The 288358-nt window shown below is 44.4% G+C and overlaps 7 protein-coding genes across 15 annotated transcripts in view; 5 read left to right on the top strand and 2 right to left on the bottom strand.

The window, feature by feature from the left end:
* The first annotated feature begins 50708 nt into the window (after positions 1-50708).
* CBFA2T3 (CBFA2/RUNX1 partner transcriptional co-repressor 3) lies at positions 50709-162655 on the top strand. 5 transcript variants are annotated; one of them, XM_073583557.1, is made up of 14 exons: positions 50709-52336; positions 52959-53021; positions 53213-53401; positions 78970-79039; positions 143905-144051; positions 146569-146810; positions 148199-148288; positions 148468-148652; positions 152116-152351; positions 153406-153476; positions 153926-154130; positions 154230-154298; positions 155243-155473; positions 155569-155705. In XM_073583557.1, the coding sequence occupies exons 5-13, from the start codon at positions 143931-143933 to the stop codon at positions 155470-155472; spliced, it is 1449 nt and encodes a 482-aa protein (XP_073439658.1). In that variant the 5' UTR covers positions 50709-52336; positions 52959-53021; positions 53213-53401; positions 78970-79039; positions 143905-143930; the 3' UTR covers position 155473; positions 155569-155705. The 5 variants fall into 5 exon arrangements, with proteins under 5 accessions (XP_073439658.1, XP_073439625.1, XP_073439645.1 ...); XM_073583524.1 differs by having other exon boundaries at positions 50719-52336; positions 155283-155473; positions 155569-162655; XM_073583544.1 differs by lacking the exon at positions 53213-53401 and having other exon boundaries at positions 50719-52336; positions 155283-155473; positions 155569-162655.
* A 5953-nt stretch (positions 162656-168608) lies between these two features.
* Positions 168609-176790, top strand: PABPN1L (PABPN1 like, cytoplasmic). The gene is made up of 8 exons (XM_073583478.1): positions 168609-168760; positions 169020-169168; positions 173513-173615; positions 174343-174410; positions 174769-174875; positions 175072-175159; positions 175823-175947; positions 176549-176790. The coding sequence occupies exons 1-8, from the start codon at positions 168748-168750 to the stop codon at positions 176586-176588; spliced, it is 693 nt and encodes a 230-aa protein (XP_073439579.1). The 5' UTR covers positions 168609-168747; the 3' UTR covers positions 176589-176790.
* A 2609-nt stretch (positions 176791-179399) lies between these two features.
* Positions 179400-187249, bottom strand: TRAPPC2L (trafficking protein particle complex subunit 2L). Its single transcript, XM_073583465.1, has 5 exons — positions 187097-187249; positions 186267-186439; positions 181085-181172; positions 180844-180923; positions 179400-180762 (listed from the first exon to the last, which is right to left on the bottom strand). The coding sequence occupies exons 1-5, from the start codon at positions 187202-187204 to the stop codon at positions 180717-180719; spliced, it is 495 nt and encodes a 164-aa protein (XP_073439566.1). The 5' UTR covers positions 187205-187249; the 3' UTR covers positions 179400-180716.
* A 15534-nt stretch (positions 187250-202783) lies between these two features.
* On the top strand, positions 202784-217042 carry GALNS (galactosamine (N-acetyl)-6-sulfatase). Of its 2 annotated transcripts, none has more exons than XM_073583431.1 (14): positions 202784-202958; positions 203071-203194; positions 205470-205544; positions 205724-205826; positions 207212-207355; positions 208033-208099; positions 208653-208780; positions 208964-209103; positions 209191-209294; positions 211862-211998; positions 212082-212184; positions 212437-212555; positions 215524-215641; positions 216451-217042. In XM_073583431.1, exons 1-14 carry the CDS (start codon positions 202860-202862, stop codon positions 216535-216537), a joined length of 1548 nt encoding a protein of 515 aa, XP_073439532.1. In that variant the 5' UTR covers positions 202784-202859; the 3' UTR covers positions 216538-217042. The 2 variants fall into 2 exon arrangements, with proteins under 2 accessions (XP_073439532.1, XP_073439541.1); XM_073583440.1 differs by having other exon boundaries at positions 202820-202958; positions 203052-203194.
* A 21-nt stretch (positions 217043-217063) lies between these two features.
* Positions 217064-229417, top strand: APRT (adenine phosphoribosyltransferase). The gene is made up of 6 exons (XM_073583453.1): positions 217064-217167; positions 218061-218249; positions 218625-218728; positions 220724-220857; positions 227465-227543; positions 229099-229417. The coding sequence occupies exons 1-6, from the start codon at positions 217109-217111 to the stop codon at positions 229239-229241; spliced, it is 708 nt and encodes a 235-aa protein (XP_073439554.1). The 5' UTR covers positions 217064-217108; the 3' UTR covers positions 229242-229417.
* A 3758-nt stretch (positions 229418-233175) lies between these two features.
* CDT1 (chromatin licensing and DNA replication factor 1) lies at positions 233176-245212 on the bottom strand. Its single transcript, XM_073583417.1, has 10 exons — positions 244808-245212; positions 237490-237630; positions 236679-236893; positions 236390-236584; positions 236129-236274; positions 235224-235327; positions 234955-235143; positions 234724-234867; positions 234237-234438; positions 233176-233850 (listed from the first exon to the last, which is right to left on the bottom strand). Exons 1-10 carry the CDS (start codon positions 245084-245086, stop codon positions 233687-233689), a joined length of 1779 nt encoding a protein of 592 aa, XP_073439518.1. The 5' UTR covers positions 245087-245212; the 3' UTR covers positions 233176-233686.
* An 8800-nt stretch (positions 245213-254012) lies between these two features.
* Positions 254013-288358, top strand: part of PIEZO1 (piezo type mechanosensitive ion channel component 1 (Er blood group)) — a 156727-nt gene continuing 122381 nt past the window's right edge. For 3 of the 4 annotated variants that reach the window (XM_073583269.1, XM_073583277.1, XM_073583261.1), the window contains exon 1: positions 254013-254910. In XM_073583269.1, coding sequence (XP_073439370.1) covers positions 254847-254910 — 64 coding nt within the window. In that variant the 5' untranslated portion in view covers positions 254013-254846. Of the gene's footprint in view, positions 254911-255569; positions 256470-288358 lie in introns of those variants that run through there. The other variant, XM_073583286.1, reaches the window with a different exon arrangement.

The raw sequence follows: 288358 nt of genomic DNA, 5'->3' as shown, positions 1-288358 counted from the left end.
CTGGATCAGTTCCTGAGAATGCTCCATGCACCCGCACTAATCAGGGAGGGGTTAACAGAACATATTGTCCACCTATGGTGTGTTATTAGGGCCATATTGGCTAGTATTTCTGCTACTACATCACGTACCTAGCTCATATGAAACGAATGAAAAGAAATCCAAACCTACAGGACCCTGTGTGAAACAGTGATTGCTCCTCTCCTCAAAACATTAATAAGTTTTGGTTTATCACATCTTTGGGAAGCTGAGTTCATATTTCCTAGCCACAACCAGGCCTGACAAAGTTCCAAAACACACCAGCAAGTCCACCTCTGAATGGCTTAAGAAGAGCAAAATTAAGACTTTGCCATGCTCGGAAACCCTCCAATGTGGCTGATTTACAGCAATTCTGCAAAGATGAGTGCCAGTTAGCACAAACTCTTGATTGCAGTTGTTGCTGCTAAGGGTGGCCCAACCAGTTATTAGGTTTAGAGGGCAATCAGTTTTTCACACAGATCCCAGTATGTTTGGATTTCTTTTTCCCTTAATAATAAAGACCTTCATTTATAAACTGCATTTTGTGATTACTTGTGTTATCCTTGTCTAATAGTTACATTTGTTTGGTGATCTGAAATATTTACATGTGACAAACATGCAAAAGAATAGGAAATCAGGAAGGGGGCAAACACTTTTTAACACAACTACAAGTTCTGACCGAGGTTAATGGAGGGTTCACAGAAGGACTCATATGCTATAGACTATGTAAATGTGTCTATTAAATATCCTGAATATTAAATATACTCAGCGGAAATGAATACAGTGGTTTAAACTTTTATAATATTCCAACGGAGAGCAGCTCAGATACATTATCGGCGAGAACGGGTGGTAAATCATCCTGAACTATCAACCAGTGATGTGCAAACAGCATCTGAAAATATCTAATGGACAATGACTCTGCAAAACCTAGAATCATGTGCTGGGGATACGGCAGAGCGGACGACAAAGGATATGCGCGATCACTGATGTTATGTCGGCTCATCTATATACTAATGTATTAGGGAATTGCATGACTAGTATTTCCATAACATACTGCTAGGCAGTGTGCACATGTTTCAGATTTGGTGAGGGTTCTGCGCAGGATCTTAATTGTTCCTAGCATTGCGCGTTTCTGGACAGAGAGCTCAGATGTTGCTCCTGGGATCTGTTGTAGCCATTCTTCCAACTTAGGGGTCACTGCTCCAAGTGCTCCTATCACCACTGGAATCCCTGTTGCCTTCACCTTCCACATCTCCTCCAGTTCTCCTTTGAGGCCCTGGTATTTCTCCAACTTCTCATATTCCTTCTTTCTGATGTTGCTATCACTTGGCACTGCCACAACTATTATCATTGCTGTCTTCTGATCCTTGTCTATTATCACAATGTCTGGTTGGTTAGCCAACACCTGCTTATCTGTCTGGATCTTGAAGTGCCACGTTTAGACCTTTCATTCTCCACCAATTTTTCTAGGGTCTCCTACCTCGACTTAGGGGGACTTAGCCCATATGCTGTGCAGATGTTCCTGTATACAATTCCCGCTACTTGGTTGTGGCGTTCAGTATACGCTGTTCCTGCTTGCATTTTGCATCCTGCCACCATGTGTTGGACGGTTTCAGAGGTTTGTTTGCATAGTCTTAACCTTGGGTCTTGTCTTGTTGGTAGATTCCTGCTTCTATAGATCTGGTACTTAGTGCTTGCTCTTGTGCTGCTATGATCAGTGCCTCTGTGCTGTCTCAGAGTTCAGCTTTCTCTAGCCATTGGTAGGATTTCTCCATGTCAGCACCTCCATTATCTCAAGCACACAGTTCATGCTAGACAGCAGGGGTGGGTCTTTGCCCCTCTACACAAAGTAGAGGTGAGTCTTTACCCCTCCTATACACAAAGCAGGGGTGGGTCTACACCCCCCTCTACACAAAGCAAGGGCGGATCTACGCCCCCCCTCTACGCAAAGCAGGGGCAGGTTTACGCCCACCTCTACATGAAGCAGGGACAGGTCTTTGCCCCCCCTCCCTACATGAAGCAGGGTCGGGTCTTTCTTCCTCCCCTCTACATGAAGCAGAGGTGGGTCTCAGTCTTTGTTCTTGCTTTCTGGTTTGCCAAACTGAATCCAGGCATAATAGATCAGAGAGCGTTGCGTTCACTTCAAACCACACAAGCCACTGAACAATAGTAGCAGGAATACATGCAGGAAAATTAAGAAATGGAAGTTCTTGCACGCATAGCGCTGGTAGAAGGATGACAAAGAGGAATATCTCACTGAAAATGATGGCAAGTTACAGAGCATGAGAATGGGGACAGTTCCTAGATAAATTAGACTGGTTTTATTTGTATTAGATATGTGTGATACATTTATACAATATTAGATTGCTATTTCTACTGGTTGTGTGTAATAAAATCACAGGTGGGAAGAAAAGACGAATGTTCGCGTCTTTTCTAAATATTAACAGTTTGGGAAGTTTCACATTGTCCTCTATGGAGGATGGAAGGCAGAACTGATTCATTAAGCGCCAACATTGCCATAAGCATAAGTTACTGTTCCGATAAGGAGAGTGAGGACAACTCCTGGAAAGAAGAACGGATGTGATGATAGTGATAATGGAGACACCTGCAGCAATGCTAGGACTAAGTAGAGTTTACCTATAGGGTATGGTGTATATGTAGAGGCCCACTAGATATGTGTAGTGCGCCTTACTAATCCCATCCCCCCATACCATGCCACTATCGTATCTGATTGCTAATGGAGGCTGACATGCCGAACCATTCCTGCCCTGTGCTGTATGCAGTACTCATCTCAGGACTGATTAAAGGTGAATCTCTCCGCGCCTCAGTACACGGACGCCCCTCCGTGTTCTTGTAGAAAACTCCAGGCTTTATATTCCCAGGAGCTGATCGTGGTCTCCGCTCCCCTCCTCACACCGCTGCTCCAGAACAATTCTCTCTAAAACGCTGCGAGTATTAACGCGCTTTACTGCAGCTGAGAGAGACATCAAGACCACAGAGCAACCTCTTAATTCAGCGCAGTCGGACGAGAAGACTGGAAAAATCTGCGCTGAGCTTTCAGACCACGAGGCCGGGTCCTTGGCTAATGGTCATCTCAGATCAATGGAAGTCGGAAGCTTTTAATTGGTAGAACAGGTCGTGTCCTATATTGTAGATGGTAAGACTCTGTCCTATCAGGCTGTCGGCGCAAGAGACATTTTTATTGCATTTTTGCAATGTTTTACTGAAAAAGCAATATAAAAAAATGTCCTATGTTCAAGCTACAAAGTGTAGAAAGAAAGAAAAAAAACCTTGTACTCACTTCTTACACTGCCGCCAAAAATATTGGTCTTTTCCTGCAGTTTCATTTACAGCATATTTGTCCTTACAAATCAACCCCAATAAAAGCCTGGTCTTGCTGCTCTCACTTCCCCAACAAGTTGAAAGCATTACTGGTGCACATATCAGTCTACTATGTGCAGGAACTATTCTGACTCTCCTGCTATGTAATTTGCCATTCCACTTATTCTTTCTCATCAGCATTCTGCCAGCACTTTGGGTCCAGGAACATCTTTTCCCCTTTTGTGTTGTATTTAATTACTGAACTGAACATGGACATATCCTTGTATTTAAAGGGTGATAATCATTATTAATTATTGCCAAGGACTTGTAAAAACAAGCAACTCTGTAATTTAGTTATTATAAATCCTATCTGCTCTCAAGAACAGAGAGGATTTTTATCATTATATTGTTTACAACTCGTTGGCTAGGTGATCGGCCGCCTCTGCAGTCTATCAGCGGTGGCAGGTCTCTTAGGCAAGGAGTGGAATGCTTACACTGTTCTTTGCTATAGAGCATCTAGGTCACTGGATTGGTCAGCTTCAGTGCCACTGAAGTAAGGCCGGGGTCACACTTGCGAGTGCAATGCGAGAAACTCGCGCGAGTCTCTCACGTCAATACTCGGCGATTCGGCCCGGAGCATTCAGCTGCACAGAAAGACATGCAGCTGCACACTCCGGACCCTTGTGCCGGCGGCAGTGCGGGGTATTGACGCGAGTTTCTCGCACTGCACTCGCAAGTGTGACACCGGCCTAAAGCTTCCTCTCCTTGAAGTGGCTCAGCAATGTCTCCAGCTGTCAATCACACAGGACAGCAATGCTCCTCGGCTAGTAGAAAGGCCTTGTTGTGCTACTCACAGTCCCTTTACATACACTAATCACTTCTCCTCACCTTTTTTGGAGAGAATTCAGGGAGCATGACGCAAGTCGCCCCCACCCACAGCGGACATAGCAGTTTGTTGACCACTCCATGGACATGATGGAGAGGCAGAATGTGCAAAATACAATCAGATTTAGTCCACGACCATTCACTGACCAGAGCGGATACCTGCAAGGAAGGAAACAGCAGATCACAGTGAATGAGGGTCTTAAGTGGATCAGAGTATTCACCCCCTTGGCATTTTTCGTGTTTTGCTACATCACAACCTGGAATTTCACTGGGTTTTTTGAGGGTTTGCACCAGTTCATGTAAAAATCTACCTACAATTGTGAACATTTGGTTTTCTTTTCATTGTGAAGCAAACAACAAATAGGACAAAATAACTGAAAACTTGAGTGTGCATAACTATTCACCCCCCCTAAAGTCAGCACTTTGTAGAGCCTCCTTTTGCAGCAATTACAGCCGCAAGTCTCTTTGGATAAGTCTCTATGAGCTTTCCACACCTTGTCACTGGGATTTTTGCCCATTCCTCAAAGCAAAACTGCTCCAGTGCCTTCAGGTTAGATTGTTTCCTCTGGTGAGCAGCAATCTTCAAGTCTGACCACAGATTCTACATTGGGTTAAAGTCTGGGCTTTATCTTGGCCACTCCAGAACATTTACACATTTCCCCTTACACCACTCGAGTGTTGCGTTAGCAGTATACTTTGGGTTATTCTCTTTTTGGAAGGTGTACCTCCGCCCCAGTCTCAAATGAAATGAAACAGGTTTTGCTCAAGAATATTCCTGCATTTCAACCATTCATCTTCCCCTCGACTCAGGCCATTTTCCCTGTCCCTGAAAAACATCCCCACTTCATAATACTGCCACCACCATGTTTCACTGTGGGGTTGGTGTTCTTGGTGTGATGAGCTGTGCTGGTTTGGAGCTAGACATAGCGCTACCTTGGTGACCAAAAATTTCAATTTTGGTCTCATCTGACCACAACACCTTCGTCCATACATTTGGGGAGTCTCCCACGTCTTTTGGGAATCTCAAAATAAGTCTTACAATTTTTGTGTGTAAGTAAAGGCTTTTTTCTGCCCACTCTTCCATAAAGGCCACCTGTTATGAATGGGTCACCGAGGAGGATGGAAGGAACAGGCTACGCCACCAGAAAACCAGAGAGGTTGGTAACTAAGCAGATTGCAGACCCCTGATCCAATCCACACAACTAGCAGTAGCAGTGGAGCGTACCTACGATGATCCTAGACGCCTCGGCACAGCCTGAGAGCTAACTAAGCCTAAAGCAAAAAAGGTGAAATCTAAACTGCCCCGCAGCAGACCCCAAAGGAATAGATAGCCCCCAAACATATATTGTCGGTGAGACAAGATGAAACACAAACACAGGCAGAAAAATAGACTGAGCAAATGATGGGGCCCAAACTGACTAGACAGGATAGGAAAGGAAAGACACTGTCTGCAATCACGCAATAAACCCTGAAAAATCCAACACATCTGATGTACAAAAAACACTGAAGTCACACGACTTCGCCCCCACTCTATCAGCACTCCGGTATTAACTAGAAGCAAAGCAAAAGAGACCAATATAACAGGGGACTGAACAAACTGACACAAGCAGTAACATATGGAGCGGTGGTCCAGTACAGCCCCCAGCAGGAGCAAGCTAAACCCGCACAACAAGCAGAGATAGACAAAACCAGATCAGATGCAAAGGAATCACTTAGCTGAATAATGCAGGAACAGGGCAGGAGACATCAGACCTCTGAATGCACAGGAAAGCAATCACCAGCAGGGATTGCAGGAAGTCTGCAGACTTAAATACTCCAATCCGTAACCCCAGATCTCCAATCGTCATCATCATTATCAGGTGGCAGATTTATGTCAATCTGGCCAGCTCCACTACCTCCAGTAACCACCGGAGGGAGCTTCGGCTCAGAAGTCTGAGCCAGGGAATTCACAACAGCCAGGAGTGTACGACTTATTGTGGTCATATGGACAGATACTTCAGTCTCAGTTTGTGAACTCTACAGCTCCTTCAGGGTGACCTTTGGTCTCTGTGCTGCCTCTCTGATTAATGTCCTCCTTGCCCGGGCTGAGAGTTTTGGTGGACGACCTTCTCTTGGCAAGTTTGTTGTGGTGTCATGGCCTTTCCATTTGATGATAATGGATGTGATGGTGCTCCGGGGGATCATCAGAGATTAGAATATTTTTTTAACCCAACCCTGACTTGTACTTCTCAACAACTTTGTCCTTAACTTGTTTTGAGATCTCCTTGGTTTTCGTGGTGTTGTTTGGAGATCTCCTTGGTCTTCATGTTGTTTAGTGATGCCTCTTGTTAATGATGTTGCAGTCTCTGTGGCCTTTCAGAAATGGTTAAGTCAGGGGTCTCACACTCGCGGCCCGCGGGCCAACTGCGGCCCTCATTACAATAGTTTGCGGCCCTCACTTCGGCCGGGATCACACATGCGAGAAACACGGCCGAGTCTCGCATGTCAAATCCCAGTCACACGTAGTACCACTCATTAAGGTCATGAATATGGACTCCACTCCACTCTCATAGGCGTAGCGCCCATATTCATGAGCTTAATGAGCAGTACCACATGACGTGTGACCGCGCGCTCATACAGGAAGAAGATGTCGGCACTGGACCATCAGAGCTACAGCAAGAGGAGGTGAGTATGATGATGGCTAGACAGTCACAGCAGCCTGCTGTCAGCAGGCAAGGTGTATGAGTCACACTCACAACACATGCAGCAGGAGCAGCCGAGCAGGGACCGGACCGCTCCGCGCCACAGACTCAGGTGCGCCGGGTTCAGAATGAGCGGTGGGGCGGTGCGGTATATTGCTCTCGGAGGCGGGACATCAGCCGGCCTTATTGCGAACTTGCGCCATTACCCCGGGCTCAGAAGCGGTGGCTGCTGCGGAAATTGATGCTCAGCGGGACAGAAAAAAAAGCGGAAAAGACGCATCGGCTAACACTGAAACAGTGACACCAAGTGGAATTATCTATTACACAGCCACAAACATGTCTTTTTCAAAGCCTGCAGTGAAGAGAAAGGTTGGTGATGAGCAAAGACAATTTCAGGAAAAGTGGGAAGTGCAATATTTCTTTGTTGAGCACAGGGGCATCCCGACGTGTCTTATTTGCACAGAGAAAGATGCAGTGCACAAAGAATACAATTTGAAACGTCATTACATAACTAGACATGCTGAGGAGTATGCAACATACCAGGGAGATAAAAGAGCTTTTCTTGTGGAAAACCTGATGCGGCCCAGCCTCACCCAGATTCTACCTCCAGCGGCCCCCGGGTAAATTGAGTTTGAGACCCTTGGTTAAGTCAATGGGATGTACCACTAAGCATGGGACTTATGAAGGGAATTGCTTGCACCAGAAATGCTTAGAGGGCTTCATGCCAAAAGGAGTGAATATATATGCACATGATGTAACTTTTTAGTTATGTGATCCCATAATTGTAATTTATACCTACATTTTTCTCATTTCACTTAACCAAACTTGACTATTTAGCGCTGATGCATCCCACACAAAACGGATTACAAAAATACTTAAACACAGATTGTAATATAACAAAATAGGTATAATGCCAAGGGGGTGAATACTTTCGCAAGACACTGTACATATGTTGGCACTTAGCACAATCACTTTTCAGAAATCTCAAAAAAGTTAGGTGACAACTCCTGCCCACATGAACCATTTGGAAAATTTTATATAGTTGTCAAGCAATTTTTCCACAGCATGTTTGGGAATCAGGTGTTGAGAAGCAACTTTTTTATGTTATGATTACATATCTTATATGTAAGGTTTTGTCGGGGACAATACTTCATCAAATCATGAACAATTATCACCTATGACGATCATAGGTTCCAAAGCAGGATTCCAGAACAATGATATTGATTACCTATCCTCAGGACAGATCATCAATATCAGAGCAGTGGAGGTGTTAGGTGTCAAATCCCCAGGAATATGATATTAATGACCTATCTGAAGCCATTTACAGGTGCATGGTAGGAGGAAGTAGCAGTGCTTGGAGCCAGGACGCCACAGCCCTGGGTGGTACACCGAGTAGCAGCTGTTCTGGGGTACTGAATCTCAGCTCCTTACTACTATCATCTGGGCTGCAGTACTCAATCTGAGCTGTCATGGCTCTACAGCAGTCGTGAACCTGTCAGCAGCTGATCAGTGAGGGCACTGGGTATCGGATTCCCACGAATATAATATTGATGATCTATCAATATCCTTTAATAAGGCGTCAATTTTGTAGTCCTGGATTGCCCCTGAAAGGGGATCTGAGTCCACATTGTAAATGGAGCATGGTCACTACCACACTCCACCAGTCCCATAGACAATGAATGAAGCGGTAGTGCGAATACAAGTCCACTCTATATTCAGACGAGATCTGGGACCCCATTTACATCTCAGTGAGACCCTGGTAGATCACCTATCTTGTGGATAGGTATGGTGCTATTACACAAGCAGTCATCTTTCTTGCTGCAAGCCTATTCAGAGGATGCCTACTTCCAGTTTCCATATTGATTTCTTACCATAGCACTTAGGTTTTGGTGGGTGCTGAGGACACCTTTTGGTCTTCCAGTGGTTCCGCTAGTATAAATAATCATAGCCCCCCTCTCTTTCCAATCCAGGTCAAAATGGTCATTCTCTAAATGTGCTGTTTGCTCTGTAATGCTGTGCTGTCGGAAATTAGGTACAGTAAGGTTTGCGATCCCCAACTTCTCTGCTAATGGCGCAATTACATCTGTGTAATTTGTCTCTGCAACCACTAGCGCACTCTCTGAATCCTTCAATATGTACTCCAGCTCTAAAGGGGGGTGATTCTTAAATAACGGTACTGCAATGGCACCGCTCATCCACGCTGCCCACTGACACACTACATAGGAGGAGTCATTAGGGCAAATATAGGACACTCTTTCAGAAGGGAGGTCATTTCTGGGGATACCCAGAAGACTAGTTATTTCTTTAGAAAGGTTGTAGCTCCTGAGATATAAATCCTGGTAGCTGTGACATCCATGTTGGTCAACCAGAGCTGTTCTTTGACCATAGAGTGCAGCGTGATAAAACCCCGGAGTACAAGGCTGGGTCTGGCTGGGTCCAGGAGTATGATGGGAGCGAGAAAGAGTATGGAGGCAGTGAAGTCTTAGTGTGGATAATAGCAGACGACATCCTCCAGCCATTGCCCCCCCGTGTCTTACAGTGGAACGGAGGATAAAATAAAAAGAAGGAGCAGAGTATAAGAGTGAAATGTCCGTTTTTAGAAGCAAAGTCATTTCACCTATGAACCATGATGAACAAATGATGCTGGGTGATTCCTCTGTGCTGTAAAAAAGGAAAAAAAGTCACTTTATTCTGCAATACTTGTCACATAATAAATTGGTCAATGCAGCAGTTTGTGCTCTAGAGCTGCTGTTTAGGGTGGAGTCAGATGGCCATATTACTCGTGCGAGGATCGCATCTCAATCCTTAGACTGGCCGTCAACTCTCATGACCTGAGTGTGACAGCATGTTGGCCGGACAACCCCAAGTTTCATATTTCTGGCCACATTCCGACAAGACATAACTGACCTTGCTCGATTAACTTGTAATAAGCGAGGCCGCACACATCTTGCATGCACATAATCATATGCAAATCTCATACTTGCGGTCACGTACCTCCCGGAAAATCCAGACAGAGCACAGACAAGCGCGATCTGAGGAGTCACAAGTCTGCAGTCACATAGAATGACTGCAACCTTGAACCCCAAGCTTGCACAACCCCTTTAAACTTTTATGAAGAATTATATGACCATTCTGACAATGATAATCAAAAAGTAGTGAAAGCAGTGTGTATTGTGAAAACTAGTGACCAGAGATGAGAGAAAAGATTCACAGAACTCTGGACCAGCACCAGGTCAGTAGTTTGTGGACGAGTGATAGGTGGTTTGATGGGTTCCTAACTGCCTGCATCACTCCGACAGATAGGAGCTAGTTTACAGGGCTCCTACCCAGCCCCAGGGACTACTAACCTGGCTGCAGGTTCCAACGAATCAATTCACTTATCTCTACTTTTGACAAATCTGATTTAAGGGAGATAAACTAGCATCATAGGTGCCTGGCAGTGGCTAACTCCATTCTATACTAAGTACACAATAGTCCCACATGTAATGGAGGGTCAGGAGTAGTGATGGGCTGAAAATGTTGTTGACCAGCCATGAGCTCTGTGCCCTCTCCGTATGTTATTTTAGCTTTGTAAAGGGGTAAGGGATTTTTCTTCACTGGCAGCTGGGCAGGTCTTATGCACCTTTCCTATTAATTAGAACAGCATGCATGTCTCGTGATTGTTAGACAGTCGCAACACATGCAGAGGTTGCCTAACAGCTGCGGAGACTCTGACATATTTTCCGAGCACTACGAAGTCACTCCGTTAGCACCCGAGCATGCACAGATAACACCTTATCCCAGCACATTCATTCGTCATTAATGGGGTCATGCAAAAAAAACAACCAACCCCCTTGTATAACTGGAAAAATAAAAAGTTATGGCTCTTGGAAACAGAGGGGGGGAACGTAAGCGCAAAAATAAAAAACGGCCGCATTCTGAAGAAGTTAGAGGGATTGTTGGAGCGCTGCGCCCCCGGCGAATTATTTTCCAGTTGCACCATGAACTACATGACCTGATAAAACACAAAAAAAAAAAAAAAACACCTTCCAGATTGCCCCCGGGCAGTGACATGTCACAGTGTAAAGTGCAGTTTTTGGTTTAGCTCCATCCTGTCACATTGTCAGGACACAAGCAGTGAACATGTTACCTATGGGGGAGGTAAATGGGTTCTGATACATGAATAGCCGAGCTCGTGTCCCTCCTGCGTTATAACAGAGGAGGAAGAGCCGCCATAGCTACAGCAGAGAAAGCCTACTTCCCATACACACCGCTCTCACCTTGTATCACTGGAGGACAGGTCCGTCACTACACACAGCTCCTCCCGGAAACATAAGCCGAGAGCTCATGGTTCCGCCTACCGGAAGAATGCAGGTACTGCACGGTGCTCTATCAACGAGAAACGCCGTCCTTGTCGACATTTCCTTCTTTCCTGCCTCATGTAGAATAATAATGTCGTTTCCATGTGCAGTTCGTATCAGTTTTGAGGCGCCACAGCCTCCTGCGTGGAAACTACGGAGTTTGCCCATAGCAACCAATCAGATCGCCGCTTTCATTTTCAGACCTCCTTAGGGAGAATGCAAAGTGTATTCTGATTGGTTGCTATAGGCAACTGCTCCCTCCATGAGGCCTAGCTGATTTTGACCTTTTCTTTAGACCTGCGCAGTCTGTGTGTCACATTGCATCTGTTGCCGAGGCATGGCACGGTCATAAATCACGCTCAATTTGATTTACCCACTTTCTCACTCATTAAAATTAATAATAAAAAGTATATATGGGGGTCTCCTTGTCTGTAAATGTCTGATCTATAAAAATATACAATTAAGAAACCTGAACGGTAAACACTGTAAGGCTGTGTGCAGACGGTCAGGATTTTTCCCCTTTTTTTCGCTGGAAAAATGCTTAAAAAACGCATACATTAAGCATCCTATTATTAGAATGAAATCCGCAATTTTTGTGCCCATGATGCGTTTTTTCCAGCGGAAAAAAACGCAGCAAGTTCATTAATTTTTGCAGAAAATCTGCGGATTTCATTGTATTAGGATGCTCCGGAAAAAAACGCAAATAAAAAATTGCGGATTTCCTGGGAAGGAGTCCGTTTTTTCTCAGCAAATTTCTGCATACGTGTGCACATAGCCTAAAGAGAAAAAAGATCAATGTACTGGGATTGACATTTTATGGGTCACCATGGTCCCTAAAAAAATTATATATATATATATATATATACTCAATTTGTCATGTACCCCATATTAGTGTCAATTACATCGTTAGCTTGCCTCGCCAAAATCAAGTCCTCATAGCAGCTACGTTGACGGAAAAATAAAAATGTCACGTTTTGGAAGATGGGGACAAGACATAAAATGTATTTTTTTATACAAGCTTCTGATTTCTTTTTCCACCACTTAATTAAAAAAAGTAACTATGTAAGATTGGTGTCGCCATAATCGTACTGACCGTTTTCGTGATCACTTTTACTGCACAATGAATACCAGAAAAGAAAAGAAAAGATTGGCAGAATTGCGTTGTTGTTTTTTTCATCCCACTAGTGATTTTTTTTTCCGTTTTCCAGTACATTGAATGGTAAAATGAACGACTTTATTCAAAGCTAACAGTCATCCCGCAAAACAAAACGAGCCCTTATAGGTCTTTATCTACTGAAATATATATATAAAGTTATGGCTCTTGGGAAAGGGAGGAAAAAAAAAAAAAAGGCGGTAAAAATTGCCCAGTTCTTAAGGGTTTAAAGTGGTATTCTCATCTCATTTATAGGATTTCCACAGGACAAATCATAAATGGCTGAAAGACGAAGGGGCTCACGGTTGTACGGGCCCTCGTCTCATGCCGCTGTGAGATGGCAGCTCATACGCTGCTCTCCTCATTTACTTGTCTTTTGCTATTTCGACATAGCCAAACAAATACGCCTGGCAATTTTTGAACTCTCATAGAAGTGAATGAAGAGACTGTGCAAAATTGGGCCACCAGAGGACTTGATTCTGAGAGCCCATCATTCTTCAGAGGACTTGATTCTGAGGGCCCACCTTTCTTCAGAGGGCTTGATTCTGAGGGCCCACCTTTTTTCAAATGGCTTGATTCTGAGGGCCCACTTTTCTTCAGAGGGCTTGATTCTGAGGGCCCACATTTCTTCAGAGGGCTTGATTCTGAGGGCCCACCTTTTTTCAAATGGCTTGATTCTGAGGGCCCACCTTTTTTCAAATGGCTTGATTCTGAGGGCCCACATTTCTTCAGAGGACTTGATTCTGAGGGCCCACCTTTCTTCAGAGGGCTTGATTCTGAGGGCCCACCTTTTTTCAAATGGCTTGATTCTGAGGCCCACCTTTCTTCAGAGGACTTGATTCTGAGGGCCCACATTTCTTCAGAGGACTTGATTCTGAGGGCCCACATTTCTTCAGAGGACTTGATTCTGAGGGCCCACATTTCTTCAGAGGGCTTGATTCTGAGGGCCTACCTTTCTTCAGAGGGCTTGATTCTGAGGGCCCACCTTTCTTCAGAGGGCTTGATTCTGAGGGCCCACCTTTCTTCAGAGGGCTTGATTCTGAGGGCCCACCTTTCTTCAGAGGGCTTGATTCTGAGGGCCCACCTTTCTTCAGAGGGCTTGATTCTGAGGGCCCACCTTCAGAGGACTTGATTCTGAGGGCCCACCTTTCTTCAGAGGGCTTGATTCTGAGGGCCCACCTTTCTTCAGAGGACTTGATTCTGAGGGCCCACCTTTCTTCAGAGGACTTGATTCTGAGGGCCCACCTTTCTTCAGAGGACTTGATTCTGAGGGCCCACCTTTCTTCAGAGGACTTGATTCTGAGGGCCCACCTTTCTTCAGAGGACTTGATTCTGAGGGCCCACCTTTCTTCAGATGACTTGATTCTGAGGGCCCACCTTTCATCAGAGGACTTGATTCTGAGGGCCCACCTTTCTTCTATACAAAACCAATGCGTTATCATTAACAGGGTTTTTCAGATCAGGGCTAATCATCGTCAGGCACTGTATCTTACAGTATAGCCATAAGATACACAATCTTAGGATTCGTCTCTGCTTGCTGATTTGCTTGGTTATCATGTAATCACTGAGATTCTGTTTAAATCCAGATGGTGGCGCTGGGTTCTCCCCGATTCAAGGGCCCCATAGCTGCTGCAAAGTCAGGATGGCACTGAGGAAATAGGCTATAGCTAGGGCCCAAAAGAGGGTTCTCTGGTTGACCAGTCCAACCCTGGACCCACATCTATTAGACATTTATCAATATAGTAAAGCAATTTACTAATATAATGTGAATACCAGCATCACTCCCATTATCTCCAGGAGTGATTGTGTCAGTGGATTACCATAGTCTCTCTTTCTCTCTCTATGTATATAGCTAAAGAGGTTGTCTACTACTTGAGCATTGATCAAGTATCCTTAGGATAGGTCATCAATGTTTGATCTGTCTGGGTCCGACACCCGGTACCGCCGCCAATCAGCTGACATCGGTGTCAGTGGCGGCTGCCACCAGCCAGAACTGCTCGGTTGCGGAGCTGCTAGGGGTTCTGATAGAGGTTTCAGTGGCAGCTGCTGCAACTACTCGACTGTGGAGCTGCTCCGGGTTCTGATAGTGGCCACCACTAAATCAATAGGCAGATGTGTAGTGGCCGCCGCAGGGTACTATCACAAGACAAATTGATAATATTGCTTTATTGATACACCAAAATGACACAAAATACCACTAAAAACAAGGAATTTTATTAAAATAAATTAAAATCAGAATATAAAAAACGCGCGTTGGAGTGGTGTGTGCGGGGGCAGTGGTGCGTAACACTGGTTGGTATTTGTGGATGATATTTGTGGCTGTTATTTGGGCATCTATTTATCTATTAATTTTTTCCACTTTTTTACCTTTTAATTTATATCTTAATCATGAAGTTCTAATAAAATGAGTACTTGGCACTTTATAATGAATTTAATTTGACTGCACACTATTGATTTTTTGTGCATTTATACCCCCTTTTCTATTGTTCTTATTCATCATTTTGGGATACTTTTCATATAGCACGTTTGTTTATTTAAAATTTAATACTGTGTGAATTTTATTGTATCATTGGTTAGTTATTTTTCATCTGGGGTTTATGTTTACACATTTAATATTATTTATCTATACAGCCAGTCACTAATTAATAGAAAAGGAAAATTTTATTATATGTATTTATTATTTTCTCACATTTCTTTTTTTTTTTTTTTTTTAATATTTTTTTGTCATTGTACCAATTGGCCTAACATACCCTGCCCCCTGCATAGAGTTTTATTATTTAGTTTCTTTTATATTCTGATTTTAATTAATTCCTTATTTTTAGTGGTATTTTGTGTCATTTTGCTGTATGTATCAATAAAGCGATATTATCAATTTATCAAACGTTTAATGAATATTTTGGGGGGATTATGTTTATGGTTTATATTCATTAATTTATTATTTATTGGTCATTTTTGGTATTTCTTTTCTATATAGGATTTTGTTTTTTTACTATCACAAGACGGCCAGCTCAGCAAGTGAGTACTTCCAGCCAGCAGTTGCCACTGACACCAATATCAGCTGATTGGTGGGGATACCTGGGGTCGGACCCCGACCGATCAGACACTGATGACCTATCCCAAGGATAGTTCATCAGTGCTAAAGTAGTGGACAGCCTCATTAACTGTGAACTGTAAAATACAGATAATTACAGTCAAAATAATCTGTATAAGCTTCTACAGCTTTAAAAAAAATTAGACACCATAAATTATTTTACGGACAGGGCAAAAAAGTTCCCAATTTTTACAGACTGTCCTGGAATTTCTTGACAGTTTTCAACCCTGCATCCACCCGTCCACCACGAGAACCCTTTCACACATCAATTTTGTTATGGTGTGCTGAATCATTGTATCTAGAGTTACCACAGTATATAATCCAGACCCCATTCATGGAGTACAGACCACTGTGTATGGTTGTCTGTAGCCCAAAGGATAGACAGAGTTGCACCAGTAGATTCTGGATGCTCCAACAGTTCAAGTAATTATATTTTAGTGGGAAGTCAATGTTTAAAGCAGTTTTATTATTATTATTTTACTTTTATTATTACTACTTCTTTGTTGTTATTATTATTTATTAATTGCTTAGGGGTCTGGGGCCACCACCACCAAAGCTTGCAGTACCATTCACAATGGCGGAAAGGATATCAGGAGTCGGTCGGCCACACATCTGATATTAATGGTTCATCCCAGGGATATGTCATCTACAAGAAAAAAAACCCATTCAAGTAAGATTTGCTGCCAAAATAATTCTACACTATAAAATTCATGGCGTTTACACTTATATCACACAGTGTGATCTAGGTTTTATATTTATTGTTCTGCCTGTTCTATCATATTGTTCTGAAAATTCCTACCATCCTTCATATCAAAATTAAACCACCGACGTGAACTTTTGCTGTAGTCAGTAATTTTTACATCTCTTTAGTTTGCAGATCATGACTTAGCCAAGTGTGCATGCACATGACTTTGGAGGTAAGCGGAATGAATGGCCTCCAGACATATCTGATACCAATGAAGGTGATGATAAAATTAAACCAGGGGTTCCAGTAAAATATAAATGAAGTGAATAGCGGAGAATGTTGGACATAATTTTAAAGCCCCATTCAAACGTCTGTAAAAAAACAGTCCGAGCACTGACCTCATTTTACAAATCGGCCTTGGGTCTGCTGATCTGACCTTGACAGCCTAATAGACATATATGAAGCTGTCAAGTTGAAGTCAGGAGACCCCCAAGCCCATCCGTACATTGCAGTCCATACTCTGATACTCAGACTGTGTTTCATGGAAATCTGAATGAGGTTGTACTCTGCAGCACCAAAAATGGTTGCATCCATCACCAGGAACCCAATATATTAGGCCTTTACGCCTCCCATACACATTAGACTAATGTTATTCAAACTCACCGATATCGACAGGTTTGGCCGACAGTATAATGTATATGGAGAACCTGGACAATTCATTATCGGGGTAGTTAGGGATCCATCAAGTCCGATTTCGGATTGCCACACTCTTTGTTCTACTGGAGACATGCCGCCGGCCGAAATATTTGGCAGCGGCTTTCATACAGATCATGGCAGAACGAGTGTTCTTATGTATGGGAGAGTCGGCCATGATGACCGCCAGTTGAACGATTGACCTACTGTTCAGCCGACAGCCATCTAAAGTGTATAGCTTGCTTCAGGAAGGCGGTCAACTTTGTGGTAGAGTTTTCTGGAACGAAGCATTGTGAACTATTTGAAAACACAAAAAAACATTGAAATAACGTAGAAGTCGAAGCCGATGGCATGATGGTGAAAAATGTCGGATCCAAGAGTTTGAATGCGCCAGTCTTCTACTATTTTAATTCATAGATAATGGAAATTGTGCAGGTTTATATTGCATGCAGCTATTCATTTTAACGGAAACTTTTGTCCATACTAACCACGTACGCAAAAATACCTTACATTTTATCGGTATTTTGAGACTCCCCAACTCCAGTTGCTCCCTGTGGGGATGCCAGGCTTTTCCCAGCCCTAGACATGTGTGACAATGTGGAAATCTGGTGGAGAATAGGGAACCATGTGAGTACCATAGCGCGTGTCAGCAGCAGATGAGCAAGCACTTGGCACAGCGCACCGCTTTTTAAGATGACAATCCACTTGGCACGCAAAACACATCGGGCACATCTGCCTCTTCCGATAGCAGCTGCGCCATGTGTTGGCACACACAAATATGTGTGGTGTTATTATCTCAGCACGGATGATTGTGTCACCTACCTGTAGCTTTCGATTACTGTCTTCCTTATGTAAACATTGCATAAGTATACACGCCAGTCCTTATGCTGATAACATTAGGTGATAGAACAGCTGCAACAATTTTCCCAAGACTGACTGAACCTACCAATACCGCTGCCTGGAGCGCTCAGCGAGGCCAAAATACACCTCTTATTTTTATAACTACTATGACTCACAGGTGGGAAGACAGTAGACATGGGAATGTCAATGCAGTTTTTGTCAAAAGCCAGGTAAGAAAATTCAAGGGCATTACAATGACTGCCAAAGAGAACATTTGTGAACTTTCAAGGCATTGCTTTTATTGAAAGGTAGAATGGATGATAATTTACCTCTTTCCAGTAGCAATCAAAATAAACGAACCTCATTTGTCATCTAAATAACTACTATAACCCTAGTGGTGCATCTAACGATCTGTCACTTACTGCATATCTGATTACCTAATAAATGGGACTACCAGCAATCAGTCACTTACTACCTATCTTATTACCATACCGACTAGATGGGACCACCAGCGATCAGTCACTTACTACCTATTCTATTACCATACCAACTAGATAGGACCACCTGCATTCAGTCACTTACTAACTATCCTATAACCATGCCGACTAGATGGGACCACCAGCGGTCAGTCACTTACTACCTATTCTATTACCATACCAACTAGATGGGACCACCAGCATTCAGTCACTTACTAACTATCCTATAACCATACCGACTAGATGGGACCACCAGCGGTCAGTCACTTACTACCTATGCTATTATTAAACCAACTAGATGGGGCCACCAGCGATCAGTCACTTACTACCTATTCTATTACCATACCAACTAGATAGGACCACCAGCGATCAGTCACTTACTAACTATCCTATAACCATACCAACTAGATGGGACCACCAGCGATCAGTCACTTACTACCTATTCTATTACCATACCGACTAGATGGGACCACCAGCGATCAGTCACTTACTACCTATTCTATTACCATACCAATTAGATGGGACCACCAGTAATCAGTCACTTACTACCTATCCTATTACAACACCGACTAGATGGGACCACCAGGGATCAGTCGCTTACTACCTATTCTATTACCATGCCGACTAGATGGGACCACCAGCGACCAGTCACTTACTACCTATTCTATTACCATACCAACTAGATAGGACCACTAGCGATCAGTCACTTACTAACTATCCTATAACCATACCAACTAGATGGGACCACCAGCGATCAGTCACTTACTACCTATTCTATTACCATACCGACTAGATGGGACCACCAGCGATCAGTCACTTACTACCTATTCTATTACCATACCAATTAGATGGGACCACCAGTAATCAGTCACTTACTACCTATCCTATTACAACACCGACTAGATGGGACCACCAGGGATCAGTCGCTTACTACCTATTCTATTACCATGCCGACTAGATGGGACCACCAGCGACCAGTCACTTACTACCTATTCTATTACCATACCAACTAGATGGGACCACAAGCAATCAGTCACTTACTACCTATCTGTCAGAAACACCACACTACACTCGCTCACTGAGCCAGTGCGCGTGTCCTGAGTACAGAAATAGTGCTAAAAGATACCTGTGGAGCAGGGCCGCAGAGGTGACAATGCGTGCTTCAAGCTATCGGTGTCAGGAACCTGTCAGCGCCGGAAAGTAAAGATGCAAAGGACCTGAAGACACTAAAGTTAGCAAGCTGGCACAGGACCTAGGTCATGTGACTGCAAGGGGGTGGGGCTTAGCGTCCTGCTTTCAGAGATGGCAGGAAACCATACAACAACTCAGAGTCAGGCAAAACGGAAGTCACACACAGTCCGGGCAAACGAGGCACAGGAGGGACAAACAGACGGGTGGTCAGACAAAGCCTAAGGTCATACACAAGAGGGCGACGTGGTACCAAGGCGACAAGCAGAGAGAAGTCGGGTCACAAGCAGAAAGTCATACATGAGAGGTAGCGCAGTAGAAGAGGGACAGGCAGAACTCGTAACAGGGACAGAACCGGATCAAAAACCAAACAAGCAAGCAAGATATCAGGCACAAGGCACACGTACGCACAAGGTCTACTAACTCAGCCAAGGGCAGGAGTATAACTGACACCGGACCTAGGTCCAGTGAGCATAAAATAGCCGCCCTCTGCCAGAGAGAGGCGGAACAATTAACCCCCAGTCTGATCAGGACGGGCCAAAGCGAAACCCAGTCCTGGATCATGACACTATCCTATTACCATACCGACTAGATGGGACCACCAGCAATCAGTCACTTACTACCTATCCTATTACCATACCAACTAGATGGGACCACCAGCAATCAGTCACTTACTACCTATCCTATTACCATACCAACTAGATGGGACCACCAGCGGTCAGTCACTTACTAACTATCCTATTACCATACCGACTAGATGGGACCACCAGCGATCAGTCCCTTACTACCTATTCTATTACCATACCAACTAGATGGGACCACCAGCAATCAGTCACTTACTACCTATCCTATTACCATACCGACTAGATGGGACCACCAGCGATCAGTCACTTACTACCTATTCTATTACCATACCAACTAGATGGGACCACCAGCAATCAGTCACTTACTACCTATTCTATTACCATACCGACTAGATGGGATCACCAGCGATCAGTCACTTACTACCTATTCTATTACCATACCAACTAGATGGGACCACCAGCAATCAGTCACTTACTACCTATTCTATTACCATACCAACTAGATGGGACCATCAGCAATCAGTCACTTACTACCTATCCTATTACCATACCGACTAGATGGGACCACCAGCGATCAGTCACTTACTACCTATTCTATTACCATACCAACTAGATGGGACCACCAGCAATCAGTCACTTACTACTTATCCTATTGCCATACCGACTAGATGGGATCACCAGCGACCAATCACTTACTACCTATTCTATTACCATACCAACTAGATGGGACCACCAGCAATCAGTCACTTACTACTTATCCTATTACCATACCGACTAGATGGGATCACCAGCAATCAATCACTTACTACCTATTCTATTACCATACCAACTAGATGGGACCACCAGCAATCAGTCACTTACTACCTATTCTATTACCATACCAACTATATGGGACCACCAGCAATCAGTCACTTACTACCTATTCTTACACCATACCAACTAGTTGGGATCACCAGTGATCAGTCACTTACTACCTATCCTATTACCATACCGTATAGATGGGACTACCAGGTCAATAGATAATCTTTTGTATCAAATTATCCACCCAGTCCCAATGTGCCATTGATTACTCAAGAAATGTGCATTACACTTGGTGTTGTTGGGCAGTTGGATCATTTCTTAAATCATCGCTATAAGCAGCACATTGCCCGTGGTAAACAGCGGATGTGTTGGTGATAAATTAATGACTGATTGTAAGTGATTGTTCTGTCCCCATTGTTGTATATTGACCCAGGTAATCTGACCAATCAGTCAGGTGTAATTGCACCTTATGGCTGATTAAATTAACCATAGATGGAGAACTTGTCGGTCTGTGTAAGGCCGGGGTCACACATGCGAGAAACACGGCCGAGTCTCGCATATGAATACCCGGCACTGCCGCCGGCACTTGGGAGCAGAGTGTTCAGCTGCGTGTATCGCTATGTGGCCGCACGCTCCGATCCGAGTGCCGGCAGCAGTGCTGGGTATTAACATGCGAGACTCAGCCGTGTTTCTCACATGTGTGCTCCCGGCCTTACCCTGATTTTTCACTTTTGGAAACCAGGTTGTTACAGAGTCATGTGCTACAAGATATCCAAAACTATAAGAATGGTTTTGTGCCTTGCAGATATTATTTGTGCAGTGCTGCTCATGGGATATCTCATAGAGCAACATATTATGCAATCATATTCCTTAAGGAGGACCTCAAAAGTGGCTGGTTTCTGCTCTTATTTATTCCCGCTGTCTCCCTGTCTATTCTGTTTTTTGTTATGTCCGCCATATGGCTCCAGAGATATGGGCTTTATTATTTGGTGTTAAATGTTACGGTCTTTTAGTCTTTACAAAGAGGGTGTGGTTCACAGGGTAATTATGTAAAACAGCGTAAAGACACACCCCAGAGGATCCTGTGAGCCACGCCCCTTAGGAAATAACAAAAATTTGCACTACATAAAAAGGGTCATGAAACCGTATGGTGGATTAAAAAAAAAAAAAAAGCGCGGAACACTCATGGAAGCAGCGGGATTAATATAAGCTAAACCTGGCCACTTTTTTTCTTTAATGATGTTGTCTAGTATTTAACAGGATTGCATCATGTAATAAATCTGGCATGACAATCAGCTGATTGACAGTGGTCCAGCTGCCCTCCATACAATGTTCAATACTATTACTGGAAACGTAGCAAGACACACCGGCAAATCAAAAGCCACTCTCATTGAGTAGCTTTCAGTCTTACCCCTTCTATTATGTCCACAGGCCATAATAAGACGTATAGATACATGTTGCCTGTCCTTCCTATAAGCCATTAATAGGTGATTTGTTGGGGCTTAGGTCCATGTTGTTGTCTGGTTCTGCAGCTCAGCCCTATTCAAGTTAATCACATTGACCCTTAGTGACGTGGCCCCTCCAACTCCAATCACACTTTGATTTCCTTTCTCATAGGTTAACAACGGTAAATCCTTGAAAACCCTTTTAATAATGGATTAGAAATGATGACACATCTAATAATATGCTTTGATTCTTTGTTAATGTTTTTTCCAGACATATAGTGATAATATTCATCAGTGAAGGCTTGTATGTAGCAAGGGTTGATCCAATGAGGAAGGAGAAGTAGGCGGTACAGGGTAAGACAGAAAAAAGTATATCTGCGTTAATAATAAGAAGATGTGACTGAGTTATAATGGACATGTGTCATATATCTGGAAATCTTGATTGGATTGATAATTTACATATATGCAGCTGTGGTGAGTAATCAATTAAAACAGAACTTTTCATCACAAATTATCCTAAGATGCAAAAAAATAAAAGACGTGTAACATGTGACCTGAGATGATCTTGCATGGGTGTTACAGCACTGTTGCAGGATATCCCAGGACTCCTTCCCTATCCCTAAAGCTAGGGACGCCCTAGATATCCCAGCTCCCTGGATTACTTCTGTGGGTGAAGATGCCGGGCCACAAGCCTTGCTGATCTCCTAAATCAGCCCTTATCTGTCCCTTTCTCCTTCTCCAATCCACAGAAGTGAAGCATTGTAGTGTATAATAATACACAAACCAGACTAACAAGGGAAAGACATACAGGGATAAGCAAAAATACCAGTCATACAAATACGCAGTCACAAACAACAGAGTGGAACACTGGGAAGTAAAGGAAGGAAAACCAAATAGGAGAGGATGAGGATAGCCACAGACAAATCACCAAGCAACAGTCTTCTGAACAACACTCCAAACGCCTCCTTCAACAACCAACACCTCCAACTCCAGACCTGGGCAGTATGTAACTAACTGGCAATCCCTGATTGCTAGAGACAAGTGTATATAGGAGACGGAAGTGGCCAACACTGAACAGCTCAGACCATCAAAGCAGAAAAGCTTCCAGGAGCTCTCAAATGAACAGATTAACTCCTGCACTGCTAGAAGAAACCTGCACTGTTTTATATGAAGGAGACATGCTTCTAATCAGTGCAGGAGTATGTGAAATCAGACCCCACGGTCTTCTGGCACCTCACTGTCGTGGTAAACCTGTGAAAATAGGTCAACATCCAGCCTTAAAGAGGATCTATACTTTTAAGTAATGTTCCATAATAGGCTGTCATGCTTGTACATGAGTAATATCACTATTTTTGGCCATTTTATGACTTTTATTCTGTATTTACCCCATTTTTCCCTATGCAAGCTCTATCTCTCACTTTGCAGCTGTTGGGATGAGACTACTAGCTGATGTCTCCCATATAGAGCACATCAATCAGAGTGATTGATGCTCAAATTACTTAGCACACAGAAAGAAGCAGCTGCCTGGAGGACATTATACAGCAGTACTGAGCAGTGTAGATGTGAACCCAGTTGAGACTTTTCTGTGCTTCCTTTTAACTGTATTCTTACGCATCCTTCATCTCCCCAAAGAGTATAATATTGGCTGTAATCTGACCCCTCACAGTATGTATTTTGTAAGATGGATTTTAACTTGTCAGGAACACCGCACTGCACTTGCTCACTGAGCCAGTGCGCGTGTCCTGAGTAAGACAACCTGTGCTCAGAGATACCTGTGGAGCAGGGCAACAGCAGAGAAGATGAGTGCCTCAGACCCACAGGACCTGAAGCATGTGACTGCTGGGGGTGCAGCCTAAACTCCCAAGAGTTAGGAGCTGCAGGAAAACTCCTAGAATGGTAACTACGGAACAAAGTTACTAATAGGCATAGACAGGGAAATAAACCAGATCAGGCCGGGGTCAAAGCACGAGATAGCACGACAATTACCAAAGGGCAAGACAGAACGGATAGTCAAGACGTAGCCAAGAAGTCAGAAACCAGAGAAGCAGATACACAGTACAGAATCAACAGGCAAAGAACGGGATCAGAACCATAGAAGCAAGCTACAAGACAGCGAACAGGCACACAGGGGTCACAACACTCGGCCAAAGGCAAAAGTATAACTGACAGGGATTGGAGTATCTCAGGGCAATAAAAAGCCCTGCTTGAACCAAAGAGAGGCCACAATAATTAACCCCAGGTGTGCAGGTCAAAGCCTGCACTGAGCTCAAGACATTAACCCCTGACGTGCAGGTCAAAACCTGCACCGGGATCATGACATAACTGTTCTTCAGAGTAGACGATTAGTTCATAATGTGTTAGTACGGAAGAAGTGTCGCTTAAGTGGAGAAAAAAAAAGCAGAATTCTGACAAAATATTTTACAAAGTTTCTTTATATTCACCTTTACAGAACTATTGATTTATGCAAACTTTGGTGAAGGTGTAGTTACCATTTATAGAATATCCATCCATACCAATATTTATTTCACTTATTTCCTGAAGTGCAAATATCAGTAACCAGTGCAGGTTTCACCACAGTTGGACGGACATTACTAATTAAATTGATTAACTGGAAACAACGTTATGCTTCAGTTCTTGTTCTGCTGCCACGTCTCAGCACTGGTGGTCTGCTGCTGGAACCAACATCAGTCAGGAGAATGGGGGTCCTGAGTCTCTTGTTAGAAAGGAGTGGTAGAGATAGCAGAGTAGTGAGACCATCAGCAATCAGTGACTTACTACATATCCTGCAACTGTACCTAATAGATGGGACCACCAGCGATCAGTCACTTACCACCTATCGTATTACCTAATAGATGGGACCATCAGCGATCAGTCACTTATTACCTATCCTATTACCTAATAGATGGGACCATCAGCGATCAGTCACGTACTACCAATCCTATTACCAGATAGAAGGGACCACCCGCGATAAGTCACTTACTACCTATCCTATTACCTAATAAATGGGAGCACCAGCAGTCAGTTATTACCTATCCTATTACCTAATAGATGGGACCACCAGCAATCAGTCACTTATTACCTATCCTATTACCTAATATATGGGACCACCAGTGATCACATATTACCTATCCTATTACCTAATATATGGGACCACCAGCGATCAGTCACTTATTACCTATCCTATTACCTAATAGATGGGACCATCAGCAATCAGTCACTTATTACCTATCCTATTACTTAATAAATGGGACCACCAGCAGTCACTTATTACCTATCCTATTACCTAATAGATGGGACCATCAGCGATCAGTCACTTATTACCTATCATATTACCTAATAGAAGGGACCATCAGCGATCAGTCACTTACTACCTATCTTATTACCTAATAGATGGGACCATCAGCAATCAGTCACTTATTACCTATCCTATTACCTAATAGATGGGACCATCAGCGATCAGTCACGTACTACCAATCCTATTACCAGATAGATGGAACCACCCGCGATAAGTCACTTACTACCTATCCTATTACCTAATAAATGGGACCACCAGCAATCAGTCACTTATTACCTATCCTATTACCTAATAGATGGGACCATCGGCGATCAGTCACTTATTACCTAATAGATGGGACCATCAGCAGTCACTTAATACCTATCCTATTACCTAATAGGTGGGACCACCAGCGATCAGTCACTTATTACCTATCCTATTACCTAATATAAGGGACCACCAGTGATCACATATTACCTATCCTATTACCTAATATATGGGACCACCAGCGATCAGTCACTTATTACCTATCCTATTACCTAATAGATGGGACCATCAGCAATCAGTCACTTATTACCTATCCTATTACTTAATAAATGGGACCACCAGCAGTCACTTATTACCTATCCTATTACCTAATAGATGGGACCATCAGCGATCAGTCACGTACTACCAATCCTATTACCAGATAGATGGAACCACCCGTGATAAGTCACTTACTACCTATCCTATTACCTAATAAATGGGACCACCAGCAATCAGTCACTTATTACCTATCCTATTACCTAATATATGGGACCACCAGTGATCACTTATTACCTATCCTATTACCTAATAGATGGGACCATCAGCAATCAGTCACTTATTACCTATCCTATTACTTAATAAATGGGACCACCAGCAGTCACTTATTACCTATCCTATTACCTAATAGATGGGACAATCAACGATCAGTCACTTATTACCTATCATATTACCTAATAGAAGGGACCATCAGCGATCAGTCACTTACTACCTATCTTATTACCTAATAGATGGGACCATCAGCGATCAGTCACGTACTACCAATCCTATTACCAGATAGATGGAACCACCCGCGATAAGTCACTTACTACCTATCCTATTACCTAATAAATGGGACCACCAGCAATCAGTCACTTATTACCTATCCTATTACCTAATAGATGGGACCATCGGCGATCAGTCACTTATTACCTAATAGATGGGACCATCAGCAGTCACTTAATACCTATCCTATTACCTAATAGGTGGGACCACCAGCGATCAGTCACTTATTACCTATCCTATTACCTAATATATGGGACCATCAGCAGTCACTTAATACCTATCCTATTACCTAATAGGTGGGACCACCAGTGATCAGTCACTTATTACCTATCCTATTACCTAATATATGGGACCACCAGTGATCACTTATTACCTATCCTATTACCTAATATGGGACTACCAGCGATCAGTCACTTACTGTTTATCTATTACCTAATAGATGGTACCACCAGTGATTAGTCACTTACTACCTATCCGATTATCTATTATATGGGACCACCAGCGATCAGTCACTTACTACCTATCCTATTACCTGATAGATGGGACCATCAGCGATCAGCTCCTTACTACCTATCCTATTACCTAATATATGGGACCACCAGCGAGCAGTCAATTATTATCAATCCTATTACCTAATAGATGGGACCACCAGCGATCAGTCACTTACCTAATAGATGGGACCACCAGCAATCAGTCACTTACTACCTATTCTCTTATCTGATAGATGGGACCATCAGCGATCAGTCACTTATTACCTATCCCATTACCTAATAGATGGGACCACCAGAGATCAGTAACTTATTATCTATCCTTTTACCTAATAAATGGGACTGCCAGGGATGAGTCACTTAATACATATCTGATTACCATACCGACTAGATAGGACCACCAGCGATCAGTCACTGGGAGCACCAGCGATCAGTCGCTTATTGCCTATCCTTTGAATAGGGATAAGCTGTAATTCTAAGTCACCCCTTTAAGTAATAGGGGAAGTTCTCTCATTTCACAACAAGATTTATCAAAGCATCTAAGCAATCTTGTGAGACCCCTTCAAGCTTTCCAGGTCTATCATGATAACTGTCACTTATATTCCACCCTATATGTAAACTGAGAAGGCATAAACAATATTTCTAAATTATATGTTTTTTGATAGCATTATAGGGTTTCTGACAATTTCTTATTTCTCCTGATGGGTCTCAAACCAGACTAGTCTGCCAACGAATCGTTTTCCAATATCCTTTAAGACACAATCTTGCAAATGCTATTGGCTTAAATAGGTTACCCACCTAAAGACAAGATAGGTCAGAGGGTAGTGAACTCATATGCACTTGTGTTTCATGCATTTGTTTTTGCATTTTGACTAAAAGCTAGTGTTGAAAAAAAAAATTTTTTTTTCAATTACTAAAATTTATCAGACTATCCTTGTGAATTTTGTGCTGCCATCTAGTGGATGAAACCAGCATAAAATACCAATAGAAGTTTAGTTTTACAACTTTTTCAGAATGTTAAAAATGGTTACAACATATTTTTTTTTAAGACAGCTGTGACCTTTCTAGAATATGTCACTTTTTTGCAACTTGTAAGTAAAAATTCAATCATAAATATGTTGTATTTAGCTCTGAAACTCTAAAAATTGGTGCACTGTCAGATGGTGGGGTTTAGATGGCTTATCTCATCAGGCCCAATCCTTTGCAAATCTCCATCAGAGGTTACTGGCAGCGGCTTCTTCCCATAGAGAACAGAAACCGTTCTCAACAAAGGTTATTTATTAATCTCAATGACAATTATGCAATTCTTCATTTCACTCGTGTCTGTGCATCAGCAAAATTGACCACTCATTCAGGCATCTGTGCACATTGGTCCAAGATCATAGCGCTAATGCACGGACTGTCCGTGACAGCTCCATCTATTCATATGAGGCTGTCCTGCTTGGGTCGGGAGAGCTGCAGCCAGTCCGTGTATTGTGGTCCGATCTCGGACCAATGTGCACAGACATCTAAAAACATCGATCACGGGATAGGTGATAAATGTATGATCCCTAAGGTTCCACCTTCACTGAACCCAAAAATAGGGTTGGTTCCTAAAGTACTCTGTGTGAACGGAGACTTTTTCCGTCATTCCCATAGAGGCAAAAACAATGGTTCGCCAATTGCGCTCCATTTATCCGTTTATTCCCAGTGTGGTCCTTACAGTCATAACCATAGCAATTGTGCATATAATTAACGCAACCCCCCTTATTAAATAACCTTTATTGTATAGTGACCAAATCTAGTGATTTCAGGGCCGGACGATCATGGGGTACAACACTCTCCTAATTATAGGTGTCCGGAAGATAAGGATTGGGCGATTTTGGACATCAACAGCCCTTGGGGAGATGAGTCTCTGCCAGTGTCTGGCGGCATCTTAATCCCCTTTTCCTACCTAGAATACATGCATGCTCAAATAAGCCGAGCGTGCATGTGTTTGAGCGAGCATTTGCGCCAGGTTTCCTTATTACTGGGGGATCCCAGATCAGGTATCATCTTTGTGGGTCCAATTAAGAACACATTAGTTAATTTACTCTTTTCATCCTGTAACAGTAGCAGTGTCTGATTTCCCTTTTCTAACTTCTTCCCTTGCGCCTCTACCTCGTCTTCTTCCCTTGCGCCTCTACTTCGTCTTCTTCCCTTGCGCCTCTACCTCGTCTTCCCTTGCGCCTCTACTTCGTCTTCTGTCCTTGCGCCTCTACTTCGTCTTCTTCCCTTGCGCCTCTACTTCGTCTTCTTCCCTTGCGCCTCTACTTCGTCTTCTTCCCTTGCGCCTTTACCTTGTCTTCTTCCCTTGCGCCTCTACCTTGTCTTCTTCCCATGCGCCTCTACCTTGTCTTCTTTCCTTGCGCCTCTACCTTGTCTTCTTCCCTTGCGCCTCTGCCTTGTCTTCTTCCCTTGCGCCTCTGCCTTGTCTTCTTCCCTTGCGCCTCTACCTTGTCTTCTTCCCTTGTGCCTCTACCTTGTCTTCTTCCCTTGCGCCTCTGCCTTGTCGTCTTCCCTTGCGCCTCTGCCTTGTCGTCTTCCCTTGCGCCTCTGCCTTGTCTTCTTCCCTTGCGCCTCTGCCTTGTCTTCTTCCCTTGCGCCTCTACCTTGTCTTCTTCCCTTGTGCCTCTACCTTGTCTTCTTCCCTTGCGCCTCTGCCTTGTCGTCTTCCCTTGCGCCTCTGCCTTGTCTTCTTCCCTTGCGCCTCTACTTCGTCTTCTTCCCTTGCGCCTTTACCTTGCCTTCTTCCTTTATGTCGCCAAGATCATAATACCCAAATATGTAATGAAATTATAGATAAGTTTTGAGATCCAGCGAGCTGCAGAAAAGTATTAGATGCCGTCTTCTTTTTTTTTTTTTTTCTATTATGTTCTTTGCAAATGAATTCACGCAAAGTCTCTGCCAGTGGGAGCTTTTATAAAAGCCTTTACGAGTTCATTTTACAAATACATTTTCATTATTGTTTATTAGAATGGAGATATTTACCGGAAAAATTTGTCGCTGCTGAGAAAATTAATTCTCAGTATGTTGAGAGAAATCAAATGAGAAAACAGAAATAAACACACGATCTCCGCAATCACCGACGATTGGCCTCACGCTGTCAGTTCACTACTATATATATAAAAATACAGTTTTCAACTTATTTTTGTCATTGTGAAATAAATTTAATGTTTACTTTTTTTTATTATTTTATTTTTTTTATTTTACTCTGATGTTTGAAAACTTTATACCTTTTGTGTTCGCAAACTTTCGCTCTTAACCCATGAAATGACTTCCTGGGCCATTAGTAGATTTATATTAGTAGATTTATGTCTAAATGCTATATTTTGCTTGTCGCGCTCAGAAATGGTTACTGTTATGTCTAGTTTTGGAGACTTTTTTTTTTGGTACCTACTTCTCAATCGCACCGTTCTCCCCCCTTTCTCTCCAGCCTGTGGGCATTGCTGTCTAGGGACCCTGATAATTGCCCACTCCTGCTGAACATTGACAAGTTGTGCCTGTCTCTGGAGTGGGTGTTAACCCGTAATTGGTGCCCCCCTCTAGTAGACTGTAGAGTGAAGTCCCCCAGGACTGTATTTTTGTTATATTCATTTGACAGGTTGACATTAACCCTTTCAGTGGTGACAAAAACAGCAGTCTCCAGGCCCAGAACACATCTCTACTTCTCTTCTTTAAAGTCTGGCGCTGCATTATCCTCACCTACGTTGTCTGCGGAATTTAGAAATGTGGTTGGAGAAAATTTGAGCCATCATTCATTATTTCATAATGTCAGTATTATGCTAGACAATTGCTACAGACATGTACGTGGAAAAATGGATTTACATCATCCAGCTTTCGATGGTATAGAAAGTACAGGTATAAATTTCTGGATGCGTTTTGGCCCCGGCCAGCTAGAAGACGTCCATACAGTGAAACAAAACCATGCTGTGACAGTAGAGAACCCTATATAATGGCATCACAGCTCATCCAGCCAGTATTGTGATCCATAATCTATCCTTATTCGACATCCACAGTCATCCTAAAAATAACCCTCAAGATCCCGCTTTTCAGGGATGTAACTACAATAGGTGCAGGGGTTGCAATCGGTGTCGCACCCGTGTCCTGGAGTGTAAAGGGTGCAAAGTCTTTTTGACCTATATGAAAAGACCAGTACAATTTAAGACTTGCAATAATAGGGGACCCCATTGGAACTTTTGCATTGAGCCGGGAGCTTCAAGTTACGCCATTTCTATGAGGTTAACATGCTTCTTAGGCACAAGCAGAATCCATTTTAGACAGGGCAACAATGGAGCGCATTTACTAACATTTCTTTTAGGTAGATCAAAGTAGTAGATCCGTTCAGTCCAACTTAAATAGTCCTGGAGTAGAAGAGAACTATAGTAATGAGAAATGTGGTTCGGCTGCTCTGATCTGACATGAATTGCTGTCCAACGTGGCACTTGGCCTTTCCTTCTACTCGGGACATCATCGAGCCGGCATCCATTCCTGTTCAATATGGCACTTGGCCTTTGCTTCTGCTCCTGGCACCCTCGGACCAGCATCCATTCCTGTCCAGTATGGCACTTGGCCTTCGCTTCTGCTCCAGGCACCCTCGGACCAGCATCCATTCCTGTCCAATATGGCACTTGGCCTTTGCTTCTGCTCCTGGCACCCTCGGACCAGCATCCATTCCTGTCCATTATGGCGCTTGGCCTTCGCTTCTGCTCCTGGCATCCTCGGACCAGCATCCATTCCTGTCCAATATGGCACTTGGCCTTTGCTTCTGCTCCTAGCACCCTGGGAACAGCATCTATTCCTGTCCAATGTGGCACTTGGCCTTCTCTTCTGCTCCTAGCATCCTCGGACCAGCATCCATTCCTGTCCAGTATGGCAATTGGCCTTCGCTTCTGCTCCTGGCACCCTCGGACCAGCATCCATTCCTGTCCAATATGGCACTTGGCCTTCTCTTCTGCTCCAAGCACCCTCGGACCAGCATCCATTCCTGTCCAATATGGCACTTGGCCTTCTCTTCTGCTCCAGGCACCCTCGAACCAGCATCCATTCCTGTCCTTCGTTTCTGCTCATGGCACATTCGGACCAGCATTCACTCCTGTCCAATATGGCACGTGGCTTTCTCTTCTGCTCCTGGCATCTTCAAGCCAGCATCCACTCCTGTCCAACATGGAACCTGGCCTTTGCTTCTACTCAGGACATCCTCAAGACGGCATGCATTCCTGTCCAATATGGCACTTGGCCTTTACTTCTGCTCAGGGCATCATTGAGCCGGCATTCATTCCTGTCCAACATGGAACTTGTTCTCCGTTTCTGCTCTTGGCCCCCTCAGACCAACATTCTGGGCGCCTCTGGAACCTACTGATAACTAGGCATCATGCTATGTCATGATATCAAGGAATTTAGAGAGCGTCAGTGTTGCCAAGATACCACGCACAGAAGTGAAGGCCGACTGCTCTCTTGGAACAGACTGGTGCCAGACCAGGGTATCATAAACTGAATTACATACATCTTCTAAACAGTAAAGTAGGGCAAACTTAGTAAATCAGTGTCACAAATGTGGCGTTGGGTGTGGAGACATTTTTTAATGCAATTTACTGCAGTACGGCTCTACTTACAATTCTGCCAACTGCTAGCTGCACTTGTCATTCCTCCTACAAGTCAGAAGAGGAAGGTATAACTAGTGACCATGGCATATGATGATCACCAAAGGTCCATCGATTTCTAGGGACAGCCTCTGGATGACAGGGAAGTCTTGCTAAAGCCAGGATGCACAGCATGGTATGAAAATTAAGCATGCCATGATGTTTTGGGATCAGTGTTGTCGATAGAGTTGTGATCCACAACAGTTGCAAAAAATCTAAATCTGTTGGATCCTTGGTCGCAAGTCAATGCAAGTTGCTTGTGACTGTGGCTTGCATGTCTGTTCTAAATCAGACACTTAACAGTAAGTTGCGGACATGTCATACAAGTGTTTTTGGTCATGCAACTTGTCTGCGACTTGCTGAAGTTTTGCATAACTAAATGGCCTTAAAGGGATTGTCCATTACTTGGATAACTTTTTCCAAAAATCTCCCGAGTACAATGAAAAAAACTTATACTCATCTCTTCCACCGGCGCCGATCCAGCTGGTCCAACAGTGCTCACGGGACAATTTTTTTTCTCTGGAGACAGTCAACGCCTACCGACTGGCTGCAGCCTCTATGACAAAATATTAATTAGCACCACTGATTGGCTGCACCAGTCATGTTACCCAACGAGAATAGCAACGCCAACATTGCTGGTACGGCGCCGATACTGGAGGTGATTATCTAGCGTTGTTAATGTATGTGAGGCACTGAATTGATTACCCTGGGGTTGTCTAATAGTGGATTAACCCTTAAAAAAGGGCCATATATTTTGGCTGGAAATCCACCTAAAATAAAATAACAAAATAATTTTTCCTTTACAGCTTAGTTTTACCGTGATACGACATCTTCATATGTTGTTTCTGCAAATATTCCTTTTTAGACAGAATTTCTTGCAAACCATAAAGCCCACAACAAAGCAGCACGGAGGAGGGAAACACTGTGTGCAGGCAAAGGTGGGGTGCAGCATGGCGTATACATCCGTTCTAACACATGCAGCAACCAGACGCCGAGGTGTGTCGTCTACTTCATCATTAACTTTCAGTTTTATTTCAGGGATTCCCCGAAATAAACAGGGTGTGAGCTGCCAGCCAAAACATCTGCAGTCTTCAACCTTCACAGCCTTCCGCTGATTTGTGTCTTTGTCGCTAATTTCATTCCAATCGATGTGATAAATGGCAGCCAAAACTTATGTTAAATGCACATAAAATTACGCAAAACAGCTGTGGGGACAGGTAAAGGTGGGCCGCTAAGCAATTTTTGGGTACTTTGAGTTATGTCAGAAGATTTTTCAAGAGCAAATAAGTCTTTATTGAACTTTATAGATCCTTTATCAGGCAGTCATGGAGTCATTACTACATACTTTCCAACATTTCAAAGCCTCAAATTAGAGCACAAGGCCTATTTTAGAACTGCCCCCAAATTAGACAAGAACTCCCACTTTTGGGTTGGGTCTGTATAAAGCCACACTCCTTTTGCTGTTCAGTTCGTAGAATTGTTCCACAAGATCAGGACTGCTGGCAAGCGTGCCAACACGGTCCCTAACATACGGTTAGTTCATAATCTTTTTGTTTCCTATATGCTAAAAAAAATTTTGGATTTTCGGCCCACTTATCAGTTTTTACCATCCATGTTGGATCCTTTTCTTGCATGGAAAAACAAAACTGATGGAGGTTTTCCCAAGCTTAGGCTAGGGTCTCACAACCGATTTCTTTCCATCCGAGAAAAACGGTTCGATTAATCTGATCAGACTCTGATCAGAGTTTGATCAGAGAGGGATCTGTTTTTCTTGGAGGTGGAGAGAAAAAAAAAAGGTTTCACCACTTTCTCCATCAGGTGGCCCATGAAAATCGGATCACACTCAGATGTCATCCGAGTGCGGTCTTGTGTTTTCCATGAACCCATTGCCAATTTTAATCTGACACTTAGATTGAGTGATCCGAGGAAAAAAATCAAGTTTCCACATCCATATTAGATGGAAGAAAGATGATGGGTGAAAAATCTGGCGACAGAGTATTACTCACAAGTAGCCATTCACTTTTAAGTCCATATTGGCCATTACAGTAGCAATAATACTGGGGAAAGGACAAATGACTACTAATAAAGTGACAACTTCATTGAACATAGATGATGGTGGATTGTCATCAGTCAACCAAAACGATCATCATTGGTATGTCTCCAAAACTATCATCATTGGTATGCGTCACCAAAAAGATCAATGTTTGTATATGTCACCAAAACGATCTTTGGTATATGTCACCAAAACGATCGTCGTTGGTATCTGTCACTAAAACGATCGTCGTTGGTATATGTCGCCTAAACAATTGTCATAGCTAATTGTTGGTATATGTCGCCAAAACGATTGCAATCGTCGTTGATGTATGTACCAAAAACAATCGTCGTTGGTGTATGTCCCCAAAACGATCGTGGTTGGTATATGTCACCAAAACAATCGTCGTTGGTGTATGTCCTCAAAACGATCGTGGTTGGTATATGTCGCCAAAACGATCGTGGTTGGTATATGTCACCAAAACAATTGTCGTTGGTATATGTCGCCAAAACGATCGTGGTAGGTATATGTCGCCAAAACGATCGTGGTTGGTATATGTCACCAAAACAATTGTCGTTGGTATATGTCGCCAAAACGATCGTGGTTGGTATATGTCACCAAAACAATCGTCGTTGGTGTATGTCCCCAAAACGATCGTGGTTGGTATGTCACCAAAACGATCGTGGTTGGTATATGTCACCAAAACAATTGTCGTTGGTGTATGTCCCCAAAACGATCGTGGTTGGTATATGTCGCCAAAACGATCGTGGTTGGTATATGTCGCCAAAACGATCGTGGTTGGTATATGTCACCAAAACAATTGTCGTTGGTGTATGTCCCCAAAACGATCGTGGTTGGTATATGTCACCAAAACGATCGTGGTTGGTATATGTCACCAAAACGATCGTGGTTAGTATATGTCACCAAAACAATCGTCGTTGGTGTATGTCCCCAAAACGATCGTGGTTGGTATATGTCACCAAAACGATCGTGGTTGGTATATGTCACCAAAACGATCGTGGTTGGTATATGTCGCCAAACAATTGTCGTTGGTATATGTCACCAAAGCGATCGTGGTTGGTATATGTCACCAAAATGATCGTGGTTGGTATATGTCGCCAAAACGATCGTGGTTGGTATATGTCACCAAAACAATTGTCGTTGCTATATGTCCCCAAAACGATCGTGGTTGGTATATGTCACCAAAACGATCGTGGTTGGTATATGTCACCAAAACGATCGTGGTTGGTGTATGTCCCCAAAACGATCGTGGTTGGTATATGTCGCCAAAACGATCGTGGTTGGTACATGTCACCAAAATAATTGTCGTTGGTGTATGTCCCCAAAACGATCGTGGTTGGTATATGTCGCCAAAACGATCGTGGTTGGTATATGTCGCCAAAACGATCGTGGTTGGTATATGTCACCAAAACAATTGTCGTTGGTGTATGTCCCCAAAACGATCGTGGTTGGTATACGTCACCAAAACGATCGTGGTTGGTATATGTCACCAAAACGATCGTGGTTGGTATATGTCACCAAAACAATCGTCGTTGGTGTATGTCCCCAAAACGATCGTGGTTGGTATATGTCACCAAAACGATCGTGGTTGGTATATGTCACCAAAACGATCGTGGTTGGTATATGTCACCAAAACAATCGTCGTTGGTGTATGTCCCCAAAACGATCGTGGTTGGTATATGTCACCAAAACGATCGAGGTTGGTATATGTCGCCAAACAATTGTCGTTGGTATATGTCACCAAAGCGATCGTCGTTGGTATATGTCACCAAAATGATCGTGGTTGGTATATGTCGCCAAAACGATCGTGGTTGGTATATGTCACCAAAACAATTGTCGTTGGTGTATGTCCCCAAAACGATCGTGGTTGGTATATGTCACCAAAACGATCGTGGTTGGTATATGTCACCAAAACGATCGTGGTTGGTATATGTCACCAAAACAATCGTCGTTGGTGTATGTCCCCAAAACGATCGTGGTTGGTATATGTCACCAAAACGATCGTGATTGGTATATGTCACCAAAACGATCGTGGTTGGTATATGTCGCCAAACAATTGTCGTTGGTATATGTCACCAAAGCGATCGTCGTTGGTATATGTCGCCGAAACGATCGTTGTTGGTATATGTCACCAAAATGATCATCGTTTGTATATGACACCAAAACGATCGTGGTTGGTATATGTCGCCAAAACGATCGTCATTGGTATATGTCACCAAAACGATCATCGTTTGTATATGACACCAAAACGATCGTCGTCGTTATATGTCGCCAAAACGATCTTCGTTGGTAAATGTCACCAGAACGATTGTCGTTAGTATATGTCGCCGAAACGATCATCGTTGGTATATGCTGTCGACCAGTGAACTTTTTGGTGGAAATCGTCCATTTTTATGAACTTAAGATGTGTATGGCCACCTTTAGCTGTTAACAGACATATTGTTAATAAGTGTCATTTAAGGGGAAAACAAATTATCACCCATCCACAAGATATCTGAAAACGTATTGATCGGTGGAGGTCTGACCGCTGGGATTGGCATCAATCGGCAAAATGGGACCCGTTTATTTGCATTAGAATGGAACGGCACCGATGCTCGACCACCAATCCTTTTATTCCTTATGGCAGGGGTGGACATACCATTGGTGCAACCTGTGTGACCACCCAGGGGCCCAAGAGGCAAGAGGGGACCTCCAAAGCAGGCGGAATTGTGCATATACTGTTTTTTTTTGCACATAGGCCATTTTGGGTCAGTGTCCACCTGTGCTCTATGGGGCTGCGGTCATACAACATACAGGATGAATGTGCATCCGATTTGCCCTTTCATCTTGCAACTGCAATAAAAATGCCCCATTAGGGATAAAAACCCCGGGCCCCCTCCGATCAGTAAGTGACAACCCCTTTTAATCCGAACAATATTTTTTTGTGCAGTACCATTTTTATATCTGACCAGAGTCTTAAAGTGTTTGTTTTTTTAGCGTTATCATATCACGCAGCTTCACATTCATATCCAAGAAACATTGGTCCCAGATATTCATACCCGTGCACACTACACACATGATGATTGTCAGCTCTTTTGGCCAACAGGGGGCACACAGACAGCACTATGGCTATCACACTCCATCCGCTGTTTTTGTTGGGGGGGGGGGCCAAGCATTTAACATAAGCCCAGGACAGCAAGGTGACGTGTGTCAGTGCAACCTCGCTGACAGCTGTCACTCTCTGCATCGCTTGTCCTCGCTTTACATGCCATCTGTCTACAAGCCTCTAGAGCGAGGGAGGGGGATGATGAGGGCAGTTGTCAAGTTTTTTTTTTTTCATTCTTTTCTTTTGTGGGTGCAGGGGGTGTTATTATTCATTGGCTGTGAAATGAGACAATACGATAGACTTGCTTTTAAGCAGCAAGTGTGATCTGGTGCTCTATTGTATGGCCTCCTTGGGGGAGAACTGATTACCTCGACGCGGGATCAGCTTTAATGATGTCTGTCTTGAATTATAGTCATGTCTTAGGGTCGTCTCCTGAATCGACCATCGCGATATTGATTTATTTATATCAGAACTGATGATTACGGTAATTGATTATCGAAAAAACCCGTAAAATTCAAAAAGTAGAGTAGACACTATCACACCCAAAAAAAAACCTTACAAGTGTCGGAAAAAAATACACGAAATTAATTCAAAGGCTGCGATTTATGTGGAATATCTTTTTGTTTGTTTTACCAGGACAACTCGGCAGCTAAGCTTACTCTCGGAGCAGATGTCCGGCCTAAGTGTCCTCTACACCCCCCCCATCCCTGGCTTTATCCCTAGATGCACTTATAGGTTGCAGCCATCTGCAGCGTCTCCGCACCCCCCTCCCTCTCCAATTCATTCCCTCTAAACCCTGCGCCTGACAGAAGGGCCTCAGTCACAATCATATAGACCATACACATTACTATTTATTATTATTGATTGCTAGGGCTCCGCCGTTAACCGCGGCGCGGCATGGGAGCAAAATTAGAGGAAATTACAAAAATTTCCTTACTGAAATATTCAGCATCCGGGGACAAGAAGAGAGAGAATTCGTGTGAGCTTACAATCTAAAAGGTGCACGGTAAGTGCTGGAGTCTGGGGTCACATTTATAAAACCTAGAAATAAATTAGTTGTTTTTAGTTCGTGAACCTTAGGCCTCAGCTACACCTTTCTGGCTGATATATCTATATATAAAAAAAAGCTTGTATTTTTGTGCATTTTTTACTTATAGATTTTGACAATTTAAATTATTTTTATTTTTTAACAAAGTTTTGAAAAAAACAGGAGTAGGTTCCCATGACGGCTTTTTCAGGTGTTTAATCCACCTGAAAAAGCATCCCATAAAATGAACATAACGCATGTTCCGTATAATTTCACTTCTTTTAACCTCGTCAGAGTTCGGGATTCCTTAAACGGTTAAAAAGAAGTGACATGTTCATTATAGAGTCAAAGCCACCGCTGGTGAAGCTGCCACAGGAAAAGAACATTATCGTATTCCTGAAGTGGTTTCGCCTGGGAAAAGTCGGCGTCTAAATGGCACCGTGTGCACCTAGCTGTGGCTGTCTTTATGCTGAGTTTTCAGAAGAGAAACTGACTATATGCACATGAAGTATTTTGGAACTGAGAGAAAACTTCAAATCTGCTTCAAAAATGCAAAACATCTTAAAAACTTGGAGGTTCTGCTCAGGTCCTCTAAAAAAAAAAAAAAAAACAGCCAGCAAAAAGACTAAGTATGGACATGAAACATTTGAGGACTTTTGTCTTTTTGAGTGGGATTTGTAGAGTTTCTACTCCGTTTCTGCAGCGAAAACCTCTAATAAAACTCTGTGCCCATAGCCACTCAAAGTTTTTGAGGAGTTTGGAAATTTGGAGGAGGATTTTGAGAGTTATTGCTCAGTTTCTGCTCCAAAAATTAATAAAAAAAATTCTAGGTGAACATAATCCCTTGGCCCTTAGTTTTTAAAAGAGTTTTTGGAGCAAAAACTGAGCTGAAACTCTGTATCCTACTCAAAAATGAATAACTCCTCAAAAACTTGGAGGTTCTGCTTATTTTCTACTCTAAAAACTCTACAAAAAAAGACTCAGTTGGCACAAAGCCAGTGTCCAGTCAGTTTCTGCTTCGAAAACTAAGCAATGGAAGCGAAAAACCTCCCTATACACAAAAATAACAATAAACACAAAAAGTTTTTGTGACAAGGATTCTGCAGCCTCAAAAAATCCACAAAAAAATCCTTAATGTGAACGTATCCTGAGTTAAAAGAAGCAGAAAAAATGCCTTATACACAGAAACCACGCAAAATACGTGCCAAAAATTCTTTAAGTGTTTTCAGCCCCAAAAATACACATCTATAAACATAGAATGAACATTTAAAATGTGAATTAACACTTGTATATTGCGTCTTTTATTTTTAGCTACCTTTTTTTTTTAAATGCTGCCTCTGTACTGGAAGACTACACTGTGCTTTTACTTTTGGCATTTCGTGGCATTTTTAGAATTTGCAGCAATTTTTCCATATTATATATATATATATATATATATATATATATATATATATATATATATATATATATATTGTTTTTTGCTTTTTTCTTAAGTTTTAAGTGTAGAGAACTTGGAAAAGCTGCAGAGATAAAAATGTGTTGGAAAAAATAAAAACAGCAACAAGGACGCTGGTAAAAAAAACCCCATTATTAATAATAATATACCTGAAACTCATTGCCTTTTTACGAGGATTTAGGACTGCCTAGGTGTTAAAAATTACTATATTGTTTTTACCTATTTTGGCTTTTGATTTGATATTTGACAGATTGTGGTCCGGAACGAGTTAACAAATTAACTCCACTGTGACTGGGCCCCTTCTGTTTTGGACCCGTGCCATCTGGAGATCCCTCTGCCCCCACAGCCCGTTCACTTCTCACACCTAATCCCCAGCCGAAAAACTCGGTTGCACTTTTAATGATGATAATGAAGCGTCTGGGGTGTGAACACAGGGCTTCTCACTGGGGGGTATCTTAGCTTATCCAACCTTGGGTTTCCCCCAATCTGGCAGCCTTATGATCTCCCTGCTCCCGACACCCCATCTCCAGGGCTTAGTGCTGTAGGGTCAGACCTCGTATTGCATTGGACTACTTCTTATACAAAATTTTTTCAAAAATTGAATCTTAAGGGCCTGTCACACTAAGCGATATCACTAGCAATATCGCTATAACGTCACTGGTTTTTGTGACGTAGCAGCGATATTGCTAGCGATATCACAATGTCTGATACTTACCTCCGACCGGCTGCCCCCGCTGGCTATCGCTGATCGCGCGAGAACGTCCTGGACCGTTTCTCGTTGTCAGCTTCCTGTGGCGCCGACGAGCGACGCGTGGACGCGGGCGAGAGGACGTCAGGATCGCCTTGTCTGACAGGTAAGTAGCGACCCCCGACCACTGCGATGTCGCTGGTGAGATCTGCCTGTGTGGCAGCTCACTAGCGACCACTTAGCGATGTACCAGCGATCCTGACCGCGTCATATTGCTGGTCGGGATCGCTGGTGCATCGCTAAGTGTGACAGTACCTTTAGGATGACTTTTTGTATTTTTATGGATGTTTTTCAGTCCACAAAATTATCCTATTCTTCCAATTTTCTCGTGGAAGATACTTTGGTCACCCTATTCGAAAACGTGACTGGCCCTCGATTCCTTTAATATTTCCCTAGGGTTTATGGGTTGAACATATATCGATTGGTTTCTCAATCACATTTTTAAAATTACCAAACGTTGGTCTAATTTTTTAATATTCGCAGGATAAAATAATCTGTCTGTGCCTCAATTACAGCGGAGTAAGAACGATATCCAAAATTCAAAAATTTAGTCAAAATTTGATATTTCTACGCAAAAAAACCCAGCATTTTATTAGAATCTTTCCCTGTTCTTGACTTCATTTTTGATGTTTTTGAGCCTCATCTTTGGGCGGTCCAAGGACAGCTTTACGGGTGGATGGGTGACCTTTTTTAACGTGTCTTCCACAGTAATTGAAGACAATGATTTGGAGATGATATCTTGGGTGTGCGAGTACATGAAGAAAACAGAGAACCATGGTGAAAATCTGAATCCTTACAGCTGGTTAATTTTGCCACAAACCCCATTCCTGGCACGTTGTATGTTCTAGCCAGGGGTAACCTGTGCAGCCGCAAAGGGGCCCACAGTTGGTAAGGGGGTCCATTTCCATTTCGGAAGCAGGAGGATTTGTGCATTATGATGAGCTACTGAAATCAAAGGGCCCTTGTTCTTGCACAGGGGCCCTTTTCTGTTTGTGTCCACAAGTGGCTCTAGCTCAGGGATACACAACTTTTTCTGGTTCGAGGGCCATGTTGTCAGATTGAGGCAATGAAACCTGACGGGATATTAACAGATGAGATATCAGGGTCAAAATACTCTTATTGTGCCAACATATCTTTAGAAAGGGCCACATAGTGCACCACTGGTGTATACCCAATCCCTGTTCCCTCCTCTCTGACCAGCCATCAAGCACAAACAAACATGTCCGTTACCAGATGAATGGGGGCCGTACAGACTGGGACCCCCATGCTGTTCACCCTTATTCTAAGAGTGATTGGTCATTGGGACTATCATTGTAGGTTACCCACCATTGGCTGGCGACATATTGACAACTTGTCCTAGAGTCCCACCTTGTTGCCAAACCTCGTAACAACAAATTTGGGTCTGCCTCCTGCTTTGGATTAATCCAATGCGCTAACTTGATAGTTGCACTATTGGTTAATCAATAAGAACGGATAAAGATCATATATTATCTACTGATAACCTCTTCAATAGCTTTAGAAACTGCAAGTAAACATAACAAAAAAATCACCATTGTCATATCTCCTCTAGGACCTGCTCCTGGAACGTCTTCTACTGTCGTAAGGCAGAGCCATATTCATTCTGCTATTGGTGATGGGGAAGACATGGGGACCAGAAGTTCTGGGTGGCACAGGCTTCGTCCAGCTTCTGACTATGGTACTGCAACCTCCAGTGCCTTCCAGTCTGGCAGTATGGGGGTACGTCCTGTAAACTGGAGTAATTAGCTCCATACCTTGGCCAATTGGGCAGCACCACACCCTACCAAAGCTCCCAGATTCCTGCTGGAAGCTACTAGTTATAGTTCCGCTTGCCTGGTTCACACATCTTAATTACGGTATTAGCTCTTGTTTTTTAGTGGATTTTCCTCTTCTTGTTTACTGACCATTCTTTTAGCTGACGGTTTTCTACCTTGTCTGCCCTCTGGTCCAGCTACCTTTACCATTTCTGCCAGCCTGCACCACCGATCAGCAGGCGACCCCGTAAAGTCCATGTGTAAGACCAGCTCCCTGTACAGAGGTTAAATGATGAAGACCAAGGCATAACCTTGAATCTGTTATACCAAGTGGCAAACCTGTTCACGGTTGCCATTCCCAGAGCGGCAAGGTGGCTCTTAACAGTATCCTAAGTTATAACCATATATTGATCCTTTGATTGTCTGATTAAAGCTTTATAGTGATGTAACTGGGTTTAGTTACCATTTAACTCTAAAATCTGCCCATATATTTTTTGTTTGAATCGTAGATAATATTGCCATAGAATAGTAATTCTGGTTCTCCACATCCACAAAATCATGGCGTAATAATTTATAAACAATCCATAGATAAAGCGTTAATGCATTTTTGACCTCTTGACATTACTCGTAGATAACACTAGTGAACAGGAGACACGCTTTAATCTCTGGATGTTACATTTTAATATGCCAGATTGACTGGGAGATTAGCGATGCTCCTGATGTCTGGCAGTGACATATGCTCCTTTCCCTATAGTGACAAACATACATGTTCTGTCGACTATCTGTGAGCCAGACTCAATGATTTGGCTGCCAGCTGTCGTATGTTTGCCGATTTGGCTACACATGAGTCAATCTTGCCATTGAACCCAACGATCTAAAGTAGAGAAGCAAACCCTACACCCTGGGGGCTATATGGGGCCCACCATACCATTCTGTGAGGCCCCCAACCATATCGTCATAGACATGGCTGTCTGTGTCTAGTAGCGGCTCAATTTTTATTTTTCAAGATTGGCGCATAGTCTTGGAGCAAAGACTGGGTCCCCCATGTATTAGCAGAATGGAGGTCTCCGACTCATTTCACCTAAGGAAGAAATAGTGGAATTGGAAAGGAGGCCATTCAAGATGGGGCTATTTTTATTGCAGTTTACAGGGCGTCAATCCAGGGAACTAGTCCGATTGCCGTATGTAGTTGGGAATATGGAGCTATTGGTTTCTGCCCCATGGGGTTTTTGCCTTCCTCTGGATCAAAATGTTATAGATTAAACTCAATGGACTTAAGTCTACCGTCCACCTTAAAACTATGAAAAGTTCCCTATTGTGAAGGTCCCAGTGGTCGGACTCCCACCGATCTACGAATGGATAGGTGATACCTTGTTTTCACCAGGCAAGAGGATGCATTATGGGGTAATTTGCCGAATATTGGCTGTGATATAGATTATTAGGGGCAACCATGCATTGTTCAAATAGCCATTCATCTGTTCTCTAACAACTTGTCTACAGAAGAAGGAGGATAATCCTCATTTTTAGTTAGTGGGGCAGGACATGCACATTTTACTTTCTGCATCTGGGTCCAAGTATGTTTTCAGCTTGATAGCCTTAACCAGTGCAAGATATATAACCACGGATGAGCAAAACCAAGAAGAGCACAGTCTCTGCTTGTTCTCAGGTTTAGTCAGTAACGTGTACAAAGTGCGCAGATGTTCCATCTTATACATTTGATCAAAATGTTTCCTAATACCCTCATAATTATAAGCATAGTAAATATAGGTATAATGCCATGTAAAATAATTAAAAAAAAAATATGTTTGCATATATCTGAACCCCTGTAGGCTACTTCTGCATTTTTGTGCTTTTATGCTTTCACATTGCAGACTCAGCAAATTGGCACCTGTCTATTTATTTTACTTTGTAAAGAAGTGCTGACTAACTTTGACTTTTGTGTTTTCTATCAGGTCATCATTTTTACATAGCCTGTTTGTTAAAATCAGAATTTCTTCCCAAAAACTATCAGTAGGATAGCTATGTCAGTGCGAACGAGGGAAGGGTGGAGGAGACACGGGGACCCAGGCTAGTGCACTTAATGAAATGAGAAAGAGGTACAAAAGCAGGAACAGGGACTGCCCACTGAGCTCTGAACTTGCAGCTCCATAAGCGTACACCTCAAAGGCAGCAGTATTCTGCAGATACACAGTTTGAGGAGATTGAGAGACCCAGGCTACAGCATGGAGCGCAAGTACTGAGAAAGAAATAGTAACTTCAGGTAATGCCCACTGAACTCTAAACTTGCAGTTCCACAAGGGAACCAGCATGCTACTAAGACACAGGTGGAGAAGACCAAGAAACTACATGAAAGCACTGTTTGCAGAAAGCAAGAGAAGCAAGAAATTCATATGGAATGCCCAGGGAGAGGCAGAGAACAGTAACTTTACAGGGAAAGCTGACTGATCTCTGAACTTGCAGCTCCACAAGCAGACATGCCAGTAGATGTTTGCCACCAACCTTGATGGACAAATAAGTCTGGTTACATTCTATAAGACATTGACAGCTCATACAGTTACTGCAATGGCCACCATTAGTAGTTGTCAGAAATTATACATTATCCACATAAAAGGCAAAATTCCCCCAAAACACAAAATGGATGTGATATTTCCAATTTTTTTTTGTTCTTGCATTTTTCACAAGGAAAAGTTCTTTAATGCCAGTTTTTATTGCCTTGATTACAGTAATTGTCTCTCTATGTCGGCAGGTGACATATCGAGGCTCCATAGCAGGAACATGGAGCACGTATTATATTTCATAGTGCTGCAGTGACAAATGAGAGGGGGTTAAACAGACAGACAGGCCCGGAGTCCATAGAGAACTTTGTAACTTATAACTGTGCTAGACTCGCCTGGCATCTGAGTGTTAATTAACGCTGAATTCCACCAGAAGGGCTCCTGGAAACCCATTAATACTCAATGCATTTATAGTCATTAGTGCTTCAGTATGAATTAATAATGAAGAAGCATCAAAAGCCACTTAAAAGAATACCTGTTAAAGCCAGCAGTCTGTTAACGACTCTGCCACCTCGCACTCCCTGAATTACAAGAAAGACAATTTAAGTGAATAATTAATAATGAAATGAAAGGAGCTAACAGTTTGAACAGCCCGAAATTGGCGTTGGGGCATTAACCCTTTCCCGGCCAGACCAACCACAGGGACGGCAGCAACGAGGCTGCGGCTTAGGAAGAGCCTTGTTTAAAGTTCAAAAAGGCTGACGCTTGCCAACACCAGTCCTCGCACAGGCACTTAAAAGCCAGAAAACACAGAAGCGTTAAGAGCTCCCTGGTTTTAATGCTTGTTTTTTTTTTTTAGTTTTTGTTTTTTCTTTAATTTGCGGGTCATTGTCTTTAATGGTTTTCTGTCGTTAATGGGTTTTTTTTTTGCTTTTTTTTGGCTTTGGTTTTTAATTGTACCGTGCAAGATGAAAAAAAAAAAAAAAAAAGAAAGAATTGGTGTAATGATATAACCCAGAGCCCTTAATGATGTGTTGATGCTGGAGAAGTAATCCCAATAAACTTTTCTACGTTTGTAAGAGTTTTTTTTAAATTCCGCATTCAGCAATTTAATGCATCACAGTGTTACTCCACCTTTACATTTTGCCATTGTAACTGAAAAACTTCTATAAAGTGATAGCATATCCCTAGTATTTACCATTACTTTATGGTTGGACAAGATTTGATGTCTGGGACCTCCGACCTGAGGATGAAGGAGTCACAATGAGGATGATGAATTTCACAGTATTTCCCTGCTCCTTTGCCACACATTAAGAATAAGGACCATACTACAGCTTCATGGAAGTGAACTGGCATGGCTTCAGTTACCTTTGCAGTCGTAGGTCAAGGAGCGCCGCTGTTCGTGGAAAAACAGGGATGACGCCATAGCGCTGAATCAGTATTGTGGGGGTCCCACTGTGCTCTGAAGTTTCAGCTCCACAAGCAGATACCACAAAGATGTAGCGCTGAATCAGCATCATGGGGATCCAACTGAGCTCTGAACTTTCAGCTCCATAAGCAGACATCACAATGGCCGTGGCGCTGCATCACGATCATAGGAGTCCCAATGAGCTTTGAACTTTATATTCCACCAGCAGACACAAAAGAGGCCGTAGCACTGAATTAGGATCATGGGGATCTACCTGAGCTCTGAACTTTCAGCACCATAAGAAGACACCACAGAGACTTTAGCACTGAACCAAGATCGTGTGGGTCCCTCTGAGCTTTCAGCTCCACAAGAAGATACCACAGAGACAGTAGCACTGAATCAGGATTGTGGGTTCCCTCTGAACTTTCAACACCATAAGAGACTGTAGCACTGAACCAAGATCGTGGGGTCCCTCAGAGCTTTCAGCTTCACAAGAAGACACTACAGAACTTGTGGCGCTTAACCAGGATCGTGGGAGTCTCAATGTGCTTTGAACTTTCAGCTCCATAAGGCCTCTTTCACACTTCATTTTTTTGCATCAGTTCAAATCCGCCAAAGAGTCAGACAAGCGGATCCATTCTCAACTGATGTGAACGGATGGCACAGGATCCGTTTTCAGACGGATCCTGAAAATGTGGAAATTTAAAGGAACCCCTTGGGGGGGGGAGGAGAGAGAGGGATAGGGAGAGAGAGAGAGAGAGAGAGGTTTTTTTTTTTTGTCCGGCACCCAGAAAGAATTTCGGGTTAAATGAGTGTCTGGAGGATCCGCCAGAGAAAAAAACGTTGCAAACTCCGTTTTGAAATCTTTGAGGATGGTGACGGACAGCAACTTTTGGCGGATCCTCAAAAAAAACGGATGCAACGGACGGCAATCCGTCACAATCCGCCATTAATGGAAGTCAATGGGGAAAAAAAATTGAGGATCCGTTTTTTTCAAAACCTGGCGGATTGTGACTGATTGTAAAAAACTGAAGTGTGAAAGAGGCCTAAGCTGACACCACTGTGGCCATAGCACTGAATCAGGATCATGTGGGTCCCTCTGAGCTTTTGAGCTCCACAAGAAGACACCATAGAAGCTGTAGCGATGAACCAGGATTGTGATGGTCCCTCTGAGTTCTGACCTTTCAGCTCCACAAAAAGACACCACAGAGGCTGCAGCGCTGAACCATGATTGTGGGGGTTTTACTGTGCTCTGAACGTTCGGCTCCACAAGAAGACACCACAGAGGCTGTAGCACTAAATCAGGATCGTGGGGGTCCCCATGAGCTCTGAACTTTCAGCTCATAAGCAAACACCACAGAGGCCATAGCATTGAATCAGGATTGAGGGGGGTCCTTCTAAGATTTCAGCTCCAGAAGAAGACACCACAGAGGCTTTATGTCTGAACCAGGCATGGGGGTCCCTCTGAGTTCTGACCTTTCAGGTCCACAAGAAAACACCACAGAGGCTATAGCTCTGAACCAGGATCGTGGAGGTCCCCAAGTGCTCTGAACTTTCAGATCCATAAACAGACTTCACAGGGGCTGTAGCACTGAATCAGTATTGTGGGGGTACCTCTGAGTGCTGAACGTTAAGCTCTAAGAGCTGACACCACCGAGGAAGCAGTAGGCTACAGAGACACAATTAGAGAAGACAGATACCATCATTTTGTAAGATAGGAATAACCCTTTTTAACCCATGCATTGCAAAGTCAATTATGGAAATTTGCTTCTTTCATGTTAGAAAGGATCAGACTGAAACTTTCATTGTCTACAGACCTTTCTGCAACCTTACATGCAAATATATGTTTTAGGTTGACAGTTGGGTCTGAATTCATGAGGATATGTCATGGTGGACCATGCTCATTCAATAGTGATCCACCATGTCTTTGGGAGGTCTCATCAGAGGTAAAGACTATGGTCTGAAGATTTGGACTTCTGGACATTTATTCCTGCATGGCATGAAAATGATCTACCCTTTTAAGTTGATTTTGTAAGACTTCGGTCACTAGCTTGAGAGCTCTTGCACATGGCCGGACGAGGTATTAAGCAGTGTATCCACAATCTGCAGTACGTTGCCAACCAACTATGGACCGACGCTGTACTCCTGTGTCTCAGAGTTTACAAAGAGCACACAGACGTGTTTGTCAAATAGATTTCTTAAGGGCATGTCACACTTAGAAATATCGCTAGCAATATCGCTATAACTGGTGACGTTATAGCGATATTGCTAGAGATATCGCTGTGTCTGATACTTACCTACGACCGGCTCCCCCGCTGGTTATCACTGATCGCGCGAGAACAGGCTGGACTGTTTCTCGTCATCTGCTTCCTGCGGCGCTTCCTGCTGTGACGACGAGCGACGCGTGGAGCCGGGCGGGAGGACGCAGGATCGCCTGGTGTGACAGGTAAGTAGCGACCCCCGTCCCCAGCGATGTCGCTGGTGAGATCTGCCTGTGTGGCAGCTTACTAGCGACCACTTAGCGATGTACCAGCGATCCTGACAGCGTCATATCGCTGGTCGGGATCGCTGGTACATCGCTAAGTGTGACAGTACCCTTACTCCTATTTTTCAGGGGTGATCTTTCCTACCCCCAACTTTCTCTTAAACCACTTTGCAGAAGCTCAGCCTCTACGTAAGTCTATGGTTCCATATACGGCTATCAGGTCACCCAAGCTGAAACTGAACCCTTCTGCCCAACAGTTTGAGCGGTCGGAGGGGGTCCCATGACTGAGACCTCCACTGATCTACAAGCCTCTTGACAGTTTACAACTTATCAAAAACTTTTAAACTTTTAGTTACACTTTGAGAATGTTCAACAATTTTCAACATGATCCACTGGATTTTGTCCTGTGGAGGTCATCTCCACTGTGCGAATTACTTCCGTGGGAGACTGCAGCAAATGGCCGCACATGACGTACTTATGGATCTGTGAGAGTGACCTCCATGTGTCACCAAACAATGTGCAGTAATGTAAATGAGCCGTAATTATACTTATTTGATGCCTATAGGTCAGACATTTGCATTGCAAACAAAATTTTCAAAATTTATCAGCGTTCCACCATGATAAAAGAACTGGGGAGGGAGATATTTTTATATGGTGGCACCACTTATTTAGGTGATGGAAAGAACAATTCAATGAGGAATATGTCTATGCATGATCTGAACTAAGAACCAAAATGGTGAATACTGTTTTGTGGACCCAGAGAACCAAGAATAGAGCCAACTCTGCAAAACTTAGAAGCCGCTCACTTATTGCACCTCTGTGCTACAAATATCAGTGCCTTGTACAGTCAGTCTGAGCCACTATTTTGCGTGAACATAGATTTTTCCGATCTGATTTATCTGAAATAGTAACCAGTTAGAAGGCATTCGGTGGCCATATTGTCCACTGTGGGATTTCCCTGCCCAGGCCACAGTTGCAGGTGTGAGAATCTGAAAGTGCCTCCTCCCTGCTTCTGTCTCTCCAGCTGCACCCCCAAAATTTGCACGAAAAACCACAAAACCACAAGATACAGGTGCAGCCATATCTGTGTCCTATCCCCTTGCCTTGTGCATGTCGTGCGTTCCTCCATGGTGCTTTATCTTCTCGTCTGGCATCACTCAATGGACACATCTCTTGTTATCTGTAAATTAGGAGCCGGTACCCAATCGCTACCTAGCGAGAACAAATAGCGCAACTAAATAAATCACAGTTGGACATGCAGGAATTAACTCATGAGCGTCCGAGGAGATTTGCAGAAATAGTTCGCAACTTTTGTGGTGCATCTGCTTCGTACTTGGAGAGCTGCCCAAGTTCAGTGTGAAGCCTGTGTGTCTATGCCTGGCTAGGTGTCTCGTTGATTGCAGTCCCCGGACAGGAACCAAGTGTGATAGGAAATTGGTACGTCGTTTTGTGTGTAACACGAGACAGATTACCTGCCTGCGTGGTTCTGTGTATCAAGCGACTGGTCTCTTGTCAGATTTCGCCTCCGTTCCCCATTTGTGCCCATTCTGTGCTTCTTCTAAAAGGAAATCCAATGCTCAGCAGCTGCGGGAAAACAACTTGGCTTTGTCGCTGCCAATTTTGCAGATAGCTGGCAGTGGTACCATAGGTCCGGGGGGCGACGATAGGGAGGAGGATGGGAGATCACAGACGGAAAGATGGACAGATGCCACACAAGCTGGAGCTGAGAAGGTGCCAAGTGTGGCAGCATGGGGCCAGGGAAGCTGGCACCGCATACCCAGGCAGGCGGGAGGTGGTTTGGCACAGGCGCCATTGAGGATGACACAACATACAACGTGAGCGAGACAGACAGAGAAGCAGGAGAGTGAGAGAGAGGGTTAGACAGAAGGAAGAGACAGGACGAGATGGAGCAGGTATCCGTTGGACATACCAGCAGGTAGAAGCCTATATATATGCTGGGATCCTGCTTGGTCTTTTTTTTTTTTTTTGCAGCTGCAACCTGGAATATGGAGTCCCTCGTCTGCAGACCGGCAATGGCGATGGCGCCCGCCGCTTCTTGATTCGGGGCGTCTGTTTTGCTGTGGCCTCTCAAACACCCAGACAGAGGGATATCTTAGGATTTGGGCACTTTTCCCAGACATTCCCCATCTGCCTCTTAGCTTTCCATATCTCGTCCTTTTTTTTCCTTTTGCATCGAAGCGCCGTCACTCGCTGTGGAAGTGGCCGCATATTCCAGACTCCAGGAAGAATTCCTGCCTTTTGGGATTTGCTACCTATGGAAATACCTGAGGACCCTCAAAGCTGGCTTACTCCATGGATGTACAGTGTATCGGATGCAAATTGCAACCAGGATCCATTCGTTTCGTTGCGTCTCTTGTTGGCAGCCATGGCGGACGTGCCACGTTAGCCAGCTTTCTCCTTGCCTCAATCCTGGATTCGGTGCTACTTTTGGCACTCGGAAGAATGAATGCATATATTAGAATTACATTCTTAATTTTTACCCAAAATTTGGAAATTTAGGATGATTTCCATTCCATCCATTTCCAGTCTGTAGAATGAAGCACGAGGGATGTACGGTATTATTTGCTGCCTGTAGGGCGGCAGTGTTGCGTTGCCATGTCTTTACCATCTTGGCATGTTATGCTTTTTCTTTGTCGCTGCGCAATGCAAATCTCTATGTAAGAGGTATGAGAATAAGCCAGTGCCATTATCCATTATAGACCTCGGCTCATTGCCACCTCCAGGAGCCAGAAGATGAAGGTTCTCCTACTCTCTGAGTAACTTCCTAGCAGGGCAACCTATTCCCCTTCCCCTGGCACAGTGCCAACACCCCCTCCCATTATCCGTACTTATTACCAGCTTCTACTGATCTTTGTAGAAAATCTATTTTTTTTCCTCCTGAATTTCCCTACAGGGAAGTTCTTGCTTAACGCCAATCAAGCAATTTAGGTGCAAATGCATAGTAATGTGTGTCTTCAAGAAACGGCGTCATCGCTGCAGGATGAGGAGATGGATCTAACTGCGACCACGTTTTATTGGATTTTTGGAATTAGGATTTTAACCGCTGACAGCCTGGAGCTTGTATAAAATCTGACGGTATTGATTTGTGTGATTTTTAGGTGAGCAAAATAATTATTGGTAAAGTACTGGACAGTATGTGCAGAGATGGTGGATGGGTAGATAGAGAGATAATAGTTAGATAGATTATTAATAGATAATAGATAATAAATCGGTAAATGGATAGATAGGTAGATAATAGATACATAATAGATAAATGATAGATAATAGAAGTATAATAGATAAATAGATAATAATAGACAGATAATACATATATAAATAGATAATAAATTGATAATAGATACATGATAGATACATAGATAATATATACTTAGTAGATAATAGATAGATATTTAGACAGATAATAGATAGATACATAGATAATAGACGATTATAGATAGATAGATAATAGATAGATAGATGATAGATAGGTAATAGATAATAGATAGATAATAAATAGATAATAGATATATATATATAGATAATAGATGGATAGATAGATAGATGAGATAGATAATAGATATAGATGGATAGATAATAGATAGATATGAGATAGATAGATAATAGTTAGATGATAGATAGATGATAGATACGAGATAGATAATAGATTATAGATACATTTTTATGTATATGAAGTAATTGAAAGCCAAAGTCTTGAACTTCTTTTATTTCTATATTGCATAGAAGATGGAGAAAGGTCTGATACCCCACACTGGGGACGCAGGGACCCCCAATAATGGTGACGATGTGAGTATGTGACAGACATGGCGCTCCCTGATTTCCGTCTGGCTATGTAGAAATATCTGTATATATTATGGTGTCTCAGTTAGCGCCTCTCTGCCTGTTTCTTCCCGTCCCCTAGCATTAATGTCTCCTCTCCGCCAGTCTCTTCACACTCTCCCTTCTTTGCTTCCTTTTTTTTTCTTCATACTTTACAGTTTCTGCCTTGCTGCACAGAGCTGGGTTCCCCCTGAGACCCGCCAGATGTTGTGAGCTCCCCGGCACATCTTCCCCCTCTCCTCATCTCATGAAATATTCATAAACCTGCCTGCGTGATGTGCCAGTGGCTACCGGGACCCAAAACCGGGGCACGTGCCTCGCACTACACACCTGCCATAACCAAAACGGTATGTTATAAACAGTGACACCGCAGCCAGGGAGGGGGCCACACCTAGGACTAGACAGACAGGTAACATCTTGGTGGGGAGCGACCTATTAGGATCTGGGGGGGAGGTGTCTAAAGATGGCCGCACAGCTGCCGAATGCGCCGGCTATTTAAAATGCAAAATGCTCACATTCCGCTTGAGAATGTTCTGCGGCTCCGATTAACCCTTTAAATATCAGTCAGGGACTTGGCATTAATTATCAATACGTTCCTGCCGCGTTTTACAGAAGCCGCAGATGAATGTTAACGCAGAAGCTTTTGTGAATAAAACGATTTGGTAACTGGTTCCAAGATTTTCTATAAATAACCTTTCCGGTATATTATATCTATCTGAAACATTTCCAAAACCTGTCAGCGAGAAAACAAGTATTGCTAAAATATACAGCAATCCATTGAAGTGTATCAGGACATATAAAGGATAACGAACAAGGCGAGGCGGTGCAATATAGGAGAGACGTCCAAAACTTGCAATTTGAGCAATCTTGAGCGCAAGAAAACCCGACGATCAGCAGTAATGATTGGGAAAACCCAACAGTAAGTGATTAATTTCCCTGCAGTGCTCCCGCAGGAGAAAAAGAGTATTACACAGTCCCCATTGAAACCACAGCCATCTGAGTCCTCCAGAGAGGGGGAAAGAGACTCTTTGAAAGGGGTTTTGTTGACAATTTTCCATGCTAATATAATGGCTAGTGGGATGTTTGTACCATGCCAGTCATTGTTAGATTTCTGGGCCCAGGCTGCATGAGGATTTGGTCATCCGAGGATCCAATGGGGTTCATGGTCCGTAGCTCTTGCCCAAACACACATATGGCATTTTCTATTCTGCGCTCCTATATCACAGGAGCAATTACACAGGATCTTGTATGTTCGATCCTCCGTGACAGCATTTCTTCCATCAAAGTCAAATAAAATTCAATTTTTCATTTACTGTCAGACCAAAAAAAAAAAAAAAAACATTCAGAGAGACTATAGGTACATATGGTGGATATTGAGAAAATTTCATCTCGCGGTCCATTGATAGGATTACTCCAGCATTCATTCTTCACAGCACATGGGGCTCTGCATTCCTCTCGTGGGTATGACCCCAGCTGCTATCTGACCTAGCGTGAACCTATTTCCCTAGGCACCAATTTCTACAAAAAAAAATCAATACATGCTATATATAGAGTGGGTCAATTAGAGTCCTGTCAGTGCATCCTATTATGCTGCCCCCTTATTAGCAGACCCTGTTTTGTGAATGGTACGAACTTTGATGAAAATAGCTGCAGACTTAGATTTCTTATTTTGTTTTTTATCACTTTCCTTGGCACAGTTATCAATCATTTTTTTTGTAGATTTAGGTCTAATGCTGACAGCCATATTATTACTCTACATTGTATCCCATATACCCATAAAGATGCCCTGCTCTGCCTCCTTTTATCTCCAGTTAATACAAAGACAGAAAATTTGCCACGTGACACATATATCATATCACATGCTGTATGATAGATATTTTTTTCTATAGGAATATTGAATATGTTTGATATATGGTACCTGATGAAGCACCGAAGTGTGGCGAAACAACATTATACTAGTTGAGTTAGGCTGAGCTTACCTATGACACATATCACATGCTGTATTACATAAATTTCTCCTATATAAACATTGAATATCTTTGATATGTAGTACCTGAAGAAGCACCAAAGTGTAGCAAAATGACATTATACTAGTTGGGTTAGGCTGGGTTCATGTATCGCATTTGACTTTACAAGTCTGACCAAGAATATAGAATCTTATCAGTCAGCTAAAGATCATTCAACCAACCTCCATATGACACATATCATATCACATGCTGTATTATAGGATTTTTTCCTATATAAACATTGAATATCTTTGAATATGGTACCTGAAGGAGCACCAAAGTGTGGCGAAACCACATTATACTCTACTAGCTGGGTTCATCTATGAAGTTTTACTTTAAAAGTCTGACCAAGAATATAAAATCTTATTAGCTAAAGAGCATTCAGCTAACATCCCTATGACATTTTTCATATCACATGCACTTTATTAAAGGAATTTTTCCTATATAAACATTGGATATCTTCGATATATTGTACCTGAAGGAGCTCCAAAGTGTGGCGAAACTACATTATACTGGTTGGGTTAGGCTGGGTTTAATTCTGACAATTGACTTTAAAAGTCCGACCAGTAATAAAAAAATCTTAGCGGTCTGTCAGCGTCTACGTATCTACGTTTTATGAGAGAATAGTAATGTCCAGGCTATTCCTACAAATCCGGGAGGAGTAACAGAGGTATATACAGTGCAAAGTTGTACGATAAAATGCTCACCCGCTTTTATAGGGAAATGCAAGACTTTACAGAAACAGACACAGCAGCGTGGATTGGTCATTTTTAAAGGGGTTGTCCGGTGAAGACAAGTTATTAACTATCTATAGGAAGAAATGTCTGAAATATAATAAGGCAGAAATGTTATAGGTCAATGTGTGTCCTTAAAACCAGACGGAGCGAACATGTGTCTGGTGCACTTCTATAAAAGCAGAATATGTGTCTGGTGCACAGCGGACGTGTATCTTCTGCACTGTATGCAAGAGAATGTGTATTTAAGGTACAATGCATTAAGGTATTTAATGTATCAGGGAGGATGTGTGTCCGGGGCACTGTCTACAAGAAGGATGTTTGTCTTGTGCACACTGTTTAATTAGGATGTGTGATGTACTCTGTACAAGAAGGATCTGTATCTAATGCACTGGATTCAAGAAGGAAAATGTCACTTGTGCACTCTATACAAGGAGAAATCACTTGTGCACTCTATACAAGGAGAAGTCACTTGTGCACTCTATACAAGGAGGAGAAGTCACTTCAGCACGCTATACAAGGAGTAGAAGTCATTTGTGCACTCTATACAAGGAGGAAAAGTCACTTGTGCACTCTATACAAGAAGTCACTTGTGCACTCTATACAAGGAGAAGTCGCTTGTGCACTCTATACAAGAAGTCGCTTGTGCACTCTATACAAGGAGAAGTCGCTTGTGCACTCTATACAAGGAGAAGTCGCTTGTGCACTCTATACAAGAAGTCGCTTGTGCACTCTATACAAGGAGAAGTCGCTTGTGCACTCTATACAAGGAGAAGTCGCTTGTGCACTCTATACAAGGAGAAGTCACTTGTGCACTCTATACAAGGAGAAGTCACTTGTGCACTCTATACAAGGAGAAGTCACTTGTGCACTCTATACAAGGAGAAGTCACTTGTGCACTCTATACAAGGAGAAGTCACTTGTGCACTCTATACAAGGAGAAGTCACTTGTGCACTCTATACAAGGAGAAGTCACTTGTGCACTCTATACAAGGAGAAGTCACTTGTGCACTCTATACAAGGAGAAGTCACTTGTGCACCCTAAACAAGGATGTTATACTTTTACGGTATCGAGAAAACCCGAGAGTGGACCCTCTGGGTCGTGATTCCAGAGCAACAGTGCGCGAGCGGACCAGGTGAGATCACCCCCTATGCAGGGAGTGTCAGCAGCAGGCCCAAGGGAGATAGAACCACAACAGCTGGAGCCGAAGGGGCGACTCAGGGCAATACAGGGGATATACATGGAGGTACAGAGAGAACGGGGAACTCCGGAAAGTGAAGTGTGTAACACAGGAATGGGAGTTGTGGAGAAAAAGTCGGATCTGATGAACCGGGAGTTAGCGAGAGCTTGATACTGCAAGAGAGTGAGAGCAGAACAGAATGAGGTTGGTACGTAGGAGACCGATCCTGGAGTAAGAAAAACAGCAGTGGTTACACCAAAAGGCACAGAAGACACAAGACCAAAAATAGGGGAAAGCAGGAGACACAGGAGACAAACGGATTAGCCAGAGAGCTAAGGGCCTGAAGACAAAGGAAGGCGCCAGGTGCAGAGACGCTGGCGCTAGCCAAACAGATAATCAGGCGCCTTACCAGTTCAGAGGCCTTGCAGAAATACCCGGTGGGTGCTGCCATGAAAGGGCGGAGCCACCGGGGCAAGACCTCACAGCGACACCCGAGGCAGAAGGAGTGCGGCAGTACATGCGCGGACAGACGAGAAGACAGCGGAGAGGCGGCGCAGGACACAATCTGCGATGCACTGAGGGCCGGGGGAGCGCAGATGAGTACCCGAAGGCGTGACAGAGGAAAAGTCACTTATTCATTCTATACAAGGAGGAAAAGTTACTTGTGAACTCTATACAAGGAGGAAATGTCACTTGTTTATTCTTTACAAGGAAGAAATGTTTCTTGTGTGGTCTATACTAGGAAGAAATGTCACTTGTACTCTCTATACTAGGAGGAAATGTCACTTGTGCACTCTACACTAGGAGGAAATGTCACTTGTGCTCTCTATACAAGGAGGAAATGTCACTTGTGTTCTCTATACAAGGAGGAAATATCACTTTTGCACTCTACACTAGGAGGAAATGTCACTTGTGGACTCTATGCTAAGAGGAAATGTCACTTGTGGACTCTATGCTAAGAGGAAATGTCACTTGTGCTCTCTATACTAAGAGGAAATGTCACTTGTGGACTCTATGCTAAGAGGAAATGTCACTTGTGTTCTCTATACAAGGAGGAAATATCACTTTTGCACTCTACACTAGGAGGAAATGTCACTTGTGGACTCTATGCTAAGAGGAAATGTCACTTGTGGACTCTATGCTAAGAGGAAATGTCACTTGTGCTCTCTATACTAAGAGGAAATGTCACTTGTGGACTCTATGCTAAGAGGAAATGTCACTTGTGGACTCTATGCTAAGAGGAAATGTCACTTGTGGACTCTATGCTAAGAGGAAATGTCACTTGTGTTCTCTATACAAGGAGGAAATATCACTTTTGCACTCTACACTAGGAGGAAATGTCACTTGTGGACTCTATGCTAAGAGGAAATGTCACTTGTGGACTCTATGCTAAGAGGAAATGTCACTTGTGCTCTCTATACTAAGAGGAAATGTCACTTGTGGACTCTATGCTAAGAGGAAATGTCACTTGTGTTCTCTATACAAGGAGGAAATATCACTTTTGCACTCTACACTAGGAGGAAATGTCACTTGTGGACTCTATGCTTAGAGGAAATGTCACTTGTGCTCTCTATACTAAGAGGAAATGTCACTTGTGGACTCTATGCTAAGAGGAAATGTCACTTGTGGACTCTATGCTAAGAGGAAATGTCACTTGTGGACTCTATGCTAAGAGGAAATGTCACTTGTGGACTCTATGCTAAGAGGAAATGTCACTTGTGGACTCTATGCTAAGAGGAAATGTCACTTGTGCTCTCTATACTGAGGAAATGTCACTTGTGCACTCTACTCTAGGAGAAAATGTCACTTGTGCAGCTTACACTAGGAGGGGATGTTACTAATAAACTATACAAAGAGGAAATGTCAGGTGTTCAGTGTATACAATGAGGAAGCAACAGTTTATGCACTGTGTACAGGGAAGTTATGTGCTTTGTGCACTCTGTTCAAGAATGCAATGTCACTTTAGCACTCTATATTAGGAGAAAATGTAATTTGTGCACTGTATACACATAAAAAGCGTAACTATACTAACTGTGCTCTATAGTAGGAATAGGTTTGTCTTGTGCACACTACAGAAAGACATGTCCCTTGTGCACCATATACCAGGAGGAAATGTTACTTGTGCGCTTTCTCTATGAGAAAATGTCACCTGTGCGCTCTATACCAGGAGGAAAGGTCACTTGTGCGCTCTATACCAGGAGGAAATGTCACTTGAGCACTCTATATTAGGAGACAATATCTCCTCTATACCAGGAGGAAAGGTCACTTGTTCACTCTATACTAGGAATAAATGTCACTCGTTCACTGTATACTAGCAAGAAATGTCACTTGAGCACACTGTACTAGGAGGAAATGTCACTTGAGCACACTGTACTAGGAGGAAATGTCACTTGAGCACTCTATACAAGCAGGAAATATCATTCGTTCACTCTGTACAAGAAAGAAATGTCACTTGAGCATTCTGCACTAACAGGAAATATCACTTAAGCACTCTATACAAGGAGGGATTGTCAATTGTACATACTATACTAGGAGGAAATCTAACTTGAGAATTCTATACTAGGAAGAAATGTCACTTGTGCACTCTATGCTAAGAAGAAATGTCATTTGTGCAGTTTATACTAGGAGGGTATGTTGCTAATAAACTTTATACAAGGAAGAAGTGTACTAGAAGGAAATGTCACTTATGTGCTCTTGAGTACTATACTAGGAAAAATGTCACTTGTGTACTGTATACTAAGAGGAAATGTCACTTGAACAGTATACTAGGAGGAAATGTCACTTGATCACTCTATACAAGGAGGAAATGTCACTTGATCACTCTATACAAGGAGGAAATATTCGTTCACTCTACACAAGAAAGAAATGTAACTTGAGCACTCTATACTAGGAAGAAATGTCACTTGAGCACTCTATACTAGGAAGAAATGTAACTTGAGCACTCTATACTAGGAAGAAATGTAACTTGAGCACTTTATACTAGAATGAAATGTCACTTGAGCACTCTATACTAGGATGAAATGTCACTTGAGCACTTTATACTAGGATGAAATGTCACTTGAGCACTCTATACTAGGAAGAAATGTAATGTGAGCACTCTATACTAGGATGAAATGTCACTTGAGCACTTTATACTAGGATGAAATGTCACTTGAGCACTCTATACTAGGAAGAAATGTCACTTGAGCATTCTGTTCTAGGAGGAAATATCATTCATTCACTCTATACAAGAAAGAAATGTCACTTGAACACTCTGCACTAACCGGAAATATCACTTGAGCACTGTACAAGGAGGGATAGTCAATTGTACGCACTATATTAGGAGGAAATCTAACTTGAGCATTCTATACTAGGAAGAAATGTCACTTGAGCACACTTTATTAAAAGGAAATGTACCGTAAGTGGAGAACACTATACAAGAGAAATTGTCAATTGTGTGCACTGTACTATGAGGGAATGTCACTTAAGCACTTTATATCAAGAAAGGTCACTTGAACACTCTATACAAGGAGGAATTGTCAATTTTTTGCACTATACTAGGAGGAAATGTCACTTGAGCATACTATGCTAGGAACAAATGACACTTGTGCTCTTTATACTAGGAGGAAATGTCACTTGAGCACTCTACACAAAAAGGAAATGTCACTTGTGCACTGAATACAAAGACGTGTCACTTGTGCGCTATATCCACAAGGAGGATGTGCTTTTGTGCACATTTTACCAGAAATTTCAGTCTGGCACTCTTGATGTCCTGATCACCATTTTTGTCCTGCATATGATGCACAAGTAGCTTGAGTTTCTTATCTCTTGTTCTCTGCGTAGAAGAATCCCATCTGTCTTCCGCACTCATGGACACAATATATTCTATGAGGCTGATCATTTTTATGTTAAAAAAAAAAAAAAGTAGAGTACACGGATTCAAGTTTAAGTAAATCGGTCTGTGCAGAAAACGGACAGCACTTCGCCGGCTGTTGATATACAGTAAGTCATATGCGCTGATGTAAATTTGGAGCGTGGGAGGCTCTGAGCCCTTCGCTCCTATGAAGAGGGGCCTGTTGGTTTCATGGTGTTGCACCGTCAGGTCTCTGTACATAGGAGCAGGGCGCTGTGTACAGGAGCGGGGCGCTGTGTATAGTAGCAGGGTGCTGTGTATAGTAGCAGGGTGCTGTGTATAGGAGCAGAGCGCTGTGTACAGGAGAGGGGTGCTGTGTACAGGAGCAGGGCGCTGTGTATAGGAGCAGGGCGCTGTGTACAGGAGCAGGGCACTGTGTACAGGAGCAGGGCGCTGTGTACAGGAGCAGGGCGCTGTGTATAGTAGCAGGGTGCTGTGTATAGTAGCAGGGCGCTGTGTATAGTAGCAGGGCGCTGTGTACAGGAGCAGGGCGCTGTATATAGGAGCAGGGCGCTGTGTACAGGAGTGCTGTGTATATGAGCAGGGCGCTGTGTATAGGAACAGGGCGCTGTATATTACTCAGGGCGCTGTGTATAGAAGTAGGGCGCTGTGTATAGAAGCAGGGCGCTGTGTACAGCAGGGTGCTGTGTATAGGAGCGGGCGCTGTGTACAGGAGCGGGGCGCTGTGTATAGTAGCAGGGCGCTGTGTATAGTAGCAGGGCGCTGTGTATAGTAGCAGGGCGCTGTGTATAGGAGCAGGGCGCTGTGTACAGGAGCGGGGCGCTGTGTTTAGGAGCAGAGCGCTGTGTACAGGAGAGGGGTGCTGTGTACAGGAGCAGGGCGCTGTGTATAGGAGCAGGGTGCTGTGTACAGGAGCGGGGCGCTGTGTATAGGAGCGGGGAGCTGTGTACAGGAGCGGGGCGCTGTGTATAGTAGCGGGGCGCTGTGTATAGTAGCAGGGCGCTGTGTATAGTAGCAGAGCGCTGTGTATAGGAGCAGGGCGCTGTGTACAGGAGCGGGGCACTGGGTATAGTAGCAGGGTGCTGTGTATAGGAGCAGAGCGCTGTGTACAGGAGAGGGGTGCTGTGTACAGGAGCAGGGCGCTGTGTACAGGAGCGGGGCGCTGTGTACAGGAGCGGGGTGCTGTGTACAGTAGCAGGGCACTGTGTATAGTAGCAGGGCGCTGTGTATAGTAGCAGGGCGCTGTGTACAGGAGCAGGGCGCTGTATATAGTAGCAGGGCGCTGTGTATAGGAGCAGGGCGCTGTGTACAGGAGCGGGGCGCTGTGCATAGTAGCAGGGTGCTGTGTATAGTAGCAGGGTGCTGTGTATAGGATCAGAGCGCTGTGTACAGGAGAGGGGTGCTGTGTACAGGAGCAGGGCGCTGTGTACAGGAGCAGGGCGCTGTGTATAGTAGCAGGGTGCTGTGTATAGTAGCAGGGCGCTGTGTATAGTAGCAGGGCGCTGTGTACAGGAGCAGGGCGCTGTATATAGGAGCAGGGCGCTGTGTATATGAGCAGGGCGCTGTGTATAGGAACAGGGCGCTGTATATTACTCAGGGCGCTGTGTATAGAAGTAGGGCGCTGTGTATAGAAGCAGGGCGCTGTGTACAGCAGGGTGCTGTGTATAGGAGCAGGCGCTGTGTACTGGAGCGGGGCGCTGTGTATAGTAGCAGGGCGCTGTGTATAGTAGCAGGGCGCTGTGTATAGGAGCAGGGCGCTGTGTACAGGAGCGGGGCGCTGTGTATAGGAGCAGAGCGCTGTGTACAGGAGAGGGGTGCTGTGTACAGGAGCAGGGCGCTGTGTATAGGAGCAGGGTGCTGTGTACAGGAGCGGGGCGCTGTGTATAGGAGCGGGGCGCTGTGTATAGGAGCGGGGCGCTGTGTACAGGAGCGGGGCGCTGTGTATAGTAGCAGGGCGCTGTGTATAGTAGCAGGGCGCTGTGTATAGTAGCAGAGCGCTGTGCATAGGAGCAGGGCGCTGTGTACAGGAGCGGGGCACTGTGTATAGTAGCAGGGTGCTGTGTATAGGAGCAGAGCGCTGTGTACAGGAGAGGGGTGCTGTGTACAGGAGCAGGGCGCTGTGTACAGGAGCGGGGCGCTGTGTACAGGAGCGGGGCGCTGTGTACAGGAGCAGGGTGCTGTGTACAGTAGCAGGGCACTGTGTATAGTAGCAGGGCGCTGTGTATAGTAGCAGGGCGCTGTGTACAGGAGCAGGGCGCTGTATATAGTAGCAGGGCGCTGTGTATAGGAGCAGGGCGCTGTGTACAGGAGCGGGGCGCTGTGCATAGTAGAAGGGTGCTGTGTATAGTAGCAGGGTGCTGTGTATAGGAGCAGAGCGCTGTGTACAGGAGAGGGGTGCTGTGTACAGGAGCAGGGCGCTGTGTATAGGAGCAGGGCGCTGTGTACAGGAGCAGGGCGCTGTGTACAGGAGCGGGGCGCTGTGTATAGTAGCAGGGTGCTGTGTATAGTAGCAGGGCGCTGTGTATAGTAGCAGGGCGCTGTGTACAGGAGCAGGGCGCTGTATATAGGAGCAGGGTGCTGTGTACAGGAGTGCTGTGTATATGAGCAGGGCGCTGTGTATAGGAACAGGGCGCTGTATATTACTCAGTCTCATAGTTGGGATTTTGCTCTGTAAGCGTCTGTCTCTGCTGTCTATTCATTGCGCTATTTATTAGGGGCTGTTAAGCTGCTTAACGTCTTTTCATCCCTATTGATTACTCTGTTACTGTGCAGTCCCTGACAGATCTCACCCAGCAACTCATACATCACACACTGACAGATATTACCTGTTCAACAGGAGCTCCCAGGGGCATTTACTCCGAGCTTGGTGCAGGGAGCGTGCCGCAGCCCGGATGAGATGGGAATAAAAGAAGCACTTACAGACAGACATCTCTTAACACCGTTACTTTATTGATTAATCAAATATAAAGCTGTATCCCATAGAAAACTGAGGACAGTGACACGCCGCTTCAATGGCGCCTGTTTCTGCTAGAATAGATTATTTTTTATTTATTATTAGTGATAAACGAACGTTACCGGATACGGTGTTATCCGAGCATGCTCGGGCGCTAACCGAGTTTCGTGCTGCGATTTCTATATACTTTCAAAATCAAGTTTTATTCTGCATTTTTTAAAATGTTTCAAGACAGATCTGATGGGGGGTTGATTTCCCCGGATTAGTCCTGGCTTCTGTGCACCATTTACATAATTTGAAACGTCACCGTCAGTCCCTTGCAAATTTAACGCATATGCAACGTTCTTCCACCATGAAAAGCTGGGTGTATGCTCCTCTACTACTATCAGAGCGCTGCGCATGTCGAGGGAGGTAGAAAGTCTCGTGCATGCGCAAGATTTGTAAGGAGGAGATAGCGACGTTGCTCTTGAAATTATGTAAGTCGTGTACAGAGGGGCATGCTTATAATATGGGACTAGTCCAGCCAATCAATTCTGGCTGGACTAGTCCTGAGACGTTTGCATAGAAAACTTGATTTGAAAATTGTGTAGAAATTGCAAAGCCGAAAGCAGGGGGTTGCCAGAATGTAGAAATAGCATGAAACAGAAAGATGGTGTCAGTTTAAGGGACTAAGGCAGATTACCGTTTCTCTTTCACAGCAATTAGGGTACGTGTCCACGTGCCGGAATCCCTGCCCTTTGGACGCAGCGGATACCCCGATCCGCCCAAAGCGCCGCCCCCTGTTGTACGTGCGGTGATACTGCATGTGTTCATTGAACACATGCGGAATCATCGCATCCTAGTCATAGACTGTGTTATTTATCTTGCAGAGACTGAGCATCTCTGAAAGATAAATAGACATGCTGCGGTCTATAAAGACGTGCTGCATGTCCAATTACGCAGTTCTGCTGCCTGCGTGTTTGCACGCATAGTGGAGATGGAATTTCATAAAATTCTCTCCACTATGCTGTAGCATCTGGATGCTGTGGATTGGACGCTGCGGCTGTACGCAGCATCCAATCCACAGCAAATACTGAAGGAAAACGCCCCGTGGATACATACCCATAGAGATATGTTTTAATGCAGCCTCCTGGACCATAAGACAGAAAAAATCTAGAGATCTTCATTTACTTCTATGGGGAGATTGTTGTGGGCATGCTTTGTGATCTGTGCAGAGGTCATTGTGCAGGGTGGAGGAGGAGATGAGCTTTAATATCCCCCATTGTGAGTGGTGCATTAAATACCTACATCCTTATTTTTTTTTATTGCTTCAGCGCCATCCACATTGTATACTAGTCACTAGTACCCTATTTCTATGGACAATATAGTGGTCGTGGTCTACTTGATTTTTGTCTTGATGCTTTCAGTTACTTCATTTTCTTTCTATGATGGCAATACTTATCTTTCCCATGTTACAAGGCGCTGTCCGGGCATCTAATATTGATGACCCATCCTTGGAATAGGTCATCAGTATTAGATTGGTGGGGGTCTGACATCGATCACCTATTTTCAGCTGAACATCACAGCTTCAGTAATTGTGTAGCAGGCCGCTGCAGAGAACTGCAGATCATTTCAATTCTCATGAATCGGCAGCTGAAAATGGCTGATCGGTGGAGGTCCCTGGTGTCAGACCCAAAGTGACCTGTATGGTACTGTGGGTACTGTATGGTAATATTGTGTGACACTGCATGGAAGTAATATTTAAGCATAATATGGCAGTATTGTTTGGGCAGGGATTGGAGGTGTTCTGTGGGAATCGCATGGAAGTATTAAGTGGCATTGTATGGCAGTATACAGATTACAAAAACTGTAAAAAAAAATTATAAAAGTGAACTTTATGTACCCTGAAATAGGAACTTATAGCCCTTTTTTCTATAAGACCGGCCCTGGATATTGGGGAGCAGTAATAGGATTATTGCCTGAGCCATATCATATCTTACAAAAGTTCCATCCTATAGCAGCAACTAACATCACCCCACTATGACTTCAAAGATCCTTATTATATACGATAAATTATTATATTTTTATATAAAAAAGGGCGTAAAGCGGGGCGCCCCATGCACAATTTCTTTTTAATTGAGTCTATAAATTTCGCAGCCGGACACCATCTGGGTCCCAGGACCTTAGAAACATACAAACAGTATGAGGCTAAAAGCTCTCATCTTGCTTCATATTGATTTACCCGAGACTCAATCCCACCCAGCAGCTACAAAGACAAGAGGGATGTCCAGATTTCGGGCTGTGACACTAATTTATAGTGGTACCATTAGGGATGAAGCAAATCTCCATAGGGCTATAGTATATAAGACTGTAGATCAGATCTGTATTTTACATTTCATTTTTTTTTTTTCCAAAACTGGATCCCACTCTAGTTTTTCTAAGGTATTAACCTTAAAGTTATTTTCCCAGTTTTGGAAAAAACATGTACCCCATCTGGGTTTTACTCATACTATCCAGGTCCAGTGCCGAGTCTCCGCTGCTGCTCCCCGACGTCTTATTGTCTGCAGTGCTGAAATCACGTCCACAGCGCTGCAGTCAATCGATGAGTCTAGTGGATCGTGCAGAGATGTTGAGCTCAGTGATTGGCTGCAACGCTGCAGACAATAACAGTTACAGGGAAAAAGGGCCACCAATACTGGAAAAACGTCACTTGGTCTGACACATTCTGTTTCCTGTTGCACTCTTCCATTTATAATCAGATTTTTTAGTAAACCCCAAGTTTATGGTGTGTGAACAGGTCTGTCCACTTTATGGTGTGTGGACAGGTCTGTGCCCGCATATGGTTGTGTTGACAGATCTTGCCACTTATGGTGTGTGGACTGGTCTGTCTACTTTTGCTGTGTGGACAGGTCTGGCCACTTATAGTGTGACTAGTCACCAGTACCCTATGTCTATGGACAATGTAGTGGTCGTGGACAGGTCTGGCCACTTATGGTGTGCGGCCAGGTCTGGCCACTTACGGTGTGCGGACAGGTCTGGCCAGGTACGGACTGGGGCTGAAATTCAGTCCTGGCATTTGAAATCACACAGGTCCATATTGTCCCCGTCCCCATGAACCAGATGGGATATATTACTAATATTATCCTGGATGGAGGAAAGGAAGATTTTTCTATAAGACCAATATTACTTTGAGCTCCATCACAACTCTTAACAGTATTCGTGTCATGAAAACACCGATTCTGTTAACAACGTAGGTGGCCCACGACCAGACAGGCCCTTGTGGCATTTGCCAGAATTGCCAGATGGCAATGGTGTGTTGACAGGTCTGACCGTTTATGGTGTGCGAACAGGTTTGGCCGCTTATGGTGTGCAGACAGGTTTGGCAAATTATGGTGTGTGGACATGTCTGGCCGCTTATGGTGTGCAGACAGGTTTGGCCGCTTATGGTGTGCAGACAGGTTTGGCCGCTTATGGTGTGCGGACAGGTTTGGCAGCATATGGTGTGCAGACAGGTTTGGCAAATTATGGTGTGTGGAAAGGTCTGACCGCTTATGGTGTGCGGACAGGTTTGGCCGCTCATGGTGTGCGGACAGGTTTGGCAAATTATGGTGTGTGGACAGGTCTGGCCGCTTATGGTGTGTGGAAAGGTCTGACGACTTGATGTGATGCAGATTTTCTTTCGGCCAAGGTATTAGAAAAAATATTTCTTTCTTCCAGATACAGCACCTCCCTTGACTGTTGCTAGTATTGCAACTCAGCCCCATTCAATTGGTATTGTTTTTTGTGTTCCCCTCCCTGCTCACAATATACCTACAGCTTCTTCTTCTGCCACCATCTACTTCTTCCGCCGTTCTTTCGTCCCAAGTCAAACTTCATGAAATGAGAGATGTGCACCAAACAGATCTACAGGACTTACTTAATGCCATCATGTCTGTGTAGACCTAAGTCTAAAACTAAGAAATGGACCTAGCATTTTGTTGAAGGTTGCACATGAGGTTGGGTCCTATCCAAAGCCAAAGAAGAGTGCACCATGTTCCTTGCCGTGCCCCCATGAGATCCATCACATGATATGGAGATTCAGTCTATATAACTTTGGACTTGCAGTTCTATTACGCCGGGGTACGACATGGAGTCGTTATCCGTGTACACGCAGTAAACAAAGCACATCTTGACTAGTAGAATAGCTCATCAATCACCTCTGTTCTTCATCTAAATTCCTTATTCTTATTTTTTTGTTACCTGCACTCTTGTGCTATACTAACCCCCAACCCAACCCAATGCTCCGCATCCCCACCCCAGCCGGTACTGTCTTTCAGCGCTTCCCTTCCCCCAGAATCATTTCCAGCATTCCTCTTAATACCACATTAACGAAGGCTGCTCATTTGAATACATAATCAGCTTCAGCATTCTGCCTGGCTAATTTCGAGGTGGGGAAGAAAAAGCAGGGGCTTGTTTAATGGGGGTGGGGGGGACCAGAAGGGTGGAGGAATTTGCATATTAATTTTCTAGAAAGAAAGAAAATGTTTGCAGCATTCTTCCGTGGATCTACAATGGGTTTAACACCTCCTTTCCCAAAACGCTATCTTATCTTTTAACGCTTTGACTTCCGCGAGTCCCAACTCTTCGTTGGCACAGCGAAGTCTTGACGCCGGCTCAGGCCACCGAGGGGTTAAGGGTATCACTTGAGAATTTAATCACACAAATTACAGAGCATCTGCTAACCTCTTTTATGCGAGCGTACGCCTGCAGAGCATTGCAGCCGCGGCATCACTCCATTGGGGAGTCTGCCTTGTGCAGCGCATCACGTCTCAAGCTAAAGATCTGCAGAGCCTTGTTTAACCAGCTCAAAGGTCCCAAAGTAGGCATGGATACAGGAGATACTCCATGGGGTTCCTGAGAATTGGCTTACATGGGGACTGACATGCATCTATAGAGCATCAATGAGTGCAGAGACTTATGAAACCTTAGTAGCCTAATATACAAACTGACTACGAAGAAGATGTGGAATTCCCTGGGTCCGTCTCCAAATTTGCACAACTAGAAAACTCTCCGGGTTTCTTCTATCCCGTAGAATCAATAGTATTTACTTTCCCAAAGAGCGGCTCATACGTAGCTATTATGGCTGCATTCAGAATGGAAATGCAAAATCAGAATGATGATGAACGTGTTAATGACCAAGATGGTTGGAACCATGGAGTCCAACTCCGAATGATGAACGTGGTAATGGCCAAAATGGTTGGATCCATGGAGTACAACTCCTAATGATGAACGTGATAATGATCAAGATAGTTGGATCCATGGAGTCCAACTCCGAATGATGAACGTGGTAATGGCCAAAATGGTTGGATCCATGAAGTCCAACTCCAAATGATGAACGTGGTAATGGCCAAAATGGTTGGATCCATGGAGTCCAACTCCTAATGATGAACATAATAATGACCAAGATGGTTGGACCAATGGAGTCCAACTCCGAATGATGAACATGATAATGACCAAGATGGTTGGACCAATGGAGTCCAACTCCGAATGATGAATGTGGTAATGGCCAAGATGGTTGGTTGAAGTCCAACTTCTAATCAATCTTCTAATCAATCACTATTAATTCTTCCATTGGTGACATCCCAATCCTTATGGAGAATATCCAGATTTGATTTTGCATATCAAGAGGACAACGACAAGATCACGATCATGAGTCTGAATAAGCACTCATGCTTACCGTCATATGTGACTGCTAGACCTATTTTTTGAGCCCGCTGAATCGCTGAAGACACTCAGCACCCAAGCATGCTCAGATAGCACCCTAGCTCATCACTATTAATATGGTGTTTATCCAAGTGACCACTGCCTTAGTCAGGCGGTTTTTTGCACTTCTTTCTCATGCTGGCACTGCCAATATATCTGCCTTCTATTCGGTATTTACCCTACAGTGCATCCATCGATTGCACCCGCTCAATGGCTACCAATACTCCTTTTTCACGTGGTCATTTATATATATATACCCAGAAACATTGCCACACAAAAAAATCACTAAAACGAGACCTCATTCAGCCCTAATTAATCTTTAATCTGCAAATTAAGAGACAGTTATTGATACCAAAAAAGTAGAAAAATAAAAAAAAATTCAAAATGTAGCGGATTGTTAAGCAGTAGATTGCGAAGCGCACCAAGGCCAGTTTCCGCTGCATTGTAACTGATCATTAAAATGGATTGCTCATTGCCTAAGTATTGATAGGGGCTGCACGGTTTTTAGGTTACAGTGGTTTTCCATTGTATTATTCAAGTTATCACCGGGAATCCATCCTTGTAAAAGAAAAAAAAAAATTACATATTTACCACCACCACCTCTCTGCTCCAGTGCTGCTCCACCGAACTCCAGCCAACTGGGAGTGAGGATATCATGACCACAGGGGCAGGAGATGTCATCACTGCCGAGAAGACTTTCTGGAAGATGGGCATATTTGGGTGATAAATATTACTTTTTTCTTTTTAAGTGATGGCTTTACATTGGCAATTTTAATAACAGAGCTAACACTCCCTTAAACTCCAGATTACGAAACAAACCAAATTTATATTGTTGAGACAATACAATTTCAATCGGTGGGTGTCCTAAAGCGTTGGTCGAAAAACTGCTGCTGCCTATTCTAAAGGATTGGAAGGAAAACCTCTACTGCAAATTCTAAAGTACTGTTTGGAAAACTGCTGCTGCCCATCCTAAAACATTGTTTAGAAAACCACTGCTGTCTTCCCTAAAGCATTGCTATCTGAAGAGCATTGTTCACAAAACTACTGCTGCCTATCCTAAAGCACTGTTTGGAAAGATACTGCTATCTGTTCTAAACCACTGTTTGGAAAACCGCTCCTGCCTATTCTAAAGCATTGCTCAAAATCCGCTCCTGCCTATCCTAAAGCATTGTTCAGAAAGATACTGCTATCTATCCTAAAGCATTGCTCGAAATCCACTCCTGCCTATCCTAAAGCATTGTTCAGAAAACCCCTCCTGCCTATCCTAAAGCATTGCTCAAAAATCCGCTCCTGCCTATTCTAAAGCATTGTTCAGAAAACCGCCCTTGCCTATCCTAAAGCATTGCTCAAAAATCCGCTCCTGCCTATCCTAAAACATTGTTCAGAAATCCACTCCTGCCTATCCTAAAGCATTGTTCAGAAAACTGCTCCTGCCTATCCTAAAGCACTGCTCAGAAATCCGCTCCTGCCTATCTTAAAGCACTGTTCGGAAATCCGCTCCTGCCTATCCTAAAGCATTGTTTAGAAAACCGCTCCTGCCTATCCTAAAACATTGCTCAGAAATCCGCTCCTGCCTATCCTAAAACATTGCTCAGAAATCCGCTCCTGCCTATCCTAAAGCATTGTTCAGAAAACCGCTCCTGCCTACCCTAAAGCATTGCTCAAAAATCCGCTCCTGCCTATCCTAAAACATTGTTCAGAAATCCGCTCCTGCCTATCCTAAAGCACTGCTCAGAAATCCGCTCCTGCCTATCTTAAAGCACTGTTCTGAAATCCGTGCCTGCCTATCCTAAAGCATTGTTCAGAAATCTGCTCCTGCCTATCCTAAAGCATTGCTCAAAAATCCGCTCCTGCCTATCCTAAAACATTGTTCAGAAATCCGCTCCTGCCTGTCCTAAAGCATTGTTCAGAAAACCACTCCTGCCTATCCTAAAGCATTGCTCAAAAATCCGCTCCTGCCTATCCTAAAACATTGTTCAGAAATCCGCTCCTGCCTATCCTAAAGCATTGTTCAGAAAACCGCTCCTGACTATCCTAAAGCACTGCTCAAAAATCCGCTCCTGCCTATCCTAAAGCATTGTTCAGAAAGATACTGCTATCTATCCTAAAGCATTGCTCGAAATCCGCTCCTGCCTATCCTAAAGTATTGTTCAGAAAACCGCTCCTGCCTATCCTAAAGCATTGCTCAAAAATCCGCTCCTGCCTATCCTAAAGCATTGATCGAAATCCGCTCCTGCCTATCCTAAAGCATTGTTCAGAAAACCGCTCCTGCCTATCCTAAAGCATTGCTCAAAAATCCGCTCCTGCCTATCCTAAAGCATTGTTCAGAAAACCGCTCCTGCCTATCCTAAAGCATTGCTCAAAAATCCACTCCTGCCTATCCTAAAACATTGTTCAGAAATCCGCTCTTGCCTATCCTAAAGCATTGTTCAGAAATCCGCTCTTGCCTATCCTAAAGCATTGTTCAAAAAACCGCTCCTGCCTATCCTAAAGCACTGCTCAGAAATCCGCTCCTGCCTATCTTAAAGCACTGTTCGGAAATCTGCTCCTGCCTATCCTAAAACATTGTTCGGAAATCCGCTCCTGCCTATCCTAAAGCATTGTTCGTATAACTGCTGCTGCCCATACTAAAGCATTGTTCGTATAACTGCTGCTGCCTATCCTAAAGCATTGTTTGGAATACCGCTACTGCCTATCTAACCTAGCCTAACAAGAATCCAGTGATATCAGGACATTTTTAGGAATAAATCTGTGGTGTCAAGAGCATTTTTAGACCAGTAGTATTCTTAGATGGCGTGACTCACTTACATAGATTTGTTCTGCTCCCCTGCTTAGCAAGGTTGTGTGATCTCCTGGCAGCAACATGAAAGAAATCCAGTTGGGTTTATTAGCCGTGGGTGCTTCATTCCTCTGGTGTAACTGGGGATGGGTACATTGCATGAGATCACAGCTGTGCCGTGTAGCAAACGGTTAACAGTCCTTGATCTTGCTGCCTCTGTAGTAATGTGCAGATATTCATTTGCATACTGCAGTGTGCGCGCAATTAAAACGTACTTTTAATTTCCTCGCAGCAAATGACTTCTGGTCTTTCACCGTGCTCAGAAATACCAGGAAATCTGTCTGAGTCAGGAAAAGGAGGTCAGAGAGGTTTCACCAATTTTACATTAATTGTCAGTGGAAATTAGCATTATCAATGGGGGGGCGCGTCCAAAAAAAAATGCAACATCGTCAATAGTACGGATATGGGTAATATATAATTGTGGCAGGGTTCCCCTATGTGGTATTCTCGTCTTACTTTCTTTGTAATGGGGTCCAGAGATAGAGGGACACCCTGCATGGTGCAATCTCCCATCTCCGCAAGTGGTGTGAACTTTTGCAGAACTTCACCTTTTCCAAGCAACAGAGTCATAGCAGATAAAATGGGAGAGGAAGCAAGCCGAAAGATCAGACCACTCTTCTTTGTTACAGTGGCTTGCGAAGATATTCACTCGCCTTGGCATTTTCCATGTTTTGCTACTTAACAACCTGGAATTTCACTGGGTTTTTTAGGGTTTTCATCAGTTCATGTACAGACCATGTCTGCTACAACAATGGACATTTGGTTTTATTTTTATTGTGAAGCAAACAACAAATAGCACAAAATAACTGAAAACTTTCATGTGCATAATTATTCACCCCCCTAAAGTCAGTACTTTGTAAAGCCTCCATTTGTGGCAATTACTGCTGCAAGTCGCTTTGGATACATCTCTATGAGCTTTCCACATTTGCCACTAGGATTTTTGCCCATTTCTCAAGGCAAAACTGCTCCAACATCTTGAAGTTCGATGGTTTTGTCTGCTGAATAGCAATCTTCAAGTTTGACCACAGAATCTTCAATGAATTTTAAGATTCTGGGCTGTGACTAGGCCACTCCAAAACATTTACACGTTTCTCCTTAAACCACTTGAGTGTTGCTTTAGCAGTATGCTTTGGGTCATTCTCTTGTTGGAAGGGGAACCTCCGTCCCAGTCTCAAATCACTGAAAGGCTGAAAGAGGTTTTGCTCAAGAATATCACCATATTTCGCTCCATCCATCTTCCCCTCTACTCTGAGAATTTTCCCTTTCCCTGCTGCTGAAAAAAATCTCTACAGCATGATCCTGCCACCACGTTTCACTGTGGGGATGTTGTTCTTCAGGTGATGAGTTGTGTTGGTTTGGCATCAGACATAGCGTTACCTTGTTGACCAAAAAGTTCAATTTTGGTCTCATGACCACAACACCTTCATACATTCGGGGAGTCTCCCACATGTCTTTTGGCAAACTAAAAATGAGCCTTACAATTTTTGTGATTAAGACTTTTTTTTGCCCACTCTTCTATAAAGGCCACCTCTACGGATTGTACAGCTTATTGTGGTCGTATGGACAGATACTCCAATATCTGCTTGGGAACTCTGCAGCTCCTCCAGGGTTACCTTTGGTCTCTAAAGGTGCTGTACTGCCTCTCTGATTAATGCCCTCCTTACCCGGGCTGAGTTTTGGTGGGAGGCCCTCTCTTGGCAGGTTTGTTGTGGTACCATGTTTTTCCATTTTATGATAATGGTTTAGATGGTGCTCCAGGGGATCATGAGAGCTTGGGTTATTTTTTATAACCCAACCCTGACTTGTACTTCTCAACAACTTTGTCCCTGATTTTTTTTGGAGCGCGCCTTGGTCTTGATGGTGTTGTTTGGAGATCTCCTTGGTCATTCTGGTGTTGTTTGGAGATCTCCTTGGTCTACAAAGGTGTTGTTTAGAAATTCCCTTGGTCTTCCTAGTCTTGTTTGGAGATCTCCTTGGTCTACATGGTGTTGTTTGAAGTTCTCCTTGGTCTACATGGTTGTGTTTGGAGATCTCCTTGGCCTTCATGGTGGTGTTCGGAGATCTCCTTGGTCTTCATGGTGGTGTTTGTTTAGTGGTACCTCTTGTTAATGGTGTTGCAGCCTCTGTGGCTTTTCAGGAAAGGTAAAGTGTATATACTAACAGATTATGTGACACTTAGATTGCACACAGGGGGGCGTTCTGTCACTAAAGCATGTGACTTATGAAGGTCATTGCTTGCACCAGATATATTTAGGGGCTTCATAGCAAGAAGGGTGAATAGTATACATATGCACATGACAACTATTAGTTATTTGATCCCATAAATGTAATTTATGCCTATATTTTTCTCACCACCAGTTTAGACTATTTAGTGCTGATGCATCACGCAATTGAATTACAACAATATTTAAACACAGGATGTAATGTAACAAAATAGGTAAAAAGACAAAGGGGGTGAATATTTTTGCAAGCCACTTTATATTGAATGAAAAGAGGCAAACACAGAACATGCCTGAGCAGGTGCCGAGGCCCACTGGTCTAGTTGTTCCCTCGCCAATCATGCCAAACATGCTATGAAGCTGTCCACGGTTGGATTTATAGTGTTCACTATTAATTCTTCCCAAAGCCCTACCTGTTGTCATCCATGGGTGAACAAAAAGTTTTACCATCCAGTTCAGGAAGACGAAGTAAGTGAATGTCTACGTTAATGACTTCTCCAACCGCTCATTGTCAGACGGTGTTTCAGGTAACAATGTGGGTCACATTAAATAAAGGTGCACATGCCCGGGGGAGAGGAGGGGGAGGGGCGGGGGGGTTACAATTGAAAAAATGCCGTCTAATGTTAATAATATTGCATAAATGTTCTTCTGTTATGTTATTGGACATTATATGTATACTTTTTATTACACTCAATAAAGACGGTTTGAAAAAAAAAAAATGCACAAAAGCGGGAGAAAGGAAACTAAACATCAGTAAAGATTTGGATGTACATCAATCATCGGTCAGGTAAATTGTCTACAACTGGAGAAGAATCAGGACTATAGTAATCAATGCAAAAAGTCGGTCATGTCAAAGGGTCCATACTTGTACCTATTGTTTATTTACGGTAAATGTAAGAAACTTTTCTAGATGTTACTATGAATGTTGCTCACTTTACATCCCTGGCAGACCAAACAAACAGTTGTATCATCCAAGGCAGGGAGGAAAATTGAACTTCTATCACAAATCATTTGCAAAAGTTATTCCAGTTAAAGGGGTGATCCGAAGCTAATATTAATTTTCATCCAGGATTCTCTCTATTTATTTTAATAATAGATGTTCCAACACAGCTTATTTAAAAAGTCCCTACTCTTTCCTTTTTAGTACTTCTTTATTTTATTTTTCTACCTATTTCTGTTTTGATCATGTTTTATTGAGAATCCTCAACATGCTAGGATACTTAAACAGGATGGCATCAGAAGGCAGAGGTTATGGTGACTGCCGCAGCCTGTGTCCCCACCCAGTGACAGTGCACTCCCTTGCTGGCTCTAATGAGAAGTGACGATTCGGCAACAGAGTGCACTGTCAGTGTCACTGGTGCATTGTAAGGAGAGAAGGCAGCGAGCAGAGCCCAGTTACACCCCTGAAAGTTCATCTAACAGTGCACTCTCTTGCTGACTTGTCTCTTCTAATTAGAGCCATGGAGAGAGCGCACTGTCACTGTGCATTGATAAGGATATTGCACAGTGAGAAGGGAGCTCGTACTGAGTATACATCAGAATTGACAACCGACGCATGCTCAGTACAGCAGGGACTAGCCTTGCCCCGAAACATACGTCTGTCTGTCTGACAGTGACCGGAGCCTCTGCCTCTGGATGACGTCCTGTTTGAGTATGCCAGCATGGGGGTTCTTAAACGAAGCATCATCAAAATGGAAACTGGTAAAAAAAATATAATAAAATAAAACAGTTAATTTAGTCACCGGGGATAGCGAGCTTACTTTAATAATATCTCTAGTAAGGTCCTGTCACCAGATAACTTTGGTTTATGAAGTTATCTTTCCAGTAGCTGTCCGCCGGAGTACGCATGAATCTATGTCTCCATTTTCTTGGCTTTCTACCACTGGATTAGTCACAAGCAGCCAGCCCTTCAGGGTGATGAATGGTTTATTGTTCTGTTACTGAGCATATCACTGCTGTTTATATCGATCGGACACATCGTTAAACTACTTAAGAACTTTAGTGTTAAAAGTAAAGGACTGTGAAAGCCAAAGACGGCGTCATGTTTGCTCTCACCCCATCTATTGTACTTGTCCAGAATCCCCCTGAACTGGCTCAGTAAGTGATGGGGTAATGGGTTGGTACAAGTAGACAATTACAAAAAGATATACATAATATATTTATGTCATTATTTCCCAGGTCTCACGTCATCACATGTACCGTTAGGATGGAGCAGTAAGAAATGACGCCATCTATGGCTGTCAGTTTACAGGTCACAGATTATTAAAAGGGTTGTCCGATAAACAACAAAAAAACATAAATCCTCAGCCTAGGTGATAAATGTAGAAATGCTGGACTTCAGTCTGCTGATACCCCAAAATATCAAAATATTCTCTGTGTGAGCAGAATAGTAGTGAGCATGTGCAACCACCACAGAATGGTAGTGAGCATATGTGAACACCACAGAATGGTAGGAAGCACGTGCGACCACCACAAAATAGTAGTGAGCATGTGCCACTAACACTGAATGGTAGGGAGCATGTGTGACCACCACAGATTGGTAGTGAGCATGTGCGACCACCACAGAATGGTAGTGAGCATGTGTGACCACCACAGATTGGTAGTGAGCATGTGTGACCACCACAGAATGGTAGTGAGCATGTGTGACCACCACAAAATAGTAGTGAGCATGTGCGACTAACACGGAATGGTAGTGAGCATGTGTGACCACGACAGAATGGTAGTGAGCACGTGTGACCACCACGGAATAGTAGGGAGCACACGGAACCACCACAGAATAGTAGTAAGCATGTGCGACCACCACGGAATGGTAGTGAGCATGTATGGCTACCACAGAATGGTAGTGAGCATGTGTGACCATCACAGAATGGTAGTGAGCATGTGTGAACACCACAGAATGGTAGAGAGCACGTGCAACCACTACAAAATAGTAGTGAGCATGTGGGACCTCCAAAGAATGGTAATGAGCATGTGCGACCAACACGGAAAGGTAGTGAGCATGTGTGACCACCACAGAATGGTAGTGAGCATGTGTGAACACCACAGTATGGTAGGGAGCACGTGCGACCACCACAAAATAGTAGTGAGCATGTGGGACCTCCATAGAATGGTAATGAGCATGTGGGTCCAACACGGAATGGTAGTGAGCATGTGTGACCACCACAGAATGGTAGTGAGCATGTGTGAACACCACAGAATGGTAGGGAGCACGTGCGTCCACCACGGAATAGTAGGGAGCACACTCGACCACCACAGAATAGTAGTAAGCATGTGCAACCACCACAGAATGGTAGTGCGCATGTACGACTACCACAGAATGGTAGTGAGCATGTGTGAACAACACAGAATGGTAAGGAGCACTTGCGACCACCATAAAATAGTAGTAAGCATGTGCGACCAACATGGAATGGTAGAGAGCATGCGTGACCACCACAGAATGATAGTGGACATGTGTGACCACCACAGAATGGTAGTGAGCATGTGTGACCACAGTGAGTAAAGCAGTAGTCACACATGCTCACTACTGCACCATTCACACAGGGAAATATGGGACCTTTGTTCTCGTGACCAGTCAGGATCCCAAAAAATGGACACTCAGTAATTATATACCTATCACCTATTCTGTGGATAGATGATATACAGTAAGTTGTTTATGGACAATCAAAAATCTTACTCAGACCTCATTCAGACACTAGTAATTTTTCTCATGCACAAGAAAAAGCAAACCGCTTTTCATCAATGTTTGGTCTGTGTTTCAGTTTTTTCCCCAGCAGTGATTTTCTCATATGCAAAAAAGGTGACAACGATTCTCCTGCCCATGGAATCTGTGTGCTGTCTGTGATTTTCATGTGTTTTTAGTGAGATTTTCTTTTTGTCCTAAATAGGTTTTCGAAAAACGGCTGGTGTAAAAAAGGTTTGTTTACTTTAAAAAAAAAAAAGGTGCACATTACTTTCTTAAAGCGAATCCTAACTAAATCAGCTCCAAATCAGGCACTGTCAAATTCGACAGCTCAAAAAAAAAACTTTTCCAAAACTCTTCCAAAAATTCCCCCTACCTCCTAAATTGCATTGGCATGTTTGATCTGTGGATTGTTTTTTTTTGTTGTTTTGTTTTTTTGAGGACCACTTGGTCTGCAAAAAAAAAAAAAAAAACACGGACAAAATAACACTGCCAAATAGACTGTAATGGGTACATGTTCTACCCATGACAAACATGAACAGATAGATGTCAAAAGTGAACGTCTGAATGAGGTCTTACATGGGGTCAGCAGATCCCTCTTTTGCTTCCTTCAAGATGATGACACCCTCAACCCCAGGGGAGTCACGGGGGTCTCATCTGTAAAATCTTCCTTTCTGTAATATGTAGCATTTGATTTGGTAACTAACGATTGCGCCATTTTTATTTACAGGCATAACTTGAAGCGCCTGTGAACCTCATCGAAAACAGCTTCAAAAAGTCCTGTAAAACTTTATTTCTAGGTGAGTTTTCTTTTTAGTTTGTCTGGTGTAAACATAAAAAAAACACTTGTTTGAAACTGATCTTGAAGGAATCTGCTCCAAACAAAGCACTGCAAAAAAAAAAAAAAACAACTCTTCCAAAACTCTTTAAACTTTTCCAAAACTTTTCAAGAAAATAAAAAAAACTCTTCCAAAACAGTCCCTCAAGGCTTTATGCTGTGTTTTTCTGAGCAGAAACAAAATGGAAACGCAAAGTTTTTATTTTTTGGAGTTTCTGCTCCAAAGGCTTCTTGGGGAAAAAAGAAAAAACTCTGTATGTGCATAGCCAAAGGATGAAGCAGGAAAAGCACTTTGGGATTTGTCCATCTAAAAAAAAAACTGTGCGTAGAGTTTTTCTAGGCGTTTATGGAGCAGAAACTGAGCGGAAACAATTCAAATCTCAAAACTACTCAAAAACTTTGAGTTTATGCTCAGTTTCTGCCTTCATCAAAAAGTCTCCATGTGCAGACACAGCCTCATACCTCTACGGGCATCTTCATAGGCTCATAGGTACAAAGTTACACCAAAAGTGCACAGTCCGTTTAGTAATTATTAGTTGTAATAATGTTGAAATGTTTTAATGTATTATTATTATTTATTATCATATTAAGTATAAATAAATCGATCTTCATGTTCTACCCTTGACCTTCAGTCTCCTTGTATGTTTCATTGATCACACCTACATGCATACACTCTATACACATGGTTACAAGATGATTTTTTTTCTTAAGTACCCTACTTAGTTTCCAAAAATGTATTAAAAAAAAAAAGTGGAATAAATGTAGTAAAAAAAAAAAAATATCACAGAAGATGCAGCAGCAATTTTTTTTACATTTTTACAATTTGGCTTCATTAAAAATATTGCACCGTTTGGCTTTTACAAGTTTTTTATTTCTTTACATTTTCAACCATGACGTGGTCCGTGGAGCTTAGAGGAGCTCAAAAAAGACAGATAAAAGAATTGCAAGCTCTCCTCAGTCAGACTGTCAGAACGAGCTTACTGACGGATTCTCAGTTAACTCATAGAGCAGGGACTACAGAGGGCAAATGGACCCAGATTTAAAAAAAAAAAAAAAAACGAAAATATTTGCAAAGATTATTTTTTAGCAACAAATGCGGGGGTAAAAAAATGTGGATTTTTGTGTGTTTTTTGTGTTTCTCTTGATTGAAGGGGCCTCATCGCACTGGAAGTGGTAGAGCGCCGGACATTGTGCAGTGGCCACTAAAGGTACTGCAGCTCTCTCCCATTCGCAATCCCTACCGATCTGGTCCTGATAACCCAAGGTTAGTTCATCCCAACCCCTTTGAGGTCTCCTATCTCTGCTGTTTTGCCTCCTCTTTGGTCAAAACTAGGAGCGGATCTTAGTATGAAGAAAAAGTATATGTAAAGGGGGAGAAAGACAAAATGAATACACCAATACCAGTGATGTTATCTGAAGTTGTATTTTAGATATGTGGAATGTATCAGGTTCCAGGAAAGCTGGGTGCCCCCATAGCCCCTTACAGAAATTAACTGTAATTGTAAATGGAGATACATGCATCACTGTGGGACGTTTGCTTTTCTGGACCCTATGGAAGTTTAGTAAGTCTTTTGAGAGCAGAAATGGTAGCCATGTGCACACAGCGTCCCAGGAATGGCTTAAAGGGGAACTGTCAGTAGGTCATAAGTGTCTAGATTCTGCCCTTATATTACTCCTGTTGTTCCTCTTAGTAATCCATTTTTTTCTTTTTTTTAAATCCGCCATACGGTTCCATAGATATGGGCCTTTTTATTTAGCACTAATGTTTAAGGCCTTTACTAAAGGGGCGTGGCTCACCAGATCCTCTGGGGCGTGTCTTTAGGCTGCTCTGCATAAACAATCTGTGAGCCACACCCCCTTAGTAAACATTTAGCGCTGAATATAAAGGCCCATATCTCTGGAACCGAATGACAGATTTTAAAAAATAAAAAAACTGGAATACTCAGGGGAGAAGCAGGACTAAAACAAGAGCTAAAAAGGCTCTATTTAACCTGGGGATGGGTTTCATTTAATGAGCTAGAATAAGTGACAGCAACTGACGGATATATTTACTGGTGATTGTGATAGGAATCTGCGCAGAAATGGATATTTGCTTCCAAAATTTAGTTTTAGGTCATTTATTATTTTGCAATTAATTTCCAATAAAGTCAGTTACGGACAACATTCGGACCCCCTACTGCCCTTTTATGCGTCATTCTTCACAGATGCCCATTGACATCCATGATTTTTCTCCGCCGAACTGCGTTGCATTCTTTTGCACAGCGCACAACCCCCCATTCGTCTCGCCTGTGCCTTTAAGTGAATGAATAATACATGGTAATATTTTATGCCAGGCTCTCTCTCTCTTTCGCTGTCTCCCCCTGGATATCTTCTGACAATTACCGCTTCCCTGGCAGCTGGTGAGTGTGTGCGTGCGTGTGTGTGTGTGTGTGTGTGCTGGCTCCCCTGTGCCACACTCTCTGTATACATGAGCTACGCTCCCTTCTTCTCCCCCAGCGCTGAAATTTACACTGAACCAGAAATTAATTTCATAATTTTTTCCTCTCTAATTATACCAACATCTGCTGCAGCACCAAGCTGTGCACATGAATTTTAATAACTCTGCTCTTTCCCTCTCTGCTCCCTCCTGATAATTATTGAAAAGTTTAGACAGAGCAGGCTCTTCTGGAGAATGAGTAATCTGCCTGCGTCTGCAGCCGTGACTGCTGCTTAACTCCTCTATGCCTGAATTAACTAGTAGCCCTTTTACGCTATTGGCCAATCATGGCGATGAAAAGTGGACCAAGGCTATTTAAGAATTATACCTTTTAAAGCCAGTTTCACATTCCATTTTTTTTTCTGCTACATAAAAAACAGTTTTCAATTATCAGTTTTCATTGTGCTAAATCCTTGTTGCATCCGTTTTCCCAATCCTTGTTGCATCCATTTTCCCAATCATTGTTGCATCCGTTTCCGCAATCCTTGTTGCATCCGTTTTTGCAATCCTTGTTGCATCCCTTTCCCCATTCCTTCTTGCATCCGTTTTTTGCAATCCTTGTTGCATCCCTTTCCCCAATCCTTGTTGTATCCGTTTTCCCAATCCTTGTTGCATCCGTTTCCGCAATCCTTGTTGCATCCTTTTCCGTAATCCTTGTTGCATCCTTTTCCGCAGTAATTGTTGCATCCTTTTTTTCCAATCTTTGTTGCATCCGCTTTCCCAATCATTGTTGCATCCGTTTTACCAGTCATTGTTGCATCCGTTTTTTCCAATCATTGTTGCATCCGTTTTCCCAGTCATTGTTGCATCCGTTTTCCCAATCATTGTTGCATCCGTTTTCCCAATCTTTGTTGCATCCGTTTTACCAATCATTGTTGCATCCGTTTTTTCCAATCATTGTTGCATCCGTTTTCCCAGTCATTGTTGCATCCGTTTTTTCCAATCATTGTTGCATCCGTTTCCGCAATCATTGTTGGATCCGTTTCCCCAATCATTGTTGCATCCATTTTTTCCAATCATTGTTGCATCACTTTCCCCAATCATTGTTGCATCCCTTTTCCCAGTCATTGTTGCATCCCTTTTCCCAATCATTGTTGGATCCGTTTTCGCAATCCTTGCTCCATTGTTTTTCCAATCATTTTTTTACTTCGTCTTCTTTTCCTTGTTGCAGCGATTTTACCAATCTTTGTGATTTCGATTTTAACATACCCTGTTGCATCCATTTTCACAATCCTTGTTACATCCATTAGTATAAACCATGTTGCACCCATTTTTCCAACACTCATTTTATGTGCTTTTCCAATCCTTGTTGCATCCGTTTTTATCTTATGCAGAAAGCAGTCTTAGGTTCTCCTACCCATTAAGCAGTAAAATACGAACAGCACACAGACGACAATTCGCAGGATCTGACTTGCATTGACGATTTTGATCCACAACACGGATCAGATTAGAACATGTATTATGTTTATTATTATGTCTATGTTGTGTTTTGTTCTGCAAATAAAAAAAAAAGGTTGTCAGAAAAAAAAGATTGTGTGAAGAAACACATAATGGGTCCATGATTCATCCGTAAAAAATACCGGGATAGCGCACTTGACAAAAAAATAATGTGTGAATGCGGCCCAAGGCGTACATGGATGGGTAGATATCTGACAATCCTAACGTTACCCACATATAGGGGATTGGATAAAAAAGAAGATTGGATGAGAACACAGATTTTACCAAAATGAACACATTCCAGTAGTGAGATACCACTAAAGCCAAGTTACCGAAAAATTGGATTATATATAGTAGTATATGGAGGCACCACAAGAGTGTGGAGATCTAGATGTGCGGTGACCCACAGGGCTGATTGTGTCAGGTCTCTGTATAGAAAACAACAAGGCCACATACTGTACCAATCTATCAGCGAGACCTAAGGGCCCATAATGGTTGTGTCCATCTGGGGTGCAATTCCATAACTTGAGGTTTGTTGTCCCCAATGCAAAATCTCCAAATATCATGGGTCTTTACTAGGATTGGTCCTTTGTTATGGGCCAATGAGCCCCATTGGGAGCTCTAGACTTAGGGGACATGCTGCGACTAAAACCACGGCTGGGGAGGCCAAAATGCAGATTTTCCAGCTGGAGAATCCGTCAGCAAAATGAATTCGATTTTACAAAATCTCATCCTCACGCTGCATAAAAAATTAACTTGTCCTTTGGATTTCGGCACAATTTATGTCCTGTACAGTAACATTCATAGAGATGAATGGTTCATAAAGAATAACCAAATAGGACCCATTTTTGGAGATGGTTGACAGCACCAAAATTCCAAACTACCTGGGACAAAATGTGTTTTGTTTTGTTTTTTACTTTTCCCCTTATCCCTTTTAAAGGGTTTTACCTATGGAAGTAGTGGTATATCTGGCTGTATAGGCCCTGGTCTCCCAATAAAAATGAAACCTTTTTAGAAGTGATCCGATGTATCAGTAGGGAGAAATCTAGCATAGAAGCCATCAGGCTAGAAGTGCACTGGGGGCGTGTCAATGCACCTGGAAGACACAGGCTAAGTGTACTGACACGCCCCTAGTGCACTTCCAGCCTGATTTGCATATGGTCTTCTATGGTAAATTTCTTTGAACATGCCCTGATGAAGTGAGCTGGGACTGGCTCAGGAAACGCGTTGTGTTATGATTGAGTCACCGTAGGAGGCAAAAACAGAAATGCTAGCTAGTCCTGAAAACCAGAGAAGTTGGCAACTATCAGATTGCAGACCCCTGAACCTATCAACACAACTAGCAGTAGCCGTGGGGGGTTCCTACGATGACCTAGACCCCTCGATCACAGCTGGAGAGATACATAGGCCTAAAGAAGGAAAGGGGAAATCTAACTGCCCCAGAGCAGACCCCAAAGCAATAGGCAGCCCCCCACATATAATGACAGTGAAGCAAGATGAAAACACTTACACAGACAGAAAGACAGACTGAGCAAATACGGGGCCCAAAAACTACCTAGATAGGAACGGATAGGAAGGCTGCTGTCTGCAATCTGCCAAAACCCTATCAGAGACAAAAGCCAACAAGCTGATATAAAAATGGCCCTGAAGCAACTAAGCTTCAAAAACTAAATCAGCACTCAGGTACTTTCAGAAGACAGAGCTCTAGGAACACTGCACACTCCAGCAGGGAGTGGCAGAATCCAAAAAGCAAGAAAAACAAAAACAAATCTTAGATGCAAAAAGGCAAAACAGAAAACTTAGCTTTAGGAGAGCAGGAATCAGACTGGTGTCCAAGAGTCCACAGAGAAATCACCCGCAGGGCAGAAAGGGCGTAGGCTGCCTTAATTCCAGTCAGTGACTCCACTCAGCCAATCGTCTTCATTAGTCCCAGGTGCCTGATAATCAGGCTCACTACCTTCCTTCACTAGAATAGGGAGTTCACCAGGCCTCAGTGACGGAGGGGAAAATGAACTCACAACAGCGTTGGCATTAAAGATATCTTGAATTCTACCACAGCAGCGCAGTCTCTTATTGCACTACCAGCCTTCTCATGGTAAATTTCTCATGACTGGCACATCAGATCTCTACAAAAAAAGGTACAATTTTTATCGGGGGACAAGCACATACACAGCCAGCTATACCATTACTTCCATATATAAGGAAAATTCCCCTTACCTTGTGTAGAATACACACTACTTTAATTGCTACTATATGGAGATCAGATACCTGTGCAAAAATTCTCATTTCATCCAGAGTGTCCCCAACTTCTCCACTGCATGGCCTGTCTCTATAATGCATAGATACAAAAAGCCAGCCCCCTTCACCTTCAAGTTATGCTTAGTTCCAATAGTTCTCTTTATTGCAGTCACCAATTATCTGTGCATTTAGATGTGAAAAGTGGATCTAAAAAGGAAAGACGACATGTGGGCGAGGAGGGGGTGCATCCTATACCTGTGTTCCTCAGGTGTGGGGGGTGTTTGCAGAGCTCTGAATACCAGCTGCAGCCTAAATATTACCTGCGACAATAATAGGGATATCACTGTTGCCAAGCAACCCCGTCCCTCTGTTATCCTCGTACCGTGCATCCTGTCATCCAGATGTCTGGAGGTGAGGGGGAGGTTTAATGGGTGCACCTTGTCATAATGTGTCAAAACAGAGAAAAAGTTGGAGCCTTATTCCGCGCAAGAGACATCTCACAAACAGGTACATTAACATCGCTACTCAGTTTAGCCTATTAGTTAAGGAAAGATGACTGCAAATAAGTAAAATCCATAGATTCTCAGTATTTGAACAACTCTAAGCCTTATGTGGATTCTCCACTTTTTGTGACAACTTTTTTTCCACTTAAATGCAAGTAATTGCAGCTAAAAATCATTTATGAAATTGGGTTTCATTAAAAAAACATTGCACCATTTACCTTCTATTGCCCATGGGTTGCTCTGTCTATTAATTGCTGTGTGATGGGTTAACTGAGAATCTGTCAGTGAGCTCATTCCGATGGTCTAGTTGGAGAGCTACTAGCTCTTGTCTTTTTCTGAGCTCCTCTCAGCTGACTGATCACCACAGCTAAGTCGAGTGTGCATGAAAACAAAGGCAAACGGTGCACAAATTATATATATATATATATATATATATATATATATATATATATATATATATATATATACACACACTTACTTTTTTTTTTTTACTTGTATTTAGGACTAAAAATCATTTTCGCAATTTGGCTTCATTAAAAAATTGGCTCCGCTTGCCTTTGTTTTCCTACATTCACCGTTACATATGTCCCCAGAAGTGCACAGCCCCTTTGATAATGGTCTGACTGCTATTCGACATTGAAATTGCAAGCCCAAGAAGGATTAATTGTTGAATTATGTAAATCATGGGATGGATAGAAATGTTAATGGTGAAAAAGAACTAATTTTCATAATATCTCGATTTATTCAGTCTGAAGTATAAGCGCCACGTGCAGAAATCCCTACATTTACAGCCTCAGCTGCTATCAGTTAATGGCTGTCTGGATAATGTTCTGCTGCGCTGAATGCACTTGGGCAAATCATCAAGATCCTCTGCTAGCAGCTTCCTTTGCAGTTGCTGATCAATTATGTTCCAGATGTGCATGATGGGAGACAACACCGGAGACGCTGCAGACCATGGTGGCACGTTTAGGCCATGCAAGATGCTCACAGTAGCGAGAGTAACATACGACCTTGGGTTGTCATGTTGTAAAACGGTGTTGGGGATACCACAAGTAGTAGGATAGGAGGTTTGCAAGGCTCCAAACAGAATATCTATGAAAACGCTGTGTGTCTGTGCATCCAGCCTTAAAGATAACAAACTCTTTTAGTTCTTTCCAAACTTTTAGAAACTTTTCTAAACTTTGAAAAGAAGAACTGAATTTTGGGACATAAATGATCGGTAACCATGACAATCGCTTCGTTCGCTCATGGGATGCGCTGCTCTGAAGCTGTATGGGGCCTGAGCGTCAAGCTGAGATTATTAACGACACGCAGAGCGACTGATTAACTGTCGTGTCATTCATTGGCAGAGACGCGTATAACACTCATATTTCTAATGCCGGAAACATTTGGCATTAGTTATTTATATCAGAATTATCAATATGTGTTAAGCAGAAAGAAGAACGCAAATAAAAAAAAAAAAAGAAAATGTTTTAAAGGGGTATTCTTAGACTTTAAACAGTAAAGTAGGTCGTAGATGGAAGTCAGACCACTGGTTATTACTTTAAAAAAAAATAGTGCATGGTTTGGAAAATGGAGCAAAAATTGTGACAAAATTCTGAAACGTCCATACAGTCAAACTTGGCAACTTATCAAAAAAGTTGCGAATGAGACTAAAACATCTGGAAACCCTAAACTTCATCAAAAATTGGAATACCCCAATGCTTTCATTGTCCCTTTTAAAAGGAAACTGTCAGCAGGTTTTTGTTATGCAATCTGACAGCAGCATGATGTAATGGCTGAGACCCTGATTCCAACGATGTATCACTTGCTGGGATGCTTGCTCTCATTTTGATACAATCCCTGTTTTCCCTGATGCAGATCTCAGAATGCTGAGCTGTGTATAACCCCGCCCACACCACTGATTGGCAGACAGCTGATAATCAGTGGTGGGGGGTGGAGTTACATAGAACAGATGACTAGGAGGCACAAGACACCTGTAGTGATAATCTCCTGCTGATAAAACCCTGATTTTATTAAAACAGCTATTAAAGTGCCACTTTGCTAGAATCAGGGTCTTGGCCTCTAAATCATTCTGCTCTTAATTACATAGCGATAACCTGCTGCCAGATTCTAGAGGGGAACATGGATGTTTATTACAAGACACAATCTTGGTAACTCTGTGATCATCACATGATGAGGTAAGCAATGTATGACAGCAAACAGAGGTCTTGAAAACCAAAAAAAAGACAGTTATATTGGAAAAACCACTAATTTTCTAAAACCTGAAAACTCCTAATGGCTGACGTCAGGGGCTCCGTAGCTAAAAATCACAATTCAACAACTCCCAATTATTGAGTCACAGAACTGTAAACCAAGGAAAAGAGCGGCCAGCACCTTCTAGAAAAATGAGTAAAATTGTAAAATGTAATCTGTGAATTAGGCAGGGGCGGCAAAATGTTCCTCATGGGTGGAGCTACAATGGCACCATAACAGTGACCTGGGATCCAGCCGCCAGTGCAGAAGCAGCAGCCGCACCTGTGTCATCATGGTAGCAGCCGCACCTGTGTCATCATGATTGGGGGTCTACAGCCTCTTGAATACAGCCCCTCCAGAGACCCCCTTTAATGTTATTGTCTCATGATATTTGGGGGGGAGGCATTGTAACAAAATTTGCAAAGGTGATCAGCAACATTTTTTTCGCCGCTGATCTTCCGCTGGCCAGCACGCATCGCTGCGTGTGACAGGCGGGAGACCAGCAATCAGCTGGTAACTAACGTACACATCGGGTATCCAAGGGGTACGTTAGTTACCAGCGAGTTACAGGTGCCGCCGCCTGTGTACCTTAAGTTTGCCGCCGCACGCTGGGGACCAGGAGGCAGCAGGATGCCGCCAGGAGAGGCCGGGGATGCAGGCGCCCCCTCTGCTGGTGGAGGACTGGAACAGCAGGCACACTTGTCCGCTGCTCCCAGGCTCGTTCCTCACCTCGGCGTCGGCGTGCTGATCGCTGGTGAAGCTGTCTGTGTGACAGCTCACCAGCGATCACATAGCAACTTACCAGCGATCCTGACACATTGATTTCGTTATCAGAATCGCTGGTAAGTCGCTATGTGTGACTCCAGCTTTACTCTTGCAATTGAAAAAAATGACAAAATACCATTTTTTCTCGTACAAATTTTCTTGGAACAAATCAGTCTTTTTTTCAGTTTCATGTGGATACTAAAAAGGTAGAAAAACTATTACATATATTGTTTGGGGGGGGATTTGGGGAAAACTAGATTGGTGACAACTCCTTTTTTTGCATGTATTTGGGGCTTAAAATCATTTTTCTAATTGAGTTTAATTAAAAAATAGTGTTGTTTGCCCTCTCCTGAGTTGCATTGTCTACTACTGGCTGTAGGATGAGTTAACTGAGAAACTGTCAGTGAGCTCATTCTGAGGATCTGTAACTCTTCTGTCTTTTTCTGAGCTCTCTAAGCTGATTGTTTCAAATGTACATGCAACTTTGATGTGATCTCAAAGAGCCAAATGGTGCAAAATTTGTATTAAAACCCAATTGTAAAAATTAATTTGAGCCCAAATAATTTATTTTTTTTTTAGCCCCAAATACTTGCATTATAGTAAAAAAAAATATCCCTGGAGGTGGACAACTTTAGAACACCTAGAAGGATGTGATTGAAACCTTTTGTATACATTTTAAGTCACTAGGTGGCGCTGTTCTGTTCTGTTATAGGGGTCTCTTTTCTATAGAATATGAAATAAATTGGGCTCTAAGCGCTGTTTAAAGGGGGCATTGCTGAAACAATGGGATTTTGATGCACAAAATCACCCCCCCCCCCCATCCCCTAACAGTTGCGGTAATTGGGTTGGGCCTGTTTTAACCCTCTTCGGAGTTTTCTATCCCCAGACTGAGTGGAGGCACGGTCTGTTTTAATATTTTATGGGTAAGATAGGTGTAGGTATTTGTCCCTGTGTCCCCAGTAGTGACAGGGTTAATAATACCCCTTCTCCAGCTCGGATGCATTCGGTGGGTCGGTTGCTGGCGGTCCTCACCAGGTGTACCCACAGCAGTTTGGGTTTTAATTAAGCACCGGCAGCTGTTGTAAGAGGGAGAAATCCGAGCGCAGCTTTAAAAAGATACCATCACAAAAGCTAAAAAACAGGGTCGGAATTAAAGAGCGCACCTCGAAAGAACGAATGTGGGTCATCCAGCAGATTGGCGTGGGTTTTTTTTTTCTCCGCTGATCGGGACATTTGTATCCAGCTGTCTTTGTCTGGATTTCTACCCGGCAGAGAATACGGCACGATGCAACCTGGCATAAGATTACTGAGCCAACTCTAACTAATTGGGGTGCGGATGACGGGTTTAGCACTTGTGCTTTTAGGTCTTACTTTAAAGCAAAAAAGTTTCATAGAACTTTAAAAATTGCACTTTTGATCGGTTTGGTTGCTGTTGATGAGACTTCATAATGTGGCAGTGTTCAATCCACGTACAGATCCGGGCTGAGAGGAAGCGACGGTATAAAAGAAAACTTCCTGGTCTATACAAAAAAGTCTGGTAACTGTTTGAAAACGTTCTTTACTTACTAGTGATGAACAAAAAGATTCAAACTACCCTTGTCCAGCATCCACTTCTGTGGTCTGTGGTAGCCGGACCAGGGTAGTGTTCATTTCTGTGCCAGCAATCTTTGGCCTGGCAATCTGGCCACTTACGCTTGTCCGGCATCCACTTCGGTCCTCTTCAGCAGCCATACCGGAGTGGTGTTCATCTTCTATGTCAGCAATCTTTGGCCTGGCATTCTGGCCACCTCTCTGCCACTCATCCTTTCCCAGCCTCCAATTCAGTCCTCCATTGCAGGAGGACCAGGGAAGTGTTGACTTCTGCACCAGCAATCTTTGGCCTTGGTATCTGGCCGCCGAGGCTGCTTACCCTTGTCCAGCATTCACTTCAGTCCTTTGTGGCAGCCGAACCAGGGTGGTGTTCACCTTCTATGTCAGCAATCTTTGGCCTGGCATTCTGGCCACCTCTCTGCCACTCATCCTTTCTCAGCCTCCAATTCAGTCCTTCATTGCAGGAGAACCAGGGAAGTGTTGACTTCTGCACCAGCAATCTTTGGCCTTGGTATCTGGCCGCCGCGGCTGCTTACCCTTGTCCGGCATTCACTTGGGTCCTCTGTGGCAGCCGGACCTGGGTGGTGTTCACCTTCTATGTCAGCAATCTTTGACCTGGCATTCTGGCCACCTCTCTGCAACTCATCCTTTCTCAGCCTCCAATTCAGTCCTTCATTGCAGGAGAACCAGGGAAGTGTTGACTTCTGCACGAGCAATCTTTGGCCTTGGTATCTGGCCGCCGCGGCTGCTTACCCTTGTCCGGCATTCACTTGGGTCCTCTGTGGCAGCCGGACCAGGGTGGTGTTCACCTTCTATGTCAGCAATCTTTGGCCTGGCATTCTGGCCACCTCTCTGCCACTCATCCTTTCTCAGCCTCCAATTCAGTCCTTGATTGCAGGAGAACCAGGGAAGTGTTGACTTCTGCACGAGCAATCTTTGGCCTTGGTATCTGGCCGCTGCGGCTGCTTACCCTTGTCAGGCATTCACTTGGGTCCTCTGTGGCAACCGTACCTGGGTGGTGTTCACCTTCTATGTCAGCAATCTTTGGCCTGGCATTCTGGCCACCTCTCTGCCACTCATCGTTTCTCAGCCTCCAATTCAGTCCTTCATTGCAGGAGGACCAGGGAAGAGTTGACTCCTGCACAAGCAATCTTTGGTCTTGGTATCTGGCCGGCGCGGTTGCTTACCCTTTTCCGGCATTCAATTGGGTCCTCTGTAGCAGCCGGACCAGGGTGGTTTTCACCTTCTATGTCAGCAATCTTTGGCCTGGCATTCTGTATACTTCTGCCACTCGAGTGGCAGAGGCGTCAGGATCGGTAGGTCAAAGATTGCCAATATAGAAGTGAGCACTGTCCTCCCCCAGCTGAAGTGGACGCCGGACCAGGGTAATTCCGTGTTTTTTTTTCTCCTCTCTATTTTTCATCTTTTACTGATTTAGAACTATGGCCAAAATTTACAATCTTTATACAAAAATTCTGCTATAAAATTGAGATTTTTTTGGCACCAAGCGATAACCACAAGCCTAAGTATCATAACCTCCCTATCGTTGAGCAAAGAGTTTCACAGAACCCTGGTCCACTTGGCACGTAAGTTGTCCGTGGTTACTGGGCCAGTGCCCTGTGAACCCATTCCTACCTGCTGGCACCTCAACCAAGGAGTAGCGCCGGGCCTACTATTCAGAAGAGGAGCCAAAGATGTTGGCAGGTAGGAGGAAGACCAGACTACCGTCATGGCCGTGGAACAACATCTTTAATAATACCAGCCCATAGCAATACAAGACCTCTACCTTGCTGGCACCTGAAGCAAAGTGGAGGTCTGTGCCAATTGCTGATCCAGCCACTTGGTCCTTCAAGAGTCACTCTCATCTCATCAGTCCAAAAAACCTTTGAAGAACCAGTCTTCAGATATTTCTTGGCCCATTCCTGACATTTCCACTTCTGTGGTGGTTGGCATAAAAATGATGATATGGTCAAAATACTCACTTGCCTAATAATTGTGCACACCAGTGACATAAACTGAAGCTCGTTGGCTTCAATGCAAATTCTCCAACCATCATGGGTCTGTCTTAGTTTTGAGACTCCAGGGCCTGGGTGCGATTGCAACCCCCTGCACCTATTCTAGTTTCGCCTCTGATGCGCATAGGCATCTTTTGGAGCAGGTCCACACAAAAAAAAACAAAACAGAAAAATAAAAAAATGTATTATTTTAAAATAAAATTAATTTAAAATGAAAATTCCTCATAGAAGCAGTTTGTTAGAAAACTCCTTTTTGACAACCTTGAAAAAAAAAACTGCTACCAATACAGTTTCTGTGTTTTCATCCAGCTCAGGTCAGACAAAACGAGGATCTGAGAAACCTCCCGCCTGACGCCTCTTCGGACATAAGTGGATTTACACAATCTGTAACCTAAACTTTCATTTTCAGTAAATTCCACAATGTGGTTGTCAGTTTGATGCCACTTCCGGTAATGGAGATAACATTCTTTTCCTTTGATCTCAACGGCCATCCCTTCTCCGTTATCACTGGGCGGGTGCATGGAGAAATCCGCAAGACAATCGTAGTATCTGATCGGGGAATCCTGTTCTTCTCCTGATCTGTGTATGTTTTTTTCAAGACGTGACCATTTTTTTTTACAGTTTTTTTATTTTAATTTATATTATTTCAAAGCCCTCCGAAAAAATAACAGCAGCCGCAAAAACGTAAAAAAAAAAAAGGTAAAAATTATTTTGAGTTTCTAAGGCTTGTGACGCTTTTTTTCAATAGGTAATCCTACTAAGGCTGCGCTCCCATGAATGCCGTCATGAGTTGTATATGACTTCTCCGCACAAAAAAAAGGAAAAATTTATTTAGGGACAAGCCGTACCGCTACTGTCATATGTAAAAGCGTGCTTTAAGTCTCAGCATTGTCCAAAGAAAGAAAATGACGCGATTATTTAGGTGCCTGGAGGTTGCAATGAGGGTAATTCACTCTCTTTTTTGGTTTTTAGACCGTCTCATTCCCTTGCTCACTTTCGAGCTCTCATAGAATTCCTGCTCCCCCCTTTGATTTCTGTGCTCCCTCCGGATCCGTAGATTTCGCCGTGCCCTCCCCCGCCCTCGCTGAGCGCACCTCTGACGCTCTCGGTATAGTGAGCAGATGGCAGTCGACAGACGCTGCTGAGGTGTAATGCGATTAGAGCGAGCTCATTTCAATCGTTGGCTTCCTCCTGCGCCTGCCACCTCCCCTCCCTCTGCCACCAGACCTCCACACACCTGCCATGTGTCTCTGGGTTTCTGCCCCATGCCAGGGCAAGCTTTAAAAAAAAACTGATTTTTGCATCATGGGCATGTCCGAATACATTTTCATTTTTCTTGCACAGAGCATCACTAATGTACAGACCCCATAAACCCTTTATGATGTGCAGATTTTTTTGGGGGGGGCACATGTCGCAAATTTAGGGGCTGCATAGATTACCCTTATAACTATACAAACATATGTCATTGTTCTGAGCCTTCAGCAACGACTAGAAATGGAGGAGCAATTGGGGGCCCCAGTGCAAATTCTGTAGAAGTGCATAATTTATAGTAAAGGTCTCCTCGATGTGGCAGAAATGGCGTACCCACCCACTATCGCCCCTAAAGGTGGCAGCGACTTCTAGAGATGGTGCGAATCAAGTCCGGGAAACACATCAGTAATCTGTGGCCATCACCTCTGTGGCTCCTCTCCTGCCACTGCGGCGTGATGCACTTTTGAGGTCACCGCCTGGCTGGTTAATCAGAAGATGTGGATGTCGGGTGGAAGGAGGATGTTCTCAGAGCTCCCATCCGTCTGCCGCAGATTAGTGGCATGGTCGTCAGATCGTTTCCTGCAAATCTATTAGAACCTACTCTGCTGCGGAGAGGGGAGAAAGCCACTACCACACAGCTCTAGTGGGTGTCTATCTGCTCTGAGTAGTAAATAATTGGGCATTTGGATTTAAAACTGTGCTATCCTCATCACTCCTGAATTAATCATCTGTCGGAGACAGTTAGGAGACCCCAATACCCATTAGATGGTCAGCCGCTCCCACAGAAATTGCAGGTTCAGTTGACTTGAAATGTGCATGGTCTGATGAATCATAGAATCATAGAATCGTAGAGTTGGAAGGGACCTCCTGGGCCATCTGGTCCAACCCCCTGCTCAAAGCAGGATTCGCTAAATCATCCCAGTCAGATGTCTGTCCAGCCTCTGTTTGAAGATTTCCATTGACGGAGAACTCACCACTTCTCGTGGCAGCCTGTTCCACTCATTGATCACTCTAACTGTCAAAAAGTTTTTTCTAATATCTAATCTGTGTCTCTTCCCATTCAGTTTCATCCCATTGCTTCTAGTCTTTCCTTGTGCAAATGAGAATAAAGTTGATCCTTCTACAATGTGACAGCCCTTTAGATATTTGTAGACAGCTATTAAGTCTCCTCTCAGTCTTCTCTTTTGCAAACTAAACATTCCCAAATCCTGCAACCTTTCCTCATAAGACAGGGTTTGCAGACCGGTCACCATTCTGGTCGCTCTTTTCTGAACTTGCTCCAGTTTGTTGATGTCTTTTTTAAAATGTGGTGCCCAAAACTGGACACAGTATTCCAGATGAGGTCTGACCAAAGAGGAGTAGAGGGAAATAATTACTTCACGTGATCTAGACTGTATGCTTCTGTTAATACATCCTAGAATTGCATTTGCCTTTTTTGCTGCTGCATCACACTGTTGACTCATATTCAGTCTGTGATCTATTAGTATACCCAAGTCTTTTTCACATGTGCTGTCACTTAGCCCTATTCCTCCCATTCTATAAATGCTTTTTTCATTTTTATTGCCCAGATGTAGTACTTTGCATTTCTCCCTGTTAAAAACCATTCTGTTAGTTGCTGCCCACTTCTCCAGTTTATTTAAATCTTTTTGAATCCTCTCTCTCTCTTCTCTAGTATTAGCTATCCCTCCTAGCTTTGTGTCATCAGCAAATTTAATCAGTTTACCCTCAATTCCTTCATCTAAATCGTTGATAAAGATGTTGAACAATACAGGGCCCAGGACAGAGCCCTGTGGTACCCCACTTGAGACATTCTTCCAACTGGATGTGCAGCCATTTACGACCACTCTTTGGGTCCGATCACTAAGCCAGTTATGAATCCACCTAACAGTTGCCTTGTCCATTCCATACTTAGTCATTTTTTCAATAAGGATTGTATGAGAGACTTTGTCAAATGCTTTGCTAAAGTCAAGATATACTATATCTACAGCATTTCCTTGATCCACCCAATCAGTGATACCGTCATAGAAGGAAATTAAGTTAGTCTGACATGACTTATTAGTTAGAAACCCATGCTGACTCTGTTTAATCACTTCATTCTTATCCAGGTATTGACATACATGTTGTTTAATAATTTGTTCAAAGATCTTTCCTGGTATAGAAGTCAGACTCACCGGCCTATAGTTGCCTGGGTCCACCTTCTTCCCCTTTTTGAAGATAGGAACAACATTTGCTCTTCTCCAGTCTTCTGGCACTTCTCCTGTTCTCCAAGAATTTTCAAAGATTATGGAGAGGGGTTCAAAAATTTCTTCTGCTATCTCCTTCAGTACTCTGGGGTGTAATTCATCTGGACCTGGAGACTTGAATTCATTTAGGTTAGCTAAGTGTTTCCTCACTATCTTTCTGTTTATAGATATCCTGGATTCTTCTATTCCCTCAATAGGACAGTGAATAACAGTTGATGTTGCATTTCCTTTCTGAGAGAAAACAGATGCAAAATAGGAATTTAAAAGTTCAGCCTTCTCAACATCCTGTCTTACCATTTCATCATTTTCATCCTGTAAAAATCCTATAGCATCTTTGACTTTTCTTTTACTTTTGACATATCCCCAAAATCCTTTATTATTGCTTTTGACATCTCTTGCAAGCCTCAGTTCATTTTCAGCTTTAGATAATCTGATTTGTGCCCTGCAGGTACTGCAGACAGCATTATATTCTTCTTTAGATATGCCTCCCTCTTTCCATTTTATAAACATTTTTTTCTTCCTTTTTAGCATGTGCTTAAGTTCTGTGTTCATCCATCCTGGTTTCCTTAAATGCTTCCTATTCTTCCCTCTTTTCGGAATTGTTAACAACTGTGCTTTGAGAATTTCATTTTTCAAGATTTCCCATCCTTCCTGGACATTTTTGTCTTTAAGGATATCTAGCCATTGGATCCCTCCAATTCTCTTTCTGAATCCCTTAAAATCTGCCTTTCTGAAATCTAACCTTGACGTCTGAGTCTTCACAGGTCTTCCGCCTCTAGTAATCCAAAATTCTAAAATAGCATGGTCGCTACCTCCTAGGGTCCCAGCCACTTTTACCTCCTCAACCATTTCCTCCCTGTTTATAAGGATTAGATCCAAGGTAGCAGTTCCCCTTGTTTTCTCCCTTACCTTTTGGAAGATAAAGTTGTCAGCAAGAGAGGATAAGAATTTCCTTGACCTGTTAGTTTTGCCTGAGAGAGCTTCCCAACAAATGTCTGGATAGTTGAAATCTCCCATGACAACTATGTCATATTTTTTGGAGAACTTGGCCATCTGATGCATAAAGAGTTCATCTATATCTTCGGCTTGCACAGGCGGCCTGTAGTAAATGCCTACAATGGTGTCCTTTCCATTGTTCTGTCCTTGTATTCTTACCCAAACAGTTTCCACAGAACTCCCAGTCTCTGAAGCTTCAATCTCTGTGCAGATATACGCGTTTCGAACATACAGTGCGACACCCCCTCCTCGTTTATCAAGTCTGTTTCTTGCAAATAAGTTGTATCCTTCTAGTCTTGTATTCCAATCATGTGTATTGTCCCACCAAGTTTCAGTGATTCCAATTACATCATATTTCTGTTCCTGTGTTAGTAGTTCCAATTCTCCTTGTTTGTTGCCCATGCTTTGTGCATTAGTATAGAAACATTTTAGTTTGTGATTGGTTTCTCTTTCTCCAATATTTTTATTAATTAGATTCTTTCGTCTTTGTTCTTCCTTTCCACTTCTAATAGCAGAGTTCTCAATAGCATTTGTCAGGTGTATGGCTTTTTCTGGTCTTTTGCTTCCCTTCCCATGTTGTTCTAGTTTAAAGCTCTCCTTACAAGTGTAGCAAGGCGACTTCCAAATACATGCTTTCCAGTCTTCGTAAGGTGCACCCCATCTCTAGCAAGTAGTCCATCGTATAAGTAGTTCACTCCGTGATCCAGAAATCCAAATCGTTGCTGACGGCACCATCGACGTAGCCAGTTGTTCACCTGCAGAATCTTATTCCACCTCCTTGTTCCATGGCCATCCACTGGGAGGATGGAAGAGAAGACCACCTGCGCTCCCAGTTCTTTCACTTTCTTGCCTAAGTCTTCAAAGTCTCTGCAGATGGTTTCCAGGTCGTTTCTTGCGGTGTCATTTGTCCCCACATGTAGTAGCAGGAATGGGTAGTCATCTGTAGGTCTGAAGAGTCCTGATATCCTGTCAGACACATCTTTAATTTTTGCACCTGGAAGACAGCACATTTCTCTTGTAGTTATATCCGGTCTGCAGATAGCGGCCTCTGTTCCTCTCAGCAGGGAATCCCCCATGACCACCACTCTCCGTTTCTTCTTCACAACATTTTTCTTTCTCCATCCAGGAGGACTCTGAGGGCGTACAAGGTTGCTGTTTGTTGGCAAAGTCTTATCCTGATGTATTTCTTCATCGTTTTCCTGCGTGAGAGCCTGATACTGGTTCCTGAGCAGTATGGGTGCTGACTGCCTCCTGATCCTCCTGCTTCTCTGGGTCACATGTCTCCATTCCTCTGTTTCTTCAGGTGCACTTCGAATTTCTTCTCTTTCTGTAACATGAAGAGATAATTGTGCTCTGTCCAAGAACTCTTCACCTTCCTTAATGATCTTCAACGTAGCTAACCTCTCTTCGAGATTTTGCAACTTTTCCTCCAACAGGGACACAAGCTTGCATTTGTGGCATGTGAAGTCTGGCTTTTCCACTGGTAAATCTGTGAACATGTAGCAAGAAATGCAGCTCACCAAATGGCTCCTGGCCTCTTCCATCTTGAGATTTCTTAAAAACGATGAAAGATGAGCCAAATTTCGCGCGCCTATCGGCGCGCGGTTTTTCCGATTTCCTCTTTTCAGCTGCAACGGCCAAAACCCAGTGATCGTTGAGCTCGCGGAGACTCTTCACTTATCCCAGAAGGCACTGGGAATATGCAAATGATCTCCTCAAGACTCTTCCCCTGGTTTGAATGAATTCAATGACCTAATAAAGTCCCCATGATATAGCAAGTTCCCTACCCAAAAGCAGTGAGGTCTTGCTGTAACAAAGCCCTCTGACCACCTGCAGACTTCAGAGAGGGTTGGGGGGCACATTTTAGACCCTCCTAAAATGGCCACAGATTGATATGGATGTCCAACCAGTTCCTGCAAATCAATTGGCACCAACTCTACTGCGGAGACATCTTCTGTTAGTGTTTTATCTGCCCTTAGTAGTAAATAATTGGGCATTTGAGTTCAAACTCTCCGATCCTTATCTCCCCCGAATTGATCATCTGTTGGAGAGAGTTGGGAGACCCCAATACCCAGCAGATGGTCGGTGGTCCCATCGAAATTGCAGGTTCAGATTACTTTAATGTGCACAGATAGGAGGCCGTAAAACCCTTCTTGGTCTGATGAAGTCAATCACCTAAAAAGTCCCCATGATATAGCAGACTTCTGATGAGCTGCTGACTTCAGATAGTGTTTGGGGGGACCCATTTAAGACTCTGCTCCATTTATAATCCATTCCTACCCCCCAAAAAGGGGCATTTGAAAGGTGCATATTCAAAATGAGCTTTAAAAAAAAAAAGCAAAAACTTAAAAAAGAAACCCTATTATAAGAAAAAAGGAGGCAGGTCAGATGGTGCTGCTAATGTTTTGGAAAAGGGAAGGCGGGTTGGGTGGTGGAGGAGGGGGTTTAGAGCAGGGTCATCAATAGCAAAGTCTTGATGAAAATAAAATATGCTCCAAAGGACATTACAGAGAAGTAAATAAAAGAGATAAAAAAATGGAAATTTCAAGCTTGCTGCGTCTCTTCTGATAAAGGGAGTAAGACGGAGAAGGGAATAATGCGTGGTGAGAAGGTTACCGTCACTTTAAGAGCCAGCCGGGGCTGCATTGGACTGATAACACACAGGATGAAGCCTGTTCTGGAGAGATAACACAAAATCCTAGTATATGCTCTCCCCAATCCAGCTCTGCAAGGCCCGGCCACGCAGCCTGACAAAGTGCCATTTAAGATAGAATAAATGCAGGCGGCTGAGCCCGTTACCGGCACCTTATTAATCTGACGCTCACCATTTAAAATGTTGTTAAAAATACAGAGTTTAGCAGACAGAGGCTGAATGGTTTCGGGATCCATCACAAGCTGCCAGTGTTCCCCCATTGTCTACCGCAATTTATGTCTCTTAACCCTCCCATGGCCATCGACCTGCAAAAGCAGAAGCAGGTCTGTAAAACCCGTTCTCCATCGACTTAATCGGCAGTGTCGGAGAAGTAAAGATATTCAGCTAAAGGGAGGCTAAATTGACAACTACATTTATAATGCAGGAATGCGGTCAGAGGTGTTGTCACCTCCCATCTTCCACTCAATGCACTTTGTATAATCAGTAAGGGAGGACCATGGGCAAGGGGGAAAGCAGGAGTGCTCAACTCTATCTTCGAAGACCATGGGCATGGGGGAAAGCAGGAGTGCTCAACTCTATCTTCAGAAAATGACCTATTGTCTAAATCATGTTTTCGTTTTTATTAAAAATAAATAGAGACTAATCTTTCAATTTTCACACCGCTTTTAAACTTTGACTACATGTCCTTTAAGGAAGAGTTTTCATCAGTCTCATCATCAGCAGAGGCAGGATTACAAATCATAAGTAACCAATTAGGTAATGTCGCAGCTGACCCCTCTCCTATTGCCTTCACAATTAACTCTGCCCTCAGACTCAAATATTCCTTCAAACCTCAAATCTGAACCCTACAATTAAATTTTTGACTACAATTCAGAAACCTAAAATTACTGACCTCTAAAAAATTTTTAGACCCTACAGTTTGACTCCAATCTAGACCCCATAAATAAATCAGAATGTTTTAGGCTTCAAACCTCACCCCCCAAAAATTAGACACCTACATTAGTACAATCTAGACCAGCCACACCAATGAAGCAGCCCTTAAAATTAATGGCACCCCAGATCAGCCCCGAATATGAAACCAACCCCAGACTGGATCTTTAATACTAATTAGACCCTTAAAATTAATTAGGCCCCAAGATTAATTCAGACCCAAAAACAGAACCCATAAAATGAATTAGACACCAGACATCTAAAAATTGACACTGACCCCAGACTAGACCATGAAATTAATTTAGACACCAGACAATAAAATATACAGAATATATAGATGCTGCTCTGTACACATTAGACACTGGGTGCCCAACCAGTTCACTAGGTGCATTGGGAGAATCTCTGCTCTCCTCCAATGACGCCTGATGACCTTTTCCAACTCCAAACAGTGGTGAAAATAAGTATCTGATACAATTCCAATTTGTCAAGTTTTCTCACCTACAAAGAATTGGAGAGGTCTGTAATTTTTATTATAGGTACACTTCACCTGTGAGAGACAGAAGCTAAAAAATAAAAATTTTATTGCATGAAATAAGTATTTGATACAATAGAATAGAAAAACAGAACTTAACATTTGGTACAAAAAACTTTGTTTGCAATTACAGAGGTTAGATGTCTCCTGTAATTCTTGACCAAGTTTGCACACACTGCAGCAGGGATTTTGGCCCACTCCTCCATACAGATCTTCTCCAGATCTTCCAGATTTCGGGGCTGTCACTGAACAACATTGAGTTTCAGCTCCCTCCAAAGATTTTCTTTTGGGTCCAGGTCTGGATTTATACTGGCTAGGCCACTCCAGGACCTTGAAATACTTCTTACGGAGCCACTCCTTAGTTACCCTCTCTGTATGTTTTTTTGTCATGCTGTTAGACGCAGTCACGACCCATCTTCACTGCTCTTACTGAGGGAAGGAGGTTGTTGGCCAAAATCTCACGATACTTGACCCCATCTATCCTCCCTTCAATATGATGCAGTCGTCCTGTCCCCTTTGCAGAAAAGCACCTGGAAAGTATGAGGTTTCCCCCACCATGCTTAATGGTTGGGACGGTGTTATTGGGGTTGTACTCATCCTTCTTCCAAACATGGAGTTGATACCAAAAAGTTCTATTTTGGTGTCATCTGACCACATTACCTTCTCCCATGCCTCCTCTGGATCATCCAGATGGTCATTGGTGAACTTGAAACAGACCTGGACATGTGCTGGCTGAGCAGGGGGACCTTGTGTGCCCTGCAGGATTTTAATCCTAGACGGCGTAGTGTGTTACTAACGGTAATGTTTGAGACTGTGGTCCCAGCTCTCTTCAGGTCATTGACCATGTCGTCCCGTGTAGTTCTGGGCTGATTCCTGACCCTTCTCAGAATCATCCTTACCCCATGAGACGAGATCTTGCATGGAGCCTCAGACTGAGGAAGATTGACAGTCATCTCATGTTTCTTCCATCTTCTAATAATTGTGCTAATAGTTGTTGCCTTCTCACCAAGCTGCTTGCCTATTATCCTGTATCCCATCAAGCCTTGTCCAGGTCTACAATATTGTCCCTGGTGTCATTAGACAGCTATTTGGTTTTGGCCATGGTGGAGAGGTTGGAGTGTGATTGAGTGTGTGGACAGGTGTCTTTTATACAGGTAACAAGTTCAAACAGGTGCAATTAATACAAGTAGTGAGTGCACAGTAGGAGGCTTCTTAAAGAAAAACTAACATGTCAGTGAGAGCCAGAATTCTTGCTGGTTGGTCGGTGATCAAATACTTATTTAATGCAATAACATGCAATTTAATTATTTAACAAATTACAGACCTCTCCATTCTCTGTAGGTGGGAAAACTTTGAAAATCGGCAGTGTATCAAATACTTATTTTCTCCGCTGTATCGCTACCTGTCAGTTGAGGTTCCCTAATAAAGGGAATCTCTCATAAGGAAATAGTCGTTTTTTTAAATCAGGTTTTTATGTTAAATTTATTTATTAAACATTTTTCATGAGACTTTTGTTCTAAAGAGAGGATTTTTCAGCAGCCTCATTATCATCACATACAGGATTAAAATGACAGATAACATTTCTATATACATTGGATAACACCGGATCCATCATTCACAATAGGTGATGTCACAGCTCACCTCCTCCTGTACAATGACTGATAACACCTCTATATACAGTAGATAACACAGGATCCAACATTCACAATAGCTGCGATCACAGCTCACCTCCTCCTCCTGTACAATGACTGATAACTCCTCTATATATAGATAACACAGGATCCACTATCCACAATAGGTGATGTCACAGCTCACCTCCTCCTGTTCAATGACTGATAACACCTCTATATACAGTAGATAACACAGGATCCACCATTCACAATAGCTGCAATCACAGCTCACCTCCTCCTCCTGAACAATGACTGATAACTCCTCTATATATAGAGGACAACACAGGATCCACTATAGGTGATGTCACAGCTCACCTCCACCTTCTCCATGCAAAATTTCATTTGCCCAGATTAGAGCAGGCTTAGATAATGCTTCTTTATAAACAGATAAGGTCTGACTTGGTTTATAGTAGCTAATATCCATGTAAAGAACAGGACGAAAGAGTCTAATATTATTTGCCGGTGTAAAAATTGCAAGACTTTTTGTAAATAAAAAAAAAAAAACATTATCCATTTTTAATACAATTTAACAAAAAAAACAAACCCTGATTTAAAATAGCCCCATACGGGATGATCAGTTCACCTGATTGAACATAGCCAGTGATGGACTATTGGCTTCATTAAACATCTGCACAAGCGCCTGGTCTCACACTTGTCAGACTTTTTGATACTTTAGAACATCAAACATTCAGGATTGTCGTAATTTAATGATGTCGTTACTATGTATCAGGAAGGTTCCAGGAACTGTTAGAATTAATATCAGTTCCGACTCAACCAGTTTCGTGTGACGTAATCTCTATCCGCAGCTCGCAGTTCTCTGGCACTAGAAGGGTCAAATAATAAGTGTGTCTGAGTGCTTGTATGTATTAAAGGGCCTTTCTGTCATGGAGTAGGAAATGACCCCACTGAGAATTAGGAATAATCAATAAGAAAACATACTTAGACAAATATACTTGACAGCAGGCATGTAGAAGGAGCGCACGCTTTAATGGGATGGGAGTAACTGGGTAGACAGGAGGGTTATATAGGGACACAGTATGTGCTGTATGTGTGTGTTAAAGGATATGCATGTCCTGTTTGTAGGCTTTTTATAGTATGTTTAAAGAAATAACAGCTAGATGGGCTGTGTGCACCGAGGCTGAAGCTTTCCAGATCACTAGGGTCTGCAGTTCACGTCATAAGAACCTCGGTGGTAAATGCTAGTGGTTTACTGCCAAGTTATTAACAATTATACTACAATGGTTATATGATCATTTTACTTTTGGACAACGTGATCTCTTTTTGATAGGTATTGTGCTAGACAGTGTGAAAATGTTGTTTTTCCCTTGAAAAAATCACTTTAAAGTGCTGGCCACTAGGGGTCTCCCTTCTGGGTAATTTTCTGTCCCCTGCCTGTTGTCAACTGCAATCCATTATCAGTAGAAAGATGTAGATGGTTTACAGTAAGTTGGGGGACGGTCTTTGTCTCTACACGAAGTGGGTTGGGCCATTGTCTATCTAAAGGGAGTGGGGTGGGTCGTTATCTTTCTAGAGGGTTGGATTTTTTGTCTCTGCTCCTCTCCTGTCACAGGCAGAACAGAAAGACGGGCTTTCAGCTGAGGACAGACAAGTCAATAGACTTTGGCAGGAACAATACATGTTGGGAAATGAGGGATAGCAAGTTCCAGGACCTATAGAGATGGCAGAATGCTGATGAAAAGGAACTTTTCATTGCATTAGAGTGGATGGCAAGTTACAAAGCATGAGAACCAGGACAGTTCTTGCTATCCACTGCGCATCTCCTGGATAAGTAACAAATGCCTGAGCAATAGCGCTGAGGTTAACAAGAGCCTATGTTCACTTGCCAAAGATGGTCATTAAATGGTTTAATCGACATGCATTTAATATCGTGTTTAGACAGACGGAACGTACTTTCATGTGCACAGAACAATTATTACAATTGTTCTGTACTCATAAACATGTTGTCAGCAGCACATTACCTGTTTACACAGGACGATCTGGTGCTGAGAATGACAATTTCTAAGCAAGGTTAAAAATCATTTCACCCTACTAACAAGCGTTTTGCTCGTTTGTCGGGTGATCGCTGATCCTGTTTAGACTTGGAATGCTTGTAATCAGTTATTGGCCAGTGTATATTCGCCTTAAGGGAGGCAAAGGAGTCAGACTAAATACTTTCAGCAACATCCAAAATCTTTAATCACTCTGAAATCTTAATCACTCTGAAAAAAGCATATATAGAATGGGAGGAATAGGGCTAAGTGACAGCACATGTGAAAAAGACTTGGGTATACTAATAGATCACAGACTGAATATGAGTCAACAGTGTGATGCAGCAGCAAAAAAGGCAAATGCAATTCTAGGATGTATTAACAGAAGCATACAGTCTAGATCACGTGAAGTCATTATTTCCCTCTACTCCTCTTTGGTCAGACCTCATCTGGAATATTGTGTCCAGTTTTGGGCACCACATTTTAAAAAAGACATCAACAAACTGGAGCAAGTTCAGAAAAGAGCGACCAGAATGGTGACCGGTCTGCAAACCCTGTCTTATGAGGAAAGGTTGCAGGATTTGGGAATGTTTAGTTTGAAAAAGCGAAGACTGAGAGGAGACTTAATAGCTGTCTACAAATATCTAAAGGGCTGTCACATTGTAGAAGGATCAACTTTATTCTCATTTGCACAAGGAAAGACTAGAAGCAATGGGATGAAACTGAATGGGAGGAGACACAGATTAGATATTAGAAAAAACTTTTTGACAGTTAGAGTGATCAATGAGTGGAACAGGCTGCCACGAGAAGTGGTGAGTTCTCCTTCAATGGAAGTCTTCAAACAGAGGCTGGACAGACATCTGACTGGGATGATTTAGCGAATTCTGCTTTGAGCAGGGGGTTGGACCAGATGGCCCAGGAGGTCCCTTCCAACTCTACGATTCTATGATTCTATGATTCTCCATGAAGGAGAGTGTAATGACTTGGCTGTCCCCATACATCTCAGACTTTTATGGTCAGAGCAGTCCACATGCCCAACCTGCTCTATCTTTTTCTTTCTGAGCGGTTTTGCGCTCCATAGCAGGAGTCATTGTATCCCTCATACTGTAGCTATCAGGCGCAGAAGTGTGACCATCGCCTATGAGATATCCTACGGCCACCTGGATATGAAACCTTCGTTAAAGATGTCTTCTACGTTGGAACATTAATAGCAATGACGGTCTCCTGCTACTTCTGTTGCATAGATCTATCCTCTGATTATGGCAATATTTCCAGAAGAAAATGTCTAATATGGCAGCATCCATAGTCCAAACCTCTGTCGCAAAGTATTTCTATTCCTAGTTGACTCTTAATACTCCAGCAAAGTCATAAGAGGGAGATGATACAGGAGGTGCCATGGTTTAAGCGTTGAAGTATTGCTCCTTCATAGTGAGTGTGTATCAGACTAGGCGCTTGCCTGAGTGCGGCTGTCCCGGCACTGATAGTGCAGTAGGATAATGTAACATGTCAAGTGTGTGTGCCAGATAATAGTCTCGTTACCCGTTTGTCTCCATGTGTTTCTTTCTAGGGTGATTGTTCTTTAATGATACAATAAGCCCTTGACAGATAAACGGGTCGAGAAGATATGAGCCTTAGAAGAACATGGTCTTATCTATCAGAAAAATAAGCACAAATATTCATGACTCATATCTCATTGTAAACATGGGCAAGTAAATGTGGGGAAATGTAACCAGAAATTATCTAATATATTGTCATTATTGGAATTGCCCCTGTTATTAAAGTCACTTTTATCCACCATTGCCATGCATGCACTTGCAATGGGTCCATATGAAAAAAAATCCCAGACATGTCCTATTCTGGCACAATTCGAGGGGCCAAACTCGCCCATCCAAGTCAATGGGTCCATGAAAATTATGCCATGCACGTGCTGTCCATTTTTTGTATCAGTTGCATGTAGATAAGTGAAATATCTACTTTTAGGCGTCCTTACGTTTTATGTTATTTTTTTAAAGTGTGTAAAAAAATGGATAATGCACAAATGATAAGGAAAAAATTGATGCAAAAGTAAAAAAAAAAAATAAAAATACAATTTTTCATAAAGACACAAAATGGACAAGCATATATCAATAATGCCTACAGCAGTCGACGTCAGGAACAACAGCGAATCACTTGCTGTAGGCATCGACACTTGTGTCTTAGTCCTTACACCCCCATCTGAAGACTAAACCATCAAGAATTTGCACCCATGATTAATGTGAGGATCAAAAAGTGCAAAACTGTTATTTTTGGAGTAAATTTTGGGCAGAATGAAGTTCGTAATAAGTACGCGAGTAGATCAATAATGCATACAGCAACTGGTGTAGGGAGGAGAAGTAAATCACTTTCTGTAGGCATCAACACTTGTGTGTTAATCTTTACACCCCATAGTATCTGGAAAACATACCTATGATCAATAGGAAGGTCAAAAAGTGTGAAGCTTTACGGGTGCTTTTAGAGTAATTTCTGGGCAGAATGAAGTTCCTGATAAGGAATGAATGTGACTTGAGTTATTGTGTAACACAAAATGATTACATTGATTCCAGCAATGTGTTACTTACTGGGCTGCTTGCTGTAGTTTCCATAAAGACACTGTTTTCTCAGCAATAGATCACTAGAGGACTAGTAAATCTGCTGCAAAGCAGTCCAACCACATCTCCACCACTGATTGGCACCTTTCTGCCTATACACAGTGTAAACTGAACGCTACCATTCAGTGATGTGGGCAGGGTTACATAAGGTTCAGTATTCATAGCACTGCTAGATTTGCAGAAGATAATGAGCGATTTTTATCAAAGCAACAGCAAGCAGCCCAGTAAGTGATACATCGCCGGAATCAGTGTCTCTGTCTCTAGATCATACTGCTCTCAAAAAAACTTAAAAAAAAAAAAAAAAGTGTTTACAAACATTGGTAATCACAGTACCACTTGGGAGCTTTTGCCAAAATTATGTTGCCATAATCATAATAAATCAGAGGTTGAGTTTACATTCTACAGTATTTTCCATCTTTTTTTTCAGCTATTTGTTTCCACTAATGCGGATGTTTTTCATGTAAATTTTTACTGACACCAAACTGGGGGAAAGAAAGGAAACAAGCAAACAAAAAAAACCCCCAATTAATAATAGCGCTCCAGACCACATGTATCAGTACAGTTCTGACTGCGAACAATCGGACGAGATGGGAGCCGGAGCTCTCACCACCACCACTTTTATTGATTGTATCATGCAGATCAAGCTAATTTGGGCACCAGCCCAAGTCCATCGCACCAGTAGTTCCACAGACTAAATGTTACTGCCTCCACTGGAATCACTATAACCACAAGCCTTCTCCATACCCCATTTCTATTTCTCGAAGCTTCAATATTTTCAAAAACATAAAATACCAAAAACTAATCTAGGTATAGCATAAATTAAAATAATCGGTTCCTTTACAGTTGCTGTTTTGTGCCATCACACACCCTATATATTATGTAGCACCTGGTCAGGTGGATCCTCAAAGTCCCTTGTCCACAGGAGCAGTTATTGAGCATCACGGAAAGGTAGCACTGGTGCAGCAGGACAAATGGGTCGGGATGAAGTGGGGTCGAAGAAGTAGTTGGCTGTAGAGTCAGTGTGGAACTGGTGTAGAAGAGCTGAAACAGCAATAGCAGAGCAGAGGTTGGGCAGGGATGACTGATGTAGCAGAGCTGAAGCAGTGGTGACCGATGTTCAGAGCTCGCCCTCACGGGTGTGTCAGATGTTACAGCCATCCTGGATCCAGGGTTAGAAGGTCAATGCGATTAGCTCTACAAGCATCTTCTTGATTTTTACGTCTGTTATGAAGTGATATTATTCCCCTCCCTCTAGGACCCAACAGTTATCTCCACCTTTTGCTTCTAACTAACACACTCTTGCTGAATATTTAAATACCTTCAGTCTCTTCAGCAAGGTGCTGGTGTTAGCGCAATTTCCCTCTGTTTGGTTGGAAGTACTAGCTGTTGGCTAGTGTCTTCTTGGAGTACTCTTGGAGGACTGCAGGTATGATATCTCTGTGGTCTTCTCAAGACAAGTGTATCCTGTCATTTGTCCACCCTCTGTCTTTAGTTGTAGTGGAGGCTGACTAGCGTATCCCCCGTCCCCTTCCTATCCTCCTATCCAGGGCCTATAGCTATGGTCAGGCAAGGATTAGATTTATTAGAGAGCCCTAGGCTGGTTAGATGTCAGGCAAGACAGGGTGTTAGATCTGCCTAGGGGTCTTCACTCCCCCCTTTTCTAGTGTTTGGGCTGCCCTTCCTTCTCCCAGTTGTTGTGCACCTTGCTTCTCCCTCACCCAGTGTGACACTAGCACAGCAGTGGATGATGAAGTAGACACCAAGTTTGACAAAATATATTCTTTACTGATTGAAAAAAAAACAAGCTTTTTTTTTTTAAATGTTGGAGATGAAGACAAACCAAAAAGAAACTGGAATGAGCACAACACTGGATGGATAACAAATAAATTGATATCTGCTGAAATTCAGCAAGTGGCATGAAATACAATATATTATGACATTGCCTAAATAAATTATTCCTTGAGGCAAATAAAGTGCAAGCGCTAAATTCCTTGTATAATCAGAAGGCAAAAAACATTTATAAATGCAGATATCAAACATTCCTGATCCCCTCGGAAAAACAATAAAGCTCCCAGTGAAATGGATAATATTGCATGAATAAGCCGAGTTCCTGAGGAAGAACTCTATTGAAACGCGTGTTAAGGGGTACACTGGTTGGTTCCCCATTGTGGGTAAATATGATCATGAGTGTTTAGTAACTTGCTAACCTTGCATTATGCTGTGAACTATCCATATCTGACCCTCTCTGTATACTGCCTATTCATGCAATATTATCCATTTCACTGGGAGCTTTATTGTTTTTCTGAGGGGATCAGGAATGTTTGATATCTTCATTTAGAATTTTTTTTTGCCTTCTGATTATACAAGGAATTTAGCACTTGCACTTTATTTGGCCAAGGAATAATCTATTTAGGCAATGTCATAATATATTGTATTTCATGCCACTTGCTGAATTTCATCAGATATCAATTTATTTGTTATCCATCCAGTGTTGTGCTCATTCCAGTTTCTTTTTGGTTTGTCTTCATCTCCAACAATTTTTTTTTAAAAAAGCTTGTATTTTTAACCAATAAAGAATATATTTTGTCAAACTTGGTTTTTGGAAGACCTTTTTCTTACATGCATGGGGGAAGAGAGCAGAGCCCAGCCCTGCAGTTTAGAAAGTACACAATATCCTCTTTTAGCTAAAAATATTCTGAGTGTTACTAGAAGACTGCCCCGGGCTACAACCACCGTACTCCAACCCCTCTCTATACCCCAAGATATGACTTTAGGATGAAAAGTCTCTAACATCATATTATATAGAAAGCTGGCCATTGATTGGAATAAATGTTTGATGTACCTGTCTATATTTCCCCTTTTCACATGTAAAGCGCCATGGAATAAATGGCGCTATATAAATGCATAATAATAATAATGTATCATGCAGGATGTCGATGATCTTGGCGGGTTCTTCTGTTAAGACCTCTAATGATCAGCTGGTATTGTGGGGGGCAGACCTGGGGTTCGATGATCCTTTAATAATATTCCCCATAATAACACAATACCTAATTAAATCAATAAAGATCCCAGCTCTTTTTTCCACCCTTTTGCAATAAAATTAGTATTTAAGCATAGAATTTAGGTGACTCCCTTTAAGTCATATGTCAAAACTGCTACTAAAATGTAGTTTTATATCAAGTGTTGTTATGGACACCTATTGGGTAAGTATGCCGAGCAGTTACACCCTGCTGGTAACACTTTCGGAGGTTTGCAGATACTGGTATAGCAGGTGTACGGCTCGAGGAGGATAAACATGGTTGCAGATGTGTACAAGAATAGTACGGAGCCAGCCGTGTATGATGTGTGTTTCCTCGTGGTGAGATGGAGAGGTTTTGTGGGCAATGCGGGGGTTGTGAAAGTGGAACATCTGTGAGGACAGAGGATTCAGCTGCAACTGCATCTGTTAAAACAATTCCGGGGGTTTAGCAAAGGGGTCTGAAAAAAAAAGACTGGTTACTAAGGATGGCACGATTGGGGATCATAGGGAGGAAGATTTGTAAATAAATAAATACATAAAAGTAATGTAGTTTATTATTCATTTTCCTAAAGAAAGGGGGATTCCTTATGGTTTTTACTCCATTTTCCAACTGGCTATAGACATGATTTAAGGCTCTCACCATAAACATTAACTTTTCGGTTCGGTCAGTTGATCAATACAGTGCTATGTCCCATTGGAATCCAGCCGGCATGGATCATCATGTATCCCCTAAATATGAGATTGTTGGATCACTGGGACCCCCACCTATTGCCGCAATGGCTAAACTTGTGTCCCCTATACAAAAGAAAATGCATAATTGCAGTGGCTTGTCGTGTAAGCCTCCTACCTCTCTATTAAAAAGTACAGCACTGAAACAACCCATCATCTTATCTTCAGTGCCATAGAATAAGATTGATACTACTAGACTCTCCTGTCAGTATTTTGGCCAGAGGAGAATGCAAGTACCCATTTTGGCAGTCGGGCAGTCCAAGCGATGGGACCCATCCAATAATCACCATTAATTTGGTGGATATGTCCCAAACAGCCAGCCTGGCCTTGAGTTTCGCCTTGTAGGCTCCTTCCGGGGCATCCAGTTGTGTGGTCTCAGCAATTTGGTGGATAGGTGATAATTTATCTAAACCCAAAGGAATCACAAAAGGTAAACCGACATCAATGCCTTTAATGGGAAGTAGCCAGTATGTCCTGTGTCATCCCGAAAAAAGGAATTAGCAAAAGAAGCTTACATGATATAATACTGCAATAACACTAACAAAAAATTAGAAATTCTTTGTTACACTCACAAAAGTATTAGAAATAGCACTCAAAACGATAAAAGACTGGCCTGACCTTGGGTTTCGCTTTGTAGGCTCCTTCCGGGGCATCCAATTCTATGGTCTCAACAATTAGGTGGAGAGGTGATCATTTACATAGACCTAAATAGGCACAGTGATCCCTTATGGTAAACAGACATCATAATGGGAAGTACCCAGTGTGTCCTGTGTCACCCCTAAAGTTGAAATTGGTAAAAGAAGTTACACTTTAAAAAAAATAATTTTTTTATTATACTCACAAGAGTATTAGAAAAAGCACTCATAACAATAAAAGACTTTCCTGAGCCTGGCCTTGGGTTTCGCCATGAAGGTTCTATCCAGGGCATCCAGTTTTGTGCTCTCAAATATATTAATAAGTCATCTAATTACATTCCATGGTAAACATATGTATAGATTAGCGAAGTACCCATCCATAGTGCCCATTGGAGGAAGGCAAATGCTGTCCTAGGTATGCCCCCCTGAGCCTCCCATCATTCATTATTGTTTGGAGACACCATGTCACGGTTCTCCAGATGTGAATGATATGAAAAAAGTCCAGACATGTCATTTACACGCTGAGTAGAGATGCACACGCTGAGTAGAGATGCACACGCTGAGTAGGCCTGCACACGCTGAGTAGGCCTGCACACGCTGAGTAGACACTGCTCTCATTTGCCCCCTCTCATTTGTTTAGTCAAATCATGGCAGCTGCAAATAAGGTTATATTCAGATGGTGCAGTTTGGTGCATCATAAGCCAAATTTGATAAAGTGCATGCATTTTTGCAGCTGTTTTTAATGCATTTGCATTTTTTTAATTGTCCGAATGTACCAAGGATTTGTTTTAATTGCTTATTTAATGCTAGATTTGTGAGTGGCATGCATGAATGAGACAGGAGGAAATGCCCTTTAAATCAGGTTTATTTAGGTTTTTATACCTCCATTGGTCTCAATAGGTTCATTTGTGTAGGAAACCACATGCTACAAACTACATATGTTGACACACTGGGCTATGCACAGATATAGATGTTGACACAGATTCAGGGGAGCTGGGAGTAGACAGCTGGGAGATGAATCTCTATTTGGCTGGCACATGGGTTCTAAGCGGGCAGAGTCCGGCAAGGGACAGATGGCAGGTGGTAGAGTCTTATACAAGCTTGTTTTCTGAATGTGACATCGGGCATTTGGAGTGACCACAGACAGCAGAAACGTCACTCCCTCTTATTAATAGACAGGAGCACCCCGGGGAAAGTCAAAGGAGCAAAAACAAACGTTACACTTGTAAAATTCTATAATATAGTGGCGTCATATGCTGACCTGCTGCTGGACGCTTACGTGTTAGCAACAGTATCAAATTACTTTTATTAAAGTGGTTTTGTAATTTCTGCTTTAAAAAATAAAAACTTAAAAATCTTTACTCACCCTCCCCCGGTCCAACATCAAATCTCGCTCTTGGTTATTGTTTCAACATATTGGCAGCACTTGGGTCAATAACTGAGCTCAGCAGCTTGTGCCATCAACTCGGGCAGAGCCACCGAGCTCACTGATTGGCTCACAGACACTTGGCGGAGAACCAGCCTCAGACCTGGGGAGGGTGAGTAATGCAGGGTATGTTTTCTTTTCTTTTTTTTTTTAAACAAACGGCAGCTGGGGGACGGGCGTTTTCCGAAATCGGAAAACCCTTTTAATAATTAGTAAAGGCGTAATAATATTTATATAGCACCAACATATTCAGGAGCGCTGTTCAGACAAGGTAGCATAGCAACAATCTAATTAAAAAGGTCGGCCTCGAAAAAACACTTTTGGCCCATCTACAGTCGCTACCTCTGCACCTTCTCCGCTTTTTCAGGGGGGCACTACTTTGATATTCGGGAACTAAATCTACTATAGGACCCCTTATGCAGTCACCAGTCTCTGGGCTGATTTTCCTAAAACGCATTACCACTGACAAATATAGTAATAATTTTTAGTGCTATATTAACACCTTAATGACCGCCAATACGTCTTTTAACTGACCTGAGATATAAGAGACTAGCACTCTCATACAGGTGACCATCCAGCATCTGTCAGCTGTCCACTATAGCTGACAAATTGCTGCATCAGCCATGATCAGTGTTTGAACCGTCCAAATCATTTTAACCCCTTAGATGCAGCTGTTAACAGTGACAACATCATATAAATGGTTAACAGAGTGTGGGGGCTTCCTCTTTATCCCCATCGGCACCCTGAGATCATGATTGTGTGGTCCTGATGTTTGCCATGGCAATTCACGACCAAATAGCGGCCTTAGAGTCTGACGGCTGTTGTAACCTGTTCAGAAGTTACCGACATTTAGGTGGTAAAAATACACTTTTTCATTTCTGTCATGCCACTTTGCATTAATTCCTGAAAATGACCTAAAGAGTTAATAAACTACCTGATAGCAGTTTTCAATATGTCAGGGGGTGCTGTTTTTAAAATGGTATAACTTTTGGGGGTTTTCCAATATATAGGACCCCCAAAGTCACTTCAAACCTGGATAGGTCCCTAAAAAATTTTTTGTAAATTTCCTTGATAAAATGAAAAATTACTGCTACATTTTTAAACCTCCTAAAATGCTAACAAAATAAAAGAATATTTTACAAATAGTGCTGATGTAAAGCTGATATGTGGAAAATGTTATTTATGAAAGTTTTTGTGTGTTATAACAATCTGGGGATAAGCATTCAGAGTTTGAAAATTGCTAATTTGTTAACATTTTTCTCAAATTTCTGATATCTTTTATAAATAAAAACAAAACAAATTGACCTAAATTTACCGTTATCATAAAGTACAGTGTGTCACGAAAAAACAGTCTCAAAATCATTGGGATTTGTTGAAGCGTTCCAGAGTTATTACCACATAAAGTGACACTGGTCAGATTTCAAAAATTTGGCTCCGTCACTAAGGGGTTAAAGTATATTGCCACTATTGGGGGGGCTGGTTATTTTCTTCCTGTTTACTTATTTGCATGTATTTAGGTAAAAGAATAATTTTTCCAATCGGGTTTTGTTATATATTTTGCACTGTTTGGCTTTTCCATGCACATTGCAAACCGCAAAATGAGCAAACTGAGAATCTGTCAGTGAGCTCATTCTGATGGGGCTCTTTGCAACTTTTCTGTCTTTTATCGTGCGCCTCTCAGCTGATTTATGACCACAAATCACATCAGAGTGGACCTTGCATAAATCTGCTCAAAAATAGACAAACTGTCCCAACGAGCTCACTGACAAATTCTAAGTTAACTCATTCTGCAACTCGCAATAATGCATAACAGAGGCTATAAAAAGAAAACAGTGCACATTTTGTTTTAATGGAACGCAATTGCAAAATTTATTTTTGGCCCGTTGGAAATGTTGACCCTGAAAGTGTCCAGACCCTTTAAGTTTTTGCTATTAACTCAACTTTTGCTGAAAATATGCAAAAAAATAATAACAACATACGGGTTACACATACCAGCAAAGAAACAAATTGTTCTTGGCAGTTACATGAAGGAATTCTCTAGTTTTGTACAAATAACACGTCCACCGCCTAGACTCACACTCCAGAATATGTCTTCCCTGCTCATTCCCTCAGGGGCAGATTTTTGGGGGCTGAGAAATTTTGTTTAACCACCGACGTTCTTAGACCTCTACAGACTTTGCTATTTCTTTGGTACAATGCCTTTTTACTGGCGGATCCTGACTGACCTTTGACTAAACTGGATTGGGACAGGTTGGTCTTCAGCCCATGCTACGGTTTTACCCCAAAAAATCCTGATCGGAGGCGTCTGTGGATCACTTTTCTACACTTGATGACTAAGGATAGAAAAACAGTGTAATGGGGTTCTCCAATTCTTTTCTTGAGAATAAGCAGATGACATCATAGCCACAGCGATCAGCTGCATTCCTTTAGGAATCCTAGTGTTATAGGCTCTCCTTGCGAGGGTGAGGTGGATCCTCTAAGACCAAGTCTGGGTGAGCACACAGGCGTCAATGTAGCAGGTAGGTAAGACATACAGAACCAGGGACCAATAGCACTGGAGGCAGCAGGCAGACTGGAAAGCTGGTAGCAGAGATCGTGCCGTCCCCAGACAGGCAGCAAAGGCCACGCAGACCCCAGACAGGCAGCAAAGGCCGCGCTGACCCCAGACAGGCAGCAGAGGTCGTGCAGATCCCAGGCAGGCAGCAGAGGTCGTGCAGATCCCAGGCAGGCAGCAGAGGTCGTGCAGATCCTAGACAGGTAGCAGAGCTCCTGCAGACACCAAACAGGTTGCAGAGGCCGCGCAGACCCCAGGCAGACAGCAGAGGCCGCACAGACCTCAGGCAGGCAGCAGAGGCCTTGCAGACCCCAGGCAGGCAACAGAGGCCTTGCAGACCCCAGATAGGTAGCAGAGGCCGTGCAGACCCCAGGCAGGCAGCAGAGGCCGTGCAGACCCCAGGTAGGTAGCAGAGCATCTGCCTGCAGCCCCCAGGTAGGTAGCAGAGCATCTGCCTGCAGCCCCCAGGCAGGTAGCAGAGCATCTGCAGCCCCCAGGTAGATAGCAGAGCACCTGCAGCCCCCAGGAAGGTAGCAGAGCACCTGCAGCTCCCAGGTAGGTAGCAGAGCATCAGCAGCCCCCAGGTAGGTAGCAGAGCACCTGCAGCCCCCAGGCAGGTAGCAGAGCACCTGCAGCCCCCAGGAAAGTAGTAGAGCACCTGCAGCCCCCGGGAAGGTAGCAGAGCACCTGCAGCCCCCAGGAAGGTAGCAGAGCACCTGCAGCCCCCGGGAAGGTAGCAGAGCACCTGCAGCCCCCAGGCAGGTAGCAGAGCATCTGCAGCCCCCAGGTAGATAGCAGAGCACCTGCAGCCCCCAGGAAGGTAGCAGAGCACCTGCAGCTCCTAGGTAGGTAGAGCATCTGCCTGCAGCCCCCAGGTAGGTAGCAGAGCATCAGCAGCCCCCAGGTAGGTAGCAGAGCACCTGCAGCCCCCAGGCAGGTAGCAGTGCACCTGCAGCCCCCAGGAAAGTAGTAGAGCACCTGCAGCCCCCGGGAAGGTAGCAGAGCACCTGCAGCTCCCAAGCAGGTAGCAGAGCACCTGCAGCCCCCAGGAAGGTAGCAGAGCACCTGCAGCCCCCAGGAAGGTAGCAGAGTAGGTCATGGTGCACACACAAACTAAGAGTCTTAATACCAAGACACAGATGTGTCTTGTAGGTCTTATTAAGGCCTAGGTAGATGATTACATGGGACCACATCGGGCCACTTGCAAAACCTGACATGGAGCAAGTTAGAGTTTAGTGGACCGGGTGAAGGGAGCAGAGCTTGAACCCGGGACAGGTGTGTGACACTTAGCAGTAAGTGATCAGTTTTCCTGCAGTGCCTCTACAGGAGGAACCAAACATTACACTTTCAAATCAATGGGCTATCTGTAATGCAGGACAGGAGAGGTTCTCCGGAGCGAGCGAAGCTCTTTGTAACCTCTCTATGCTCAAGTGATGACGACGCTGATAGAGATTTTCTAAACTGTGTAACCCCTTTAAGGACTAGAGATCAGATAATCAATTTGTCCATTCCCTTCCAATTTCACTGAATCTATCTGCACAAAATGTACAATGCCATATTTGTTAATTATTTGCATTCATTCCTAAAGTCACTCCATACCAAAGATGGCCAGATTGGGAGTAAATGCGAACAAAAGTCCCTACATTAATAATTTGGTACAATACAATAATATTAATAATAAAAATAAAAAACAGGCCGCCAGCCAAAGTAATATGGGAGAAACCTATTTCTTAAGTCCTGAAGACAGAAAGGAAGATTTTCTATTCAGTCCCGCGAGGAGCGGTGGAAGGCAGAGTCAACAATGCAGTAAGTTTAATTCACCATATTAAATAAAGCGCCTGAGAGAGACTGACAAGAAAAAGATAATGGCGGAGGGGGCGAGGTGAGATGCTTATAGAGGCGGCTGAGGGAGGAGGGGAGGCTGATGCCAGATGTGGCCACTCAGACCCAGCTGCAGTGTGTGATATCTGCTAACACCAGGCTGAGACTTCCCTGTTTCCATACTGAGCCCCTTATCTGCTCTTTGCATGCACCAAGCAGAAGCTGCGGCACACTGAGCCAGAGACCGCGTGGAGGAGCCGATAGACAGCGAGCCGCCACAATTAGTTGGAAGCTAAAAGACTAGTAGCCTGGAGCTTATTCTGCAGTGACCGAATCGAGGACAAAATTATTCCTCAAAAAGGGGGCTCTGACTTTATAGAGCAACTTTTTTAGGGTCATGTCTAAATTAGATGTAGTGAAGGGATCTACCCTTCACTACATAATCTATGCGGCCATATAGGCATATTTTTCTGGGCTTTGCCTCTTTAAAGGGGGTCTGCCACTCCAAACACAGACATTTGGTGCACCCTTGGTGTTGGCCAAACATCTCCACCCTCCTACTCTTTGAGATAGATAGAAAACAATTGGTTGGGAAGATGCACTACTTGGCCAGGGCTGATGCAATGTCATCTGTGCTACGCCAGAAGCCTCTCTAATGAAGCCAAAGGGTAAGAGATTCACGGCCTCCCGTCTAGCCGATAGTTGACACTGACCTTGACGCTGGGCCAGAGTCCTATGAATCGATCAGCTCATCTCTCGTGGAGATAGGTGGAAAACAAGTGGGTGGGAAGGTGCACTGCACTGTTGGCCAGGACTGGCACAATGTCATCTGTGCCACCCCAGAAGCCACAATCAAAAGCCTCTCCAAGGAAGCCAAAGGATAAGAGATTCACGGGCCTCCCGTCTAGCCTCTAGTTAGCACTGACCTTGACGCTGGACCGGAGTCCCACGAATTGATCAACTCGTGTCTCGTGGAAATAGATGGAAAACAAGTGGGTGGGAAGGTGTACTGTACTGTTGGCCATGACTCGCACAATGTCATCTGTGCCACCCGATAAGCCACTATCAAAAGCCTCTCCAAGCAGGCCAAAGGGTAAGCGATTCACGGCCTCCTGTCTAGCCGCTAGTAAACACTGACCTTGAGGCTGGCCCGGAGTCCTATGAATCGATCCGCTCATCTCTAGTGTAGATACATGGAAAGGTGCATTGAACTGCTCCGCCGTGCCATGGGTGCATCATGCGTCTGTACGAGGTTTGAACAGTCAGTCTCCCTTTAAAGAATAGCACAGCAGAGTAACATATTCCACACAGCCAGAAAAATATATATCCCTGCCCAGCTTCAATTAATTAAAGCTAAGCTGCAATACCAAAAACAGCCAGTTGCAAAAGTGGTGCTGTTTCTGGTCAGCTCTAAGCAAATCTAATATTACTATACACTATATTTATTATAAAAGACTCAAACACGGGACTAGCCAGATCTTCCTCCAGGGAAGGACCCAGCCAAGGGGTGGCTCCTTTCGGAAACCACCATTACCACGTTGCCCCTCATCAGTGTGGAGTAGGATTCTGGCAACACCTCGAAACAGTTGTCTGTGGATGGATACCTAGCCTTGGTATTTCCCTTGTCATATCTGTAAACTCGTAAAGAGCTGGAGATTGACTTAAAGGGCCACTTAATATGGTGGTAATGGTGGTTTCCGAAAGGAGCCACCCCTTGGCTGGGTCCTTCCTTGGAGGAAGATCTGGCTAGTCCCGTGTTTGAGACTCTTAAATGAGGCTCCACGGACTTTATTTGCATACTATATTTATTATAGTCTAAAGGTTGATTAAAAAATGGCTTCTTTAGACCTTATTAATGAGAGGTCCTGAAATTGCAAAGATAATATTAAAGATTGAGGTGCTGCAGAATGGTATCCTAGGGACTAACTTTTGGGACTAACCCTTTCAAATCTTCAAATTAGGGCTACGTTTTTGACCCAGCCCTAAAAAATATGTAAATGGTCCACTGTATCGTCCTGCAAATTTTTGTAAATCAATTTAAGGGCTCGTGGCTTTATATTGTGGCTCCGTTTTGCCCAGGCTCCGTGCCAGGGCGCAAGAGCTAAGTGCAAAAACTCCAAAATGCATCGGCATAGCGTATTGGTTATAATCTTCCATCTGCTCCCTGTTTACAAGGATGCAAATTGGTTCTTGTCTCATCCCAGGCTATGAGGCTGTGCTTATCTTCTCCCTTGCACCAGCAGATCACGCTCAGAAATGGTTCCTGCAGAGACATCTGTAATCGGAGGCAGTTTGGAGGCCACATACTGACGAGGCAATGATACACGGGGTGGATTCATGTCTTCCGGAGACATAAGTTCTGCATCAAATCTTTCATATCAGAGATGCTATATCCAACTGTTCCGATTTATTGGAAGTTTTATTTTTCCACGCAAGTGTGGATTATCTAAACGCACACTCACTTGTTCTGTGTATTGAGTCTAATCCCAAACTCTAGACCTGACACAAGACAAACCTGGAGAGCTGAATCCTCTGCGGTGCCTATGGATTTGGCTAAGCTCAGACACTTCATGGTTAACAGGCATGTTGGTGTTCTGGCTACATGGGTCATAGGTAGAAGGTCAGGACTGGTGGAGATATTGCAGTATGGTTAAGATGCAGAAGGTCAGGGCTGGTGGAGATATTGCAGTATGGTTAAGATGCAGAAGGTCAGGACTGGTGGAGATATTGCAGTATGGTTAAGATGCAGAAGGTCAGGACTGGTGGAGATATCGCAGTATGGTAAAGATGCAGAAGATCAGGGCTGGTGGAGATATTGCAGTATGGTAAAGATGCAGAAGGTCAGGGCTGGTGGAGATATCGCAGTATAAGATGCAGAAGGTCAGGACTGGTGGAGATATCGCAGTATGGTAAAGATGCAGAAGGTCAGGACTGGTGGAGATATTGCAGTATGGTTAAGATGCAGAAGGTCAGGACTGGTGGAGATATTGCAGTATGGTTAAGATGCAGAAGGTCAGGACTGGTGGAGATATCGCAGTATGGTAAAGATGCAGAAGGTCAGGGCTGGTGGAGATATCGCAGTATAAGATGCAGAAGGTCAGGACTGGTGGAGATATCGCAGTATGGTTAAGATGCAGAAGGTCAGGACTGGTGGAGATATCGCAGTATGGTAAAGAGGCAGAAGGTCAGGACTGGTGGAGATATTGCAGTATGGTAAAGATGCAGAAGGTCAGGACTGGTGGAGATATCGCAGTATGGTTAAGATGCAGAAGGTCAGGACTGGTGGAGATATCGCAGTATGGTAAAGATGCAGAAGGTCAGGACTGGTGGAGATATTGCAGTATGGTTAAGATGCAGAAGGTCAGGACTGGTGGAGATATCGCAGTATGGTAAAGATGCAGAAGGTCAGGACTGGTGGAGATATCGCAGTATGGTAAAGAGGCAGAAGGTCAGGACTGGTGGAGATATTGCAATATGGTAAAGATGCAGAAGGTCAGGACTGGTGGAGATATCGCAGTATGGTAAAGATGCAGAAGGTCAGGACTGGTGGAGATATTGCAGTATGGTTAAGATGCAGAAGGTCAGGACTGGTGGAGATATCGCAGTATGGTAAAGATGCAGAAGGTCAGGACTGGTGGAGATATTGGAGTATGGTTAAGATGCAGAAGGTCAGGACTGGTGGAGATATTGCCATGTAGGGAGCAGGTGGAATGTCAAGGCAGACTGCAGGCAGGGATCCATAGTCAGGGAGCTTGCCAAATCATAACTAATGAAAACAGTGAGAACAGACACCTTTGCATGTAACAAGAATTTTAGAAGCAATCTATACCTCAGGTAATGAGCTCTGAGGAAAAGCGCTTTCCCAATTCTGGATACGCAAAAGAATGGTTTTAAAGAGGCCATTCATCTAAATGTATGTAGATCTGATAATTATGGTAACAATAGACAAGAATACCACAAATTAACAGTGTAGAGGCACCACATGTATACTAATGGAGTGGTCACATTACATTGTTATATCATGCGATCCTTGGGGCCAATCAGCGCTGGCTTCACTCTCCTTCAAACAAATCAAGACATTCGGAGGAAGTGAGAGAGCAGCCACAGTTCTGACTTCTTCCAGATTTAAATTTCGTCTATAGGAGAGTGACTGACTGCAGCGATCACGTGACATAATGTCACCCAATCTCCGGGGTGAACCAGTGCCAACACTGCTGGAACAGCGCCGGCACCAGACTTGTATATAACTGTTATTATTTTACTGGGGGGGAACATAAGGATTCAGAAGGGCATGTCTAAGTAGTCGACAACCCCTTTAAAACCAGACACTTCCAATAGACTGGATTGTGTCGGGTAGCGCATTCCAGAAAGCTGGTGCAGCACGGGAAAAGTTTGGGAGACGGTAAAAGGGGAGGTCTGGGCTATTGAGGATGTTTGTCTTAGATCATAAGCATAGCAGATAGCAGGCCTGATTTGAGTACTACCCCTTCTTTGCCAAGGTCAAGGTTATAGAGAGGGTTATAGGAGCAAACATCTTTGGGGATCATCCATCCTAAATACTACAATTCTCTAAGGCTCTGATAGGCCTTGCATAGCTGTACTAACTAGGCGGTGTATGACGTTATTGCGGTATATTTGCATTATATGGCGGTATTATTTATACAATGCATAATCCCATCCAGTTTTTTAAGGATCATTGTCCATGTAATTGTTTGAGTGTATGGGGGTCGAATATGTATTATTAGGAGCCCTTCACAAACCCCAAACGCCTTGAATGGGCCAAGGGCCTTTGTCGATGAATGGATTAACCCCTGAATTGCCGCTCCGCGCTCTCTACATTGTTAATCAGGATTGAGAGCACGCCGTCTGTCTGCTGTGATATGACAGAACCTGAGAGCTGGATCCATCCGTCACCCAAACAGAGGGAGGGAGCATTGTCTACCAAGTGCTGGTAATTGCAGCCACACAGAGAGATAGGGAGTCGCTGACAACCGGTGACAGGTCATGCTTCCCAGGGACAGTGTCACACCAGGGGAGAAACATCAGACGCCGGTAACCATTGCCATGCTGGAGCAAAGCCATCTATGAAATGAAGAATGTGTAAAGCAAAGCTCTCTTTTTTTTTTGCACTCTCGCTGTATATTTAGAGGGGACAGTAAAAACTAATTTTGTTACTTTTCTTTCGAGATATATATTTATTGTAGATTTTTTTCTGACCTATGGCAAAATGGGAAAGCAGTCATGCGATATCGCGAGCCTTAAATCGCCACGGGGAGCGTTTGTTTATGGCGGCTGCAATACATGGGTCAAACCATCTGCATCCATGGCATAAAGCAGAATCTGAATTTTATACTGCATTTGATGCATTTACAGCATTATGGCACAATCAGTGAAAGAGTTTATATCATTTTTCAGTTTAAAAAAAAAAAAGCGCCACGGGGAGCGTTTGTTTATGGCGGCTGCAATACATGGGTCAAACCATCTGCATCCATGGCATAAAGCAGAATCTGAATTTTATACTGCATTTGATGCATTTACAGCATTATGGCACAATCAGTGAAAGAGTTTATATCATTTTTCAGTTTAAAAAAAAAAAAGCAAAACTCCCATAGTTTATTAAAATGCACTAAACATTTGACTTCTACATCCTCTATGCATCACAGTACACAGCAGACTGTAGAATGAGTTAACAGTAAATCTGAGTGAGCACTTATTTTTTTTGCCCCAAAGAGAAGCCTATGGGCAAATATTTGAAAAATATTATAAAAATACAGTATGTTGTATTTATTTAAGAAAAAAAAAACGCAATGGAACCAAAATAGTGTGAATGTTACGTAAAATGCACAATTTGCAATGCCTTTTATATTTTCAGAATTAATCACAGGCAACATCTGACCACAGAAATTTTTATAGTTAAAAAAACCACGAAAAAAAGTGAAGTTTTTGCCCAAAAAGTCGCAAAACTTTCATCACAGCAAATAAACAAACAGACCATTGGGTGTTTGCCTGCATGGTCGGTCGGTTGGTCCCATTTCTGGCATTATAGGATAGCATGTGATCTCAGTGGCCCGGTAACGTGGCGGTGTAGTCCGATGCCCGGCGTTATCACATGGCACATATGACAAGTTGGTATGACAGCATTGCACATACCGCCTGGCTTAGTTTGCAGGCATAGTGGTGCTCTGTTAGGATTACCATGCCAGTCCATATGTGCAACCTTTAAAGCCTGAGCAGCTGCCACCTTTCAGCGGAGCAGGGCTATCTATAGTCTCTATGATGGATATCATGACATGTTGCTTTCATGTTCTGAAATATATATGGACAACTAAGCAAGTGCTGCACCCAAACAGACAAACCTGACCTGGGACAAACCTACTGATACCTCCCCTCTAAAGAAAAGGCTATGTCTGCTGTCTACAGGGCAGGACAGGGTTAACAAAGCAGAGACAGGAGCTCAGCTCCCTCTGCAGGCCGTTCTGGGTACTGCAGCCTGTGCATCTCAGCTGAGAAGCCGAGGAACAGCGGCAGTGTGAGGCTGAGAGCCAAGCAAGGAGGAGGCATCCAGCGCACCCAGCACTGCAAAGCCAACGGGACATGCTGCAGCAGGACACCAAGACTCTGGACACCCTGACCTGGGATTGCAGGGGGCAACACTGTCACTCAGGCATCTAATCAACAACAAAAAAAAGAAAGAAAGCAACAAAGATTGCAAAGTGGCCAGGAAGGAAGAGGACAGCCACCAACTGCAGGAACAGCTCTGTACATTGTGCAAGGAGACACTGGGGACATTGCCTGTAACAGGCACCTCTAGGCTGGGATGGGGGAGCCCAGGATGTGACATGGTGCAGCCACCTCTGCCTGGAGCCATCAGTGTGCCTGGTGACCTGTGACCTCCAGCTCCAGTCTGATCCTGGGAAAGGTGAGTGACCTGAAGGAACATGGACCAATCTATCTATATATTATCTATCATTCTATTTATTATCTATCATTCTATTATCTGTCATCTATTTATCTATCTATTTCTCCATTTATCCGTTATCTATCTGGATTGTGCAGACCCCATTAGCTCTCTGATCTCCAGTTGCACTCCTGGCATCCCGTTTACTATGCCTTTTACACTATTATTGCCCCTCTGCCATGCTGGCACTCACAGGTGACCCTATACAGGACATTGTGTTACCTTGCTGCCCTTGTGTTCTCATTTCCTCCATTCGTTATTTTACTAAATGTAAACAATCATCATTGTGTTTTGTAAATATACTTCTATAATATTTGGCCGGTGGAGAATATTTTGCATTTCCCATAAATACTTGAGGCAATTAATGTGAGGTGGATCAGGTCCCCCAGCTCCACAGCTTCGGAAATTATTCTAGAGAAAATCCAGAGATCTTCTGCGTGGAGTTAACAGGGAAAGTGAATAAGAAAGCGTGCGTGGTTCTAAAGCATTTGGGGGAGATCAGGCTGTGGAGCTTGCAATCAAATCCTATATTTATTAGAAGGAAGTATGTTTCTTGTTGGTGGAGTCAGGGGATGGAGGGCTTCCATGATCTATCAGGAGAGGACGATGTTTCATGGACTGTTTGGTAAGCCCTGTCATCTCCCAGACAATACAAGATGTAATCTTCTAAGCACTGCCTGGGTATTGTTTGCAGAATCCATCTGTCACCCAGAGTGATACAGAGCCCACCATGTACCAGGGGACCCCGACACCTGACTGGTGACAGCAGGGAGGCTTTAATGTCATAGACCCCCATGGCATCCAGGCACCTTACAGTGGACTTCAGTTCATGACAGTTCTCCATAGGTAGATGATTTCATGTTTACGCCTACAGGGGGCGTCTCTAAGGCTATGTGCACACGGAGTTTTTTGGCTCTGCGGATTTTGTAGTGAAAACCGCAGATAAATCCGCAGGACTAAAGTCCTGCAGTTTATCTGCGGTTTTGCACCTCATAATGGATGAGGTGTGAAACTGCAGCGTTTCTGCAATAAAGAATTGACATGCTGCGGATTGTAAACCGCGGAAAAATCCGCAGCATGTGCACTGCGTTTTCCAGTTTACCATTGAAAACAATGGTACTGTACAAAGCACCTAAATCTGCTGCGGACCCGCAGCTGCAGAAACGCTGCGGATCCGCAGCAGAATCCGCACCGTGTGCACATAGGCTATGGGGGTAGCAGCATCCTGCAAAATTTATTTAGTAATGGAAGATTATCTATCTATCATCTATTATTATCAATCTATCATTATTATATATCATCTATTATCATCCATCTATTTATTATCTATCATCTATTATTTATCTATCATCTATCGATCTTTTATTTATCTATCATCTATCTATCATCTATTATCTATATCTATTTTATATTATCTATTATATATCCTCTATCTATTATATACTATCTATTATATATTATCTACTAGCTATTATCTATCTTTCATCTATCTGTAGATCCATCCTTCTATCTATCTCTCTATCCATCCATCCTGTAAAATGTCTTTAGTAAATGTAAATCACTACATGTGATAACATTGTAGACTTTTCACGGTGACTTACAAAAGCTCCTGCATCCAAAAAGTGCATTATTCCTATGACGTACAGAGCGTTATTTGTGACCGTTCATCCCAGCACTGGATCTTACTACTAATATTTCAGATATTGAAGAAAAAGGGGAGAGAAAAACGGAGTCAGGGCTCCATTTCCATGAGTTTTATAGATGTAACAGATCTGAACTTGTATCTTAACACTTATTGGGTTGCAATGTTTGCCCGCCATTATGATGCACCTGCAGTCCTATGTAAAACCACAGCGCAGCGGGTTGCGCCACATGACGAACTCGGCACTGCTACATCTGCGTAGATGAGTTTATTCCCCTCTGCCTGTGTTCAGTTGATTGCTGCATTATAGCTGCGGCATTACAATGGAGAAATTGTGGCATGTCGGCTTTGTTACGTAATATGGGGGGGGGGGACTTGCTTCACTTTTTTTCTGTAGCAACAAGAGGAGGTGGATTCTTACAGGAATGTATTTGTGCTTTGTAGGGGGTGTAAAATTATAATTATGTAATTAACGTTTATGTCTTTATGATTCTAATTACCTGAAATGTATGTCTGTGAGTCATCCTCTTACTTGTATATTAGGCTTTACAGAAGCTGGGATTCCAAAGCTGATAACCCGTAATGCAAGCCATTACCATTTGCACAGCAGTTGTCACCCACATTACTACATAGATATGTTTTTATGCAGAATTATATCTGTTCCCGTGCTCCCATTCCCTTTTTTGGATCAATAGGGGGCAGACGTGCAGTACCCAGCCGCGGCCACTATTCCATAACTGTCCACATACAGCCGCTGCCAGTCCTGGGAACTGCTGATTGGCGGATGGCGCATCTCATCTCCACCAATCAGATATTGATGATGTATCCTAAGGAAAAGCCATTAATATAAAAGTCCTGGACCATCCCTTTAAGTGTAAGTTCTCACCACGACTAGAGGGTCACTTCTGGGGTCATTTATAGGCCACCACCACTTTTGGAATCCGTGTTATCTTTCATGTATGTTACTGAACATACAGAGGTTAGGGCTGTAGGTGCTGCACTTTCCGTGTCGGGGTGGGCCCAAAGGCCACCGTCACATAAGAAAACCCCACCATTGTAAATGGGACATAGTAGGGGTGACCGTGTTACAATTTAGTATCATGGCCCAGGAGACGTCTGGATTCAGTGTCCCTAGGTAGAAATTGTCAGGGTGAACGATGTCACATTTTGCTATCAGTACATGATGACATCACACTGCATTGGAATAAATGGAAGTTGGAGCCACTTTCAGATTTCAGGGGGTCTCATAAGTTGGAACCTCATGAATCTACATCTACTGACTTCTATTGACCAGTCGTGGCCTCTACTTGACTGGTAGCTGCCACTAGCAAAGAACAATGAATGGTAAAATGGGTCTTCGGCTGCAGTTTGTTTAAAAAGCAAACAAATCAATTGTTCTTTATTCACCCTCCCCAGGTCCAGCACTGAGTCTCAGCTGCTGCTCCTGGTGTCTATTATTGTCTGCAGTGCTGTCAGCCAATCAGTTCTGCTCAAGTTGCCGGTACAGATAAAGATACAAGGGTGCAATTGTGGAGACTCAGCGTGGGACCAGGGGAGGGTGAGTAAAGGACAGATTATTTTTTTAAAAACAAACTGCAACCAGGGGAAAGATTTTTTTTTCAAACTGAAAAGCCTCTTTCATGTCTGTTTAATTCTATTTTTTTTTTGGGGGGGGGAGGTGAATAAAATCTCTCATTTGCCCTTTGATATCACACATCCTTTGTGGTACTGATGAGAGCACGAGAGTCCCACAGGAAGAGACGCCCTGCCAAGTTCTAACTGGAAAACTGACTCTTACGGGTTCACTCACTGGTTTGTGCTCATGGATATGTCCCCTGTTATGGATGCTGTAGCTAATTTAACGACTGATTAAAACAATATCTCAATAATTATGTGCAGCGGATACGTCCCAGATGTTATAACGGTTATACTCCTCAGCGCAGGAACATATTACACCGTCTATTACATGACTGTGGACTTGATCACTACAACTATATCAAAGGAGAAAATTGCAAATTTTCTAAAAAAATAAATAAATTGCCTTTAAGGGGTTGGATGATAGTAAGCACCTCCCCTTTGTGGGCGCCCAATCAGCAGCGCCAAAAAGCATCACATGACACATTTTCCTGTTTCGCAGGGCTTCTTCTGGATCTCACAATTCGCATATTTGGAATCCACTTGGTGGGTTCATATTTGGTCAGAGGTAGGAGATGATCAGCCCATTTACTCTCAGGATGGCACAGCTAAAAAGGCTTTTGTCCGATGGTCTAATAGTTTATGACCATCTCTAGATTTTATTAAGATCTCTGACAAACCATGACATTTCTTAAATTCACTTTTTCTTTTTTTTTTTGGCGTTTGATATTCGATGCTTTTTTTTTACGCCTAACTTTTTAAAATGGTGCACAAATTTCATGAATTTTTGCCTAAATAAAATATATAAATACTTTTTATTTTTGTCTATGAATGTTCAAAAAGTAGCCCAGTTTTATAAAATGTTTAAAAAAAAAGTATGCGTACAAAAAAAACTCTTGGGGTAGGGGAGTGGAGTACATTTGCGCAAAAGTTTTGCAACTTTTTGAAAAGTCACAAATGATGAATCAGCCAAAAACATCTGGAAATGCCAAACATTGCTCACAATGATCATTAAAAACAAACAAACAAAACAAAAACCAGGTGAACACAAACAGATTGCATATTTAAAGAATTAAGTGCAAGTGGAAAAATAGGTGAAAAACACCAAAAAAATAGACGAAAAATATATAAAAATACCATATATATGTACCAGGAATAGAGAAATGACCTTAGATTTGTGGCACAATTGGAGCCAATAATGTCTGTAAAGCGCTGTGGAATTAATGGCGCTATATAAAATGAGTTAAATAAATAAAATAAATAAATCTTCGTGGATTTTTTTAGGAGCAGTTAACGAGAACTTCCCAAAATGTCAGGTTTCTGTAGAAAGTTACTGGCACCAATATCTACCTGGATCCAGGGATTTGTCCTGATTTATAACATCTCAACCCGAATAATTGACAAGAGCACTGTGATTTATCCCATACCAGTTCTAAGTGTTCTTCTCCCCTCCAAGGTTTGTCAGGAGTGGCACCGTGCCATCCACACGCCGTGATACCAATCAGCACCAGCCCTTCTGTTTCTGTGCAAACAGTGTGCTATCTGTGCCGCGCCATCATCCCCGCACCCAGCGTGCAGAGACACCTCCACCCCCTCAATGCTTCAGCCTTGCGTATGCCAAGTAACACTGACAGGATCTGTAACATGGTGCCCTGGTCCAGATTGATAACATTGCAAGGTCTTGTTTTCATCATTTGCATGAGATTTCAGAAACATGAGTCATTGTGTTGAAAGTCAGCTAAGTAGTCGAGTTTAGTAAATTAGAATCTAGAACCTTATTGATACAGAGCTTATGGGTTACCTATAACATCACTGATCCAGAGCCTATGGGTTACCTAGAACCTCATTCATCTGGAGCATATTGCTTACCTAGAACCTCATTGATCCAGATGCTATGGGTTACCTAGAACCTCACTGATCTGGATCCTATTGGTTACCTAGAACCTCATTGATCCGGATGCTATGGGTTACTTAGAACCTCATTGATCTGGAGCCTATTGGTTACCTAGAACCTCATTTATCCAGAGGCTATGTGTTACCTAGAACCTCTTTGATCTGGAGCCTATGGGTGCCCATAATCTTCATCCGGGCTCATTTGAACAGAGAATTGGTCAATGGCAGAGCCTAGTTAATACAATTGATCTGATACTGTGTAGGAAAGCACAAATTCTAAGGGGGTAAAAAATGTTCCAGGATTGCATTATCAGCCCCAAGGTATCTTTATGAAGCGTCAAGGCCCTTCTTAGAAGAGCATGGGAGCAATGGGTTCCTTTGTGAAGTGGACCCTCTAAGGCCCTGGTCCGGATGGGTCTACAGACCTTGGGCGTTGGTGCAGCTGGCAGGATGGTACGTGGGGAGTGAGGACGTGTTGGCACACTCAGGAATCTTGTGAGCAACAGGACGAATATAGTGGAAGTCAGCAGGGGATGAAGCAAGTTAAAGCATGTTGTGCACAGAGGAAGGAGTTTGCCAAACTAAAGTCTTGAATCTCAATCCTTAGACACAGGTGTGTGTCCTAATGGGCCTTAAATAGGATCATGGAGATGACGTCACTGAGCCATGCAGGGCAACCTGCAAAACCCAACGTGGAGCACAACAGAGGGCAGCGGGCCGAGGTGAAGGAAGCAGAGCCCGGGATATCTGGGACAGGTGTGCAACATCCTGACACCCAGCTAGCACTAACGTCATTCAATGTAATGCAGCTCCGATGCAGAGTGCAACAGTGGAGATGACATTGTCATCGGCTGCGTCGCTCTGCGTAGGCAGCAACCAAGATGACAAAGCTCTCACTATAATGAATCATATTGAATGATGTGCTTTGCATAGGCAGAAACAGAGTTACTGTACGACAGGCTGGGCAGCTCTTAGTGAATAAAGAGTTAGTGAAGACGGAAGATAATATTAAAGGGGCGGCGGGCCCTATACCGCAGGGTATACTGGTGTAAGCTCGGATAAACTCAGGTCACACTGAGTAGTCATTGTCAGCAGCTAATGATTGGTGTGCTTTGCATATCAATCTATGCAGGCAGCAGGGCAGGAGGACGATGATGATTAGAGATGTGGGCAGGGAGGCGGTGGGCCGGCAGCGGGGCCAACATTCCGTTTGTCTGTTCTGTTTAAAGAAACAGACCTGTGGAATTCATCTGCAAAAGATCTGTTGCACTAATAATGGAAACGAAAGCAAAAGGGGTCCCACTGATTCTTTTGGGTGGTCCGTCTGGGTTCCATTTTGCGGCAGTGTTCAGAAAGGGAAAAAAAAAAGGTCTTGTTTGAACAACTTTTTTTTTCCTTTTTTTCTAAACTGGCACAAACTGGAACCCAAAGGTTTGTTTTGTTTTTTTTTTTTTGGGGGGGGGATACTTTTGCACATAAATTCCAGAATATACGAAAATGTGAACTTGGCCCTATTTTAATTATATGAGTATTTTCTTAAAAAACACGGGTTTGGTGACTAAAGTGGTCCAAATACTGGACTAGTGGAAGGGAGACAGTTAACGGTCCACATGTTAGGGAGTGCAAAATACTTGCCCCAGGCGCTGGCATCAACGCTAATGCCACCTGTGTTACCTTAACTTCAGTCTTTTTAATTTTTAGAAAAGTTCAACATTTTCTATTCACTGCATGGGGTAAGTGTCAGACGATCGTACAAATCTGACGCAGTGCACGGACTGGCTGTCGGCTCTGCCTACCTGAATGTGACAGCTGCATAGAAATACATGCTGTCACACTCTGGTAGGGAGAGCCGCCGGCCAGTCCGTGCTCTACATTCCGATCCCCGTCTGATTTATACAGTCGTCTGACTCTTACTTTCCTGCAGAGACCAGTTAACATGTAATTTATTGATCACTGCTCACTCTGGGATTAGGAGTCAAGTGGGCGGTCCTACTAAGTGATTGGCAGCCATCACTCTCTGCACAAACTCATACATAAATTTGGAGTCCAGTGGGTGGTCCTACGCAAACACTGACAGTCATTGCTGTATGTGGAACCGCCTTCTGGACTCTTAAGCCCTGAAAAAAAATCAGATATTAAAGGAAACAATCTATTAGTCGTAGCCATACTGATACATTTTAATTAGGCAACTTTATTTTTGACTGACTACCATTTAGGATCAGTATTTTTTGTCGTCGTCTAACACGATTGAGTACATGTGTACAATTAAATAATCACACATTAACAGTTGGCGCCAGTCCAGCGGCCATATCACAGCACCACAAAGCCATCTTTCCCGGGGAATTTAGTTAAATATTAAGTCGTGCGTGCTCGGCTTTTTTTTTTTTTTGGAGGGGGGTTATTTTGGAACCTTATGACCACTTAGTATTTCTCTGTGATTCTCTCCACACATTGAGTTCAATTATCAGGGTAATTAAAACAGGATGAGTTAATTGGCAGTCATTTGCATGGCAGATGGTTTTAATTGTGGCATCAAACAATTCACCTGTTTATATAAACAAAAGTGAAGCGCGTGAGTGACAGGTCTAGAGTGACATGCCCAACAACCCGCACGATCGAGACGCCCCGGGACAATTAGAACACAAAACCCAAAGATCATCAGACTGTCATTTATATTGTCTGGCAGAAGTCCTCACAACTTGGTTTTTGGGAGAGGGGGGGATGGTTATCATTTATACCCTGACAGATGGATGCGGAGGTGCCAAGACGCAGCCGCTCAGTGCAACATAACACTTTTAATCGGGTGTATTCAACCCCGGGTCCTCCAGCTGGAAGGAGACTATAGCTCCTAACATCCAACCGAGGCAAATACTGGCTGCAGATAATAGGAGGTGTAGTTCTGCTATAGACCTAGAACGCAAATAGAATTTGTAGAAATTCGGCAAAGTATTTGATATGTGTAATCACATTGTCCTGGTGTTTGTGAAAGAAAGTCTATCAACACAAAATGACTGGTCAAACCAAGCACAGGCGCTTGACACAGCTGAGCTGTTCAGTGCAGCGTCTTACCTACTTGGGCTGAATAGTAGAAATGAGTGGATCAATTCGCGGGTCCAGCATCCAGATGGGAGCCCCGCAAATCTTTTACCTTCCGGCGTCCCTGGCGCTGATTTGCCAGGGCTGGTGCAATGTTATCTGTGCCATGATCAAAAGCAACTCCACAAGGTAAGAGACTCGCGAGCCTCCTGTCTAGCCGCTAGGTACCACTGACCTGGACGCTGGACCGGAGTCCCACGAATCGATCTGCTCATCTCTAGTGGAGAAACATGGAAAACAAGTATATGGAAACATGCACTGAATTGCTCCGCCGCATCAAGGGTGTACAGTGCATCTGTGCTTGGTTTGAACAGTCATTTTGTGCTGAAAAAGTCCCTTTAAATAGCAAAGCAGGGTAACCTAACCTGTCCGACAAGGTCAGAAAAAAAGGAGGCCAAAGGGGACAGTCTCTTGGCCTCCATCGGGTAAATGGAGCCGTATGGATACACTTGACACATACACACCAAATACACACTGCAAATTTGCTGTGAGATCCTCAGCATGGTAAATCCACAGGGTCGGACAATTTCCAATGCGGATTTTCTTTGCAGCGCGTGAATGAGATTTTGTAACGTTTCATATGCCATGCTGCTACTGTAACACACAACATCTGGAAGCAGGCTCGGACTGGCCCACAGGAGAACCGTAGAATCCTCCGGTAGGCCGCAGTGAAAGAGTACTAATGAGCAATGCTATTACACTTGATTCACAATGTGCAGAAACACATATAATCTAATCATTCATTAAACAAGCTAGCCAAATTAATATAAATTTTTGCACTAGGGTCAGGTTATTTTTACATGTAGACGAACAGTGGGGGCCAAAAATCTATGTTACAGGTGGGCCTTTCCGAATCCAGTCCGACACCGTCTGGAAAGGTATCCTGGGAACATTCGCTACGCATCTGTTCACACTGCGTATAACCGTACCAGCGATGTGATGGGATTTCATGAAATTGCATCAACGCACCATAGGGAAAATCCACAACGTAAATCGACCGGCACTGCAGACTTCACAAAATCGTCACTAAAATCTGCAGATATTTCTGTAGTTTCCGAAATTCACAGCATAAATTGACAGTGAAAAAAGAAAAAAAAAAAAAATCAAAATTTTGTGTGGACATTGCACTCCCAAAATATGCTGTAGATTTTCTACTTTGGAAATCCCACCGCCCATGTGAACATGTCTTAGGGCTTCATTTAGGCATTAAGCGATTATAATCCAGAGCTGCATTCACAATTCTGCCGATTGTTATTGGAAGCAGATTATAATATGTAATTTTACAAGCCTCCAAAATAGGACAGAGAGGACTGCTGCCATGCTTTATTGTTCAAGTTACCCCCCTGCCCTTTTATCTAGTTGTTATTTTTTTTTTTTTTTTTGCAGCTTGCCAAATATTTTTTTTGTATTTTACATCTGAAGTTCTGTAAGAAACAGGAAAAAAAAATGCCTATGGCGAGAAAAAAATAAAAAAAACAACTCTCGGCATAGCCTTGAGGGAGATTGCTTTCTATCTCGCCTTCTCCATTTTGGCTGTCTGTCAAAGAGTCGGGGAATGCTCTGCAGACTGATCATTAGACAAGGTGATATGTGATGTGCTGCAGAAAGGATCTACTGATGGCCCCGCTCCCTTAGGCCCTGAGCGAGGTGCGATATTCTAAAAGTAAAGAGGTGTATGACTGCGGTGTCAGTGAAAACCTGCAGGACATCGCTGACCCCTGTGCCCTAAAGACCCAGAAAACTCTCCCCACCTTCTGGGGAGTCATATACCACGATAGGAAGAATTTGGAAGAGAATATTGACAATGACACCCCAAAAATCCCAACTAATTAACATTTTTTAAGACCATTATGTAATCTGAGAGTAGCATGATGTAGAGGCAGAGACCCTGATTCTAGCGATGTATCACTTATTAGTCTGTGTTGTAGTTTCAATAAAATCTGCACGAGATTATCACAACTGGACTAGATGTCTTGTACCATGTTGTCCTACTGCTCCGTGTAACCCAGCCTCCATCACTGATTGGCCGCTTTCTGCCTATGCACAGTGTAAATAGAAAGCAGTGGTATGGGTGAGGTTATACACTGCTAGATCTGCAGTGATTTTATCTGAATTGTAGTAAGCAACCCAGTAAGTGATACATTCCTGGAATCAGGGTCTCTTCTCCTGCATCATACTGCTCTCGGATTATATACAGTCATATGTTAAAGTTTGGGCACCCCTATTAATGTTAACCTTTTTTCTTTATAACAATTTTGGTTTTTGCAACAGCTATTTCAGTTTCATATATCTAATAACTGATGGACTCAGTTATATTTCTGGATTCAAATGAGGTTTATTGTACTAACAGAAAATGTGCAATCTGCATTTTAACAAAATTTGACCGGTGCAAAAGTATGGGCACCTCAACATAAAAGTGACATTAATATTTCATAGATCCTCCTTTTGCAAAAATAACAGCCTCTAGTCGCTTCCTGTAGCTATTAATGAGCTCCTGGATCCTGGATGAAGGTATTTGTGACCATTCCTGTTTACAAAACAATTCCAGTTCAGGTAAGTTTGATGGTCGCCAAGCATGGACAGCCCGCTTCAAATCATCCCACAGATGTTCAATGATATTCAGGTCTGGGGACTGGGATGGCCATTTCAGAACATTGTAATTGTTCCTCTGCATGAATGCCTGAGTAGATTTGGAGCGGTGTTTTGGATCATTGTCTTGCTGAAATATCCATCCCCTGCGTAACTTCAACTTCGTCACTGATTCTTGCACATTATTGTCAAGAATCTGCTGATACTGAGTTGAATCCATGCGACCCTCAACTTTAACAAGATTCCCAATGCCGGCATTGGCCACACAGCCCCAAAGCATGATGGAACCTCCACCAAATTTTACTGTGGGTAGCAAGTGTTTTTCTTGGAATGCTGTGTTTTTTAGCCTCCATGCATAACGCCTTTTTGTATGACCAAACAACTCAATCTTTGTTTCATCAGTCCACAGGACCTTCTTCCAAAATGTAACTGGCTTGTCCAAATGTGCTTTGGCATACCTCAGGCGACTCTGTTTGTGGCGTGCTTGCAGAAACTGCTTCTTTCGCATCACTCTTCCATACAGCTTCCCCTTGTGCAAAGTGCGCTGTATTGTTGACCGATGCACAGTGACACCATCTGCAGCAAGATGATGCTGCAGGTCTCTGGAGGTGGTCTGTGGATTGTCCTTGACTGTTCTCACCATTCTTCTTCTCTGCCTTTCTGATATTTTTCTTGGCCTGCCACTTCTGGGCTTAACAAGAACTGTACCTGTGTTCTTCCATTTCCTTACTATGTTCCTCACAGTGGAAACTGACAGGTTAAATCTCTGAGACAACTTTTTTTATCCTTCCCCTGAAAAGCTATGTTGAATAATCTTTGTTTTCAGATCATTTGAGAGTTGTTTTGAGGAGCCCATGATGCCACTCTTCATAGGAGAATCAAATAGGAGAACTACTTGCAAGTGGCCACCTTAAATGCCTTTTCTCATGATTTGATACACCTGGCTATGAAGTTCAAAGCTCAATGAGGTTACAAAACCAATTTAGTGCTTCAGGAAGTCAGTAAAAAGTAGTTAGGAGTGTTCAAATCAAGAAAATGATAAGGGTGCCCATACTTTTGCACCGGTCAAATTTTGTTTAAATGCAGATTGCACATTTTCTGTTAGTACAATAAACCTCATTTGAATCCAGAAATATAACTGAGTCCATCAGTTATTAGATATATGAAACTGAAATAGCTGTTGCAAAAACCAAAATTGTTATAAAGAAAAAAGGTTAACATTAATAGGGGTGCCCAAACTTTAACATATGACTGTAGCAAAAAACGGGTAACAGATGCCCTTTATATATTACATAACGAAGGAGTAGATGATAAATGTATGATCGCTAGGTGTCTGATCATTGAGAACCCCACCAGTCACAAGAACAAGGTCCCCAAAGACTTCAGGGAGAATGGACTGGTAGGGAACGCTGCTCCACTCACTTTCTGTAGTACTGGTGGTTGCACATACTCACTATCACTCCATTCACATAGGCAATTTTGGGACCCCTATTCTCAGGATCTGTAGGAGGTCTCAGTGATTATACATTTACCATCTTTCCTAGGAATAGGTAATGTATGTTATTTATGGGACAATCCCTTTAAAGTGACACTTGGGACCTCCTTGCAGGACAAACAAGTCACCGTTTCCCTTGGTATGTTCTTATAGCCGAATGCAAATTGGTTAGTATTAGGGCTCGTAGAGACTACTGTATCTTTGGTCACAAAATATTGGACCGCGCTCAGACCAGTGTTAGTCTATGAGGTTGTGCACATGTCCGATTTTTTCCTCGGACAAAGACGGTCAGAGGAAAAAAAATCGCAGCATGCCCAAGTTCCAATATCCGATATCTGGATCGCATTCGGCCATGCAAAGCAATGAGTGGAAAACAGCGAACTGCACTCGGATGGCATCTGAGAGCAGTTCGATTTTCACGGACTGGCACAATGGAGAAGATGGAGAATTTTTTTTCTCCATCTTCTCCTTAGTTGAGAGAATCAGGGCACACAATGATCAAACACTGAAGAATTGTACAACTTTCGTCTTTGCATGACAAATATATAAGATTTCAAACCCTCGTCTCCATATGTCTTGGGATAGATGGGCAGAACTGTATTTTGGAGACATCAGATCCTAAAATCTATTATTGGTTATTGTTTAATTGAAATAGGAGTAACTAGGAAAGATCTGCGATAAACAATTGACGAAAGATGTCTTCGAGGACGGTAAATATAAATCTCAGGAGGTGAGAAGGCTGTCATTATTATGCGCTGGACACTTTAGCATATATTAGATATACAGCGGTGATACTCGGGGGATAGTAACCTGCCAATGTCTGCTGCTCGGATCTGTATTGATCTGTGCTCGGAGGTGGTTTGTTATCCTCCGGTACCCCATGCACTCAACATTAGACTTGATGTGTCTGTGGCTGACTGCTTCCTGCAGATCTGTAACAGATGGGATATTAGCGTGTGCAGATCTGTATTAAAGGTGTTATTATGCTCAGCAAGTTTATAATAAAAGGCATGCTAGGTGCTTTACTATGGATATGCTCAGCCGGCTGTGCCAGTGCCAGGATAACTCATAGGAAATGCAAAAACAATCAAGTTACTACTTACTTATAAATACAGTGAAACCTCTTGGGAATGACCACCCAAAATAGTCTTCTTGTAGGGTTGTCCTCTGTGATCTCTTTTGAGAAAGGTTAACCTAGTAATATTTTCTCATCCATATTACAGCTGTGATCTCGGCCCAGCCGTGGGGTTTCGTGACCCATATTATCCTCATTATAGGCATATATGATACTGTGAGTTCGAGGCATAAGCACTTATGACCTGCCTAGAATTTGGGGCAAGGTGGGTGACAACTTTTAGGAGCATATTTTTGTCTTAAAAATTGGGGGAAAAAAGTTGCACTTAGAAGGTATCCGTTCTCCTTCTAGCCGGTGGAGGCCAAAAGTTTAATGTGTATGGGGCACTCCCGACTTTCCCCTAGAAGTATGGTGTCTTGGCAGAAAGGAATCCAGAATGTTGGATTGTCAATGGAAGATCCTTTTTGCTATGGCTCACCAGTTGAGGTGGATCCGCTAAAGCCTCTGGTTTGGGTGGGCACACGGACGACATTGGTGGAGCTTCCAGAAGACACCTGAAATCATGGGGACTAGGACTAACTGGAAACTCACGAACAGATGGATTGATGGAGTGGAACCCAGTAGGGATGGATGCGAATTGAAATACGGTAGAACAGATAATGGAGCAGACAAACAAGGAACACTAGAGTCTCAATCCCAAGACACAGTTGATACAGGAAAGATGTATATCTTTGTACCGTGTTAGCCATTCAGTTAGCCATTAAAAGGTATCAACTACTGAGGACTCTCAATCCTGAATATTTTTCAAGACACAGTTGTGCATCCCAATAAGCATTATAAAGGTCTATGGAGATGATGTTATAGATCCCCGCCAGGCAACCAGAAAAACCTGAAGTGGAGCGCAACAGAGGGCAGCGGACCCAGGAGAAGGGAGCGGAACCCAGGATTGGCAACATAGGCTTTTAACACTTTTGTTTTTTGGCAGTGGCTCTGTCACAGAAGCCATTGGCGGAGCCAGGAGTCCCTGTGTTTCGGACAGATAGCTGTTGGCTCAATGATCGTTCGGCTGACAGCTACGTAATGTGTATGAGAGGCTTAAGGATATCCGCCAAATCTGAGGCATCTATCCGTAGACCCAGTTCTTTCTCTTCCTCAGTACACGTGGCCGGGTGAGATACTTTGTAAAGTAGGATGAAAATATTTATCTGCACTAAATCCTAAAATACTGCTCCCTGAGTCCATGGTCTATGTCTTAGATTTCAGCTCAACCTTATTACATTTGGATAGGGATGAGCTGTAATACCAAAAACAGCCAGAGACAATAGTGGCACTGCAGTTTTTCTAATTTCTTGGAAAAAAACATAGAAAACACTTGGTTTGAGGCCACCACACCACCAATATGTCAGGTTGACTAACCTTGGCTTTTTTTTTTGCACAATGCACGTGTCCACTGCCCCTGGACGCCTCTAAAGGGCCTGTCACAGTCAGCGATATCGCTAGCAATATCGCTATAACATCACTGTTTTTTGTGACGTAGCAGCGATATTGCTAGCGATATCGCTACGTCTGATACTTACCTCCGACCGGCTCCCCCGCTGATTATCGCTGATCGCGCGAGAACGTCCTGGACCGTTTTTCGTCGTCAGCTTCCTGCTGGGCTTCCTGTGGCGCCGACGAGCAATGCGTGGACGCGGGCGGGTGGACATCAGGATCGCCTCGTCTGACAGGTAAGTAGCGACCCCCGCTATGTCGCTGGTGAGATCTGCCTGTGTGGCAGCTCACTAGCGACCACTTAGCGATGCACCAGCGATCCTGACCACATCATATCGCTGGTCGGGATCGCTGGTGCATCGCTAAGTGTGACAGTACCTTTACAGGCCTAAAACTGTTTTGCCCTACTTTAAAAGTTATTGACATCGAGACTAGATTGGGGCAAGATAAAAAAAAAATAATCTCATTCTCTGGAGTTAGCATCATATGAATGTTGCAGCCAGTCAGCAGTCAGAATGTGGTCAGTGGCAAGTGATTGACTGCAGTGGTCACACGATACCCCTTGCAGATGTTGAAGCCCTGGATCCCGCGGACTGCACAGTAGTGAGTGCTCAGGAGTGTCGTCAGGCCGAGAGGTGAGTATATGATTTTGATTGACAATAACTTTTAAAGTAGAGGGAAATACCTTTAATGCCATAATGGGCGGTTTTGAAATGGGCATATGTGGAATGCTAATCCTGAGAAGCGTATCAAGAAACTAGTGGTTTAGTGACCTCCTACTCTGGGTAGACCTTCTATTCTAGGTGGGGGTAACCTCCTACTCTATTTTGGCCTGATCTTCTACTGTAGGTGGGGCTGAACTCTTACACTATGTGGGACTGACTTCCTACTTTACCTGGGCCTGACCTCCTACACTACGGTGGGCTTGACATCCAATCTAGGTGGGCCTCTCCTCCTACTCTAGTTGTGCTGATCTCCTATTCTAGGTTGGCCTGATCTTCTAATCTAGGTGGGGGTGACTTCCTACTCTAGGTGGGCCTCACCTCCTACACTAGGTGGGCCTTATATCCAACACTAGGTGAACCTGACCTACAACTCTGGGTGTGGCTTCCAAGTTTTGAGTGCACCATTCTTGTGCAAAGCATCCAGGGCCTTACTTTTAAGACCTTTAAAAAGGGGACATAGAAGCTGTTACTTTTCAAATGGTACCAAATTCTGAAATTATATGTACATGGATGCATAAATATTCTATGGGTGGAATTATCTTTTAAGCTGGTGTGTATCGGGACATGTGTGTAGGTACTGGTCTTCGCCATTACAAGATGCGCATTCTTTCTTTCCCAGCTCCGATCTTTGGCTCCCAGCTGCACTGAGTGTTTCCATAACACAGACCAGATGGAGCCCAGTGTCTCAGGGTCTTATCTGGAGTTGTTCTTGGCGGAGCTTAGTCCTGAATTTCAGGAATACTTTACTTTATTTAGGAGCAGGGCCGGCTCTGGCTCAGATCAGCCTCCCAACATCTGCTCTGCATTTCCAGCCATTTAAAGAGCATGGACTGGGACTGATTATGGGGGGGAATCTTTTAACCCTTGCTCTCCTCCCACGCTCCTTTTTGGTCATTTTTCACCCTCTGTCAGATGGTTGTATGATCCCAGCACATCTCCATTTCTCACGCTCTCTCTTCCTCTTCCCGTGTACTTGTTTGCATTAATATGGTTAATTTTCTTCCTCTTTTCTGCCGCTTCCCCACATCTTCATGTAATAGGGTCGATCTGTCAACTCCACACAGTACAGGATGGACGTTTTGGAATAAACTGCTATTCCAACCATTAATTCTTCAGGAATTAATTAGATTATTTGACATTAATGTGCATTTTTTCCTTACCTTTCATTCATAATATGGACTTGTCACATGTACTACTAAGTAGTAACAGATGTGAAGCAAAAACTATGGCCCAAATTCATCATTTGCAGGTTTTTCGTAAGTCATTTCTCTTTTTTATCTTGTGGTATTTGTTGCCAAATTTTCAAGAAGTTCAAGAATTTTACACGAAGTCAAAAATACTTTTTTAGCTTTGTCTCTAACTCTTTTTTTGCGCCTTTTTAGAGCAAAGAGTCGCTTCTTCTGCACAAGAAAAAAATTTGGCTTACACAAATAAAAATATGATTCCAGGGTGCGACTGTAGTAGATTTGTACAAAAAAAGTTTGCAAGTTTTTAAAAAGTTGCATTTGAGGAATCATGCGAAAACATCTGGAAAAGTCACATTGATGTTAAAAATCTGAAAAATGTGCATATTTTATGAATAAATACCCAAAAATAGCTTTAAAAAAACCCTTTGCTGAATAGGTCACAAATTCAAAAGTCACTAAATGGAGTTATTCATGCAAAAAAGTGGCAAAAATAAGCTGAAGAATCGGTCTTTATGTTCCTGTGGCTTATCCGATGGTCCTTGTAGAAGGTGGGAGTGCGCAACTTTTGTACTTTATGGCCTGATTATTTTATAGTTGGATTTTTTTTTTATCCTTTTCTTATATATGTCCATATTTCCTTGGAAAATGAGAACCTGTTGCGTATTTTCATATCAGTCGCGTGCTCATTCCCGTGCAGATTTTCACTGCTTATTTCGTTCTATACAATGCTATAATCCACAAATGTGCAACAATGTGTGAACATGTCCTAAGGGTCTGGGTTATTTCCTACATAGGAGCTTTAATGGAAGCCATATTGGTTGTAATCAAGCAGAAGAAGATGCGATAAAAGCTTTAAAGGGCAAAGCTATCGGTTTGCACAAGATTGGAAAAATTAGTGTACGGTCATATGGTGTTGCGCAGTGCGGTGTCAACGCGGCTGCACGGTTCTAAAAAAAAAAAATTGTGTCAATTGGCCATTGCGGCAGGTGGAACTTCAGCCGTAATATCTAGACTCCATCAAAGGCTTCTCACTCAGCCAACCAGTCCTGTACTTTGTACCTATGAGGGGCAAGAACCCCCGAAACAGCTCCTTGCAAATGGCTTTTTTGACTTTTTTTTATTCTTTTTGGATCAGTATTGACTTATATCATTACTACGTCCAATAGGTGGCACCTTAACCCTAACCTTGTTCTTTTTCAACGTGTAAAGGCTATTTGCAGATTTAAATTTCCAAGGTCTGTCTCCTGAAGGAGAAAATTTACCGGCTAGACCCTGCTGGTATGGAGGTCTAGTTCCATAAAAGTAAGGTGAGGGGGAAAGAATTGCAACCTACAGACAGGTGTGTTAGTGCATTAGATAAAAGAGGTTGTGTTTTTCTAATCTTGGGACAACCCCTTTAACGATGGGGCTCCATGGTGATTGCAGTAGACCTCGGTGCATGTTGCACGGAATTTCTTGGGCATGGAACGCCATGATGAGAAGCAATATCCTGCGCCTCCCATAAGATTGTGTTATCGATAGCATCCAATATTGGATTGCAATCTGCCGCATTTGGAAAGTTTCAGGTCAAATCAAGTAGCAGAAACAAAGTCTGGACTCTGAACCTTTTTTTTTTTTACATGTAATTGACATATATTTTTCATGGCTGCCAAATGAATTTCTCACTGTTCTTCTCATTGTGCGGAGGCAGCTGCGAGCCATGTTGTGTCCAGTCTGAGCAGATGTAGGCTACTGGTGTCGCTTCAGCTGGGCACAAACTGTAAGACTCAGCTGGCAGAGCTTTGCTGGAACTTCTGGTTGATTGCGTGGCACAGATGGAAGGTGCCCTCTTTTTTTCCCCACGCTCGCTCCTTCCTTCTCTGTGCATGTGGCACATTTGTAGAGATGTGAGTATGCAAGGAGCTGGCTGACCAGGCGGCGGGTGATGGAATCCAGATGTCAGATTCTGTCCAGCTGCAGTCCATTACAGAGCAAATAAAAATAATCCGAGGAGGAGGAGAGTTCCTGGCTGGAGCCTGCACTGGACCTCTGGAGTTTTCCAGGGATCTGTCAAAAACCCAGTGCAAAAACAATCCCAGTGGTGAGAAATGATTTCTCCAAACAGGAGTGAGATCGGCTCCGGGAGGGGCCCTAGGGTTATAGTCCCATGTTCGGCGGTGACCTCTCAGTGGGCGCATTCAAAACAATACAGACACAACGCGTTTCGTCAGGAACAATTTTCGATGCAGCAAAGAATGGGTTAAGGCAGTAGGCGAAGGGCTGCCCCTGGCAAAACTTCTCCCCTCCTGTCTCCTGCCCTATGTTCCCTTCTTTGGTGCTGGCCAGAGTACATCGAAGAGCGGGATAGATTCAAGCAGCTGCTGCACACCTGTCCTCAGCTCTCAAACTGCAGTGAACCCTCAAGACTGTACTGCTGGCAAAGGAATGGAGCGCCAGCAGCCAGGCAAGGGTTAATAATAGCAGAGCGCAGCAGGAGGAGGGAGGGTAATGGAGGGGACACAGCTGATCCTAACAGCAGGTGTTTGGGAATAGCTTTAACTGCTGTGTTCTGTCTTGTCCCCTGGTCTCCGCCTCCACTGCGCTCCACCTGAATGGTAATTTCTAGACATCATCCCGCCTGACATACTTTGTGGGTTTTTTCTCCAGGTGATGATGTAAATCCTCTGAGCATCCTTTGACTCATGCGTCTCTCTTCTTCTTCTTCACAGGCAAATTCTACAATACAGTCATTACAATGCCAGACTCCCCGGCTGATGTGAAGACCCAGACAAGGACCACTCCGCCCAACATGCCCCCTCCATCACCTGCCCTGAGCCAGGGGGCCAACCGCAACTCCTCCTTCACCCCGAGCACAAGTGAGATGGCTCTATAGCTTTTTCTTCTTCCTCTAAAGAAATATATTTATGTTTTTTACAAATCCGTTGGTAAAAAAGCGTTCCACCTAATTTTCTACATAAGCAAAGGAAATGGTTCCACTGGGTTTGCCAAAAGCGCAGCGTGCACAATCAAACTACGTCCCATAGAGGAGAGTTGGATGGAAGAGAGTTGGATGGATGACAGATGGATGGAAGAGAGTTGGATGGATGACAGATGGATGTATGAGTGATGGATGGAAGAGAGTTGGATGGATGAGAGTTGTATGGAAGAAAGTTGGATGGAAGAGAGATGGACGGATGAGAGATGGACGGATGAGAGCTGGACGGGTGAGAGATGGACGGATGAGAGATGGACCGAAGATGGACCGAAGAGAGTTGGACCGAAGAAAGTTGGACCGAAGAAAGTTGGACCGAAGAGAGTTTGACAGAAGAGAGTTGGATCCAAGAGAGTTGGATCCAAGAGAGTTGGACCGAAGAGAGTTGGACCGAAGAGAGTTGGACCGAAGAGAGATGAGTGGCACACAAAATGCCCTCTGAACTGTCATCACATTTACTACATTCGTATGTGACGGGTCCAATCCTTGTAAACATCATGTTAATATGTCCGTAGTGAAGGGTAAATTGTAATCAGTTTGCAGTCACCATTTTTTAATTAAGGCACTTACAGAATCAGCAAGCTAGAATAGCCGGTATACTCCCAATCTAGGACACAACAGGAGAACTAGCTCACATGACAGTTCCTGTCCTCATATACTATTAGGTAATTTAAAGGGTTAGTGCCATCTTCGTAAATGGGTATTATCAGACAGTGCTTATCATTAAAAGTGTCCTCTGCTTTCGAACAAATGCCAACTCTTGTTGGAAGGGTCTTTTGACATTTGAGCTATCAAAGAGTTCCCAATGATCATCAATTAACAGTGAGGAAACCTGGCAGTAAGTTTTTAGCTTCCCTGTAGTGCCCCCACAGGTAAAATTAGGCATTACACAGTGTGCATTTAAATTAATGTCTTATCTGTGTAATGTATGACAGGATAGGTCCTCCAGTCAGAAATTGCTTGTATTACCCCATAATAGAGATGTCTGAACTGGACAACCCTTTCAAGTGTCTTAATATGGGCTCCTGGTGGCCATGTTGACCATATGAGTAGTGAATCTCCAGAATATCCTGTCTTTTGGTTGGCTATCTGATATTTTCATGGTGTCTTTGATGTGAGGTCTGTCTTCTGGTTGCTTGCCGTCTTCGGCAATTTTGCTTAAGATTTGGCCAAAAATGGTTCCGTTAACAAAAGCGTTTCTAAATGATGGCTGACGCTGCTCCTGTGTACTCCATTCTTGGTGCCTTGGTCTAGTTTTGATGGGCACATTGGCATTTTTGGTCATTTCTCCATGATTAGGACTCCCGTACTTTGCAGCATTGTCTCTCGACGGGTTCATGAGCTTTTTGCCATCTTTGGCCAGATGTTGTCTAATTAGATGTTGGGTCGTAGAAGCTTCTGATCTGATGGGTTTTAGTTTAAGCTGAAGAGGAACAGATGCATGTGTGTGTATGCGTGTCCGTAATCCATGTCCCTAATGTGTGTATTTTTTGTGCCTGTAATCCACGCGTTTGTGTTTATTATTGTGCGGCGGCCGCAATGGATTTTTGACTTTCTGTATACAGTCTGTTTTATACATGTATCCCCCTTGCAGCTCGAATACATAGAGAGCATGTGAGACGGACACACACACATACCCTGTGTCACTTTGGGATCCCACCTGTCATTTGTGGGCATGTGGTTATTTTGGGCTGCTCTTTCGTGGGCCGCCCCTCAGTTTGCACTTGGTGCCAGTGTGTCAGTGCTCGGAGAGCAGACCGCAATAGGGATAGGGGTAGAGATACCAGGAAAGGTAAGTGACGACTGCGAGACCATGGACGCTCTTCTACCTGAGGCCTCGTCTATTGTATACGATTCTGTTGCATGCATATCAATTAGCAAAAAATTTGGATTTGCATGGGAGTACGAGTGACGTGGATATGTGCGATATGGATAGGATGCATCAAGGAAAATGAGTGATTTTTTGTTTTCTGCAATTGGACAAAATTCAGGTAGTCAATTCGATTTTTTTTGCCCTGCAATTAAATCTTTCATAGAGGTGATAGAAAACAAACCAAAATATTATGCACATTTTTTTGTAATTTTTGCATATTTTTTTTTAGATTATGACATTTAATTTTTGCATTTTTTTTAATTATGACAATTTAATATATTTTTCTGCAAAGCAGCCGTTCAGTCATGCACTGGTATTTGGAGAGAGGATATATAAATTTTGAGATTTTTTAGAATAGAAATAAGATTGGGTATAAGAGATGCGTCTTGGGTGGGATTTCGGGTGGTGGGCTCGTCTGGTCAACACAACTGCGGGGCGACGAGGGCTGGAATGTAATGTGCGGTTTATAAATATCACATCGGGTTGTGCAACTGTGCAGTAATAATCCTTAATGACTCTTCCTTACAGTGATGAACGGGAGCAGCCACTCTCCCACCGCCATCAACGGAGCACCCTCTACCCCCAATGGTTTCAGCAATGGACCCTCAGCATCATCCTCTGCCGCATTGACCAATCAGCAGTTGCCACCGGCCTGCGGGGCTCGTCAGCTGAGCAAACTCAAGCGCTTCCTGACCACCTTGCAGCAGTTTGGCAGCGACATATCTCCAGAGATTGGGGAACGCGTGCGTGCACTGGTGCTCGGGCTTGTGGTAAGTGCAAGATTGAAAACTGCATCCCAGACTGGATTTAGGCTTTGTTCACACACAGTAGGTTTTTTTTTTGGCTGCCTTTTTTTTTTTAATGCAAATTAAAAGCTGATTTTACAGATTTCTGAAATCGCATGCACATGCTTGTTCTTTTTTTTTCTTTTGATGCATTGGAAAATTGCTGCATTTTTTTTTAAATCTGCAGCTTTCTATTCTTTCAGCTTTTTTTCCGTTCTATTTCACCTATAGAAAGTGAAAAAAAAACTCTGCAAAAATGAGTAAAACTAACTTTATTAAAAATGGACTGGACAAATTACATATGCAATCCGCACCCAAAAAACAGCTGAAAAAAATAAAAAAAAAAGCTGCAAAATAGGCGTTTTTACTGCCAAGAGAGCAGAAAAAAAAGGCTGAATGTGAACATAGTCTTGGGCTACGTTCCCACAATGAGTTTTTGCTGCGTTTGTTACACTATGTATTTTTGAAACCTATTTTGCTTAATGGGTGCAGAAAATCTGCAACATGAAAAACTGTCCGAAAGCTCATCGTGGGAATGTAGCCTTAGACTTCCTTCATTCACACTGTGGTTTGTTTGTTTTTTTTTGCAGCTTTTTTTATTCATGAATATCATGCATTTTTTTTACAAGCTTTTTTATATGTTTTTTTCCCTATAGAAATCTTATGAAAAAGGCATGAAAAAAGCACCATATACTGCATTTCAGTAAAATGGCAGCATCCCAAAAGGATGCACCTAGGGTGGAAATATAAGCAGCATTTTTTGCAACAAAAACTCACAAAAATATTGCTGTTTTTGCAACTAAAAAAAGCTATGTGCGAAAGCACCCTTAGGGAAAAGTTTTGGCAAACTTATACTTATTGCATATACATATAAAAGGTGCATGCCACATAAATTTAGAAGTACGGTATCTTAGATTATCCTAAAATTATCTCCTATGAGCAGGTATTTTCTAAAAGTACATACATTTGGGGGTAAAAATTGCTACCATTTTGCACCGTTTGCGTTCTATTGCTGGCTGCAGAGCGAGCTTACTGAGGATCTGTCAGCGAGCTGATTCAGATTGAATGACGAGAGAGTTGGTCACTTCTATCTGTCTTTTTCTGAGCTCCTCTCAGCTGATTTATGACCTAAGACCACATGGTTGACCGTGCAGCCGAGACCAACAACCAGTAAAAGCCAAACAATGCAAAATCTTTAATGAAACCCAATTGTAAAAAATATTTTTAGCCCCAAATACACACATTTAAGTAAAAAATATGAATTATTTCCAAAGGTGGATAACCCATTTTATTCCTTACAAATGTAGAGAAAGAATAAAAATGTAGAAGCAGCGGAGTAAACTTTGTATATTTTTTTTATCCTTTTCTTGCAGAATTCTACTCTCACAATTGAGGAGTTCCATTCGAAGCTGCAAGAAGCCACCAACTTTCCTCTCCGTCCCTTTGTTATCCCTTTTCTTAAGGTATAGCCCATAGAAGCATCCATAGGATATCCAATTATTAAGAGACCCATTTGTGTGTGATCCCATCGCCAGGTTTAGCTTTTCTATGATTCTTCTTCCTCGAAATTCTCTGTGCTGACTGCAGCCTCCTAGTATTGAAGGACATGAAATTATAGGCCTCCTGTTCCTTTCTTCTGTAGGCTAACCTCCCATTACTGCAGCGGGAGCTTCTCCACTGTGCTCGCCTGGCAAAGCAAAGTCCTGCACAGTATTTAGCACAACATGAACAGCTCCTCCTTGACACCAGTGTCAGCAGCTCTCCGAGCGATTCTTCCGAGATCCTACTGGAAGTGAATGAGAACGGCAAAAGGAGGACACCCGACAGGTATAGCATCCCCAACAAAACAACGGCTTGTGCCGCTTTCTCCAACAGACGATCCCTTATCTGATCTGGCATCATCATGTGAACTTTAAACAATTTTTTTTAAATATATATGTTATTATTATTATGCATTTATATAGTGCCATTTATCCCATGCGCTTTACACGTGAAAAGGGGAATTATAGACAGGTAAAATAAACATGTGTAAGACATGGGACACAAAAGTACATAAGGAGAGGAGACCCTGCCCGCGAGGGCTCACAGTCTACAGGGATGGGTGAGGATACAGTAGGAGAGGGTAGAGCAGGTCATGCGGTGGTTCACTAGACCGAGGATCATTGCAGGCTGTAGGCTTGTCGTAACAGGTGGGTCTTCAGGTTCTTCTTGAAGGTTTCCGTTGATGGTGAGAGTCTGATGTGTTGCGGCAGAGAGTTCCAGAGTATGGGGGAAGTATGGGAGAAGTCTTGTATGCGCTTGTGGGAAGAAGAGATAATGGGGGAGTAGAGAAGGAGATCTTGAGATGATCGAAGGTTGCGTGCGGGTAGGTACCTAGAGACCATGTCACAGATGTATGGAGGAGACAGGTTGTGGATGGCTTTGTATGTCATGGTTAGGGTTTTGAATTGGAGCCTCTGGGCAATAGGAAGCCAGTGAAGGGCCTGGCATAGGGGGGAGGCTGGGTAATAGCGGGGAGACAGGTGGATTAGTCGGGCAGCAGAGTGTAGGATGGACTGGAGCGGAGCCAGAGTGCTAGAGGGGAGGCCAGAGAGTAGGAGGTTGCAGTAGTCGAGGCGGGAGATAAGAGCATGCACTAGTGTTTTTGTGGTTTCGTGGTTGAGGAATGAGCGGATCCGGGAAATAATTTTGAGTTTGAGGCGGCAGGAAGAGGCGAGGGCTTGGATATGTGGTTTGAAAGAGAGCGCAGAGTCGAGGATCACCCCAAGGCACCGAGCGTGCGGGACTGGGGAAAGAGAGCAGCCATTGACATTGATGGATAGGTCTGGTGGAGGGGTAGAGTGAGATGGGGGAAAGATGATGAATTCTGTTTTGTCCATGTTCAGTTTGAGAAAGCGAGCAGAGAAGAAGGCTAAGATAGCAGACAGACATTGTGGGATTTCAGTCAGTAAGGAGGCGAGGTTGGGTCCAGATAGGTAGATCTGCGTGTCATCGGCATAGAGGTGATACTGCAAACCGTAGGATTCTATGAGCTGTCCCAAGCCAAAGGTGTAGATGGAGAATAGTAGGGGTCCTAGGACAGAGCCTTGAGGAACACCAACAGACAGGGGGCGAGGTGAGGAGGTGGTGTGTGAGAGGGAGACACTAAATGTTCGGTCTGTTAGGTATGATGAGATCCAGGATAGGGCCAAGTCTGTGATGCCAAGAGATGAGAGAGTCTGTAGCAGGAGGGAATGGTCTACGGTGTCGAAGGCAGAGGATAGGTTAAGAAGAAGGACAGAGTAGTGTCGCTTGCTCTTGGCGGTTAGTAAGTCGTTAGTGACTTTAGTTAGGGCAGTTTTAGTTGAGTGATGCGGTCGGAAGCCAGATTGTAACCGGTCAAAGAGGGAACAGGAGAGGTGGGAGGACAGTTCAAGATATACATTGTTAGCGTGGCTGGTCTGGAGCCGGAATCTCCAGGAGTGGACCCTCTGGGCCGTGGCACCGAGGGGCCCCGGGCGAGCTGCCAGGTGGAACCGACCCCTATACAGGGACCATTAGGAGCAGGCCCAGGGGTTCGAGTAACACGGTAGCCAGTACCGAGAGGGGCGGCTCAGGATGGACTGGAGTAGGACTGTGGGACTGAAGTGTAGATGACAGAACAGAGCTGGAACACAGGAGACAAGAGTGGAGTAAGACTGTAGACTGGAACGTGGAGGGATGGCTGGAGCAGGAACACAGGAGACAGGATTGGAGTAGGACGGAAGGACTGGAGCAGGATCGAACAGGAACACCGGAGGCAGGACTGGAGTAGGACGGAAGGACTGGAGCAGGATGGAACAGGAACACCGGAGGCAGGACTGGAGTAGGACAGAAGGACTGGAGCAGGATGGAACAGGAACACCGGAGACAGGACTGGAGTAAGACGGAAGGACTCGAGCAGGATGGAACAGGAACACCGGAGGCAGGACTGGAGTAGGACGGAGGGACTGGAGCAGGATGGAACAGGAACACCGGAGGCAGGACTGGAGTAGGACGGAGGGACTGGAGCTGGATGGAACAGGAACACCGGAGGCAGGACTGGAGTGGGACGAAGTACAACAGGAGACACGGATAGCAGGACTGCGAGGCTGCTGCAGGGAGCACACGAGAACAGGACTGTGAGACTGCAGAGAGCACATGAAGAAGCGAGGTCCAGTGTGCTAGGAAACAACGATCAGGCGCCTCCCTCAGGTGGAAGCGGCCTGATATGCCCCTGTCTGGTCTGCCATTGGTCAGGGGGTGCTTCCGGGTCAGGGCATAGCCGGAGCACAAGAAGCAGAAGGGAGGCACGGCCGCGGCCTATGGCGCATGCGCATTGCATGCAGAGACGCCGTCGGCCGCGTGCCTGTCAGAGGTGACCACCGTGGCTGTCAGGCGGCGAGGGGCTGCGGCGTGGGAGCGATGGCCGGGTGAGTATGCAGAGACGGCGTGGGAGCAGAGGCCGGGTGAGTATATCAGCACGGCGTGACATACATGCTGTTCCAGTAGTTTTGAGGCGTAAGGGAGAAGAGATATCGGGCGATAGTTAGACACAGGGGATGGATCAAGGGAGGGCTTTTTGAGGATGGGTGTGATTGAGGCATGTTTGAAGGATGAGGGAAAGACACCATTTGTAAGTTGAAGGTTTAAGAGGTGTGTATATTTTTCAGGCACATTAATTGCCTGCAGATCAATGTAGGTCCAGGTCTAGAGACCCCAACCAATTGCTCAAAAGACCACTGTGCACTTGCTCCTGCCTGACAAAGTGCACAAAGCTGAGTACGGATCCAATAGACGTCATAGGTTTTCTTCTAAATTCGTACTCCATCTTCTCAGTGGTCTACTCCATCTTCTCAGGGGTCTACTCCATCTTCTCAGGGGTCCACTCCATCTTCTCAGGGATCTACTCCATCTTCTCAGGGATCTACTCCATCTTCTCAGTGGTCTACTCAATCTTCTCAGTGGTCTTTTGAGCAATCAACGGGGGGGCTCTGGACTCAGATCCCAAAGATCTACAGCCAAAAAAAGTGCATAAAAAATAAAAAAAATAAAAATTAGTTCATCTTTAATATAAAACATTAGATCGGTACATACACATGGGGTTATACCCCTTATAACCTCCAATGCCAAATAATCTGTTTTGTCCACCTCTGTGATTCTTCGAGGTCCCTTTCAGAGCAAGTAAGAAAATTTTTACAGATGGGACTTTGCGAAAAGATCTAATTTACTTAAAAAAAGGGCAAAGGAGCGTGTATTACTAAAAATGAATGATATTTTTCTTCACTGTCAGGACCAAAGAGAGTGCACAGGAAGGTCTCCATCCGGATCACCTCCCCAAGCGTCCATGTACCACAAGTCCAGCACAAAGATACAGTCCCAGTAATGGGCTTCTTCACCCATCCACCAATGGCCTCCCACATCCCACACCCCCACCAACACAGCACTATCGCTTAGAGGATATGGTGCTGGCCCACCACTACCGACATACAGATCCAAGGGAGATGCGAGAACGTCACCGACAGGCAGGTAAGGGAGATGATGCTGTGTGCTCAGACTTAAGGGGGTTGCCTGGTAAAGAAAAGTTGTCACGTATCCTAGGGATATGTGATCACTTATAGATTGTTGAGGGTCTGATCACTTGAATCCCAACTGATTGGCAGAACAGGGCACCTTTATCCATTTTGGACTGAAGTAATAGTGGTCGTGCTCGACCACTTCTCCATTGATTTTCTATAAGAAGTGCTTCACTTCTGGGAATGTGTGATGCAGCGGTCGGGCATGCCAACTCCATTCTAGCGGAGAGAAAAGTGTCTCATTCAGTGGAGGGTATATCGGTCGGACACCCACCGATCCATAGAAATTATAACTTCTTTTCGCAAACAACCCTTTTAACCTAGTAGGGTACATGAGCATCAAAGATGGGGTCCCACCATCTTTTATGAACCAAAGTTGAGAGCCACCAAATATCAGTGACTGCTACTGGCAGATCCATCCCATCCGTTCTCTAGATTTATAGTCATGTTACATACACATAAGATCATATTCATCCCAGCAAGCCATTTTAGGGGGGGGGGGGATTGGACATGTTGAATTTCAACATGCCTAATCCTTTTGTTTTCAAAGGAAATAATCCACCACCTAAAGCTTCTGGCAATGGATTATTACCCTACAACCCTTCTTGGATGAGCATGCATGTCCGTGGGGGGCGGTTGGGAGGAAGAGCACTATTAAAGGTTTGTAGGCAACTTTGGAGTTACAGCATACACTGTCAGAAGGAATCTATACTTGCCAATACGGTGTGATCTCATCATTGCGCTGTGTCATTTGTACATCACTATGATCCGTGCCCCCCACCGTCCTGCCTACAAGCTGCGTACCGGGGCGATTACGACCAGAGCATAGTGCGATCACACTGCCGTCATACAAAGCGCTTGCTCACTGCTTTTTGCGGGTTTTTATTGCCAGAGAATATAAATGTGTTTGTGCAATTCTCCCATATGTCTTCTTCCAAGGCTGCGGGAAAACAAACCTAATTGTTAATGGATTTTATCCTAACCAGCTTGTTTTTTTCACGTTTCAGCTGTGCACGAAGTAATTGATCATAGGCTGACGGAGCGCGAGTGGGCGGAGGAATGGAAGCATCTCAACAACGTGAGTGGGCAAACTCAATGGCGGTATTAAAGGGAAAGTGATACTACTACACAAAAAAAAAGTAATACTTCTTCTAGATGCGTAAATAGACTGCTATTTATTGTCCAATTCAGGGATTAGAGTCCCACATATTCAATTCCCCTTGAATACCATGTCTGGTAAATGCACCATGATGGAATTATTAAGGCGGTTGTCCAGTGAAAACATGTTATAACTTACTTATCCCCACTGGGATCTGCACCGATCGGCACAACAGATCGGATGCTGACCATCGCTCCATTCATTCTACTGAAAAAAGCAGCCTTATCGAAAATGAATGGAGCGGCGTTTGGGCATGCGCACTGCCGATCCAAACCAGTCAGTGGTCCCAGCGGTTGGAAACCCTCTATGGATAGGTCGTAACCAGATTTCACCCTTGTAACACGGTGACTATTACCATTTATTTCCAGCTCTTAAACTGCATCATGGATATGGTGGAAAAAACACGGCGTTCACTGACCGTCCTCCGCCGCTGCCAAGAAGCAGACAGAGAGGAGCTTAACCACTGGGTACGCCGCTACAGCGATGCCGAGGACCTGAAGAAGAGTGTCAGCTCTGTGGCTCAGCCGGCCAGACACCTGAGCAGTTCCTCTAGCACCGAGTCCTCCCCAGCAGGTAAGAGAAGTAATGACATCTGTGGGAATGATTGCAGAACCAATGAAACTCTTTAGCCTTGTGCACTTATTTCATGCCATTTTTTTTCCACCCTTTTAGAACCATCACGGGAATTCCTACATAGGACGCCAGCCGGGTATTTGCCGGAAGAGATCTGGAGAAAGGCAGGTGAGTGATCAGTTCTAAAGGCATCATGGAGAGGACAAATGAGGGAAAATGAGTGTAACATTGGCATCGTGACCATAGTGTTAGCATCTGCAGCCCACATGTGAAGACAACTTGTTGATCATTGTGGGTCCGACAGTTTAGACTCGCACCGATCAGCAAAAAGGAGCACATTTATCCTCGTTAGAATGGAGCATGGCCAACCGATACTGCGTTCCTTTTCTTGCCAAGTCTAGCGCCAAGCAGTCCCGTTGGAAACGAATAGATCTTCAGGAAGGGTCCCAATGTGTGCCCATACTGATGAATGTGAATGGTGACCATCTCTCTAATTACACCTTGTTTTGGAGATAGTTGAGCGTTTCCTTGACTGTCATCTAAAATACATCCATGGCGTATCTTGTAGCTATACCATGACTGGATCAGATGGGAATCTCATTTTTTCCCCAGTCGTTTGTGCTTGCACCCACTATCCTTCTTCCATCGTGTGTGTTGTATATTATTTACAAAGGGGCCTGTAGATTGCAAATTGGGCCCTAGATAAAAGCTAGAGAATAAAGCTAGCTATAGACGTTAGACGGTTGTTGGCCGAACGATGTCTCTCGGCCGACACTCTCATACCCGGGAGCAGTCGTTCAGGTGGACGCCATGTTCCCTATCTCAGGGAGAACAATGGGATTAGATTTTCCAAAATTGGACAGGCCTGATCAACATGAGTTGGCTGGTGCCCCCATACACAGTAGATCGTCAGCTGAACCCATTGATATCGGTGATTAGTCTACTGTGTGTAGGGGCTTTATGACACTTATGTAATACGTTAGTAGCACGTCATGGTTGTTATATACAATGTCATACAATAATGATGAAATGTTCACATATAAAATTGTATCGTAGGGTATATACTTAAATGTTTAATCCCCTCCTACACCTGAGTCCCCCCCACCTCTCAGGGCTCATCTTCCCATCTGAGCTGTCTCTCTGCCCGCACAGAGGAGGCGGTGAACGAAGTCAAACGCCAGGCCATGTCAGAGCTCCAGAAGGCTGTGTCCGAAGCGGAACGCAAGGCTCACGACCTCATCACTTTAGAGAGGGCCAAGATGGAACGAGCCTTGGCGGAAGCAAAGCGGCAAGCGTCAGAGGATGCCGTGTCCGTCATCAATCAACAGGAAGACTCAAGTGAGGTAACGGCCGTAGCGCATAGAATATTTGCGTTTTACAGACTGCAATCCTGTGAAGTATAATTGATTTCTCAATTTTTTTTTTGTCTTGTGCACAGAGCTGTTGGAATTGTGGCCGGAAAGCAAGTGAGACCTGCAGCGGCTGCAACACGGCGCGATATTGCGGTTCCTTCTGCCAACACAAAGACTGGGAGAAACACCATCATATCTGCGGACAACCCTTGCACCACCCACCCAGCGTACAGCCAGCACCAACCAACCCCGTCACACCTGCTGCCAGTCCCACCGCCAGCAGTTCAGCCTCTCGCTCCGGGACCCCTGCTACACCTCTCCTGTTGGATACCGCCTCTCGCTAATGGATGATACAAATATCAGCAAACAGACCAACTACGCGGCTAGTCCGCACCCAACAGGCCCCCCGACGGGTCTCTCCTCCACTTCTGTGAAGACCTCCCTGCCCCTTGTTGCTTCTGCCTCTGGGTGGGAAAGAGGCAGTGGCGGTATGGAATGGAGTTGATCACCGTAGAAAAGCCGTACCCTTCCTTTTTTTTTCTAGAGGCGGCGAACTTTATGGAGTGCGGGAATTATTTTACCTAAAACTACACTCATATCTTTGGCTTTAAACCTAATTGAAATCCAAAAAAATAAAATAAAATAAATGTACAAATGAAACTACCTTGCTAGACAGCCAAGAAATGTCAGACACCGAGAACACCTCTTATAAAAGAAATCCCAAAAATGAAACCCTAATCCAAACATTACCAGCCCTGCCAAAGCCTGGTCCGTCACGGCGAGAGGAGCGGAAGGAAGTCACCCTGCGGAGAACACTCGGATCTTCCTCTCCTATAGTACTTTTTTTCCGCATTGATCAGCCATCCAGGAGGCTTTCTTATCCAGCTCTTGGATAGTCTGAGAAGGGAGGAAAAAAAAGACACCCCCACCCCAAAAAAAAAAAAAAAAAAAAGACACGTCTTCTTGCCCTGTTCAGACTGACATTGAGATCTTGTGTATAAGCGTCTTTGCTACACCCCAGTTCTTCTCGTCTCTGTGTCAAAAGTGTGGAGAATCACTGAATGGAATATTTATTGGATAGTTGCAGTTAACACGTCAAATTTTGGGGGGCTGGTGGGAGGTGAACCCAGGACCCTTCCCATCCTGGATCACAGACTTTTTTAGCCCACGTTTGGGGAGGGTAAATTGTACAGCATTTTTTTTTTTATTTATAAAAGCAGAACGGAAAAAAAAATCCCATGCAGGGGACATGAGTGCAATATAAAAAGTGCAAGGCTACTGATGGACGGGATGTCAGCTGCAAATTTATATATTTGTTAAAAAAGGAAGAAAAAAATACGGGCGTCAGATAAGATCAACCCAAAATGTACGATAGCAGAGATTAAAAATTATCCGACGTATTCTCCAAATTACATTTTTCCAAGCAACTGTGCTTCGGTGCAATAGACAGTAGTTTAGCGATGGCGCCAAATTGCAGCTCGCGGGTTTGCAGTCATCGTCAGCGGAGTGCATTGTTACCAGGACAAAGTTTGCCCAATTGAGCCCTAAAAAAAAAGAGGAACTATCATTATGCAGCGTTCAACTACCTAAGTATAATCTGGGCGTGAATGCCATGGCAGCTCGTAAATAGCCAACAGTTCGTAGAAGTTTTCATTAGGGTTTTTGTTTCTAAATGTGCAAATACCGTAGAAACAGCTAAGGTTTGCTTTATCACGGTTCCTCATGGGTGGGGCTTACCCTCTCCTGTAATACACAGGGAGTAGCAAAGTATTTCCATTGTCACTTATGCCACATTCACACATCTGTGTGTCACGGGCCGTCCGCAGCCTAATTTTGTCTCAGTAGACCCGCGGACAGTCCGTGCATGGGACCGTCACTTGCAACATTAGGCTGGAGCCCCACAAGGCGGTCGTCTGAACCGCTAACGCATTGTTATGTCGTTTCTTTCCAATATTTATGGTGGCTTTCTGCTGTATTAGTAAGAACTCATTGCACTTAGGCCAAGCAACGACCGTTTTGTTAGACGATCCTTTGCATGGCACGACCATTATGTTTTTAGGCAGTAGATAAATGATGAATTTACCTTCTTAGAAGGTTACCATATCATCTAGCATCTCCACCCGTGAGGAACCACATATGCATTGTGCTATTCTTCTATTACCAGCTGTCCTGTTTGTGCAGGGTGTTCCACATGCCCAGTTATATAATTCTATGGATTTTTTTTTTAGTTTGTTCCTGTAGGTGGCACTAGAGAGACACTTTTCTTCCTCCAGGGGATCTCATTTACATACAGGCAATGCTCCCTGGGAAAAAAAATCAAGTCTCCTTAATCTATGCTGGATCTCTGCACAGGAAGCCATTACACTCCTTTGTCATGAGACTACAACTCCTGGCATTCCTGGACATGGGATGCTAGGAGTTATAGCAGATGGATAGCCATAGTTTGCAGACCACTGATCTAGGATTGGTTTTAGTATTCCGCTTGGGACCGTGAGTCGACGAAACTTTGCATAGAAGAATCCTAGGAAACTTTTACTAATTATTTCCACGCATTTTGAGGGACAAGACCCTAAGGACTTGTTGACACGTAGCATATGGGGAAAAAAAACAACGTTTTATAGTAACACCAAAATGAATGAGATTTGCCAAATATTTTTTTTTCTTGCATTTTTTGACCTTACACAGCATGTCAAGTTTTTTCAAAGTTTTTAACTGCAGTTTTTCCCAGTGGATGAGCAGCAAAAATGTATAAAAAATAATAAAAAATGCATGTAATTTATGCCGCAATTTTCTAATTAAAGCCTGGATTTTTCAAGGAGAAAAAAAAAGGTTACGTGTGAACAGAGTCTTAATAGGATCTGTCCTGCATCAATATGGCCTAGAGAATCTTAGCAATACCCTAGTGATACAGTAGTAGGGGCAATTACTCCCACTAAATTAATCCTACGCTGCAGTGCAGAATCAGGGCAGAAAGCTTGCATAGGCCGGGTTTACATGTCCGACATTGACTTTGGACCAGCCATGGGTCTCTTGACCTGAACTCAGCGGCTTCATAGTCATATATGAGAGGCTATTGTTGATTTTGGGCTCGGAGACCTGTAGTAGGACCGGACAGCACAGTCTGTACTGGGACTATGAATTTTGGAAGCGCGAAATTGGCCACAGCAGAGTCATTGTAGGACGGAGAAGCCCCCATATAAGCTCATTACTTATAAGCTCATTATCCTTTAACCCCGGCTCCTCCACACAGCACCTAAGATAAGGCATCCCACTAGTATACAGATGTATGCTCATCCACATCCCAATCCTATAACCAAGAGAAAAGGTGATAATAATAGGAAGTCAAAAAAAGTCCAAACATTCCCTAAAGAGTCAGACTATGGTTTAATGATATGTCTCCTAGTACACGACTGAGCAGCCAGTTGCAACCAAAAACCAGTGAAGCAATATCTAATCCCCAGTAGAAGCGCCAGCGTTTACTGGATTTCCATGGGACATTTTGTAGATAATGTCCAAATCACACATGGCAAAAATCAAGTATTTTCCCCCGTCCCCTCTCACATCTGCAATTCTTTTAAAGGAAAACTGTCATAATAATGTATTATCTTCAATAATAAAGTATAATATCTACGGTGCGGAGCAGTGGTCTGCAACTAGAGCGTGCTGAGAGTTCTAGTTCTACAACAGCTGGTCACCACTCACTCAGGAAAGGAGGGGAACTTTTTTTTTTTGCTGGTGCAGTGCTATTATTTGTGCCAAGCTTCATTTTTCTTTTGTAGGTATAGCAGTTCTGTTTCTAATTATTTTTGTTCACATTTTTTTTTTTTTTTTAAGAATTCCAAGTTGTAAATCTGACTTATTCCTTATTTGCATAATTTCCGTCCACTGTTAAATTGCAAAAAAAAAAAGCAACGTTTGCTCAAAAAGTGCCAAAAAAATGGCGCAATAAAAAGTGCCCTAAATTTTACTACCTAGAGTGACACCTGCTGGCCACATTGAAAAAATTGCGCTTAGACCTCAAAAGACACCTGTTGCCCCGTTGAGCCTTTTCAGCAGGTCAAAACGATATTAATATTAGATAATCTCGTGAGGATTATTATGGTTTGCATAATCTGATGATGTACAATATATTATATAGTACGTAGACATATGATAGTTTTCCTTTAAATGCGTCCCCCGTGTTGCTGTGCATCCAGCTCTTTACATTATTCAGATATGAAGGACTTTTATTTTTTTATACATGTTATGAAAAGTAATATATAAAATATTTGATGTGTGTGTGTATTTATAGCAGCAAGACGCTGTATACTTCTCTAATCCTTACTGTATGTATGATCCCACTGTGGGCGCCATGTTTCTTAAGGTGGCACCTTCCTCGTTTCCTGCAGCTGTCTCTCCCTGTTACCATGTTCTTGAGGCAGTCTCATCCGGCTCCTTCTGTTCTGTTCATTTCCATGATTATTCTCGCACTTCCAGTTTTATTTTGTTTTTTTTTTTAACCCATATCCAATGCACTTGCCTCCAAACGGGGCCATATTTAAGGTGGATTTGTGGAGATCTGAACAGCCGGACTTTCAATCTCAGCGCGGATTACTGCCCTTCTTAATTCTCTTGCACTACCTCTTACGTTCACGACCCTATGTGGAACTACAAAGTGGTCACCAAGCTTCATACTTAAACCAAAAGGTCATCGTGGAGAAAGGACTTGGGCAGTGCAGATTGAAAAAAAAAAACATTGAAAAAGCAGCTTTAAATAAAAAAAATTTCAATATCCCAAGTTAACAGGGACCTCACAGTCAGAGGCGATGACTCCGAGAGGTCGCAGCTTTAAAAGATGGCAGCTCTTTGATTCATTCTTATATCTTTTGCTTTGGCCTCCAGAAACCAAGTCTAGCATTGGGGATGGCTTTCCTGTGTCACACTGCCAACCTCCCTCCAAGAGCCCCGCTCCATCATTTCTAAGCCTCAGCCCTGAATCCAAATAATCCGGGTCGTTCCGAATTTTCATGTGTAATAGATCTGTTATAAATTATTTCATTACTGTGTTTTCTGTTCAGTTTTTTTTCTTTCACTGCCAAAGTAGTTTTTTTGGGGGGGGCAGAATCATGTAAATAAAGCTTAATTATTGTATATTCAAAATTAAGATCTTTTAAATTTTTTTCAACTAGTTTCAAGATCTCTGCTTGCTGTCAGTGAACGTAGTGAATGCCAATGTTATTTTATACACTCAATGGTTGGAAACCTGTCCTTATCATATCCAGTGCATTAATGTGCCGTATGAGACTTTCAACCATTTTTGGTCTATTTCTTTTTACGATTAGTATGGCATGTGATTTTTTTTCCTCCTGTATGCAAAAAATATAGACATAATTGTGTATATATATATATATATATATATATATATATATATATACACACACACATACACACAATAAAGCTTCTCCTACCCATTCACTGGTACAAACCAGATAGCATTCGTGTGACTTGCTGCTGCTGTCTGGTTTTTGTTTTTTTTTTTGCATGGAGCCATTGATTTCAGTGGGTGAGTTTGATCCATGGCTCATATAAAATTGGATTTCTCCTTTTATTTTTATTATTTTTTTTTTTTGCAGACAGACGTACACAGCCTCATAGACTATATATTATATTGGTAAAAAAAAAAATGCGGATTGAATATGTACATGAAACACAGAAGTCTGAATGAGAACTTAAAGTGCTGGTCCACGCCAATAAAGTCAGCAGGATAAAGGATAGACACCATCGGTCCAATCATTTATTATTAATGGCTCTCAAAATGACACAAATTGTAGCACAAATATACACAGATTTCAATTTCAGTCCAAATGTGCTGCATATTTTAGTAATTTTTGTGCATTTTGCTCTAATTTAAGCATTAAAATGTTAGTAAATCTGCTGCCACCACTAGGTGGGGCTAACTGCATACTGTATGCAAATTGAACTCAATAATAAAACAGTATACAGTTGACTCACAAGCTCCCTCTGGTGGCAGCCAGAATAATAGTTTTTAATGCACTGTTTATACAGGGGATTTGGAACTCTGAGTCAGAAAAACAGAGACCACGATAAAGCTATATTAATTAGCTCATAATTGTGGACATATTTAGATAAGAGTACATCAAAGCCACCTGTGTTTTTCAACCTCATTGATATTAACAAGTACGTTTTCATTCGCTGACAGCAATCAGAGAACCTAAAGTTATTAAGAAATTTGCTATACAATGATTAAGCTTTATTTATTTTAGCATAATAAATGGAACAATGGATTAAGAGTGACATATTAAAATGATATTTCATTGTTACAGACAGACCAAATAGCAGACAGCATGAGCAAAAAGAAACAACTTCTTTTTTTTTTTTAATTAATGTAAGAAACGGTAAAAGCAGGAGTGAACCTGTCTTCATCTAAGGTTTGATTTTTGCTTGCAGAGTTAGCGTGCATCATGTAGTTTACCTCTAATTTTTCATAATGAACCGTAATACCTGCTGTGTCCTGCAGGCGGAGAATGGGCGCAAAACTTGACAACAAAACTTTTCCAACCACCAGCTGTATCAGCCGATTCCTAGAAGGAAGAAAATGCATGTAATAAAAATATACAATGGGATTGCCATGGGTCTGAAAGTTGAACATGGCCTCATGCAATTTTTAAATTAAAAGGGACTCCCTGACCACATGATTATTTTGGTTGATATTTATGATAGGACATTAGTGCTCAAAATAGCACCCCTGCTTACAGCATTAGTTACCCAACGGGAGATAGTGGGGGGATGCAGAGAATAAAATCTTGACGTTTTTTATTCTTCATGGAGGCAATGTTTACAAGCAATGTAATGGCAATCCTACAAGGGTTAGTTTAAAACTAGAAGACAGGTTTTGGCAATACATAGGGGGACTTTTGCTACCAGAGCATAATAAAGTTGCACCAAGCAGGAAGCTGAAAGGCAGGATGCACAGAGAACTGGGGACGGGCATTCTTAATAGGAAAGGCTTGGGGTCCCTCTGTGGCCCCGGCAGACACAGAGCTGCGTATCTTTGCATGCTGGTATCTCAATGTGTTGTATGTCTGATCTGTGACAGCTGTAACCATTCATTCAGATCAATGTCTGTTCTGTGATCAGTTTATGTGTCATAAAAGAAAAAGTTTACTATGGAGACTCGCTTGTTTTCTGATTTCATTATTGGGTATACTCCTACAAGTCATCGTTCACATATGTGAAAACAGTTTTTAATATATTTCTACTACCCAGAAATATGATTCCCCCCCACCCCCCCCCCGAGGCTGATATCAGGGCTACCAATAGGAATTTCGGGGCCCCATACTGGCAAAGCTTTCAGAGCTCCCTTGAGACTTTGCCCAGGCTCCACCCCAGCTCCGCTTCCACCCCTCAAACCGTCCACAGTCCCTCCCAACCCTCTATTGGAAAAACTCCACTTCTGCAGCACGTCCTCACCAATCACACATTAACACTTCCCATCACCAGATCACACACATAGCCAGCGGCTTTTGTTTTGGCCAAAATATTTTTTAATCCGTCACCACAACAAGGTAGACTCTTTTGGCCGGGCCCTGCTCTACTCTATACTAGTAATCATTTGTTAAAATATCCATTACAATTTAGCTATATTTTTATTTATTTTTCAATGTTTAAAATGACCAATAATACCACTATAAAAGCACATACAAGGAATAAATACCACAGCACCATAACCAGATAACATATTACCACCACATAGTGACCGAATACTACCACATGTAAGGAATAAATACCACAGCACCATAACCAGATAATATATTACCACCATATAGTGACATATAATACCACATACAGGGAACAAATACCACCACACCATGACCAGGCAACATATTACCATCACATAGTGACCTATAATACCACATACAGGGAACAAATACCGCCACGCCATGACCAGACAACATATTTCCACCACAGTGACCTATAATACCACATGCAAGAAACAAATACCGCCACACCATAACCAGACAACATATTACCATCACATAGTGACCTATAATACCACATACAAGGAACAAATACCGCCACACCATAACTAGACAACATATTTCCACCACAGTGACCTATAATACCACATACAGGGAACAAATACCGCCACACCATGACCAGACAACATATTACCATCACATAGTGACCTATAATACCACACACAGGGAACAAATATTGCCACACCATGACTAGACAACATATTTCCACCACAGTCACCTATAATACCACATGCAAGAAACAAATACCGCCACACCATGACCAGACAACATATTACCAGCACCATACTAAGCCGTGAGCTTGATGTCACCGGACAATACAAAGGTGACATCAACCCCACAAATATGAACCCCACTTGCCACCGCTACAGGGCATCTTTGGATGCGCCAATTGTGAGGCAGCTGTGGGCTGCTATTTTTAGACTGGTGAGGGCCAAAATCCATGGGCCTCGCCAGCCTGAGAATATCAGGCAGCAGCTGTCTACTTTTCCCTTGGTTGGTTAACAAAAATTGGGGGACCCCATGCTGGGTTTTTTGGAGGGAATCCCACTAGTTTTGCTAACCATCCAAGGTAAGCAGACTGCTGCGGCCTGGGATTATCAGGTTGGTAAGGTTCATGGATATTGGATCCTTACCAGCCTGAAATAGCAGCCCCAGTAGTCTGCTTTACTCTGGCTGGTTAGCAAATATAGGGGGACTCCACGCCATTTTTTTTTTTATTATTATTATTCATTTATTAAAAAGGAAGGGACCGCTCTCTGTGCTTTCCTCTACTTCCTGTGTCGTGTTTGTCCGTCTGTGTCACAAGATTCACCATTATGTAAATTAGTACACATGCGTAAGCTGCGCTCCCGCACTTAATATATGCATGTGAGTAGGAAGATAATGTGGTTTTACTGCATCTAATGATAGTAAATTGGTAATTTACACTGCGGATACTGGAAAGACATACCACATTTCCATCTCTGCGGGTGAGCCGTGGGCATTGGTGTACACATAGTGGGCATGGGATTTTTTGAAATCCAAGAAATCCCATCCACTATGCTGTAACAGCTGGACTCTGCAGGTTGGATATTGTGGATGTACGCAGCGTCCAACCCACAGCGTTTACTGACCGTGGGCACATATCCCGATATATCTGCAAACAGGCAATCACTTTTTTTCTTTTCCTTCCCGTAAGACAACTTTCAATTAGCTTTATTTCAAGTGACAAAAAACCCTCATGCAATGGAAAAACGCATCAAAAACGCATGAAAAAAAAAAGGCATCAAAAATGCAGGTGACCTGCCAAGGACCTCAGGTGAAGATTTGGCCCCAGTGGGCCCTCATACGCCAGTCAGGGGAGTAATGCCCTGGTGATAATTCTCTCATGCGAGAGAATCGGCTCAGACTCTCATCCGAGTGTCATCTTAGGCTATGTGCACACACTGCAGATTCACCTGCGGGGTTTTTCTCGCGGAACCGCAGGTAAAGTGACCTGCGATTTCACACCTCTATGTTAAAGGTGTGAAACCGCAGCAGAATCCGCAGAATTGACATGCTGCGGGGAAAAAAAACGCAGCAAAACCGCGCGGAAAAAAACGCAGCGTGAGCACTGCGGTTTTGAAAACCCATAGGCTAACATGGTAAAGTACCATGTCTGCGGAACTGCTGCTGTTCCGTAGGGCCAAAACCGCAGTGGAACCACAGCAAAAACCGCAGCGTGTGCACATAGCCTTAGTGTGATCCGATTCTCTTGGATGAAAGAATCGGAGAACACTGAGAAGACAAAGGACTTAATTTCTCCATCTCCATTGTCTGAGGCCGTGGATGTCGGACTGCACTCAGATGACAGCTGAGTGCAGTCCGATGTTTCACATGCATTCATAGACTTGAGTGGGTGTTTGTGATCCGAATTTTGGAGTCACTCAAGTCACAGCATACTGCAGATTATTTTTCCACAGTCCAATTTGGTCTGTGGAAAAAATAACAGATCTGTGCTGCCTCATAGTGTAACATTGGGCCGAGTGATATCTGATAAAACATCACATAGCACTCGGCCGTGTTATACGTTCGTGTGAGAGCGAAGTAAGGCTGGGGTCACACTGCGTTAAGGTATTCCGTTTAATGGATTGTGTTACACCGCGGCATAACGCGGTGTAACGCAATCAGTTAGCGCTGCCATTAACCCCCATTATGGGGCGCATCGCCAACACATGCCATAATCGGCATGTGCTAGGGATGTGCCGTCACTCAGTGACGGACACTCGGACACAGGCTGCAGCGTCCGAGGGTCTGTCACCGCTAGCGCAGATGAAGCATCTGCGCTAGCGGTGTAACATAACGCAATCGCGTTATGCTCTAGCGTTAACGCAGTATGAACCTGGCCTTAGACACCTTATTCCCCCTGCAGATATTCTCCCATCGGCCTCTGATGCTGGAGTCCGATCTCAATTACTTTTTTTTTGCAATACTGACACATTTTTGCATACTTCTACATATACTGTGCTTGTGATGTGTGTAAACTATACATATATAGCGTGTTTCTGTTACATGACATCTCTGGGAGGTGAGCCAATTCCTCAGCTATAAATCCTGAGAAGCAGCGTCCTGGAGACCCCCTGCTCCCTGTAGAGACACATGAGGCTGCTGTGCCCCATCTGCCCCGACAGGACACCGCAGCTCCATTCAGAAGAATTTTTCAGAGCAGTCTGGAAAGTAAATGACACCTGTGAGAATGAGGGGGGGGGGGGGGGTCTGCCGTGTCATGTCAGGAGGCTACGGTGTCCTGTCGGGGGCTGCCACATCCTGTCGTGGGTCTGTGTGTCCTGTTGGGGGGCTGACATGGTCTGCCATGTCCTGTCAGGGGGCTGCCACATCCAGTCGTGGGTCTGTGTGTCCTGTTGGGGGGCTGCCATGGACTGCCGTTTCCTGTTGGGGGTCTGCTGTGTCCTGTCAGGGGGGGAGGGGCTGCCGTGTCCTGTCAGGGGGAAGATTGGGCTCAGCAGCCTAAGGCTATTTGCACACCCTGCGGATTCCCCGTGGATTTGTATCTGCGGATCCGCAGGTAAAATGACCTGCGGTTTATCACCTCTACAATGGAGAAGATGGTAATCCGCAGAAAGAATTGGCATGTCAAATCTTTCTGCAGATTCAAAACCGCAGCTTTTCTGCAGTTGAAAAACAGCAGCATGTGCACAGCGGATTGTAAATCCCATAGACTTACATGGTACTGTACACTGTCTGCAGAACTGCTGCAGATCGCAGAGGCCAAATCCGCAGCGTGTGCACATACCCTTAGGGTGTGTGCACACGCTGCGGATTCTGCTGCGGGATTTTCCACGCGGATTTCTGGTTTATTTGCGGATTAGCCTGCGGTTTTCCCCTGCGGTTTGACACCTGTCATGGAGCAGTTGCCAAACCGCTGCGAAATCCACACAAAGAATTGATATGCTGCGGATTTAAATCCGTGGAAAGTTCGGCACTGCGTTTTTCTATTTACATAGAATAAAAGGATACTGTACAACGCAGCACAATCCGCACCGTGTGCACACAGCCTTATGCTTTTCTGCAGGTGGTGAGAGGTGGAGGGGTGACGGCAGAGACCGTGCTGTGCTCTTATCAGGTCCTATAGCTGACACAGACAGGGGTCAGGCCAGGCTACCACTGAGCACACAGCCGGCTCACTGACGGAGCGTCTGCTGCAGGGGCTGGAGCCTGTCATCACACCGTCCATACACGTCACACTGGCTCAGTCACACTCCTCACCCGGGGGCTGCGCTGCTCCTGACTGACTGTGACTGAGGAGAACACTCACTGCTGCTGAGCCCGCGCTAAGCAGGGATTGGCTGGTGGGAAGTCCCGCCCTCCAGTGGCTCATCACTAACTGGCTCTCCCAGCTGTCTGTCACAGTGACTGCACCCCCTGCTCCCTCCACACAATGCTCCTGTATGAAAACACTCTGATGGGCCCCTCCAGCTCAGGGGCCCCATACACCAGTACTCATTTATGTATGAGAAACACTGACATGTGGACACAACACTGAGGAAAATCTCATCCAAACCCGAGGAAAAAGCTGATCCATAAGGCTATGTTCACACTGGGTTTTTTTTTTCAGGTCTTTTTTGTGTGGTCCTTCTCCAAAATGCTCCTCAGAAACTTGCAATTAGTTTCTATGGAAAATCCACTTTACTGTTCACATGACGAGTTTTATTTTTCCCTTGAATAGGTTTATAGAACGCTCTTGGGGGGGGGGGAATACAGCGCACGTCACGTCTTTGAAGACGATCCTGAAGGAAACCTTTCCAAACTAGGCACGGTCATAAATAAAAAGCTGCAAAAAAAAAAACACTTCAAAAACTGCTTCAGGTAAAAAAAACCTCCTCCAAAATGCCTTGAACCCCCCAAAAAGGTTTCCTACAGCAGTTTCTGCTAGTTTTTGAACATGTCCAAAATAAAAAAATCCAGTGTGAACACGGACGAACGCTGAGGAAAATCTGTATGTATGAGTGAAAAATGGATTCTGGATGAGGCCTCAATGTTAAAAAAGCTGCAAATGGTATAAAATAATATATATATATATATGTTACTTTGCCCTGGAAATCCAGTGATACCAGGGGGCTTTATATCAAAACTGTCCGGGGAACGTAGCCCCCTTGTTACCTATAGCAACCGAACCCTATTCCATTTATCCAGAGCAACATAGACAATGACAGTCAAGCTCTGACTGGTTACTGTAGGTACGCAATTAACGGATTCAGCCCAAAATCGACACTGTTGCCTGTAACGACCTATATATGTGTACTAGGTTATGTTTTTCCACAGGCTACATCTGATTTTGCTTTAGCTGGCTGACCCGACCCACGAGGCCTACTAGGCCTCCCAAGCCTACCTAGGAGTAGTAATGGTGCCTGTTGCTATGAACGTGCCCATAGCAACCAACTCCACTGATATAAAAATTAGTGGGCAAATAAAGTATTAATCTCGTTATGTTTCCATGGGCAACCGCCTAAATTTTCCATTGCACCACTCCCCTTAAATTCAGCCCTCCTGGTTGCCTCTGCACCTGTCTCATTAACCCCTGCATCACCATCAGAGACTCCGCAGGTCCTTAGCGCAGAGTACTAGGGCCTTTCTCCTGGGCCTGAAAGGGTGGCATGACTGTGTGCAATATGAGGGGGGCTGTATTAGGAATGTCCGTCTCCTCCTTGCAGTCATGCAGCTTTCTGTGGGAGTCTTGGTGTGAGGGTCATGATACACACAGGTAAATCAGAGGTGCTTGGTGTTTAGTTGCCTCCTGCCATGGCAAAAAAAATAAATAAATTGCAATGGTTACCAAAAACATCCAGACGCGTGCTCTGGAGTTGATCGATCTGTGTTTCTAGATAGTTGTGTATTTAATCTATTATATAGGCACCATTGTGTTACAATATGGCGGCCGCTGCCATGTGACCATGACTACGAGCAGCTGGGACCGATTTTTCAGCATTGATGTCTGCTTGCTCTCCTGTTGTGTTCTTCAGGCCTGGGCTACGGTAGTCAGGTGTGGGGCAACCACAGCCAATTGCCTCCCGACTGGGATGTAAGGTGGGAAATGTCTGGGAAGGATTCAGAACTGGAGATTGGCAGCGGTGAAAGGGGCCACCATGAAGATGGAGACTTTGACGATCCTGTGAGTTGGAGTCCTATCGTGCTCTGCCGTTCCTATAGTGCGGTGCTAAGATTTAATCTTTTATTGACTAGAGAACTTCTTTTTTGTTATTATTATTTATTGTTATAGCGCCATTTATTCCATGGCGCTTTACATGTGAGGAGGGGTATACATAATAAAAACAAGTACAATAATGTTAAACAATACAAGTCATAACTGGTCCAGGAGGAGAGAGGACCCTGCCCGCGAGGGCTCACAATCTACATGGGATGGGTGAGGATACAGTGGATCGGTGGTTACTGCAGGTTGTAGGCTTGTCGGAAGAGGTGGGTCTTCAGGCTCTTTTTGAAGGTTTCCATGGTAGGTGAGAGTCTGATATGCTGTGGTAGAGAGTTCCAGAGTAGGGGTGATGCGCGAGAGAAATCTTGTATGCGATTGTGGGAAGAGGGGAGTAGAGAAGGAGATCTTGTGAGGATCGGAGGTTGCGTGCAGCAAAGTACCAGGAGACGAGGTCACAGATGTATGCAGGGCCGGTTTTAGGCAAAGTGGGGCCCTAGGCAAAGTTTAAAATGGGGCCCCAAATGCTAACATACTGCACATCACACAGAAGCATTTCGATTGTATTTACATGCACTGAGTTCGGGCCGCTAAATGATCGTCAAAATTGAAGTTGTTCAATGCTTGTTTCCCGGCCTCTTTCCACCATCTGAGAAAGAATGATGGGAACAGAACGATCACTAAGGGTGTGTGCACACGTTGCGTTTTTTGCTGCGGTTACGCCGCAGTTTCCATGCAGTTTACAGTACAATGTAAACCTATGGAAAACCAAATCCGCTGTGCACATGCTGCGGAAAATTCCGCGCCGATTTGCTGCGGTTTATTTTCCGCAGCATGTTACGTCTTTTTTGCGAGACCGCAGCTGCAGTGTATGTTCCGGGACATACAAATCAATCTCTCTCTCTCATTCACACTGCCAAACCGCACTAGAACCTGCATCAAATCCGCTGTACACATGCTAGGAATCCGCAGAAAAAATGCATGTGTTTTACCCTGCAGTTTCTGCCAAGAGATATGGATTCTCTGCAGAAAAAGCCACAGACTAATCCGCAACGTGTGCACACACCCTAAGGGTGGTTTCACATTAGCGTTTCAGGCCGCAGCATCGGCCTGCACACGGCCGCCGCTAAGCCCCGCCACCTGCCGCGCCTCCTCCGGTAGCTCTGCCTACGGGCGCATGACGCTGCATGCATCCTGCGTCCCCTATCTTTAGCACTGGGGACGCAGGCCGTGCGCCAAACGCAACCTGTTGCAATTTGGTGCGCTCGGCGCACCGTCAAAAGGACGCACGGCCAAACACATACCTGCACACAGCCTGCGTCCCCAGTGCTAAAGATAGGGGATGCAGGACGCATGCAGCGTCATGCGCACATAGGCGGAGCTACCAGAGGAGGCGCGGCAGGTGGCGGGGCTTAGCGGCGGCCGTGTGCGTCCCCAGTGCTAAAGCGTCATGCGCCCGTAGGCGGAGCTACCGAAGTAGGTGCGGCAGAGAGCGGGGGGCTTAGCGGCCTGCAACGTTAATGTGAAACCACCCTAAGAGATCACCATACAGTATCATGTTATCAGCAGGACATCTACAGTTTACACCCCATAGTCCTCCATATAATATAATCTGCCCCAAAGTCCTCCATATAGTATAATACACTCCTTATAGCTCTCCATATATTAAAATACACTGCTCAGTCCTCCATATAGTATACTACACTCCTCATAGCCCTCCATATATTAAAATACACTGCTCAGTCCTCCGTATAATGCACTCCATATAGTATAATGCACCGCCATAGTCACCCATGTAGTACAAATCACTTCCCATAGCATAATGCTCCCCATAGTTCTTCATATAATGTATTCCCCATAGTCCTCGATACAGCATAATGCAGCCCACATATAGTATAATGCAGCCCCGCCATACAATATAATGTAACCCCCATAGAATATAATGCAGCCACTCCACAGAATATAATGTAACTCCCCATAGTATATAATGCAGTCCCACCCCCCATATAGTATAATGCAGCCCCTCCATAGAATATATGGCAACCCCCTCATGGGATATAATGAAGCCCCTTATATAGTATAATGTAGCCCCTCCTCATATAATAACTATAATACAGCGTCCCCCATAGAATATAATACAGCCCACCTCCCCATAGAATATAATGTAGCCCTTCATATTATTTAACACAGCCTCCCCCTATAGAATATAGTGTAAAATGTACCCTACATGGTATATAACACACCGCATAGTATACAGCCCAGCCCACCATGGTATACAGCCCACCATGGTATACAAGCTGTATACCATGCTGGGCTGTATAATACAGCCCGCCCAGCATGGTATAATACAGCCCGCCCAGCATGGTATAATACAGCCCAGCATGGTATAATACAGCCCAGCATGGTATATACAGTAGCACCCCAGAATGGAATAATACAGCCCAGTATGGTACTGTATATACCCCCCCCCCCCCAGAATGGTGTAATACAGGCCAGCATGGTATAATACAGCCCAGCATGGTATATAGCACCCCAGAATGGAATAATACAGCCCAACATGGTATAATACAGCCCAGAATGGAATAATGCAGCCCAGTATGGTATAATACAGCCCAGCATGGTACTGTATATAGCCCCCCCAGAATGGTGTAATACAGGCCAGCATAGTATATAGCCCCCCCTCCAGAATGGTATAATACAGCCCAGCGTGGTATATAGCCCCCCCCCAGAATGGTATAATACAGCCCATCATGGTATATAGCCCCCCCCAAGAATGGTATAATACAGCCCAGCATGGTATATAGCCCCCCCCAGAATGGTATAATACAGCCCAGCATGGTATATAGCACCCCAGAATGGAATAATACAGCCCAGTATGGTATAATACAGCTGACGCTCTCTCCCCCATCACTGCCTCCTTCAGTGCGGCGGCGGGAGTCGGCGCTGGGGGCAGGCGGGCCCTCCTGCCTCACAGGGGCCCCATAGTGGCTGTGTGATGTGCCGCTGGCTGGGGGCCCCTGGAGGAGCGGGGGCCCTAGGCAGCTGCCTGGTCTGCCTGCCCATAATGCCGGCCCTGGATGTATGGAGGAGACAGGTTGTGGATGGCTTTGTATGTTAGGGTTTTGTACTGGAGTCTCTGGGCAATGGGGAGCCAGTGAAGGAATTGACAGAGGGGAGAAGCTGGGGAATAGCGGGGGACAGGTGGATTAGTTGGGCAGCAGAGTTTAGAATAGATTGGAGGGGTGCGAGAGTGTTCGAGGGGAGGCCACTGAGCAGGAGGTTGCAGTAGTTAAGGGGAGAGATGAGGGCATGGACTAGGGTTTTTGCAGATTTTTGGTTGAGGAATGAACGGATTCGTGAAATATTTTTGAGTTGAAGTGGAAAGGGCTTGGATATGTGGTTTGAAGGAGAGATTAGCATCAAGGATTACCCCAAGGCAGCGAGCTTGTGGGACTGGGGAGAGTGGGCAGCCATTTACTGTAATGCGCTTTCATTCAAAATGATCTGGAAACACGATTCTCCGGGTCAGTGTGAATTTGGCAATATCAAACTTGCATCTGGCTTTTTTTTTTTTTTTTTGCGTTTCCTTCCACTCTTCCAAGAGCCAAAATTTTTTTTTTTTTTTCTGTCAATATAGCTATGTAAGGGCTTGTGTATGGGTTTTTTTTTTTTTTTACCACATAGCTTGATGGAAAATGGTAGGGGGAAAAACCTCCGAATGCAGTGAAGTTGCAAAAATAAACAAACGTGCAATTCCACAATTTCTCCTTTTTTAATTACCGTGTTCACTAAATGCTAAAACTGACCTGCCATTATGATTCTCCAGGTTATTACGAGTTCATAGACACCAAACATGTATAAGTTGTTTTTTTAAGTGGAGAGAAAAAAATCCAAAATTTTCTGAGACCAATGACACGCACGGGAGTCTTCTGCAGACCCTGCTTGACATGGCAATCCATATGCGCCCTGCGATCATGTGACAGGGGCGTTGATGGGTGAGTCTTGTGACACGCTTCTGGCTGGCACGTGTTAAATGCCGCTGTCGGAGATTGATTCGAGATTGATATCACGCACTAGAGCCACACTGATAGACCCGTTGGAGTAGTAATGATTAGAGGCAGGGGACTTGCAGTATACACGTTCAGTGGCAAATCAAAATTCTTGTGCAAATGTCACCCTAAAATAATTGTCCAATTTCAGTGGAATTTGCAGATAGTTGGCCTGTACCCATAGTCTTTAGTGAGATGATATTTTACTGTGCAGTAACTAATAGTACTCTTGTAGTCACTGGGTACATGCATTCTCCAGGAATTGAAAGCCATAAAGATGCGGGTACGGGAGATGGAAGAAGAGGCGGAACGACTGAAGGGACTGACCGGGGATGAGACAACAGATGAGAACTCTAAAGTTGGTAGGTAATCTAATCTACTTTTTATGTATATGTGCTTAGTGTGAACCTGCTCTTGTTTGTGCAGAGAACGGTAAACCTGCAATTCTTGTGGCCTCTGGTTAATGCCAATTGAGCTGCAAGATGCTGGGACGTAAGGTCCCACTACAGGACATCTGCCCATGTAGTCGGTTTGGCCATAAATGTGCTCCACGAGTACCCTCTATAGGCCATTTCTGTGGAGATCTGGTAGTCCTTGTCCTCCTCACACAAAGGAGAAGATACTTGTCCCGCTGCTGGGTTGATGACGTGTCTGGCGCGCGTGAATCCTCGTGTAATGGGTCCATGTCGTATTAACTGCTCCATGCTCTTGAGACGTTTGCGGCATCTCGCAGCACACGTCTTGCCATCCGCTGAACTGGCAGCAGGGACCGCCTCGTACTACAAGTAGTGACATGGACAGGAGGAGAGAAGAACGATCTGTGACCACCACCTACAAATCTATTCTATTTTTGAGCATTGTCTTGATGTTGCCTCTCCAGTCACGCTGCAATTTTTTTTTTTTTTTTTTTAAACTTCTGGTTCTACTGTCATGTGCATGGGTTCCTTTGGTTATTGGAGCAGTGGATAATATATAGTAACTGTCTTCTGATGTGTTCTTTCTTCCTATCATGCCTATCTTACTTTTTACTGGTTATCCATAGGCCATCTGGCACACAAGCTAACACATGCTGTTGACTCCATTTCTTAGGTCTTCCTTATTCTTTGAGCGCAGAAGAGAAGCGGGAGGCTGATAAACGTTCTGTATATGTAGGAAACGTAAGTCTTTAAGAACTCTCCTCACTAATTTGGAATTTACTTCAGTCCTACTATCAACAGTACATTTGGTATCTATCTCTATACTGAACTCTTGGGTCTCCTACTTGGGACCTCCTCTAAAGGAGCCTGACCAGAAAATGGAAGAACCTTGTTGGGGTTCTGTTCCTATTGACTATGACTAAGCGATTGAGATTGCTTGACAGTCCACTGGGAAGAAATAAAATCTAAATTTTTATGTCACTAGCTGTAGTGATTTGGCTTCTGCCGAGAGAAAAATCTGAGCATGATTTGGCCATTTTTAGTGTGATTGGTAATTCTTTAATAATTTGGGTTAAGTCTTTGCATCTTATCGTCACAGGTGGATTATGGAGGTACAGCCCAGGATTTAGAATCTCACTTCAGCAGTTGTGGGTGCATCAACCGGATCACAATTTTATGCGACAAATTTTCTGGACATCCCAAAGGGTAAGTGAAGACTGTGGTTAAAGGCCTCGTTAAGATGTCTTCTATCCATGTCTTAATGACTGTGCTTGGTTAAAGTTCAATAAACTGAATTCCTTAAGTTGTGTGCATGGAAGATAAGGTACTGGTAGAAGATTCCACTCTGCACTGGGGGTTTATAATGGAGACGTAACTTTACTGGTCCCAACTTATCCTATAGATATGCATATATAGAGTTTGCAGAAAAGAGCTCAATGGAAGCTGCCGTTGCAATGGACGAATCTGTGTTCCGAGGACGAACAATCAAGGTGAGATTATAGATGTGGAGAACAGTGTGAATGTATAATATATCCCAATCCACCATAAAACCAGAATGGCTATAAAGATGTAAGCAGGAGCTCCTTTTGTCTATTAATCTGCTTGGTGTGAACTGCCATGGATATGACCTGTCTTCTGAGCACATCCCTCTGGTGATCGATTTGGTGACATGTCAACAACTTAAACCATTCCCACATTTGGTGCAGCCATCGGGCGTCGTTACACAACCCAAAAGGTTTCCACAATCTCAACCTGAGGATGTGGCAGATCCACTCTCCCCCATCTAACCACTAAGTCCAGTTCCTATACTCTCTGCAGGTGCGTTTGGTGGTGGACAAGTATCAGCATGGCACCTGGACTGGTCTGCAAGTGTGCAACCCCCATAGGTGGCACACTGTGATGATCTGTATGATTGAACACCAAAGCCGTTTGACCCAGTTGTCTTTGCCTTAGAATTTGGCCTCTGTGCCAGTCACTCGGACTCTTGTTTTGCCCAGTTTTTTTAGTTTCCAACACAAACTTCAGGAACTGACTGTTCACGTGCTAATATAGGCCAATATAGGTAGTGCTCACTAGTTTATTGTACAGATGTTCTAACATGCGTGTTTCACTTCTAAATATAGATCCTTAATTGTTTGTATTCTGCCCTCTAGGTTCTACCAAAGAGGACAAACATGCCCGGCATTAGCAGCACAGACAGGGGAGGGTTCCGTGGAAGAGCCCGAGGGACCAGGGGAAACTTCCAGAGAGGTCAGAGGCCCAGGACTCGTCCATACAGGTCTGTGTATTTAGTTTTTGTAAAGGGGGAAACCAGTAAAGTGGTTTATGCTGCGATATCTGGCCTGGAATAGAACTTGAGGCATCATGGCCAGTGTTTGCCAACTCTTCCTAAACATCTCTGATACTTCCAAGACAGTTGGAAAAATTTGGCAAATCTCTTAAGGCACCGATAAAGCCTTCTGGAAGGTTTCTTGTCTCTCTACGTGCAATCGCATATTTGGGTGGAGGGGAAAAAGGTGTAGAAAGGGCATGGATTCTTTAAAGAAAAATTAGGGAGAAATTTTAAGTGGTGGGTGCCACAAAGCGCCCACTTCCTGAACTGGACCCTTGAGGAGGGGTTCTTCTTTTTGGCTAATAGAGCTGGATCCATCCATATGTTCTAATTGGGACTAAGTGTTTTGTGTGAGACTAGAATTGGGGTCTGTTTCGTTTATGGAATATCTCTGGTAAGGCAGTGCTAATACTTATGTCAAAATTTTTTTATTTTTGCAATTGACCCAATTAAAATACCCCCAGTCTTATCACATAAAAACTGCGTAATGTGGATATTCTCAGTGCTTCCATTGGATTTCTCTGATACAATTCTTTCTTTTCCCTAGAGGTCGTGGAAGAACCGGCCAGTGGAATAAGCCCTACTGAACCTCCGTATTGTGGCTGGAAATCGTATAATTATGTCCGTCCCGTGTCAAGAACGGTTTAGGCCCTCCCAGACCTGCCACGTCTTCTACACCTGGCGTCAGTGCTTCTGATTAGTCTTGTGTAACCTACATGTAGTTCTAAGAAACGCACTGGATTTTTTTTCTCTTCTGGATAAATAAATCTTTATTGCTTTAAGTACAAATATGTCGGTCAAAATTCATTCGCTGATTCGCTGAAAATTATGACCCATCTCAAATATGGTACTTATAAAGCGGGCTGTAATCAAATTGTGTCACAAGGCCACATACAGTAGATTTACTCTGAACAGGACTATATATCTAAAGTCTCAAAAACGTATAAATGCAATATTTGAGATGGGTCATAATTTTACACCTTGTTACAATAGTGATGAAACCTTACAGGTCTTGTCCAGTGAAAACAATTTCTTTAATCAACTGGCTAGGTTATAAATTATTGATACATGGTGGTCTGACCACTGGGACCTGCACCAATGGGGCACTTCTATTAGAGTAAAGCAGCAGTGCACGGACCCCACCAGAGGTCCATTCATTTCCTAAGTGGCTGTGCCAGCTTTCTAGTGGCCCCTTTAGTGCTGCTCTTGACTTTTTACAGCCCTCTGTTCTGGGAAAAAATGGGTGGTATCCCCAAACAAGGACACTTATTTCTTTTCACCCGTTAAGGAAAAGTCAAAGCTAGACTTGGATAAGGATTGCAACGCAATGCCAGGACTGGCTGTCAGCTCTCCTCACCGTAGCGTGAAACCATGCATTTCTGTGCAGCTCTCACTCTGGTGTAGGGAGCTGCCGGCCAGTCCAAGCTTAAGGCCGGGGTCACACAAACCGACGCAAAATACGGTCCGTAGTTGACAGGCGTAATACGGATGAATGACCCCTAAATAGTGCTCCGTATGTCATCCGTAAGCAAGGTGTGGTCGCGTATTTTGCGCATGTCTGCATCCGTATGGCGAGATTTTCTCGCCACCTTGCAAAATGGACATATAATGGAGCCCTATGACAGGGTTTCTAACAGACGAAATAGATATAGACACATAGAATGCATATATATATATACACTGTGTGTATGTGTATATATATTTTTATTTATTGCCAGCTTCTATCAAATAATTCCCCAACTCGACATAATGACACATGGTTTACATTCAGTAAAGCATTTCATGTTTTATGTCCTTGACTAATAATTAGATGAGGGTTTGTGTGCAAAATTTGGGAGGTGTAGGTGTTTTAAGGGGTTAATTCGTTAAAAAAATGCGTGGGCGTCCCATTGCCCTGTAGTGGTGGCGAATGGGTTAATATAACTAAGGGTTAATGTCACCTTACAATCTAATGGTGACATTAACCCTTTGTTAGATTAACCCACTCGCCACCAATATAGGGCAATGGGAAGCCCATGCATTTTTTAACAAAGAATTAACCCCTTAAAATAACACCTACACCTCCCAAATTTTGCACACAATCCCTCATCTAATTATTAGTCAAGGACATATAACAAAACATGAAATGCAATGCTTTACTAAATGTAAAGCATGAGTCCTTTCATGTTGGGTTGGGGAATTATTTGATAGAAGCTAGCAATTTAATTAGCGGCTATTCTGCTATGAGGAACTCTGTGAAATATATGTTTGTCACAATGTGTGTATATACACGTGTGTGTATGTGTGTGTGTGTGTGTGTGTGTATATATATATATATATATATACACACACACATGTATTATGTGTATATATCCTTTCTTTATTAAACCTGTCAGTGTGTTTACTGTATAGCTCACTGAATTGCCGGCTTTTCTAAGACACCGGGTGCGTATTTCTCGCAAGTCACATGTGTGGTCCGTGTGTAATCCGTATTTTTTGCGCACCCATAGACTTGCATTGGCGTACTACGGCCGTAGTACGCTGACAATCGCAGCATGCTGCGATTGGCACGGACCGTAGAATACGGACCAGAAATATACGGCTGTTGGGAGCTGCCCCATAGAGAATCATTGGTCCGTGTGTAATGCGTGCTGTTAGCGCCTCTCACTCGTCCGTATTCCTCGCTAGTGTGACCCCCGGCCTTACATTGCAGTCCTCATCTGAGTTATACAGCCGTATGACTGTCCTTAGAATCTAAGCAGGTCCCAGCAATAAAATCCCCACCAGTCAGTGTAGCTGGAGTACAGTCATTTGAATGCTTTAGGCACAAAATGAGAATAGGGTTGCTGAGTTATCTGCCCCAAAACATATTGTATTGGTGCATGCATGTATTGTGCCTGATTTGTGCAAAGCAACTTTAAGGACACTATTAGTGAGTGCTTGGATACAGTGTTATCTGAGCATGCTCCTAACATGTACGAGACACCACTGCTGCTAGACAGGTGCATCGCATGCAGAGATTGACTAACAAACAGGCAATAGCTGCATGTGTTGCGGCTGTCAAGCAGCTGTGGGGACGCAAACAAATTATTCAAGCACTTTTGTATGGATAAACTAAGGACAAGGATCACTGTTTTTGATCCTTGTCCTTAGTTTATACGTACAAGAGTTGCACATATGCAGATTTTGGATGTGGTGTGAAAATGTTCTCATGAAATATCGGTTAAAAGCAAGATCCATGGGAAATTCCAATAAAATCTGCTTTAAATCTGGAAATAAAGAGGTATTCCATGAGACCAATATCCCTTCAACCCTCAGGAACAGATGCAACATTGCGTATTTATATGGCCCTTTTAAATGATTGTTTTCATGTGTTACATGCCATTCAGAGCGTGTGGATTAATGCACAAGAATAAAACTTACATTGTACAGTTTACATTTATTCCAGACATCACATACACCAGAAAAGATGAACATTAATTCATAGTATAGGGACATTTACTGACCCTTCTGCAAGTTTGGACAGGAGGAGATGGTTCTAGCACTACTCATTTACATGTCGTTTTTTTGGAAGGCTACATTCACACATCAGTGTGTTGTGGTCTCAGGTTTTATCGTAGTTACTTTTTTAGTTTTTTTTTTTTTCTCTGAAACTGGTAAGTCTTAAAATAGATAAAAATCTAAGTTAAATAATGAGATGCTGATGCACAGAGTCTGCCTTCCTGGCATCTGTTTTATAGGGATCCACAAACTTTAATGGTCAAGTCTCATCAGCAAGACTGATGAAAACAGAACAAGTTCAGTGGATCACACATCAATGCTACTCTATGGGGTCCAAGGAAGAAAGAAAACTAAATCTGCGCTAGGAATTGTCACACTGATGGGTTGATGCAGCCTATGAAAGATTTGTGCAAAATAGGGTGAGTAATACATTAGTTGGTGCTCATGCAATAGATACAATTGAATGAGTCCTATTAGGGGGTGATAACCATTAGTAAACGTATGGATAAATAAAAGGGCTATTCTGCTCCATTCCCTTCTGCATCAGGAGTGACGCTGGTGTAATCACCTCTACCGAAACCTGCTGGGTCATGTGTGTGACATCACTGACCCTACAAAAACACTGATCTGAAAGTGAGCCAACCTGGAATAGCCCTTAAAGGAACTTTAATATTGATGGAGATCAGACTCGCTGATCATAAGTGTACCGTTCACAGCAGCTACACAATGTAGGGCTCCGTGCCATGACACCTTCATACAGCTGATCGTTGGGGGTCATGGGAGTCCTTCGCCCACAGATCTCATTAATAACCTGTCTTAACTATAGGTCATCACTATTAGAGAAAAAAAAAAAAGACAGCTGTAGAACTAGGACGAGAATCGTAATGCAATGCTCAGACTGGACGGCGGATCTCCTGACCCAATTGTGACAGCATGTATTTCTATGGAGCTGTCACGCTCGGGTCGAGAGTGCCGACTGCCAGCCTGAGCCTTGCAATCCTCGTCGCCTCTTCCCTTAAAGTCCCAGAAAACCCCCTACAGCAATTTCCTTGCATCTCATGCACATATGCAGATAAGTCTGTTGTATGATATACTCCTGCCATGTTACACGTGTAGGACCAGTAGATTATAGGTTTGTTCAGCAGTAACCAGATCGGTCCACAGTAACCAGACATATGTGCTGTGAATACAAAGTTATAGGAATTGGACACTTTAATATGATCTGAGGACGCAGTTCAGCACGCTGCTACCATCATGGAGGTGACTGTGTTATCAAAGGATCTGAAAATAAAAGAAAAGATCAGAAAAGCAAAGCATATGACCCAGCAAGTGGAAATTTAGCAATTTATCTTGAAGACTTACCGTGATTGAATGGGGTCTCCGGGGTTATAGAAGGGGTTGCACATAACATCTGTATAGGAGTTATGAAGCTTACGGAACATCTAATGGGTTAAATAAAGGGATCAATGAATAATATCTAAATGTCATCAATCTCCTCTTGTAGGTTATGGAATTGCTAGACATGCATTTTCCTAATACACATATTGCCATAGATGCAATTACCTAACACAAATAATCAGAGGTCGGCGCGTCGTGTACTCACACTACGAATCTCGTTGTCCCGGAGAGCCGTGTTTGAGGAGTCCACCACCATGACAAACTTGACTTTGGAGTTTGTGACATAGCCATAACTGAAGACAACATTAAGGAAGATCCTATCCAATATTTTTGGTAGGTTAGAGGCGTTTTCAGGTTTTAGAAAACCCCTATCTCCCATGCAGTTTGTATTAAACAACTAAGTTTTCTTTAGGCTGAGTTCACACGTGGCGTTTTTTTCGCGTTTCCGCGGCGGTTTTAACCGCGCGATTTTGCCGCGAAAAATAAGCATCCCATGCATTCCTATGGGATTCCGCAATGCTGTGCTAATGCTGCGGTTTTTACCGCGGCGGAATCGCTTCGCGGTAAACGCAGCATGCTCATTAATTTGCGGAATCGCGGCGATCCCGCACCCATAGGAATGCATTGTTCCGCTTACTTCCCGCATGTGGCTGTGCACACCATGCGGAAAGTAAGCAGAACAATTGCAGATGGTACCCACGGTCCGGAGGAGAGGAGACTGTCCTCCGGGCTTTGGGTACCATATCCCTGTAAAAAATAGAATTTAAAAATAAAAAATATTGTTGTTCTCACCCTCCGACGTCCCGCACAGCCTTCCCGCTTCTCTCCATGCTCCCGTTCCCAGTAAGCCTTTGCGAAAATGCCCGCGATGGCGTCCGTGATCGCGAAGTCTCGCGGTCATTCGCGCAACGTCATCGCGAATTACCGCGAAACATCGCGATCCCGCGAGAACGGACGTCATCGCGGGCATTTTCGCAAAGGATTACTGGGACCGGCTGCGCGGGACGTCGGAAGGTAAGAATAACACCATTTTTTATTTTTTTTTTTACATTCTATCTTTTACTACTGATGCTGCATAGGCGGCCTCAGTAGTAAAAAGTTGGTCACACTCGTCAAACACTGTGTTTGATGAGTGTGACCAACCTGTCAGTCAGTTCTCCAAGCGATGCTACAGATCGCTTGGAAAACGCCAGCATTCTGCAAGCTAAATACGCTTGCAAAATGCTAGTTTTTTCGCGGGAAAATCGCGGGAATTTAAAATGCGATTTTCCCGCGGACTGGAATTCCGGAACTCTCGCGGTAATTTCCGCGAGAGTTCCGGTACGTGTACACATAGCCTTACTCATCCTCCCCAGGTCCAACGCGGCTCATGGTATTGTCTGCAGGGTGATGTCAAAACGCTGCAGCTAATCAGTGAATAACATCAACTGGGGAAAGTCAATTAATGGCTGCAACGATATCGATGTGACAGACATTAAGATACCGGAAGCAGCAGTTGAGACTCGCCACTGGACCCAGGGAGGGTAATTAACCCCTTCATGACCAAGCCTATTTTGACCTTAATGACCAGGCCATTTTTTGCAATTCTGACCAGTGTCCCTTTATGAGGTAATAACTCAGGAACGCTTCAGCGATTCTGAGATTGTTTTTACCTGACATATTGGGCTTCATGTTAGTGGTAAATTTAGGTTGATAATTTTTGCATTTATTTGTCAAAAAATCAGAAATTTGGCGAAAATTTTGCAATTTTCAAATTTTGAGTTTTTATTCTGTTAAACCAGAGAGTTATGTGACACAAAATAGTTACTAAATAACATTTCCCACATGTCTACTTTACATCAGCACAATTTTAGAAACAAAATATTTTTTTGTTAGGAAGTTATAAGGGTTAAAAGTTGACCAGCGATTTCTCATTTTTACAATAAAATTTACAAAACCATTTTTTTTTAGGGACCACCTCACATTTGAAGTCACTTTGAGGGGTCTATATGGCAGAAAATACCCAAAAGTTACACCATTCTAAAAACTGCACCCCTCAAGCTACTCAAAACTGCATTCTAGAAGATTATTAACCCTTCAGGTGCTTCACAGGAAGTAAAGCAATGTGGAAAGAAAAAAATGGACATTTTAATTTTTCCAACAAAAATTTTCTTTTAGCATCAATTTTTTCGTTTTCACATGGGAAACAGGATAAAATGGATCCTAAAATTTGTAGGGCAATTTCTCCTGAGTACACCGATACCTCATATGTGGTCATAAACCACTGTTTGGGTGCACAGCAGGGCTCAGAAGGGAAGGAGCACCATTTGACTTTTTGAATGGAAAATATGCTGGAATATTTAGCGCTTGCCATGTCGCGTTTGGAGAGCCCCTGTGTGCATAAACATTGGAGCTCCTCCACAAGTGACCCCATTTTGGAAACTAGACCCCCCAAGGAACTTATCTAGATGCATAGTGATCACTTTGAACCCCCAGGTGCTTCACAAATTGATCTGTAGAAAAAAAAAAAAATACTTTTTTTTTTTTCACAAAAATTTTCTTTCAGCCTCAGTTTTTTCATTTTCACATGGGCAACAGGATAAAATGGATCCTAAATTTTGTTGAGCAATTTCTCCTGAGTACACCGATACCTCATATGTGGTCATAAACCACTGTTTGGGTGCACGGCAGGGCCCGGAAGGCAAGGAGCACCATTTGACTTTTTGAATGGAAAATTAGCTCCAATCGCTATCGGACACCATGTCGAGTTTGGAGAGCCCCTGTGTACCTAAACATTGGAGCTCCCCCACAAATGACCTCATTTTGGAAACTAGACCCCCTAAGGAACTTCTCTAGATGTGTGGTGAGCACTTTGAACCCCCAAGTGCTTCACAAAAGTTTATAACGTAGAGCAGTGAAAATAAAAAATAATTTTTTTTTCCTCAAAAATGATTTTTAGCACGCTATTTTTAATTTTCACAAGGTTAACAGGAGAAATTGGACCACAAATCTTGTTGTCCAGTTTGTCCTGAGTACGCTGGTACCCCATATGTGGGGGGGGGGACCACTGTTTGGGCACACAGCAGGGCTCAGAAGGGAAGGAGCACCATTTGACTTTTTGAAATGCAAATTACTTCCAATCGCTATCGGACACCATGTCGAGTTTGGAGAACCCCTGTGCACCTAAACATTGGAGCTCCCCCACAAATGACCCCATTTTGGAAACTAGACTCCCTAAGGAACTTATCTAGATGTGTAGTGAGCACCTTGAACCCCCAAGTGCTTCACAAAAGTTTATAACGCAGAGCCGTGAAAATAAAAATATTTTTTTTTTCCCTCAAAAAATTATTATTTTTTAGTGCGCAATTTTTTATTTTCACAAGGGTAGCAGGATAAATTAGACCCCAAAATTTATTGTCCAGTTTGTCCTGAGTACGCTGGTACCCCACATGTGGGGGGGGGGGACCACTGTTTGGGCACACGTCGGGGCTCGGAAGGGAAGTAGTGACATTTTGAAATGCTGACTTTGATGGAATGGTCTGCGGGCATCATGTTACATTTGCAGAACCCCTGATGTACCTAAACTGTAGAAACCCCCCACAAGTGACCCCATTTTGGAAACTAGACCCCCCCAAGGAACTTATCTAGATGTGTGGTGAGCACCTTGAACCCCCAAGTGCTTCACAGAAGTTTATAACAGAGACGTGAAAATAAAAAATATTTTTTTTCCTCAAAAAAAAAATGATTTTTAGCCAGCAATTTTTTTTTCACAAGGGTGGCAGGATAAATTGGACCCCAAAAGTTGTTGTACAGTTTGTCCTGAGTACGCTGGTGCCCCATATATGGGGGGGGGGGGGGGGGGACTATTGTTTGGGCACACATAAGGGCTCGGAATGGAAGTAGTGGCATTTTGAAATCTGCGGTCGTCGTTACGTTTGCAGAGCCCCTGTGTGCCTAAACAATAGAAACCCCCCACAAGTGACCCCATTTTGGAAACTAGACCTCCCAAATAACTTGTCTAGATGCCTGGTGAGCATTTGGACCTCCAATTGCTTCACAGAAGTTTATAACGCAGAGACGTGAAAATAAAAAAAAAAAATTTCCACAAAAATATTTTTTTAGCCACCAATTTTTTATTTTCCCAAGGGTACCAGGAGAAATTAGACCCCCAAAGTTGTTGTGCAATTTTTCCTGAGTACGCTGATACCCCATATGTTGGTGTAAACCACTGTTTGGGGACACGTCGGGGCTTGGAAGGGAGGAAGCACCGTTTAACTTTTTGAACGCAAAATTGGCTGGAATCAATGGTTGCACCATGTCGCGTTTGGAGACCCCCTGATGTGCCTAAACAGTGGAAACCCATCAATTCTAACTTCCCCCCTAACCCCAACACACCCCTAACCCTAATCCCAACTCTAACCATAACCCTAACCGTACCCCTAATCCCAACCCTAACCACAAGTCTAACCTCTTTCCAACCCTAACCCTCTCTGCAACCATAACCCTAATGGAAAAATAAAAATAAACATATTTTCTTTATTTTATTAGTTGAGCCTACCTATGGCGGTGATAATCGGGGGGTTTATTTACTTTTTCTTTCATTTTGATCACTGTGAGAGTGATCAAAATGAAAGAATGGAATCTGCAGCCGGCAGAATCGGGCGGGCGCACTGCGCAAGTGCCCGCCATTTTCCAAGATGGCGGCGCCCATCATCCGGACCCGAGGGACACCGGGGACTCAGGAGGTACCGGGGGGGGAATCGGAGGCTGGCGGGGAGCAGAGGGAATGGGAGGGGGGGCAGATGATGACAGCGGCGGCAGATCGCCGCTGTCATTCAGTTGCGGGGGGGGGGGGGGGGGGGCGATCGCCAGTAGGGGGGGTGGAATCGGTGTCTCCAGCCATGTCCGATGCTACAACAGCGTCGGACATGGCTGGATTGTAATATTTCATCAGTTTTCATTGATGAAATATTACTATCGCTCTGATTGGCTTTCACTTTTAACAGCCAATCAGAGCGATCGTAGCCACGTGGGGGCGAAGCCACGCCCCCTGTGGTGAATTACAAAGCCCCCTGTATCTGCGGGTCGGGTGACCTTTCAGTGACCCCGGTCACCCGACCCGCAGGGGGGCTTTAAAGTCATGACGCCACATAGGCACATAGGCGTCACTGGTCAGATTTGTACCAGGTTTCATGACGCCTATGTGGCATCATTGGTCGTGAAGGGGTTAAAGCGCTTAAAAAAGAAAAAAAAATACTGTGCACATAAACTGCAGCTCCCCAACGGTTGTGGACTAAGCTCTGGCAGCTTCAGGCTCTTGCTGAGCATGCTGGGAGTTGTAGTTTTCACCAGATGCCACTTCCTCCCCTCTCCCTATTCAGAGCAGGGGTTTCTCCTATGGAGGATACACTTTGTAGTCTTCTGTGGGATATAGCAGTCCCAAGTAAAGTTCTCTTTGATCCACCAGCGCCTTCCCCATGGCGGAAATCTTCTCATCCACCACGTCCAGGGAGGTGTGCACCGTGTAGTGGAACTTCAGCTGGTTCTCGGTGGGAATGCTGCGGATGTAGAGGGGATAGTTCTGCAACACAGACCAACACAGTGAGTTATTATTACAGCGTCAGGGTCCTGATGAGACCCTCATGTCACGGCCGTGCCGCCTCTCCAGCCCCTTCATTACGCGCCGTGATTCATTCATTATAGGGTCTAGACACAAACTACAACTCCCAAGCATATAACAGCAGATGCAAAAACCTATGGGCAACTACAACTCCCAGCATACCTTCCAGAACATTGAACTGCCAAGGGCATTGTGGGAGTTTAAAAAAAAGCTCTGGACAACTACAACTCCCAGCAGATAATAAAAACATAGCAGATAAATACTAGGAGTTGTTTTAAATTAGATACACTACAACTCCCAACACTCCCCCACAAAGATAAAACACCAGATGCATGCTGGGATCTGGAAAACTCGACAGTGAACCACAACTCCCAGCATATCAACAGCACATGCTAAATGGAATTGCGAAGCACTACAACTCCCAGCATAGCTTCACGATCAGAAACTAGAAGCGGCACCACTGAGTTGTCAAGCCCAATGTGGGTTGGGGGACTACAAGTCTCAACAAGACCAACATCAGCTTCAGATTAGACCACAGCTGCCCTGCAGGTCTCCTCCGTCATAGACCTGCACGAGGTGGATCAGCGGAATCAGCCGAGATCGCACAGGTCTGCTCACCTCCTTAGCGATGACAGCCACACACACCGCCATCTTGGTCCTCCCACAAAAACAACAACCCACCCAGGACGTTACACTACCGGTCACATGACTCCGCCTCCGCGACATGGCCTGGGTTCACGAGACACGGTGATCACGTGGGTGTTTGCTGCAGTTACGGAGGCTGCGCGAGTCCAAAGTAGTCGTCGTTATCGACTCGCGCTCGTGTTCAATGAAGCATGTGGATTTCCCGCCTTTTATTAGTGTTATCCCACGTCTAGCAGCAGTGATGTGACCTGCGCCCCCACAAGAACAAGCCAGTGCCCCACAGGAGACAGCCAGAGCCTCCATAATGAGGGCGACAGCGGTGCCTCCATGAGATATAACCTGTGCCTCCACCAGAGACAGCCAGCGAACCGACAAGAGTCAGCCAAAGCCTGTAAGGGACAGCGATACCCCATAATAATGGCAGCAGCAGTGTTCCCTGTAAAAGACAGCCAGAGCCTCCATAATGAGGGCGACAGCAGTGCCCCCCACAAGAGACAGCCAGAGCCTCCATAATAATGACAGCAGTGCCCCCCACAAGAGACAGCCAGAGCCTCCATAATAATGACAGCAGTGCCCCCCACAAGAGACAGCCAGAGCCTCCATAATAATGACAGCAGTGCCCCCCACAAGAGACAGCCAGAGCCTCCATAATAATGACAGCAGTGCCCCCCACAAGAGACAGCCAGAGCCTCCATAATAATGACAGCAGTGCCCCCCACAAGAGACAGCCAGAGCCTCCATAATAATTACAGCAGTGCCCCCCACAAGAGACAGCCAGAGCCTCCATAATAATGACAGCAGTGTCCCCCACAAGAGACAGCCAGAGCCTCCATAATAATGACAGCAGTGCCCCCCACAAGAGACAGCCAGAGCCTCCATAATAATGACAGCAGTGTCCCCCACAAGAGACAGCCAGAGCCTCCATAATAATGACAGCAGTGTCCCCCACAAGAGACAGCCAGAGCCTCCATAATAATGACAGCAGTGTCCCCCACAAGAGACAGCCAGAGCCTCCATAATAATGACAGCAGTGTCCCCCACAAGAGACAGCCAGAGCCCCCATCATACAGCAGCAGTGCCCCACAAGAGACAGCCAGAGCCCCCATCATAATGACAGCAGTGTCCCCCACAAGAGACAGCCAGAGCCCCCATCATACAGCAGCAGTGCCCCACAAGAGACAGCCAGAGCCCCCATCATAATGACAGCAGTGTCCCCCACAAGAGACAGCCAGAGCCCCCATCATACAGCAGCAGTGCCCCACAAGAGACAGCCAGAGCCTCCATAATAATGACAGCAGTGTCCCCACAAGAGACAGCCAGAGCCCCCATCATAATGACAGCAGCAGTGCCCCACAAGAGACAGCCAGAGCCTCTATAATAATGACAGCAGCAGTGCCCCCTGTAAGGGACAGCCAGGCCCCAATAATGGCAGCAGCAGTGTCCCCATAATAATGACAGCAGCAGTGCCCCACAAGAGACAGCCAGAGCCCCCATAATAATGACAGCAGTGTCCCCCACAAGAGACAGCCAGAGCCTCCATAATAATGACAGCAGTGCCCCCCACAAGAGACAGCCAGAGCCCCCATCATAATGACAGCAGCAGTGCCCCCTGTAAGGGACAGCCAGGCCCCAATAATGGCAGCAGCAGTGTCCCCATAATAATGACAGCAGCAGTGCCCCACAAGAGACAGCCAGAGCCTCCATAATAATGACAGCAGTGTCCCCCACAAGAGTCAGCCAAAGCCTGTAAGGGACAGCGATACCCCATAATAATGGCAGCAGCAGTGTTACCTTACCTGTAAAAAACAGCCAGAGCCTCCATAATGAGGGCGACAGCAGTGTCCCCCACAAGAGACAGCCAGAGCCTCCATAATAATTACAGCAGTGCCCCCCACAAGAGACAGCCAGAGTCTCCATAATAATGACAGCAGTGTCCCCCACAAGAGACAGCCAGAGCCTCCATAATAATGACAGCAGTGTCCCCCACAAGAGACAGCCAGAGTCTCCATAATAATGACAGCAGTGTCCCCCACAAGAGACAGCCAGAGCCTCCATAATAATGACAGCAGTGTCCCCCACAAAAGACAGCCAGAGCCCCCATCATAATGACAGCAGCAGTGCCCCACAAGAGACAGCCAGAGCCTCCATAATAATGACAGCAGTGTCCCCCACAAGAGACAGCCAGAGCCCCCATCATAATGACAGCAGCAGTGCCCCACAAGAGACAGCCAGAGCCTCCATAATAATGACAGCAGTGTCCCCACAAGAGACAGCCAGAGCCCCCATCATAATGACAGCAGCAGTGCCCCACAAGAAACAGCCAGAGCCTCCATAATAATGACAGCAGTGTCCCCACAAGAGACAGCCAGAGCCTCCATAATAATGACAGCAGTGTCCCCCACAAGAGACAGCCAGAGCCTCCATAATAATGACAGCAGTGTCCCCCACAAAAGACAGCCAGAGCCCCCATCATAATGACAGCAGCAGTGCCCCACAAGAGACAGCCAGAGCCTCCATAATAATGACAGCAGTGTCCCCCACAAGAGACAGCCAGAGCCCCCATCATAATGACAGCAGCAGTGCCCCACAAGAGACAGCCAGAGCCCCCATCATAATGACAGCAGTGTCCCCCACAAGAGACAGCCAGAGCCCCCATCATAATGACAGCAGCAGTGCCCCACAAGAGACAGCCAGAGCCTCCATAATAATGACAGCAGTGTCCCCACAAGAGACAGCCAGAGCCCCCATCATAATGACAGCAGCAGTGCCCCACAAGAAACAGCCAGAGCCTCCATAATAATGACAGCAGTGTCCCCCACAAGAGACAGCCAGAGCCCCCATCATAATGACAGCGGCAGTGCCCCACAAGAGACAGCCAGAGCCTCCATAATAATGACAGCAGTGTTCCCCACAAGAGACAGCCAGAGCCTCCATAATAATGACAGCAGTGTCCCCCACAAGAGACAGCCAGAGCCCCCATCATAATGACAGCAGTGTCCCCCACAAGAGACAGCCAGAGCCCCCATCATAATGACAGCAGCAGTGCCCCCTGTAAGGGACAGCCAGGCCCCAATAATGGCAGCAGCAGTGTCCCCATAATAATGACAGCAGCAGTGTCCCACAAGAGACAGCCAGAGCCTCCATAATAATGACAGCAGTGTCCCCCACAAGAGACAGCCAGAGCCCCCATCATACAGCAGCAGTGCCCCACAAGAGACAGCCAGAGCCTCCATAATAATGACAGCAGTGTCCCCCACAAGAGACAGCCAGAGCCCCCATCATAATGACAGCAGCAGTGCCCCACAAGAGACAGCCAGAGCCTCTATAATAATGACAGCAGCAGTGCCCCCTGTAAGGGACAGCCAGGCCCCAATAATGGCAGCAGCAGTGTCCCCATAATAATGACAGCAGCAGTGCCCCACAAGAGACAGCCAGAGCCCCCATAATAATGACAGCAGTGTCCCCCACAAGAGACAGCCAGAGCCTCCATAATAATGACAGCAGTGCCCCCCACAAGAGACAGCCAGAGCCCCCATCATAATGACAGCAGCAGTGCCCCCTGTAAGGGACAGCCAGGCCCCAATAATGGCAGCAGCAGTGTCCCCATAATAATGACAGCAGCAGTGCCCCACAAGAGACAGCCAGAGCCTCCATAATAATGACAGCAGTGTCCCCCACAAGAGACAGCCAGAGCCTCCATAATAATGACAGCAGTGTCCCCCACAAGAGACAGCCAGAGCCTCCATAATAATGACAGCAGTGTCCCCCACAAGAGACAGCCAGAGCCTCCATAATAATGACAGCAGTGTCCCCACAAGAGACAGCCAGAGCCTCCATAATAATGACAGCAGTGTCCCCATAAGAGACAGCCAGAGCCTCCATAATAATGACAGCATTGTCCCCCACAAGAGACAGCCAGAGCCTCCATTATAATGACAGCAGTGTCCCCCCACAAGAGACAGCCAGAGCCCCCATCATAATGACAGCAGCAGTGCCCCCTGTAAGGGACAGCCAGGTCCCAATAATGGCAGCAGCAGTGCCCCCATAATAATGACAGCAGCAGTGCCCCACAAGACAGCCAGAGCCTCCATAATAATGACAGCAGCAGTGCCCCACAAGACAGCCAGAGCCTCCATAATAATGACAGCAGTGTCCCCACAAGAGACAGCCAGAGCCTCCATAATGACAGAAGTGTCCCCCACAAGAGACAGCCAGAGCCTCCATAATAATGACAGCAGTGTCCCCATAAGAGACAACCAGAGCCTCCATAATAATGACAACAGTGTCCCCCACAAGAGACAGCCAGAGCCTCCATAATAATGACAGCAGTGTCCCCATAAGAGACAGACAGAGCCTCCATAATAATGACAGCATTGTCCCCCACAAGAGACAGCCAGAGCCTCCATAATAATGACAGCAGTGTCCCCCACAAGAGACAGCCAGAGCCCCCATCATAATGACAGCAGCAGTGCCCCCTGTAAAGGACAGCCAGGCCCCAATAATGGCAGCAGCAGTGTCCCCATAATAATGACAGCAGCAGTGCCCCACAAGAGACAGCCAGAGCCTCCATAATAATGACAGCAGTGTCCCCCACAAGAGACAGCCAGAGCCTCCATAATAATGACAGCAGTGTCCCCCACAAGAGACAGCCAGAGCCTCCATAATAATGACAGCAGTGTCCCCATAAGAGACAGACAGAGCCTCCATAATAATGACAGCATTGTCCCCCACAAGAGACAGCCAGAGCCTCCATAATAATGACAGCAGTGTCCCCCACAAGCAACAGCCAGAGCCTCCATAATAATGGCAGCAGCAGTGCCCCCATAAGAGACAGCCCCCCATAATAATGACAGCAGAAGTGCCCCCATAAGAGACATACAGAGCCTCCATAATAATGGCAACAGCAGTGCCCCCTGTAAGGGACAGCCAGAGCCTCCATAATAATGACAGCTGCAGCGCCCCCACATGAGACAATAGCCAGGCAGTACCCCCACAATAATGACAGCTGCAGCACCCCCACATGAGACAATAGGCAGAGCCCTCATAATAATGGCAGCCGCAGCGCTCCCACATGAGACAAAAGATAGAGCCCCCATAATAATGACTGCTGCAGCACCCCCACATGAGACAATAGATAGTCAGAGCCCCCATAATAATAACAGCCGCAGCACCCCCACATGAGACAATAGACAGTCAGAGCCTCCATAGTGACAGCCGCAGCGCCCCCACGAGACAATAGACAGAGCCCTCACAATAATGGCAACCGCAGCACCCCCACATGAGACAATAGACAGTCAGAGCCTTCATAGTGACAGCCGCAGCGCCCCCACATGAGACAATAAACAGAGCCCCCGTAATAATGGCAACCACAGCGCTCCCACATGAGACAATAGACAGTCAGAGCCCCCATAATAATGACAGCCGCAGCGCCCCCACATTTGACAATACATAGACAGACTGTGCCCCACTAATAATGTAAGCCGCAGCACCCCCACATGAGACAATAAACAGTCAGAGCCCTCATAATAATGGCAACCGCAGCGCCCCCACATGAGACAATAGACAATCAGAGCCCCCATAATAATGGCTAATGGCAGCCGCCTCCACATGAGACAATAGACAGAGCCCTCGCAATAATGGCAACCACAGCGCTCCCACATGAGACAATAGACAGTCAGAACCCTCATAATAATGGCAGCCGCAGTGCCCCCACATGAGACAATAGACAGAACCCCATACTATAATAATGACAGCTGCAGCGCCACCACATGAGACAATAGACAGAACCCCCATAATAATGTCAGCCGCAGCGCCCCCACATGAGACAATAGACAGTCAGAGCCCTCATAATAATGGCAACCACAGCGCCCCCACGAGACAATAGACAGTCAGAGCCTCCATAGTGACAGCCGCAGCGCCCCCACATGAGACAATAGACAGAGCCCCCGTAATAATGGCAACCACAGCGCTCCCACATGAGACAATAGACAGTCAGAGCCCCCATAATATTGACAGCCGCAACGCCCCCACATGAGACAATAGACAGACTGTGCCCCCATAATAATGCCAGCCGCAGCGCCCCCACATGAGACAATAGACAGTCAGAGCCCCCATAATAATGACAGCCGCAGCGCCCCCACATGAGACAATAGACAGCCCCCGCAATAATGGCCACCACAGCGCTCCCACATGAGACAATAGACAGTCAGAGCCCTCAAAATAATGACAGCCGCAGCGCCCCCACATGAGACAATAGACAGAATCCCCGCAATAATGGCAACCACAGCGCTCCCACATGAGACAATAGACAGTCAGAGCCCCCATTATAATGGCAGCCGCAGCGCCCCCACATGAGACAATAGACAGTCAGAGCCCTCATAATAATGGCAACCGCAGCGTCCCCACATGAGACAATAGACAACGAGAGCCCCCATAAAAATGACAGCCGCAGCGCCCCCACATGAGACAATAGACAGAGTCCCCGCAATAATGGCAACCACAGTGCTCCCACATGAGACAATAGACAGTCAGAGCCCCCATAATAATGACAGCCGCAGCGCCCCCACATGAGACAATAGACAGAACCCCCATAATTATGGCAGCCGCAGCGCCCCCACATGAGACAATAGACAGTCAGAGCCCTCATAATTATGGCAGCCGCAGCGCCCCCACATTAGACAATAGACAGAACCCCCATAATAATGGCAGCCGCAGCGCCCCCACATGAGACAATAGACAGTCAGAGCCCTCATAATTATGGCAGCCGCAGCGCCCCCACATTAGACAATAGACAGAACCCCCATAATTATGGCAGCCGCAGCGCCCCCACATGAGACAATAGACAGTCAGAGCCCTCATAATTATGGCAGCCGCAGCGCCCCCACATTAGACAATAGACAGAACCCCCATAATAATGGCAGCCGCAGCGCCCCCACATGAGACAATAGACAGGCCGCACCTCCTGATTTTTCAGTCTATATTTTTCTACATCTACTCACAGACTGATAACTTAATTTGCTGCAAAGTAACAATGGAGATAATGATTGCGGCTGCAGGGACCGATAGGAATCCTGGAACATTGTAAGAATGGCAGGCTCCCAACACCGTCCTCCCTGGCGACCGGCTGCCATAGATAATAATGATACATTGACCCTCCGAGGAGTCTTCCAGGAGAAAGGTGAACGTCTTCCTTTTGGCGGCGTTATTACTTATTCATGTACGACTTGAGCTGAGTGTAGTTTTGCATGGGATTTATTAGGAACGGCCTTTTCTTATTCTCGCCAAGATCATTATTTATTTTCGTCTACGACAAAACTGTTTTTTTTTGGCAAAAGCGTAAACTGACGCCTAGTGCAGGACCACCCAATCATTGCACATTCTTTGTAGAATAGGCCCCCATACGGGCGGTCACTTATTGGACATTAATGATGGGTTGCTATTCTGATGGGTGGTCTGGCTCCGCTCACTTCTTGATCTTTTGCAGTCTATAGTAAGAGAAACTTTACTTTCTGACTTAATCTATTGGAATATATTGTGAGAGATTCCCTTTTTTTCTACACTGGTGTGCCACCATAAACCATCAACCAGCAAGGAACTGCAAGATTCAGCAATGTGGGAACAATCAGGAAACCAGCTTTGGAGGTGATGGAGAAACTGTGAATCAGCTGGTTTGCCCAGGGTAAGGCATTCCAGAGAAATGACACAGCACAAGAGAAGTCTTGGAGATGGGAGTAGGAAGTTCAGATTATGGAAGATGTTAGTCTTAGATCAGTAGCAGAATTGAGAGCATGAGTAAGGTGATAGAGATGACGTGGGAGATTTAGGGTGCTGCAGCACTGGGAAGAGCATAGATATGGTGATGAACAGATGACAGGGAGATGTGGCGCCGGGCAACATTTTGGAGATCATGGGTATGGTGATAGACAGAAATGAGGGAGATGTAGGGTGGTGCAGCACTATGGAAAGCTTTGTGGGTGACCGTGATAAGTTTGTATTGTATTCTGTAGCAGATGGGTAACCAGTGCAATGACTGGCACAATGTGGACGCATCATTATATCAGCTGGACAGAAGTACGACCCTGACTGCCGCATTCAGGAAAGATTGGAGAGGATTTAGTAAGATGGAGATCGATTAGTATAAAACCATATTAGTATAATACAAAACCTAAAAAAATGTTAGTAAAAAAATATATTTGCAAAGTATTGTATAGACTTAAAAGGGTTGTTCCATCAGGTCAAACCATGTCCATATACAGTCATGGCCGAAAGTGTTGGCATCCTTGAAATTGTTCTAGAAAATGAAGTATTTCTCCCAGAAAATTATTGCAATTACACATGTTTGTTATATGCATGTGTATTTCCTTTGTGTGTATTGGAATAACACACCAAAAAAACAGAGGAAAAAAAGGCAAATTGGACATAATTTCACACAAAACCCCAAAAATGGGCAGGATAAAATTGTTGGCACCTTCAACTTAATACTTGGTTGCAAACTTTTTGGAATAAATAACTGCAATAAATCTCTTCCTATAACCATCAACACGCTTTTTAAGCCGCTCAACTGGAATTTTGGCCAACTCTTCTTTTGCAAACTGCTCCAGGTCATATTGGGCACTACATTGCCACCCAAAATCCTTTGGTAATTGTCACATTTCATGATGCCTGCACACAGTCAAAGCATCCAGTGCCAGAGGAACTCCACCATATTTGACTGTAGGTACTATGTTCTTTTCTTTGTAAGCCTGATTCCATTTTCGGTAAACAGCAGAATGATGTGCTTTACCAAAAAGCTGTATCTTGGTCTCACTACTCTTTCCCAGAAGGATTTTGGCAAACTGCAGTCTAGCTTTTTATGTCTTTGTGTCAGTGTCCTAGCATTTTAAATAAATGACAACCAAATGCTTTTTTGTCTTCTGACTGCCCTAGCCACTGCCGAACACTTTTGCTGACAGCTTATCTTCCTTAAAAGGTACCTATAATTTGGACAGTTGGAACAGCACCATGCACAGTAAGTAGATCATCACTGGGTTCATCTGACATTCATCTAATATGTATGGTGGACCCAGCATGTAATGCTGATGGCCAGAGGTGAAACACATAAGATCCATTTAAAGCATAAAATATCCTAAAACTCAGAAGACAAAAACAAATATTCCTCTTCTTGATTCAAAACTACAGCGAGACAATGAGAAGTGCCACTTACAACCCATCTCTCCAGATATGAGGGAGACAATATCACTGCGGCCATAGATCCAGCATCCTGATTAGGGCTATTAAGTGAACGGATATTATGGTGAAGATGAAAAATTGCGATCTCCGGAGATAAATCTTCATAGGACACAGAATCAATGAAGCGATTTATCTCCAGGGATCAAGATGTGACTCTCATTGAGATCGCCTCCGTTTCCTCCCGACTGAAGCTGGAGACATGTGCCCAGATTCATCAAAGTGTTTAAATCAAAAATTTGGCTTAAAACCCTTTTAAAAAGTCTCAAAATCATAAAATTTTTCAAAATGGAAAACGCGGTTCATGAATTAAAAAAATGCTCTTCCTTTTCCAGTTTGGCCGCTGTTCTCCTGACCTTAATTAACATCCAAAGTCACCTCTGATTACTGACATTTGTAACACTTTGGCCACTCGAGATTTTTTCGTTGCAAATTTTTCTCAACAAATTTTTTCTTTAAAATGCCGCAGATGTGAAGAATAAAATCAGCGGTGAAAATCTGCAAAATTTAATCTCAATTTCAGATATGGATGTTTTTTTTTATATATATATATATATATATATATATATATATACATTTTAAGCCACAATGCTACTTCTGTACTAAGAGACAGATTTTTTTCAGACAGAAAATTTGCTGCAAATCCAACCCATGTGAACGTGCCCCTACAGATACACTTGACTTGGATCCTACGGTATTTTTGACGCCACGAACGGAGCAAGAAACCCCAGATGTATATACCCTGTACAAAGCTCCTCTATTGCTCCTCCAGGGTTTCGGCACCAGTATAGTAGAGGAATACATTCTGCTTGTTATATGCAGTGACAGATGGGAGAAGATTTGCTTTTTTTTTTTTCTTTTTCTGCCATTATGTAGACAGTCCAAGGCAACCAGACCTGGGGTCCCACAGGTCTCTCCAGCATCAGGAATGTGACCTTGGTGTCTTAATACGCAGCTGCTCCCCTGCACCGGAAGCCCCAGCCAAGCACCAAAGGGGCAATTATAATAAATGAAGAAAGTGTACTGCACACCTGTGCTCCGGACCCCAGGGGACAGTAAAGGCAGGTCTTTGGAAATATTGTGGGGGGGGTCATCCTTCAGTACGACATTTCCACGGCGAGGCTGAGACTAACGGAACCTCCGGCGTATCGCTCCATTACCATCTCCACTCTCATTAGGATGTCTCTTGTGACATTTGAGGGGTTAATCCTGCACCCAAAGGGACTAGATCTGCTATAAACAGGTGCCATATTAACCATTTGAAATCCCAGACTTCCTCCGAAAAATGTTGTGCCCCATTATGTGCATTATGCGCAAAATAGGTTGTTGCCCCCAGTTCCAATGTACCAATTTTGACCCTTAATTTGGGGGGGATTTACAGCTCTTATATCCCCAATATGGGATTCCATATGGCACCACCGTTTTATGATGCTAATGTGAACAGGGCTTCATTTCGGGAACATTTGCCTCCTTATCGCGGTTACTAAATGGTCTTCGTGTTGGGGACATGCACAGCAGTGGGCGCCCTTTAAGTTTTGCAGTGTTGTCACGACGTTCTGTAATTCCCTAAGTCCCACTTGTTCGCTGCTGATGACAGCTAGAGGATTTCCTTCGTGATCCTGCACTGGGATTCGGTGCTCTCTGGAGGCGACCCTGTCAGCAATTGTTTGACCTGGCTGTCATGGTGAGTGGCTGGAATATTCACCAAGGGGTGTATATGTCCCACATACAGGAACGCTTCTTGTAATATTGTCATCAGAATTACGTAAGACCTAAATAATGGAGACGATCCTGGTCTGACTCTCTGCGCCCCTGTCCATCAGCTATTTCAAGGGATTGCTGCCTCTATGCTGTTTACACCTACTTTTGCATTGTATTTTAGCAGCAGCTATGCTCGGTACTGCAGCTTTCTCCCTTTAAAGGGTTATTCCCATCTTCACAGATGAATATTGTCGGATAGAGCTTGTAAAAACATGCACTTTTCCAATTTACTGCTTATTAAATTTTTCCTCCGTTTTTGAGATAGTAACACTTTTATTTTGTTTACAGCTTGTTGCCTAGGAGACTGACTACCGCTGCTGTTTAGTTTGTAAGCGCTCCACCGGGATTAGGAGATTACAGAGATCTTGTCCAACTTCCAAACAGCGCTTACTAGCTCAATAGAAAATAGCTTGTAAGCACTGAGCATGTTCTGCTGTCTAGCAGCGGTGGTCGGTCTCCAAAGCAGCGAGCTGTAAGCAAAAGGTGAGACTATCTCAAGAACGGCTGAAAATTTTAATATGCAGTAAATTGCAAAATTGCTCGTATTTATAAACGCCATTCGATGATATCCATCTATGAAGATAGGAATGATCCTCTAATGGGACAAAGCTGCAATACTGAGCATAGCCACTAGTAAATATTGGAGTGTAAACAATTAAGACACCAAGGCCTTCTAATATAAGCACTGTGGTCCATTCAATCAACTAATTGGGGCCAAAAATCATCTCCAGACAATTTAATATTGATATCCACTTTAAAGAGAATCTGTCACTCCATTTTTGATAAGTAATTTGACAATGGCATGATGTAGAGGCAGAGACCCTGATTCCTGTGATGTATCATTTAGTTTACTGGATGCAGCAGTTGTGATATATAATCACAGTTTTCTGTTCTGCAGATCTCAAATGCTGAGCCCTGTGTAACTCCACCCACACCATTGATTGGCTGCTTTCTGTCAATATACAGTGTAACACAGAAAGCAGCCAATCAGTGGTGGGGCCATGGTTGGACCAGGAGGCACGAGAAACCTAATCCTGTAGTGATAATCTCCTGCTGATAAAACACTGATTTTATTGAAACAGTAACAAATCGCTGGAATCAGGATCTCTGCCTCTACATTGGATTACATAGCAAAAATCTTCCCTTTAAGGGTGTGTGCAGACGCTGCGGAATCCGCTGCGGATTAATCCGCACGGATTTTGCAAAAACCGCAGATAAACCGCAGGTCAAAAGACCTGCGGATTATCTGCAGTTTTGACTGCGGTTTGGTCCTGCGGATTCACCATCTCCACAATGGTGGAGATAGGAACCCGCTGCGGATTCCGCAGAAAGAATTGACATGTCACTTCTTTCTGCGGTTTCAAAACCGCAGCAAATCCGCGCGGATTTTTCCGCAACGTCTACACAGCGTTTTTTTTTTAACATTCATTTCAATGGTACTGTACACTGCAGCTAAAACTGCTGCGGGTCCGCAGCGGCCAAAAACGCTGCGGAAACGCAGCGGAATCCGCAGCGTGTGCACATACCCTTAAAGTCTAGATAACTCCTTTAAATCTTCGTAGCTCAATATGTGATTATCAATTAATGCAAAACTTTATATAGTTGGGGATCTCTGAATTATCTTGGGAAAACACCAGTTTTGCAGAGTTCTGATCATTCTTTTTCCATATTGTATGTGCGGAGAACACTGGCTGAGGGTACAGCGCCATCTCGTGCTGAGGTTCGTTACCACAGTTATTCAACTTCATGATCATTTTATCCTCCTTGCACGAATGTTTTGGGAATGTTGTACATTGCAGGCCTAGATTTAGGATAGGCAGTCGGTGATCCATGACGGTCCTGGAACCCCTGAATTGAAGGCATGGCACTTGCACGGCACCTCTTCTGCACCCCAATACATGTGTCTGGATCTGGAACTGCCATATCAAAGCAGCAAAGTTACTCTTACTGCCCCCAGTGTATAACAACCGGCCACATTGCCCTCCCCCGTGTAATAAAATATCCAACCCCTGACCCTGGTGTATAACCTCTGTCCCCTTCCCCCCCCCCCCCCCCCCCCCGGTGTGTAGCATCCAGCTCTTTGTCCCCATGGTGTCTAATGTCCAATACCTCGCCCAGTGTATAACCTCTAGCCCCTCGCGACCCTGTGTATAACATCCAGCCCCTCACCTCCTGGTGTATAATATCTGGCACCAAACCTCCCCTCCAACCCCACAGTGTATAACATCTGGCCTCTCGCCACCCCTGGGGATAACATCCGGCCCCTCACCCTTGGAGTATAACATCCTGCCTCTCGCGCCCAGTGTATATCCCCCTGCCCCTTGCCCCTTGCCTTCCCTGTGTAAAACCCACAACACCTTCCTCCGTGTATAGCATCCGGCCCCTCGTCCCCCAATGTGCAACCCCTGGCCCCTCCCCCCTCAGGGTATAACATCCAACCCCTCACCCCTGGCGTATAACATCCGGCCTCTCGCCCCCCCCCCGGTGTATAGCCCCCTGCTCCTTGCCTTCCCTGTGTAAAACCCACAACACCTTCCTCCGTGTATAGCATCCGGCCCCTTGTCCCCCAATGTGCAACCCCTGGCCCCTCTCCCCTCAGGTTATAATGTGGGGCCCCTGAGGCTCAGTCGCCACAGAGGTACTGCACCTTCTCCTAAGGTGTGGTGCCTCACCATCCTGGTAAGTAGGGAACTCCTTTCCACACTCCAACACCTGCATCCCACACACAGGATAGTTCAGCACTGATCACACTGCGGCTCATGCTTAGAGGGTAGCAGAGCACCTCTGGTGATTCCTTGCTTCGTAACACGAGATGTGCTGGGAGGTGGGTGGAGTTTAGATTCATATAAAAGATGGGGAAGGTTTAAAATTAGGGATCAGTCTGACGGGAAGTCAGTCCCTTAGGGGGCCGTCTGACAGAAGGTCGGCGGAGTAGAGAAGCCACTCAGTGAGGAGTGGGGGATCCCTGGAAGAAGGGATGGAGGAAGGAGTGCTGTAGCTGCCTCAGTGACCTGAGCCAGCTGGCACGGGAAAGAGAAGAGAAGGAGAAAGACGTAGACCTGTAACCTAAGCATCCATACGAAGGAGAGACAAGTATGAAACGAAGGAGTAGAGAACAGAGAGGAGGAGTGGGTTGGATAGGAACCCTGCCTATAGGTTCTCAGCGCAAGGCCGGGGCCCGGTCCCCGAGGTTGTATGGACACTTATGGTTCTGCAGCAGACACCGGTGGAGTAGTTGGCTGTAAATGCACTACTCTCATCCAAGACTTGGGACACAACAGCAAACGGATAGAGAGCCGGGATCCAGGAGGTCCCTGATCAGGCTACAGCTGTCTGTCATACAAGTAGAGTTGTTAGGAACATCTGACAGGAGGAACTTCAGAGTACCACGGTACTGGAGCTCTTCACACTAAAAGGCACAATAGAGGAGTCGTTCAGGAGAGGTACATGTTGGCGGAGTGTTGGAGAGGAGAGCCCTGACTTGCCCGGGAGGTTGATTGAGTCTCTGCCCCGGAGGACACGGCACGGAGGCAGGCATCAGTGTGTACCACGAACTGTGAGTAAAGCTTTGAAACTGCAAGCTCTGGTGTCCTTCATTCATCCGTCGCTAACCCTTTCAGCACCGCTACATCTGGGTCCCAGCATCTACACCATCCTGCACTTCTCCAGAACCATTGCACCTACACTGCCCTGGGACTACAGCCCCACCTGTGGGGAGCTACACCATCTCTGCTGCACCACACCATCAGTCCCAGTGGATCTGCAAGCAGCGTTGGCTTAACATCTTACTTGCCAAACACCACGGGTGGTGTCACGAACTTTCCATATAAGCTACATTACAAACATCATCCGCCATAGACATTGGGCGCCCAGGGCCACGGACCGGGTCACCGCTGCTGACACATCTCCCCCTGACGCCAGCCCGGTACCGAGTACCCCACGGCCCTGGGACGAGGGCGACCCAATAACATCCAACCCCTCATCCCTGGTGTATAATGCCCCTCGCCTCCTCCCCCCATTGTGTAACATCTAGCCCCTCACCCTCTGGTGTATAACATCCGGCCACTCGCCCCCCCCCCCGGTGTAAAACTCCATGCCCCTGGTTTATAACATCCGGCCCCTCCTTCCCCGGGGTATAGCACCCAGACCCTTGTCCCTGGTGTATAACATCTGGCCTCTCTTCTTGCCGTTGTATAATCTCTGGGCCCCTGCCACTGATGTACAACAACCAGCACCTCGCCCCCAATGTATGACATCTAGCCCCTATCTCCCTGGTGTATAAAATCTGGACCCTCACCTCTGGCATATAACCTCCGCAACCCCCCCCCCCCCCCCGAGAGTATAACCTCCGGCTCCCCGCCATGCCGTCTGCCTTTACTAACATGTGACAGAACGCCCTGCGGTCCTGTAATAGGAGCCACCGGGGGTAACAAGTCCATTCATGACATTTCTTCCTCCTAAATCTTCCCCCATCACCTGTGAGTGATATTATTGAGAAGTGGAAGGGACCGCAGCGGCTCAGCCACTAAGTGGAGACCCCGTAACGTTACAGAGCGGGGGGAGAGTGGTGATTTTAGGCTCCATTATGCACCCACATAGTCATAGACACATATAGGAAAACCCACTGCGATCAGCAGCAGCACATGGCTCCACACCTCCCGCCTGTCACCGATCACATGATTGCAATAGCATCACATGTCCTTTAACCCCCTAGGCCCCAGCAGCCGCCCTCTTCTCTCCTCCGGCAGTCATGTTTCCTGTATCCTCTCTGGTGTTTCTGTGTCTTTTCAGGCCAATCCTGGCAACTAATGGGACCCGACCCAACATCATCCTGCTGCTGATGGACGACGTAAGACTTCGTGTGCAATCATTTCTTCATTGCAAAAAAGTTTTGCTGTGGGAGTTTACAGAACTTTGCAAACTTTTCATTCCCCTGTTTTAGGCTTCTTTTTTGTTTGCAGATGGGATGGGGAGATCTCGGCGTTTTCGGAGAACCCTCCAAAGAGACCCCTAATCTGGATCGGATGGCGTCAGAAGGCGTCCTTTTCCCTGATTTTTACACCGCCAATCCCCTGTGCTCCCCGTGTAAGTGCCAGAGGTGACCCAAGTGTCATGTCCAAGTTTGATACTTAACGATAGTCTCATAGAAATATTAGGGGGGGGATCTCCCAATTGGGGTCCGATTCACTGTTAAATTTGCATTTTTTTTTACATTTTTTCTTTCTTTATTTGAGCTTTTTTCACCTTTTTTTGCTTTCATCTGTTTTTTTTTTTCCTTACGATCATCGTCGTCACAGGTGTTTGGCGTTTCCAGATATTTTCATCCGATTCCTCAATTGCGACTTTATAAAAAAAAATTTGCGCCAATGAACTCGAGTCCTCTCTTCGAGTGATTTTATGTATGTCCGGAATTTCTGCATTACTTTAGCAAAAAAAGGTCGCAAAAAAAGTTACAAATATTTTTTTTTTTTTTTTGCACAATTGTGTTCCAGTCCCGCCATATCTTCCCCATCAGGATTTTTTTTTTCTAAAGTTGAAACTATGGAAAAAAAAAAAAAGCCCGCTTTAACATTTTACTTTTTAGTTACTTATTATTTCTTTTGATTGTTGAAAATTTTTTATTTATTTTTTTTTTTTTTGTGCACCAAATTCTTCATAATGGAACATGTAGTTTGTGGATTTTGCGCCAAAAATAAAAATGCTATTTATTTTTTTTTTCTTTCACCTTTTTGTCCCTCCCCCCCCGCGCAAAAAAAGTCACTTATTTCACTAAAAATGATGCAAAAATTTTCACCAAAATCCAATTGGGGGATGGTATGGAGTATATTTGTGTAAAATTTGTAAAGCGTCACAGTTGATCAATTGGTCGAAAATATCTGGAAATACTAAACCCACAATGGCGAATATAAAATGGAGGGACGCATATAAAAGAAATATTTTTAAAAGCTGTGAATTAAAATAAAGAATTAGGCAAAAATTAAAAACGGGTGAAAAAAAAAAGTTATAAAAAAAATGTATTTTGTGTCCCTTGTCTTACACATGTTTATTGTACTTGTCTATATTTCCCCTTTTCACATGTAAAGCGCCATGTAATAAATGGTGCTATATAAATGCATAATAATAATAATAATAATAAAATGCAGTTTTTAATTTAGCACAAAGATTCATGAACTGCATCCGCCATATTTAAGAATTTGGAATAAACCAAAAACCATAATCAAATACCACAAAACAAAAAAAAAAAAGGTGGCTTGAAAAAAAAACCCCGCAAATCATTAATCAGGGCCTATGTGTTCTTTTTTGGAAAAACTTTACTTTTTTTGCTATCTTTTATTAGGAAAAAAAGGCTGTAGGCAGACCTGGCAGTATGACACAATGTAAAAAACAATGTCTCTTTTTTATCCTTTTAGTGCATTTTTTTATTTTTTCTTTATCTTTCTATAGGAAAGTAGAAACACAGAAAAAATGCTTGTATGAATGTAAAGAAAAACAGCTCAAAAGCAATTATAAAAAATAGCTACTACGTTATTATTATGTTATGTTACAATCCACTTCTGGTCAAGGTGACCTGACTGCTGAGGCAGAAGTGATTGTTTTGTTTTTTTTTATAAACAAAAAACTTTTCTATAGGGGAATAAAGAAAAACAGAAAAATTGCTATCATGAATGTAAAGAAAAACAGCTCAACAATAATTACAAAAAAAAACAAAACTGCTGCGTTATTACAACTTTGCCACCCACTGCTGGTCGAGGTGACCTGACTGCTGAGGCAGAAGTGATTGTAATACTGGTCCGGAGTTCCAGGGCTATCTTCCATGACCTCACCTCGGATCGGTCTTGATACAAAGTTGTCCATTTGCTCCAGCAACTTTGCAGATGACTTTTGTCCCTATAGGGTCTATACACACGTTTTGCAGCTTTACAAAAATGACATCAATGTTTCAAATCTGCGAGGAAAAAATTGTCGAAATCTCATTCATTTTGCTGGTGCTGTAAAACACCCACAAAAAAAAAAAAAAAACAACACATAAAATCACAGCCAAAACATAAGTTGTGAACAAGCCCTAAGAGACCTTGTAAAACCAAATGTTAATAATAGCAGTAAATTGAGGCCAGTTTTCAGTGATCGGACCCCCGGGGATGTTGCCACCACTTTGTGGGTGTCTGCACAATGTAGATAAGGGCAGCACAGTTGAGCAAGGTCTTTCAGCTCTGACATTGTGCAAGGTCTGTTAGTTCAGAAACATTTGATAGAAGCACTTAACCATTTACTGCCCTGGTATGAATATGGATGTTGTATGCGATCGCTGTCATTATATGGACAAAATGGTTCTTACAATATTTATCTCTTTATTACATAGCCAGAGCGTCTTTACTTACGGGACGTTTTCCCATACGGAACGGTTTCTATACTACAAATGACCATGCCAGAAACGGTAAGGGCAGCCATGAATTGTCGCTGTAGGACAATGTATTATGACTGTGCTGATTCTATATACAGAAATGTCATTTATTCACATCTATTGACAGATGCTGCAAACTTTTAAAAAAATTAGCTGGTTTAATGCCAATGAGAAAAATTATGATTGTTCACCTGCCTTCCTCCCGTTCGCAGCTTACACCCCGCAGGAGATACTGGGTGGGATTCCTGATTCGGAGGTGCTACTGCCAGAGCTGCTGAAGAAGGCCGGATACATCAATAAAATTGTCGGCAAATGGTAAAATTTCAATAGATGTGACCTAAAAATGCGAATTCTAGGATATGCCGTCATTATATGACTGCATCACAGCCAGTTAGAAGCTTAAAGGGAATCTATCATCAGGTTTTTGCTATGTAATCTTACGTAGGGGAAGATACCCTGATTCCAGCGGTGTGTCGTTTATTTTACTGGGTGCAGCAGTTGTGATACAATCACTGTTTTCTCTGCTGCAGAGCTCGGAATACTGAGCTGTGTATAACACCGCCCACATCACTGATTGGCAGAAGGTTGCCTATCAGAGGTGGGGGTGTGGTTGAACTAGGAGGCAAGAGATACCTAGTCCTGAAGTGATAATCTCCTGATGATAAAACACTGATTTTACACATCACTGGAATCAGGGTCTCTGCCCCTATCTCATGGTGCTTTAAAATTACATAGCCAAAATCTGCTGACAGATTCCCTCTAAAGAAGTCATCCATTTCTTAACAGCCACTTACAAATGGCCTGAGGGTGTTAGGGAAAAAAATTAGATAATCTCCTCCTGGACCTGCACCATTCCTCCATACACAGCACTAACGAAATGTGGTGGCTGCAGCTGATCAGTGGTGGCTGATTGGCTGCAGCGGTCTTGCGATGCTCCTGGCAGTTATTGTTGCCAGTAGACCAGTGGGGGGACACAGTGCTAAGTATGGAGGATCGGAGCTGGTGTGGGAGATGAATATCTCCAATGTCTTTTTTCCATGGAGATCCACCTGACAAGGGTAAAGGGCTACACTTGATGTGGCTATTGGCTATTAAACGGACCTAACATTTCTGTGACCCTAACGTGTTTTAAAGGGTTATTTAAATCTTCATAAATGGGTATTTTCAGATAGTGCTAGTAATTACAAGCAATTTTGCATTTTACTGCATATTTCAATTTCCAACCGTTTTTGAGATATTAAGACTTTTCTTTTGTTTCTAGCTCGTTGCTTTGGAGACCGACCACCGCTGCTCGACAGCAGAACGTTTTGAAGCTATCTGGGATCACCGGAGAACTGTGACACCTCCTGTCCCGCACGCCGCACCAGTTTTAAAGCACTGCTTACAAATGAACAGTGGTGGTCAGTCTCCTAGGCAACAAGCTGTAAACAAAAAAAAGAAAAGTGTTAATATCTCAAGAACGGCTGCAAATTTTAAGAAGCAGTAAATTACAAAAGTGTTTTGTTTTCTAAGCCCTATCTGGTAATATCCATTGAAGATTTGGGGAAAAAATAAACTAAAATATTCTCTATATGTAAAACTCATGTCGATACCAATTATGTATCATCACGTATGTGATACATTCCCCACAGATACATGTAACATCCAGAAACTTTGGATTTCATTTCCTGTTCCTTTTTCTTATTCTGACCTCTCTGCAGGCATCTGGGGCACAGAAATAAATATCATCCGCTGAGCCGCGGTTTCGACGAGTGGTTCGGTTCTCCAAACTGTCATTTTGGGCCTTATGATAATATAGAGCGACCAAATATACCGGTGTACAGAGACTGGGAGATGATTGGAAGGTGAAACATCTGGCACTATGTAATTCTGTAATTGTAGACCCCCCTTTACCATCAGTATAAGAAACGTCCCCCAGGAATGGATGGAAATATGAACAAGCAACTTTGCCGTTTACCTTTTTATTAAAAATCATTTTTTAATGACGTAGTTTATAGCTTTAATTGTTGGCTACCCGTGCGGGCTAATTAGAGGTGGCCGGTTTCCTAAGTAAGGAGCGCAGCACTTGCAAGCTCTTTGCTGTAGAGCTTGTAAGCGCTGCTCAGAATCTAGAAAATCACTGGAAAAGCCATTTTGCTAGCAGCATTGGAGATCACACAGTTTGGAGCAGCGGCGCCACCATGATGTTGGTCCGAACTGTCAATCTTCAGGAGTCTACTGCTCCCCCCAGCAAGCACGAAGCCAGATAAGCTGTGTGCTCCGGAAGAAACAATATGAGAGCAACACTTTAAATGGAGCGACCTCCTCACCTCCTCGTTGATCAGAGCCCGTGTTCTAGTAATCGGTGGGGATCCGTAATATTTGGACCCCCAACAATCAGATATCTACCACCTATCCCGTACACAGAATAAATACAGATTGTGAGAAAGCGACTTTAAAAAAAAAATCAATATTTTTTAGTGATTTTTTTTTTTTTTTTTTAACTATTTTAACCTTTTTCACTACCATTGTTTCCTTCTAGATATTACGAAGACATACTGATTAATCACAAGACGGGGGAGTCCAACTTAACGCAGATGTACCTGCAGGTAGTAACGTAAGACCCCTAGTAATAGAGAAAAGTGTTTTATAGTATGAAGTATAAATCAGGATAAAGGAGACTAAAGCCGGGGTCACCCCGGCGTGTACCTGAGAGAACCGGGTCCATTTTATAAATCACTCTCAGATCCGATTCTCTTGGATGAGAAGAAGATAATTGGATCTGGACATGCAGCATTTTTTTTTTTCCCAAACCGGCTCGATCCGAGAAAAAAAAAAATCGGCCCCATGGGGATAACTGGGGGTTGCAGCAATTTCTGCAAATGGAGCAGAAGTTGCAGAACCGCCCTACATAGTCTATGGGCGGCCGGAGAAACGTCAACTATATCTGGCAGTTTCATCTCTGCTCCATTCAACAGAATCGGTGGACCCCCAGCAGTCAGACCACCCCAGATATCATGGATAGGAGAAATCTTTAATTTTTGTCCAGTGGATCGACAATTTGGATCAGGAGGGAAAGATTAGCCCGGATCATCTTCCTTTCTGAACTTGATGGCCATTGGTCTTTTCTCAACCACCTAATACATAATCTCCTCTCGTCAGGAAGCCGTGGATTTTATCAGCAAGTATGGGACCACCAAACAGCCGTTCTTTATGTACTGGGCCATAGATGCCACTCACGCGCCTGTCTACGCCTCCAGCCCCTTCCTAGGATCGAGTCGCCGAGGACTGTAAGCGCCTTACTCCCTATTTTTTTTTTTTTTGCAAAGGGTAAACTCAAGTTTTTCATTATGTATTGTTGCATTGCGCCACTTTTACTACCGGGGACGGTAACCAAATGGGGATTTAATTTTCCTACATAAGAATCCGGTAAATCCCGGCACACTTTCTGACTTTACCTTTTTTTTTTCTAGGTATGGAGACGCGGTCCGTGAAATCGACTTCAGCGTGGGGAAAATTTTGGAACTTCTAAAGAACATGGGAATTGCCAAGGACACCTTCGTGTTCTTCACATCCGACAACGGAGCCGCGCTAATTTCTGCTCCTAACCAAGGTAACCGATCTGTCTCCCGACTTCCTAGAATCTAGATTCTTACATCAGAGCGATGGAATAACGATGTCTTTAATTATCTTCTTGCAGGCGGCAGTAACTCTCCTTTCCTTTGCGGAAAGCAGACAACATTCGAGGGTGGCATGAGGGTGCCTGGCATTGCTTGGTGGCCGGGGCATTTGGTTGCTGGGCAGGTAAGTTGTGCTAAGGTACTAAAGGTAATAAATGCACAAACTAATGTACAGAATCTTAATTCATTCATTGTCTACTAGATAGTCCTGCCTAATACATTAGTTATGCCGCTATATAGATGCAAGGGACCCGTATAATGATCCATTTCTCCATTGGCGGCACTGCATGTAACATTTAATTTCCAGAGGACAAAACAATAACCCAATTTTCAACAAGGAACATGTCATGTCATTTGTGTCGTCCGACCCATGGGCAGCATGAATTACATTTTGTAGCAGAAACGTATTGCACTTTGTAAGGCCTCTTTCACACATCAGTATTTTTGATCAGTATTTCATCAGTATTTGTATGCCAAAACCAGGAATGTCTCCAAAACAAAGAACAGACATCAGTCTTTCAATTATATTTTTTTTCTCGGTAAGTTCCATTCCTGGCTTTGGCATACAAACACTGATGCAAAATACTGACCAAACACTGACGTGTGAATGAGCCTTAAGGAAGTAAAATGCAGAAGGAAAATTACTACATGTCTGTGCCGTGCTGATAACGCTGGGCGACCAGCTGAGGTCAATTATTCTTTCCTCCATGCTTTTTATTTTCTTTGATTCCGAACTCACTCATTTTCCAGAGCAAAAAAAAATGTTCCAAAAAGGCAAAAAAAAAAAAAAATCCAAATATTCTGTGACTGGTGATGTGCCAGATTATTGGGCATTTCCATTATTGATTTTCTTATCTGGTCACCCTTGTGTCTCTTCCTACCACTGACCTGATGCTTCTGCCTTCCAATATCGCCAGCGACACTCCTGCTAATTTGGAATTATTTTTTATTTTTTATCATTTTTGCTAATTTTGGACTACTAATACAAATTGTTTTTCAATGTTGTCATAAGACTGAGAAGCAAATCTTTCGGATACCATCCAAGAGATGGACGTACAGCAACTTGAGTATTTTCAGATTTTGCCGTTCCAAACTTTAGACCCCGCAAGGCCTCATCAGTGATTGTTCTCGCACATAAAAAAAAGGGATTGATCTTCATTTGATGGGTTTGTTCAGTGTTTCATTTTATTGTATGCAAAAAAAATTGCTTAGCTTCAACTGCTCTATCCAGGGTTAAAAACGGATTGCATCCCCGTGCTGACCATGATTTTTCACAGCCATGTACACTTGCTTGGCTTATTTTGATCCGTGAGTCGAATCAGAATCGGACACTTCTGCGTGATTTTTTTTTTTCTTCTCGCCGATACGTGATCAAGGAAAAATAAAGATGGACGTGTGAATAGAGCCGTAGAGTATAATGGATTGGTGTTCTAGCCGTAAAACAACAAAAAGATAAAACGTGTACTGAAACACATGTCTGAATGAGGCTTTATACTGACATGGATCTGATCTAACACTGCATTGAATAAGCCATCGATTTAATGGTGGGGTTCCGATGTCTGGCACTCCCCCATGATCAGTTTTTAGCAACTCCCATGGCAGTTGAAAGTATGGAACAGTGCCATTCACCCTGTAGTGGTTGCTTTCAAGTACTGCAGCTCAGCTCCTATTGAAATGAATGTGATCTGAGTTGCAGTACCCGACAATAAGCACTACATTGCTGTTTATTTTTGGTTGCCATAGCTGAGTGTTGGGACTGTCGGATGTTTAATCTGTTATTTATGACCTATGAAAAGTACTGGTCAAGCTATTATTGTTTAATCGGTCGGGGTCTGACTCAGCACCCTCAACAACTAATTGTTTGTAGTGGTCGCAGCATGCAGGCAAGTGCCACGTCCTCTTTCTTGTTTAGCAGGCACATTCATAGTGGTCGCCCCTGGTACTAAGGATTTGCCTGGTACTGAGACTTTGATTGGTACTGATGCTTTGCCTGGTACTGAGTGTTTGACTGGTACTGATGCTTTGCCTGGTACATAATGAAGAGGATGCGGCACACCCCAGAGGACCAAAGCCCCTTTAAATAGCTGATCAATGGAGGTCCCGGAAATTAAATCCCCCAGCAAAATTGTAGATAATCCCTTTAATATAATTCCTTCATGTTCTCCACCCCCCCCCTTTCGCCTAAGGCCTCTTTCACACTTCAGTTTTTTGCATCAGTCAAAATCCGCCAAAAGGACGGATGCTGGATCCATTTTAGAACTGATGACAACGGATGCCACCCATCCGTTTTTTTGACGGATCCGCAAAATGAAGAAGTTTAAAGGAATCGCAGGAGAGAGAAAGAGAGAGAGAGAGAAAGAATTTTTTTTTTTTTTTGTCCGGCACCCAGAAAGAATTTCGGGTTAAATGAGTGTCTGGAGGATCCGCCAGAAAAAAAAACGTTACAAGCTCCGTTTTGAAATCTTTGAGGATGGTGACGGACAGCAACTTTTGGCGGATCCTCCAAAAAAACGGATGCAACGGACAGCAATCCGTCACAATCCGCCATTAATGAAAGTCAATGGAGAAAAAAAACGGATCCTCAAAAGAAAATTGAGGATCCATTTTTTTCAAAACCTGGCGGATTGTGACTGATTGTAAAAAACCGAAGTTTGAAAGAGGCCTAACAATGGATGCATTTGTTCCCCGTAGGTGAGCTACCAGCTGAGCAGCATCATGGATCTGTTCACTACAAGTTTGGTGCTGGCAGGACTGGACCCCCCTGCAGACAGAGTAATAGACGGCATTGATCTGTCTCCTGTCATTCTGGAGGGCAAAGAAATCGAGAGGTCAGGATCACACACAATGGCGGCAGGACGGCTGATTTTAGATGAACTGAGACTTTAAAGACTGTTGGTCCCTTTGCCTTTAGGCCGATATTTTATTATCGCGGCAATGAGCTGATGGCGGTCCGGTGGGGACCATATAAAGCTCATTACTGGACATGGAGTAACTCATGGGAGGAACTGTCCCAGGTAAGTAGTCGTGACTTATGGAACCATTGAAAAGTCCTCTTGCAGTTTTATCAGAGAGGACAACATTATATGCGACCGTGGACACATCCAGAGAAGACACCGGACGTATAGTAACTCAATAAGGATCTCCTCACCTTCTTTGCAAGTATTTGCTTGGAAAAATAAGTAATTTCATGGATGTTCCCTAATATCTAGGTATGGAATAATACCGAATAATCCCAACATCAGTCTAACCCAGATTTGGCATTACAGGGTATTAATTTCTGCCCGGGACAAAACATTACTGGAATAACAACACATGACCAGGTGGAGCACCTCCAACCTCTCCTGTTCCACCTGGGAAGAGACCCTGGAGAAAAGTATCCGATAAGGTAAAATGATGATTTATTCATAGAACACATATAAGTATTCCTATAACAGATTTTGTAAATCCTTTATTTAGCTCAGTGCTTTTGCAAAACTGATACAAGTTGGACAACGTTCCTTCTCCTGTCAGCTCTCTGTGCGCTCCCCCTCCCTGCTTTCTGTGTTAAGGCTCATTCACACGTCAGTGTTTGTATGCCAAAGCCAGGAATGGAACTTACCAAGAAAAAAATATAATTGAAAGACTGATGTCTGTTCTTTGTTTTGGAGACACTCCTGGTTTTGGCATACAAATACTGATCAAAAATACTGATGTGTGAAAGAGGCCTTAGAGATAGCAGAAAGAAGGAGGAGTGGGTTGTTCACAGATCTCCACGGTGTAGAGAGGGGAGAAAGTATTTACATTTTAGAGGGTGGCAGAGAAAGAGGCTACAGAGAAGGCGGAAAGATAATGAAGAGGAAATAGGTTCAGGATGGAAGCTGTGCTGATATATGAGCTAATCAAGACTGCAGCACTCTGGATACACACCGAGATCACTTATTATTATTATTATTATTTATTGTTATAGCGCCATTTATTCCATGGCGCTTTACATGTGAGGAGGGGTATGCATAAAAACAAGTACAATAATCTTAAACAATACAAGTCATAACTGGTACAGGAGGAGAGAGGACCCTGCCCGCGAGGGCTCACAATCTTCAAGGGGTGATGGGTGATAATACAGTAGGCGAGGGTAGAGCTGGTCGTGCAGCGGTTTGGTCGATCGGTGGTTACAGCTTATATTACTGGGAAAGACAAACAGACCTCACATCCAGCCTATATTACAGGGTGTGAAATGCAGACCTCACATCCAGCCTATATTACTGGGAGAGACACACAGATCTCATATTGAGTCTGTATTGCTGGGAAAGACACTCAAACTTTCCATTTATCTTTATATTACTGGAAGAGATACACAAATCTCATATCCAGCCTGTATAATTGGGAGAGACACACAGACCTCGCATGCAGCATATATTACTGGGTGACAAACCTGGATCTCACATCCAGCATGTATTACTGGGAGAGACACACCGAGCTCACATTCAGCATGTATTACTGGGAGATACACACAGACCTCACGTACAGCATATATTACTGGGAGACACACAGACCTCACATCCAGCCTATATTACTGAGAGATACACACAGACCTCACATACAGCATATATTACTGGGAGACACACAGACCTCACATCCAGCTTATATTACTGAGAGATACACACAGACCTTACATACAGCATATATTACTGGGAGACACACAGATCTCACATCCAGCCTTCATTACTGGGAGACACCTATCTCACATCCAGCCTGTATTACTGGGAGAGATACTTATTGTTACGGATCTGCAACTCTACTAGGAAAGAAGGGGGAGAAGCTGATCCTGTACTGGGACTAGGCTGAAGCCCTACGATGGCGTGTGTGACCTATTCCTTGTGAATAGACCCACCGACGTTTCCTAGGCTAAACTCAAACGAAGACCTAAAGGTAGGGGGAAGGGTATCCCTGAAACAAACTAGGGACTGGGAACAGAAAACAGGTAACCTCCTAGTAGGAAAGTAGCGGAAGCTGCAGAAACTAAAGGAAAACCAAAAAACAAAGCAGGCTGAACTAGAGATCCCAGAACTGCACGATATCAAACACAGAACGCCATCAAAGCTCCTAGCCAGAACTCTAGAGGATTAACACTGTTGTCCAGCAAGGACTGGGAGGCAGATGCTGGGTAATAAAGGGTGATACAATCACCTGACCTCAGACAAACCCAGCACCAGGGGAAAAAGACCAGCTGCCAGAAATCCAGAATAAGATGGCGGATGGTCAAAACGAAATAGATTCTAACACATATCTCACATCCAGCCTGTATTACTGGGAGAGATTCACAGATCTGACATCCAGCCTACATTACTAGGAGAGACACATATCTCACATCCAGCCTATATTACTAGGAGAGACACATATCTCACATCCAGCCTACATTACTGGGAGGGAAACTGCCACAAGGTTAAACTATGAATTTGGATCAGGCTGCAAACTGCATATAGAGATCCCGGAAAGCAAATTAAGGCATGAAACTTGGTGCAATTATATTATCTAAAGGCAGCCAATAACAGATGTAAAAAGCAATTTTTTCCATGATTGAGGTGTCCATAACCTTTTAGTGATTTGTAAATCTATAATGTAAGGAATCCTGCAGAGAAAGACATAAAAGATGGATTTTCATTCCTTGGATAAATGTTTACATTCACTGACACCATGTAGTTATCCTGAAATCATCTTAAACCAGAAGGGTCCTTTACAATCCTTTACACTTGTGCTGCTCACATAGGGATAAGTTGCAGTTGTAAATGTGTATTAGGGGATTGCTGATCACGCAGCCCACCAGATAATTACAGTGGCACGTTATATCCAATATTGAAGGCGATAAGGCCTGAGCTGAATGAGAGTGACAGTGACACAGATGGAGCAGTGACCTCCGGGTATCATCAGGCTTCTGGATATAGATGGTCGGTGGAGTTAGGCCGAGCACTTTTAGGCATTTTCTGGCCATCAGATTAAGCAGGTGAGACAGATGGGGGGGCCCGAGATCTTTGCAGACCACATCTTACACAGAGTTATGCAGGTCATCTCTGTATCAGGAACATGACCCCTGCGTCTTGCAACGCAACTGCTCCCCCCGCACCACAAGCCCCAGCACACAGCTGAAGGGTCAAATATAGTAAATGAAGCAAGTGCACCGCACACCTGTGCTCCAGTCCCCAGGGGTCACCCACCCTAGATTATGGAGGGGGTAACCCTATATGTGCTGCAGATATTACGACAGCACCGCAGGGACCGGCTGTGCACCCAAACCCAGAGTACAGTATAGATTCTCCAGTGATATCACAAGGCTGGAATTTATTTATTTTTTACTTTTCTTGCTTGTTTTTTTACAGAATAACTAGTTTCGAGTATAAGTCCGTGATGTTGGGAATTTCTCCTATCGTCCATCAGCACCAGGACTCCATGATTCCAGGGGAACCTCAGCTCAATGTGTGTGATCTGGCTGTCATGGTAAGTCTGTAAAAAAGTGATAGATATATATATATATATATCATATATACACTCCATAAAAATTCTCATTCTTAGCTAGGGGCTAGTTCAAGTCCTGGGATCCAGTTTTAGTCCATGTTGTTCAGTGTATGAGTCGCAAGCGCCATCCAGTGGCCAAACGGTTGCAAACCTTCAGCTCTAGTGGACTCTTATCTAAAGTCTTTGCTGAACCCTACAAGGGAATGTGCAGATTTGCTGCACATTTTGCATAGTACATGTTGAAATGCTGCAAATTTTAAGCTGCAGGTCAATTTGCGCCGCAGATGATCGGCTACAATGCAACTATTGCAGTACAAAGACCCCATAAAATCAGTCTGAACCATCCACTGCATATATGCACATACCCCGTCTACTCTTTCTCAAGAAATCATTTATCAGTAGAGCTCATCTGTAGGGTTTGAGCCCGACCCATAACAATCAGCTAATAAACGCAAGAGCTTCAGTAGGGACAACCCCTCTAAATTAAGACTAGAATTCAAAATTACTTTGTTGCCCTTTTCCTGCCAGTATAGTTATATTAAATTAACTATAAAACATATTGGATATTTTTTTGCTCTTTTGGAAGACTTAAGGACAGTTTACCCTGTCCAAAATTCACAATCTGAGTCCTGACCGGAAGCCGGTCTCCTGATCTGAGCCCTATCAGTATTATAGACATATATGAGGTTCAGACGCCGGACCGGTCCGTACTCAGACCGTGAATGTTGGGTATGTGACACCATGATAAGAATTGTCTGACCTCAGCATTTGCTATTCTTTATTTCTGGCAGAACTGGTCGCCCCCTGGATGTGAAAAGCTCGGAAGGTGCCTCAACCCTCCACAATCAAAACCCTGGAAATGTGTGTGGCCCCACTGATGAGGGTCCACGCTGTCCTGACACTTACTGGATTCCTACCGCTTTTCCTCAGTTCCCATAATGAACTGTAATGGGCTTGTAGTGATGGTTTGGTGGAAATTTGAGGACTAGTCTCAATAGGATAACACAATTTTAAAAGGGAACCAATCAGGTCACGTGAGTGACATCTAGAATGGGTAGAGACCCAGATACACATTAGTTGTCGGCTAATCGTTCAGCCGACAACTATCTCCGCCTTACACAGGAATGGTCGACTCGGCCAAGTGAATAAGGGTCTCCAGTGTAAAAACTGGAGCAGACAAGAGGGACAAAAGTTTTCCAGATGTCACTGCAGGTAACAGAAGAACAGCAGCTTGATTGGACGCCGTCGGCCACTTGAACTCTTATTTTATTGCACAAGTTTTGACAGGAGCCGATCACTGGGACTGATCTATGTGCTCAGTGTGCACACAGTCATGCGCCAGTCATACACATTGATTAATAAAAGCTTCAATCTGCTCCAAAAGCGTTCTGTGTGTAATGCTAGGGGTAGTGAGTTTATGAAGGTCTGAAGCGGAGAAAGGGGCCCAATATGACGGACATCTTGGATCAGAAATCAATGGAGCGCCTCTTATGGGAAACAATGAGAAGGTAGGAAGTGCTGATGTGTGGTATTATAGATGACACCGATGTGGGGTATTATCATTACAGAAGTCAATGATGTGGGGTATTATTATACATGTCACCAATGTGAGAGATTATTATTATAGATGACACCGATGTGGGGTATTATTATTATAGAAGTCAATGATGTGGGGTATTATTATACATGTCACCAATGTGAGAGATTATTATTATAGATGACACCGATGTGGGGTATTATTATTATAGAAGTCAATGATGTGGGGTATTATTAGACATGTCACCAATGTGAGAGATTATTATTATAGATGACACCGATGTGGGGTATTATTATTATAGAAGTCAATGATGTGGGGTATTATTATACATGTCACCAATGTGAGAGATTATTATTATAGATGACACCGATGTGGGGTATTATTATTATAGAAGTCAATGATGTGGGGTATTATTAGACATGTCACCAATGTGAGAGATTATTATTATAGATGACACCGATGTGGGGTATTATTATTATAGAAGTCAATGATGTGGGGTATTATTAGACATGTCACCAATGTGAGAGATTATTATTATAGATGACACCGATGTGGGGTATTATTATTATAGAAGTCAATGATGTGGGGTATTATTATACATGTCACCAATGTGAGAGATTATTATTATAGATGACACCGATGTGGGGTATTATTATTATAGAAGTCAATGATGTGGGGTATTATTAGACATGTCACCAATGTGAGAGATTATTATTATGGATGACAGCGATGTGGGGTATTATTATAGCTGTCAATGATGTGGGGTATTAATATGATTTATAGGGGTCACAGATGGGTATTATTTACTCTTCCTAATGTAAACTAACAAGAAGAATCTGCTCTGCTCGGCGCGTTCGATCCCAGGGTGTCGCGGGTGTGCCAAGATGGCGGCTTCCGCCGTCACACGTGGGTCTGCCGGTCGCGCAGTGATGACGTCAGGGGGCGATCACGTGCTCCGTTAAGAAGAAGAATGAGTGTGGAGGATCGGCGGGCAGTGCTGCGGCGATCGGTGCGGGAGTTCCCGGACTTCCCCTCCCCCGGGATCTGCTTCAGGTCGGTGTCTCCTGGTCTGTGATCCTGAGAAGCGGGGGGCAGAGTCCGGGCATAGTAATGGCGAAGCTCCGCTGCTGGAACATTAGAGCCTAATTACCAGTTAATTTGCATAATATGCATACATTATATTTCAGTATGTAGATAATTAGGATTTTTTTTTTATTTCTGTTACTGGTGGGAATAATAAAAAAAATACGATCACAGTATGTGATGTCATCACCGCGACGACCACCAATGGCGGTAGATGTTACTTCCTGCCACTTTCTAAATATCCTTGATGACACCTTTAACCCCTCGCCTCCCCCAAACATTGCCTTTAACAAAGGTACCAATGGCTATGCGTTATGCGTGTTTGTTCCGATTCTCACTTTCCAGGGACATCACTCCAGTTCTTAAAGACCCCGCCGCGTTCTCCGCCACCATCGACCTGTTTGAGAACTACCTCCGAGAAAACTTTCCAAAGATCGATCTGATCGCTGGTAAGGGAGCGCCAGGCGGGTGGGGGATGGGGGGCAATATGGCTTCCCTCTGCCTTCACCTTATCCAGAGGTTAAAGGGGTAGACAAATTTCTGCAGTCCAGCTCAGACTCTCCCGCACTGCTCCAGTCACCGCTGTCACGTAGACAATCGCTGAGCTCACTGACTGGACTGAGGGACGGTGAGTAAGGCAAGCTATAGTTTGGGGTTGGGTGCTATGGATTCGCAGGAAGTCATGATTAAAAAATGTCTCCTCCTAAATCTCTGGTGTTGTGAACTCTCTTAATCTGACTTTTGAGACAGGGCTCCCTCTGGTGGATACTGCTGGTAGTGGAGCTGGTCATCATGATGTTAGCCCAACAGCTGCAGAAGATAATTGGAGGAGTGGTGGTAGTGACTGGGACTACATAAGCAAGCAGACTTCTCTCAGTGACTGCCGGTGATACTCCTTTCTTTGCTTATTGAGGATTTCTGTCTCCTGCCTGATCCTGCATTTTTCAGCTAAGTGTCATTTGCTAAACCCTTTGCATCTGATTTTTGCCTTGCTGTCAGGGGTCAGCTTGCTCCTGCCCTGTATTTTTGTATCTTGTGTTTGTTTGCTCAGTCTCCTGCTGTATTAGCCTGTTGCTAGCCGCCAGTTCACACCTGAGCGCTGATATAGTGGGGGCGAGGTTTGTGCAAACCTCAGTATTTTTGTACATCAGTCCTGTTGGAATTGTTAGGGTTTTTGCGTGATTGCAGACAGTTGCCTTTTCTGTCCTGTCTAGTCAGTGTGGGACCCATCATTTGCTCAGTCTATTTTCTGTCTGTGTTTGTTCTTAATCTTGTCTCACCGACAATATTTGTTTGGGGGCTGTCTATTCCTTTGGGGTCTGCTCCGGGGCAGTTTAGATTTCACCTTTCTGTCTTTAGGTTTAGTTAGTCCTCCAGGCTGTGACGAGGCGTCTAGGGCAACGTAGGAACGCTCCACGGCTACTGCTAGTTGTGTTGTTAAGATCAGGCGTCTGCAATCCGCTGAGCGACCAACCTCTCTGGTGTTCTGGTGGCATAACCTATTGCGCTCTCCTCCTCGGTGACCCATTCATAACACTCTGGGTCCGGCAGCTTCTTCTCGTGTGTGAAGTACATACAGTATTTTTTGGACCATAAGACGCACTTTTTTCCCCAAACATTTTGGGGGAAAGTGGGGGGTGCGTCTTATGGTCGCAATGCACGGTACCTGGTGCGGTGGTGGCAGCGGGCGAGGCTCTGCGATGGTGGCAGCGGGCTGTGCTCCGGTGCAGGGGCGGCAGCTCCGCCGGCGTTTCTTCGCAGCCCGGAGGCCCCCGCACACCCCTTGCTGGGCGCCGCCATGTTGCGGTGGCCTCCGGGAGCATGGACGCCGGCAAGATGGCCGCCGGTCCGGGGATGGCGCATGCGCAGCTTCAGATCTCGTCCCAAGATCTCGGGGGACGAGATCTCGTTGCCGAGATTTGAATCTCGTCCCCCGAGATCTCGGCACGAGATCTGAAGCTGCGCATGCGCTGTCCCCGGACCGGCGGCCATCTTGCCGGCGTCCATGCTCCCGGAGGCCACCGCAACATGGCGGAGCCCAGCAAGGGGTGTGCGGGGGCCTCTGGGCTGCGAAGATACGCCGGCGGAGCTGCCGCCCCTGCATCGGAGCACAGCCCGCTGCCACCACCGCACCGCAGAGCGCTGCCACAACCGCAGAGCCCACCTGCCCCTGCCACAGCTGCCCCAGCACAGCTGCCCCTGCCCCAGCGCAGCTGCCCCAGCACAGAGCCGCCGCCACCGCACAAGCCTGGACCACTGAATGACCCCTGTGTCTACTTCTCCACCTGTGCCAGATCCCTTCCCAGGTAATCTGAATTCGGACTGTAAGACGGACCCCCATTTGACACATTATTATTTTTTTTCCCTATTTTCCTTCTGAAAATTGGGGTGCGTCTTATAGTCCGAAAAATACGGTAACTATTACCCGGCATCCCCTCTTCCAGGTCTGGACGCCCGCGGGTTTCTCTTCGGTCCGGCACTGGCACAAAGACTTGGAATTGGGTTTGTGTTGATTCGGAAAAAGGGCAAGTTACCGGGTCCGACGGAGTCAGTGTCCTATTCTCTGGAGTACGGAAAGGTGCGTGCAGAGCATTAGTGAATACCGCCAGCACGGGGGGCACAGAGTCACTACCCGGACCACCCCTTCTGAATCCCTGTTAGTAATTTCCCCCAGTAAAATAAAAACCTATCCTCTCCTCCGGTGGCGGCGCTGTTCCAGTTGTATTGGTGCAGGTACATGCAATGCCGATCAGCACTGCCTTCAGTTTCCTCTCCTTCTGAAAAATCAAGATGTCTGGAGGAAGTGATAGGTGCTGCTGCCCTCACCTACTCCTGATGTTAATTATGTCCTTAGGAAGGGAAAGGAAAGGAAGCCCCGGGAGGTGGAACGGAGAGCGAAAGGAACCCTGGAAGAGGGAAGGGAGCCCCAGGAGGTGGAGGGGAGAGCGAAAGGAACCCTGGAAGAGGGAAGGGAGCCCCAGGAGGTGGAGGGGAGAGCGAAAGGAACCCTGGAAGAGGGAAGGGAGCCCCAGGAGGTGGAAGGGAGAGCGAAAGCAACCCCGGAAGAGGGAATGGAGCCCAGGAGGTAGATGGGAAAGCGAAAGGAACTCCGGAACCCCAGTAGGTGGAAGGGAGAGCGAAAGGAGCCCCAGGAGGTGGAAGGGAGCCATGAGAGGGAAAAGAAGGGTGAAGGGAGCCCTGGGAGGTGGAAGGGAGTGCGAATGGAGTCTCAGGTGGTGGAAGAGCAAGCCAAGGGAACCTCGGGAGGTGGAAGGGAGCCCTGGGAGTTGGTTTGGAAGGGAACCTGAGGAGGTGGGAGCCTTGAGAGGGAAGGGAGCCCCAGAAGACGGAAAGGAGAGCAAAGGGAGCCCCGGCAGGTGGAAGTGAGAGTGAAAGGAGCCTCAAGAGGTGAAATGGAGCCCCGGGAGGTGGAAGGAAGCTTTTAGAGAGAAAAGTCTTAGTTACTCACCGGTTAACGGTATTTTTCGGAGTCCATGACAGCACCACCTGAGAGAGGGGATCCGCCCTTTAGGAACAGGAAACCTAAAGATACAAAAGGGTGGCACCTCTCCCACGCATTAGTTGGATTACAGAGCACAAGAGGACTTCCAAGGTTAATGCATGATTTATGTACAGTATTCTTTACAATTATAAACTTTTATCACCAGTGAGCATACAAGAAATAGACGTGCACACCCCAATTAAATTTAAGGGAGGGAATATACGGGTGCTGTCATGGACTCAGAAAAATACCGTTAACCAGTGAGTAACTAAGACTTTATTCGGTCGTCCATGACAGCACCACCTGAGAGAATTACAGAGAGTAATCACTACTTTAGGGGGGGACTACAGCCTGCAAAACCCTGATACCGAAGGAGAGGTCTGCAGAAGCACCCAAGTCTAGCCTATAATGACTATAAAAAGTGCTCGGAGAGGACCAAGTGGCCGCCTTACAAATCTGGTCGATGGAGACTTCCGATCTCTCGGCCCACGAGGTCGCCATGGCTCTGGTGGAATGCGCCTTCAATTTCTCCGGAGCTACTCTACCTTTTGAGGTATAAGCTAACGAGATTGCTTTTCTAATCCATCTGGCTAGAGTACTTTTGGACACCCTAAGACCTTTCCTAGGGCCTTGGTAGGAGACAAAGAGGGCATTGTCCTTCTTCCAGGGATCGGTAGCCGCTAGATACTCTAAGAGGCATCTCCTAACATCCAAAGTGTGTAGCTTCTCCTCCTTCTCATTAGTTGGCTTAGGGAGGAAGGATGGGAGGACTATTTCCTGCGACCTATGAAAGCTGGAGGCTACTTTTGGTAAATACACTGGGTCAGGTCTAAGTATTACCCTATCCTCTTTTACCTGAAGAAAAGGTGGGCGCCTAGACAATGCCTGAATGTCGCTTACCCTACGGGCTGACGTTATGGCTATCAGGAAAGCTATCTTGAGGGACAGGCTCCTAATAGAGGCTGACGAGATGGGCTCAAATGGCGCTTCTGTCATAGCTGTGAGGACTAGGTTCAAATCCCATGGCGTGAGTCTATTCTTTACTATTGGTCTGGACCTACTTGCTGCTTTGATAAACCTATTGACCCAGTAATTAGCCGCGATGTTGCAGCTAAAGAGGGCCCCTAAGGCAGATACCTGTACTTTAAGGGTACTGGTGGAGAGACCCAGGTCCAGCCCTTTTTGTAAAAATTCCAAGATCTGGCCTATAGGGACGGAATCGTCATTATTTATATTTGAGCTTTGGAGGAATCTTTTCCAAATTCTGACGTAAATCTTAGTTGTCACCACTTTCCTACTTTTTAGTAGAGTGTCAATTAGGTCTGGGGAGAAACCTTTACCCCTTAGGAGTGACCGCTCAAATTCCACGCCGTGAGATGTAGGCCAGCCACCTGAGGGTGGAAGACCGGGCCCTGGGACAGAAGGTCCGGGATGTCCGGGAGAACCCAAGGATCGTCTATCGACATGATCCTGAGGTTCGAGAACCATGCTCTCCTGGGCCAGAAAGGGGCAATGACTATGACTCTTGCCTTGTCCTTCCTGATCTTCCTCAACACCAGAGGAAGTAGAGATAGGGGAGGAAAGGCATAGGCTAGCCTGAAGTCCCATTTTATCAGTAGCGCATCTACTGCCAGAGGAATCTCCCTGGGGTTTAGGGAGCAAAACTGTCTCGTTTTTGATTTCTCTTTGGTGGTGAATAGATCCACCTCTGGTTGACCCCATCTCTGTATGATCTGAACAAAAATGGAGGTGTTTAAGGTCCACTCTCCCTGTTTTAACAGATTGCGGCTTAGGAAATCTGCCGCGACGTTTTCTTTCCCTCTTATGTGAAGAGCCGTGAGAGATAAAAAATGCCGCTCCGCTAGCTGGAACAACTGTCCTGCCACATTCATCAGAGTTTTGGATCGAGTTCCGCCTTGGTGATTGATATAGGCCACGGCCACTCGATTGTCCGAGAGAACTCGTACGTGATGGCCCTGTAGATACATAAGGAGCTCTTTAGCTGCGTGTGCTACCGCTGTCAATTCTTTTAAATTAGAAGACATTTGTATTTGATCCCGTTCCCATAGGCCCTGGACCAGAATTCCCTCCATATGCGCCCCCCAACCGGAAGGACTTGCATCCGTGGTGACCACGCGGGTAATGTTATACTCCCAAGGGACCCCTCTAGACAAGTTATTTCTTTCTAGCCACCATTCCAGGGACTCTATTGTGTTTCTGGATAAGGTCAGTCGACCTTCTAAGTTATCCCCAAGAAACCTCTGATACCACAAAACTTCGCCCTGTAGAGTTCTCGTATGAACTTGGGCCCACTGGACCGCGGGAATGCAGGACGAGAGGGAACCCAACAGGGACATGGCTTTCCTGAGGGACATGGAGGGGTTGTTGAAAGCGTTCAGGACCCGGCCATGTAGGTGCAGCAGCTTCTCTGGGGGCAGACGGCATTCCTGTTTTTTAGAATCTAGGGTTAGGCCTAAAAATTGTTGAATTTTTAATGGCTGCAAACGGGATTTTTTGATATTAAGTAACCATCCCAACCGCTCTAGAGCCGCCGTTGTTTTCTGTAACTGTTCTAAACATTGCTCTGCTGAACTGCCTATTATAAGGAGGTCATCTAGATAGGGAACGACTAGAATATTTAATTCGCGCAGATGGGCCATCACCTCTGCCATCACTTTGGTGAATACTCGGGGTGCAACTGCCACCCCGAAGGGTAAGACCGCGTACTGGAAGTGCTGGATTGACCCCTCCAACTGAACCGCCAGTCTAAGGAAAGGTTGGTGAGCTAGACATATGGGTATATGATAGTACGCGTCTTTCAGATCTAGGACCACCATGAAGCAGTTTTGAAACAGCATTTTTATTGCGGTGTTAATTGTTTCCATTTTAAATGGTCGAACGACCAGAAATTTATTGAGGGCTTTGAGATTAAATATAGCCCTAAATGAGTCGTCCGGTTTACGGACCAAGAACAGGGGGGAATAGAAGCCTTTCCCCCTCTCTTCCTCTGGAACTCTCGTCAGGACTTTTTTGTCCAGTAGCTCGAGGACCTCGGTTTCCAGGGCAGCTTGTTCTAGCGGGGAAGATTTGAGCGGAGTTACCTTGAACCGGTCTTGGGGAACGCAGGAGAACTCTAGGTGCAGTCCTGTAGCTATTACCCCCAGTATCCAGCTGCTATTTGAGATTCTGGCCCAGGCCGGGTAGAAGGCAGATAATCTTCCTCCTACTGGAGCCACTAGTCATTGGAGCGGTTTCTTATTATCCCGTGATGGACCTTCTTGGCGCCCCCCTCCTCCGAACATGAAGCCCGTACCTCTGGTTTTCTTGTTGTCCCATCTGTTCTGATCTCTGGCCTGCCTCCTGCGGGAATACCCTTTCCTAGAAAAGGGACGTCTCCAGGATATATTCGGCAGACTCGGAAATTTCTTTTTCTCGTCCCCGGCTTTCTCTAACAGTTCGTCTAGGACGGGGCCGAACAAGTATTCACCCTCACAGGGGATAGAACAGAGACGGGACCTGGCTTGGATATCTCCCGGCCAGCATTTCAACCAGAGGGCTCTTCGGGCCAAATTAGACAAGCTTGCAGACCTGGCCGCCATTCTTACAGAGTCTGCCGAGGCATCTGCCAGAAAGGCAGCAGCATTTTGGATAATTGGAAGAGACTTACGGATGGAAGCTCGCGAGGTCCCATCCTTTAGCTGGGAGTCCAATTGATCCAGCCAGACCATCATGGATCTGGCTGCGCACGTGGCTGCTATTGCTGGCCTTAGGGCGCCTGCTGACATCTCCCAAGTGCCCCTTAAAAAGGAATCTGCCTTTTTATCTAGGGGGTCTTTAAGGGAGGCCATATCGTCGAAGGGTATAGATGACTTTTTGGAGGCCTTATCCCATCGACTTACTATTGGGTCCTCAAAGGGGTACCTCCGCTTGAAAGCAGGCGGCATAGAACCCCTTTTTTCCCACTCCCTGTCTATCAGGTTCTGGACTTTTTCGTTTAACGGAAAGGTCCTTTGCTTTCTGGGGTCTAGACCCCAGAACATAATGTCCTGAGCAGACAGTTCTGTCTTTTTTCCTCTACCCCCATGGTTGACCTTATGGTTTTAATTAATTTATCGATATGGTCCAAGGGAAAACAGAACCGGCTGGAATCTTCTTCGGAGGAAGAAGAGGAGGCCGAGGACTCTGAGGAGATATCTTCCCTCCTAGGGCCGACTGAAGAGTCTGAGCCTGAAACAGTAGCCCGTCCTCTTTTTGAAGAATCTTCTTTTGATAGGGCTTTTATTTCCGTCCTGATTAATTGCCTCAGGTCCGTAGCGAAGCTTGGAGCTTCTTCCGCTACCTGCATAAATAGGGAAGAGTATAAGAGTCTGATACTCCACTCACGTTCTACCCCTCATCTCCGTCCCTACCGTCTGTCTCACGCAAGACTGACATAATCTCTTAGGGTGACCATCTGGTAAGGGGCAACTACAGAGGGCACATTCCTTGTGCTTCTGTTTCCCTGTGGCCTTCTTCCCCTGAGAATCAAAAAAATATAAAGGGACACTGCATCAGGGTACATTCTCGCAGATCTCTTACCCTTGCAGATGAGGATAGGTACCGGATCACGGGGGGCTGCAGGAGCCTAGAGGAGCTACTGTGGCTCTGTCCACTTCCTTCCTTCCGCCTCTTAGGCTGGTCACTGGGGTGCTTTGCCACGGGCTGCACCTCTTGTGGGTCCATGGGGGCTTCTGTTGTGTCCATCGCTGGGCCTCCAGAAGCACCTCAGCAGCAATGCCTTCTGCATTAAGAAGGCTTCCCCTCCGGATCAGCAGGCACTGCGTCCGGTGTTCGGGCCCCCCATAGGACCGCTCTGCGATCCTCCCCCTCCCCTTCAGGCCCGCCAGGCGGCGGGCGCGCATCGGCGCGTGTCCTCAACAACCGGAAGTCGACCGGCATCCGACTTCCGGTTTCAGCACTAGGCCCCGCCCCCTCCGCCGCGTCACTTCCGCGACGCGCGGCAAGGGGCTAGCACCGCGCCGCCGGCTCGGAACCGTCGCTCCCTTGTGGGACACCGCCGGCGGCGCCCGCCCGAACGGACCGCTCCGGGGAAGGAGACACAGGGGGACCCCTTATCACCGGTCCCATGGAGAAGGCATCCGCCGGACCCTGTCTCCGCCTGCTCTTACCACTGCCGTGGAAATCCTACCCGGACCCACCGTGGCGCATCCAGGGCTCCCAGCGAGACCGAGGTAGGAGAACCCCCCGCTACCTGAGCCGGTCCGCTGGCCTGGGTCTTCAGTTATCCATGACGGACGATCTGTAGGGAGTTCTGTCCTTGTTAGGAACAGGAAACCAACTGATGAGTCGGAGAGGTGCCACCCTTTTGTATCTGTAGGTTTCCTGTTCCTAAAGGGCGGATCCCCTCTCTCAGGTGGTGCTGTCATGGACGACCGAATAAAAATGAGCTCCGGGAGAATGGAGAGCTAGTGTTGACACTGCTGGAATTGCTCCGACACCGGAGATGAGTATAGGTGTTATTATTTTACAAGGGGGAAACGTAGGGATTCAGAGGGGATTCTCGGAATATTGGGCAACCCCTTTATAGGCCCACAATAAAACTCAAGATTAATATATACAATTATGTCCTAGTGGGGTTACCGACGTGTTAATATTTCATATCTGTATTTTGTGGTTTCTCTAGGCTGAGATTGAAATCCAGACTGATGCGGTGGACCCCGGACAGAAGGTTGTGATAATCGATGATTTATTGGCCACCGGAGGTAAATATCACTTCTCGTCTATATACCAATGTCAGATTTTTATGAAATTCTTCCAAAAACAATGCCACACCATTCTGTGTGTAGCATTGCAGCCAGATGCCATTAAAAAAAAACTTTTTGACAGTTAGAGTGATCAATGAGTGGAACAGGCTGCCACGAGAAGTGGTGAGTTCTCCTTCAATGGAAGTCTTCAAACAGAGGCTGGACAGACATCTAACTGGGATGATTTAGCGAATCCTGCTTTGAGCAGGGGGTTGGACCAGATGGCCCAGGAGGTCCCTTCCAACTCTACGATTCTATGATTCTAAAAGTGGTTGCTAACGACTGCATATTCATAACAGCTAAATTACATCATTTGAAGAAAGTACTTTCTCTCCGGATCAGTGCTGTGTGTCTTGAGAATCTCACAACTGCTTCAGCCTTTCAGTATTCCGTCAGAAAGGAACAGAAAAGGCTGTAGCCGATCAGTCACTGATCGGCTGCAGTGGCCAGGTGACAATGTCATGTGACCGCTGGGAGACTTAGCACCGACCTCAAATGTCCAGAAGAAGTTCAATGATGGACAATTTAGTAGAGTTGGTACAAAGTAAACCTCGAGACCTGCTCTATCAGCCACGCCAGTGTCTGCTCTACATATTTTCAGAAGTTGTCAGGGTATGTTATGACATGAGACCTTTCTCAATGATTTTCACCTCCTGAAATCAAATCTCACAATGAAAATTTAGAGTTGGCTCTTGTTTCTATATCAGTTTTCCTTTTACTGCTACATAATTAGTGCTTACAAGTTTCAGTACTTTGAACTATTTTTGTGGATATAAAGAATCAGATTATTTTGCTATGCAAATTTTCTGATGTTTATTCAGAGGCAAATTAGCAACAATTCCAATAAATAAAACCTATCTAAATACTATTGCAAATTCTAAAGTTAAAGAAATTACACAATGTGGGCCTCATTCCGTGATGACTTTTTTTTTTGCTTGTCTCTCGTACTCCTGTTGGACAACTGTAAGAGACGATTCAATGCAGGACTACAAGAAACAAGTAAAAAAAAAAAAAAAAAAAAAGTTGTCTGATACCTTGAATCATTTCTTACAATTTTCCAACAGTATCATTCAGTGACACCTTTTTTTTTTTTTTTTTGCTTGTCTTTTGTACTCCTGCATTGAATCATTTTTTACAATTGTCCAATTGCCTATTATATGGATTTGGATTTCTGTTATAGTCAGTCATAAATGGGTGGCTTCTTTTGCATATTCTGTCCCTGATTTTTTACTTTTTGAAAGTTTTTGTTTCTCAATAAAATTTTGCATTTCTATGGCACTCAACTTCCCTCTTTTTTGTGCTAGTAGTTACCTGCACTTTTTGGATTCTACTTGATTGGAAATCGGTGACTGATGGACGGGAGCCTCCGACCTACCGGAATCTGTGGCTCTTCTTTTGATTAGCTGGCCTTGAGCAATGATGATGTCAATTCAGGTTCAACTAGTCAAAAGAAGAGCCGCCATTATTAGTCCTCAAACACCCCAACCACAGTAACCCAATGTCTTATTTGCAGGGACGATGGCTGCAGCCTGCGAACTACTGACGAAAATAAATGCCGACATCCTGATCTGTCTGGTCCTCATCGAGCTGACAGCACTAAAGGGGGCAGAGAAGCTCCGGCCTCACCCGGTCCACGCACTGCTGCAGTACGACTGATTGCACAGGATCACTGGTTTACAGGGAACCAGGACCAAAATAAGCACCTGTGCTTAATAAAGGGACCCAAGAAATGTCTCCTGTAAGGTTATGGAGCAGGCAGTGTTACCTGGGGGCCACATTGTCATATTGTTCTACCTCAATGGTACACAATAAACAGAAGTGCAAATCATAAATCAGTTTTACTTTTGCCATGACATCATCATATAATGAGTTGCCAGGGTTTAGACTATTATTCTTAATCGAATTGTCCCAGAAATTCATCGGCAATTACTGCACAAACTCTCAATCTTCACTGTCAAAAGTGTAAAGTCAAAGCTGTCTGGTGTTTTCATCTTAAGACTGATTCACACAGTCACAACCATGGACAGGCGGCAGATCCATACGAACTGGTCAGCCTCATGTCACTCACGGCAGGACCTGGCGTTGCAAAACACTGCTCTGTGCATCTGTCTTAAAAAGGTACAAGAGGAGGAGGTGAGCTGTGACATTACCTATCGTGAATGGTGGATCCTGTGTTATCTGCTCTACACTGTGTTCCAAATTATTATGCAAAAAATATTTCCTCATATCTTCTCTAAATTACCTATATGAATTGCAGTCATTGTTATTTTCCAGTCATCTAATATTCTAGTATAATTGCAATGTTTTTGAACAAACTGCCGATGAAAACAGTATATTTTTTAAAATAATAAACACTCAAACTGCATGTTCCAAATTATTATGCACAGCAGAGTTTTCAACCTTTTTATTTTGAACAAAAAAAATGGTCAATTGTGAAATTATAAGCATTATCAGCTTATTACAAAATAAAATCAAACAGTTTTCAAGTGAAAACTTTATTCTTCATGATGTTACATTTGCACATAGGACCCCTTGTTGGAAAGAAGCTTCTGAACTCTCTCGTCCATTGAATTTGTCAGTTTTTGGATGGTTTGTGCTTCAGTTGTTTTGCATGTGGACAGAATACCCTCCTAGGGCTGTTGCTTAGATGTGAACTGCCTCCCGCCATCATAGGCACTCCTTTTGATGATGCTCCAGAGGTTCTCAATGGGGTGGAGGTCAGGGGAAGATGGTGGCCACACCATAAGTTTGTCCTCCCATAGCAGCCAGAGATGCAGATGTGTTATTTGCAGCATGAGACGGTGCATTATCATGCATGAAAGTGATCTTGCTGCGGAAAGCACGGTTCTTCCTCTTGAACCATGGCAGGAAGTGCTGTTTTAGAAACTCCACATAGATTATGGAGTTCATCTTTACCCCTTCAGGGATCCTAAAGGGGCCGACAATCTCTCTCCCCATGATTCCAGCCCAAAACATTACTCCACCTCCTCCTTGTTGGCGCCTTAGCCGTGTTTTCATGAGGTGTCTATCAACCATCCATCCTCCACTCCATCCATCTGGACCATCGAGCGTTGCACGGCACTCATCGGTGAACAGTTTGGAAGTCAGTCTTCATGTATCGTTTGGCCCACTGGAGCCGTTTCTGCTTGTGTGCAGTGGATAGAGATGGTCGACAGGATGGCTTACGCACAGCTGCAAACCTCTGAAGGACCCTGCATCTTGTTGTTCGGGGGACGTTAGAGGCACCATCAGCTTCAAAAACTTGTCTGCTGCTATGATAAGGCATTTTTGCAGCTGCTCTTTTAACCTGACGCAATTGCCTGTTGGAAAGAGTCCTCAATTTTTCCTTATCCGCACGCACACATGTGTGCTGGGAATCAGCTACATACTTCTTGATTGTACGATGAGCACGATGAAGTGTCTTGGCAATGTTGATTGTAGTCATGCCTTGACCTAAATACTCCACAATTTGTTGCTTCTCAGCAGCCAACACATCTTTTCTTTCCCATTTTGGCAAAAAATGTAGGCTGCTTAATAATGTGGAACAGCCTTCTTAAGTAGTCTTGCCATTATTTGGACACACCTGCCAAACTAATGTGCACAGGTATCTGCAATTGCTTTCAGTGATATAAAGAGCCCTGACACACATCACGATCAATGAGTTTAAATGACAAAAGAATTCTAACCTTATCACTCCTAAACTCTTTCTGCATAATAATTTGGAACACAGTTTATATGGAGGTGTTATCAGTAGGGATGAGTCGACCCGTGTACATCCGCAGCGGCCAGAAGTTACAGCATAATGGATGGGATTTCAAGAAATCCCATCTCCACTACGCGTGCATCGGCACCCGCAGCTTCCCTGTGGACACGCACATGCGGTGCATCTTTCCAGACTGCAGCATGTCTATTTATCTTGCGGAGATGCTCAGTCTCCGCAAGATAAAGTCACTAGTACAATGCATAGGAGGTGGTGATCCCACACGGTTCAATGAATATATGAGGAGTCAAAAGCGTTCAGACACCGACAGCGCTTTGGACGGAGCGGACATGTACTGCGTCCAAAGCGCTGCCCAATACTGATCGTGGGAACGTACCCCAAGTCTACTTACTCTGATGCGCCAGACCTGGCTTGTCACTTCACAAGGAGAAACATTACCCCTTAGAAAATTAAGACACCTGCTCTCTGGGTGCTGCCTGTCATCAGAATTACTTTATATTACAGTAGGATGAAATCACATGAAGTAAAGTGCTGAGCAGATTGAATACAGAAAATATACCGAGTACAGAAAGGTGACCAATACTGGGGAGCAGCAAGGCCCCCATTGGCAGTGTTACAGTCCAGTCAGATAAGCGCATGTGATCGATATGTCAAGATCAGGGTAAAATTGCTGGATGTTGCTGACCTGCAGCTGATTGCACAATAGACCTCAGTCCTTCCATCATGGGCCTAAAGCGCCCTATCGCTGTGTGTGACAGGTATCAGCGACTGGCCCCCCTGGCGGGTATCGCTGATCGTGCTCAAAAGCCCTGGACTTTTTTTTGATCGTTGGTCTCCCGCTGGCCAGCGCGCATCGCTGCGTGTGGCAGCGGGAGAGCAACGATCAGCGAGCTCCCAGCTCGTAGCCAAGGCTAACAGCGGGTTTCTAAGCGCTGCGCTTAGAAACCCGCAGTGTACCTTAGATACCAGCGCGCTGGTGCAGGGAGCTGATAACCAAGGTAAACAGCAGGTTTCTAAGTGCCGCGCTTAGAAACGCTGTTTACCTTGGCTACCAGCGCGCTGGTATCTAAGGTACACAGCAACGCGCGCCCGTCATCGCTGGTGAGATCTGCCTGTTTGGCAGCTCACCCGCGATCATGTAGCGTCACACCAGCGGTCCTGACAAGTTCATATCGTTGCCGGGATCGCTGGTGAGTCGCTATGTGTGACGGGGCCCTAAGGTGATCAGCGGATGCGATTAACGCTGCTTCTGATGCAGAAGTCAAGGAAGGCGGCAACCCCTTTAGATTTGCAAATTATAACAAAAATTAAAAAAAAGCGGACAGAGCAACAATTATCTCCTGAAGTGCAAATACCTGTTATACTCCTTTTCACCTAGTTTCCTGACCGCTCTATTGTGATCCCATATGTAATGGCTAATTCTGCCAGGAGCCATTTTGATATGTATAATGTTCCAGCCATATTAAACCAAAAGAAGCATTCCCAAACTTTATATCCTCTAAAAGGGGTCTAAACTCAATGTAGACAGCACTGGAGAGCCACAGTGACTGCCGTATATACATCGTGCCAGAGAGTCGCAAAGACCGCCGCCTGTACATCGTGCCAGAGAGCCCACCAACTCTGCAAAGAACCTTTGGTACTTGCCAGCATGATACCCAGTTGAGCGTTGGATGTGTTGTTCAGTAGTGAATACTGCGTGCACATACGCCATGGGAGAGTTAAAAGGACAGCGGCTCAAGGACTACGACTTATTAGGAACCTGCTTGAGGAGCATACCAAGTGACAATCACTTATGGTCCTCAGGGGCCCCACCTCTGCTCTATAAAACAATTTATGCTTTCAAGACGATGCATAGCGAGCATCAGAAAGTCAAAGAGTAACAAATTCTTTTAATCCAAATTGGGAAATACAGAAATTTGCAATGTTAATCTAAAACTGATGAAGAGCCAGGTTGACATGGGACAGCGTGGAACTAAAAGTTACAATTAAAAAGCTCTATAAAACTAAATTGCATTACAAAGTCAGGCTCCGTTCACACCTAGTTTCTGGATTACTTCCTGCACCATTCTTTGCATTTTGTTGAAAGGCTCCATCTTTGTTGTTAGATTTACTAATCCATCGTGAAGTAAAATAAAAAGACAGCTGTAGCAGATCCAGAAATACTTTAAGATGAAAGAAGAAAAAAAAAAAAAAAAAAAAAAAAAAAAAAAAAAAAAGGATGTGAACAGGGTCTCAAAAGTTGTAATGACTCCCGTCCCATGGAGTTATACAAGGGCAGCACCCAGATGAACAGACTTAAAAATTATTGCACCCTGTAAAAAGTAAAAACCAGGTCCCAAAGAGAGAAAATCAAAGCCGTCTGAAAACAAATGTCTGACAATCAGTGAGCCGACTCTTCCTTCATTTTTTTGTCCAGTCTTTCCAAAATCAGATTCAAGTCCGATGTCTTGTTGAGTTTGTAGTAAGTGTCCTTCCTGATGGGATGAACGGTGAGCCAGCCCGGGAGCAGCTCCACCAGTAACGACAGATGTTTCTCCATCTCTCCTTCGGGCAAAAAGAATCAAAGACAAGGGCGACATTAGACCAAGTAATCAATGCCATGTGTAAGATCTTTGATTGCTATTATTTAATTATAGCACCATTTATTCCATGGCGCTTTACATGTGAAAGAGGGGCATACATAGACAAGTACAATAAGTATGAGCAAGTACAGAAGGAGAGAGGACCCTGCCCACAAATGAAAACAATGACATAACCCAGAACCATCTGATATAAGGTGCATGGCTCAATATTCTGCACCTTTGTCAGATGGAAAGGGTTTTCCACCCTTTGGATTTAAGTTAATATTTTGGCATCAGTAAGGGGTATCCCCCCACACCCCACTGATTTTAAAGCCCGAGCCGGATGTCATTGATGAAGCTTTTCCTTACCTGCAGACATTGAAGATCGGTAACTGGAGATTACACGGTCACACACAATTTCCGCAGTCAGGGATGGCTTCTTCTCTGCCACAAACACATTACGCAGAATGCGGGCAAGCTCTGGGAGCCTGGACATCATAAGGAGACGTTCTTCTTGCTGGGGTTTGCGGGTCATCATGGCTTGAAGCTTCTGAGCCTCTTTTGCTCGAATCTAGAAGAGCAGACATTACAGACTGAACGCTCCTAGGGTAAAATGCTTCAAAACTATGCTAGAGGAACAAAACCCTGGTGCAGAAGCCATGTCAGGAGAGACCTGCAACCCCACCCATCTGCCACTGTCTGACTAGTAGGCCCAGTATGATGTGTGTGCATGCATCACACCAGTCAATAAATCAAAAGAGGCACCAGTGATTCCAGCAAGTAGGAAGCAATCACAAGACTTCAATGTGGCTGCTGAACCATTACTTGGAAAATGCATTCTCTAAACTCTACCTACCCTTTCCAGTAGGGACTGGGATACTCCTTTCAGGGCACTGGGTGCAGCAACAGCAGGTTTAGGCTCCGCTGGAGATTCAGGCTGTGTGTCTTCAGCATTACTCTCTGCATTTCTTAATGCCAGATCTTGAAGGGCCTTTTCCATCTGCAGAAAGAGGTAAACGCGAACATAAAATCAATATAGTAATGAAATGTGCAAAGAACAAAGTAAATAGCTGAGCATAAGACTCGCCTTCGGGGTCATCAATCCTCTAGCTTTACTCAGCACCTCCTGTGCGGTGCTCAGCTTCTGCACTTGGGGCGGTTGTGGAAGTTCAGCTGCCACGACATCTGGGACCTCATCAACATTAAACCGGGGGTGCCAGCGGGTCAGCTGAGAGTCGAGCACCACCATGGGGGGATTCAATGTCGCCAGGAAAGACTATAGGATGGGACATGATTAGATTCTGGAAGTGTAGTAATATGGTGGGTGCAAACATGTGAACAGCATCCAGCACTTACTCTGTGGTGCTGCTTCACAATATCAGTAAGGCTTCTATGAAAGAACTTCCTGCGCTCCAGGAGGCGACTCGCTGTGAGCAGAAGGCGACCGTCCAATCTATCTTCTACAAGATCAAGATATTAACAAGTGTCAGGACAGGCAAGAATAATAATAATCTTTATTTTTATATAGCGCTAACATATTCGGCAGCGCTTTACAGTTTGCACACATTATCATCACTGTCCCCGATGGGGCTCACAGTCTAAATGAGAAACATCCACATTTTAAAGAGAATTTGTCAACCCCAAAATGCACATTCGTGCCAGTCTATGGATGCCGATTGCTACTCCTGATGCCGCATTCATGAGCCAGAGCTCAGAGGGCGACCACATGCTCAGATAGTGTTAGGCTGGGGTCACACATGCAAGAAACTTGCACAAGTCTCGCATCTCAATACCCAGCACTGCACCAGCACTCGGGACCGGAGCGCTCAGCTGTATGTATTTCTATGCAGCTGAGCGCTCCGGTCCCGAGTGCCGGTGGCAATGCCGGGTATTGAGATGCGAGACTCGTGCGAGTTTCTCGCATGTGTGACACCAGCATTAGTTTGCAAGAGCAGGACCAGATATTTGAGTCTAGGCATCGTGCTGTGAGAAAGTGAGCGCTGTCAATCAAGACAAGGTGCAGAGCTGGACAAGATTAAAATGGAGGACGCAATAGTGAACTGAAGCTCCAACATTTGCATATGGATAAAAAGTCAATTTTCCAGCAAATACAACACTTTAATGTTTATTACTGGGTTTAAGTTCCCTATATAAATGATTAAGTAGATGAATTTTTCATTTTGTGGGTAACAGACTCGCTTTAAGAAATCCTCAAGTAATGGCAGAAGTCAGACAACCACATTGTAAATTTAACAATTCACCTTCCGGAACAATCGGCTCCATAGTGAGATGATAATCAGACTTCTTCTCGCCATTCTTGAAGGTGGGAATATTCTTCTCCTGTCTAAACTTGTAGGCCGTTGGGTAAACTGTTTTAATCTGTCCAACATTACGTTCCTCAAACTGTCTGCAAGATAAATTATAGAAAAAAAGTGGTATTGTTTATTTCTAAATATGACTGATCTACAGTTTCTGGTTCTATAAAAGGACTTGCATCGTGTGATCAGAACTTTAATACTCACTTGTGCATCATGTCCTGGACTCCCCGCTTCACTTTGGAGAAAGTGACGGTCTCAGATCGGTTGCAGAGCATCCCGACAATGGTGTCCATGCTGCGGAACATTTCTGCCAATACTTTGTACCTGAACGGTAGCAACAGTCCAGGCGGAACATCCTGGGCGAGGGTGTGGAATCGCTCATAGGCCGGAGCCTTCTCACTGCAAGACAGGAGTAATGGTGACCTTCCTGGAAAGACCGTGCTATAGAAAACTACAAGTCACAGATTCCAAAAGTCTTCCTGGAACTTCTCACCTTTCCCTGTTTGGCTCCTGTGTCGCGACTTTCTGTTTCTCGGCTTTCCTCTCCCTGATCTTGGACTCGAGGGCTTGTGCTTGTTGGAGTCTTGCCTTTAAGTCTGTGATTGTAACTTTGCTCTCGAGTGGAGCAGCAGGAACTTTTAATCTTTGGCCGAGCTCCTGTATCTTCTGCAACCGAGATTTTAGCTCTAGATTCTCCTTGGATGAAACCTGGAAGCAAGAAAACAAATTAAAGTGGTTATCAAGGCCTAAGCAATTATGACCCTTGACACTCCCCACTAATCAGGCATTTGCAGCTGGGTGTACAAAGTATGGCACCAGCACAGCCCTGTACACTGTGTAGTGACTGTTCTCAGGTCCTGTTGAAGTGAAAAGGAGCTGAGCTGCATTACCCTGAAACAGCTACTGCATAGATTACAGCACTTTGTAGGAACTACAACCTGCTCGGAGGGGGCTGGATGGTGAATCTCTACCGATCTAATATTGATGACCAATCCATATCTAAGTAATGGACAACCTCTTCAATATTTTGTCATCAGAAAATTCTTATCGCAGGCCACTTTCTTCTTAAGGTCCATGCACTGACTGTTTAGTACAGACAAATCTATCTAGCAATGGGGTAAACTACTCTTATTTTGGACATGCTGCAGCAGTGACAACACAAATCCACTACAGAACTCTGCATTTATTGCAAACAAGAAGTGCAAGTCACCAAAAGCTGTCAAGGGGTTGAGCAGAGTTTCATTTGTTATCGCAGTGCAGATTGTTTATGTCCCATTTTCATAGCTGGGGATGATGCGACTTACCTTCGCCTCCGGCACTGCTGGACCGGTCTTCGGTAACCCACTTTGTGGAGACAAAGTCACATTGACAAAGTCCTTTATCTTCTTCCCCAAAGATGAAGTGGTCTCATATTGGACTTCTGTTTGGGTGCATGGGCTCAAACACTGGGGGGGGGGGGGGGGGGAGAGAACAAAAAAAAAAAAAAAAAAAATATTGATTAGATTCTCCTTTTATTTAAAAGGGATTTTTCAGAAAGGATATAGTGATATCCATCTGTAGGATAGGAGCAGTTCTGCAGTATTTGGCAGTGCTGCTCCTACGGAAAAAAAAAAAAAAGTGAAGCAAATTTTACAGAGTAAGAATCTGCAATATCCACTAAAATTTAGTAAAAAAAAACTAAACTCTTTCATAAAATTCATGAACCATATGCTCCATTTAATAAACATTGGAGTAAAAACCATATACGAAGACAGAGCTGCACGTAGGCGATAACGCGAGAAGTTTTCTTTCAATTAACCCCGTCAGGTTGTGATGTCGTCACTATTTAAAATGCCTCCATTACATGCAAGCAGCAAGTCCGGGCCAGATTCACACACTCAAGATTTATCGTTCTAGGCACTTAGAACCGGGAGGGTTAATTATTTGCAGAAAAATAATCACTTTAAAAATAAATAAAATAAAAACCAGGATACACTGGGGGTCCGCGAGAATAGGACCCGATTCTCAGGGTCGACTAGAACCCCAGGAATAACTTCCAAACTTAACACTACACCTTTAGATATGGCGACCAACTTTGCTCATGCCCCGAGTCCAGTATGGAGACTGAGCAATCAGATCTGACCGTCTACTCCCTCTGACTGTTAAAGGAACTTTCTTGGGTTTCAATATGGATGACCAATACATAGGGTGGGCAGTCATTAGCAGATAAGTATGGGTCCAACTCCCAGCGACCGCACCGCACCCCCCACCCCCAGATCACAGGTTTCCAGTGAGTGCTGCTAACTCTTACACTACTCCATACAACTCTAGTGGCTGTAAATGGGACCCAAAAAGAGGGATTTTGGGTTCTTACCGTAAAATCTTTCTTGGAGCCTTCATTGGGGGACACAGATGACCATGGGTGTATGCTGCTGCTAGGAGGCTGACACTATGCAAAACAAGAAAATTAGCTCCTCCCCGGCAGTATACACCCACCGACAGGCATCAAGTACCTCAGTTGGTGAGAAAGCAGTAGGAGAAGCAACCAAAAACCATGAACATATGTACCAACCCAACAAGGCGGTACAACTTAAACAGGGAGGGAGCTGTGTCCGCCAATGAAGGCTCCAAGAAAGATTTTACGGTAAGAACCCAAAATCCCTCTTTCTTTATCACCTTATTGGGGGACACATTACCATGGGACGTTCCAAAGCATTCCTGAGGGTGGGAACAGCCACAAAGGAACGAAAGGAAGGACTTCGGTCGGCCGATGTGCGACCGCCGCCTGCAGAACCTTCCCACCAAGAGCTGCATCAGACGAGGCCTGGGTATAAACCCTGTAGAACCTTGCAAAAGGTGTGCAAAGACGACCAGATCGCGGCTCTGCAAAGTTGTAAGGCCGAAGCCTGGTGTCGCACAGCCCAAGAAGCCCCTACAGCCCGGGTGGAGTGGGCTCTCACTCCCGGAGGGGGCCGTTTTTCCTGAAGTCGGTAGGCTTCCAGGATGGTAGAACGAATCCAGCGAGCAATTGTGGACTTGGCTGCCGGAAGCCCTTTCCGGCGACCTTCAGAGATGACAAGCAGGGAGTCGGATTGGCGAAAAGAAGTGGTCCTGGCAAGATAAACTCGCAAGGCTCTCACTACATCCAGTTTGTGGAGCGACTTTTCCAGAGGATGAGCAGGCGCAGGACAAAACGATGGAAGGACGATATCTTCGTTAATGTGAAAGGGGAATACCACCTTTGGAAGGAAGGAACTGGCCTGAGAACGACCTTATCTTGGTGGAAGATTAGGTACGGGGAACGACAGGATAAAGCCGCCAGCTCAGAAACTCTCCTGATGGATGTAATGGCGATTAGAAAAGCCACCTTCCATGAGAGAAGGGACAGAGGAATGTCCTGGATTGGTTCGAACGGCGCCTTTTGGAGAGCGTCAAGAACGAGATTGAGATCCCACGGATCTATCGGAGAATGATGAGGAGCCACATGGGCGACTCCTTGGAGAAAAGTCTTCACCTGCGGTAAGGAAGCCAGATCCTTCTGGAAGAGAATTGCCAGGGCAGACACCTGGCCTTTGAGGGTACTGAGGGACAGGCCCGCATCTAAACTGGACTGGAGGAAGCCAAGTATGGATGGAATGGAGAACGACAATGGAAAAACATCGTTATCGCACCAACGGAAAAATGCCTTCCAGTACCTATGGTAAATGCGGGAAGAGGCTGGCTTCCTAGCTCCGATCATGTTTTGAATGACCCGGCTGGAAAACCCTGATTCTCTCAGAATTACGGCCTCAACGGCCATGCCGTTAAACTCAGACTGAGAATTCTGGTGGTAAAGGGGGCCTTGTGAGAAGATCTGGACGGTCTGGAAGCCTCCAGGGGACGTCCGCGAGCATGTTCACATACCAAGGACGTCTTGGCAAGTCTGGAGCCACTAGAATGACTGGGATGCCCTCTGACTTTATCTTTTTGACCACCCTTGGGATTAGGGCAATGGGAGGAAACAGGTAAGGCAGTTGGAACTGGGACCACGGAATTACCAGGGCGTCGCAACTGACGGCTAGAGGATCCCTGGACCTGGCTACAAAGTGAGGAACTTTGTTGTTCATCCGAGATGCAATGAGATCGATGTCGGCATATCTGATTGAAGACTGTGGGATGAAGGGATCATTCGCCTGACGCTAGACCCTGGCGACTTAAGAAGTCGGCTGCTCAATTCTCCACCCCTGGAATGTGAACGGCGGAGATCGCCGAAACGTGACACTCTGCCCAACGCAGTATCTTCGCCACTTCTGACATTACCTGCCTGCTGTGAGTACCGCCCTGGTGGTTTATGTACGCCACGGTCGTGGCGTTGTCTGACTGAATGCGGACTGGTTTGCCTACGAAGAATAGGCTGCCAACGAGGAGAGCAAGGAAGAATCCTCTGATCTCCAGAAGGTTGATGGGAAGAAGAGCCTCCTGGGCGCTCCAGCGCCATTGGGCCGTTTTTCGATGGTAAACCGCCCCCCATCCCAGGAGACTGGCATCGGTGGTGATGACTTGCCACTGAGGCGGAAGAAAGGACCTTCCCTGGAGAACTGGCGCCGGCAAAGTCCACCAAGTCAGCGATTGTCTGACTGAGCGGAAGGAGGATGGGGCGGTCCAGAGAAAACGAAGTCTTGTCCCAGACTGAAAGGAGGAACAGCTGGAGAGGGAGAGAGTGAAATTGTGTGAAAGGCACTGCTTCCATGGAAGCCATCATCTTCCCCAGGACCCTCATGCAGGCCGAAGGGACATGATCCTCGAGCGTTTTAGGGATCGGATTCCCTTGCAAAGGGTTGAAAACTTGTCCCTCGGTAGAAACACCCGGGCTAGATTCGTGTCGAATTCCATGCCCAAAAAGGTCAGACGCTGGGTAGGGCGCAGGATGGACTTCTCCTTGTTGACTATCCATCCGAGGCGTCCGAGAGCATCCAGGGTTATCTGAAGACTTTGAAAGACAGTCTTGGCGGGACGAGCCCTTGATCAGGAGATCGTCCAGGTAAGGGACGATGAGAATCCCCCTGGATCGAAGAATGGCCATGACTGTTGCCATCACCTTCGTAAAGACACGGGGAGCGGAGGCTAGGCCAAAGGGAAGGGCCGTGAACTGGTAGTGATTGTCCTGAATCGCAAAGCGGAGATATCTCTGATGTTGCAAACAAATAGGGATGTGGAGGTAGGCATCCTGTATGTCCACAGAGCAGAGGAACTCTCCGGGTTCCATCGAGGCTATTACCGAGCGCAGAGACTCCATCTTGAAGTGGAGGATCCTCACGTGGAGGTTGAGCAACTTGAGGTCCAAAATTGGATGAAGGGAGCCGTCTTTTTTCGGGACTACGAAGAGATTCGAGTAGAACCCTGAAAACAGTTCGTTTGAAGGAACGAGAACGATAACCCCGGCCTGAAGGAACCCTGGAATCTGAGACCGCTGTCTTGGGGGTCGAGACAGGAAGAAGCGACTGTTTGGGGGGGAGAAAATTCGATTTTGTATCCGGATGTGATGATTTTCCTGACCCAAGCATCGTCGACAACGGATAGCCATGCGTCCATGAAAGAGGAAAGTCTGCCTCCCACCCTGGAAGGATTTCCAGGTGGGGGTGACCCGTCACTTAGATGAAAATCTGCCGGACAGGGGGCCTGAAGACCTGACCTCTTGATCTCCAGTGGGGGGCGGGTTTATAAGATAGTGATCTGCTGGGATGAACCTTCTGCGGGAGAGAAGAGGCGAAAGGACCTGAACGGCCGAGAAGCTTTCCTGTTAAAAAACCTTCTAGGCCGGGGCTGAGGAAGGGAAGGACTCTTACCACCAGTGGCATCAGAGATTATCTGATCCAGCTTGGCGCCAAAGAGCCGTGAAACGCCAGGTTGGTGAGCGACTTTTTTGAGGTTGTGTCCGCACTCCACGACTTCAACCAAAGGATGCGGCGTATGGCTACTATGTTGCTGTTAGCTCTTGCTACGCACCCTGCCGCGTCCAAGGAGGCGGCCAAGAGGTATTTACCTGCATGATTAATCTGGTCTGCTAAATCTGCCAGCTCGTCCTGAGGTGCTGCCGTTGAAATGCCCTTGCGAAGAATTTTTGCCCAAGCTGAAATGACTTTCGCCACACAAGCGGAGGCGAAAATAGGACAGAGGGAGGCGCCGGATGCCTCAAAAATTGACTTAGCCAATGATTCTATTTGCCTGTCTGTCGGATCTTTAAGCGAAGCTCTGTCCGGAAGGGACAGAACCGTCTTAGAAGACAGACGGAAAACTGGTGGATCTACCTCGGGAGCTTTGGTCCATTTTGTGACTAGATCCGCATCGAAGGGCTATAGCACATCTAAGTACTTGCGGCCTGAAAAAAGTTTCTCAGAATGTTGCCAGTGATTGGCTAATGAAGTGTTGAACTCCTTGTGATTAGGAAAGGTTTGAGAGGGAGGCCTCGCTCTCTTAAAAGAAACAGAGCATTCCTGAGGGGGTGCCTTATCCTCCTTTATCTTGAGGGTTTGGAATATAGCCGATATGAGACTATCCACCATGTCCCGAGTTCTAGCTATGTTGTCCGCCTCTGAGTCAGATCCAGATTGGGAATCCTCGTCTGACCTAGGGTCGTCTGCTGATGAGGGAGACGAGGAGCGTAGCCTGGGAGAAGCGGACGGACCTTGCGAGCTGGAAGAGCCAGACAGAACCCGCTTCCTAGAGCCCCTACCCGGCCTGTCCGTCTGAAGGTCGCGGTCAGGTGCAGGCGACTCACCGTGAGGGGCGGTCGGCGCACAGGGGGCTGTAAATAGCTGGGGTAACCGTTCTAAGACCTGGACCAGAGACTGAGAAACTTTAGTCAGATCCAAGACCGACAGACATTGCAACGGCCCACTCGGGGTGGGGTGCTCTCAACCCGGGGCTCGGAGTGCTCCTGAGGGGCAGACATGGTGGAAGGGCTGCAGGACGGGCAGAAAGGAGACGACTGACCTGATGCCCACTTCTTTTTACAGCACGCGCAGGCAATAGCGATGGGTCTAGAACAGGGAACCCCTGCAGGATTGGGCATATGTCTATGCGGTAGTAGCGCTATCTGATAGGGAACTGCCGTGGAGAGCTAATTATAGCGTCAGACTGTAGAAGCGCCGAGCCTACAGAGGTTCAGATGCGGAGCAAAACACCGTTGAGTCCCCCAGGAAGAGATCCGGTGAAGGGAGAGAAGATGATATCCAGAAATGACAGGAAACGCTAGCGGTGGGCAGGGCTTAACCGCCGAGCCGCGTGATTGGTAGAGGACCGAGGGGAGGCGCGGTTAAGGTCAGACTGACAGCGCTGAAGTGAAAGCAGCCCTGTGATGGGCTAAAAAGCGCACGCAGAGAGGGAAGAGGAAGTTTTCAAACCGAAAGCGTTTCCCCCTGCACTAACATGCAATAGTGCGCCCGGAGTCAGTGAAGCCGCAGGGACAGTGAAGGTACTGGGTAGGTTGCTGCCCTCGGCCGGAAACCACCGTTGGACCCCCCGGTGATAGCAGAAGAGGCGCGCGTCTGACAGAGCACCCGGTGAAAAAAGGGGGCGGGAAATTCAAATCGGCCCTGAGAGGCACCGATCCCGATAACATTAATGTGAAGAGACTGCAGGGCGGGTATTTCAAACAGGGGCCCTGAACTGCCTGTAATGGGGCAGCTTGAGTCCATTTTTGAGAGCGGGGCTGGAGGGGACATTCAGATAAGCTTACCTGATGTCCCTGAAGAGGATGACCGCAGGGGCCCACGATAGAGAGCAGGCCGCTGGGAGAGACGATCCTCTGTACCCGCACCATGTCCGTATGGTGCAGAAGACGGCGCCAAACTCATGCTGGCAGGGGAAACGTCACCGCTGGCGACCGCTGTCTTCCTCTCAGCCCTGTCCTGGGAGAGGGGTGAGGAGGGGAATCGGCTAGGACCAGCCACCCGTCAATAGCCCATAGCACCCGAGGGTGATAGGGGAAGGTCCTGCCTGCGGTCCTGAGAGTTGTGATGTGGGCAATACCACATTGCTCGCTCAGCCGCCTGATATGGAAAAGCAGGATGAACTCACATCCCGTTTCCTGATGCTAAATCTGAAAAATAAATTGAAAAAAATTAATACACACAACTAAAACCTGAAAGGAAAAAGAATTTGTTAGATGCGGATCTGGGGCGATCCCGGTCCGCCTCCTACAGACACTAAGCACAAGCTGAGGTGCCTGTCGGTGGGTGTATACTGCCGGGGAGGAGCTAATTTTCTTGTTGTGCAGAGTGTCAGCCTCGCAGCAGCAGCATACACCCATGGTAATCTGTGTCCCCCAATAAGGCGATAAAGAAATATGAAGCCCCTCCATTGTGATTAGACTCCTTGACACCATATGGCTATGTTTTATTTTTTTGAGACATATGACCACTTGGCTGGGCAGCCAATGCTAGCCATAGGCAGAGCTCACAGCTTTCGGGGGGGGGGGGGGGCAAAGGTAAGGCTCTGCCCCCTGTGTGACCACCTCGTGCCCTAACAGGAAGTGCTCTCAAGCCGAGGTGTAGAATAGGAAGTGCACAGAACAGCCAATCAGATTGCAGCTTTCATGTGACAAAATGAAAGCAGTTATCTGATTGGCTACACAGCTGCCCACATTAAACATGGCGGCTGTACCTGGGGCTCCTCTTCAGGGAGCTTCAGCTTCTTCCGCGCGGATCTCTTTCCCGTCACCTCCTGCTCTGAGTCCTGCCGGCCCCGCTTCTTGCTGCTGGGAAGGAGTGCGGAGGGAGCGGGCAGCTCGCTGCGCTCGGGCTGCTCCGGAGTGCTGGGAGGACGCAGCAAGTCTTCTAACTTCACGGCCTCCTGCACCTTCCTCCGTTTAGTCCCCGGGTTCCCCCGCGCTGCCGGCCTCTTCCGCTGCCCGAAGTAATCGGTAACTCTCATCTGCTCCATGCCGGCCGCTCACACAGCGAACACAAGAAAGACTAAAGCTTCAGCGCTGAGTGCAGAGTCCCGGGGCGTGACGTCAGCGCCTGCGAGCTCCGCGATTGGTCGACAGTCCTAAATGGGCGCAGCGTGGAAGTCGGATTTCGCGGGAAAACTGGATCATGTGACCGGAATAGTCCAAAGAAGTGAGGGGGTGTTTTATATAAACATACTTGGTATGGCCCATTACGTCCTGTAGTTGAGGTAACCGATAGTAATGGCGGCGGCGGTGGTGTACAGTGTGCACAGCGCTCTATAGCTAGAAACGTTATATAGAGGAACAAAGGAAGGTTAGTCTGTGTAATAACTGGGATGTGTGTGGTAAAACACTACATTTATGGTACCACAGGTCCCAGCATCTGTATATGTGGTACTACAAGTCCCAGCGTATGTAAATAGGAATGATGGCTCCTGTGTTATCAGCAGCACCTTGGGCCCACTATGTAGCTACATAGAAATAAATACAAGACCACCAATCGTGAGGTGAAACACGCTGATATCAGGCTGTAATATAAGGTAGTACACGTTTTATTATGTAGCAGGAGTTGGGGTAGCACCGTTATAGAATATAATGTAACCCCCAGAGAATAGAATGCAGCCCCCTCATAGGGTATAATGTAGCCCCCTCATAGGGTATAATGTAGCCCCCTCATAGGGTATAATGCAGCCCCCTCATAGGGTATAATGCAGCCCCCTCATAGGGTATAATGCAGCCCCCTCATAGGGTATAATGTAGCCCCCTCATAAGATATAATGTAGCCCCCTCATAGGGTATAATGCAGCCCCCTCATGAGATATAATGTAGCCCCCTCATAAGATATAATGTAGCCCCCTCATAGGGTATAATGTAGCCCCCTCATAAGATATAATGCAGCCCCCTCATAGGGTATAATGCAGCCCCCTCATAGAATATAATGTAGCCCCCACAGAATATAATGCAGCCCCCTCATAGGGTATAATGTAGCCCCCTCATAAGATATAATGCAGCCCCCTCATAGAATATAATGTAGCCCCCACAGAATATAATGCAGCCCCCTCATAAGATATAATGCAGCCCCCTCATAGGGTATAATGCAGCCCCCTCATAGGGTATAATGCAGCCCCCACAGAATATAATGCAGCCCCCTCATATGGTATAATGTAGCCCCCTCATAAGATATAATGTAGCCCCCACAGAATATAATGCAGCCCCCTCAGGGTATAATGCTGCCCCCCATCCCCCATAGGGTATTATGCTGCGCCCTCATAGGGTATAATGCTCCCTCCTTATAGGGTATAATGCTGCCACCCCAATAGGGTATGATGCAACCTGGACTCACGGATTATATATATATATATATATATATATATATATATATATATATAAAACAAACCACAATACTCACCTCTCCTCCTTGCTCCCACGCTGATTCTGGCGGCGGCTCTGCTTCGGTGTCAGGAGCTGTGCTGCCATCTGCCAGACACACAGCGGGTGCACCGGCCGTGTCAGAGGCAGAGGGAACTGATGGGAGAAGGAGCGTCAACTGACGCTGTTTCTTCCATTACAGTTGAATGTGTGCACCGGAGGGCGGCGCTGGCAACGGACCCCCTGACTTACTGCAGCATAGTGGCCGCGTGGGTTGGGGGGCCCTGGTCTCCCGGCCCTGATAGCGGGCAACATTAGCCGGCTGCTGCAGCTAACACTGTCACTGACCGGCGGCCGCCATTAAAGTTAAATGATACCCCTCTCCACGCCCATGTGGGTGTGGGGAGCAGTGAATTTTCATTTCATTTTAGCAGCGGTGACAGACAATAGCCACAAGAGCGTCTCCTGTCACCCGCTACTGCTCCGCTGGCACCGGGGGGCCCCCATAACAGCTGCGTGGTGTGCCGCTATTAGCGACACGCCTCTGGAGCAGCAGGATCCCTAGACAACTGCTAGCCCTGCATGCCAGCAGGTGCCAGGCCCCACTGGAGAATCCTCCAGTTCTCCAATGGGCCAGTCCGACCCAGGTTATCAGTCATTGTCCAGGAGGAGGATGTGAGCTGTGATATCACCTATTGTGAATGGTGGATCCTGCGTAATTTGTATATAGAGGTGTTATCGGTCATTGTACAGGAGGAGGTGAGCGGTGACATCACCTATTGTGAATGGTGGATCCTGTGTTATCTACTGTATATAGAGGGGTTAGCAGTCACTGTACAGGAGGAGGTGAGCTGTGACATCACCTATTGTAAACTGCTGCTATCAATGCTGAACTCCTCCTCATACAGAAGTGAGCTACGTTGACAATCCCTTTAAAGTTAAGTAAAGTATAGCAGATTATAAGGTTTGTGGCCGCTCTTTGGATTCATTATGTAATGTTAAAGTTTGAAATTCCTCGACTGCCTTAGAGCGCCCCATGCTTTACACTGCAGTTCTATGATCAATTCACTGCATAGCCAACAATAAACCAGAAAGAAGCATCTAAAAAAATAGATCCAAGAAAATGTAATATAAACTCTTTTAATCAAAACTTGGAAAATACAACAATTTGCCGCGTTCGTACATTGCTGGGAGCTGCTCCACCGAGAACAATAGATGTTTCTCCATCTCTCCTGAGGGGGCAAAAGAAACAAAAAAAAATACTTTGTTTGTGTCGGATGTTGCACCTCCTCTGATCTAATATTGATGACCACTGCATACTCGCCAATAAAATGCATTTATTGCAAATAGGAAGTGCAAGTGACCAAAAGCTTTAAAGAGGTTGTGCAGAGACTCGTCTAGAAATCCTTTATCTATTGCTGCCGATGTGAGTACTATGAAGAGTAGGCGCCTTTTCACATTAGTATTTCACCCCTTAATGATAAATGTTCTGCACGACAAAGAGGGTGGAGAGAGATATAGCGTAATTTTACTTGCATATCGAGGCATAGGCGCATCAAGAGGTTTCAGATGAGGGTTTTTTTGGTGTTCTCCGTCTGCCAGTTTGTCCCAGATGGCAGTGATGGTGATGGCAGTCCTATTTCCCAATCTTGGAGTTTTGGCATGGTCCGAATGGGATTGTAAGTTAGTCATAGTTCCTTCTTTCTAGCTGGTAGTCTGAATGTGAGACCCCAACGATATAAGATGGTGGTCTCAGGGGGGTAATGAGGAAAGGTGGAATAATAAAGAATGTCCAGTGTACTTGTCCTGTAAATGTTATTACTAGGTGTTTCCAGAAGGGAGATGATTTCTCTCAGACTAATCCACCTGTAAGTAGAAAAATGTACAGATCTAAGAATCAGCGACTCACATATATACTGTACACTGGAAGGTTAATGTAATGATTAATAGAGATGAGTGAATCAATTCTCGGCTGCCCAGGTCCATTGGCCACATCTGTATTCAGTGACCGCCGGACAGGAGCCTTGCAAACTACATCATACCCTCTGGATCCCCCAGATTTGTAGATCTGGCGCAGTGTCATCATTAGAGAGGCCGACAGGAAGGAGGCGATTTACAGGGCTCTTGTCTGGTGACTATGGACTAATGACGAGATTGCTGTACCCGGGTCCTGCAAATCGATTCTTCTGTAATAATAAGGTAATACGTGTGTTACTGGGCAATGATTACACTATGGATGTCCCCATGTGCTATACTGACATCTTCCCCATGGAACGGTGGTTCCGCTCTGCCGGACTCCACGTCGCTCCAGTTTATCGAGTGGAAGAATTGGTGCTCTCGAATGAATGATGTTATGGCATATCGAGCCGATGGAGTTGTGCAGAGAAGTTGGAAGATGACAGAGTCCATTAATCATCATATTATGTATTATTACTGATACGTTATCACACAATGTCTATGGACTGTCAGCATCATGTCCTCTATCCTTCCTTATAATCTACCATCATCCTTCTTCACCCTTCTAGGACGTCAAGGGCATCGATGGAGATACAGGGTGGAAAACCGGGGACGTCGTCCAAAGATTCATGCTAGTCGTCCATCGTGGCACTGCTATAGAATGGAGACTTCCCCACAATCATCATGTACAGGATGACACCAAATGAAAAGGAATCTGCCAGGTGATTGTAGCCTTCGCACTGCAGTATTCTGCTCTGCCCTCAACAGGGCAGAGCAGTGCGACTGCGCAGGAGCCACGACAGGCAGCAAAGAAGACGACGTCACCGTTAGAAGAAGGGAGGCGCCGGACCACAACACCCACCAGACCAAGACCGGACCACACCCCGGTGAGTATAATCTAACTCTTTGTTCTTATCTCTCCGGTTACATGGGGGGGCTTATCTACAGCATTACAGAATGCTGTAGATAAGCCCCTGATGTCGGCAGCTGATAGGCGAAAAATAGGGTGACAGATTCCCTTTAAGACACCTGTCATGGATCATTGCTTTGCTTCCCTCTCTGGTCCAATAGACTGCTGTCAGGCTTTACTGATGGCCCGATGTGATCCCTTGTAAGATTCCGCCTGGGTTTATATAAGCTCACCGAGACTCACCCTTCTGTTTTGACATTGCATTAAGACTTCTGTGTTCCTAGACCTTGGTTTGCTACACACCTTTTTCTGCACTCCACCTACCTGCGGTCTCTTAATGTCTTCTGCCTGCCTGCGGTCTCCTGCACTCTGCCTTCCTGCCTGCGGCCTCATGTCTCTTGGCTATCCATGTCCCATGTGTGCCTCTTATCTGCTGCGCTGACACCCGTGGGCCCACCCAGACCTTGTGCTTGGAGGTTCCACTTCACCTGGTGAGTCTAACAAAAATATTAAGAGAATCTGGAGATATCCATGTGCCCAAGGTATAAAGCGTTGTCCAAAGAAGGGTTTGACCATTTCCTATAGACTCAAAATGGTTCCAGTGAGTCCTCTGGGCACCTTTTAGTTTGCCAACAGGGGATAGTGAGGGGGACAGCTGCGTATGTTCATGTAGGCAGACTCCTCTTAATGAAGTGAACGGGACTTGTGAGTTTGATGTCATCTCACGTCGATAAGAATGCATAGTTTAGTTTATTGAAAACTCAGCAAGACGTCTCTTACACTTCCCTCCACAGCAGGCTGGTGGCGGCGATATTGTGTCATCCAGTTGCACTTAATAAGAATATCAAACACAACTGTATATACAAGGAAATGCGTATAAACCCCTTGTGGAAAGAATCTGACCTCTCATTGGAAACAAATGTATTTCTCAGTTCCAGATGTCAGACACGAGACACAGCATCCTTATATGAAGATCCTTTAATTCTGGAGTTTTTATATGACAGCTTTGGCACATAAAAGTATGTCATACATTAAATCTGCTCGTCTACAATGAAACATACCAGCAAGGGAAATTATTTCATCCTTTTTTGGGAAAACAAACGCCGTTTTCATTGGCTGTGTTCTTCAGCGTTTGTCCTTGTTTTTATTCTACAGTGACAACCCTAGAGACTTTACCTTTTGAAAATATGGGAAGAGTTGTCAAAGTCCTCACCTTAAAGCAAAGTCTTTTAGTGCATGTCATGTTGTATAGACTGCATGGTCCTGCTTTATTATAGCAAAGACTGGCAACTATCTATGGTGGTCATATGTCTTCTCAATAAACCCTAGGGATTCAGCTGTGATCAATTAACGTGCAACACGATGAGCTATGGCAATGCCACCCCTTATTTCACAGCACTGGAGGAGAGTGACCTAAATCGGCTATCTACAGGGTGACTGTCCAGGTCCCAAATATCCTTGAGTCCTCCTAGTGGTAAGCTCGCGAAGGTCCCCCACCGAACCACTCTTTCCAGGAGAGATCTGTCCTTGTCACGGAGGAACCTGACCTCAATCGCTTGCCGAAGCTGTCAACCCTGTCACTATCCAAGACCCCAAAATCCTGGAGACCTACCAACTAACAAGTGTACCCCCTCATCCCTACCAGATATCCAGGTTCACCCTGCTTCATAGCTAGTGCTAACCTCCCATGGTCCACCGTTACACCTATCTTATCCGTCCTCACACAGTCATTTTACCATTGACAGGAAGGGCTGAGTGGCTCTTTGCTTTCCAAATTTGTGATGCCCCCTAAGAATTGCTCTACACTACTCTCATTATTGATCCCAACAATCTTTGCTCTATCCTTTTTCCACCATATAGTCATTGATGGTTTTTTTTCTTCCCAAAACCTCATGTCTCCCTCCTCCCAGGATCCTTTAACACTTTTGGCCACGTACCCCTATGTAAAATTGGGAAGGGATAGTGAAATCCAGCATCAGAACCATAAAAAAAAGCAAATTTTTATTCGCTCAACATTAAAAACAATAATAAAACAAGCCAAATAGGACACGTAACACCTTACGTGTTTTTGGACAATGATGTCCATACTCAGAAGGTACTCATACCGAAACGCGTAAGTGTTACATGTCCCATTTGGCTTGTTTAATTATTGTTTTTAACGTTGATCCAATAAAGAATTCATTTTTATGGTTCTGATGCTGGATTTCACTATCCCTTCCCAATTTTGTCAGCTCGGGGACACCGGTCCCGAAGATCCGGCCATCAGATATTTCCTGAATCCATGGATATTTCATTATGGTTGGTGAGCTGATGGCTTTTTTTTTTTTTTTCGACTACCCTAATATAAAACTGCCATTAGTCTCCCTAACAAGCCAGGGTTTCCCTTCTTCCTCGGGTATAATTTCCTTCTCGTCACTAATGGGCCATGTTTGGCCAGATTCGCACATATACAGTGCTGTCCGCTGAAAACTGCCCCAAGGTTTCCATCAGAATACCCAAAACACAGGTTTTCGAAATAAAAACCTTGGTGAAGACCAATGTAGTCATTTTGGACACTGTCTGGCCTTCGTCCCGGGAATGTACGTCTGGGCTGCTAAGTTTTTGGTCATGTCTAAAAAAGTCGAGCACTAACTGGATGGAGGACATGCTGTGTCCGCAGCAAGTCCGTTTGCATGATAGTAAATGGCTAAGTTCCCACTATGAATTTTTGACGCTACATATTTTCTGCACGAAAATCCACTCAACGTGTTTACTTAGCCTGAAGTGTTTGGGATTACGATGCCATTTGCACATAGGACTTGTCCAATGTGGATTTTCCGCAGTGGAAAATTTTGCAGATTTCATTCTCTAGGACTGGTCAGTTTTTCACTTTGGATTCTTCTTCGCAGAGTGGGGATGAAATTTTGTAAAACCGCCAGTCCTGTAATAGTAATTAGTTCATAGACATCTGGTAAATCTGTGCAGGACACTCTTTCACCAGTGCGTGATCTTGTTCTCTCTCCACTCACTGTCATTCATTGTTCTCACAGTTTGAGCGGGTGCCAACCTCCTGACAGTCCGAGTGCATATCATCTGGTTGTTCAATGCGGAGGGACGGGAAGGGGACACAGGCACGGGACAAGTATTGTCACTGTGGCATTATGAAAGCTTTGAGGCTCTGTGCCCTGAAAACATGAGCACGCTGTTGTAATAGATACCATGTGTAACTAATAAGATGCCAAGGGTTTGATGCAAACGGCCATTGTTCTCCCAGAAATGTATTCATAACATCCTGGACTGTGCCAATGCAGACAAGGCTTTATTATACAGTCGCTGGATCTTATAACATTTCTTAAGGGGCTCATTCTAGTGATTTCAACAATCAGACACTTATCACTTATCCTATGAATAGGTGATAAATGTCCATCTTCGTAGAAACCCTTTAATAGAAATATACACTGCAGCAGATTTAATAACCCTATTGACCATTTACGTGGTTCAAACTTGGATTTAAAGGGAATCTGTCATTGAGATCAACTCTCCTAAGTTACGCAGATCCTAGAAAATTGAATAAAATGATACATTGATATCTGAAATGCGACGTCTTATTCCAGAGAAATCCACATTATTCTTAATATGTAAATGAGCTGTTAAGATTTCTGGGCCGGACATAGATCTCCCTGAGAATCTGCCTCCAGAGCTTATTTTATATGAAAATTGGTCATTACCAGGGTGAGACAAGCAATCGGTCTGTTCTCCTGATCTACATGTCTCGTGCTGTTAATGCCTCCTTTCATATAAAACAAACTCTGGAGGCAGATTCTTGGGAAGATCTATGTCCAGCCCAGAGATCTTAACAGCTCATTTACATATTAAGAAAAACATGAATTTCTCTGGAATAAAAGATCGGATCTCAGATATCAGGATATCATTTTATTCAGCTTTCTATGACCTACATAGCGATATAGACAGCTAAGGATGGTCGATCCTACTGACAGATTCCCTTTAACGGTCACAATATATGACATTGTCTTATATTGGATGGGCAATTTGTTGCATTCACTTCGGCCTAACTTTACACCACCTCTTTGTCGGTTTACTTTGTGCCACTCTCTTTATCTTACATTTAGGCCGGGTTCACACGGCTTTACTAAAACTCGGGTAAGGAGGACTGGCTGTGGGTGCAGCTCATGGTCCGTAAAACGCTGCAATTTCTTTTTTCACACAAACCACCGTTTCCTATTAGGTCACTGCGCTGTCTGCTAACATATATATTGTATACTTGTCCGAACAAGCACTTATTAGGTTTCCACACATTTCTGACCTCTGGGGGTGAACAAACAGGTTACCAGTCACTGACTGATATCGGGGGGGGGGGGGGGGGGCAGGGGCGTGAAAGAGTGAAGAATTGAAGCACAAAGCAAATTAGAAAGTTGCAGAAGTTTAAATTTGGTAATTGGTTATCGTTGACGTTAAATGCATGATGTCTGGACTAGATATTGTTATCACAGCTGAACACCCTGCACAGCACAGCTCTGTGCTATTGCAGCAGGCATGACATACAAACAGATGGGCACTAGGGGGTGCTGCTTGCAAACTTTTTTTATGCTTTTTTTTTGGGCATGAAATGATAAAAAAAAAAGTGAAATAAAAAAAAACAAACACAAAACTGCCTAACTGAAGCCAAGAACTGCACACAGCCAGTGACGCATGGGGCAAGGACTCAGACAGCAGCTGGTAGCAAGGTATCCTGGTGACACTGGCACACACAGCATGGGACACTGCATGCCTGGGCATAAAGGAGGACTACTGGCAAAGCAATGAAGACTGGACTTGGGGAGGCAGAGAGAGCTCAGCAGGTGGCACAGAGGCTTTCCTGCAGTGGAGATGCCCATTAGTGGGGGATGCCATCTTTGCTGCTTGCTCCGGGCACCCTCATTGCAGTAAAGCACATGCTGGCAGCACTCTGGTAATTCCAAACCTTGTGTGATGACAGCAGAGGGTGGGGAGTGGGGCAGGCCTGGCACTGGTGGGGGATCCTGCTCACAGGAGGAGCAGCAGGGCAGTGCCCCCTGCACCCCTTCACCCTGCAGGGCTGGGACTGTTATTTGGGTGTTGCCAGAGGCTTTATTTTGGAAGGAAGTAGGGGAGAGTTTAGGTAGGAAATGCTAAGGGAGGAGACTGGTCCTGTATAAAGGCTGTGAGTAAGTGAGACCTGTAGAGGGGGAGCCCCCATGCTTCTGAGCTCATGCTGAATAACTTAGGGGGAGTGACTAGGACAAGACTCAGAAGTTGCACAACTACTTGGAGGATCCTCATCAGATCTGAAGAAGTGGAGGAGGTGCTGCTACTACTACTGCTGACCTGCCTTCCACTCCATGAGGACTAGGACAAGCGCCACACAAGCTGCTCTGGCCATCAGCACTTGGATGGGGACTTGGTCCTGAATGACACATGGCCTGACAGGGCCCCCCACACCTTCCCTGTACTGATCCTCCACGTGGGACTGGACGCTATTTACTGCCTGAAGTGTGAACATGGAGCTACAGGTCCTGTGTGGAGCGTTATTCTGGGTCCTGCTGCCCCTGTCTCTCCTGGCAGGTAAGGATCTCTTTTCATTGCTGGCCCATTGACATAGTGGCCACAATACTGTGTCTCTCCTCCCATTAGAGGATGTATCTCATGTGCTCAGGGCTGTATTACTATTTACTGTACAAGTGAAACGTTACTGTTTAGTGCTTATGTCTTAGTATATCTTCTTAGTGTCCCCATAGTTGGATCCCTCCTGTAGGTCTGTACAATGGTCACCAAGGTCTATTGCCCAGGTCAGCGTCTGCTGTCTTCTAGGAGTAGCTTATATGATTCCAGTGTGTGAATGCTCGGTCCATGTGTTTATTTGTTGGTAGGAGATGCTGGGATTTGTAGTTCCACATCATCTGGAAAAAATGCAGACCCTTTACAAAATTATCTATTGTTTACCAGGACTTATAGTTCTTGCGATTCTAGACCTTCAAAGGGGATGCTGGGGGTTATAGTTTAACACCCAAAAACTTGAAAATCCGATTTTTGGCTACGTTCACTTGACTGTATTTTATTGGGGGGATAAGTGATCTGAAAAGTTCAATCGAATAACATTGGTCCAAATATATATATATTTTTTTTTTTTTTCACAAATGTTTGGATCAATGTTAGGACACTTCAGATCATAAAATAAATATATATATAAATTTTTTGTGGAAAAAAAAAATAAATCACAGCTTGCAGTAATCTTTCGAATAAGACTTGTATTTTCTGGGGAAAAAAAAATCAGATCCCATTTTTACAGACATATTTCCATTCTTAACTTGGAAACTGCTTGATCTTGTAAATTTTATATGCTGATGTATAAAAATGAATAATATGGGGATGACAAAAGAATTGTCCATTTTTTATTTTTTTTTTCCCTGATTTAATTTTTTTTTTTTTTTTTGAATAGTCGTGTGAATTTTGGTCTTTACTGGGACTTGTATTTGTTTGGGGGGCAATTCATACATTTACACCTGCGGCTGTGAGAGCACGCTGGGTGTTTGTAGTGTTTTACGCTTGTTGGTGAGTTTGGTAGACAAATGGTTTCCCGAAACCTTCTCTATGGAGCACCATAGTCGATAATTTATTGCATTCTTAAAAAGTATGCCATTGCACCACCGGTAAGTTTTGGCAGCATGATTCCAGAAATCGCAGTAGTCATTAAGGTTTTCCCAATGGGAGAGTGAAATCTCATGAGACAATGGATATCTGCAGTGGATGAGCGGGATCCCCCTGAGGACAGGCAGGGTGCAGAGCATGTGAGCTGTGCTTTCTGTCCCTCCATGGAGGTGCGGCGCTTTCGGCCTCATACATAGGCTGGTGTGTAGGATCGCCGGGAGAGTGAAATCTGATGAGACAATGGATATCTGCAGTGGATGCGCGGGATCCCCCTGAGGACAGGCAGGGTGCAGAGCATGTGAGCTGTGCCTTCTATCCCTCCATGGAGGTGCGGCACTTTCGGCCTCATACATAGGCTGGTGTGTAGGATCGCCGGCTCACGACTCAGGAATGTCTGTCCCAGCTGATGCATCACTGTGCAGGCAAAGGCTTGAATTCAGCCAGTAATCCATAAAATAACAATAATTGGCCTGGAGGTAATTGAACTGCTGGTAAAACTGAACTTGATCATCTGAGAGCTTTACATCACTATTGTCTCACACCTCCCAGTTTCTTTCTTTTTTTTTTTCGAATAAATTTTGGTGAGTTCACACCCGACGGATTTGTTGGGAAAAACTTCCGTCAACGTCCTATTCATCTAAATAGGGATTGGCAAAATTAAATTTCTCTTTGCAGAGGGGGAAAAAAAATCCTGAATGAACGGGACTGATTATCAGTCTACAATTTGCTGCAGGTGGATTGACCTTAGGCTGAGTTCACATGTTGTATAATACCAGACTTTTAATTTTACCATTCAGTTCAGGGTGTTTTGATGTGAAATCGGTGCAGAGATTTAGTTTTTAGTTGCATTTCTCTTGACGGTATGTCCATTTCCATTACATCTTTTTTTTTTTTTTTGGTTCTGATTTTGCACATTCCTTTCAATGTATGTGTCTGAGGGTATGTGCACACGTAGTTTTTAGTCTCTGCGGATTTTGTAGAGAAAACCGCAGGACAAAGTGCTGCGGATTATCTGCGGTTTTACACCAAACAATTGACATGCTGCGGATTGTAAACCGCAGCAAAACCGCGCGGAAAAAAACGCAGCATGTGCACAGCTTTTTTTTATTTCCATAGGAAATAAAGGTACTGTACAACACAGCAGAATCTGCTGCGTTTCTGCAGAGCCAAAAACGCTGCGGAAATGCAGCAGAATCCGCAGCGTGTGCACATACCCTCACGGGGCCTACAAGTGTTGGTAAGGTAATTGCTCAGCTTTTTATTTCCTAGCCTTGTCAGGTTCCATTCAGGTGTGCGAGGTCGGACCGCAATGCACAGACTGGCCGCATCTCTCCTCACCCGAGTGAGATCTCTCTGGTGTGGATTTGCAAAGGATGAAATCCAAGATCATGCGCCTGGTTAATCTGCAGCACTGGTCCATTTACATTGCAGATTTTTTTCTCTCTCCGCACAGTGTCGTTTAAATTTTACCAATTGGCCCAAGCTATAGTACATACGCCTGTCTGAACCCGGCTTAATACACAGCGTATTTTCCCTTCGGATTTTTGCAGCAGTTTTCACCCTGTGTATTTCAATGGGTAAAATTTGCAAAAAAAAAAAATCTGAAGCATTAATCGACTTTCTGTAAATTTTGCAGCACAAGTTTCTTTTTCAGTAGAATGCGGATAACGTTCCTTTAATACTCGGTGGACACGAGGACTTTTCGTCCAAGAAATCTGGACCAAGAATCCGTTGTATCAGTCTCTTGGTCATGTTCACATGTAGCGTAAATACTGCACTCTTTGTGCAGAAAATCTGGTGCGTGTAATCAACGTGGATGAGACTTTATGAAAACGTTTAAATATTTGATTGAACTCCAATTGTTTTTTTTTGTTTTTTTGTTTTTTTTCTTTAGCCAGTTGCAAATGTTTTCTGTACTTAAAAAGAAAAAAAAAATGCAATGATCAGATATTATTTTTACATATTTTGTTGAAGACACCTGCAGTAAAAAAAGGCAGCATTTATGTTCCATGTGAACATGGCCTTATACGATAGTCACAAGTTCAGCAATGCAATCAACAGTACAGGACAAGTGATTGGGGTCTTCAAACCCCAATCCCACTTGTCACTGCTTTTCTTTCAGCCCTTTGTCTTATTGGGCTTCCTATAGTGGCCTCTTGGGGCCATTGTCGCCTGAGTTTGGCCATGTGTAGCTATGTGGCACAGGCTGCTTTGTTAATGCACCTGCAAAAGCTGGTCGTGTCCCAGATCATTGTGTCATTAAATGTTCCTGTGCACCGATGACTGCTGCTTCATCACCACAAAGCCGGAGCGCATTCATTGTGGATCAGCTGGAATCTGCACAGACTAGAGCAATGAAGCTGGGAATTCACTGTGAAATATCAGCCGCGATTTCAGGTTTGGCTCCAGTTCGACGTCCATGGATGTGATACCTGTTCTGGGTTCTTCACAGATGAGAACCGTACTCATTATAGTCTATGGAGCTGTTCACATGTTCATCTTTTTTGCAGAAAAACCAAAACGTGTCCAACTTCAATCCAAAGCTATGGGCCTTTGTAAAGAACGCATTCCCATGCATCCTACTATATTTCATAGACAGTTCAAGAAATTTACGTTTTTTTTGTCTTTTTTTTATTTTTGTACCGCACTCACAGACCAAATACCGATGGAAATTGTACGTGGGAAAAAAAAGAGTGGACATCTGGATGATCTATTGCTATTTTGTATGATAGATCAATGCCTGATTCTAGGGATGTTTCACTTATAAGGCTGTGTATTGTAGTTTCAGTACAATCAGTGTTTTATCAGCAGGTGATTAACAGTACGGCTATGTGCACACGGTGCGGATCCTCCCGCTCGGATTTTACTAAATCCGCAGGTCAAAAGACCTGCATTTTTTTCCTGCGGATTTAGTGCATTTATTTTCCGGTTTTACTGCCGTTTTTGTGCGGTTTTTCACCTGCGGATTTGTAGAATGGAGCAGGTGGAAAACTGCAGCAAAACCGCACAAAAGAAGTGACATGCTGCTTTTTTATTCCGTGCGGAAAAATCCGCAGCATGTGCACTGCGGATTTTGTTTTACATAGCCAATAATGGTGTTGTACATCACCTGCAGTTCTGCTGCGGATCCGCAGGGCCAAATCCGCTGCGGATCCGCAGCAGAATCCGCATCGTGTGCACAGAACCTCAAGGACTACATCTCGTGTGCGGACTAGTCAGGCTACTCTGTAATTCCGCCCCCCACCACTGATTGGCAGCTTGCTGACAATTCAGAGTATACGCTGCCAAGCAGCAGTGTGGGCGAGGTTATACACAGCCAAAAGTACACTGAGCAGCTCAATAAGTGACACATCACCAGAATCAGGGTCTTTTGCCCTATATTATGCTGCTCTCTGATTATATACCAAAAACCTGCAACATAACACTCCTGAAAAAACTGAGTCGATCTATGCGTTTCTCTGTGGGGAAAAAAAAAATATATATTTAATAAATTTCCTATGTACAAAATGAATAAATGAATATACCAACAAATGGGAAACGATTGCAGGTCGGCTTGCATTAACATTCATCAATCCTAGTTCTGCCCTACAGCAGACTTGTACCTTGCATTGATATTATAGGTACAGTCATGCCCTGCAGTAATTATGTAGACACTGCTCTTGTCATGGGTTTGCAATGGGAACATTTATTTGTTTTAGTTTTTGGGGGGTAGGTCTTGTACTGTTGCATTGACACTGTGCTTGAAAGTAGAAACTGTTATTTACAGGGATATACTTGAGATATGGGACCCTTTCCGATCCGAAGAAGGGCTGTGCTGCGTGTTTTGTTTTTTAGTTCTGCTGGTCGTAATTAGTTAACATTGCTGCCCCTTCATTCTCAGTATCATTGGTCGGGGAAGACCAGTTTCTGGGACCCCAATCATAAAGTAACGTATATCTTGGTGATTGGGCTGTTGGGTTATGTTAAGCAGTTCAGGATGTAGTGCAGGTATTCTATCCTCTAATTTTGGAGAGCCCATTGACACCCTCGGCACTTTGTATGATCTGCCAAGTTTAGGGGGGGAATGGAAGTGACAAATGGTTAAAATGTGTTTATGGCTTAGAAATAGGATTTCAATTTTCCTTTAGGTATTCGCAAACCAGCACTGTCCCCCCCCCCCCATCAGTTTATTAGGACTCCTGAGCTGTATGTGACTGCAGCTCATGTGCAGCATGTGTGTTTTTATTGTCTATTGAGTGTCACAAATACTAAGTTGTATGTGACATGCTAAAAAACCTGCCCCCCCCCCCCCCAAAAAAAAAAAAAAAAATGTAACTGAATTTTATGCTGCTGTCTAGTCCTTACTTAAAGGTAATTTTTCAGCACATTTTTGCTGTGAAATCTGATGGCAGCATGATGTAGGGACAAAGAGTCTGATTCCAGCGATGTAAGAGTCAGTGATAAGCGGTCATAGAGGAGTGCTTAGGAAGCTACCCAGGGGCAGCCAAAAATGTCAGGTCTCCACCGCAGCTCCAGCCGAAAACCTCCAATGGAGGATAGGAGCAATGAGAAAATGGAAACGGTCTCGGGAGCGCAGGAACGAGACTCAGACAAGAGATGGGGTTAAACCACAACGCGTTTCGACGGAGAATCCGTCTTCATCAGGTGGAAGATTCTCCATCGAAACGCGTTGTGGTTTAACCCCATCTCTTGTCTGAGTCTCGTTCCTGCGCTTCTAAGACCATTTCCATTTTCTCATGATTCCAGCGATGTATCACTTATTGGGCTGCTTGCTGTAGTTTTGATAGAATCCCTGATTTCTTTGCTGTGTATGTAGCCATGATCTGATTGCTGCGTTGTGTATAACCCCACCCACACTACTGATTGGCTACTTTCTGTACAAGCAGCCAATCAATGGGGGGGAGGGGCGGGATTACACAGATTAGCTGGACTGTTTGGCACATCATCTAGTGATAATCTCATACTGAGGAAATACTGATTGTATTGAAACTAGAGCAAGCTGCTGAGCAAGCGGCATATCTCTGGAATCGGTGTCTTTCCCTGCTTGATGCTGTTCGCAGATTAAATGGCAAAAACCTGCTGACAGATTCCTTTTAACAGACCCTTTTTTTTTTTTTTTTTTTTTTTTTTTACAAGGTCCGTAACAGTAACTTCTAAACATCAGTCACTGATATAAAAAAAAAATAGTGCTTCTTTCATCTACAGCCTGTACTCTACAAGTAAAACTTTCCAAGAAGTAAAAAGTTAAAGAAATTGCAATTCTGAGCTGAACTTTCCATTAGTGATTTAGTGGTTGTCCTCTTCAATAAAACCACATACGTTTTCTACTGTGACTCTAAAGGATTGATACTCTGTGTGATCCCAATGCACCAGACGGAGGGGAACACGGCATCCAAAATGCTTTATTGTGAACACAACATGTAGTTTGGGGCTCGTATGACCTGTAGGGTGCGCTCCTGGGTGTTTTTCATTTCTCAGGCCAGACTGGCCACTTTTTGCACTTGGAAATAAAGCCATGCAGCGCCATATATCACAGTTTACTGCTGCTTTTATGGGATGAAGCTGGCGTTACACCTGACTACTGTCAGCCCTAGGAGCGCTCGGCTATTCCTTCCTATCGGTGTCTCCCTAGCTCCTAACATGCATGTTTATTTCAGTGAGGAGAGATAATAAGCCTATCTTCTTTCAGAATAAAGGATGGGGCATGTCAAAATCCAACATGCCCAATCCTACTTCTCCTCCTCCCCACCCTCGATAGCTGCCGTTGGGGAGAAATTAGGATCCTATATCAGGCGCTATAGCCAAGCTTTTACACACTTTTGACATGCCAGAAGTTTTGACCAGGATGCGGGTGAGCAGAGCTACTCTGCTGAGATCCTCTTCATCCTCCAAGGAGAGCAACACTTGGCTGCACTTCTTCTGCCCCTTTATTTTAGCAATCAGTGGACCCGGACCCCCCTAGAATCAAAATATCTAACATGTCAGGGTGTTAAGGTCTTCAGAAGCTGTGACTATATCCCACGGTTGGTGAAAATAACCTTATTTCTTCTGTCTCCTTCCCGCCCAGAGCAGCGACGCATCTCGTTCCTTTTGCATTTTGTTTGTTTTATTAATTCACCTTTTGTGCTTTTACACCGATCTCCTCTTATCCCTGAGCAATCATTATGTGGTTTCTATATAAAGTGTTTCCAAAATCGCTGCACACAGTCCTGTGGGGTAGATTAACGCCACATCTGAATCACAAGAGACGGTTTTCTGTACAGATAGAATTGCTCATGTTGCTGTTCCCTAACCTTTTTCTATTCTCACTTTCTGGAATGTGAGTGATCCTATAGTAGGGCAAGGGGGAAAAGGTAAACTGCACCCTGTATTCCACTGACGAACAGTACAAGGATCACATAATTGTAATGCACAAATATATATATATTTCTACATGTAAAGGAATTATTTGAACAATGAAGCCAGTCACAGTCATTACATAGAAGGGGTCTGACTTGGCTTTTGAAATGAGCAGTCGGGCAGCCCCCTTTACTCACAGCACTGATGACGTGCCCACTCGGGGAAACTCTGTTCTGTGTTGAACACAAGCCGGTAATTTATCAGTGACGACCCCCACCGACATTGGGGCAAATGTTTTCCATTCTGTTAAAATAGTACATTGCAGGTTTAATGAGATGGAGATATATAGTAATGTGTATATAACCTTTGGGAAGGAATCCCTTTATTCTAAGTTCCCACGGTGCGGATTTTCCATTCCTCTGCGTTTAGTGCTGGTGTAATTTTAAGAAATCTCATGTGCCTGTTTCTTATTTCATTGCAGACCTGAAATTTCAGTGTGTTTTTGCATTTTTCACAAATTTTCAAATAAACTAGGGGTGGGGAGAGAGATGCAAAAAAACGCACGTACTTTGCGGATTGGTTTTTGCAGTGGAAAAATGCTGCTGGGAAAAAAAAAAATGTCTGCACATACCCATAGACTCCATTCCCTCGCAGCTATTTTTCTTTTCAGCAAATCTTATATATATTTATTATTATTTTTTTTTTTTTTTTTTATTTTTTTTTTTCCTTTCCAAAAATTCAAGTCCCACATCTTACATTTTTGATGCGGCTTTCATCCACATCGCTGCTGCTATATTACTCTGGGACTTTGCCTCTGGTGTATCCCATGCACCAGTCCCACATCTGTCATCAATGAGGACAGCTAGGAGATCACTGTTGTATATGGGTAATGGGTGAGGACCCCGGTAGTAGATGGTCGGACGTACTCTTAACGTGGAGGTGTTACTTAACATGACTTTTCAATTGCGGCTTATATCTCTTCTCACTTGTGTAGTAACCTCTGCAGCCTTCAAGATGGACACTGAGGTTATCACCAAATTGAAGTGTTGACGTGGCTGTGAAAAAATGGGTTGATGCCTTGTTTTGGCAAGGAGTCAACTGGGATTATACAAAAGTCCACAAATATTATTGTAGGCACGTCATCAACTAGATATAATGACATTGGAACTAAATAACAGGTCGAATAGAGAAGATATCCATGATAAAAAAAGAAAAAGAACATTTATTTAAACAATTAAAATCCAATTTTCAAATTAAGCAGAGATGTCAAAAAGGGGGTGCACAGAGGTGGCACTCAAAGTGCATAGGACGGAATATGCATGATTTTGTTAGGCGTTGGATTTCTGCGTTTACTCCGCAGGGATCCAGTCCCTCACATTCTGCAGTCTCCTGCTGTTTATCTACTGCAGAGGAGATTGCCTTGCAGCAAATCTCTCCTGAGGCCCTTAAGTCCTTCTGTCCTCCTACTAAGCATGCTCATGGGACGATCTCCCATTGGAGATCAGGAGTCATGTGCTCAGGTCCCGCTCCAGATCTCATTGGTCCATCTCAGATATCTGGAATCTTGCGGAAGGTCCCGGCTGCTATAAAAGGTGCGCATGGCTGTTACGCCATGTGCTAGTATAGACTTACTGCTGTGTGTATGAGGACGGATGTATGATTCTGGTGATTGACTCATTATAAAACCCCTTCCCTCTGATATTACGTATGTGGTCAGGGACTGTTAGAATCAGCGCCAGCGCTCCTCTGCTGCAACATCCACAGCTGCTAGCGTCCGACATTGCGCTTGCGTCATAGCTTTGTTTAGTGGCAGTGTCCACGCCGCGCTGCAGTAGCAGCTCTCCTTAGCGTCCGCAGCTGCGACGCCGCACACACGGTAGGTCTAGACGGACGTAGTGCCGCCGTTTTGGGCTACTCCTGTGACCTGATCCCGTGTGTGTATTTATACTGAGTACTGTGACCTCAACAGGCGCAGTCTGTGTATTTGTGTTTATTTTGCATCTCTGTGACTTAACAGAGATTGCTCTGTGCACCTGGGTGACGTTTAACCCTGTGCGCATTACCGCCATATTGCTCCTGCCACCACTTAGCAGCGGTTATATCACCTACTGCACGGTGGACCCCGAGCAGCGAACGCATTTTATTAATTTTATTTACTGCGTTCCGCCGTTCCTAACATTATACCAGCGTCAGGGTCTGGCTAGTGATGGCAGAACAGCAGCAATTGTTACAGTGTATTCGGCAGCTTGAGGGCCGCTTGGCCACTCTTGAAAGGGCTCTCTCAGCTGCACAATCCACCAAAGCTGCTGTAAAGGCAATCACAGACGCATTTTCCCGTATGTCCACGTCCTCCCTCGCGCCGACAGTTACCCGCCTCCCGTTGCCCAATAAATTTTCTGGCGATGGCGCCTCCTGTAGGTGTTTCATCAGTCAGTGCTCTATTCAGCTGGAGCTACTGGCTGCGCGATTCTCTACAGAACAGGCAAAGGTGGGGTTTATTGTTTCCCTTCTGTTGGGCAAGGCGTTATGGGAGCGTGGTGACCCAGAGGTTCGGACTGCTGCTCACTTTCTAACAGCTGTTAAGCAGGTCTTCCTCGGTCCACGGGTCACGCACGATACCTCTCTTCAGCTTCTTGCGTTGACTCAGGGATCCCTCTCGGTTAGTCAGTATGCCGTCCGTTTTCGGACACTGGCTTCCGAGCTGGAGTGGTCCGATAAAGCCCTCATCCCTGTCTCTTGGAGAGGTTTGGCGGAGCTTGTTAAAGATGCTCTCTCTACCAGAGAGTTTCCTGCAAGTTTGGAAGAGCTGATTGCCATTTCCACCCGCATTGACCTCTGTTTTTCGGAGCGTGCTCAATCCAAAAGGAAGGTTACCTCAGCTCCCAATTTTTTTGAGCCTCGAACTACCCGAGCCTGAGGTTCCACCCCCAGAGCCCATGGAGGTGTCTCACGCCGTTCTCCAGGCGCGTCCGGCACAAGACTCCAGTTGCGGTTATACTTGTCAACACGCTGTGTCTCAGAACAACAGTGCCCCGCAACGGCCAAATTCTGTGCCGCCGGGCGGGCAAGACCCTTGTTACTCCCCGCCTTCGGCCGAAGGTACTTGCGTGGGCACACTCGTCCAGGAGGGGTGGTCACTGTGGCTATATGCAGACCACAAAACTCCTGGCAGGGTCTTACTGGTGGCCGCACAGGGCTCGGGATGTTAAATATATTCAGGCCTGCGCCTTTTGTGCTCGGAATAGCCTCCTTAAACGAAGGGTGGAGACGCCTGCCGACACACGGTGGCGTTCCATTTTAACTTCTGCTCCCGTTGTCTCTCACGGGTCCCTTCTCAAACCTGGTGATCTTGCCTCCCCTGATGCCTTCCACTTGTCCCGGGTCTCTCTGTCACCTACCGGGACATCAGACTTGCCTTCGGACGAGTCTGAGGCCTATATCTCTGATGGGTACAAGTTGGTGGATCAGAAGGCTCAGGGAGGAGGGGGGGGTGATGTTAGGCGTCGGATTACTGCGTTTACTCCGCAGGGATCCAGACCCTCACATTCTGCTTTCTCCTGCTGTTTATCTACTGCAGAGGAGATTGCCGTGCAGCAGATCTCTCCTGAGGCCAAGTCCTTCTGTCCTCCTACTGAGCATGCTCATGGGACGATCTCCCATTGGAGATCGGGAGTCATGTGCTCAGGTCCCGCTCCAGATCTCGTTGGTCCATCTCAGAGATCTGGAATCTTGCGAAATGGCCCGGCTACTATAAAAGGCGCGCATGGCTGTTCCGCCATGCGCTAGTATAGACTTACTTACTGCTGTGTGTATGAGGACGGATGTATGATTCTGGTGAATGACTCATTATAAAACCCCTTCCCTCTGATATTACGTATGTGGTCAGGGACTGAGTTAGAATCAGCGCCAGCGCTCCTCTGCTGCAACATCCACAGTTGCTAGCGTCCGACATTGCGCTTGCGTCATAGCCTTGTTGTTTAGCGGCAGTGTCCACGCCGCGCTGCAGTAACAGCTCTCCTTAGCGTCCGCAGCTGCGACGCCGCACACACAGTAGGTCTAGACGGACGTAGTGCCGCCATTTTGGGCTACTCCTGTGACCTGATACAGTGTGTGTATTTATACTGAGTACTGTGACCTCAACAGGCTCAGTCCTTTGTATTTGTACTTGTTTGGAATCTATGTGAATTAACAGATTGCTCTGTGCACCTGGGTGACATTTAACCCTGTGCGCATTACCGCCACATTGCTCCTGCCACCACTTAGCAGCGGTTATATCACCTACTGCACGGTGGACCCCGAGCGGCGAACGCACTTTATTATTTTTATTTAGTGCGTTCCGCCGTTCCTAACAGATTTAACAGGTATGCTTTTATATTGAATTCCAATTCCTTAGAGAGCAGCAGGTTATTTAGATAAGAATGATGTGCAAGAGGCAAATAGAAGCTCCGCTGATGGAAGTCACCTCGGCCTCCCACTCATCCCTGTCCCTGGAAGAAGCTGGCGGCGAAACGCGCGTCAAGTTGAGGGGACGCTGAGGTGACTTCCATCAGCAGAGATCCAATTTGCCTCTACACATTCAGGTAACGAAACGGCACAAAGCACTTTACCACTGATGATCTTAACCTGTCTCCTTCATGGTAGAAGGAATGAAGGTCACTTGTACAGGGGAAAAATATCATTTGATCCCCATTGGATCTCATAGCTTGCAAGAATTTGGGGGTGACGCAATGTATTATGGCCACCATAAAGAAGAGTGAATGTGTGTCCTGGCAGGTGTTGGGAAAGAATGATCGGGCATGTTGAATTTTGATGCCCGATCGTTAAGTGCTTCTGCCGGTATCCGTTTGATGCAGTGAAACCGCATGCATGCTCAGTCTTTGTGAGTGTGTGTGTGTATAAGGTGGAGAGCGGAGAATTAACTGGTGGCTGGACGAGTAGTTGGCTGATGGTTACCGAAGGTGTAGGGGTACCTTAATTTGCAAGTAGTATTGGGTATGGACACACTCTTGTATAACTTCTGCATTGATACATCTGCTAGATGGGCTGTCCTGACCAGGATGCAGGTGTCTGGAAACTGTTTCTTCTCCATGTAGAATAAGAGGAAATGATACTGCTGGAGAAGTAAGTTTTGTAATTGTACCAGATTGTGGGAAGATCGAAAACCTTCAGTAAAACACCCCACGAGATGTCGTCTGAGTCAGACCAAGTGAGTCAGAGGGCGCCATGCAGAGAGGAAACTGAGTTCTGTTACTCTTCTTAAAGAGAGACTACATGAGACAATGCGACGAGGACAGGACCGCTCTGATTTCTCATTTCTATGGCCACACTTTCTCAGTTTCATCCCTGTGTAGTAAACCATTGGGTAGATTCATCTTCTATGAAAATCTAGATCAGAGTGGACAGGGAATATTAGCTTGTGAATCCCAGTCATGTCTTGGTTTTTTTTTTAACATGTATTCGACTATTCATAGGCCTGCATTAGTGAGTTTGATCCAACACTCGGATCTATATCAGACAAGTCTCCAAGTAAAAGCCGCTTCAGGAAAACGACCGGCGGCATTTTAATGGTGCAGTTCGCCTGGTAAAACTCCGCAGCTGCATCGGTGTCTAAAAGCCATTGTCTGCACATAGGCTGGGAGTGGCGTTGGGATACATCGACCATAAAGAGGCCATTGTGTTGTCCATGTGTCACCTTACAGGAATTTAGACCCAGTCCCAGTATATGATCTGAGCTGGTGCCGCACTGCAGCCTGAGATGCCGTCACCCTTTTGTAGAAGTTGTGAAATGCTCCTTAGTACATTGAGCTCCAGCTGTATTAGGCTCAGTACAAGGCTCTATGCCGTTACACTATGGGTCACAGGTGTCTTTTTGGCCCTGCTGCAGTCACAACCTTTGCAGTGACACCGATCTAATAAGATGATACACCTCTGGCTTTCTGTTTCTATTTGCCCTTTTTGGATATCCTTTTATATACAGATTTATTTTTTGCTGTTACTCTGGATACTTCTGTTTAGTCAGTGCATCTAAGCAACCTAATGCTTGTAGTGTGCAACTAATACAGGAATCATCCAAAACTGGTGCTCAGAAGACTAAAACCCTTAAAATCTGTATTGTGCATATACTATTTTGTATGCATTTTAATAGTTGCATCTTTTTATGATTTTTTTTTTTTTTTTTTTTTCATCTGTGTGCAGATATAATTACAGAACACATGGTGCAAAAACTAGTGCAAGAGCAAACTCTCCTTGTAATTTTTTTTCTCTATTTCTCCACTTTTATAAGTTCAGCATGGCGGGTTCCTGGGTTCAATTCACACCACGGACAATATCTGCAAGTAGTTTATATGTTCTCCCTGTGTTTGCGTGGGTTTCCTCCAACACTGAATAGACATATTAGTGGGGAATGTAGATTGAGTACCAATGGGGGCAGTGATGATGTCTATAAAGAACTGTGGAATTAATGGTGCTATATAAGAGAATAAAATAAGAGATGCAGATTGCCTGGAGTTATTAGCCGGACCCTTAAAGTAGTAGGATAACCCTGGATTGCAGTCAGTCTGATGTGTATGGCACGGATATATAGAAACCCGGCCTGTGCAGGGTGGTTGCTGAGAAGTCGGACTGTAGTGGCCAGTGTGCAACTGTTTCTCATTTTATTATTATTTTTTTTTTTCTCAAAACCAGATGCTTTATTAAGATGGGAAAAACCTTTTAGGGCTCGTGCACATGGCCGTACTGCGCCTCCAAATTCATACCAGCGTGAATTAGAAGACCTATCCTTCTCCGTATCTGCAGGGAAAGTCTTATCAGAAAGAAAGTTCAAACAGTTTCTAGCCTGCTGATGTTTATTAATGTGTTGGAGAAGAATGAGTTCCTGGAGAACTGGATTTCCTGGATTCCAGCTTGTTGATGAATACATTAGGATCCCGGGTTATGTACTGCAGGGCATGGCTGTATACAGGACTGTGGAGCTGACGAATAGGTCTGATTGCATGTAATTAACCTTATTCACCTTGCTGAACATCTCAATCTGTATTCTTCATAATATATGCAGTGCCTTTACGTATTCAGCCCCCTGGAACTTTTCAACCTTTTCCCACATATCATGCTTCAAACATAAAGATACTAAATATAAATTTTTGGTGAAGAATCAGTGGTCCCACTTGTTGTTGAATCTTCACCAAAAATTTACATTTGGTATCTTTGTGTTTGAAGCATGATATGTGGGAAAAGGTCGAAAAGTTCCAGGGGGCCGAATACTTTCGCAAGGCACTTTATACAGTGTGTGTGTGTGTGTGTGTGTGTGTGTGTGTGTATATATATATAATATTATTTTTTTATGTTTTTTGCCTTGAATTTAACAATTGAAAACCCAACATTTTTGCTAAGAATTTGCACGGATCGGCAATCAGATCTGGACTACCACCATTTTCCTTGTACATGCCACCTTAAACACGGGTGCAGCTCTTGTTTATTATTCTCCTTTCTTAAGGCCCTCATACACCCTAAAGTCGGTGGGTTCGATTGACAGTCTAGTGTGTATGGGGGGTCCCAGACAGATGGTTGTAGGTTCACATAAGAATTCAGCTGCTGATTTTTGGACCTGCCGTTCCATTTATTTATTTATTTTTTCTGTAAAGGATGTCTGATAGCCAACACTAAAGCGTTCGACTGAGAGAACATTCTTAAGTATGGGAGACTTGGGTGAGATAGCCGCCATCATCACAAAGTGTATTGGGGGGGACCCAAAGACTGGGACATAATTGCCAATAGTCTGAAATTTGAGGGACTGGCCCAAATTTTTACACAAACCGCGTCCAAATGTTGGCATTTTTGCCCGATTTTTGTGTGGGATTCCATTTTAAGTACGATGGTTGGAGCAGGGGCACCAGCTATCTGTTCATCTGTCATATGGGCCAACTTTTTGGCATCTCTTGGCCCTGCACCCTCTATAGTTACACCCCTGCTGGGGCCACACATTGATGTTGGTCATGTAAGATGTGGTCACGTTACTAAGTGATACGATGTGGCTATGACACAATAGTTGTCAAAAAAAGAAGGCCCCCAAAAATGTGTACATTTGGTGACAAATTTTGGGTTTTATGCCCCCCTTTTTATTCTCTATTGGTGATTTGCACGTAACCAGTGAACAACTCGCTCACACCCGAAAACCGCACATGTATTATACCCTTCATGTCACTTAACCCAAGCCTGAAATACATTTTAGGTTATTCATTTCTTATTGTATTGAGTTGTAAAGAATGAAGAAAAGATGGCCGAGGCTCCCTTCACATCTGCATCATCTAGTTGATGGGCGTAAAAATTGTGATCACCCTAGACTTGTCGTTGTACTCGAGTAAAAAAAAAAAAAAAAAAGTTCCAGAAATTTATTTCTCGTGTATACATTGGCCAGGATACAGGCCTCCGTTATAAATGGAGTGTAGATGTTGTTGCTAATGGCAACCAATCAGCTTGCTCCTTTCATTTTATAAACTACACGGGAAAAATGAGAGCTTAGATCTTATTGGTTGCTACGGGCACTACTTCTAGTCAGGCTTGGTTTCCACAGACAAGGCCTGTTGGTGATGTTGTGGTAAATGTTAGCACATCACAGTGTGGTAGTGTGGAGAAGGGCTAGACCTGTATTTAACAAAGTGGGAGGAGGAAATTCTGAGGTAAATTATTGATTTGTATTGCTTATGCAGTGAAACAGTAGTCTTCTGTTGGCTAACGCTACCCTTTTTTTTTTGTATTTAAAGGCCCGCAGACTATGGTGAGGATTTACTTCGGCTGGAGCAGGCTATGAGCTGGCATAGATTTGCTCTTTTTAGGGATATTCCAATCTTATACTATTTTGTTTACTTTTTTAATGACCTTTTCATGGGCTATGTTATTTCATGCACATGTGCCGAGGGGGCTCTGACGCCCTATGTGCTCCACGTCAGGTTTCACAAGTTTCCTGGCATGGTTGTCTGACATCACCCAAGGCCTTGTATTGACACGCAGATGGTGTCGGAGCATTGAGTCAATGATGTGTCTGACTTCCGTCTGTATTTCCTAAGACTCCTGTAGTTTCTGCCACTTTCTTGCCCTTCTCCACAGCCCAGCCGAGTAACCCATCATTTGCTGTAAGCATCGCAAACTGCTTCCTACAGACTGTTCCCATCACCTGTGGTTCCTACTACCTTCATCTACTGCTTCACGGACTTGGGGTATGTGTAAACAATCCGGAAATGGCAGCCCCTTGAATGCAGAGCATACTGGCAGCGCTTTGGGTGTAGCGGTCTATTGAACGCAGGTGAATCCTCATGTGTTCACTGAACCGCGCGGATTCACCTCATGCAATACATTCTATGGGTGAAATTTCTCTTGAGGCTAGAAAATGTGCCACATGCCCAACCCTGCGGGTCTCTATGGATGCATAGTGGACATGGGATTTCTTTAAGCAGGTTTTTGCTACCAATTCGAGAGCGGCACGATGTAGGGGCAAATACCCTGATTCCAGTGATGTCACTTACTGAGCTGCTCGCTGTACTTTTTGATTGGCTGCTTTCTGTGTGCATGGACAGCTGTTAGTCAGTGGTGGGAGTGAAGTTGTTATACATGGCGGCAGGTTTAGTAGTCCTCTAGTGATAAAATAATTTTATCAGCAAGAGTTTATCCAAACTACTGCAAGTAGCCCAGTAAGTGACATTTTTGGAATCAGGGTCTCTGTCTCTACATTATGATACTCTCAGATTAGGCAGCAAAAACCTGGGGTCAGATTCCCTTTTAGGAGGGCCTATGGAAAGAGGTTGTCCAGAATGGACCTAATCTACATTGGCTGGTATTTCTCCTGGTATTCTTATTTGGCTTTCACAACTATTGTGCAATGTAGAATTTCTAATCTTTTATTAAGGCTGCAGATAATATTTCTTGCCCTTTTTGGGATATTCTTTTAATGGGGGAATGTGAGAAATCCAACCTATTTGACATCATTGGAATGCAGATTCTCAATCCTTCCACTGACCGTACTCCCACCTCTGCAGTCCCAGCACATTATCAGATATGCCAGACAACAAGCTAGGAAGCTAACTATATAGTTGGAGCAAACTTTGGCTTTGATTTTAAGCTGCTCCTTAAAAATATGCGAGAGTGGTGAGCCAAGAGCGGTAATAAGCTCTGCCCCATCTATTTACCTTCTTTGTATTATAACAAGGATGTTGCCGCTGACACAATATAGAAGAACTTGGCAGCCGTGCGGTGTAATATAGGAGGCGGCCGATGGATGCATTATTCTCTATTCACCTTTCATTCGCTATATATCGGCCGATATACAATACTGTGCAAAAGTTTTAAGCCGCTATGGGGGGGAATCTTTAAAACAGAGTTTAAAACAAAAAATATTAATCAATTATCTGATCTGTGAATGAACTAATGACCGTGGGAAAAAAGTCAGAAACTTTCCCACGGTAATTAGATCATCTACAGGCAGCCATTGAGGCTGCACAGAGCTGAATCAATTCATTTAGTAGTAGTTTACAGTGGGGCTGGTCGTATTAGCACCGGTCCTCATTGTAAACTATTTAACCCCTTCTGATGGATTGCAGCGTGGGACATGACTGAACGGCGGAGAGGTAAGGATATTGGTGATTTTTTATTTTTTTTGCATGTCTTGGTTTTTTGGGGATTACCAGACTAATAAAAATTTGTCAAAAACTTGGTGTATTTATTTCATTAAATGACTTTTTAATTAATGTCTGTGTGTGGTTTTTAACCCTTTCTTAGTATAGGGTTAATAATGGATCGGTGTCTTATTGACACCTCCATTATTAATCGTCTTAATGTCCCCTTACAATCGAATGGTGACATTAACCCTTTGTTATATTAACCCTTTCGCCACTGCTACAGGGCAATGGGAATAGCGAGGACAAGTGCCAGAGTTGGCACATCTTATAGATGCGCCATTTCTGGGGTGTCTGGAGGCAGATTTTTGTAGCCGGGGGGGGGGGCAAAAACAATGGTCCCTCTCATGGCTATTAAAATCTGCCCACACTCACCTGCTTAACCTCTCTGGTTGACAAATTACAGCGGGAGGCCACGCATTTTTTTACAACGAATTAACCCCTTAAAATGACACCTACGCCTCCCAAATTTTGCACACAAACCCTCATCTAATTATTAGTCAGGGACATATAAAAATATAAAAAAAAACATGAAATCAAATGGTTTACTGTATGTAAACCATGTGTCATTTCATGTCGGGTTGGGGAATGATTTGACAGAAGCCGGCAATTGAATTGGCGGCTATTCTGCTATGAAGAACTCTATGAAATAAATAAATATATATATATATATATATATTTGTCTCAATGACGTGTGTGTGTGTATATATATATATATATATATATATATATATATTTATTATATACATTCTATGTGTCTATATCTATTCTTTCGTTTCTGTTAGAAACCCTGTCATAGGGCTCCATTATATGTCCATTTTGCAAGCCGGCGAGAAAATCTGGGCATACGAATGCCATACGGGTTACATACGGATGCTGACATGCGCAAAATATGCGACCACACCTTGCTTACGGATGACATACGGAGCACTATTTAGGGGTCATTCATCCGTATTACGCAAGTAAAATATGGACCGTATTTTGCGTTGGTTAGTGTGACCCCGGCCTAAGGAGAAAACACAAATGGGGAAACACAACTTAGCTTTACTCTGTTGCACTTGCTCCTGGCAACAGAGTCCACCACCAGCATGCAGCTCTCCTCCTGAATCTCTGCCACCAAGCTCTGTCAGAGCTAAGGAAATCCCCTATGACTCCTTTCACACCAGGCTCTGTCTGAGCTGCCAGGACCTCTCTAGATCTTTCCTCCACCAAGGATGGTTGAAATGAACACTATCGCCAACACTGATTGCAGCACCTGTGACTCTTTTATAGCAGAGCCAGCAATCACACCTGCATTATAATCATGTGCACTAAACAAAAGAAACTAGAGTGCAATGACGCTCGCCACCACCGTGGGGAAAACTTAGAACAAGCGACACACAGTGCAATAATCCTAATGGCCACCGGGGGCAAAAACACCTTAAGCTCAGCTTAGGAAAAAAAAAAAGTTTACCTGTGCTTTATATCAGTCATGATCCAGCATGGATGATGACACACGGTATAGGCATCTTACATTTAGAGTAAGTGGGTGGTATATACATGAAAGCCTTCAACTGAAGGTGCTCATTGTGAAGTCTTCGTATACCTCCAATGGAGGTTCAAACGCAATGTACATAGAACGTATTTGACGATAAAGCTTTCTATATGCGGACGTTGGTTTTGTATACGCCTATTAATCTCTTGACCCCAGAGACATAGACTACGGCTGCACTGCAACTTGCCGTGAATTACAGGATGTGATGCATGTGTGCGTTAACCCATAGCTGTGGTAATCCAGATGGGATCATGTTAGGTTTCTCTCACAATGAGCCATTGGTTCATATTGTGTAACAATAACTTTATTGGATGGAAAGACACTTTTAAGGATTCCTGGCAAGACTGATCTTTCCGGTTTGGACAGTAAAGACCTATTACAATTGGCCAATTAGTATTGCCAAAGACTGAATTGTTCAACCCTATAGTCATTCATTTTATGTATGGTTTTTTTTGTCTGTTCTTATTATATTAGTGAAGGATGCGCCTATTGCAGAGTTAAAAGAAATCTGGAACTGAAAGTGTGGTTTCCAGGGCTGTGGACTCTTAAAATATATAATAAATTGGGTACCGTAGTTTAGTTTAGTTCAGGATGAAGTTTTTCATAAGAATTTGGGAAAGTTATGAAATGTCCTATAAATGTCAATTCTATTCCTGATCTCAGGATCTGGGCTTTTAGTTGAGAGAAATCTATTCTGCACTTTATGTACATGCTCCGTAGTGACCAGTGCTGTGGAGTCAGAGTCAGGCAAATTGAGGAGTCAGAGGTTTGGCTTAACGACTCCACAGCCGTGATAGTTTCACACCCAACGTGCTTTTTTTTTTAAATATATATATTTTGGCGTTTGAGCCAGAAGTGGATTCAAAAGGAATGGCAAGTATGAAGATTGCATAATCTTCTTCATTCTTGATGGATCCACTTATGACTTGGGCTCAGAAAACAACAGGCACTGTTTCAAAAAAATGAAGGGAACACTAAAATACCATATCCTAGATATCACTGAATGAAATATTCCAGTTGCAAATCATTATTCATTAATAGTGGAATGTGTTGAGAACAATAAAACATAAAAATGATCAATGTAAATAAAAACTAATTTTCCATGGAGGTCTTGAATTGGAATGATAGTCAAAGTGAAAAATTAAATTACAGGCTGATCCAACTTCAGTGGAAATATCTCAAGACTTGACATGAGCGAATATGTTTGGCTCCCTTATTCGGCAAGCTATAGCGCATACAGAAGAAGCTGCAGCAGGAACCCTGATGCCTGGAGCGCTCCGATAATCAGGTGTCTGGAGCTGCAGCTGTATGTGTTGCGGCTGTATGACAGTCACAACACACAGGATCTCCATGCACCTGGCCATTCCTCCACCTGGCCACTAACATCCATGTGTCTGCTGAAAATGTCAGAAGCAGACTCCATGAGGGCCCCACATCCACAAGTGTGTGTTGGGCTTATAGCCCAACACCGTGCTGGGAGATTGGTATTTGACATTGGCGCCCTGTGCTCTTCACAAATGAGAGCTGGTTCACATGGAGCACATGTGCCTGCAACATCTAAAGCGTGTATGTCAGTGATGGTGTAGGGAGGCATTTCTTTGGAGGGCCGCACAGCACTCCATGCACTAGCCAGAGGTTCCCTGACTGCCATTAGATAACGGAATGAGATTGTCAGACCCATTGTGAGACCATATGCAGGTTCAGTGGGCTCTTGGTTCCTTCTGATACATGACCAAGCTAGGCCTCATGTGACTGAAGCATGTCAGCAGTTCCTGCATAATGAAGGCATTGATGCTATGGACTGGCCGGCCCGTTCCCTAGACCTGAACCCAATCGAGCACATCTGGGACATCATGTTTCTTTCCATCCACTAATGCAACGTTGCACCACAGAGTGTCCAGGAGTTGACTGATGCTTTAATCCAGGTCTGAGATGAGATCTCTCAGGAGAACATCTGCTGCCTCATCGGGAGCATGCCCAGGCATTTTATGGAGGTCATACAGGCACGTGGAGGCCACACGCACTACTGAGCATCATTTTCTTGTCTTGAGGCTTTTCCACTGAAGTTGGATCAGCCTGTAACTTTATTTTCCACTTTGAGTTTGAGTATCATTTCAAATCCAGACCTCCATGGGATATTAATATTTGATTTACATTGATCATTTTTATGTTTTATTGTTTTCAATGCATTCCACTATATAATGAATAAAGATTTGCAACTGGAATATTTCATTCATTGATGAGCACTAACAGGCGGACCCCCCCCCCCCCTCCCCCACCCCCTGTAACTTTTGTCTATTTTGAAAAGACAACCTTTTGGATATGACACTGAACACGTGCACTCAACTTCTTTGGTTGACCATGGAGATGCCAGTTCTGAGTGGAACCTGTCTTGTTAAATCGCTGTATGGTCTTGGCCACCGTGCTGCAGATCGGTTTTAGGGTGTTGGCGATCTTCTTATCTCACATACTGAACGTAGCAAATCCTATACATCAACTAGCATTAAGTAAACATGGTTGCTTAAGATATGAATGGTAGACCATTCAAAATAAGACAGGAGACCTAAAAAAGAACAACAAACTTACGGTCAGAATAACGATCAGATGCATGAATGGGAAGAAAACAAAACCTTTATTAAGACAAACAATAGTGTATGGTGGCACTAAAGAACATGAGTAGAATAGATTAAAAAGTTAGTCATGGACCACACAGACAAACTATATACATATGTAGCACATATCAGATAAATACGGGCACAGCTGCTATGACAAAGAAGAAAATGTGCAATAGAACTACCGCAGGGTACACAATATTAGAGCAAAATAGATAAATCCTAATGAATCCTACATGGAATCTCAATGACAAGAGAAATCACACAAATGTGTACCCAGTAATCACAATGATGCAGCCAGTACCAGTATTCTTGTGCACAGAGTAATGTTTGTGCTTGTGCACAGAGTAAAGTGTAGTTGACAATGCAGGAGACCATGCCTGAAAAAACCACAAGATGCAAGGAAATAAAGAACAAATGTCCAGCAAATGTAGAAGATATGATTAGTTGATATGCCTGTGAAGTCAAATGGATAAAGATTCGTTGTATTACCTGTGTGGTTAGCGGATCAAGTGCTGCGCACACGCCGACGTGCGTTACGGAACAAGTCGTTCGTCAGGTGGTAATCTTATAGCCTAGGCCAACTTTATCTACAGCAATAATATTTTTGTTTTCAGATGCTCAAAGTTTTTTTGCTATGAGGTGCCATGTTGAACTTCTAAACCTCCAGTGACTAGTATTCGAGAATGATAGCGATGACTCCAAATTTAACAGGCTTGATCCTCATTCACCTCTGAGACCTTTTAACACTACTGAATGACATGACACCCGGGAAGGAAAATGGCTAATTGAGCATAATTTGGCCATCTTTACTTGGGGGGTGTACTCTTTTTAGTTTAGACCTTTAATGGCTGTGTTTTGAGTTTAGAGGGCACCTCAAATTTACAGTGATTATACAAGCTGTTCACTGACTACTGTACATTGTATCATAGTGGCATAGCTTCAGTATTGTCCCATGAAAAACTTTTTAATAAAATATTTAGAAAAATGTGAGGGATGTATTCACTTCTGTGATATACTGTGTAGGGACATTTCTTGAGTCTTTCAGCTTGGCTCTCATTAATTTCAGTGAATTAATCCTGGAAATCCTTTATAATCTGGTTGCATTTTCAAGTACAGGCAGGCATTTGATGTCAAGATTTTGCCTTTTCAGGGCCCTGATCTATCAGTCACAATAGAGAGCCGCGAACAGACTCATCATAGCTGCTTGCTCCCACTTTCTGACTCTCTGCTTGCTCCCATTCTGTGGCTCGCTTCCGGCTGCGGCTCGCTCCCGATCTCTGGCTCGCTCCCGATCTCTGGCTCACTGCTCGCTTCCGTTTTCTGGCTCACTGCTCGCTTCCGTTTTCTGGCTCACTGCTCGCTTCCGTTTTCTGGCTCACTGCTCGCTCCCGTTCTCTGGCTCACTGCTCGCTCACGGTCTCTGGCTCGCTCCCGATCTTTGGCTCGCTCCCGTTCTCTGGCTCACTGCTCGCTCCCTTTCTCTGGCTCACTGCTCGCTCCCTTTCTCTGGCTCACTGCTCGCTCGCGTTCTCTGGCTCACTGCTCGCGTTCTCTGTCTCACTGCTCGCTCGCGTTCTCTGTCTCACTGCTCGCTCGCGTTCTCTGGCTCACTGCTCGCTCGCGTTCTCTGGCTCACTGCTCGCTCGCGTTCTCTGGCTCCCTGCTCGCTCCCTTTCTCTGGCTCACTGCTCGCTCGCGTTCTCTGGCTCACTGCTCGCGTTCTCTGGCTCACTGCTCGCTCGCGTTCTCTGTCTCACTGCTCGCTCGCGTTCTCTGTCTCACTGCTCGCTCGCGTTCTCTGTCTCACTGCTCGCTCGCGTTCTCTGGCTCCCTGCTCGCTCGCGTTCTCTGGCTCCCTGCTCGCTCGCGTTCTCTGGCTCCCTGCTCGCTCCCTTTCTCTGGCTCCCTGCTCGCTCCCTTTCTCTGGCTCCCTGCTCGCTCCCGTTCTCTGGCTCCCTGCTCGCTCCCGTTCTCTGGCTCCCTGCTCGCTCCCGTTCTCTGGCTCCCTGCTTCTTTGCATTTTTAAAACTTTGTCTGTGGCATTCTGTCATACCCCTTAAATAAACAGCTGAAAAATACTGATATTTTTTAGTCTCTTGCCATTTGTAAGTTCATGTACGACATGGAGAGGTTCGTAGATTGTAATCTTTTTTTTGCAACAGTCGGTTCTTCTTCATGGCCTTTTTTTTTTTTTTTTTTTCTTTCCTGACACATCTTGCTTTCGCAGAGTCCAGTTGGAATGTTCTGTAAACTCCAAAGCAATATTTTAGTTCCACCCGTTTCGGAAGCCGATTATCACATCATTGGGATATTGGGCACGCGTGTGTATCTTGAGCAGCTGTTAGTATTTACACATAGTCCAAGCCTGATGGTTTATAAAAGAAAAGCTCAGGACAAATGTACAGTTTTGTGTGCGGATTCGCTATTTACATGAGATAAATCTGTCAGTACGGGAAATGGCAATGGATACAGAAGAGAACTAATCACAATGCAAGGGTTAGGTGCGGCTTTCATCTGTTTGCCATGCTGCACTGATCACCTGGCGTTATCGGTGAAGTTCACAACGAACAACCGTCCCAATATTGGTCCAGAACACGATTTAAGGAATACTAGTTTAGAAAGTAGTTATTAAAGGGAACCTGTCTAGATGATTGCAGCCTTTTGATTGGACAGTGCTTAGTTTGGAGCAGATTCCGACAGAAGCGCTTTACGGAAAAGACATATAGATCATGTTGGATCCTATGGAAAATGCCCCAAAAAGTTTGGAAAAATATTAGGTTTTGGTTTTAGTATTTCGTATCCACACATTGATCAGCATGGTCGTAAAAATGAGTTTGAAGTCTTCCTTCCATTTTGCGAGTGGACCTACGTTGCTGTCTGCTGCTGTACAGGTAAGTTAATTGCTATTGTTTAGCCTGTTTTGTTGTTGTGTTGATTTTTTTTTTTTTCACTTGTGGTCTCTGACAGAATATTTCACAAACCGTTCCATTAAGTGAGAGCATTGTTATGTCAACCACAAGTATTTATCTTCATTATGTCAGCAGAGATTACCTTTCATGGCTCAAGGTGGCCATACACAGTAAATGGCCTTATATGTTCTCAGTTGGAAAAGGAGAATAAGCCAAAACCACACACTGTTGGCTCTTCTCTTTGGAGAACTAGGATGAAGCATGTTGAAAAAGACTATCTGTCCAATCCTTCTACTGCCATTGGGAGAAAGTTATCTAATGAATGGGGGGATGGATCTGAAGTACTCAGTCACGGCTACTTTAGTTTTGGCGGAGCTGCTGTGTACCAGCTGCATCTGAGAACTTCCAGCTGATACCGGTAACAGCTGATCGGTGGAGGTGTTGGATGGTGCACCCCCATTGATCAGATATTGATGGCCAATTCTGAGACTAGGCCATCCATAAAAAAAAATAAATAAATAAAATAATGGCTAATATTGAGCGAACGTGCTCAGATAAGATGTTATCTGAGCATGCTCGGGTCCTAGCAGAGTATCTTTTGGCGTGCTCGAATACTACAATCGAGTTGCCGCGGCTGCATGTTTTACAGCTGTTCGACAGCCGGAACGCATGCAGGGAGGCAATTATGCGCGAGTCTTTTTTTTTTTTTTTTTGGACCCAGCGCCATTAGACGGCAGCTATTGAATTCGTTAAGGTTATAGATGTTCTAGATTCACCCACTGAAAGTATTTCAGACCCTTTTTGCCAGTGACTATATGGAAAGTGGCTGGGGTCAGTGGTAGCTTTTTTTTTTTCCTTGACCATTAGATTAGTAAATGTTTATTAACTTCTCACTATATTCTGATGAAATAACCTAATTCTTACTCACTCTTCCTTTCTTGCTGAAACATAGCCCTATATCTCTATAATCTTTACTGTTTAGTTAATATCCGCCATGGTATTTTGGTTGTGTTCCAGGCTTTTTTTTATTGCTATTCTCCCCCCCCCCCCCTCCACAATCCATTTTCTTCAGCTTGCTTATCAGGTGACCGGCCAGAATGTGTTTTGTGATGGCTCCTTTTTATATTGTTCTCTCTTCCTTTTTAGTCAACACTGTGCAGTAATTGATCTTCCACCCTCCTTCCCGCTCGCTTATCTGCCCGCTGCTGACCGTACCATGTACTGAAACCTATTGGTCTTTTTGCCTGTTTCCCATCCCAAACATTAGCTGGAGGGTCCATCATTAGAGTCGGGCCAGCGCAATGTCTTATTGCTGCAGATCCACAACTGGCATCCTCCACTTGGCAATGGAAGCCCTGAGCTGTTAATCCCATTACTGATGCTCAGAGCTGCCAATAAAATACTTAACACGTTCAGCACTGCGTTTCTCCAGATCTGCATAAATGAAGAGGGTTGTACGAGAGAATAAAAAAAAATGGCTGCTTTTGTCAAACGGCTCCATCCTAGTTAATAGGCTGTATGTAGTATTACAGCATGTTCTTACCGATGTGAGTACAGCTACATATAAGAAAAGTATTGTCACTTGGAGATTCGCTTTAATGGTAGACCTGTTAATAAGCCATGATCTCATTCAGCCAGCCAAACTTTTTTTTTTTTTTTTTTTTGCATCGATCTATGTAGTACTATCCCTCGTCAGTCTAGAGAGGTGTCATATTTGGCTCATAACCCTTATGATGCCAGGCTTGCTAAAAGGTCAGACAGTGACATATAGAACAGCTATCTGAACTAAGTGGCACTAGCGAGAGAGTTTTCTTGAAAGTCTAATTTTGCATGCTCAGCCACCTCCATGGAGAATTGTCACACACAGCTCTCCTACATAGCTTTTTACTAGCCAATCTTGCATTGTGTACGGCGGCCCCATACTATGGGGCAGTGCCATTATCATTGGAGCTCACGTAAATGTCCACGTTCTGTAGACCTGAGGAACGTTGTGTCTCTATATAAAGCTGGATAACCTGCAGTTTCACCACCTAAAAAGCAATTGAACAGGATTCTCCGAATTCTGTTGTGAATCTGTGTAACATTTGGTCATCTATCTTTCCTTCTCCAAATAAAGCAGCAGAAATAGTGTTATAATGTCTCACTTCAACTATGAAGTATGTATAGCTCGGGGGTTGGTATTTATAAGCATGTTTGTGAAAGGTATGCTTCTTATACAAAGCAGTCCACAAATAATCAGGAAGACAAGAATTTCCTCGCAGCGATTATCTGTGAAATACATTTTTTTTTTTATGGTTATTAAAGTTACACAAAAGCATAGGTAGGCTTTTTTTTAATGTTCATTTGCAATCCTTATACTTTTAGGAATGAACATCTTGCCATGTCACTCTAATTCTGCGTTGACGCATCTATGTGTCGTGGTGCGAGATTCGTGGCTCTCCCGCGAGTATCCCAACCTGAACTCCTCAGCTTCATAGACCTATAGAATGAGGCTATGAAGGAGAACCATGGCCAATCCGGGTGGTCTGATCAATACTCGTACCCCACTAATTGTGGATTTCCATGCAGAAATACAGTGGATATGTGGTCTGCAGACGGCGAAATCCGTGGTGAAAATCCACAGCAGAAATTGACATGGTGTGGAGGATATACGGTACCGTGCAAAAGTTGTAGGCAGGTGTGGAAAAAATGCTGAGAAAGTAAGAATATTTATTAAACCTCCTCAAATAAAGTGAATTACCCCAGACAAAAAAATCCAAATGGATGGAAAATATTAAAATAGTTTTATTTAGCTCTTTTTTTTTAAAAAAAAAAAACAAAACAGGGAGAAAAAAATTCAGCAAACAATAGACCTAATAATACCATAAGAAGTAGCGTTTACATATAGGATACAAGAGCCAAAATTTATGAAAATCAATTACACATAATCCTCTTAATATTTAACATAAAGTGCAATAGCAGTGAACAGATAAATCTGAAATAAAGTGCATAGCAAATGTAAACAGGATTATAGAAAGCAGTGGTAAAGGGCCCAATGAAGCTCCAGCTCCAGCTCCAACGCACGTTTCGCCTGTTGTGGCTTTCTCAAGGAGTGAAGTAACAATGAATTTGGGTAAGTAATTGTGTTACCCGGACCAATGGAAATAATGGTTCCTATATGTTTGATTAATCTAGTCATCCCAAATCTATCATACCATGCCCTAATGAAGAATAGCAAAATCAGACCAGAGAGAATATATATATTGAATAACAAATTGCATATCAAATCGTGGAACACACGCCGTCGCCAATATCGTGGGACCCGGAAGCATCATCATATGTTACAGCATGAAGCACAGGCCGGACCGATATAACCGGAACCGGAAATGACGTTTCTCCATCCATGCGCTCCAAAGTGAAACGCAAGCTGCAGACGGCTCCCCCGAGATCGGAAGTTGTGTGTCAACATAACAACACCCCAGCTTGGTACACAAGCTATTGAACTTGATAATAAGGCCGGATAGAATATGACTAGTGTTGAGCGATACCATCCGATATTCAGAAATATCGGATTGGATCGGCCCGATACACAAAAAGTATCGGGTATCGCCGATTCCGATACCGGAAGTCCCATTCAAGTCAATGGGACAGAAATATCGGAATTAAAAAAAACCCTTTCTTACATCCTGTTCGGGAGGGGGGAAGAGTGTGGGCGGTGCGTGGGCGGACACTGTGCGTGTCTGTGTGTACGGGCCTGTCGGGGGGTCTGTACGGGCCTGTCGGGGGGTCTGTACGGGCCTGTCGGGGGGCCTGTGCCGGCTGCCGGTGGTCTGTACGGGCCTGTCGGGGGGCCTGTGCCGGCTGCCGGTGGTCTATACGGGCCTCTCGGGGGTCTGTACAGGCCTGTCGGGGGCCTGTGCCCGCTGCCGGTGGTCTGTACGGGCCTCTCGGGGGACTGTGCCGGGGGCCTGTGCCGGCTGCCGGTGGTCTGTGCGGGCCTGCCGGGGGTCTTGTGTATGTGCAGGCATCGTCCGATGGGACTACAAGTCCCATCGGGCGATGCCTGCTACAATGACAGTGATTGACACATTAGCCAATGATGGGACAGTAGTAGTCCCATCATCCGGCTAATGTGTTGAATGTAAAAAAAAAAAAAAACATACTACATATATACTACATTCATGCAACATATATACTACATTCATACAACATACATGCTACATATATACTACATTCATACTGCATACATGCATACTACATTCATACAACATACATGCTACATATATACTACATTCATACTACATACATACTACATACATGCATATATACTACATTCATACAACATACATACTACATATATACTACATACATGCTACATATATACTACATACAGCATACATGCTACATATATGCTACATTCATACAGCATACATATATACTACTTATATACTACATTCATACAGCATACATACTACATACATACATGCTACATATATACTACATGCATACATATATACCACTTATATACTACATTCATACAGCATACATACTACATACATACATGCTACATATATACTACATGCATACATATATACCACTTATATACTACATTCATACAGCATACATACTACATACATACTACATTTATACAACATACATACTACATACATGCTACATATATATATATACTACATTCATATATACTGCATACATACTACATATATACAACATACATACTACATACATGCTACATATATACTACATTCATACAACATACATACTACATACATGCTACATATACTACATTCATACAACATACATACATGCTACATATATACTACATACATGCTACATATATACTACATTTATACAACATACATACATGCTACATATACACTCACTGGCCACTTTATTAGGTACACCTGTCCAACTGTGTGTTAAGACTTAATTTCTAATCAGCCAATCACATGGCGGCAACTCAGTGCATTTAGGCATGTAGACATGGTCAAGACAATCTCCTGCAGTTCAAACCGAGCATCAGTATGGGGAAGAAAGGTGATTTGAGTGCCTTTGAACGTGGCATGATTGTTGGTGCCAGAAGGGCTGGTCTGAGAATTTCAGAAACTACTGATCTACTGGGATTTTCACGCACAACCATCTCTAGGGTTTACAGAGAATGGTCCGAAAAAGAAAAAAAATCCAGTGAGCGGCAGTTCTGTGGCCGGAAATGCCATGTTGATGCCAGAGGTCAGAGGAGAATGGGCAGACTGGTTCGAGCTGATAGAAAGGCAACAGTGACTCAAATTGCCACCCGTTACAACCAAGGTAGGCAGAAGAGCATCTCTGAACGCACAGTGCGTCGAACTTTGAGGCAGATGGGCTACAGCAGCAGAAGACCACACTGGGTACCACTCCTCTCAGCTAAGAACAGGAAACTGAGGCTACAATTTGCACAAGCTCATCGAAATTGGACAGTAGAAGATTGGAAAAACGTTGCCTGGTCTGATGAGTCTCGATTTCTGCTGCGACATTCGGATGGTAGGGTCAGAATTTGGCGTAAACAACATGAAAGCATGGATCCATCCTGCCTTGTATCAACGGTTCAGGCTGGTGGTGGTGGTGTCATGGTGTGGGGAATTTTTTCTGGGCACTCTTTGGGCCCCTTGGTACCAATTGAGCATCGTTGCAACGCCACAGCCTACCTGAGTATTGTTGCTGACCATGTCCATCCCTTTATGACCACAATGTACCCAACATCTGATGGCTACTTTCAGCAGGATAATGCGCCATGTCATAAAGCTCGAATCATCTCAGATTGGTTTCTTGAACATGACAATGAGTTTACTGTACTCAAATGGCCTCCTCAGTCACCAGATCTCAATCCAATAGAGCATCTTTGGGATGTGGTGGAACGGGAGATTCGCATCAGGGATGTGCAGCCGACAAATCTGCGCCAACTGTGTGATGCCATCATGTCAATATGGTCCAAAATCTCTGAGGAATGCTTCCAGCACCTTGTTGAATCTCTGCCACGAAGAATTGAGGCAGTTCTGAAGGCAAAAGGGGGTCCAACCCGTTACTAGCATGGTGTACCTAATAAAGTGGCCAGTGAGTGTATACTACATTCATACAACATACATGCTACATATATACTACATACATACAGCATGCTACAGACATATAACATACATACTGCATAAAATACATTCATACAATACATACATATAGACATACAGTACATATAACATAGAGTACATACTCACCATCACTTGTCACTTTGATCCCCGAAGCCAGTGTCATCTGTGGAAAAATATGAAAATAACAAACAAACAATATACTCCCTGATCCGCAGAAATCCACGCGTGTCCCACGCTGATCTCCCGTGGAGAACAGCAGCATCAGCTGATGCGACCGCTCTCTACGGGGCTCCAGGAATCCAGTGACGGGAGGTAGGTATCCTTCCGCACTGTATTCCTCCGCCACTGTAAAAAAAAAATAGTCCCTGGTCTCACTTTATGGCAAAAGCTGCGTGGGAACTTTCTCACACAGCAATGCCAAAAGTGAGACTAGGGACTATTTTTTTTTTACAGTGGCGGAGGAATACAGTGCGGAAGGATACCTACCTCCCGTCATTGGATTATTAAAGCCCCTAGAGAGCGGTCGCATCAGCTGATGCTGCTGTTCTCCACGGGAGATCGGCGTGGGACCCTCGTGGATTTCTGCGGATCAGGGAGTATATGGCTTGTTTGTTGTTTTCATATTTTTTCATAGATGACACAGGCTTCGGGGATCAAAGTGACAAGTGATGGTGAGTATGTACTCTGTTATATGTACTGTATGTTGTATGTATGTTTGTAGCATGTACTATGTGTGTAGTATGAATGTAGTATATATGTAGTAGTATATATGTAGCATGTATGTATGTTGTATGAATGTAGTATATATAGCATGTATGTAGTATGTATATATGTAGCATGTATGTTGTATGAATGTAGTATGTTTTTGTTTTGTTTTTTTTTACATTCAACACATTAGCTGGATGATGGGACTACTACTGTCCCATCATTGGCTAATGTGTCGATCACTGTCATTGTAGTAGGCATCGCCCGATGGGACTTGTAGTCCCATTGGACGATGCCTGCACACACACAAGACCCCTGGCAGGCCCGCACAGACGACCGGCAGCCGGCACAGGCCCCCGAGAGGCCCGTACAGACCACCGGCAGCCGGCACAGACAGCCGGCACAGGCCCCCGAGAGGCCCGTGCAGAACACCGGCAGCCGGCACAGGCCCCTGACAGGCCTGTACAGACCCCAGAGAGGCCCATACAGACCACCGGCAGCCGGCACAGGCCCCCGACAGGCCTGTACAGACAGCCGGCACAGACGCCCCCCCGCAGTCGGCACAGACCGCGCATCATGATGACATCATTTCAGCAGCCAATCACAGCCACAACAGTGGCTCATTGCATTATGGGGACTTCCGATTCCGGTATCCGATATTGAAAACTTATCGGTACTTGGTATCGGAATTCCGATAGAGCGAATATCGGTCGATACCCGATATTTGCAGTATCGGAATGCTCAACACTAAATATGACCCAACGACTCCAGTGGGGAAAGACTGGCAAACATGAAAATAATACAAAATAGGGGAAAATAACAGCGGCAAAACAGGGACCGGAAATGACATACCGCAACCTATGCATACTAAAATAGTACACAAATATGTACACAGATGAGCGGCGCCTGAAAATCAGGAATTTATATATAAGGCGTCCTACCCTAAGAACACAAATAAATAAGTACAGTACTACAGCCGGAAATAACATACCCTGGCAGGTAATTAGCATAAGTGCCTGTGTACACAGACTAAGAATGTTTTAAAAAATGGATTTTTTTTTTTTATTATTAACTATTATTAAAGGTGATTGAACAAAAGCGAAACCTAAATCAAATCACGATTAGATGTCAAATTTCCATAAATGGACTATTGTTTAATTCAGGTTTTGTTACATAAATCTTTTTTCTTTATTATGATCTTTATTCCTTTTTTTTTTCATAGTAGTAATCTTGCAATTTTCGTGGAGCTTTTCAGGCTCCTACTGTCATGTGTCTGGGTTACGCAGATACACTTTTTCTCCCAGTATTTAGTTTTTGTTAACACCTGCAACTCTAAAAAGACTGAAGCAAGGATTTCATTTACCCATTTGTCTGCCCTTTCACCTTTTGGGTGCGGCTTTATATACTTTGCCCCTGCTGGTATTTCCTGTTGGTGATGGTCTCATTTGGATGTCCAGCCATATTGCTGTAGTTTAAGCCAGTC

The sequence above is a fragment of the Dendrobates tinctorius genome, unplaced genomic scaffold (genome assembly GCF_039654945.1).
Source record: "Dendrobates tinctorius isolate UK_male_01 unplaced genomic scaffold, ASM3965494v1 ptg000009l, whole genome shotgun sequence".
NCBI classification, from domain to species: domain Eukaryota; kingdom Metazoa; phylum Chordata; class Amphibia; order Anura; family Dendrobatidae; genus Dendrobates; species Dendrobates tinctorius.
Note: the sequence above shows the minus strand (reverse complement) of the source record. Positions and strands in the feature narration are given on the sequence as shown.

Excerpts from the sequence above, each read along its gene's own strand:
- APRT (XM_073583453.1), top strand. The coding sequence starts at position 217,109 with ATGACGGACATCTTGGATCAGAAATCAATGGAGCGCCTCTTATGGGAA. Across the intron at positions 218,729-220,723 it reads AAAGATCGATCTGATCGCTG|GTCTGGACGCCCGCGGGTTT; the intron begins GTAAGGGAGCGC and ends CCCCTCTTCCAG. Across the intron at positions 227,544-229,098 it reads TGATTTATTGGCCACCGGAG|GGACGATGGCTGCAGCCTGC; the intron begins GTAAATATCACT and ends TCTTATTTGCAG.
- TRAPPC2L (XM_073583465.1), bottom strand. The coding sequence starts at position 187,204 with ATGTCGCGGAGGCGGAGTCATGTGACCGGTAGTGTAACGTCCTGGGTG. Across the intron at positions 181,173-186,266 it reads CCCACAGAAGACTACAAAGT|TTATGGCTATGTCACAAACT; the intron begins GTATCCTCCATA and ends TGTTGTCTTCAG. Across the intron at positions 180,763-180,843 it reads GGAGACCCCATTCAATCACG|ATCCTTTGATAACACAGTCA; the intron begins GTAAGTCTTCAA and ends TTTTATTTTCAG.
- GALNS (XM_073583431.1), top strand. The coding sequence starts at position 202,860 with ATGTTTCCTGTATCCTCTCTGGTGTTTCTGTGTCTTTTCAGGCCAATC. Across the intron at positions 209,295-211,861 it reads GGCATTTGGTTGCTGGGCAG|GTGAGCTACCAGCTGAGCAG; the intron begins GTAAGTTGTGCT and ends TGTTCCCCGTAG. Across the intron at positions 212,556-215,523 it reads GGAGAAAAGTATCCGATAAG|AATAACTAGTTTCGAGTATA; the intron begins GTAAAATGATGA and ends GTTTTTTTACAG.
- CBFA2T3 (XM_073583544.1), top strand. The coding sequence starts at position 143,931 with ATGCCAGACTCCCCGGCTGATGTGAAGACCCAGACAAGGACCACTCCG. Across the intron at positions 144,052-146,568 it reads CTCCTTCACCCCGAGCACAA|TGATGAACGGGAGCAGCCAC; the intron begins GTGAGATGGCTC and ends TCTTCCTTACAG. Across the intron at positions 148,653-152,115 it reads AAAAGGAGGACACCCGACAG|GACCAAAGAGAGTGCACAGG; the intron begins GTATAGCATCCC and ends CTTCACTGTCAG.
- CDT1 (XM_073583417.1), bottom strand. The coding sequence starts at position 245,086 with ATGGAGCAGATGAGAGTTACCGATTACTTCGGGCAGCGGAAGAGGCCG. Across the intron at positions 235,328-236,128 it reads GGAGCCGATTGTTCCGGAAG|AAGATAGATTGGACGGTCGC; the intron begins GTGAATTGTTAA and ends TTGATCTTGTAG. Across the intron at positions 234,439-234,723 it reads CCCAGTCCCTACTGGAAAGG|ATTCGAGCAAAAGAGGCTCA; the intron begins GTAGGTAGAGTT and ends CTGCTCTTCTAG.
- PABPN1L (XM_073583478.1), top strand. Across the intron at positions 175,160-175,822 it reads TCCGAGGACGAACAATCAAG|GTTCTACCAAAGAGGACAAA; the intron begins GTGAGATTATAG and ends TCTGCCCTCTAG. Across the intron at positions 175,948-176,548 it reads CCCAGGACTCGTCCATACAG|AGGTCGTGGAAGAACCGGCC; the intron begins GTCTGTGTATTT and ends TCTTTTCCCTAG.